The sequence below is a fragment of the Acinonyx jubatus genome, chromosome E2, assembly GCF_027475565.1.
Source record: "Acinonyx jubatus isolate Ajub_Pintada_27869175 chromosome E2, VMU_Ajub_asm_v1.0, whole genome shotgun sequence".
NCBI lineage: Eukaryota > Metazoa > Chordata > Mammalia > Carnivora > Felidae > Acinonyx > Acinonyx jubatus.
In genome coordinates, this window is record NC_069396.1 from 47,553,169 (window position 1) to 47,815,032 (window position 261,864).

Genomic DNA, 261,864 nt, shown 5'->3' on the forward strand with positions numbered 1-261,864 from the left:
CAGCTTCACCTCTCACTCCTTGTACTTGTTATACCTGAGTTGATGACATTGTGCAAGCCACTTCTTGACTCTGGCCCCAGGTCAGAACAAAGGCAATGGATGAGAGAGTCCCTAATGGGTTTCCAAGATTGCTTTGGATTCAGACAGACCAGAGCTCAAGCCTTAAGCCTGACGGTTATTGGTTGGGTGGTCTCGGGAAAGCGACACTCCTGAGTTACCAGTTTTCTCATCTGTGAAATGGGGATTAAATAAGACAACGCCTCTTGAGTGCAAGGCACAGTACCTGGCTCCACACCCCCTCTGTATATGCCATTGCTGTTGAGTTTGAAACAGTTATTTATCATTAGGTCTGTGCTGGTAATTGGCCCCGAGGGCCAAGCATCCGCCAGGTCGCATGTCCATCTGGGTTGTGAGATGGTAAGTACGGTCAACTCCTTTGTTAACAGAGGACACAACAGATCAAAGGGAGCACAACAGAAAACATTAACTGCTCAGAGATCGGTGATCGGAACTGTGGAGATCGGTCCTTAATCTGGGATACATGAACGCCCGCAAGAGTCCATGAAGGCTTTCCACTGGATAGGCAGCCACAGGGACAAATTAAAGGGAAAAAAATGTTTTTAATTTGTTTTAAAGATTATTTATTTATTTTGAGAGAGAGAGAGAGCATGAGTGGGGTAAGGCCAGAGAGAGAGAGACAATTCCAAGCAGGCTCTACACTGTCAGCACAGAGTCTGATGCGGGGCTTGAACTTGTGAACCGTGAGATCATGACCTGAGCCAAGATCAAGACAAGAGTCAGACACTTGCCTGAATGAGCCACCCAGGCCCCCAAATTAAAGAAAATGAATGCCCAGATCCTCACCTTCCCAATGGACAATTCCCTAAATAAATCTGCCTGAGAATGTCGCTGGTTCTGTAGGACTTAGCCATTTCCCATTTCCGTCCTTCACCACCTTTTTTTAAAATACAAAAAGTAAAACACTTGACCTCCTTCCCAACTTCTCAATTCATGCTCTCAGGGTAGAAAATCCTCTGGTGACCAAAGAAAGAGATCTAGAACACTGATATTGGTGCTAACAAAGGGAAGAACTTCGGAGCACCTGGGTGGCTCAGTCAATTAAGCACCTGATTCTTGATCTTGGCTCAGGTTGTGATCTCACAGTTTTTGAGTTCGAGCCCGCGTCGGGCTCTCTGCTGCCAGAGCATGCTTCAGATCCTCTGTCCCCTTCCCCTGCTCTCTCTCTCACTCACTCACTCACTCAATAAATAAATATATAAATGTAAAATAAAATGCTATAAAGAAAGGGAGGAATGCTAGTGACTAGATAATGAATAATTTTGCAAGGCTTTGCTTTTCAGATTTTTTACTTCCAACACTTTGCATTCAACAAAATTGGAGGAGGGTGTGGGCATGCTATCAGCTGAGAAATCATTAAACTATGTTTTGGAGATAGATCATGATTGATTTCTGGCATACAGCTTAAGAGTTCAAAAAATTAAGGGACACACTATACTGGTATTTGTTGGATACCCATCTATTTAATTGTGTGAACATGTTTTCTCCTTGTTTGCTTGAAAAGGGGGGGGACATACTCATTTTTCCCTGGGTATCCCCTATGTATATATGAGATATATCCATGTTAATAAACTTCCATTTGTTTTTCTCCTGCTTAAAAAAAAGAGAGAGACAGAGAAAGAAATGATTTTATTCCAACAAAAACAAACATAAGAAAGAATACCAGAATAATCTTATGCCAAAAATTTTTGAAAAATAAATTAAGTGGGGGCGGCTGGGTGGCTCAGTCATTTAAATGTCTGACTCTTGGTTTCAGCTCAGGTCATGATCTCAGGGTTGTGGGATAGAGCCCTGTGTCAGGCTCCATGCTGAGCATGAAGACTGCTTAAGATTCTCTCTCCCTCTCCCTTTGCCCCTCCCTCACTCTCTCTTTCAGGAAAGAAGGAAGGAAAGGAAAGGAAAGGAAAGGAAAGGAAAGGAAAGGAAAGGAAAGGAAAGGAAAGGAAAGAAGACAAATGCCTAATAAAATAATAACAGGAGTGCCTGTGGTTAAGTGTCTGACTTTGGTTCAGGTCATGATCTCACTGTGAGTTCGAGCCCTACATCGGGCTCTGTGCTGACAGCTCAGAGCCTGAAACCTGCTTTGGATTCTGTGTCTCCCTCTCTCTGCCCCTCCCTGGCTCGTGCTCTGTCTCTCTCTGCCTCTCAAAAATGAATAATCATTAAAAAATTTTTAAAAAGGAAGAAAATCATTCAATGTAATTAACAGAAGGAAAGTTATATCTCAATGGATCTAAAAAGTATTTGAGAAAAAATTCAACACCCATTCATGATTTTATATAAAAAAAAAAAACTCCTAGTAAACTAAGAATAAATACCTTAGTCTGATAAAATTTCTTGCAGCAAACTTCACAAATAATAGTGAAACATCGCAAGATTGGCAGCAAGACAAGGATGCCTACTCTTACCACTTTGTTTCAACATTGTGTCAGAGGATTTGCCTGTGCAGTAAAGCAAAAAGATAAATAAATGGCATAAAGGTTGGGGTGCCTGGGTGGCTCAGTCAGTTGAGCATCTGACTTCAGCTCAGGTCATGATCTCATGGTCCGTGGGTTCGAGCCCCACGCTGGACTCTGTGCTGACAGCTCAGAGCCTGGAACCTGCTTCAGATTCCGTGTATGTGTGTGTGTGTGTGTCTCTCTCTCTGCCCCTCCCTCGCTTATGTTCTGTCTCACTCCCTCTCAAAAATATATAAACATTACAATTTTTTAAATAAAATAAAAAGACAAATAAATGGAGAGGGGAACCATGTTTCTGGATTGGCAGACTTAATATTTGAAATGTGTCGTTCTCCGCGATGGGCATGTAGATTCACTCTAAACCAAAAGGTTATGTTGTGGAATTTGATAAGCTCATTTGAAAATGTATAGGGACAGTACACCTTAAACTCACACAATGTTATATGTCAAATATATCTCAGTAAAACTGGAAAATAAAAATTGAATATGTATGGAAATGCAAAACATCAGGAAAAGCCAAGGAGTGTTTGGCTGGCTCGGTTGGTGAAGCATGTGACTCTTGATCTTGAGGTTGTAAGTTCAAGCCCCATTTTGGGTGTAGAGATTACTTGAAATTTTTTTTAATCTTTTTTTTAAAAGTCAAGACACTCTTAAACAGGAACAAGGTGGGAAGATTTACTTTACTTGATTTTTAAAAATTGTTAACATTTATTTATCTTTGAGAGAAAGAGACAGAGCATGAGCAGGAGAGGCTCAAACTCACGAGTGGTGAGATCATGACCTGAGCCAAAGTCGGACACCCAACCGACTGAGCCACCCAGGCGCCTCTACTTTATTTGATTTAAAAATTTTTTTTAACTTTTTTTTTATTATTGAGAGGCAGAGAGAGACAGAGCATGAGCATGGGAGGGGCAAAGAGAGAGGGGGAGACACAGAATCTGAAGTGGGCTCCAGGCTCTGAGCTGTCAGCACAGAGCCCGACGCGGGGCTCGAACTCACGAACTGTGAGATCATGACCTGAGCCGAAGTCAGATGCCTAACCGACTGAACCACCCAGATGCCCCACTTTATTTGATTTTAAAATTTATTATGAAGCTGTAGTAATTAGGCTGGTGTGGAGTTGGCACAGCATGAACAGAGACCAGTGGATGGAAGAAATTGGGCAGCTCAGAAGAGGGACCCACATCTGGATCAGGCCAGAGATGGCATTATGGAGCAATGGGAAATGGATGGTCTTTTCAATAAAGGGACTGAGACAACTGAGTAATGCAGAAAAAGGAAATTTGATGCCTGCCTGCCATCGCACCAAATATCAATTCTAAGTAGATTGTAGATCTAAACATGAAAGGCAAAATAACAAAAGTTTTAGAAGATAACATATGAGCACAATCCCTATCAAAATAACACCAGCATTCTGCACAGAGCTAGAACAAACAATCCTAAAATCTGTATGGAGCCAGAAAAGACCCCGAGTAGCCAAAGCTGTCCTGAAAAAGAAGACCAAAGCTGGAGGTATCACAATTCCAGACTTCAAGCTATATTACAAAGCTGTAATCATCCAGACAGTATGGTACTGGCACAAAACAGACACTTAGATCAGTGGAACAGAATAGAGAACCCAGAGATAGACCCACAAACATATGGCCAACTAATCTTTGACAAAGCAGGAACAAATATTCAATGGAAAAAAAGTCTCTTTAGCAAATGGTGTTGGGAAAATTGGACAGTGACATGCAGAAGATTGAGCGTGGACCACTTTCTTCCACCATACACAAAAATAAACTCAAAATGGATGAAAGACCTAATTGTGAGACAGGAAGCCATCAGAATCCTGGAGAAGAAAACAGGCAACAACTTCACTGAACTTGGCTGCAGCAACTTCTTATTTGACATGTCTCCAGAGACAAGGGAAACAAAAGCAAAAATGAACTATTGGGACCGCATCAAGATAAAAAAACTTCGGCACAGTGAAGGAAACAATCAGCAAAACTAAAAGGCAACCGACAGAATTGGAGAAGATATTTGCAAACGGCATATCAGATAAAGGGTTAGTATCCAAAATCTATAAAGAACTTATCAAACTCAACACCCAAAAACAAATAATCCAGTGAAGAAATGGGCAAAAGACATGAATAGACACTTCTCCAAAGAAGATATCCAGATGGCCAACCGACACATGAAAAAACTCTCAACATCACTCATCATCAGGGAAATACAAATCAAAACCACAATGAGATACCACCTCACATCTGTCAGAATGACTCAAATTAACAACTCAAGCAACAACGGATGTTGGCGAGGATGCAGAGAAAGGGGAACCCTTTTGCACTGCTGGTGGGAATGCAACCTGGTGCAGCCACTCTGGAAAACAATATGGAGGTTCCTCAAAAAATTAAAAATAGAACTACCCTATGACCCAGACATTGCACTACTAGATATTTATCCAAAAGATACAAAAATGCTGATTCGGAGGGACACATGCACCCCAGTGTTTATAGCAGCGCTATTGGCAATAGCCAAAGTATGGAAAGAGCCTAAATGTCCATCAACTGACGAGTAGACAAAGAAGATGTGGTATATATATTCAATGGAATATTACTTGGCCATCAAAAAGAATGAAATATCGCCATTTGCAACAACATGGATGGAACTAGAGTATATTACGCTAATCAAAATAAGTCAGCCAAGGAAAGACAAATATCATATGATTTCACTCATACATGGAATCTAAGATACAAAGCAGATGAACATAAGGGAAGGGAAGCAAAAAATAACATAAAAACAGAGGGAAACAAACCATAAGAGACTCTTAAATATAGAGAACCAACTGAGGGTTGCTGGCAGGGTGTTGGGTGAGGGGAAAGGCTAAAGGGGTGAGTGGCATTAAGAAGGACACTGGTCGTAAAACCACAATGCAACACAACTACACACTCACAGAATTGCTAAAATCAAAAAGGTCTGGAGGAAACACTGGCCTAGAGGGGGAACAGAAAATCTATATGCTGCTGGTCAGAATGTTAATTTGTATAATTATATCATCACTTTTGAAATCTGGTAGTAACTACTTAAGGCACAAGAAATGCATATCCAATAACCCATTCATCATTCTTCTAGGTATATACCCAACAGAAATGCATAAATATAAATCGAGAAACATAAACTTTAAAATCTCACAATATTGGGGCACCTGGGTGGCTCAAACAGCCGACTTCAGCTCAGGTCATGATCTCACAGTTTGTGAGTTCAATCCACGCGTCGGGCTCTGTGCTGACAGCTCAGAGCCTGGAGCCTGCTTCCGATTCTCTTTCTCTCTCTCTCTCTCTCTCTCTCTCTCTCTCTCTCTCAAGAATAAATTAACACTAGAAAAAAAATTTTTTAATATTCAACTCTGGTTATAAAATTTACAGTATTGGGGTGGCTGGGTGGCTCTGTCAGTTAAACGTCTGACTTTGGTCATGATTTCCCAGTTCAGGAGTTTGAGCCCCACATCAGGCTCTCTGCTGCAAGCACAGAGCCCACTCCAGACCCTCCGTCCCCACCTCTCTCTGCCCCTCCCCAGCTTGTTCTCTCTCTCTCTCTCCGTCACTCTCTCTCTCTCAAAAATAAACATTTAAATAAAATAAAAAATAAATTGACCTTTAAAAAAAAGTGACAGGGGCAGCTGGGCAGCTCAGTCGGTTAAGTGTCCTACTTCAGCTCAGGATATGATCTCACGGTTTGTGGGTTTGAGCCCCGCGTTGGGCTCTGTGCTGACAGTTCAGAGCCTGGAGCCTGCTTTGGATTCTGTGTCTCCCTTTCTCTCTGCCCCTCCCCAGCTTGTGCCCTGTCTCTCCAGTTCTCAAAAATAAATAAAAATTTAAAAAATTAAAAAAAATATATATGACTGACTCTTGATCTTGGCTCAGGTCATAATCTCATGGGTTCATGGAATCAAACCCCAGGTCAGGCTCTGTGCGGACAGAGTGCAACCTGCTTGGGATTCTCTCTCCCTCTCTCTGCCCCTCCCCTGCTTGCACTCTCTCTCTCTCCTTCTCTCTCTCAAAACAAATAAATAAACTTAAAAAAAGTTATATTATTGATAAAAAACTTCCTAGAAAATAGTAGGTGAAAGTAAAAGCATCTCCAGTGATCTCCAAGGCTGGTTCAAAAATCCCAAAAAGATCAATTTGAAATGCAAAATAACATTAGCCGCACATGATTTTTGAAAAATATTATAAAGTACAAATTCTTAAATGAATTTTTTTAATGTTTATTTATCTTTGAGAGAGAGAGAGAGAGCACAAGCAGAAGAGGGGCAGAGAGAGAGGAGGACACAGAATCCGAGGCAGGCTCCAGGCTCTGAGCGGTCAGCACAGAGCCCAACATGGGGCTCGAACTCAAAAGCTGTGAGATCGTGACCTGAGCCGAAGTCGGATGCTTAACCAACTAAGCCACCCAGGCACACCTATAAAATATAAATTCTGCTGAGGGTTGATGGAGGGAGGTGGGCGGGGGATGGGCTTACATGGGTGGTGGGTATAGGAGGGCACTTCTTGGGATGAGGTCTGGGTATTATATATAAACAACGAATCACTGAATTCTACTCCTGAACCAATATTGCACTGTATAATAACTAACTAAAATTTAAATTAAAAATATATATTTTTTAATAATTTTAATTTTATATAATTTTATATAATTAAAATTTATATAATTTTAATAATTTTAATATATATATAAAACAAAATACAAATTCCGGTGGGGAGTGCATTGAGAGTCCCTCTGTCTGTACAGAGTCCCTCTGTACAGAGTCCTGTACTCCCTCTGCCTGGTGGTGGCAGGTGGTCTTACCCCCCACCCCACCCCACCCGGGGCCTCACCCTCAGTTCCTCAATTCCTTGATCCTCCCTCCCCTATTCTGTCCCACCTCCAAGAGCTGGGATTCCTGGGGGCTAGGACCCAGGGCCACACTCTCTCTCCTGGTGAGTCCAGCCATTCGTAGGCTCCGAATGCCACCTCTTTCTGCTAAGTGTGGAGTGTGAAAGAATTCACCCAAGGCAGAACAAAGGAGATTGAAGTTTATTGAATGTGCTGTAGAGGAGCAGCGGGCAGAGCAGCAAAGGAGAGACTGTCTGCCAGGAGCAATGGTGAGGAGCTATAGTTATAGGGTAGAGTGAGGGAGTGTGGGGATATATGGAATTTTGCCTTTTTTGGTGGTCATTCCACACTCTGTGCTGGAATCATCATGAACAACGCTGAGCTCTTCCAGTCCCCTGTGCTACCCCGAGCCCCCCAACATGCTGTTCCCTCTGTGAGGAACACCTTTGCCCATGATCTTCCTCTACTCATTCCTCAGACTCACATATGCCTCCTCCAGGAAGCCCTCCTTGACACCCACCATTCCCAGACTAGCAGGCACTTACTCCGGGTTCAAACAGTCCTCTGTGCCTCCCTGATCTCAGCCCTGATCCCGCTGGGCAAGAAATGGTGACCGATCTGTCTCTCCACTGATCTGTGAGCCTCATGAAGGCAAGGCTGTCTTTATCTCCACTGTGACCACAGCATCCCCCAGCCAGGCCTGGACACAGAGCTGGCTGGCACCAACTCTGGATGTAAGGAGCTGAGGCCCAGGTTCTCCAGGGCGCCCAGCATCTGGCACAGGCAGAGGGACCTTCTGCATCCTCACCTTCTCCTCTCCTCTAGCCTCTCCACTTATTCTGGAAGCTAGCACAAGGTGAAATAAAACGGAATTAATGGGGCGCCTGGGTGGCTCAGTCGGTTGAGTGTCCAACTCTTGGTTTCAGCTCAGGTCATGATTTCGCGGTTTGTGGGATCGAGCCAGGCATTGGGCTGTGCACTGGTGGTGTGGAGCCTGCTTGAGATTCTCTCTCCCTCTCTCTCAAAATAAAAAATTAAATTAAAAAAAAAACAAACAGGGAGGGAGGCCTTACGTGGCTCAGTCTGTTAAGCACCTGACTCTGGTTCAGGTCATGATCTCAGGGTTTGTGGGTTCAAACCCACTCCAGGCTCTGTGCTGACAGCTCAGAGTCTGGAGCCTGCTTCGGATTCTGTGTCTCCCTCTCTCTCTAGCCCTCCCCCACTCATCCTCTGTCTCTCTTTCTCTCTCAAAAATGAAATAACGTTAAAAAAAAAAAAAGAGAGGGGCACCTGGGTGGCTCAGTCAGTTGAGTGTCCGACTTTGGCTCAGGTCATCATCTCATAGTTCTTGGGTTTGAGCCCTGAATCAAGCTCTGTGCTGACAGCTTGAGCCTGGAGCCTGCTTCGGATTCTGTGTCTCCCTCTCTCTCTGCCCCTCCCCCGCTTTCTCTCTTTGTCTCTCAAAAATAAATAAACATAAAAAAAATTTTTTTAAAGAAAGAAACAGGGAATTAAATACAGATGGAATGTGCTACAGATTCAGAGACAAGTGTGCATAAAGGGGAATGTAACTTCCCCAAAGTAACACCAAGAGCCAGTGACCCCCCCGACCCTGGGTGCCGCCTTTGGTCAACTTTCCAAGGGTGGGTCTCACTTTTGCGGGAAGATAGAAAAAAATGGAACCAATCCAGGCTGGTTCCTGCAGCTGAACTGAGAACAGTTCCTCGAAGTTGATGGCCTAGCCCAGCCAGGAAGGAAAGAGCTGAACAGAGAAAAGGAATTCTTTTTCTGTAGTCTTTGAAAATTTTTTTTAATTTTTTTTTAACATTTATTTATTTTTGAGACAGAGAGAGACAGAGCATGAGCATGAACGGGGGAGGGGCAGAGAGAGAGGGAGACACGGAATCTGAAGCAGGCTCCAGGCTCTGAGCCATCAGCCCAGAGCCCGACGCGGGGCTCGAACTCACGGAGTGCGAGATGGTGACCTGAGTTGAAGTCAGACGTTTAACCGACTGAGCCACCCAGGCGCCCCAGTCTTTGAAATTTTTAATGAGCCCGTAATCCTCTACCATGTGTGTAATTTTCAGTATCTCTGAAAAATTAGAGGCGATAAAGGCACTGCCTTCGGGCTGTCGTGAGGTTTGGGCACCACGCCTGGCAGGTGGCAAACACCCAGAGCCAGATAGCAGCGAACTGCCTTCACCCTCTGAGAGAAGTACTAATTAATATACTGTCTGCTCCTACTGAGCACTGCAACAGAGGGTGGTCGAGTTGCCCCTGCCCAAGGTCACCCAGCTCAAGGCCAGCTCGGGATTTGAACCCAGGTAGCTCCTGGCTGCAGAAGGCAGGTGAAGAGGGGGAGGAAGGCAGGGAAGGGTCAGTGCCTCCGGGGTTCTCCTCACCCCTCTCCCCTCCAGCCCAAAGCAGTGACCTGTGGGGCAGAGGGCGCCCCCCTAGTGGAGCAGCCGAGCAAGCCAGGGGGTGAAAGGAGAAGGACGCAAGAAGGTGAGAAGGTGGGGGGTGCGGCCAGGCGGGCTCCTACCAGGATATGGAAGGATGGGCTCGCTCATTCATTTGTTCGACAACTGTCTGCCCAGAGCAACTGGTCTGTGCTCCACTGGGATGGGCCAGGATCAGGGAGGGAAGGACAGGAGTGGAGAAACAACCCAGAGCAGGAAGCGCCTAAGAGCTATGTAACCTTGAACAGGTAACCGAACTTTCTTCAGCCCCCATTTCTTCTGAGGTTGGAAATATTTTAGCACCTCCCTCAAAGCAGTAATGGTGAGGCTAGTAGGAGTAATGCCCTTTGTTGGAAGAACCCAAAGCAGATTCCTTAACCCAGCCAGAGGTGGGGGGGGGGGGCGGTGAGGGGTCGGGACTTACTATTTACTGAGCCTCTAAAGCTTGAGGTGAACAGAAAGCTAAAGGTGAACAGAAAACCCAGACCCTGCTCTCACGGGCTTACCCAAAAGCTCGTGTGTCCTGTGCAGACCTAGGGGCAGAGTAGCACCATTATGCCATTTGATGGGTACTATATCCTTGGGAGGTGGGTGCAGTGATGAGCCCATTTACCAATGAGGAAAACCAAGAGGCTGTATAACCTGGCCAAAATCACACAAAGAGACCTGGCGGTGGCCGGGCAGAATTGAATTCAGGTAACACCTGTTTCCAGAAGTTGCTTCCAAAACTCTAACTTGGGTCTCCCTCTTCCCACACCACTCCACCTCCTCAAACATTTCCTGTTCCTTTATTCTTTTTTTTTTTTTTTTTAAGTAAGCTTTGCACCCTACTTGGGGCTTGAACTCAGGACCTTGATCTCACATGCTCTACTGACAGAGCCAGCCAGGTGCCCCTTCCTGTGCCTTTTGAATGCAAAGCCTTAAGCTCACTCCCTTGTTGTTCCAACCAACCAATTCTTTATTATTATTAATATTATTATTAACACTTTTTAAGTGTTTTGGGGGGGTGGGGGAGGGGCAGAAAGAGGGGGAAACAGGATCAGAAGCAGGCTCTACCCTCTCAGCGGTGAGCCCAATGCAGGGCTCCGACTCACGAACTGCAAGATCTCACCTGAGCTGAAGTCAGGCACTCAACTGACTGAGTCACCCAGGGGCCCTTTGGATGCTTAACCTACTGAGCCACCCAGGCACCCCTGCAACCAGCCAATTCTTAAGATGCTGCCCTCCACCCTTCTTCTACTCCCTCGCCTCCACCAACCGGCTGAGCCACATATTTTCAGCCACCAAAACAGTTCTTGCCCTAAGAGAATTCCAAAGCCAGCTGCCAAATCTGGGACATTTTCATCTCACTCAATGTGTCTTCCCAGGGTGCCCAGGGGTGAGGAAGATGGGTCCTGTTCCCACCCTCATCCATCACTGGGCTTGGAGATGGAACCAGCATCAGGCAAATGATCACAGACGTGCAGTTTGAAGACCCCACCCCCACCCCCAGCTTCAAGTGGGGAGTGGCCTGGAAGGGGAGCCTGGGAGCCGGGAGCAGCTAGAAGGGAATGGGGGTGTACCGAGAGGGGAGGGCAGGAGGGGGCAGAGTGAACCCAAATGCTGCAGGCATAAGGAACCAGACCCCCATGACTGGACACTTGAAATGAGGACGTTCTCAGGGCGAATGGCTGGCTCAGTTGGTAGAGCATGGGACTCTGCCTCTCAAGGTTGTGAGTGCAAGCCCCACGTTGAGGGGTAGAGATTACTTTAAAAAATTAAAAAATGAAACAAGGAAGTTCTCAGCTAAATGAAAGACGTAGCACTGTCTGTTAAGAGGAAAAGCCGAAATACCCTAGAGACTGATCCAAAGGGAAAATGGATGGAGGCTTCGCATCAAAACCGTTGCCTATTGAAATACCTCCCAGGAATGAAAACAAATGAACCAAAGCCACATGTATGGCTAGGAACAAATCTCAAACATTAAAGTAAAAAGGCCAGTTTTTAAACCTGCCAAGGAATACTTTCCCAAATATTGTGCGTGGATGCACAGATATGCAGTAAAAGATAAAAAACAAAGGGTGGGGTGCCTGGGTGTCTCAGTCAGTAAAGCATGCAACTCTTGATCTTGAGTTGTGAGTTCAAGCCCCACGTTGGGCATAGAGCTTACTTAAGACAAAACAAAACAAAACAAAACAAAACAAAACAAAACAAGACAAAACAAACAAACAAAAAAACCCATAGGCTCCAAATGGTGTGATTTAGACCAAATTCCCAACCAGGGCTTGATACTTAATCTAACTGCAGTTTCAGCCTCCCCAAGAAATGTACACTTATCTGGTCAGTCAGGAATTTTTGAGTCAGTGCCATGAGTCTGCCACTTGGATCCTCTCCAGTCCCCCCAAAAGATGAGGTAATCTGCATGATAAGACCCTTGTTTTTCTCTTCAGGGAAAGCCACCTTGCCCCAAACCCTGTAACAATGCTAATAACTTTCTTGTCCCCCCTTCTTTAAAAACCTTCCGTTTTGTACATCTCCTCAGAGGGCCCCTGTATTTACTAGATGGGATGCTGGCTGATTCCTGAATTGTTTAATAATGCCAATTAGATGTTTAAATTTTACTCACTTGAACTTTTGTTATTTAACACATTAAAGAATATTACTGGGGGCGGGGGGGGGGGCCTGGGTGGCTCAGTCGGTTAAGAGTCTGACTTCAGCTCAGGTCATGATCTCACGGTTTGTGAGTTCAAGCCCTGCGTCGGGTTCTGTGCTGACAGCTCGGAGCCTGCTTTGAATTCTGTGTCTCCTTCTCTCTCTGCTCCTCCCCGACTTGTGCTCTCTGTATCAAAAATAAGTAAACGTAAAAAAAAAATCTTTAAAGAATATTGCTGGGGGGGGGGGGAAGGACTGAGTGGCTCAGTTGTTAAGCATGACTGGGTTGTGAATTCAAGCCCTGAGTTGGGTGCGGAGAAGAAAGAAAGAGAAAAAGCGAGAGAGAGAGAGAGAGAGAGAGAGAGAGAGAGAGAGAGAGAAACAGGGAAAGAGGGATGGAGGGAGAAAGAAAGAAAGAAAGAAAGAAAGAAAGAAAGAAAGAAAGAAAGAAAAAGAAAGAAAGGGAGGGGGAGGGAGGGAAGGAGGGAGGGAGAAAGAAAGAGAGAAAGAAAGAAAGAAAGAAAGAAAGAAAGAAAGAAAGAAAGAAAGAGAAAGAGAGAGAGAGAAAAAGGAAGAAAGAAAGAAAAAAGAAAGAAGAAAGAAAGAAAGGAAGAAAGATTGCTACTTTGCTTCCTGTGACGAAGTCAATTCCCTGAAGTTACTCACAGTCAAGGATGCTCTTAGAATCTAGGGAAGTACCAGGGCAGGGGTACCAGGAAGGAAGCAAGACTCATTTTTAACTTCTCCTTTTGCCTAGTTCTGGGTGCTGGAGGGGGGGTGGCTTTGAGGGAGGGAAGGGCTGGGAGGAGAAAGTCAGGAGGAAGACACGTGGGCCAGACCACAGACTGGCCATGGCTTGACCAAAGTCAAGTTCTAGAACCATAAGGCTTTGGAGGATCCCAAGCAAAATTAACCCTGGCAATTTCCAGAACCCACCCACCACTCAGCCTGCTGGAACCCCAGGGATAGCAGCCTCCAGAGTGATCTTAAAAAAATTCATGGAGCTAAATTTAAAAAGGGTTGCTCTCCAGCTTCCCTTGGCCCAGAGCAGAGGATGTCTGATGAGAAGTAGCTGGTGGGGGAGAGGAGTCAGTTGTCAGCCATCCAGGGTGAAGAGAGACCGGGATCCACCAGAGAGTACTCTGTTACTGTGAAACCTATATTGGGACCCTCTGAATCTGTGTTATTTAGACCCAAGAATTTGGAAACCTTGATCGCTCTGTACATTGAGAGACTAACAAATTGTATCCAAATCACTCATTCAATAAAATATGTATTGAACACCTACTGTGTGTCAGACACTGGGGATACATCTGTGAACCCAACAGAAGTCCCTGCCCTTATGGAGAGAACATTCTGGTGGGAGAAGGCAGAATAAAAATGTAACTGCACACATAACATGATTTCAGGTAGTGATAGAGGTTATGAAGAAAATGTTTATGTATTTTACCAACACATTCAAAGCTTACTATACACCAGGCACTACTGTAAGTACTTTTAAAATATTAACTTGTTTAACATTCATTAGAGGTCTTATTTAATGAATTAAAGCAGGGTCTGGGATTGGGAGACAGCGCTAATTCAGCTTGTGTGGTCTAGGAAAGTCTCTTCTGGAGGGGACTGGCCTTGAGCTAGGAACAGAAAATGAGCCAACCTCAATCACCAGGCCAAGCATTTCAGGCTGAGAGCTAGTGCAAAGGCCCTGAGGCTGGCTTAGGTGTTCAAGAAACTAAAAGAAGGCCAGCGTGAGTGGCGTATCATGAGCAGGGAACAGAGTGGGCCAACATGATATCAAACTCAGCAGCCAGTAGACAGCTGCGGAAGAGTCTTACAGGCCACCACAGGGGGCTTGAATTTTATTGCCAGGGTAATGGTAAGTCTTGTCTTGGAATCTTTAGAATCTTGGGGATTTTTCCCCAAGGTAGTTTTCCTACCTACGGGATGTTGTGTAAAAATTAATAAAAGGGAAACTCACTAAAATGGAGTCAAGAGGTTGTACAGGGCAAGCTCTCAAAGCCCAACCCACTCAAAGGCAATTGCAAACCCAATAGGAAGAGAAGGACTTTGACAGTGGATGCTATTATACTATGCTTGCTGGAGAAAGGAAAGCTTCGCTCCGCCCCACCTCAGTAGTCCAGCCAATGAGAGACAGCCAAAGCCAGCCAATGAGAAGCCACTATACTTCCATCTCCCAGTTTGCTCCAATGGACTTTTTGTTTATAGCAGCCTTCCCAACTCCCCCCACCCCCAGCTCCTTCCTCTATAAAAGAGCATACCTCTGGGCGCCTGGCTGGCTCAATCAGTTACGCCTCTGACTCGATGTCCTGTCAGGTCATGATCACGGGGTTTTGTGAGTTCGGGCCCATGTCAGGCTTGGGTTGGGCTCTATGCTGGTAGTCTGGAGCCTGCTTGGGATTCTCTCTCTCATTTTCCCTTGCTGTCCCTCCCCTGCCAGCTCTTGAGCGCTCTTTCTGTCTCTCAAAAATAAAACGTTAACAAATTAAAATCAATACAATACAATACAATACAATACAATACAATACAATACAATACAAAATAAATAGGGGTGCCTGGGTGGCTCAGTCGGTTAAGCATCCAACTTCAGCTCAGGTCATGATCTCGCTGTTCATGGGTTCAAGCTCAGCATCGGGCTCTGTGCTGACAGCTCAGGGCCTGGAGCCTGCTTCAGATTCTGTGTCTCCCTCTCTCTCTGCCCCCACCCCTGCTCATGCCCTCTCTCTCTGTCAAAAATAAATATTTTTAAAAATTAAAATTAAAAACAAATTAAAAAAAAAATGGCCAGAATATTCCCTGCAGTGTCCTCTAGTCTTGATTCTAGCCTCTGACATCCAAGGGATGTGCCCTGAAACTGGAAGGGAGAGGTGGGGAGGCTGGCCTACACTTTGTTGCCATGAAGGAGGTGCCAGTTCTATGTTCCTCCTTTGTCTTGTTCTGGAGGGTTCCATGAGGTCCCAAATCCAACCTCTAACCTTTCTGTCCACAGGGGCTTTAGTCCTGGGACAGCTTACCAGCTATCCCAAACTTAATGACACCAAATGAGAATTCCTGATTCTCTGACCCCCTGCAAAACCTGCTCCAACCGCTTCCCACCTCTGGTCCCTACAGGGTCCCTCATCCCCTTCCTCGCCCCTGTACCAGGCATCACCATCTTTCTACTTGCCGAGGACAACAAATCGAGGAGTAGAGAAAAAAAAAATTGTTTCACTAGAGAACACATCCTTCTGGGTTATCAGACTCTGGTCTTGTTTCCTGTCTTATGCAATATAATCTCCTCTCTCTCCTGTAATAGTCTTTAGCATAAAATCTCTCCTTAGCTAAGACCAGAAGTGTTTGCATTTGACAGGCTGACCTTGATTCCTTCCTTTGCTGTCACACCCAATTTGTCAGCAAATCCTACAGGCTCTACCTCCTCATACATCCCAAATATATCCATTTCCTTCTTTCCCCACTGCCGCCCACCCTGCTTCAAGCCATTGGCATCACTTACCTGGACCTTACTTGCCTTGGGTTCTTTGCTTTTTCTTCATCTGCTCCCCAGTCGCCCACAATTCATTCACCGGAGGGTAGCCCAAAAGATCCTTTTAAAATGCAAAAAGAGGGGCACCTGGGTGGCTCCGTGGGTTGAGCCTCCAACATCAGCTAGTGAGTTCAAGCCCTGCATTGAGCCCTGCATCAGGCTCTGTGCTGACAGCTCAGAGCCTGGAGACTACTTGGGATTCTGTGTCTCCCTCTCTCTCTGACCCCCCTGGCTTGTGCTCTGTCTCTGTCTCAAAAATAAATAAACATTAAAAAAATTAAAATAAAATAAAATGCAATGAGAAAACTAATCTAGGAGAAAGTAGTGATCAGTGCAGTGGGTGGTGGGGGGTACTGATTGGGGAGGAGGAGGGGGGAGGTTTCTGGGAAGATGGTAACTCGCCATCCTGATAGGAGTTTGGGTTACACAGATGTAAGCAGATGAAATGCATCTTAAATACACTTGAGATTTGTACATTTCATAGTATGTAAACTTACCTGGGGTGGGGGGAAATGCCCTGGAAACAAATATTGAACTCTAGCAAATGATGCATGCTGATGTGTTTAGGAATGAAGTGTACTGGTATCTGCAACTGTCTGAAATGCATCAAAAAAAACCATAATAAGATAGATTGGTGGGGCAAGATGAATAGGTAAGCAACAAAGAAAGAATAGTAATGATGAGGGAGCATAAGGCAAGCTGAGGGTAAAAGGGTAAAGCACAAAGTAACAATACCTCCCTCCCTCTCCTCCCCCCCCACCCCCCCGCCATTGCCCCCACCCTCGAAAGTGGGATATGTGTGATAATCCTCAAGCTCTCCTGACAGCCAAAGAATAAAGGAAAAGGCAGAAAATAAATGGTGGAATAGATAGAGATCACAGAACCAGAGTATCCAACGGTTTATAAGTATCTTCCTAATTATAAGAAAAAGGCAATCTTATCAATAGCCTAATCTCCAGGAACTCCCTACTGTCTTAATGCTTTGCTAGACAGAAAAGCAACCTTAGTTTGACAATAGCTAGGCCTCCAGGAACCTGTGAGTCCTCTTTAGCACATGGAAATCCTTTTAAGAAACTTCCTCTTGACTTTCTCTCCTCAGCCCCATAGTATGTAACCAGCCACTCTGCACAACCCCAATGCAGCTCTTTCTGCCCACGGGTCCTGTCCCGGTGCTTTCATAAAGTCATCTTTTTTGCACCAAAGAGGTCTCAAAAATTCTTTCTTGGCCATCAGCTCTGGACCCCCATCACTCCAAAACCCCATCCGTAAAATGTTTTTGGTGGAATCTAGGTGGTGAATATGCAGGTGTCTACTGTAGGTTTGAAAGTTTTCATAATAAAATGTTTAATGAAAATGCAAAGCAAACTAGTGCTGCTTATGCCGGAAACCCTTCACCTGCTTCCTTTTGCAGGACAAACTATGCAGATAAGTTTTCTAGGACCCTGCATACCTCCCTGCTGATCTCATCTCCCACATGCAATCTTTGATGCAACAAATATTTATGGAGCACCTCCCGTGCTCCAGGCACTGCTCTAGACACAGGGGATACAGCTTTGAACCAAACAGCATGGACTTGACTTTGGAACGGTCTTCCTCAAGGAGCTCATTCCGGAGGCAAACCCTTGAACAACTGGAGATTATCTTAATTTAAGACTTCACTTGCATGTCAATATAAGCTCAGGGAGGGCAGGACCCTTCTCTCTTACTTATAGCTGCATCTCTGGGTCTAGAACAGTCTTGTTTATAGTTAGACCTCAATAGCAATTAGTTGAAAGAATATTAGCTAACATTTATTTGGTACTTGTTATACAGGCACCTGGACCTCTTTGAAGTTGTTTACACATGAACCTATTAATCCTTAAAACGATCCCCATTTTTCAAGAGTTAACAGAGGCACAGAGAAGCTAGGCTGTGAACTCAAGCACTCTGGCTTCAGATAGCATGTTCCTAACCATTATACGATACTAAGTGAATGAATGATGGAGTCAGTCAATCTTTCTGAATGGCCGGGAAGTCAAACCCCAGCTCTGCCGCTTGTTAGCTGTGTGGCCTGGGGTCAGCCGATTTATCTCCCTGGACCTCAGATGTTTTATTGTTAAAGGTCAAGTCCTCCTCCTGGTTCACCGTGAAAATGTAAGAAAGATGTTGGAGGAAATCTGCTCAAAGACGCGCGCACGCACAAGCGAACGCACACCCCGACAGCCTCGAGGAGGGAGGTGGAAGCTGGGGAGGGCGGCCGCGGGTCACCTCTTCAGGCACGGGGTGTGGCCTCCTGGAGACAGCCAAAGTCTCTGGCTCCCGGGCTCCTCCAGTGTGCCCACGCCCTACCTGGGGCCCCAGGCGCTGTCTCCGCCCCCCGAACCTAGGTGACCTGGTAGATACCCGTTCGAGTGCGTGTCCCTACACCCGGCGGCCGCAGGGGGTCTCGAGGAAAGAAATCCGGCGGCGGGGAGAGAATCCTGACTGTAGGTAGGGGGAGGGGCTGGCTGCCCCGCCCCTCGCCGCCGGATTTCGACCGCGAGGAGCCGCCTGGCTCCCGCCCCTAGCTGGCCCAGCCGCGTGGAGTGTCTGGGAACCAGGAGAAGGAGCCAACCCGCCGAGATGGAGGCGGCCAGCACCGGGACGCTGCTGCTGGTGCTGCTGCTGCTCTTGGTGCTGACGCTGGCGCTGCCCCGGACCCCGGGCCACCTGCCCCCGGGGCCCATGCCGCTGCCGCTGCTGGGGAACCTCCTGCAGCTCCGGCCCAGGGCGCTGTACTTGGGGCTCTTGCGGGTGAGGGGCGGCGGGGACGCCCTGGTTCGGGCGGGGGTTCGGGGCCAAGAGAGGGAGGGGGCCCCAGGAGAGAGAGAGAACGGAGTGCCAGAACAGACAGGCCCTTGGGTATCCTAGAGGAGGCAGGCGAAGGGTGCAAGGGCGAAGGGGTTATGGGCGTTCTGGGGTGGGGCAGGGCTCCGGAGCTGAGAAGGGTGGAAGAGGGCGCTGAGGTGAGAGGACCCTGGGGTGCGGGGCCAGGGCTAGGAGGAGCATAATCCTAGAGAGGATGAGAGCAGGGGAGCAGGATCCAGTGGCAGAGGGGTCCACAGAATCCTGGGAAGGTGCTAGAAGCAGGGGATTAAAGCCAGAGACTGGGAGAGAGCCCTCTAGCAGCAGAGAAGCTGATGAAGGGAAGCCTGTCCCAGGGGGAGAGGTAGCTGGGGAGGGGCAGAAAAGAAAAGGGGAGCGGTCGCTGGCGGGAAGGGGAGGTTTGGCTAGAGAGTTCCAGGTATTTGTCTGCAGAGAATAGGGGCGTGGGAGTGCTGTTTGCATGGGACTCAGCTAGGAGGGACCTGGAAGTCTCCAGAACAGCAGGGAAAGAGGGCAAGAAAGAAGGCTGAGACAGTTTCAACCCTTTGCAGGAGAGAGGAAGAGGCCAGAGGTTCCCCATTCAAAAGGAGTCTGGGGGACTCCAGAACATGGGGAGGGGGAGGGGGGTCTTGGGGAAAGATTTGGCAGGTGCCCAGCAGTGTCTGCTCCAAAATCTGAGGGTTTAGCAGTGATGGAAAAGGGTGGCTAGTTTGGGGGTAGGGGAAGAACTGAGCAATCAGGAGAGGTCAGAGTCTCAGCTGCCCATTTTTGCTGTCATATGTCTGAGTTGGGAGGTAGGGGTGGTTCTGGGTTGTCCCCGGGTCTGAACCAGGGTCTCTAGGAAATAAGGAGTTGAGGACTCTATGGGGAGGGGGCCTGAGAGCCTGATGCAGAAAGAGAACTGAGTCTCCCAAGGGGGCTATTTCCATCTGGAGGGGAGGGGCTTCCTCCTAGGTACTTCATCCAGTGATGGGGCTGTGATGGGGACATCTAAACTGAAAGAGGCCATAGCCTGTCCCTCAGCACCTGCCCCTTCTCCCTCCCTACCCCCAGCTAAGTAAGAAGTATGGACCAGTGTTCACCGTGTACCTGGGTCCCTGGCGGCGCGTGGTGGTCCTGGTTGGGCACGAAGCTGTCCAGGAGGCCCTGGGAGGTCAGGCTGAGGAGTTCAGTGGGCGGGGGATGCTGGCAACGCTGGACAGGACTTTCGAAGGCCATGGTGAGTCATGAGCAGGGCTGGAGACCCCTGGCTCCTTCCCTTAGAGCCTGCTACCACTTAACTGATATGATTTTTTGTGCGTGACTTAGTGTCCCTGAGCCTGTGTTTCCTCATCCATAACATGGGGTGATAATAGCACTTGCTGAGGTCCTGCTGAGGATTGAATGAGCCCTGGGCCAGGTTATAGCGATGTCATCACTGCTCCAGGTCAAGCCCCCAGGGCTGGGAGAGACCAGGAGAGCTTTCTAGGCACTGGGAATGGGTGGGAAACACTTAATGTTATAAAAATTATTCTCTGCTAAGCCTGGAAGTAGGAGCCTGGTGTTGGGCACTATTGGGACACAGCAGTGACCTAGAGCTTGTTAGCCACTGGGGAGAAAGACCCAGGCAGTGACAGGCCAGAGAGGTCAGGCCTAGGATGGGGAAGGCAGAGAAGCCAGGGCCAGGATAGAGGAAGCCCTGGGACTTCTGGAACCTGAAGAGGCACCTGACCCAGCCTGTTCGGTGGGAGATGTCCAGGGAGTCTTGAAAGACGGGTTGTCTGAGCTCAGACTCCTAGGATGAGTGGGAAGGGCATTCCAAGCAGAGACTAGCACGTAGGAAAGCATGGAGGTGAGAGAAGAAGCATCCATTCATTCATTAAATTGACAAATCTCTATCATGCCTGGCCCTATAGTGGGTACTGGGGACACAGAGATGTCCAAGACAGATGTGGCATCCTGTCTTACTGTAGGAGAGGTGGGCTTGTCATGAGACTGGAGGGAGAGAATGGAATTCTGCAACCTGCCTTCAGCTCTGACAGCAGGACACAAGGGAACTATACTGGAAGGGGGAAGGGAGGGAGACCGGGAGGAATCAAGGAAGGCTTCTCAGAGTAGGGGACAATTGCAATGAGACCTGAAGGAGGAATGGAATTAGTTCAGCGAGAATGGAGAGTGAGTGATCCAGATGGGGGGGGGGGGGGGAGGGCAGGGGGGGCAAAGCCTAGAGGGGGGATCCTGACACCACTGAGGAAGCAAGAGAAGCCCAGTTCAATTGCAGCAGGATGAGTAAGAAAGCTGGAGAAGTGGGTCATGCCGGGCCTGAGTCACACCAGAGTGCTTGGTTTTGGGTTTTTCTGGGGGCTGTAGATGGAAGTAGGGATGGAGTATGGTCAGAGCTAGAAAGATCCTGGGGTTGCTGTGGAGGAGCCCAGGGAGGGGACTCTGCTGGGCTGGAGCTGAGGCCGTGAGAAAGGGAGGGGGGTGGCTGGGAGAGGTTTCCAGGGCTCTGGACCAGGGCCGGGGCCAGGGAATGGTGGGCTGAAATGAGAAGGAGGAGAGGTGCGGAGGCCAGTTTGGGACACCCAGGAGGCCACTAGGGGCCAGCACTGCACAGGTGAGATGCTGAATTCAGAGAAGGCAAGGTTTTTGTCCAATGCAGACCCTTAGCTGAAGGAGGAAAAGTCAGTTCCATGCTCCTCCCTCCCGCTTCAGTTTCCAGCTTCCAAATGATGTGGAGCAGGGGACCCCATGGTACTCTGTAAATGTTGGGAAGGAAGGAGGAAGAGGAAGGAGAGATAAAAGGACTCCAGGGGAGGGGGGACGGGAAAAGAGGAATAAAAAGATAAATGCGAGGAAGAAGTCCCCACTCATCCTGGTTCATCACAGAACATGTGTGACCGGCTTCTCAGGAGAATGTCACCCTCTGACCCAAGGTTAGGCATTTACTGAGTACTTACGGAGTCCCCTGCCAGTCCCCTGGGCTAGGCTGATAACGAACTAGGGACAGGACCTTCGGAGTCCCCCTTGGGCACATCACTGGGAGCAAGGGAGCAGTCCTGGGGGTTGGGGGGGAGGGGGCCAGTCCCTCCTTGAGTCCAGCCTTCTGTGCAGGGGTTTTCTTCTCCAATGGGGAGCGATGGAGGCAGCTGAAGAGGTTCACCACACTCGCGCTGCGGGACCTGGGCATGGGGAAGCGAGAAGGCGAGGAGCTGATCCAGGCGGAGGCCCGGTGTCTGGTGGAGGCATTCCAGGGGACCGAAGGTCAGCAGGGTGGGGTGAGCCTGGGGTGCCCTGTGGTGTGCCCGAGGGTGGGGAGGACCTTCCCTCTGGCGCTGGGCTGAGGGCTCTGTTCGCCTCCTGGAGCACCTCCTCCACCTTCTGTCTCTGTCCTCATGTCTCCCCAGGGGTCTCAGTGCCCCTGGTGCTGCCACATCACTCTTAGTGCTTCTTTTCTTTCTCGATTTTTCTGTTTCTCTCTCCTATAAGTCTATCTTTCTCTGTCTCTCTCCCTATCCATCTTTCTCACTCAGTCTTTCCCGGTCTCTCTTTCCCTGTCTCTTTCTCCGTCTCTCCCTGTCTCTCTGTCTGTCTCTTTCCCCTTCTGTTTCTCCCTCTGTCTTTCATCCCCCTGTCTGTCTCTCTCTATGCCTGTCTCCTTCCGGTCGAGTCCGGCCCCCTGTCCGTCACAGCCCTCCTCCCTGCCCCCTCCTCCTCAGGACAGCCATTTGACCCCTCCCTGCTGCTGGCCCAGGCCACCTCCAACATCATCTGCTCCCTTACCTTCGGCCTCCGCTTCCCCTATGAGGATGAGGAGTTCCAGACCGTGGTCCGGGCAGCTGGTGGCGCCGTGCTGGGGATCAGTTCCCCATGGGGCCAGGTACGCGGGTGGGACCCCTCTTCTTCCCCAAAGGTTCCTGCCTACCTTTCCCAGGTAACCCCCAGAGCACCCCTCCATGCTGGTGCAGGGCCAGGCCCCATGGAAATAGCTGTCCTTCTCCCCCGCCCCTCGCAGGCCTACGAGATGTTCTCCCAGCTCCTGCAGCACCTGCCGGGGCCCCACACACAACTCCTTGGTCACTTGAGCATCCTGGCCACCTTTGCCGTCCAGCAGGTGCAGCGACACAAGGGGAGCCTGGACACCTCCGGGCCCGCGTGCGACGTTGTGGATGCCTTCCTGCTGAAGATGGCAGAGGTGGGGGAAGGTCAGGGTTGGGGGGCCTCCTGAATGGGGCTGGCGGCCAGGCTGGGGCCCACTCTGGCATAGCTGGAATCTGTCAGGCCTCCCTCTCTCTCTCCCTCTCCCTTTCTCCCTCTCTCTCTCTGACCTTAGCCCCCTGTGCAGGCCCCACCTGTACAGTACCCCACTGTACCCCACCCCAAGACATGTCAAGTAAAATCATTTGATTATGAGACCTTGTGATATCAAATTACAGGAATAAAGTCCACTTCCTTCATCCAATAAGAACAATATATTATTACAAGGAAATTGCAATGAAGGTTAAGCCTATGGAAATAGCTACTTTTGAATTATCCAAACTTTGGAATTATGGAAGACATTCAGGGGCCACATCCTTGGAATAAATGCGGCCACCCTGTTCATGGAGAGACAGAACATTTTTCTTAACCTCGTACCCCATTTCCTTCTACTTTCATTTTCTAAATGAAACAAAATTTTTGAAATCATGGTAAAGCACACATAACATAAAATTTACCACCTTAACCATTTTTTTGGTAAAGATTTTATTTCTAGGAGGCACCTGAGTGGCTCAGTCGGTTAAGCTTCTGACTCTTGATTTCGGCTCAGGTCATGATCTCCCAGTTGTGGGATCCCACACATTGGGCTCTGGATTGACAGCATAGGGCCTGCTTGGGATTCTGTCTCTGCTGCTCCCCTGCACTCTTTGGCACTCTCTCTCTCTCTGTCTCTCTCAGAATAAAAAAAAAAAACTTAAAATTTTTATTTTTAGAGGCGCCTGGATGGCTCAGTTGGTTAAGCATCCAACTCTTGATTTCGGCTCAGGTCATGATCTCAGGGTCATGGAATCAAGCCCCACGTCAGGCTCTGCACTCACAGTGTGGAGCCTGCTTGGGATTCTCTCTCTCCCTGTGCCCCGCGCACTCACTCTCCCTCTCTCTCTCTCTCAAAATAAATAAGAAAACATTAAAAAAAAGATTTTATTTTTAAATAATCTCTACATCTAACATAGGGCTTGAATTTACAACCTCTGGATCAAGAATCACATGCTCCTCCCACGACCAGCCAGGTGCCCCCTACCTTGACCATTTTTAAGTGTCAAGTCCAGTAGTCTTAATATATCCACATTGTCGTGCAGAAAATCTCCAGAACTTTTTTTTCATCTTATCAAACAGAAACTCTCTACTTGGTTAAGGACTCCCCAGCCCCCTCCCAGCCCCCAGCAACCACCTTTCTACGTTCTGTCTCTATGAGTTTGCATATTCTAGGGACCTCATGTAAGTGGTTTGTCCTTTTGCGATTGGCTTATCTCACTTAGCGTGATATCCTCAAGGTTCATCCATGTTGTAGCCTGTAACAGCATTTCCTTCCTTTTTAAGCCTTTTTAAGGCTGAGTCCTTATTCCACCGCATGGATCGACCACACTGGGCTCATCCATTCATCTGTCAGTGGACACTTGAGCTGCTTCCTCCTTTGGTCTGTTATGAATAACGTTGCTATGAACAAATACCTCTTCAAGATCTTGCTTTCCATTTGTTGGGTTCCCTGCCCAGAAGTGGAAATGCTAGATCATACCATAATTCTATTTTCATTAAAAAGAAATTTTTTTAATGTTTATTTATTTGGGGGGAGGAGCACAAGAGGGGGAAGGGGAGAGAGAGAAGGAGACACAGAATCTGAAGCAGGCTCCAGGCTCCTAGCTGTCTGCACCAAGTCTGACGCGGGGCTTGAACCTCACCAACTGTGAGATCGTGACCTGAGCCAAAGTTGGGCACTCAACAGACTGAGCCACCCAAGCGCCCCTTCTATTTTAATTGTTTAAGGAACCTCATGCCATTGCCCATAGCTGCGCCATCTGACGTCCCCACTGAGGGTGACAAGGTTCCGGTTTCTCCACATCCTCACCACGTGCCATTTTCTGTTTGTTTGTTTTTTATAGTGGCCATGCTCTTTCATTTTCAAAAACATTCCAACCAAAGAAAATTAATATCAAGAGTCCACTTCCCAACTTGCCCAAACATTTATACAACCCCCACCCGCCCCCACAAAGCTTCAACTTGCCGTGTTGCAGCCCCAGGCGTGGCTATGCTGGGCCTCTGCTCCCCACAGCCTGAGTTCTCTGAGCCCTTCTGCCTGGTTTCTTCCAGGAAGAGCAAGACCCAAACACAGAATGGACTGACAAGAACTTATTGATGACAGTCATTTATCTGCTGTTTGCCGGGACAGTCACGGTCAGCACCACGGTCCGCTACGCCCTCTTGCTTCTGCTGAAATACCCTCAGGTCCAAGGTAGGAGCCTTTGGACCAGCCAGTCCTGGGAACGGAAGTGAGGGCTCAAGAGGAAGAATGTTCAGGAGAACGAGCTGGAGCCTGGTGGCGAGAATGAACCCGGCATTGGGGGTGTCTGACAAGTGAGAACTTGAGGGCGGTGGGGGCTGCAGGTTGATGTGTGAAGCGTAGTGAAATGAGAGATGAGGCAGGGGGCCTTGTATGCCTGATCCTGAGCAATGGGGAACCACAGAAGGATGCTGAGCAGAGGAGGGCAGGGTTCAATTAGCCTTTTACAAAAAATCTTTCCGGGTGAAAGAAGATGCCGGGAGCCCAGGGAAGAGGATGGGATAGGGACCTGGGCAGGAGAGGACACGCCTGGGCCAAGCTGTGGGGGGAGAAGAGGGGCTGGGTGAGCAGGTAGAGAATGACGTGGGAGGCCCAGGGGATTTCGGGACCAGAGGGCCATGGAGGCACCCTGAGATGGGGACAGAAGGAACGAGGAGCTGTTTCAGGGGAGACGCTGAGGCCAGTTTAGGACAAGTGTAAGGGACCTGGGGCCACCTGGGGGGAGGCATCCACGAGGCCACAAGACATCCGGGTCAGGACTTAACAGGATCCTTGATCTCAGGGTCCTGAGTTCAAGTAGCATGTTGGGCATAGAGTTCACTTAAAAAGGGGAAGGGAGGGGCGCCTGGGTGGCTCAGTCGATTAAACAACCAACTCTTGGTCTCAAGTCAGGTCTTGATCTCAGGGTAGTGAGTTTGAGCCCCATGTTGGGTGTAGAAATTACTTAAAACAAAAACTAAGGTCATTAGGGCACAAGCAAGAAGCAAAAGATGACTGGCTGAGAGGCAGAGCTGGGGGTGTGAGCTCTGGGAAAGCCCAGCATTTTGGAGTCAGGCAGCTGCATCAAATGCCCTCAAGCCAGTGGGGTGGGCTGACCTGGAAGGTGGCCTCAGCGGAATGGAGTCCGCTGTGACTTTAGCAATCTGGGCCTCAGTTTTCTCATCTGGGAAATGCGGATGGATAATGGTATCCCACCTTGCAGCATTGCTGTGGGGATTGAGAGGAGAGACCCTGTGCTCAGCACATAGGTCATGGGGACTCTGGCTCAGTGCGATCTGGGAACCTCCTCCCTGCCCACCAGCCTCACCCCAACCACCGCCACTTTGAGAAGATGGGGCTTCCAAGGGTAGGATCGCGGGGCCCCACTCCACCTCTGACTCCAGCCTTCCTCTTCCTCGGTGCAGAGCGTGTCCGGGAGGAGCTGACCCGGGAGCTGGGGGCTGGCCGGGCGCCAGGCCTGGGGGACCGAGCCCGCCTCCCCTACACGGACGCAGTTTTGCATGAGGCGCAACGGCTCCTGGCTCTGGTGCCCATGGGAATGCCCCACGCCCTCACGAGGACCACCTGCTTCCGAGGGTACACCCTTCCCCAGGTGGGCGCCTGCACCCAGTGGTCGTCTCGGCCTCAGGCCTGAGTCTGTTGCTGTCTGTGTCTCTGACTTTTTCTGATTATTGGTCTCTCTCTGACATCCCTTTCCTGGTGTCCCTGTCTCCTTCCCTGTCCTGTTTGTTTCTTTCTGGGTGCATTTCTCTTGCCTTTGCCTCTGTCTCTGGGCCTCAGCTCCCTATCTGTCCAACGGATATCCTAATTCTACCTCCTTCCAGGGTGGCTGGGACAATCACAAGCCAGAGGTGACAGGGAAGCAATTTAGGAACTGCTGTAAACCCCCACCATCAAACCCCTCCCTCCCTTCTTCCCCACGCCCCGCCCAACTCCTGCCCTCCATTAGAGAGCAACTCGGAGCCAGCACCACCAGGGGGCGATGTCCGCCCGGGAACCCCAGATGCCGTCGTCCCGCAAGCTGCTGCCTCCTCTTAGAATCAAACCCATAGTAGTTACGATCTGTTTTTTCTCTGGGACCTTGGGCAAATCACTTCACCCTCTGAACCACTCTCCACCCCTCTTCTACATCGGGAACAAAAATAGTATTAATTTGAGATCTTAAGGAACCTGCAAGACAATGCTTGCAAAACACCAACTCCGTTCTTGGTGCAGGGTGTCGGGGGTTCCCCAGGGGTTCCCCGTTCGGCCGCAGCAACCATTGCTAGTGCAGTGACTGTCGCAACTCTTGATAATGATTATGTAAACAACAGGCATCAGTGATTGAGGACTTGCTCTCACCAGGTATCGTTCTAAATGCTTCACAAATATATTACCTTACTTAATCTTCAGCCTTCAGAGCAACCCTACACTATTATGCCCGTTTTACAGATGAGGAAACTGTGGCCTTTAAAGATGAGAAGACTTGCTGGGATCACCCAGCCTACAATGGTAAAGGCAGGATTTACACTCAGGGCCTGTGCTTTAACCACAGTTACCTGCTTCTCTTATTTTAATAGCCATAGCATGAGCCTGTCTGTTTTTTGGAGCCCCCCTCCACTGCACAGCCTTGGGAACACTGTAACTGATCTCGACCGCCACTGGGAGGGGGCGGGGGAGGAGCGGGAGCTGGGCAGAGGGGAGTCGTCAGGGACAGCCCTCACCTACCCAGCCTTGGTTTTACCCGTGGAAGAGCACTGTGGGGAAGAGCTGGACTCTGGCCAGGTGGCTTAGGACAGCCACAGATGAATCACAACATACCCTCAAAGTTGAAAGACAAAATTAAAGAATAACAAACTCTGCTGTCACCGAATGGTACCTTGGGCAAGTTGCTTAAGTTCTTTGGGCCTCTGTTTTCCCATCTTGAAAATGGGAGTCATGTCAGAAACTACTTCCCAGCCTTGTGAAAAAGCTTTAGCGGGTTCAAGTGTATGTTTGTGGATGTGAGAGCGAGCAAGATACACATACATGTTACATAAGAGAGAATATATCAAAAATGCTTAATTGGGGTGCCTGGGTGGCTCAGTCGGTTACGCATCCAACTTCGGCTCAGGTCATGATCTCGCGGTGGGTGGATTCGAGCCCTGCGTTGGGCTCTGTGCTGACAGCTCGGAGCCTGGAGCCTGCTTCGGATCCTGTGTCTCCCTCTCTCTCTGTCCTTCCCACGCTTGCACTCTGTGTGTGTGTGTGTGTGTGTCTCTCTCTCTCAAAAATAAACAAACGTTAAAAAAAATTTTTGTTAATGCTTAACAAAGTACCTGGCCCATAACAAGCCCTTGAAATACGTTGATGCCATTGTGTTTTGTGAACTGGAGTCCCTGACACCCCAGACTCTTGTGCTCTGCCCTCGTGTCTGGGTGGGGAGGGATATTTGTAACTTTGTTATTATTCCCCCTCAGGGCACCGAGGTCTTCCCCCTCCTCGGCTCTGTCCTGCATGATCCTGAGGTCTTCGAAAAGCCAGAGGAATTCAATCCAGACCGATTCCTAGATGCAGACGGACGGTTCCAGAAGCAGGAGGCATTCTTGCCCTTCTCCTTAGGTACTTGCTGGGCCCGTCCCTGCTCACCTGCCCATCCTCCCCACACCTGTGGGTGAGGAGGGCCGGCCCAGCTCTGTCTCCCTGTTCTCTGCAGGGAAGCGCGTCTGCCTCGGAGAGGGCCTGGCTCGGGCAGAACTGTTCCTCCTCTTTACCGCCATCTTGCAGGCCTTCTCCCTGGAGAGCCCGTGCCCGCCAGGGACCCTGAGCCTCCAGCCAACCGTCAGCGGCCTTTTCAACATCCCCCCAGCCTTCCAGCTACAAGTCCGGCCCCACTGACCTCCACCCATCCTGTGGCCCCGATGACGGAGGGAGCCATGGGAGATGGTGGCCTTCTCATGGGGGTGGGCGTGAACACGCTTGTGTCTCCAGAACCGCAAGTCCACACCACAGGCAGCCATGTCCACGCACCTGGAGCTGTTTTCTAGAGTCGGTCGCACAGATACTCAGCCTACACGTCCACAGGGCCACGCTCACTCAGCCCACGCAGCTGCCGAGACATGCAACCCCCCCCACTTCACGCGGTCACGGAAAGGTCCACGAGGCAACTCTGCCACACAGGCTTTCTGTAGTCACAGATTTAGTGCGTCTGGAGTCACGACCATGTGCCCAGATAACACACCATCTCGTACACAACACAACTCCCCTTGATGCGCAACCTGCATGTGGGAGTTTCGCTCCTACCTTAACAAGCCACAGAAGCAGCCTCTATGTTCAGGGCCCACACGCCCTCGTCGCCCATCCAACTTACCAATGCTGCCAGTTCTGGGAGCCTGCTGCAGAGGGGAACGTGACCCTTCCCAGGTCATGTCCCCACACAGAGAGACCGGCCCTGTCTTCAGCCCTGGCATACCCTCTCTCTCGCAGCCACACTGCAATCCAGGCACATGGCCATCGCTGTCCGCATGCCCCTGACCGCTGAACCACACAGCCAGCCCACACATGACACCATGCCATTTCCAAGTATCTTCTCACTGAGACCCGCCATTCCCGGGGAGCACAGCCCTGGCCTCCTCCAGACCTTCAGCCCTCAAGGATACCCCTTTCCAAGCCCCTTGATACTCAGATTCTCCCAAATGTAAATATATCCCCGAGTGTGCAGTTGTGTGCACAGGCTTGGGAACCAAGGGAACTTGGACACACTGGACCGTCCGATCAGAGCCCCCCCCCCCCCTCTTGTTTATGTAACCATGTTAAAAGCCTCCCCTGCCTGTCCCTCCACACATACACACTGATCCACCTCCCCTCCCCATGCCCCAGTTAGACCCGGTGAAAGGGGCTAGATGACCCAGTTGGGGCCAGATTCCAACTCCCGGTGTCAGGGAAGAGGCCAGTTCTGACGTCCTTGTGACTTGAAGGTCCCCATTTTGCAATAAAAGTTGATGTCTGGCCCCTGTCAGGGCCTGGTGTGCCTGTGACAGTGTCTGTCATTGTGAGTAAGGGGTGGGAATGGGGGGTCCGCCCCTCCCTCGAGGCTGGGCGGGGAGCTAAAAAACATGGCCCCCGCCCACCCTGGCTGTTGACATCAGTACACCAGATGTGGAGGGGGGAAGGGGGGGCCTGTCCTGGGCCTCACTTCCGGTGAAGCTGATGTGGGGAGGGGGGTGTGGGCAGGGAGAAAGTAACAGGCTGAACTGCAAGCCTGGGGTGGGGTGGGGGGCCCAGCCAGGGAGAGCCTACAGGTGAAGTTCCAGATCCCGGCCCTGGGAACTTTCCGGGTCTGAAAGCTGCCTGCCGGAACAACATTCCTGACCCAGCTTTGCCTCTTCCACAGGCTCTTTTCCTCCTGCCTTCCCGTCACAAGGAAGGGAAGTTTTCAAACACAAAAATAGAGAGAATGGTGTAATGAACCCCTGTGCCCGTCACCTGGCCTCATTGATAACCATCAACTTTCTGCTAGTTTTTTTTTTTTTTATTTGCCCATCACCTGGCCTCATTGATAACCATCAACTTTCTGTTAGTTTTCTTTTCTTTCTTTTTTTAGTTTATTTATTTATTGTTTGAGGGAGAGAGAGCACACATGAGTAGGGTAGGGGCAGAGAGGGGGAGGGAGAGAATCCCAAGCAGGCCCCCCACTGTCAGCACAGAGCCGGATGTGAGGCTTGAACTCAGGGACCATTAGATCATGACCTGAGCCGAAATCAAGAGTCAGACGCTTAACCGACTGAGCCACCCAGGTGTCCTAGTTTTATTTCTGCTATCACTCAGTTACGACTAAGATTTTATTTTTATTTCTTTTTTTAAGCCAAACCTAAATTTTATTTATTTTGAAAGAAATAGAAAACACATGCACGCACTCTCTCTCTCTCTGTCAAAAATAAACATTTATTAAAAAAAAAAAAAAAAAAGGAAGAAGAAGGAGCACCTGGATGGCTCAGTCAGTTAGGCATCCGACTCTTGGTTTCGGCTCAGGTCATGATCTCAGGGTTCTGTGAGTTTGAGCCCCACATCGGACTCTGTGCTGGCGGCGTGGAGCCTCCTTGGGATTCTCTCTCTGCCCCTCCCCTACTCACGCTCTCTCTGTCTCTCTCAAAAATAAATAAACGGAAAAAAAAAAAAATTGTTGGACCTAAAGTGAAAATGTAGAATTAGTGTGGTCTTCAGTTTTGTGTGTGTTTATGGTAAAATACATATAACATTTATCATTTTAACCATTCGTAAGTGTTTAAGTCAGTGGCATTAAATATATTCACAGTGTTGTGTAACCATCACCACTATATTCAAAAATTTTTATTATCCCCCCGCCCCAAAGGACCCTTTACTACTAAGCAATAATTCCCCCCTTTCAATTTTACTTTTTTTTTTAATTTTTTTTTTTAACGTTTATTTATTTTTGAGACAGAGAGAGACAGAGCATGAACGGGGGAGGGTCAGAGAGAGAGGGAGACACAGAATCTGAAACAGGCTCCAGGCTCTGAGCTGTCAGCACAGAGCCCAATGTGGGGCTCGAACTCACAGACCGCGAGATCATGACCTGAGCCGAAGTCGGCCGCTCAACCGACTGAGCCACCCAGGCGCCCCTAACGTTTATTTATTTTTGAGACAGAGAGAGACAGAGCATGAACGGGGGAGGGTCAGAGAGAGGGAGGCACAGAATCCAAAGCAGGCTCCAGGCTCTGAGCTGTCAGCACAGAGCCCAATGCGGGGCTTGAACTCACAGACTGTGAGATCATGACCTGAGCCGAAGTCGGACGCTCAACCGACGGAGCCACCCAGGCGCCCCTCAATTTTACTTTTTTAAAGTCCCAACAGGGGCGCCTGAGTGGCTCCGTCAGTTAAGGATCCTACTTTTGATTTAGGCCCAGGTCCTAGTCCCACGGTTCAAGGGATCCAGCCCCAAACTGGGCTCTGCGCGGACAGCATGGAGCCTGCTTGGGATTCTCTCTCTCCCTCTCTCTGTCAACATAAATAAAAAGAAATTAAAAAAAAAAAAAGTCCCAACAAACACCCATTTCACCCCTGCTCACAATTACCAATTCTGTGGTCTCCATATTCACCTTTCCCTGATGGCCTCCTAAGGGTCCTTTATAGTTCAGTTTGTTCAAACAAGGATCCCATTTGAACGTCTCTGGTCTTTGAGATTTATAGCCACCCCTCAACATGTGTACATCTGCTCGTTTTTTAAAGAAACTTAGGTCACTTGCCGTGTGCAAGGTTTCACATCCTGGATTTGACTGAAAGCATCTTTGTGGGGGCACTCGAGATGTCTTTCTACTCCAGGAATTTCCTGTAAGATGAGAATTCGGCCAGATTTGGGCTCATTCTGGCAAGATCTCCCCACTGGAGGTACTGGGGCTTTTCCTGGTACATCATGTCGCAGTAATCCATGGCCCCATGTACTGCGGCCAGGTCCTGATCTCTCTCTTAAGAAGTTTCCTATCAACCTTTCACTTATTGGTCTTAGAGGGATCCTTTTTTTTTTTTTTTTTTTGTAAGTTTATTTATTTTTGAGACAGAGAGCAAACATGAGTGGGGGAAGGGCAGAGAGTGAGGAGAATCCCAAGGGGCACAGAGATCAAACCAGGGACACCTGGGTGGCTCAGTCGGTTGACCTTCTGACTTTGGTTCAGGTCATGATCTCACAGTTTGAGAGTTCAAGCCCCGCATCAGGCTGGCTGCTGTCAGCACAGAGCCCACCTTGGATCTTCTGTCCCCCTCCTCTGCCCCTTCCCCGCTGGTGCTCTCTCTCTCTCTCTCTCTCAAAATAAATTAACGTTAAAAAAAATAATAAAAGAACCAAAAAGATCAAACCAGGTCCCTCTCTGCTCAAAGCCCACCCCACAGCCCCCCAGTGGAGAACTCTTCTGTGCTGTTGGTGGGAATACACATTGGGATCGTTATAATGATAAACAGTATGAAAGTTTCTCAAAAAATTAAAAATAGAAATACCATATGACCCTGCAATCCTACTTCTGGGTATATATCCAAAGGAAACAAAATCAGTGTCTCCAAGAGTTATCTGCACTCCTGTGCTCATGGAAGCATTATTTACAGTAACCAAAACAGAAACAACCCTACTGCCCCTCAGCAGATGAATGGATACAGAAAATGTGAAAAGAGGGGCGCCTGGGTGGTTCAGTCGGTTAAGCCTCCAACTTAGGCTCAGGTCATGATCTCGCGGTTCATGAGTTCGAGCCCCATGTCAGGCTCTGTGCTGACAGCTCAGAGCCCGGAGCCTGTCTTGGATTCTGTGTCTCCCTCTCTCTCTGCGCACCCCCCGTCGCTATCTGTCTCTCTCTCTCTCTCTCAAAAATAAATAAACATAAAATGTGAAAAGAAAAAAGTAATAATAATAGGAGGTGCCCGGCTGGCTCAATCAATAGAGCACGCGACTCTTGATCTTGGGGTTGTAAGTTCGAGCCCCGTGCTCATGCCAAAATTACTTCAAAATATAAATCTCAAAAAAAAAAAAGAGTTCTCATCACAAGATTAAGAAAAATTTGTATCTGTGGTGACAGATGTTGATTAGACTTACTGAGGTGATCATTTCTAAATAGACACAAATATTGAATCACTTCGTTGGGCCCTTGAAAGTAATGTCGTATGTCCTCCTCCCTAGGCCAAGGTCCTCCTTGACCTTATCATCCATCCCAGACACGCGGGTCTCCTCCTTGAAGTTCTTCACATGCTTGCCTCCAGACCTTTGTACTGGCTGTCCGCTCTGCCTCCAATGCCCTTTCTTCATGACTCACTTGCTAATTAACTTCAGATCTCAATCACATCCTCAGAGGGGCCTCCCCTGACCACCCTGTGGTGTTTTTTTTTTTAAGTTTATTTATTTTGAGGGAGAGAGAGAGAGAATGTGTGCATGCAAGTGGGGGAGGGACAGAAAGAGGGGGAAAGAGAGAGAATCCCAAGCAGTCTCCACACTGTCAGCACAAAGCCCAATGTGAGGCTCAAACCCACGAACCGTGAGATCATGACCTGAGTCGAAAGCTCAACTGATGAGCCACCCAGGCGCCCCCTGACCACCCTGTTTAAAATGGCACTCTTGGGGCACCTGGGTGGCTCAGGAGGTTGAGCATCCGACTTCAGGTTCAAGCCCCACGTTGGGCGCCCTGCTGACAGCTCAGAGCCTGGATCCTGCTTCGGATTCTGTGTCCCCCTCTCTCTCCGCCCCACCCCTGCTTATGTTCTGTCTCTCTCTTTCAAAAAAGATGAATAAACATTAAAAAAATTTAAAAAAATTTTTTTCAATGCTTTTTTTTTTATTTTTTAGTTGGATGCTCAAGTGACTGAGCCACCCAGGTGCCCCGAAAAAAAAATTTTTTAATGGCACTCTCACCCTTTGATATTCCCTCCCCTGCTTTGTGTTTCTCCGTTGCCCATAATGCACCCTGATAAACCTTTACCTGGTTGTTGTCTCTCTTCGCCTTGGAATATGAACTCCATGAGGGCAGACGTTTGTCTCCCTCGCTGTGGAATCCCCAGCCTCCGGCACACGGAACATTTCTGTCCACCCGTCCATTTCATTTTTTAAATGCATTTGGAAGTAAATTGCAAGCACGTAGTAGGTGCTCAGCAAATAGTTCTTGAGTGAGCAAACACAGATTCCAGTTGGCCATGCACACAGCCAGGTGCACAGAACTCTAGGTGTGCAGGGTCCCCCAGCGTGTTTATTTATTTTTATGTTTATTTATTTTTGAGAGACAGAGACAGACAGAGGTGTGAATGGGGGAGAGGCAGAGAGAGAGGGAGACACAGAATGTGAAGCAGGCTTCAGGCTCCGAACTGTCAGCACAGAGCTTGATTCAGGGCTCAAACCCAAGAACTAGGAGATGATGACCTGAGCCAAAGTCAGACACTTAACCGACTGAGCCTCCCAGGCGCCCCTCGCCCAGTGTATTTAAACCTTTGTTTTTAAAGTTTATTTATATTAAGAGAGAGAATCCCAAGCAGGGTCTGCACTGTCAGCACAGAGGCTGATTCGGGGCTCAAACTCATGAACCATGAGATCATGACCTGAGCTGAAATCAAGAGTCAGATGCTTAACCGACTGAGCCACCCAGGCACCCCTCTCCCAGTGTATTTAAACAAGTATTTAAACAAGTGGGCAAACCTTTGCACAAAATTTGTGCCCCCCCCAAAAAAAAACCACAATAATTAATTGGCCCCTTTATGGCAGGCCTTTTATAGGGTGGTAGGGATGCAGTGGTGACCAAGATATACCCAGTCCCTGTCCTTTCAAAGCCCACAGAGCAGTAGGAGGAGACAGACATCAGACACATAATATATATGTGCCAATGAATATATCATGATGGCCCATGCTGTATTGCCAAAAAAAAGGACAGAAGTGTTGACAGTGGACAACAGGAGACCTAGATTAGACCAGGAAGAGCCGGCAGAGTCATAATTGAGGGGGGATGACCGACATGGGACTGGTGGGTGTGCAGGTGATAAGGACAAGGCCGCAGAGCAGGGAGAGAAGCCTGGGGACAGGAATGGGAGGCTAGGTAGACAGGAAGGAACATGCAGTCAGCAGTTTGAGATTTCATCTTGGAAGGTCTGGGGCAAAGAAGGAGAAATATCTGATTCGGGATTGAGAAACATTTGTCTTGTGTCCCTGTCTACAGGTTAGAAGGAGGGACAGTGGTGGTGGCTGGGAGACCAGTGAGGAGGTCAGACTGGACCGTGGTGAGGTCAAGGGGAGGACAGCAGCACCAGGTGGGAGAGAGGTTTATGAAGCTCCTCCATCCTGCATGGGGACTTAGTCACTTACTGCGGGGAGGGGGCAGGGGGGGTTGTCCAAGAGGACCCTGAGGGTCTGGCCTTGGTGGCGGGATGGATGCTGACTCTGTCACTGAGATGGGACACACAGGAGACAGCTCAGGGAAGCCTCTGGTGAAGAGCCCTAAGTGCCAGGCTAAGGGGCTGAGAGCTCAGCCCCAGCACAGTGGTGGGTCATAGTTAAGCAGGAGAGGGACAGGGTGAGAGCTGAGTTGCAGAAACAACCCTCTGGCCACGGGGAGGCAAGAAGGCCAAGGAGAAAACCAGGGCATAGCCCTGTGGGGAAGGATGGGGCTAGACGATGGGGGGGGGGGGGGGAGGAGCCTACTGGTACACACAGAGATGAATGCCCAGCCCCCTCCTGCATAGACACCCAGGCTTGTAGAGACCCCCCCCCCCACGTACACAACACAGAGGGGCACAGAAACAGATAAGCAATTGAATCAACACACAGGCGCCAGGATGCACAGTCCCACCAGAGGGAGACAGCAAGGCGAGAGACCAACAGATGAGACGCAAAAACTCAAGGGCACCTTGTCAGCTGTGTTACCACGTGCGAAGAAGAACCGTACACGCACTGACCTCACATATCCTCCTTCTAGCCTACTAAATGGGTTCTATTCTTTAAGAATTTTTTAAAATCTTTATTTATTTTTGAGAGAGAGAGACACACACGGAGTGAGGTGGGGGAGAAGAACAGAGAGAGAAGGAGACACAGAATCCGAAGCAGGCTCCAGGCTCTGAGCTGTCAGCACAGAGCCCAACGCGGGGCTCGAACTCATGGAGTGTGAGACCATGACCTGAGCTGAAGTTGGGCACTCAACCCACTGAGCCACCCAGGCCCCCCTATTCTTAGTCCCATCTTATAGATGGACAAACAGAGGCTGTGGGGGTGGGGGGAGTCAATGGCAAGGTCACACAGTTAAAGGTAGAGCTGAGACTCCAACCCACATCTTCGGGCACCCCTGTGAGTGCCCATACACTGGCGTCCTGTTTCTGTACCCACATGGGTCTTTTTTTGTTACAAGGATCCATGTCTGCCCGAGTCTATCCAGGGGATGCCCGCTGAGCCGCGTCTTCCCGTTCCTGGTTTCTGAGTTTCTGCAGGAACGGAGTTCCTGACCCGGCTTGTCTGAGTGGGTCCGTGGGCCAGCAACGTGCCCCTGCTTGTCCCCTGCTGTCCCAGCCTCTGTGTGTGGATGACATCTGAGTGTGTGTGTCCTCATCAGCGGTGCTGCGAGAGTGAGGGGGAGTGTCTGGCTGGGGCTGGGGCTGGGCTGGGGGTGGGGGTGGAGGCAGGGCAGGGGGGAGTCGCATAGGCTGAGAGGGGAGTGGAGTTCTGGAGGAATTGTTTACCAGACACTGAGAGAGTCCAGAGGGACATCGCCCAGAGCCAGGATGCGAGCTTAGCCTCTCTGCCTCGCTGGCCCAGGATTAGGGGTCCATCCATCGGGGCCCCTTCCCCCTCCTCAGCCTCGCTCCGCTCCGGGGCCCCTTTAAGACAGGGCTGGTCCTCTCCTCCCCGGGTTAACCCCTCCAAGCCCAGGTGGCCCCCTGGGCTCCGTCCTGTGGGCGGAGGCAGAGGGGGAGCCAGGGGCGGGGAAAGGGTTGCCCGAAGTCTGGGAGGGAGAGTAGGAGGCAGGGGAGCAGAGGAGGCGGCCGCTGAGCAGAGCCGGCAGGGGCCCTCCGTGGCAGGCAGGCAGTGCCAAATCCGGGGAGCCCGGAGCTGGGGGGAGGGCTGGGGACAGCCCGGCCCTGCCCCCACCCCCACGGCGTGCCCGGCAACTTCTGGGGAAAGTTTGGCATCGTTGGAGTGGTGCCCCGAGGATGGGCAGGGTCCTGCTGGCCTGGTGCTGGGCGCTGTGCTGCTGGGGGTGCGTGGCCCCCAAGGGTGAGTGCTAGGGGCCTGCGGGGGAAGGCCAGCGTGGCTGGGCTGGGGCAGGAGGGAGCGGAGTTGGGGGGGGGCAGCTATGGCAGGTGTTGGGGGAGTCTGGGCCGGCTGGAGAAGTGTCTTCGGGACAACAGATAGGGAGACAGGGAGACACAGACACTAACAGAGAAAGGCCGGGGTGGGGGGGTGGGGAGAAAGGGGCTCAGAGAGGAACAGGGTAAGAAACAGAAACTGGGAGGGTCAGAGACGGAAAGACATGGACACAGAGGGAGACGGACAGACAGAGAAACTGGGGGCAGGAGTGGAGCTGGACTTAACTTGGGGGCCCTGGGGAGCGGACCTCAGCTGGGGGCTGCCCCGGAAGGAATCTTCCAGAAACGAGTACTAAGTCAAGCAGTGGGATGAGGAGGGCTCCGGAGCTCTCAGGAAAACCCTCGCCACTGTCACCCCCCACTTGTCCTTACCCCGTCACTGTCCACTCCATCTCTGGGCCAGGGGTCTCTGGCTCTAGCTTCAGCTCTACCATCTCCGGGGGGCTTCATTTCTCTGTCCTGGTCTCTGTCTTCATCTCTCCCTATTTTCTAAGTGTCTCTATGATGTCGTCTCTCTGTCTGTTTCCCTCTGTGTCTCTCCCCCCAACTTTTTTTCCCCTCTCAGGGGTGTCTCTTTCCTCATCGCTTATTTTCTGTGTCTCTCCTCCAGTCTCCGTTCCCTGCTGTCTCCGACTCCTCATGCCTGACTTTGTCTGGCTTCTCTGCGTCTCTGTCTCTCCTTCCCTGTTACTCTCTCTCTCTCTTCTCTCCCTCCCCACCTCTTTTTCTTCCCCGCCATCCACCAGCCCAATCCGTCAGGTCTCAAGAGACCCTAAGGGAGGGCAGTGGGGGCCGGGGCTGGCCCTGTCGGGCAGTCCAGGGCGTGGGAGGCTGCCAGATCCCCGGCCTACTTCCCAACAGACGTAGGATGGGGGCCCCTATAGGAAGGATGGAGGCCGGACCCCAGTCTCCTGGGAAGGCTCCCATCCTCCCCCAAAGCCTCCACCCTCCACCCCACCCCCCCTGCTGAGGTCACTTTACAACTATGTGGGCCTAAGGGCCTGGCAGGCTGGGGGGAAAGTAGGGGTTCCTGAGCTAACTTTTGCCCATCTCCTTGCAGGCACACAGGCTGAGGCAGACCCTTTCGTGGAGAGTCCAAGGAACATCACCGGTGCCCGGGGACTTGTGGGGACCCTTCGGTGTGAGCTCAAGGTTCAGGGGGAGCCCCCCGAGGTGACCTGGCTTCGGGATGGACAGGTGTTAGAGCTGGCCGACAGTACCCAGATGCAGGTGCCCCTGGGCGAAGACGGGGAGGATGAATGGAAAGTGGTCAGCCAACTCAGGTGCTCAGCCTCCCCCTCCCACCCCCCCAGCCCCACCCTGACCAACTGCATGCCTCCTGACCCCTGTTCCCCCCCACCCCCCGGGCCTCCATCGCATGGCGGGTGAAAGGTTATGGGCAGGAGCCCCCCTGAGCTGGAACCCCCGTGTGGCCACTCGCTGGCTATGTGGCTTCGAGCATGTGATGTAACCCTGGGTTTCACTTTCCTCTTCTGTAAAATGAGTTAATAATAGTACCCACTTCTTAACCCCGAAGAGTTTCCAGTCCAGACCCCTTCTTTCAATTCTCTCAGTATGCAGCTCTGACCCTGAGCCTTTCTGTCTCTCCTCTTGCCCTGTTAGAATCTCATCCCTGCAGCTCTCGGACGCGGGGTGGTACCAGTGTGCCGTGAACCTGGGAGGAAAGACCTTCCTGTCCCAGCCTGGCTATGTTGGGCTGGAGGGTGAGCCCTGGGCTCAGAGGTCATGGGAGGGCAGGAAGCCTGAGTGATTAGAGGGTGCTGGGGAATTCAGGGTGTCCCCTGGGGGACTCGCAGCCTAGGAATGTCAGAGATTGTTAGGGGTTGGGAAGCTGGGAAGTCTCTAAATTACTGGGGGCAGGCCTGGGTGAGATTATATGTCTTGGGGTAGAAGACATCTTGGGGGTTGTGGCATGTCCTGGGGTCAGACATGGTCGGGGTAGGATACTCTGGGGATCAGCTAAAGGACCAGAGGTGCCACTGAACCCTCTCCTCCACCCCTGGGGGCCTCGCTTTCCTCGTTGGTAAAATAGGACTGGGAGCCAGACATTTTGGAAAAGAGACGTAAGGGACTCAGGTGTCCTGGAGTTCGGACACTGGTGGGGGAGTCAGATACTGGGATCACGTGTTCTGGGGGTAGAGACCTGAGGAGTCAGGCATCGGAAGGAAGTATGGGTGTCCTGAGGGATCAGACACAGGGGTCAAAGCATCTGAAGCCTGCCCTATCCTAGCGGTGAGTCAGACACCTTGGGGGCTCAGAGGGACCTCAGCATCCACTACCACTCCCTAGGCCTGCCTTACTTCCTGGAGGAGCCGGAGGACAGGGCCATGGCCGCCAATACCCCCTTCAACCTGAGCTGCTGGGCCCAGGGACCCCCAGAGCCCGTGGACCTACTCTGGCTCCAGGATGCTGTCCCCCTGACTCCAGTCATGGGCCGTGGCCCCCAGCATACACTGCGCATCCGAGGTAAGTCTGGGGACGCGGCCAGCTCAGCACGGAGGGCCAGGCAGGATGGAGGTGGGGAGCAAGGGAGCCCTTCATGCCTCTTCACGTGTGTCTGCCTGTCCCTCTATCCTTCACTGTCTGGGTCTTTCTGTCCCTGCTTCTCTCCTCTGAGTCTCTCTGCCTCTGCGTCTCTGTCCCTACATATCCCCACATTTCTCTCTGTGTGCTCTCTCTGTCCCTTTCTGTCTCTCTGCCTTCCAGCTCTCTCTGTTTCTCTCTTTCTGCTTCTCTATGTGTGTGTGTCTGTCTCCCTGTCCTTCTGTCTCGTCACCCCAGCCTGTCTGAATAGAATTCTTTGTCCTGGGTTTCCTCTGAGCTGTTCCATGGCCCAAATGTGTGTGTGTGTGCTGGGGGGGGCTGATGCCCCTTTGTCAGCGCTTGACCCCAAGCAGGGCACTGGAATCGACCGTGCCCTCCTCTTCTCCACCTCCCCCACCCTGCCCACCTCAGTAGCTGAAGAGTTTCACTGGGGGGACAGAGCCAAAAGCCGAGAGAGGAGGAGAAAGTGGAAGAGGGAGAAAGACAGTTACAAAGAGAGAGAGAGAACAAGAGACACAGGAAGGGACAGACCACAGAGGTAACCCAAGATGGAGAGACTGGACAGGGAGGTCTGAGTGACAGTAGAAACTCTCTTAGCCTCAGGGATACCATCCTCTTCTGCACCACATAGATGGGGCAGGACTTAGCTTGGGATCACAGAGCAGTCAGAGGCAGAGCTAGGGCCCCTGGACACAGAGGTTTCACCCTCACTAAGGAAGGAGAGATAGAGGAACACAGAGGGCTGAGGATCAGTCAGAGGGAGGCAGCTGGACCCTGGAGGGCATCAGCTTCTGGCACCCCCCCCCCCACCTGCTGCCTGAATCCTCTGGGATGGGTGGGGGGGGGGAGGAGACTCTGAAGGGTCTCCAGAGGTAGAGGGAGGTGTCCACATTCTCAACATTCCCGGGGCCCTGAGTGTACAAGGAAGAGGTGGTGAGCATGCCAGCCCCTAGAAGGGTGACTCAGGCCCATGGCTCTGGGGCCTGAGTCAGCCTGTCAGGACCCCGGAGATGGGGAGGGAGGGGGTATAGGTCCCCCACTCCATCCCAGGAAGGAGAAATGGGTGCCCCCCACCGCCCCGCAGGCGTGAGAGGATCCGTGTGTGTGTGTGTCGGTGTATGGTAGAACTCTATGGGGAGGGTGTCTGTGTGTGTGTCTCAGAGTGTGTGTGAGGTCCGGGTGTGTATGTATCCATGTCCCTCTGAATCTGTGCCTCAGTGCATCTGTCAGCATCAACCTCTTCGTATGAGGATGTGCTTTAGGGAGGTCCAGCTTCTTTCCTTTTTTAAAATTTTTTTAATGTTTATTTATTTTTGAGGGAGACAGGGACTGAATGCGAGTGGGTTAGGGGCAGAGAGAGGGAGACACAGGATCCGAAGCAGGCTCCAGGCTCTGAGCTGTCAGCACAGGGCCCGACACGGGGCTTGAACTCACCAGCTGTGAGATCATGACCTGAGCCGAAGTCGGACGCTCAAAAGACTGAGCCACCCATGCGCTCCAGCTTCTTTTTTTCTTAATGCTTTATTTATTTATTTTTGAGAGAGGGGAGGAGGGGCAGAGGGAAAGGGGGACAGAGGATCTGAAGCAGGCACTCACGAACCGAACCGTGAGATCAAGACCTGAGCCGAAGTCGGACGCTTAACCAACTGAGCCGCCCAAGTGCCCCAGGGAGGGCCAGTGTCTATGGGTACTTCAGTGTGTGTGTGTGTTTGTCACTAGGTATGCTTCTGTCAGCTTGGGTGTCTCCCCCACTGTATGTTTGGGTCTTTAGAGTATGTCTTTGTTAAGTTTCTCAGGAGCTGCCAATGCACGTGTACGTGTGTGTGGGGGGGGGGGGGGCATCTGTTTCCTTGTGGACTCAGGATGTATCAGTGGACAACCTGGTGTTTCTTCAGTGTTTCCACGGACTGTGGCTGTCCGTGTCCACAGGATGTCTTTGTGGTTTCTATGTATATGTCACAGGGTGAGTGTGTTGGCATGGGACCGTCACATGGACATCTGTGTGTGCGTGCACGCGCATACATGTGTGAGAGGAAGAGAAAGATTCCCAGCAGGCAGTAACAACACCCTTCTACTTCTGTCCTGTCTCCCTGCGAATCAACCCCAGCCCGGCTTTTCTCTTGGTAGATAAACAGCGTATATGTAGGTCTGAGCCATCTATGTGCACAGGGCAGCTCGTGTGTCTGCGTCAGTCCTGTGTGTCTACGCAAGCGTGTGTTTTTGTATAGTCTGTGTCTGAAATGCGTCTGAAGCAACCTGAGTGTCCAGCTGTGTTTGAAGGATTGGCTGTGTTTGTTTGCAAGCAAGTCAACACTCACCTCACTCACGTCCTGGTGTGTATTGGTGGGCCCACTTCAACTTCAATGTACGTTTGGTGCTTGGTGTGTGTATTTCAATTCAGTTTCAGCCTGGCTGGATGTTGCCTTGTGTTGCTAGGTGTTTGTAGGTTGTACGTTTATGTCTGTGGATGTATGTGTGTCTCTTTATAAAGTGCATCAATGTCAGTCCCTGTGTATATAGACACAAGTCACTGAGTGTATATTTGTGTCACGGCGTGTTTGCGACAGCATCAGCCCTCTGTGTAGCTTAGCGAGAGCCAGGTTTTCTGTTTTTGTGCCAGTAACGGCCCCGTGTGTTAAGTATGATTCATTGTGTCTGCGTGGTTGGGGGGGGGGGGGGTGCTGTAAGGAATTTTGTCCGTTTGTGTGAGTTTGTCCCTTGATCTGACTCAGGGCGTGCCCCCTCTCCTTCCATGCCTCTGATTCCCTCGGAAAAAGCGCGGGCGTGGGGGGGAGGAGGAGCGGGAGCGGAGAGGGCGAGGGACAGTGCACAGTGCATCTGGAAAGCACATCTGGGGTGGGCCTGCTCCAGTCGAGGAAGTTCAGCCCGCTGGAGGAGAGGGGGTCCCAGGCCCCTCCATCCCTGCTCTCCTAGTCCTCAAGGTGCGCGCTGACGCCAAGGAAGGGGGATCCTGGGCCGCGCACCCCCCACCGGGCCGCCGGAAGTTACAGAGCGGGAAGGGGGGGGCGCCCCGTGACTCACGCGGGGGCAGGAATGCTGCGGTCGGAACAGGACCAGGCTCCAGAACTCTTTCTTGCCCCAGGGCTCCTCCGGCGGGCAGCGCCAGCCCCCGCGCGGTGACCCTGGCGGGCCCCCACGTGCCAGGTGGCTGGACCGGACCCAGGCTTCCCGCCCCCTCCGGCAGTCGGCCCGGGGCTGTCCTGCCCTTCCCCCGCCGGCGGGGGCTGCGGCCGGGCACCTGACCTTGGCTGGGAGCTGCCGCCTGGGCAGCGGCGCTGAGGAGCTTCCCTGCCCAACCCCCTTCCGGGCCCGGCTGCCGACTTTCCCTCATTCCACTCCCTGTGCCGACTGAGAAAAGGAAACTTTGTGTCTGCGGGTAGATGGTGGTGGTGAGAACGCGGGCTCACGCACGCAGAACAAGCAGGAGATACACACACAAGGTATACGACATCCACAGGCACACACAGACCTGCGGTCACCCTGACAGACTCAAGACCTGGTCCTCTTACATCCTGTCACCCAGACACTGTGTGTGTGTCTATATTTCCTCGTGTGTGAATCTGTGTATTTTTGTGTTTGTGTGTCTGCGCCTCTTGTTTGTCTCTGTACTTGTCTTGGTGCATGTGTGCATGTGTGTGCATGTCCGCCTGTGTTCCCACCCTCACCACACTGGGGAGGGGAGGCAGTCCACCCCCAGACACCCAGAAAGTTATCCAAGACACGTATTAACTCACTTACCCATAGAATTACACACGCTGGCATTTCTACAGACACGCCCCACAACGTTCAATAGTACATAAAGGCATCCACATAAATTCATCCATTCGTTCAACAAGCATTTACAGAGCACCTGTTGTGTGCAAGGCCATCGTATGCCCTGGGGCATACAGCTGGGGGCAAAACAGAAACCCCTGCCCTCCTGGAGTTGACGTAGTAGAGTAGACACTAAGCAAGACAAGGTAATAGGTAAAGTATGCTGTGATGAGAAGAACCAGAGGAAATGTAAAGCAGTGGAGTGGCTAGATAATGGACGTGAGCTCCCAGCTCTAAACAAGACAGCCAGGGGCGGGGTGGCTGAGAAGGTGGGGTCTAGTAACAAATGTGAAGGAGGGCAGGAGGGAGCCACGTGCACATCTGTGGGAAGACTGATCCAAGCGGAGGGAACAGAGAAATGCAAAGTTCCTGAGGAGGTGGGAACGTGTCTGATGTCTGATGGCCTGTGTTCCAGAAACACCGGGAGGCCACTGAGGGCGGGAGGGGGAGGGGGCTTGGTAGGAGCTGAGCTTAGAGCTTATAAGTGAACAAACATTACCTTTATACACACCGGTGAAGGCCTGTTTCTTAAGTGTGTCCATTCGGTATAGAAGCCTCTACGTGTGCCTGTGTGGCTTAGCGTGATCGTGTCTGCATTTGTCCCAGTGTGTGACTGTGTGTGTGTGTGTGTGTGTTTCTGTGCATAAGTGTATGTGTCTGCGTGTCTATATGTGCATGTATGAGTATGTGTTTCTGTGTGTGAGTGTATGGGTATGTAAGTCTCTTTGTGTGTGTGCCCCTGTGTGTGTCTGCATGTATGTATGTCTGTGTGGTGGGGCATCAGGACTGAGGCCACCAGCCTGTCCTTGTCTTTGCATCTGAGGATGGAGGCCTGCATTCCCAACTCATCGCCCTTCCCCCCTCTCTCCCATGCAGCAGGTGCCCATGCGGGCTAGACTGACCCTGTCAGGCAGTAGAAGGTGGCCCAGCATGGCCCGGGAACCCCTTCTTGGCCTCTCTGACACTGGGCCCTTCCTTCTGTGACTCCCCAGGCTTGAACAAGACGTCTTCTTTCTCCTGTGAAGCCCACAATGCCAAGGGGGTCACCACATCCCGCACAGCCACCATCACAGGTGACAGGAAAGGGAGCTGGGGAGCTGGGTGTCAGAGGGTGTGAGGTCTGGGCCCAAGGTCAGAGCTGGGGTAGAGGGAAGGGCAGGGAGCTTTGGGCCAAGGCCCCCCAGGGTCAGCTCCTCCCCTCATCTCTCCACAGTGCTCCCCCAGAGGCCCCACAACCTCCACCTGGCTTCCCGTCAGCCCACAGAGCTGGAGGTGGCTTGGACCCCAGGCCTGAGCGGCATCTACCCCCTCACGCACTGTACCCTGCAGGTGAGACCTTGGCCCTCCTTCTACCGCTCATAAGCCCCCATCCTCTTCCTGGGAAACCAGCCCTTCCCAGCCATTCGTGTGTTGACCAGCAGTAGAGCCTTGAGTTAAGCCAGACGTCCTGGGTTCAAATCCTGACTCTACCAGCGGCCGGCTGCAGGAGCATGGCCCGGTGACTTAATCTCACTGGACCTCGGTTCTCTCATCTGTAAAGTGGGCAGATAGGCTTGTTGTAAGAATTCAGTGAGTGAATGCAAGTAGCAAACTTACCATAGTATCTGGAACATAGGATATGCACGATAGACTATCAGCTGCTTTAACTTTTTTTAGTATTAGTAATATTGACTCTGGCCAGAGAGGGAATCCTGAGACAGGTGATCCAGAGCCATCTCTGTCACCTCCAGGTGCCCGCAGCCCTGTACGTCTCCCATCCCAGCCCTGATCACTCTGGGGTGTCACTGTTTTGGGGGTGAGTGTGTCTCCCCACCGGACAGTGAGCTCTGGGAGGGGGCCGGTCCCAGCTGTCTTGGTCACCACTGAGTCCTCACGATTGCCCAGCGCAGGGCCAGACCTAGATTAGGGAACGTTTGCTGGAACCTGAAATGCTCTAGACCCAGCCCTTCTGCATCAAAGTTGTTCCTGTTCTCCAGTAAGAAAAACAAACCAATGCAGATCTCTGAATACGAGCCCAGTTCTGGCCTGAAGCTCTCTGAGATTTGGAAGTTGGAATAAGGGTGGGACAGTGCCTGCCACGGCAGGTGACAGTACTTAGCAATGACCAGCTTTTATGGAGTGTCAGCTCTGTGCTGGGCCTTGTCTTAAGGCTTTGCGCGCACCCCCTTGTGTGTTTATGGAGTAGGGTCTATGGATTCACCCGTTTTCCAGATGAACAAACTAAGGCTCAGAGTAGTCACACAACCTGCCCAAGATCACAGCCAGGAAGGGGCAGAGGTGGGATTCGAACCCTCATCTCCTCAAACCCAAACAGTCCTCCTCACCTCCTAAGAGACCGTTCAGAGCCAGCGCGTGATTAAATAAGAGTTGTCTTTCTTGTAACTACGTGCCCTGGACATAATTTCATTTGCTTGTCATTTTAACCCTAGAAACGTAATCTGTTAATCTTTCTGTTTTCAAGGTAAGGAACTGAGACCCAGAGAGGGGAAGTGATCTGCCCTTCCCATTGGCTAAAAGGGATAAAACTGATTTAATCCCCGAGGCCAGGGCCCATTTGGGAGACCTCAAATGCCAGGTCAGGCATCTGCTGTACCCCCAACCCACATGCGTCCAATGTCAAAGGAAAGCGGAAGTGTGTCCCTCTTCCCTCTCCAGGGCTTACTTCCTGCTGTGCCTGGCGTGGGGCTAGAGGGTTCGAATGGGAGGGTCACAGGGAAAAGAGAAGTGTGAGTGGGCACGGGGAGGCTGATTGTCTGGACCCATGTCCCTGTTGTCCCCTTTGTCCCAGCGAAGGTTCCCCTTCCCATCTGTCACTGCAGGTCAGAGAGCAGGCATGGGACAGCTTCCCCCCATCCCACTCCCCACCATCTGGCCAGGCCTCGTGGTGGTCTCCTCTCCCCACAGGGGTCTGTGTGACCTTGGGCAAGCTGCCGAACCACTCTGGGCCTCATTGTCCTCATCTGTAAAATGGGAATGAAAAAAGAAATTGACCTCAGAGGGTGGTGGTAAAAAGCCAATGAGTTCATCCAGGATTGCACTGGCCAGGGTGCCTGATACAGTGTTGGCACTCAAGAAATGTTAGATGTTGATATGATGCGTGGACCCCCTGACGTGCACTGTGTCATTAAACCTCACACCCTGCCAGGTAGGGACTCTTGGATGCCCATTTTCCAGAGATAGGAATAGAGACTCAGAAAAGTAAAGACACTCATGCTAGGTCATACAGCAAGTGATATCCAAGCCAGGACTTGGACCCAAAGAATCTTGAGTTCACATCGGAAAGCAGTAAACACCTTCTGACACATGGTGTAGAGGAGCGGTTAGGTCTCTTGCTGGCTCCCTGGTTGCAGGGGGCGGGAGGCAGCATCCTTGCGGTGTGGGACTGTGATTGTGTGGCTGTAGAGGGTTTGTGGTTCTGTGTGGCAGGGCTCTGCAGATGCAATCCCCAGCTGTGGCCTCTGCCATGCTGATCGTGCTATTCCTGGGGACCAGGTGAGTGTCCCAGCCTGTGCCTTTGTGCAGAGTGTGCAGAGTTTGACATTGGTAGCCAGGCAGCCTCTCACACATGCACAAAATAATAATAATAAACACCCGATGTGGACAGGTCCTCTTCTAAGCGCTTACAAGCATCAATTCAGTCAGTCCTGCAAGTTAGGAAGCCATTGTTGTTTTCCCATTTTACAGATGAGGAAACTAAGGCACAGAGCTAGGGAACGGTAGAGGCTGGATTTGAAGCCCAGATCCAGCGTCTACGCCTAGCACTAAGGCTATACTGCCTCTCTGAACAGAAGTACCGTGACTATCAGTGATGTTCTTAAATGGACATTCTCACCGTAAGTAGGGCAGAAGTTTGCAAGACAGGTTGGGGTTCAGTTCCCACCTTCGTCAGTGACAAGCTGGTGACCTTGGACAAGTGGTTCCATCTCTCCAATACTCAGGGTCCTCATCTGTAAATGGGTATACACACAGTACCCACACTGAGGCCTGAGGTCAGGGTCAAAGCAGTTCTGATTTATAAAGGGCTTTTCTTTTTTATTAAGATATAGCATACATAACGTGCATAATTTTTGGTGTAAACCTAGATTGTTTAACATGAATATTCACCCATGTCACCATCCTTCCAAATCGAGAGGCAGACTCTTCCCCGACCCCCTACAAGGATCCTTCAACCCCCAGAGATGCCCACTCTTCTGACTTCTATTGTGGGACATTACTTTTGCCCGTGGTTGAATGTCATTGTCACTTTATTGATGCTGACCACCTGCCATGTTCTGTACAGCTTGTCCTATGTTCATCCTTTAGGCAGCCTTGTAAGGTATTTGGTCCTCTAAGCCCCCCATTTTCCAGATGAGGAAACTGAGGCTCAGAGAGGGAAAGTCTTCCCAGAAGTGGCTTCTGCAAGTGATGATAGAGCCACATTGTACAACCGGGTGGTCTCCTTGCTTTGCAAATGCACGTGCCCATGTTACACCAGCACGGCACACACACATACACACACACACACGCACACACGCACACGCACGCACATCCTTGCGAAGCCGTGTAATTACACCAGGACCACCACCATCGACTTGGGTGACCACCTCGTTTAATTGCGTGGCCATCCTGTCCTCATGCTCCTTCCCTCTCCCCAGGCTGTGCTGTCAGACGATGGGGTGGGTGTCTGGCTGGGAGAACCAGACCCCCCCAAAGAACCTATCACCTTGCAAGCATCCGTCCCCCCTCACCAACTTCGGCTGGGTGGCCTCCACCCTCACACTCCTTACCACATCCGGGTGGCCTGTACCAGTAGCCAGGGCCCCTCGCCCTGGACCCACTGGCTTCCTGTGGAGACACCGGAGGGAGGTAAGAAGGAGCTGGTGTGGGGCAGACATCACTCTCTGCCCTGCTGGACCTTGCTCACATCGATGCCACCCCCAGCAGCTCCTGTTACCCATTCACCCCATGTGGCCTTAGTCCTTCCTGTCCACCCCCTGACTCCTCAGCACGGCCCACTGGCATCTCTCCCAGACCTCTTCCCTGCGCTTCTGCTCATGGGAGGGCTGCACGAGTTGCCCACGTGCATGCCCTTTGCACCCTGCCCCCGCTTCCTGGGAACAGGGGAAGGGGGCAGGAAGAGGTAGGGTGCCAGCTTCCCCTCTTCCCTGTCCTCCAGTACCCCTGGGCCCCCCTGAGAACGTTAGTGCCATGCGGAATGGGAGCCAAGCCCTCGTGCGTTGGCGGGAGCCAAGGGCACCCCTGCAGGGCACCCTGTTAGGGTACCGGCTGGCCTATCGAGGCCAGGACACTCCGGAGGTGGGTGCTGTTGGCTGGGCTGGGGCGGAGTGGCCGGGGGGAGGGAGTGGGGGAGGAGATGACAGGGTGGACATGGACAGTTGTGCAGGTTGGGTAGTATGGGATACATTACACCTAGGAGAGCACTTTCTGGGAAAGTTAAAGGAGTCCAGGGGAGGGTCAGGGAATAGCTATTTACGAATCATTGTAAAAAGCGTTTCGGTAGACTTACAGATGTACTATGACAATTTTATAGCAGATAATTGTATAACACCTTGAAGAAGGGGTGACTTTTCCTAATTTGCACAAGAGTGGTGTCGGAACAAGCAGCACCCTGGGGTGCAGAAATGGAGTGGGAAGCGGGGAGTTACGAGGCAATAGAGGAACACGGCGGGGAAAGATGAGGGTTCAGCCCCTCAGCAGAAGTACTGCGTGCCACGCACAGTGCTAGCACTTGAGCACAGGCGGCGAATGAAGCAAAGGCCCAGTCCTGGTGGAGCTGATGAGTGGGTGTGGGGATGGAGAATGGAGGTGGCGATGGGGGTGAGAGATGAAGGGTAGGAAGAGAAAGGGTGAGGGGCTGGGCGTGAGGAGGAGGCTTTGAGAAAGATGAGGACTTGAGGCCAAGGGTGCAGTCTTAAGAGTTGGAGGCCTGGGACTCTACCCTGATGCTACATCTGGATGTCCTAGGTGCTAATGGACATAGGGCTAAAGAGAGAGGTGACCCTGGAGCTGCAGGGGGATGGGACTGTGCCCAACCTGACCGTGTGTGTGGCAGCCTACACCGCTGCTGGGGATGGACCCTGGAGCCACCCTGTGCCCCTGGAGTCCTGGCGCCCAGGTAACTTCATGCTCAGCCCCCTCCAACTGATTCACAAGGACCATGTCTTTCCCAGATACCCCTGACTTGCTCCATGTACCTTTCAGTGTTGCCCCAATCTAGGCTCTTTTCCTACCCCAGAAGCTTACTGAGAGCCTCACCCATGTCACATCAGTCTTGCTTTCTCTGAGCATGTCCTCCCTCTGTCCTTTCTCCTCACAGGGCAAGGACAACCAATCCACCTGCTAGGTAAGGGTTTTCGCACCTTCTCTCCTCCTTTCTTTCCCTCAGCTCCCAGTGAGGACTCCATCACCACACACATACTCTTTGACATGCTTTCCGTGTTTCTCAAACTTCTCGTTCTAATCCTCTACTTTTGGGGTTTGTGTGGTCCTTGATGGGGTTGCCTGGAATGGCCTCACACATTGTAGGTACTCAATGAATGTAGATGGGTGGCTGGATGGATGAACGGATGGATGGATGGAGGGATGGATAGATGAATAGATGGTGGGTGGGTGGATGGATGGATGGAAGGAGGGATGGATGGGTGGATGAATAGATAGACGGATGGATAGATCAGTTATCCCCCTCAAATCCCTCTCAAGTATTTCTTCAGCAATTCTCAAAAACTCTTCCTACACCCATTGTACCCTCCTAGCATTATGACAGCTCACCTCTTGTAACTCAACCTACTATCCTTAAATATTCCTCCCATGCCTTCCTGCCTTTCTTTGCAAACCCTTTCCACAGCCTCCTTTCCTCCCAGTCTTCTTTCCCAATCATAGCTTTACAACCCTTTGTTCCTCACACATGCCTCTCAAACCCAATCACACCCACACTTCGCATTCACAAACTCTGCATGCTTTTTACACGCTCACTATATATCTCACATTGCAAATGCTGGAAAACTTTGGGTCCACACTTTTCAACTCTCCTTACACGTTACTCCCTCGCCCCTTGCCAGTCCTACCTGTTCCCACTCTATGCACACACCCACACCAGACTCCTGCTACATTTAACATGTACCCATTCCCATCCCTTACACGTCTACTCCCACCTTTCTGCACACCATTTCACTCATCCCATGTTCCTCACCTGCCCTTCCCACACTCCTCTTGCACCAAAGTTACATCCTTACAAATCACTCTTCACTAATTGTATCTAAAACTCCTTGACTACTCCTCACTCGCATACCCAAAACTCCTCCAACACCCACCTGACGCTCTATATATACATGCCTTTCCTTTGCACATGCATTTCGCTTCCATCCCTTACTTCACGGAAACCCCTCCGTCATCAGGACACACTCCTCAAGACTACTCCTTAGCCATCTATGCGTGAACCTCACACTCCTTACACACGCCCCCCCACACACACCCATCCTATGCTGCACGCATTCTCTCCCTTGCTCACCTGTTTTTCACACCCAAATCTGGTCTCCCTGGATAAATGAACACACCTACCTGCCACATGTCTCATCAGATATTTCCTCATCTGCCTCCCTCCAACATCACCCCTTTGGGTCCCAGGGAGCAGGATCCAGAGCCCCAGCCATGACCTGTGTCCCATACCCCCTGACAGTGAGTGAGCCCCCAGCCCCTGCCTTCTCATGGCCCTGGTGGTATGTACTGCTGGGAGCAGTTGTGGCCGCTGGCTGTGTCTTCATCTTGGCCCTGTTCCTCGTCCACCGACGGAAGAAGGAGACCCGCTATGGGTGAGTTGGAACTACATGAGTAGGAAGGCTAATGTGGATTGGAACAGAGAGGCTGGAGTCGGGGAGACCGTGAGGAGGCTGGTACAGGATGAGAGATTAGCAAGAATCGGAATGAGGACAAGGGGGGAGGCAGAAGGTAGCGATCCAAGACAAGCTCAGCAAACGATGGAGGAGAGGGCAGGCAGGGCCTGGGGTTAGGGTGGTGTTCACTTTCACTGCTGTTGGAAGGAGGGGGTTCCACTCATTTCTGCCCTGCCCTCACCTCCTGCCTGTTCCCCCCAGAGAGGTGTTTGAACCAACAGTGGAGAGGGGTGAACTGGTGGTCAGGTACCGTGTTCGCAAGTCCTACAGCCGCCGGACCACTGAAGCCACCTGTAAGTGAACCCTGTGCCTCCCTGCCCTGGTGCGGGGATGATGAGTGTAGAGACTGGGGCCTGCTAAGCTTCTGTTGATGCATGCACCAAAAGTTTCTGAAAGTCTTGGAATGCTGGGTTGTTAGAACCACAGACCATAAGAACAACAGAACTGTGAAACCACACAGACCCTTAGAGTAATGGAGTCTTAGGGGTGCCTGGGTGGCTCAGTCGGTTAAGTGGCCGACTTCGGCTCAGGTCATGATCTCGCGGTCAGTGAGTTCAAGTCCCGCGTCGGGCTCTGTGCTGACAGCTCGGAGTCTGGAGCCTGTTTCAGATTCTGTGTCTCCCTCTCTCTGACCCTCCCCCGTTCATGCTCTGTCTCTCTCTGTCTCAAAAATAAATAAACGTTAAAATTTTTTTAAATAAAAAAAAAAAAAGAATAATAGAGTCTTAGACACAATAAATCGTAGAAAGACCAAACCCCGGGGCCACAGGACCCTAGGACATTGTAATGATGATGATGATAAAGATAATGATGATGGTAACAATAAGGATGAGGATCATTGATGATGATGAAGCCAATGATGACAGCCAACCCTGGCACTTCCTATGTGATGGGCGCTGTCCTAAGTGCTCTGTACATATCACTTAGTTTAATCCTCATGACAACCCAATGAGGTAGGTACGTCAACAGATGAGGAAGCTGTGGTATAGAGTGGTTAAGTAACTTCCTCAAGGCCACACAGCTTGTAAGTCGGACAGCTGGGCTCCGAACCCAGGTAGATTTGCTCTGAAGTCCATCCTCTTAACTGCCTCTTGGAATTATAGAATGTTAGAGAGGTAAGGTTGATCTTGGCCGAAACAATCAAAGGCTTAATTCTTGGTGCTCCTGGGTGGCTCAGTTAGTTAAGCATCGAGCTTCGGCTCAGCTCATGATCTCACGGTGTGTGGGTTTGAGCCCCACATCGGGCTCTGTGCTGATAGCTCAGAGCCTCGAGACTGCTTTTGATTCTGTCTCCCTCTCTCTCTGCCCTTACCCCATTCGCACTCTGTCTCTCTCAAAAGTAAATAAACATTAAATGAAAAATTTTTAATGTTGTAATACTATAGACCCTTAAGATTTTTTTTTTAATTTTAAGTATTTATTTTTGAGAGAGAGCTCGAGAGAGCTCATGTGCACAAGTGAGGGAGGAGCAGAGAGACAGGGGACAGAGGATCCGAAGCAGGGCTCCACGCTGATAGCAGAGAACCTGATTCAGGGCTCCAACTCACAAATGGTGAGGTCATGCCCTGAGCTGAAGTCAGACGCTTAACTGACTGAGCCACCCAGGTGCCCCTAGACCCCTAAGATTTTGAAAATCATAGGCTCTTAGAACTCTAGACTCTCTGTTCGACTGTGGAGCTATGAAGTGTCCCAGCTAAGAAGGGACCTCAGAGGCCACCTCGTCAAATCTCTTCATCTTTCCAGCTGAGGAGACCAGAAAGAAAAGGGACAGAATTATGTCTCTTCCCAGCACACAGTAAGAAGGCTACCGGGGCCCCAGGGAGATACCAGAAGGGGCTGGGAAAGACATTTATTTAAGAGGAGAAAGAATAGGAAGCAAGGAGGTCATGGTGCCGTAATGAAGTAACATGCAGAGTAGTTCTCAAAGTGTGATCCAGGTCCCTGGAGGGGTCCCCGAGACCTCTGTATGGGGTCCATGAGGTCAAAACTATTTTCATAGTAATTCCAAGATGTTATTTGCCCTTTTACACTGCTGTTCTCTCACACGTGTTCCGTGGAGTTTTCCAGAAGCTCTACAACGTGTGTTGATGTCATCACTCTATTGGTTGACGAATGTGTGCTTGTTTATTCTTGTTTTAAAAATCTATTCATTTGGGGTGCCTGGGTGGCTCGGTTGGTTAAACCTCTGACTCTTGGTTTCAGCTCAGGTCATGATCTCACGGTTCATGGGTTCAAGCCCCACATTGGGCTCTGTGCTGAGAGCACAGAGCCTGCTGGGGATTCTCTCTCTCCCTCTCTCTCTGCCCTTCCCTAGTCCCACTGTCTCTTTCTCAAAATAAATAAACTTTAAAAAATTTTAAAAATTAAAATCTATCCATTTGACTTTGCATACAGTAAGTGGTATACATAATCCCCCTAGACGAAAGCTTTTTGCAGTCCTTAGTAATTTTAAGAATGTGAAGGGGTCTTGAGGCCAATAAGTTTGAGAACTGTTACCATATAGCAACGAAAAAAAATTGCAGTTACCCACAACCACATTACAGCTGTCTCATAGACGCCGTGTTGACTGAAAGAAGCCAGACACAAAAGAGAACATATTATGTGATTCCATGTTTATAATAATCTCCCCAAACAGAGGAAGCCTATCTATGGTAAGAGAAGTCAGGAAGGTGGCCACTCTTGAGAGGGCAGGTCATGGTCTTTTCTTGACCTGGGTGCTGATTATACTGTTGTGTTTGGTTTGTGGAAATCCATTGAGCTACTAACTTATGATTTGTGCAGATTCTACTTCAATAAAAAGTTAAGAAATATTTTTAGCAACTGGCATTGTAGGACACTGACCAGTCAGGGTGCCCAGTGGTGCAAGATCATGTGCCAAGTTCTAACCCTTTAGCTGCTGGTTTGGGAGAAGTTTCAGGGATCTAGAGGAGGATCTAGGGTAGGGTGTGTGCTTAGGGAAGTAGCTGATTTTTTTTTTAAGTTTTAACTTCATTTATTTTTGAGAGAGAGAAAGAGAGAGCAGGAGAAGGGCAGAGAGAGAGGGAGACAGGAGACGGAGAATCCTAAGCAGGCTCAGAGCTGTCGGCACAGAGCACAACTCGGGGCTCAAACCTGCAAACCGTGAGATCATGACCTGAGCCAAAATCAAGAGTTATATGCTTAACCAACTGAGCCACCCAGGTGCTCCAGGGCAGTAGCTGATTTTGAATGAATGCAGAAGTATTTCAATATTTTAATAATGGCTACATCCCTGTTGACATCCGAATGTCAAATGTCCGAATGTTGAATGTCGCCTGAATGTCAGCCCTGCTCCATGGTTCTGTCCACCCCCACCCCCCATGCAGTGAACAGCCTGGGCATCAATGAAGAGCTGAAGGAGAAGCTTCGGGATGTGATGGTGGACCGTCATAAGGTGGCCCTGGGGAAGACCCTGGGAGAAGGTGAGTTCCCTACCTAGAGCACACATGTATTCCCTTGAACCATGAAGTCCTTCACTTGCCCACCCCTACCCAGTCACAGGAAATGCAGTTTCCACAAGTGCCCCTGAGGTCAATGTCTCCCTCTGGTCCCCCATAGGAGAATTCGGAGCTGTGATGGAGGGCCAGCTCAACCAGGATGACTCCATCCTCAAGGTGGCTGTGAAGACAATGAAGAGTGAGTCTATGCCTGCATGTGCACACGTATGGGACTCCCGTCTCCTAGCCCTAGACCCTTCTCCTATGCCCCTAAGGAGGCAGAAGCACAGAAAAGTTAGTAGCAAATTAACCCCACCACAGAATCTCAGGGTTTCCAGAAAGGAAATGGAATCCATGCCAGGTACTTCAACAGAAGGAATGTAATATGAGGAGGTTTACTACAACGGTGCAGGAATAACTGGGAGCAGTGAGGCAACCTGGAGATTAGCAGCAGCAGTACCTTACTTCCTCCCCAAGGCCTGAAGGGCAGAGGGAGGAAATGGTGTTACCAGAGCCCATGGCCAGGGACGCCTGGTGGGATTTAGGATCACAGGAGTTAGCGGCTACCTTGTAGGAGCTTGAAACACACAGGAGGCACAGCCACCATCAAAGCAAGACTGGAAGCAGTAAGAGACAGGGTGAAATACCCTGACTTCTCCCCTTCCTCCTACACACCTGCCAGTCTGCCATCAGTGCTTCCCATGGGCAAACTCCCAACAGGAAGCCAGTATGAAAGGGAGCCTGGGAAATGTAGTTTTCGGGGACGAGCTCCTGTGATACATAACAGAGCAGGAAAAGGTCTGGAATGAGGCATACCTGGTTTCATCATTTACCAGCTGTGTGATCTCAAGCAAGTGACTCTCCCTCTCTGAGCTGCCATCCTTCATCCGGGGGAAAAAAAAAAAAGATAAAAATCTCCCTGCCTCCTAGGGTGAGCCAAAGCACTTAATGCTGGGTATATAGGATGTGTCATTGATGTGGACTGCGACTATATTATTTACATAGTCAAAGAGGGTGAGAGCCAGTCCAGGGTCACACAGCACAGGGAGTCCATGCCCAAGTCCTTCCCATACAGGAAAGAGGCGTTGAGGGTCAGGCTGCACCTGGTGGTTAGGCCAAAAGGTTCCTTTCTGAATCACTGGGGCTAAAAGCTTGGATTATGGACTCAACGGTCTCTCACTCATTCATTCATTATTGAGCACTTCTTATGTACCAGGTTATATTCCCCACCTGGGTTTGAATCCCAGCTATGTGACTTTGGGCAAGTCACTTTGCCTCTGTGAGCCAGCGTCCAGAGTAATCGTATGGATCGCCGGGGAAGCAGCCTTGCATGGTGTTTGCACGTGGGCCTCAGAGCCAGACCACCTGGCCTTCAGTTCTGCCTATTCCCCTAGCAAGCTGTGCGTGCAGATTCCTTAACCATTGTGTGCCATGGTTTCCCCATCGTTAAAACAGGGAAAACAATAGTGGCACCTCAGAGGGTTAAATGAGTTAATATATGTAAAGTGCTGAGTGCAGCACCAGGTACTTAGTAATCATGTTTGATGATGATGATGATGATGATGATGATGATGATGATGGAGGAGAAGAGGAGAGAAAGAGTCCTCTCTCCCCTCCCTTCCTCCTTATCACCTTCCTTTCCCCTCCAAGTTGCCATCTGCACAAGATCGGAGCTGGAGGATTTCCTGAGTGAAGCCGTCTGCATGAAGGAATTCGATCACCCCAACGTCATGAGGCTCATTGGTGAGGGAGGGGCAGATTTAGGGGATCTGCAGGCTCCATGGAGGCCACCCTAGAAGGAAGACCCCTCCCTCTGGCACTGAGAAGATCAAACCTCCAGGCTCCCTGTCTCCCTCCCATTCCGCAGAGTCAGCAAGCTCCCCCCTCCTTCTTTCCCTCAGCTTGGAATGTGACCTCTGACCTTTCCCAGAAATAGCTGAGGTCCCCAGGAGGGCTCTGGAAACTTCCCTGGGAACAGTGCTGGAAATGCCTTCTCTGAAGCTCAGTCCTTGCCACTGCTGTCCCCCGCCCCCAACAATTTGGGGGGAAGGGAGAGATTTGAGGGGAAGGGAGAGACAGAGCTGAGGGAGGGGATGGCTTCCCCTCCTGTCCAACTGGAGTGACAGGGCTGCCTGTGGGGGCGGGGGGGCTCAGGTGTCTGTTTCCAGGGTTCTGAACGAGAGGGCTTCCCGGCACCTGTGGTCATCTTACCTTTCATGAAACATGGAGACCTGCACAGTTTCCTCCTCTACTCCCGGCTCGGGGACCAGCCAGTGGTGAGGGACATTTACATTTCTGGTTCACAAGTATTAACTGAGCACCTAAGAGGTACCCAGCGCTGCTCAGAGACTGGGAAAACCATGGTGACCCAAACCATGGTGACCCAGAGCTTGCTGTCCTGGAGCTCTCTGCCAGTGGGGACACCAGGCAGTAAATTAGTTCACAAATAAGCAAGATAATGTAAGTGCTAGGAAGGAAATAGAGTCAGATGAACTATAGAGAAGCTAGGCAGTTAGTTTGAGGGGACAGAGAAGGTCTTACTAAGGAGGTGGCCTTGAAGGAGGATCCAGCTGGTGGGAGGTGGGGAGATCTTGGGGGAAGCAATCCTGGCAGAGGGAACAGTATAGGCAAAGGCTCAGAGGTGGGAGCAAGCAGCAGCCTGTCTGAAAACCAGAAAGGAGGCCCCTGGCTGGAGCGTGTGTCCTATGTCCAGGGCAAGGACAGTAGATCCACTCAGAGAGGAAGGCAGGAGGGGATTATATAGGGCCTTGTTGGAAAGAGGTGGGATTTCATTTTCAGAGCCATTAGAAACCATTGCAGGGCCGAGTGAGGCACACACAGGAAGGGAAGGAAGGAGGGGGGAAGAATGGATCTCATGGACTCTGCTGACCTCTACTCCCTCCTGGGCTGCCTCCAGTTCCTGCCCACTCAGATGCTGGTGAAGTTCATGGCAGACATTGCCAGTGGCATGGAGTATCTGAGTACCAAGAGATTCATACACCGAGACCTGGCTGCCAGAAACTGCATGTGAGTGTTGAGCCTTCCAAAGACATCCCCACCTGCCGAGGAGCTCCATCCCTCCTTCCAACATGGAAGAGGGGTCTAGACACTTACCTCTCGGGTGGTCCAGAACTCAGGACTGGGACAGAAAGGTCAGCAAGGGAGTTGGAGAAGCATTCCTGGAGGATGTGGGCCTGGAACTGAGATCCTGGAGGGGCATTTGGATGTGGAGACAGGCGAGGCAAGAGGGTTGGCTCAGTGGGTAGCATGAGAGGTGCAGAGGTGACTGATGACCGTAGTAACATTGAAGCCCCATCTCTGTCTCCCTCTGTGCTGAGTGTCTTCCCCGGGCTGCCTTTGGGGAGGGGCCACACTGAATAATGGTGGGTTGGGTACAAGCCAGAAAACAGGCCAGAACTGAGCTAAGGTGAGAGCGGTGTGTGTATGTATATAAACACAGGCTTAGGATATTAGTTACATTACAATATTGGACTCCTAGAAATTGGAGCTGGAGAATCAGAATCTTGTGTAAGATGTCTCATTGTTCGCAACTCTCAGGAATATGAACAGTTCTGCATTTCTCCCAATTTTTTATTTTGAAAAAGTCCAACCCTACAGAAAAGCTGAAAGAACTGTACAGTGGACCCCCATATACCCTCCTTGTTGAAATTCTCTTCTATTCTCTTTCTGTCTTTCCACAACCATTTCAAAGTGAGTTGCCAAGATAGTGGCACCAGACCCCTAAATCTTCAGTAGGTATCGCCTAAGAATGAGGACTTACATGGAAGTGATTACAGTTCTGTTGTCACACCTAAGATTAACCGTAATTCTGTAACATAACCTCTCATCCAATCCATGTTCAAATTCTTCCAGTTGTCCTCTGAAATGTCTTTTAGGGCTGTTTTAATTTTTTACCCCAAATCAGAATCTCTTCAGGGTCCCCCCGCCACTGCATTTAGCTGTTATGCCCCTTTGGTCCTTATAAATCTGGAATAGACCCCCCCAATCTTTTTCTATTTTTACATCATATTATTTTGGTTTTTTTTTTTTTAAGTTTTTTTTTTGGGGGGGGGGGACAGAGAGAGACAGAGCATGAACGGGGGAGGGGCAGAGAGAGAGGGAGACACAGAATCGGAAACAGGCTCCAGGCTCCGAGCCATCAGCCCAGAGCCTGACGCGGGGCTCGAACTCACGGACCCCGAGATCGTGACCCGGACTGCGAGATCGTGACCTGGCTGAAGTCGGAGGCTTAACCGACTGCGCCACCCAGGCGCCCCTACATCATATTATTTTGGAAGAGACCAGGCCACTTGTCTCGTAGGATGTGACAGGCATGTGTCTGTTTCCTTGTGGTGGCATTTGCCTTGTTCCTCTATTCCCTGTATTTCCTGTTAACTGGAAAGTTTATGTAAAGGCTTCAACAGGCTCAGTCAAAATGGAAATTCCTTTCTTTTTTTTTTTTTAATGATTATTTTTGAGAGAGAGTGGGGGGCAGGGAGGGCCAGAGAGAGGAGACACAGAATCTGAAGCAGGCTCCAGGCTCCGAGCTGTCAGCATAGAGCCTGGTGCAGGGCTTGAACCTACAAACTGTGAGATCATGACCTGAGCTGAAGTCAGATGCTTAACCAACTGAGCCACCCAGGCACCCCTGGAAATTCCTTTCTATCTGCAACTTGGCGTGATCCTAGTCAAGTCCCCCATGGAACAGTGACACTGGAAATCAGAGTAGACAACCCATGGTTATGCATCTGCCCCTTTTTGTTAAGTTACAATATTGAGAGGTGCCTGGTTAGGTCACTTGGTAGAGCATGCGACTCATGGTCTTGGAGTTGTGAGTTCAAGCCCCAAGTTGGGTATACAGATCGCTTAAATATAAAATCTCCAGGGATGCCTGGCTGGCTCAGTCAGTAGAGCATGCAACTCTTGATCTCAGGGTCATGACTTCACACCTCACATTGGGGATGGAGGCTACCTTAAAAATAAGTAAATAAGGGGCGCTTGGGTGGCTCAGTCCATTAAGTATCCGACTTAAGCTCAGGTCATGATCTGGCCGTCCATGAGTTCAAGCCCCGTGTTGGGCTCGGTGCTGACAGCTCAGAGCCGGGAGCCTGCTTCGGATTCTGTGTCTCCCTCTCTCTCTGTCCCTCCCCTGCTCACTCTCTGTCTCTCTCTCTGAAAAATAAATAACATTAAAAAAAAATAAAAGTAAATAAATAATTTTTTTAAATGTTATTTCCTTACCCAGTTGGCAGTTTGCCACTACCCGAAACCTCCCACCCACTCCACAGCCACCAGCCTGGATACCTGAGCATCACCTCTCTCTGCCTCCCTGCCATGATCCTCTGGGCCTTTTCTGGACCTAGAGGGTGAAGGTTAACTCCTGCCATGTGAGGGGCCTCCAGGGTCTGTTCTGATTGGTCACTGCCCCAGCCCATCACCCTGGCTAGAAATCATTAATTCTTAATAGGATCCTAGAACCTCAGGTGCAAAAATTAGAGAATCTTCTCTTTATGAAAAGCACAAAAGCAGGCAAAAGTAATCCATGCTCGAAGACTGTGGCTTCTCTGGGAGGGGTGGTTACAGGCAGGACTAGTAATGTGTTCCTTCCTTTCTCATACTTAAAAAAATCAACGTATGCTGACAAGCTAACACACACACATTCTAGGTGTGTGGCCAAATGCATGTTTATGTCTATAGACTCATGTAAACGACCACCAACTGGATCAAGGTAAAGAACATTTCTGGGCCCCGGCAGGCTCCCTCAAGCACTTTGTAGTCACTGCCCCCAGGGAAAATACTATCCTGTATTTCAGTCACCTGTTCTTAAATGTCACAGAATCACGGAAGGTGTACTTCTTTGTGTCTGGTTTCTTTCGCTCAGTGTGCTATTGTTGAGATGAGCCCACGTCGCCATGCATATTGGTTAGTTCCAGCTTTTTCTTTGCTCTGTGGTATTCCTTGTACAGATGATGTCCCGCGGTGTTCTGTTTCTTCATCTGGGTGCTGGTTACATGGGTGTGTTTGTGAAACTTCATATAGAGGGAACAAGAAGCAACACATTTCCCTTTGGTCTGGGGTTGACAGATCCTCACCCCCAAAGAGGCCAGCCAGAGCAGGGGGTGAAAAGGTGTCTGAGAGTGAGGACAGGCTTCCCGGTGGAGGGGGCGATGCCGTGATTCTGTTCCTCTCCCCATTCCGGGCAGGCTGAACGAGAACATGTCCGTGTGTGTGGCGGACTTTGGGCTCTCTAAGAAGATCTACAATGGGGACTACTACCGGCAGGGACGCATCGCCAAGATGCCAGTCAAGTGGATCGCCATCGAGAGCCTAGCTGACCGGGTCTACACCAGCAAGAGTGATGTGGTATGTGTCAGGTGTGGGGAGCAGTGGCCAGTTCATGTCACATTGCAGCTGGGCTCACAGGGATGCCCGGGCTTCCCGGTACAGGGGCCTGACCGCATGTGTTAGGCATGTCTGGGGGTGTGCTGGGTGTCTGTGAATGGTGGTGTGGCCATGGTGGCGACATGCACAGGTCCACGTGTGCATGATGGCAGGTTCATACATGGGACGTGTGGACAGTTTAGGTCGCGAGAGGCAGTGGTGAGGACATGTATGTACGCACAGCCACAGTGCCCAGGGCGACCCGTAAGACCATGTGACTGTGAAGTGTGTACATGTGTGCATGGATCATCATGCCTATGCACACACAAAAGTTGCCACTCAGTGTGTCCCTGTGCCAAAGTGTTAAGGTGAAGAGCTGTGATGCCCCCACAGAAATAGCTGTGTACAGATGTGCACATAAATGTGGGTGTACCTGTGCATTGGGGTATCTTTGTGCAGGAGAGACCCTCTAACTCTCTCCTCTGCCCCCTACAGTGGTCCTTTGGAGTGACGATGTGGGAGATTGCCACGCGAGGCCAAACCCCATATCCAGGAGTGGAGAACAGCGAGATTTACGACTACCTGTGCCAGGGAAACCGCCTGAAACAGCCTGTGGACTGTCTGGATGGACTGTGAGGACCCTGAGGACTCTCCCCACCCCCAATCCAATCCCAGATTTCACTCCAAAAGTCCTGAGCACCCCACATGGCCCCGACCCTCTAAAACCTGCATAGAATCCCCCAGACCGTTGAGGAACCCGCACACCTCCTCACCAATGCCCCACAAGACTAGGGCTAGCTCACAGGGTGCAGACTGGCAAAAGGTGCCCTCTCCTCTGGTGCCTTTCTGTGTGGAATGCAGGCTGGATCAGCCGCCTTGGCCGGGCATCTGTGGGCAGTGAATAACTGCACCAGCTTACCTGGGGGCCCTGCCTCTGAGACCCCCCACTCTCCCCAAATTCTAATTCACCTCAGACTCCTGAGCACCCATACTTCCCCCACATGCTCTTCAACACCCCTCAGGACCCGCTGCCAACCCTCCGGTTTGCCATATGGGGCTTCTCCAAACTCATGGGGCTCCTCTGAGATATCCCCAGGATCCTTTAGGACAGTGTTTATGAAACTTACAGTTTATGAAACTTACAGCGCACAGAGAAAAAGCAGAGCATTCATCCAGCGCTTTGAGGGCAAAGTCTGCTCTAGCAAACCCTCACTGAACACCACACGATACTCAGAGAGGTTCCCCAAGACCCTTTTCAGCTCCTGAGTGTCCTAGGACTCCCCTCAGAAACTCTTGAGAGTTCCCAAATCCCCTATAGAAGCCCCCAAACTGCTATGGTTCCTTCCAGTCCCGTGAAATACCCCAAACTCCCAGAACGCCCTCCTTCTGAGTGCCTGCTCAGTCTCCCACCCTTCACTTTGCTGCCCTAGGTATGCCCTGATGTCCCGGTGCTGGGAGCTAAACCCCCGGGACCGGCCAAGCTTCTCAGAACTTCGGGAAGATCTGGAGAACACCCTGAAGGCCCTGCCCCCTGCCCAGGAGCCCGACGAGATCCTCTATGTCAACATGGATGAGGGTGGGGGGCATCCTGAACCACTTGGAGCTGCCGGAGGAGCTGACCCCCTAACCCAGCCTGACCCTAAGGATTCTTGCAGTTGCCTCACCGCGGCTGAGGTCCATCCTGCTGGACGCTATGTCCTCTGCCCTTCTACTGCCCCCGGCCCTACTCTGCCCACAGAAAGGAGCTCCCCAGCTCCCCCAGGGCAGGAGGATGGAGCCTAAGACAACCCTCTACCTGGGACTCCCTCTCAGGACCCAAGCTAGGCACTGCCACTGGGGGAGCCTACCCTATCAACTATTTCTCCATTCCAGGCCTCACCCCAAACTACAGCCTTCTCTTCCTACCTATTCCATTTCCATCCCAGACAGATCCTCTCCTTTTTCCATGCCTTAGAGTCCCCATGTGTAAAAGGAAGGGGTTGTACTGCAATCCCTAAGGATCTTTCCAGGTCTGACATTCCACGATTCTAGATTCTAAGGTTTAAAGAGTCTAGATTCAAAGGTTCTAGGTTTCAAAGATGCTATTAGTCTTTGGCTCTAAGGACCTAAAATCCCAAAGTCTCTAATTCTAAAGTGCTAAGGTTCTAGACATGGAAGTTGCAAGGTCTATATTCTAAGGCTCTGAGAGCCCATGACTCTAGATTTTTCTGGTTCTAGGATTCTTCATAAAGCCCACAAGATTTTGGGTTCTAAGCTCTAAGATTCTAGTTTTAGGATCCAAGGTTCTGTGATCCTAGATTTTATTTTTCTAGGGTTCTGAATTCTTAGGGTATAAGATTCTAGATTCTACAATTCTAGACCTGGAGGTTCTAAGGCCTAATGTTCTAAAATCTGATGTTCTAAGCCTCTTAGACTGTAAATTTTCTGGCTTATCAGACTACATCATAAGGCTTCCAGATTTTATCTTCTCAAGTTCAAAGCTTCTAATAATGGTTAATTATAAGTTTTAAGGCTTCATGATCCTTGAAACTCTTATGAGATTCTGGATCCTAAATATCTAAGGTTAAAATGTGCAATTCAAAAGTTCTAAGAGTCTAAAGATGGAGGTTCAAAGGTCTAATGTTCTAAGATGTGATGTTCTAAGACTTAGTCTAAGAACCTAGATTCTCTGTGTCTAAGATTCTAGACCATATGCTTCAAGATTCTAGATTATTAAACTCAAAGATTCTAATGTTGTTCTGTTCTATGTTCCAAGGTACTCCAGAGTCTATTGGTCCAAGATTCTGGACCCTCAGCACTAAGGTATAAAACTCTACAGTTAGTTGTGACTAGCTAGATACCAAAGTTTTAATCATTTCTAATGTTGGATACCTTTAGGTTCAATGCTGCATTCCACCTTTCTAGGGTTTTAGTTGAGGGTCCAAGAATCCACAGTTCTAAATCTTAAGTTCCTAGGCACTGTAGTTCTAAGATTCAAACGTTGTAGTTGTAAGATTCAAAAGTTCAAAGATTCTAAAGGTGTACTGGTCTAGAATTCCAAGGTATGATTCCAAGATTCTAATCTTACAGTATTCTTCTGTGCGACTCTCCCTTTCTTAGCCACCTCTGCTTCCTCCTCCCCTCATGTGGGGGCATGCCTCCCCTCAAGCCTGTGCAATGCATTAGGGATGCCTCCTTTCCCCAGGAGACAATTTCCCTCCTTTTGGGCCATGCTGCCCCCCTGAGCCAATCCCTCAAGCCTCCTGTACAGAGGTGTGGGCTCTGGTGCCTCCAGAGGGGCTCAGATCACATAAAACTTTATAACCACACTTCTGTCTCCTCTTGTTTCCACTCAGCTGTCATGTGGCCCCTCTCCCTGGCCACTCAGTTTCCCCATCAGTAAAAAGAAGAGCTTGGTGGTCTAGAAGTTCTCCCTTTATCAAGAGGGTAGAAATGAGCATATGCATAGGCAAAAAGACATACAAAGAAATGCCGACTCTCCTTCCTAGTGAGGAAGAGGCGCGTGGATACTCCTGTCACAAAGAGACTCTTCTCCTCACCCCAAAGTAACAGACCCATTAGGACATACTCAGGCATACCTTGCCACAAATAGAGACACTGAAATTCAGACACACAGAGTAACAGACATACAAAATTACACAGATAACAAACATATTTGCAAACATATGCAAGGCAGATACTCACCAGGAATAGGAAGAAACTAGACTAACAGATTACAGAATAAATAAAGTGGCACAAATACCTAGAGAGTACAACAGGTACTCACAGACTCAAACGTTCAGGTTCACATAGAAACACAGGCACAGAACACCTCCGATCAGCGAGGGCGCACAAAGGGATTGCTGCCAAGACAAACACCCTGTGCTTTGCATGCCCACGTTCCTGGGTCTATCGGGCAGCAGATGAAGAAACCCTTGGCAGCGCCCGGACGCCCCCCGGTGGCAGCTCCTGAGAACCCGAGGACAGTTCAATCCGGGCCACAAACTTTTTCAGAACAAATCATTGTGGGAAGCTGGGAGGAGAGAGGAAGTCGGACGTGGGCGAGGGGCGGGGTGTCTGGACTGGAACCTCCGGGCCCACGTGAGTGTCTGCCCCGTTTCTGAGTGGGTGCTGTGTGTCGAGGTTGCCTTGTCAGCTTGTAGTGTAACTGTCCCGTGTCTTTATCATTTGATGCCTCCTGCCTGTGTGGACCTTAGTGGCCACATCTACACTGCAGTTTGGTGTATTATCCCCTTTACGGATGTATCTGATCTGACTCACGGCCATTTGTTTATCTGTGTTGTGTGTGCTTTTGTCTAAGTAGAGGTGGTGGTGGTGTGTGGTTTTTGTGGGCTTGTGGTATGGCTCGGTGGGCAGCGGGCGTTTGCATTGTGTAGCACGATTGTGTATTTCACGGAAGTTTTGTGTCTTTTGAGTTAGAGGCGACAGGTGGTGCAGCAGTAGACATTGTGAAACTGTGGCGTTTGCATTTGTAGCGTGAGGCTGAACTACGGACCTATGTGTTCGAGCTTGTCAGTACAGACGCCAAACAGCCAGAACTACTGAACAGCAGCTCAGAAGATTTGGGGTACAGACCCGAGAACTTTCGGAGGTGGGGAAGTCTCTATGGTCGCGTGCAGAGCGCCCATTCCACGTAAGATACCAACCATAGAGAAAGACTGCAGCGAATCTATGATCGTGGAAAGAGGCGCCCCTTGAGATGAACTATCAAAAGGGAAGAGGGTGCGATTTCCTTTACAACTTTTTTCCCGTTGTTGGTCTAGCCTCTATTTTCAAAACTCCGGTACTCTCTGAAGTCAAAAGATTGCTTTTCGTAGTCAATTGAGTTTCTTCCAGATTAAGGATAATTTATCTACTTCATCTCTATCTCCTCGGCCTCCCTCTTCAGCGACATTTGTGAGGCCGTCCGCCAAAGAACAGCCAATCTGGTTGGCTTTTCCTAAAGCTATCCAACTGTACTAGCTTTAGTGAGTTAAAACGATAATTGCAATTGGTGGACAGATTGTTTTGAAACCGCCCTAATGGCAAGGGGCAGGTCCTTCGTGAATTCATCTTTCCGGTTTCTTAAAGGCAAACGTGAAAGGAGGAAGAGGGGGGAGTTGGTCGGCCGACCCCCCATTTGATTGGTTCTAGTGCTTTTATCCGCTTGTACTCCTCTAGGGGCGGGAGATCTAGACCAATCAGGGTATGTGTTACAGGAGACACCAGTTTGATGAAAGGACCGCGCAGGAAAGGCCGAGAGTGTGTATGTGTGAGTGGCGGGGGGGTGGGGGGTGGGCAGGGAGGTTCATTCTGAGATCCCATCGCTGATTGGGCCAAGTCCTTACTCCCTTTTCTTCATTTGACCCTACGGGAGCGGGCGCGCGGGGGCCACCCAATCACCGCGTGCTCCGCCTCCCGCCTTTTCCCGCCCTCCGCTCCGGCGGCGGCAGCGACGTAGGCCAACGCTTCCTCCCCGGGTGCTACGGACCCTTTCATTGCCGTTCTTTTGAAAGCCGCGCTCTGATTGGCTGAGTCTCCCGGCCCGCGCCCGTTGCCTCCACGCGGTGGCCAATTGGCACCCGTGTTGCATCGCATGGGGCCACGGAGGAGGGGGAGGTGGCGGCGGCGGCCATTTTGAGCCGCCGCCGCCATTGGAGCGGGCCCCCCCCCTTTTCCCCCTTCGCCTCCTGACAGGAAAGGTTTAAGGGGGACAGAGCCCTGGGAGGCCGGGCCGGGCTCGGGGTCCGCCCCGGGGGCCCGGGCCATGGATGTGCGCCGTCTGAAGGTGAACGAACTTCGCGAGGAGCTGCAGCGCCGCGGCCTGGACACTCGCGGCCTCAAGGCCGAGCTTGCTGAGCGGCTGCAGGCGGCGCTGGAGGCCGAGGAGCCCGACGACGAGCGGGAGCTCGAGGCCGACGACGAACCGGGGCGACCCGGGCACAACAACGAGGAGGTCGAGACCGAGGGGGGCTCCGAGCTGGAGGGGACCGCGCAGCCACCGCCGTCCGGGCTGCAGCCGCACGCGGAGCCTGGCGGCTACTCGGGGCCGGACGGACATTGTGAGAGTGCGCGGGGCGGGGGTCGGGGAGCCTGGAGTCCGGGCCGAGGAAGGGCTGTGGGACGCGGGAGTCCGGCGCCTGAGGTCGGGGAGATGGTCTGAGGATTGGGGGATCCTGCTACCTGCCGCTGAAAAGGATCTAGGGCCCAGGGCCTCGGGACGACTGGAGGGTGGACCCTGGCATTCGGTGCAGGAGAGCTACTGGAGTGGGGGCTCTTGGTTTCGGAGATGAGGAAGGTCCCGGGGGTGTAGAGGATTCCGGAGTCTGGGGCTCGGAGACCGGAAGCCGTGGTTTCTGGAGCCGAAGAGAGTCGGAAGAACAAGAGGTTTTCTAACCGGGGGCCAAGGAGGGTCTTGGAAATGACGATATTAGGGTTTGGAGCCGGGGGGGGGGGGGGGGGGCTTTGGGGCTGTGCTAGCCCAGCGTGTGGGCTGGACGTCGGGAGCCGTGTTTTTAGGGCTGGAAGAGTTTTAAGAATAGAGGATCTTGGAGTTTGGTGCTGGGTGGGGTATGGGGAGTTCTCATATTTGGTACTGGGATGGGTTAGTGAGGTGGAGGTGCTGGTGTCTGGCCAGGGGGAAATCTGATAGACTGGGTGTTCTGGTATTTGGCTAGTGAGCATTTAGGGGATGTGGGAGACTACCATGTGATTGGACTGTGGGGGACCCCCATCTGTCTAAGGATGGCCTGGGGGACTCTGAGATCCAGGGCTGGAAGGCCAACCTTGAGTCAGGGCCAACTTGGGCATTTGGTACTAGGATACCTGGGGATCTTCTGATTGGCTTCCAGAGGAGGTAGAAGGAAACCCCCATCTCTGGGGGCAGGCAAGGGAGGGAAGGATGCCTCGCTGGACAAGGAACCTAGAGATCTTGAGCTGGGTGGATTCTGGGAACGGGTAATTCAGCGCCTACTGCTGAGTCGTCTTGGATTAACAGTATGGATTGTTTGAAGAACAGAAAAGTAGCTAGGGGTGGGGTGCGGCTGATAGCAAGTTGATGGAGTTTGAAGTCAGTGGAGTATCTGGGGGATAGAGGATCCTTCTGTCCAGGACAGGAGTGTACGTGTGGTCTAGCATATGTGTGAGAGGGGAGGGTATAGAATGGAAAGAGAAAGAAAACCTGTTGACTTGGCTAGAGGTCTCAGGATGGAGTGGGGGTAGTGTTTCTGAGACTGAGTGTCTCCACGAGAGGGCTCCTTGGTCCTCAGAAACAGTTATTTGTGTGCCCAGGGAATGGGGGGATCTCAGGGTGTATGTAGTAAGGAACCACTGCATGAGCCAGAAGGTATGGCTCAGAACAAGAGGGGCAGGGTAGATCTGCGATTGTCTGAAGAGAGAAGACCCTAGTATGGAAGGTAGGAAATGTGGAGTTAGAAAAACGTGGTTTTCTAGCAGGACAGGGGAGTGGTGATTGGAGAAGTTAAGGAGTAAGTAGAAAGGACTCCGGCATACAGCATTTGTGGTATTTCTCTGAAAAGTGGGTGCCATGAGGTTAGCCAAGTGAGGAGAGCAAGAGGGTGAAGGAAGAGACAAGAAACTGGGTTGGCATTGGGTACTTACTGACTTATTGGTGAGAGATGTGATGTCCTGGAGGGGGGCGACCTGAGTATAAATTAGCAGTGAGAGCAGCCTAGTGATTGTCCGGGACCCACATGCCGGGAAGAATACTTCCTTTGCAGAGACCTGTGAGGGAAGGAGGAGTGCATGTCTAGGGCAGGAGAGATGCTGCAGGAATGCCTAGGAGGAAGGGCCAGTGGCCAGAGGTGTCTCAGAAGAGGGACTGCTAGACTCTGGACAGACTTTGTTCCAAAGGTGTGTCTATGACTTGGGCAAGTCAGTTCACCTCTGTGAGCCCTGGTTTTCTTGCGTGCACAACAGGGATAATAATGCCCCCCAGGATTGTTATGAATGAGGTCACATGTGTGGGAGGCTTAGCACTGGGCTTGCATGTCAATAGGAGGTGGATGTTTTAAGGGTGGAGAAGGACCCCAGAATCGTCCGGGGTGAGGCTGCCTTTGTGGGCACAGGAGAGATATTTGAAAAGAGAGATGTGAGTATTTGTAGGAAGAAGAGTACTGTGCTTGGAGCCCAGAAGAAACCGAATAGTTTGAAAGGCACTCCCTGTGTTCCAATTAAGGAGATAATCTATTTCTTCCTTTTTCCTGTAACCCCTACAACAAAATCCTCTGAGCCCCTTTCATGCCCCACTGCAACCCTTCCTTCAGGCTCTGGTAAACAGAGCTGTGGCAGATCACGTGATCTGTTACTTTCCTCCCTTTGGGCTGCACCTGGTTTGTGCCCAGATGTATTTGTCCTCTGAGAAAGGATCCAATCAGTTAGCAAGTGGCAGAATAGTCTCTCCTTCCCTGTGGTTCTGCCGGTCCTGGCACAGCTACCAGTAGGGCCCTAGAGGCACCTAGCAGAGCTTGCCACTGGGGTAGAGAACCTGCCTGCTGCTTGTCCTAGGTTTCCAGACTTCTCTCTGGGTTTGGCTGCAAGGTTCTTCTTGGGTTTGCTACTCTGGTTCTAGTCTCACCTCTGAACTTTGACATGTTGTAACAACCCCAGGAATGGCTTCTCTGTTACTTTCTGGGTTCCTGTCTTAACTCCTGGTACTTCTTGGTAAACCTGAATGCAATTAGAATTTGCTTTTTGTGTTTAAGTATTTGTTTAATGTATGTCCTATTCACAAAACTGAAGGCTTCAGTGAGGGAAGCTTATTCTAAGCTATACCCAGGGTCTGGTATGTAGTGTGCATTCCACAAATAGTTAATAATATTCTTATAATGAGAATAAGCTTCTGTTCTTAGTCTGATTCCATGAGACACCTTCTCGAAACCCTTCCCACCTAGCTCCATATATTTCATGACTTCTCCCTAATGAGTCTAAAGGCCACTATTATCATAACTCCTGTTTTCCTAACTGTTCCTCCGCCACCCCCCATTTCCCTGTCAATTGGGATGGTTACTCTTTATCTTTGCAGCTATGGTGGGGTGGAAGAGATTCTTGAAGAGGGTTGGCTGTGCAGTGAGTTGGGCTGGGCAGCAGGCTGATTTGTGCCCTGAGTAGTTTTTAAGGTCGTGCCCTGAAGCCAGCTCCCTACACATCATACCACGTCATAAGACAGCTAGACTGGTGGTTTTTAAACTGTGCTGCATGGAGTCCCAGCTGCCAGTAGAGTTGTACAGCCTTTGAGTGGGGACTTAGGGAGTGAGGTCAAGCTGGGTACTTTCTCTGACCCTCCCATCTTCTCACTTTAACCAGAGCGGTTCTGCCTCAGTTGGTTTTGTTTGTTGGGATTCTGTACAACCCAGTCACAGATGTATCGCCAATCATTTGAGGGACAAGAGGGCACGTCCTTAGGCAGTTGAGGCTGCTGACTGCCCAGATAGGTTCCATCTGAAGGGGTTGTCACACCTTTTAGCCTTTGGCAGACTGTCCCCACTGAGAATGACATTGTGTAGCACCAAAAACCCACCTCTGGTCCCAAGAAGCACCTTTCTAACTAGCCATTTCTTGTTTTAAGATGTCATGGACAATATTACCAGGCAAAACCAATTCTATGAAAGCCAGGTCATCAAGCAAGAGAACGAGTCTGGCTACGAGAGGAGACCTCTGGAAATGGAGCAGCAGCAGGCCTATCGCCCAGGTGGGAAAGTACACGTTGTACATCTCTTTCGAAGGAACTAGAATCTGTATGTGGCCTTTACCCTCTGCCTAGAGCCGTCTTCCCAGAGAGATTTTGCATCTTCCTCTTGGATGGTCCATTTGGGCTCTGTCACTCTGGAAAGGTTCTTTTGAAGGAGAGAACTTAATCCTGCTCCCGGGTGTTGAAAGAGGGGAGTCTTCATGGTATCTGTTTTCAGATGTTAGTATCAACACCCTGGAGAGTTTAGACTCAGAGGACAGTACTTGAGTCTTATTTAAGATCTTAGAATGTAGAATCCAGCAAGGACTTTTTATTTTTATTTTTTAATGTTTATTCATTTCTGAGGGGGAGAGTGAGAGAACGTGAGCGGGGGAGGGGCAGAGAAAGAGGGAGACAGAGGATCGAAAGCGGGCTCTGTGCTGACAGCAGAGAGCAGATGTAAGGCTCAAACTCACCAACCATGAGATCATGACCTGAGCCAAAGTTGGATGCTTAACCGACTGAGCCACCCAGGTGCCCCATCTAGCAAGGACTTTCTAAAGCTAGTTTAGTATTTAGTAGTTTCTGCATTCTGAAGAATATTGTTCCAGAAGATGTCATTAGGGACCTCCCAGGGAAGGGTTCCTTGGCTAAAACATACCTGGAAATGCAGCACGTGCTATACCACCTCTGGGAGCATTAAAGGCTCTGAGAAGTCCTGGACTGAAAAAAAACCTGTGTCACATTGTTTAAACCCAGGGTTTCCCAAATATGTGAATAAATATGTCTTTGCCGAACAAAGTTTCTTGCAGTGTCAGTTTGGGAAACACAGATGCAACCCAGCTCTCTGCTCCCATTTTACAGACTGAGGAGGTGGCTTATCTGATGGCAGAGCTGGGGTTAGCACTCAGGAAACTGGTGCCTGGGCCACTGCTGTTGGTTAATAAGCAGCATTCCCAACCAGTTGTGTCCTACCATTTAGAAAGCAGGGTCCCACTGTTGAGTAATGATGGAGCCAGAACTGCCTCCCAGTCTTGTGTTCCTGTCACTGTGTCACAGCCCTAGTGTCTGTACTTAGTGAAGTTGATTCTATGTAGTTGATTCTATCTAATTCCATTCTGGTTCATCCACAAAGTGAAATCCCCAGACATTTCTTGTGGGTGGCTGAGGATTTTACTTTCAGTGTAGGTTAAACTGCAGATTTGTGTCAGGCTCTATCAAACCTGTGGGATCATTTGGCCCAAGGAGAGTCATTTCTGTGCTGTTAACAACAGACTTTTTTTTTTTAATGTTTGTTTATGTATTTTTGAGAGAGAGATCAAGATTGCAAGAGGGGGAGGGGCAGAGAAGAGGAAGAGACAGAGAATCCCAAGCAGGCTCCACACTGTCAGTGTAGAGCCCGATGAGGGGCTTGAACTCATGAACTGCAAGATCATGACCTGAGCCATCTAGGGACCCCCACAACAGACATTTATCAGGGCCTCCTGCGAGCTCAGCTCTGCTGGGAAGCATGGAGGCTCTCCAGATGGGGGAGCACAGTCCCTGCCGTGGGTGCCCAGGAGCCTTCTTTCTACGCCACGGCTAAGGATCCGAGGTGGTCTTGGCTTGAGTGCTGAAATGAGGAGATGTGAGTGATCCACAGTGTCAGCATAGATGCTGGTTCTACAGTTTGCTCTCTGTTAGGTGCTTGGATTATTAAGTCACACCACAAATAGAAAGTCAGGATTTCTATTTGTGGTGTGACTTAATAAGGCCATCACACCTATAGGCCGGCTTAAGTTCAGACCCTCGCTTCTGGAATGATTCTGGGCTTTATGGTAGAGTGACTGAAGCCAGTGGAGTTAGCTGTGGGCCCACAGTGTCCTGTTGAATTGACCTTCCCACCTCCTTTTCCAGAAAGACGACGCTTTGTAAGAAATGAGGTAGAGAGATTCTCTGGGAGGAATAATTAGAGAAGGTCGGATCGTGGGATCTCAAAGTTTAAAGGGATCTTAGAAATTTTCTTTATTTTTTCTACAGAGAGAAAGAGTATGACCCAGGGAGAGGGGCAGAAGAAAAGAAAGAATCCTAAGCAGGCCCCATGCCCAGCGTATACCCCGATGCAGGGCTTGATCCCACGATGCTGGGATCATGACCTGAGCAGAAATTAAAAGTCAAACGCTCAGCCGACTGAGCCACCCAGGTGCCTCCATGTTAGAAACTCTTTAGGGCTCTCCCACTCATTGCGGACCAAGGTAGCTGCCAACTTTCCTGAGGCCTTTGGCAAAGTAGCCTAAGGCAGCTATTCACTTTTGGGTGGACCTTATTAAGAGAGCTGGTCTTTATTCAGTGCTGAAGTCCCCTCTCCCACATGAAGCCTGAGAGTTATCTGGCTGACATCTGTCACGCCATCAACTGCCAGTGCAGATGTGCCTCGCTGACCATCCCCGACTTCCCTCTGCCCTGGTCCTGTTCTCCAGTGCAGCCTTCTTGGCTCCCTGGTAGGTTTCCATTGAACCCAGCAAGCTGCCTGTGCCCAGCCCATTGTGAGTGTAGTCAGGATCCCGCCAACATCTCCTGAGGTAAAGGAACCAGAAAAGTGATAGCTAAGGAGTTTCCAAGTGTCTTGACCACCTGGCTTTGTCCTGACAGTAGAAATGAAGACAGAGATGAAGCAAGAAGCACCCACCAGCTTCCTCCCACCTGAAGCATCTCAACTCAAACCAGATAGACAACAATTCCAGAGTCGCAAGAGGCCTTATGAAGAAAACCGGGGACGGGGGTACTTCGAGCACCGAGAGGATAGGAGGTGGGTGTGTGAGGCGATAGTCCCCCTTCTTCCATTAGGTCTCTGTGTCTGTAGCCTGGTGCCCACTGGTACCTTTGTATTAACCAAGGGGGCAGAGCAACCTGCCCTCACACTTTTGCTCAGTTCTCGCTGCACTCACTGCCAGATTCAGCTTTACTAAACTTTTGCTCCTTCCTCAGCTCCTCCCTTCTCATTACCTACAGGGTAAAGTCCAAATACTTGGCCTTTCACATGTGAGATGCCAGCTTGCCTTTTCAGTCCTTTGCCTCACTGCCCCATCATCCTGCAGAGTGTCCTATTCTTAATGGCTGCTCAGTATCCCTTGATGAAAAGATTTATTTCCTGACCCTTTTCCCAAACACATCCTTCCATCTATCTACTCATTTATCTATTGTCACACTCCCACTGCTTTCACAAGGTACCTACCCTTGGGCTGGACACTGGGGACACAGAGATGATTTGTTTGAACAGTGGGTTTTGCCTTCTTTTGATCCCAATATAGGGCCTGAGACAGACCCATGAGTAAGCCACAACCTAGTGAGACCAGTAGTCATGGTGTGTGTCAGGAGGTCAGAGGAGGGAGTGTCCTCTCTGCCCTGGTTATTTTCCTTTCCTGACAAGCCCTTCCTATCCCTTTGCCCCAGCCCCAGTTCCCCCACCCCCACTCCCACCCTCCCTTCAGTTTTTGCATGAAGACTTTTCTGGTCACTCAAACTAGGAATGACCATTACTTCTCTACTTGTCTGGACTGGTCATCTGACACATTTTATTTCCCACCTGGTGGATTCTATCCCCTCACTGCCTTGTGACCCTCTAAGACAGGGTCTGGGTCTCTTGGCTTCAACCGAAGCTAGGATGTGAAACTACCTCCTACAAGTTTCTCCCAATGCCTCCTACTGAGCAGAGCCCTAGGGTACTTGCCTGTGGGGAACAGAGGAAAAATACTTGCTCTGATTCGAGGCTGGCAGGGAAAGCTTTCTCAGATGAACTTACTGTGTGATGAGGTCCTTCTTTGTACAGGGCTCTGCCTTAGCCCTAGACTGGCAGGGCCAGAAGGGCATTCCACCAGAGGGAAGCCTCCCAGATGGGCCAGGGGTACCTGATCTGGGCACATGGTCGACAAGGTCCAGACTGTTCCAGACAGGACCCTGGGCATTAGACCCCATCCTTCTGTGCCTTTCCTTTATTCTTGTAAGTTGGAAGCCAGCAGTATTTTAACATTAGTCCCTTTTTAGTGATTTGGTAGGAGATGAGTCTTATTCATAATTTAGGACGCTTGACGGAAAGAGACTGAAAAAATGGGTCATTTCAAATACTTGCAGATGTGGAGTCTTAGGAAGATGTGGGCAGATTGTGATTACTGGGTTTTATCTGAGCCTTTGCACATTCCCCCTCCCCAGCCCAGCCCCTTCTGGGCTACTGTGCCACCCATCGCTAAGAGTCCATCATGGAGGCAGCTCCCAACATGCACAGGGCATGGGTCAGAATCTTGGGGTGTGAGAGAGTAGTTGTCTTTGAACAGGCTGGCCCTCTGGAGCAGAGTGTGCCCTCTGTAGTCTCCATCCTCACCCTAGGAGTTAACAGTCCTTGCTGTCATTGCAAGGATGTAGGGTTGCACAGTTGTTTTGCTAACCTCCGTGAGAAGAAATCAAAATCCAGGAAGCAGTCTGGAGGCCACTTGTCAATTCCAACAGAACCTTCATTTCCCTTCCTCCGTGCTCATCCAGCTGTTCTCATGTGACTTAACCCCTTTTTCTGACACAGGGGCCGCTCTCCTCAGCCTCCTGCTGAAGAGGATGAAGATGACTTTGATGACACCCTTGTTGCCATCGACACATGTGAGTCCTTGGGGTGCCCATCTGATTATACTCTCCAGTCAGTATTGGGAAAGTCGGATATGAGAAACCGGGCTCTCAAGTGAGGTTGCTGGTTCAGAGACTGAAGACCTCCTCCCAGCTCTAGCTGGGATCCTGGGCAGGATCATTCTGTTTCTCTGATCTTCTCTTCAGGGAGGCATAATGCTGCCCTAATACCTCAGAGGATTTTCAGTGACACTCATCAGAATGGGTGCAGGGGCAATCTGGAAAACCCTGAACGCCCAGGGGCATGTCGTCTAACCAGGAAGGGAACCTGAGTGCACCTGGGGAAACTTAACTCTTTGACAACCAGTTCCCCAGTTTCCATCAGCTGCTCACGTTCCTGGTGAAACCAATGCCACCTTGTCCTCTGAGGCTTAACCTGGCCCGCCTCACTGTCCGTCCTCTAGTTTCTTTCCGCTGGATAAGTGGCTTCCCCTAAACTGCATCTGAACCCGAGGGGTGACGGTGATAGAGGTCCTGCCCCTCCTCAGACTGGATCTCAGTGGTAGAATCTGCAAATCTGACTTTAGGAAGAAGTCGATCAGGTCTGAGAACACTGTAGTTTTCAGCAGAGCAGAAACTTCACAGCAAGTCACGTATTTCTCTACTCAGCTTGTGCTTCTAGAGCAGCGCCTACATACTTTGGAAGAGAGAAAGATATCTTGTACACAGTCCGGTCTATCACAGGATCTCAAAGCCCGTGTACCTAGAGTAAAGCTAAACTTTTTTTTTTTTAATATTGGGTGGCAGTGATCAGTGAAGCAGCAACTGATCAGATGGGGAATGTACAGGCTATGACTCTCAGCCTTGAGGGAAAAGAGCCAGCCTGCTGGATGGGGTGGTCAGGAAAGACTTTCTTAGAGGCCTGACCAGCTCCTTGAAGAGTGGGAAGAGTCAGAGCTACAGCAGGAGAGTCCAAGGCCCGCAGAGGAGGTGGGAGCCTGTGGTGAACCTGCACAGCGGTGCCTGGGTGGCAAGTGAGGAGCCGGGTCAGATGTTTGTGCAGCTGTTGGCAGCAGGAGTCTGACTCCCAAACTGAGCTAGCACACGGAAATGGTTAAAGTGAGCGGCTGTGGGATTCACCTTTTTAAAAATGCTAAATCCCTTGAACATGATGAGGATATGGATCCTCTCCCTAGCAAATGTACATCCCTGTAAAGTGCGTTTGTGTACAATTTGGGGGGGTTCCCCTGACGGCCATCCTTGGAACCCAGCGAGGTGAAGAACCCAATTCCTATGCATAATGGCTGCGCTGATCCTGTGCAGAGGCCCGTTTGCATAGTCTGGAGCCTTGCTCCCAAACAGGAGAATGGTTAGGCAGTGCGGCTGGCTTCTCGTGCACCTACCCTCATGATGCGTCGGCTTGTGTACTCCTGGTTAACACTCTCAGGGAACTTATCTTTGCCTGTGCCTCTTTTGGGAACCTTTGAAACACCAGCCAACTCCTGGCTTTTTCCTCTACAGATAACTGTGACCTCCACTTCAAGGTGGCCCGAGACCGGAGTAGTGGCTACCCTCTCACGATTGAAGGCTTTGCCTACCTGTGGTCAGGAGCCCGTGCCAGCTATGGAGTCAGAAGGGGCCGTGTGTGCTTTGAGATGAAGGTGAGTGGGAGCAACAGAAGGGTCAGGGACAGAAACCAGGTCCATCCTTTGGAATTAGCCTGTCATCAGCCACTTCGGTCAGAGCCACGATGGCAAAAGAGATTTAATTGAGATTTAATCGGACTGTGTGTCCAAGCAAAAAAAAAGCACGATGGACTCAGGAGAACTGTCATCGCTAAACACCGCATCGGAAAAGCAAGCCAATTGTACATTGCTTTGTTGAGCTAATTTTTCCTTAGTGAGATTGACCCACGTATTATATAGCCAACCTCATTAGGTATGACATGTTTGTCGAACTGGGAAAAGGAGTAGTTTGGAAGAAAAATGAGCTAGAAAGTGTGGACATGGACCCTGCCAGTTAGGGTAGAAGGAGAGCTGGGCAAAGCTCGGTCCTGCCACCAGGGCTGATCCTCTACCAGGACCTACCAGGCCATCCTCTACCATCATCTCTCCATAGTCCAGGTCAGGTTCTGTTTATGAAAAAAGCACACAGTCATGGTCAACGGAAATTCAGATGGCACAGGAGAGTGTAGGGTAAAAAAAGCAGAAGTTAGGCTCCGATCCCCCTGGTGCCCGTCCTACCCTCCAGAGGTAACTTACATGTTAGTGATTTCTTGCGTGTCCTTTGGGTAGCCAAACTTAACTGACCGTTAGTATCTACAGAACCGTTTGCACAAGCTAGATACATGCCAAGTGCCTTGCGCGGGTATCTCCATTAATTCTCACCATACCGTCCTGAAATAGGCAGTTATCCGCGTTTTTTAACAGGGCAAGCTGCCAGTGTTCTCGTTTCTGATTGACTAAGTCTGTTGATTGTGAGTTATGTACTGTTTCATGTGCTGCTCATAGAAAAACGCTGCCCATTAAACTGACAGAGTGCTTGCTTCCCACATCAGTTGTAAGATCTGTCTGGATTTTGGAACAGCAAGATGGAAAAATTTGCATCCGAAAGTCAAGAAAATAGGTTAACTTCACAGAAACCACCGACTAACATAGATACGGTTGTTAGGCAGTCTAACCTCTAAGGTTACATCAGAAGGCACCTTTTATTCTTTCTGCTTCTTACTTAATACTGTGTCTTGGACAACATATTCCATAGCAGTACGTCAACCCTACTTCACTCTTTCTGACCGCTTCATCTGTTCTGTGACATGGATGTGCCATAACGTGGCCAGTGTCTTGTTGGTGGGTTTTTGGAGTTGTTTTTAACATAAACAGTGTCACTGAATATTCTTCTGTGTGTGTCGTGTGTTCACACATACACCTCTGATTGCATCTGTAGGGTTAACTGGAAGTTGAATTGCTGCGTTATAGAGTAGATGCATTTGCAGCGTCCCCACCCACCCACTCCCCTTGTTTTTTTTTAAGTTTATTTTTGAGAGAGAGAGCGTGGGGAGGATCAGGGAAAGGGAGACAGAGAATCCCAAGCAGCCCTGCTCTGACAGCACAGAACCTAATGTGGAGCTCGATCCCACGAAATGTGAGATCATGACTTGAGCCAGAATCCAGAGTTGGATATTCAACCGACTGAGCCACCCAGGCGCCCCTGCATTTGCAGTTTTGATAGAGGTTGCTAAATTGCCCTCCAAAGACACTGTGCCAGTTTATCCTTCTACACTAAATATGACAGTCCCTGTTTTCTCTGTAGCGTGTTAAAATTTAAAATTAACTGTACTTTTGAAATACCTATCTCTGGCCCTGTAATTTCCTGAGCCTTTCAGCGCAACAGGCCTTTCGGAGCACTTAAACACCTTTTCCCCAGCAACAAAAGCCATTGCTGATTTTTAATGCCTGTGTGCTTCTTCCCTCTTGTGTTGCCTTGTAACCTGCAAGCCTCTAGGCACCAGTTCTGAGCCTTCTTATTCTTTGTCCCCAGATCAATGAGGAAATCTCCGTGAAGCACCTTCCTTCCACAGAGCCCGACCCACATGTTGTCCGTATTGGCTGGTCCCTGGACTCCTGCAGCACCCAGCTGGGTAAGGGGACGTCAGCCTAGCAGTCCAGAGAGTACAGCAATGTGTCTCTATTCCTGGATTCTCAAACTTCCTAAGCTTCTCTTCCCAGCGTGGGACTCAGAACACGACTAGCCTAGGCTGGAGCACACAGTCTTTAGGCGTACAGGATTCAGCTGGAAGGACCATAATCCTATTAGCTTTCCTATGAAAAATTTAGTCTTCATCTTTTAGGAGATGGTCCAAAGTTCTCTTTAGAGAGCTGATCCTTTTCTTAAAAGATCAGTTGTTTTCTGTCTTCAAACCATGCTGAAAATAAGTTCCTCAAACCCTGTTAAGTTCTGTTTGGGGTTTTCTGTCCAGAGCCAGACCCAGAGTAAAAAGGGAAGCAGAGAGCTTTGGGGCTGGTTGGCAGAGGCAGGGGCTGCTCATTGAGAGGTTTTGAATTTTCACAGGCCTCCAGGCCTCAGTGACATTGTGGCCCCAAGTGAATGATTTCCATGACCAATGCTGAGATTTTCTGCTTTGGTCATATAAACCTTCTGATTATGAAAATAATGTGTGCTCTTTGTAACAATTCAGGCCACACAAGTTGGGGAAAATGAAAATCCTCCTAAACTTGTGAGATAACAGCCAACATTAACATTTTTATCTACAGTCTTCTGGATAATTCTTTTGTTCTTTGTATATCTCAAACTGGGTCACACTATGCATACCGTTTCGTGGCCTGATTTCTTTTTCCTACTTAGCGTATGCTGGGCATGTTTTTATAGATAGGTATAACTTTTTTTTTTTAACAATGTTTATTTATTTTGAGAGAGAATGCACGAAATGCATGCATGAACGAGCAGGACAGGTGCAGAGAGAGAGGGTGAGAGAATCCCAAGTAGGCTCCCCGCTGTTGGCACAGACCCTGACGCGGAGCTCAAACTCATGAACCATGAGATCATGACCTGAGCCAAAATCAAGAGTTGGACGCTTGACCGACTGACCCCGACCGCCCCTTAAATAAGTACAGCTTTCTGACCACTGCATCATTTTCCTTAAGTGATATGTAGATCTGTTAAGTTGATTGCAATTTTTTACTGGTAAACTCTTGAGTTGTCCACGTGTATGATCTGATTGTTCACGTAAGCCTGATCCTTATAGTAGAAATGCTAGGTCAAAAGGAGTGGACAGTTTCATTTTGATAGATGTTCACACCCTTTATTTCAGGCTCCTATTTTATCTTTGTCTCTGTTTTTCTATGTCAGTGGTGGGGAGGTGGTACAGGTAAAGATCCAGAGCCCAGAATGGTCAGTTGTCCAAGGCCAACAGCTGGTGTACAGAAGAGCTGGGCCCAGAATTCACGTCTGTTGGCACCTTCTTTTCTGGTAGAATGTTCCTTGGTTTCCTGGCCAAGGGTCTGTACAACCCAGGTGTCAGGCAGGGCCCTTGGAATCTCACACTGCTTCAGCCCCTGGTTCTGTGGCCTGAGGAGATCCAGCACCTTTCCTAACGGTTAGACCTCACAGTCTTCCAGAAGCAAAACCCAGCCCCGTTCCTGATTTCTGCCCCAGACGCGCTGACACCAAAAATTGATGCCATTAGTAATACTTGACTGAATGTGAGTGCCACTTGAAAGGTCTCTTCTCTGTGTACAGCCTGCCTTCTCCCTCTCTCCCTCCTCCCTCTTTTCAGATTCTCCTTCTCTTTGTGCAGTTCAGTTCAGCTCCCACTCCCAGATTCCACCCCTCAACCCTCTAGGCCCTCAGAGTTCTGCATGATGAGGGCCTTCCTTTCAGCAGAACCTTCCTCACTTTTCCCCACAAAAGCAACTGTTTAGTGAAACTAGTAATGAAACTGACTTTTTTTTTCTTTAGAAGTATGTGGCAGACGTAGTGACCATGGCGGGTTTAATTTGCCTTTGCCCGTTTCTTCCGTCAGGTGAAGAGCCGTTCTCCTATGGCTACGGAGGCACTGGGAAGAAGTCCACCAACAGCCGGTTCGAGAACTATGGAGACAAGTTTGCAGAGAATGATGTGATTGGCTGCTTTGCGGTGAGTGCTGGCAGCCCGTGGGGGTTGGCAGAACCGAACGTTGGTCCTGTCAGCTGGACTTGCAGACTTCGTTCCCAGAATACCTCTGGTGATTGTCCGCCTCATGTCCAGCCTCTTTTGCTATGGCTCTTTGTCTTTCTTTACCAGACTGGAACGTTGACTGTCATTTTGTGCAAAATTCTGCCATTCCGCCCCCTCTGGTCTTTCGCACGAAGCTGTCAGATGGCACCCTGGAGAGGTTTGGGGACATCAGGTGTGCACAGCCTTCCTCCAATCCCAGATGCCAGAGGGACATTTTCTAAAAATTTGTTTAATGTTTATTTATTTTTGAGAGACAGTGTGAGTGGGGGAGAGGGAGAGAGAGAGAGAGAGAGGGAGACACAGAATCAGAAACAGGCTCCAGGCTCTGAGCTGTCAGCACAGAGCCTATCTCGAGCTCAAACTCATGGACCGTGACCTGAGCCAAAGTTGGATGCTAAACCGACTGAGCCACCCAGGAGCCCCTCAGAGGGACGTTTTCTAAACAAACCCAGGGATTTCTTGTCTTGCTCTGCTGCTCAATAGCCTTTGCTATTGGCTCTTGCCCCACTGTGGCATCATCTCATCCCAGAACCTCTCCTTTCACCTCATGCTGGTTGAACCGGCTTCCTACAGTGCAGTCTTCTAGAAGGGCAGGGGTGCATGCAAAATAAAACGAGATAGGCTGTCTGCACCGCTCTCCAAAACTGCTGTCCACTGACAACAGTGACTGACACTCGATGGTGCTGCCGGCTCAGGCCAGACTCCCTAGACCCGGCTCCTGCTCGCCTGCTCACAGCCCCAGGCAGCGGCCTCCCTGCATGGCAGCGTGCTCTCCATAAGGAACTTCACACCTACCTCAGAACTCTGTGTGGGCTCATTAAGCCAACCTGTTAGCAGCACTCCTAATGATGCTTGGAGCATAGTAAGTGCGCAGTAAATACCACTCAACAGTGTTTCAGTAGGAGTTCTAGATGTGGTAAAGTGTGTCAGGTGAGGCACCAGCTGGGGTGGCCCCCCGGGCACTTCCTCTTAGTCTGTTCTCCCTTCCTCCCTCTCGTGTGTACACATGTACCCTTTCTTTCTTTTTTCCTTCAGTGTCACTTTAAGAGAAATTTCTGACTTAAAGAAAAGCCCTAAGAAAGCTCAGCCTTGCCCACATTCTAACATTTGCCGATTTACTTTGACCAGTTTTCAAATATACATGTATGTGTGTATGATATGCATCTGACCCCTTTGAAAGTGGGGTGCCAGCATTATGTCTTTAGTCCTTAACTCTTCAGCGTGCACTTCCTAAGAATCAAGCTGCTGTATCCACCACAGTACGGTTGCCAAATTTAATGCTGATGTAATGCCATTATCTACTCCACAGTCCACACTTAAATTTCGTCTGTTGTCCCAACAATATCCTTTACAGCAATTTTGTTCCTGGTCCAGGATCCAGTCCAGGATCATGGATTGTATTCTCTTGTTAGGCCTTTTAAGTTTGAAACAGTTTCCCAGTCTTCTATCTTTTGTGACTTCATTCTCTTTTTAATAAAAAAAACCATGTTTTCTTAAACAAAAATTAACCATGTTTAAATGCTACAAACTACTCTAAACCTTGCTTTTTTCCCCCCATTTAACAGTAAATCTTGGCTCTCTTTTCCTCTCCGCACAGAGAATATAGATCTGGCTCAATTAAAAACTTTTAAAAAAGTTTTTTATTATTTATTTTGAGAGAGGGAGAGAGAGTGAGTGGGGGAGGGGCAGACAGAGAGGGAGAGAGAGAATCCCAAGCTGGCCCCACACCAGCAGCACAGAGCCTGATATGGGGCTCGAACCCATGAACTGTGAGATCATGACCTGAGCCAAAACCAAGAGTCAGATGCTTAACCAACTGAGCCACCCGGGTGCCTCTGAAAACATTTTTGAATAGTTAATGAATTCCTGTGGTTCCCAAAGATATTAAGAGATACATATCAAAAGATTTGTGTGTAAAGTTGTCTTCAGACCTGCCCTCTCTGCCCGTTGTTCGTTCACGTTTACCCTCCCTGTACAGGAACCCGCTGGTGCCTAATACAAGAAAGATGATTGTCGTATTTCTTCTTTTACACAAAAGGTGGTATATCATACATGTCATCCTGCATTGGTTTTTGCTTATTTATCTTAGAACTTTTTTCGTATCACTACCTAGAAGACTTTGTTTTTTCACATGTGGTGAAAGGGGTTTCAGCAGGGTGTTTTTTCATTGTGTGTATCTACCGTTCTCAACCAGCAGACATTTGGTTAGTTTCTCCCTGTTTTATTTGGTGGCGGCCTAGTCTTCTGATGCAGGCATCAATTCACCCTGCGCTTATTTAGCCAGTGTCCTGTTCATGGACCAGAAAGCTATTCGCCAGGAGAGTCCATGGTGCGGTGACAGCCTGTCCTTTTCCCGTGTACCAGAGCATCTTGGGGATCTTTTTGTATTTCTGTACATGGATCTTCTCCGTTCTGTAGTCTCTCCCACTTCCCCTTGGAGCACAGCTGGCAGTGCTGGGGTGGGTGATTTGCACATAAATCTTTGCATTCTGGTAGGAATCTACCTGCAGTGTTTATTCCTGAAAGTGTAATTTCTGGGTCAGGGGTGTATTTTTAAATTTTGATGGCTGCCACCGAGACTGCACTCCAAAGAGGTTGTAGAATTTTAACATGTCATTGGTGTGTGGCAGCATCTGCCAGACTCTGTCCCATCCAAGTGTGAGGTTCTGTGAGCATGTGGCAGTTTGGAACTATAGGCCTTGACTCTTGACTACAACTAAGTCATTCAACCAGGTACCCCTCAACTTCGATATTAAAGATTCTGTGTGCAGTTTTTCTTTTTTCAAATGGTGCCATAACTTTCTTAAAGGGTGAGGGGCTGGAGCAGATATGAAAATGCAGTGACCTGAGGGAACCCGGGGGAGCACATTAGCATTGGATCTCAAGTTCTCAGCCTTCACAAAACAGGACAGAATGGCTGCCAGGCAGAGAGAACGGTAGAACCATAAGGAACGTTGTACTTGGAGCCCTGGGGACGACACGAGATGTGAGAGATGAGGCTGCAGAACTGGTGGGCTCTGAATAACACCAGGTGTGATGACCTTGAGGTTTGAGACCCTGGACGGGCACCAGGGTGTTCTAGCAGGAGTGACACGACCACACTTGCCTCTTGGACAGATGGCCCCATTGGTGGTGGATTCATCATTTGAGGGTGCTGGTTTCTGTACAATATGGTGAGTTCCCCTAGTGAAGCTGGTGGCCAGAAGGAAGGCTGACCCCCAGGATGTTCATCTCCATGTTAGAGTAAAGATGACCTGGGCCACTCTGGCTCCGGTGGGAAGACACAGCAGGGATCCTGCTGCAGGATTCAGTTTGGCAGATGTTTGTGTGTCTGCCCTGCGTGGTCTTGACCTCTGTGGGCACTTAAAAATGAGCAGATAAGGATTGTATAGAGCTGTGTCCTGTGGTCACTGAGAATGGTGTTGAGGAAGCCACTTAGGGAAAGGAGTTCTCGCTGCTTCTCAAAGGACGAGTCCCAAGGCGGTCTCCCCATTCAAGAGGGAAAGAATACCATGTCTTGTGCTTTTATATCAGGAATCCGACCTTGTACTTACTTTGGTTTAGTCTGCCATCTGATCCCAAGGTTTTTTTTGTTTGTCTTTGTTTTTTTAACTTTTGAGAGAGACAGAGACAGAATGCGAGTGGGTTAGGGGCAGAGAGAGAGGGAGACACAGAATTCAAAGCAGGCTCCTGGGTCTAAGCTGTTAGCACAGAGCCCGATGCGGGGCCTGAACTCACAAGCTGTGAGATCATGACCTGAGCCGAAGTCAGACGCTCAACCGACTGAGCCACCCAGGTGCCCCATGATCCCAAGTTTTGAGTCTCCCTTAAATGTAAACCTTTACTGTGCACCCAAAGTGATCTTTCTGAAACAGCTTTGACCATGCCACTCCCTTGTTGGAAACAAGTCAGGGGTTCTGCTCTGCCATCAACATGAAGTCCAAATTCCTGAGGTGACAGAGAGCCCCTCGCTATGCTAAGGGCAGGGACCGTGTCTCCTCCCCACCACTGCAGCCCAGCGAAGTGCCTGGCGTCTTGGACTGATCGCTCCCAGCAACCTCCTTAGTCCTCAGAACAGCCCTTTGCAACATAGAATCTTAGGATGGCTCCCTTGTTTGATAAGGAAACTGCAGATGAAACCTCAAGGTCACACAGTGAGTGAATAGCAGAGCTGAAGCAGTCTGCCTTCCTAAACGGCCTTAACCACTGCACTCCAGCCACTTGGCGGGAACTCTGTAAATAGCTGTTGAATGAACAAATACGGTCTTCGCCTGGCCCTCCAGCTGTACCTGAAGTTACTTCTCCCTCATCTGTCCTGCTACAGCCGGGCTGACCCTTTGTGCCCTCACCACCTGATTCATACACAAACACCACCTCTCTTTAGGACTCACTCCTCCTACCGCAGACTTGGCTCGTTTCCACTTCTTGTCCAGGACTTGGCTTACAAGTCCTCTCCTCAGAGAATCCTGCTCTTGAATAGGTGCCCTCACCAAACGGTCTGATTCCCTGCTAGGCCCTGAGCTCTGTCAGGCCCAGAGCACCACGGGCACCCGCACCGGGAAGAGCAGGAGCTGGAGGATGTGTGGCGTGTGGCGAACAAACAAATGCACACGTTTGTAGAGCTGGGCTTGATTCAGAAGGCCCTGCTGTGGGGCTTTCTTTCCATCTGTTCTCTCCACAGACTGCCCTTGCTGGGCTTGAGGACAGACTCCCCTTTTCCTTCATTTTTGTCTGAGGCTAGGCACAAGACGGAACTTCCTACGATGACACATGTCACAGCCTTGGGGTTTGGGGCAAGGAAGGCTTTGGCCACACCTTCGCAGCTGTTTCTTGGTGACGCCTCGTGTATCTGTGTTGGGGGAGGGATGCACTTAGATGTGGGAAGGAAGCTGAGTTTCCTCTCCCTACATCTGCTCCCGCTCAGCTTTGGCTCCCAATGCCTTAAGCTGAACATTGGCAGTTATCTTCCTTTGGCTTTGTCTCCTAGGACTTTGAATGTGGAAATGATGTGGAACTTTCCTTCACCAAGAATGGGAAGTGGATGGGCATTGCCTTCCGAATCCAGAAGGAAGCCTTGGGAGGTCAGGCCCTCTACCCTCACGTCCTGGTGAAGAATTGTGCGGTGGAGTTCAACTTCGGGCAGAGGGCAGAGCCCTACTGTTCCGTCCTCCCAGGCTTCACCTTTATCCAGCACCTTCCCCTGAGCGAGCGGATCCGGGGCACTGTGGGACCAAAGAGCAAGGCAGAGTGTGAGGTGAGTGGGCCCGGAAGACTGAATTGGAGACCGCTTCTCCAGAGTCACATTGCTGCCAAGGCAGAAGGGAGACCCTGCAGTGGGGTGGTGAAAGCGGCACAGCCTCACTGAGGGAGACACCTGGGGCCTCTTCCTCCAGGCTTCCCAAGGCTGGGAGACAGTGGTGAGGGGGTGGGTGTGGCCTGGAAGAGGGAGGGGCTGGGGTGAGAGACCGAAATCTTGGGAAGGTTCCCCAAAAAAGTTGTCATGGCTCCATCCACACTGCTCCATCAGTGAGGCCAGGATCTTGGAAAAGGAGGCTTTCCTCCCAGCAGACAGGGATGTGAAGGCACTTCTGGTGAGTGCATTCTTGAAGGAGGTTGTGCAGTTCCATCCCCTAACGCTGCCAAGGCTAAGAACAAAAATGGCAACTGATCTTGGGGGTGATGAAGCTGCAAAGGCTGTACTGGTGAGCTTTGCTCTCAAGATAATGTTTTACTAGATACATAAGTGATTTGATGTTTATTCTAAAAAACTAAACATCAAGGTTAGTTCCCCATAATTCCACCGTTTGCAAATAAGTTTACTGTTAAAGTTTTCAAGTTTATGCTGTCCTTTTTGCTATGCTAGGTGCCTGGTTTATACACACACACTTATAATTGAGAACTTAAAGCATAAGCATTTTGGTATCCTCCCTTTCATGCAACATTATTTTGTGAGCTTTATCCTACTACATGAACCCCTCTTTTTAAACTCACTTATAATGGTCTTAAAAACTCATCATTCCCCCTCTTGTTGGGCGTTTAGGTTGTATCTAGTGTTTGCCAAATTCTGAATGTACTACTAAATAAGTACCATGCTTGTCGTCATGGGTGTTAGTCTGTTCCCGTCTCAGACTCCAGGAAGGTTGTACCCACTTCTTGTGCCCACTACGTGTACCATGCCCAGTGCGTCGCCCTCTCTGGGCTTTTTCCTGTCAGAGGCCACTTCATCCTGTCTAACAAAAATGTAAATAATCATGATAACAGCACTTGATTTTGTGCTCGCCCCAGGCCAGGCCCTCTGTTAAGAGCCTGACACACCTCATGTCTTTGGATCCCAGCAGCAACGCTGTGAGGTAGACGCTCTCATTGCTTCTGTTTTCCAGAGGCAGCCGTGAGGCTTCGACTCACCCTCGAGGTCACCAGTGAGTGAGGGTGGTGCCAGGCTGCCATGCCACCCACTGCTACTGCTTCAGTGCCCCGCTTTGTCCCATTCTTGTAGATTCTGATGATGGTGGGCCTGCCCGCTGCCGGTAAGACCACGTGGGCCATCAAACATGCAGCCTCCAACCCCTCCAAGAAGTACAACATCCTGGGTACCAATGCCATCATGGATAAAATGCGGGTAAGGATGGTTCCCGGTCTCTCCATATTCATCTCCCACCCCCCCCAAGTGCTGCCCTGCAGCCAGGACCACCCACCCCTTCACCACCCTCTGTCCACAGGTAATGGGCCTACGCCGGCAGCGGAACTATGCCGGCCGCTGGGACGTCCTGATCCAGCAGGCCACCCAGTGCCTCAACCGCCTCATTCAGATCGCCGCCCGCAAGAAACGCAACTATATTCTAGATCAGGTACTCACTGGTTGAGCGTCAGGCCCCAGAAAAAGGAAGGGGCCTGTTGGGTACCTGGGAATTCTCCTCTGGTCCTTTTTTTTCTTTTTTTTTTTTTTTTTTTCTTTTTTCTTTCTTTTTTCTTTTTTCTTTTTTTCCTGCATAATGCTCTTGGACTGTAGTGCTGGTCAGGGAGTCAGCCATACATGATGACACAGTGCCAGACTCAGCATAGTTCTCTGAGCCCGGTCTGTGGGTGGGGCCTGGGGCCATGGTCCAGATGTAGCTCAGGCTCTCAGCAGCTCACCAGTACAGCTTCTGCAGCTATTTAGCGAAATGGAAGGGAGGTAGATTTCTGAAATGGACAAACATGGGCTTGAATCCGAGCTCTGCCTCTTCCTAGCTGCGTGCCTGTGGGTGGCTGACCTCATCCTCCAAATCTCAGTGTTGTGGTCTATAAAATAGAGATCATATAATGGTACCCATCTGACACATGGTCTGGCATGTGATCGCTGGAAATTGTTGTTAATTACCCTACAGAATAGGTATGTCCCAGCTTCTCTTAGCATGTGTTTATGACTATGGGATACATATTTAAGTCATGTATTTTCTTTTTTTTTAAATCACATATTTCCTACCTGCCATTTCAATTAAGAGGAAGGTTCTTAGCATCAGAAGGTCTAGGAACCTTTGAAATTAAATCATAATTTTGTATGCAGGCTCAGATATGTATTTTAAAACAACAACTGGACAGTTTTGAGTTAGGATAGGAAGATCCTCCATGGCTGTTAGCATTCTCAAAAGTATGAGCGACCCAAACATGGTTAAGGGTCCCTGTCTCAGAGTAATGAGTTCCTCACATTTACCACCTATGAGACATCATTCTTGACACTGCCCGGAAGGCTTTTTCTTTTCTTTCTTTTTTTTAAATAAGTGTTGTTGTGGTTGTTTTTTAATTTTTTTTTTAATGTTTATTTATTTTTGAGAGACAGAGAATGTGAGTGGGTTAGGGGCAGAGAGAGAGGAAGACACAGAATCAGAAGCAGGCTCCAGGCTCCGAGTGGTCAGCACAGAGCCGGATGCAGGGCTTGAACCCATGAGCTGTGAGATCGTGACCTGAACTGAAGTTGGACGCTCAACCTACTGAGCCACCCAGGCGCCCCCCTGCAGACTTTTTCAAGTAGCAAATCCTATACGTGGGGATCTATGAACAAGCCTCTGTTCCCTTCCACCTTGCATTTGCCCTTTCTTTAAAATCTCTGAGTGCAAATACGTAACCCAAGTAGTACCCCCACCCTGGCAGCCTTACCATTCATGTAGCCCTGGGTACTTTGGTTACTGTGAGTTCAAAGGGTCCTGATGACGGAGCTGGTGGTCGCGCTGGCTTGTCAGAAAGGTGGTTGGAATCTCCAGGGAACCAGGTTGGCTTTGCATAGGAGTGACATCTTCTACAAAACAATTGAGCGGGAGCTCCCAGGTCAGGGGACACATGGAGATTTGGGGACAGTGGCTCCGTGCCCCTTCCCTGTACCTTGCCCTCTGCATCTCTTCCATCGGGCTGCTCCCGAGTTTTTCATAATAAACCAGTAAGCTGATGTTTACAGTGGAAGAAATGAGGCCTCCTAGCCAACATAGAAAAAGAGAGAGCTCATGGTAAGAAATTAGTTCTTAAAGACAAAAAGAAAAAAGCTATTGACTGATCTTTATGATCAGTCTTTAAGATCAGTGATCTTTATGATAGACAAATTTATTTAAAGGATCTTGCCAAGCAGTTAGGTGTCAAGAGTGGAAATTTGGCTTGCTGATGAAACAGCCATGCTACAAAAACTAAAAGTTGGTCAAAGCCGTGCCACACCTCTGGCACTACTCTGTGATAGTGGAGATGTGAGATTCGCTCTGAGTGTTGCTATTCTGGAAGGTGGAGCTGAAAAGGTGTACTTTCATCCAGTGACAAACACCGAGACCATAGGATTGAGCCCTGAAGACTCACATTTGTAAAGTACTAATTGGGTTAACGAAAAAAACAAAAAAGCAAAACAGTTGAGCACAAGATAGTCCAGGAGCCACCCAGCGTTATTCCCCCAGCTCAGCCCCATTACTGATGTATATAGCCAGCTTTCTCCCCCTTTAAAGACTTCCTTTTCTTTCTTTCTTTTTTTCTTTCTTTTTTTTCATGTTTATTCATTTATTTTGAGAGAGAGAGAACGTGAGCAGGGGAGGAGCAGAGAGAGTGGGAGAGAGAAAATCCCAATCCGTGCTTTTGGCGCAGAGTCCAACAAGGGGCTTGATCCCACAGACTGTGAGATTGTGACCCGAACCAAAATCAAGAGTCAGATGCTCAACAGACAGCCACCCAGGCACCCCAAGAGTTGTTTTGTTTTTTTTTTAATTTTTTTTTTTAATGTTTATTTATTTTTGAGACAGAGAGAGACAGAGCATGAACAGGGGAGGGTCAGAGAGAGGGAGACACAGAATCTGAAACAGGCTCCAGGCTCTGAGCTGTCAGCACAGAGCCCGACGCGGGGCTCGAAATCACTGACCGCGAGATCATGACCTGAGCTGAAGTCGGCTGCTCAACCGACTGAGCCACCCAGGTGCCCCAGAGTTTGTTTTTTAAACAAGCCTCATTTTGCCCCATTCTTTTTGTCAGGGCATTTTGAAATTGTAGTTTGACTAGGCCCCAGTGGGACTGGGTCCTAAAAGGTGTGAGAGCAGTGGTGTTTTAACACCTTGAGGATTCCTTGTTTGGACACCCCAGCAAGTATTCCCTGCCTATCTTTTTCTCAGTTTGCTGGTTAAATTAACTGTGAAACCTATTTCAGATATGTAGCCCGGTGGAGAAGGATTATAGTCATAGTGGTAGATGGTCTTAACATCTGTGTTCAACATTTCAAAATGGGCTCTCTCTGGAAGTCAAGCCCTAGCACCTCAGCCAGGCATAGAACGGCTTAGCCTTCTCAGCTTGTGCTGGCTTGTTCAGGGACAGGATCCAGGGCAGTACTGGGTGCACCTGTGCTCTTCAGGGCTTCTGGCTTCCTGGTAGGGGGGACCTGCAGGTCAGGCCAAGTGATCTAGGCCAGCAGGGAGACAAAATAACCTAAACTCCGAAGGAGGGAGAAGAGTGTTCTTGGATTAACCACAGATCGTAGGATTGACTTGGGGTCTGAAGCTATAGGTTACTCAGGCCTGGGAAGAGGTCTAAAGTCAGTGGTTTGATCTGTCTTTTTGGCTTAAGCCCCAAAAGTGGGTTCCAGAAAATCCTGGGGGTATGATACAAGATTCACAGCAGACCCCTGGCCAGACGCTGGCACTTCCCACTCCACCAGCTTTGACAATGAGGATAAGTTGATGAACAGCTGTCTCCTGAGCTAGATAGACCTCCCAAAGCAGAGACAGTAATGCAGGCCATGTCCCTACAATCCCAGGATCTCAGCTCAAGGCTCTTTTTCCCTTTTCTCTCTGATTTTTCCTTAGTGTTCAGACCTCCCTCCATGTGGCTCTCCTGTTACTTAGGTTGGCCTCAGAAATGCTAGTCCTTGAGAGGGAAGGAGAAAGAAATTGTGTGAGCCAGGATTCTGCCTTCGGTCAGGATCCCAGCCCCTACCCCAGGATGTATCTCATTGAGCACAAGCTCTCAGGTGTGTTGGGGCCTGGACCTACATTCCATGATTACTTGAGTCCTCTTGAGATCATGTGGGACATCTGGGGAGGGAAAAAAAAGTAGATGGACCAAAGGGGAAGCTTAGGCCTCATCAGGGAAAAGAACCTATTTGAAGTTATTTGGTCAGTTTACTGGTAGAACAGGTCACTGCTGACTTCCCAGAAAGTCACAGCCAAGAATGGTGGGAGCCTTGGTGGAAAATTAGGAAAGCTTTCTGGAGGTGGGGTGCCTAGCCAGGACATGGATGATGATAAAAGGAGTTGAGACTTTGCCCTGAGGGTGGTGGGGAGAGGGACATGGCTAGCTTTGCTTGACTGGTAAAAGGCTGAAGAGCAAGGGAGAAAGAGAAGTTGGAAGCCACATTGCTTCACGTGGTCTCTGGGGGCCTCTGCTTACCGGTGGAAAGCGTTTGGAATGAGATGCTGCCTGGCCTGCCCCTGACCCACCACAGGAGCTCTCCTGGAGGCTTTTGAGAAGGCCTCTGCAGGGCCGTGTGTGAGGACCCTAAACCACCCCAGAGTTGAGGACTGCAGGCTAGGAGTTCCCTCAGGGCTCTAACAGCTCAGAGCCAGGCCAGGCAGTAATCAGAAACCGCGCTGGAGGTGACCACATTGCCAGCCCTGCCTCAGTCGTCAGAACATGTGGTTCTAGTCCCACTTTGTGTCCCTGTTGACAAGCGCCATGCCTTCTCCTGAAACACAAACCTAGGGCTGAGATTAGAGGCCCAAAGTTAACCGCCTATTGTTGGCAGGTGTTGGAGAGGGAGGGGTTTCTCTTCACCTTCCCATCCCCAGAGCCTCAGCCTGTGTCATTGTTGACACTCCAGCAAATTCTCTTCCTACATATGTGGTTCCTTCCTCTGGGCTCCCTGAGCCCAGAGTGAACTCTTGTCACCAGCTTTAAATTTGCTCCACGAATCCAGCCATGTTTCTGTCACTGCCAGCCTGACCCCGCTGAGCTCTGGACAGGGGACAGTGGGACTCTCACAGAACTCAGGCTGGGAGCCCACTGTGTTTCTCCCTCACTCCCTCAGGCTGTCATACACTAGAGCTATCCACATAGCTTCTTTGAGGAACCCAGTTCCTGTCCTTCGGCCCACATGGCTGGGGATTGGGGATAGCTGGGGACAGGGAGGCAAGAAACATAGCCCCAGACCTTCGTAGAGTCAGCATCTTCAAGCAGGGTGGGACTGGGAGAAGCAGGAGCTGGACAGAGGGATCCCACACAGCTGGAAAAGCTGACCTAGCTGTTGTGCTGGTCTCCTAGCAACAGCCACCAGCAGCCCCTAGTGACCGTAGCAGTGCTGGGCCGGCTCAGGGGCCCTGACCTCACTGTGTTTGCTGTAGCAACAGCCACCAGCAGCTAACTCCCTTTCCTCCTGGAAGCCAGGCATTTGCATTTCTACTGGCCTGGTTCAGGCACTTCCCTTCCCCAAGCCCAGGACTAAGGGGGAGGGACAGGCAGTCTTGAAAACACTCGCCAAGTGTGTTCTCAGCACCTCCGTTCCAGAGTGTCTGAGGAGCCATCCCTCCAAGTCTAGCCACTTCCCCCGACAGGGGCCAGCTATTTATGAGTTGGTTCTGCTCCGCCCCCACCCCTCCTATCCCCAGAAGGTGCAGGGACGAGCCTCTGCCCCCCATCTGCCCCTTGGGAAACCTCCAGGTGGTGTTTATCCATGTCCTTGGGGTTCGAGGCAGTCAAAATAGGATCGCTTCTTAAGAGCAAGAACATGGAATGGGTTGTCCATAGAATGATCTAGGGCCACAGTCCCACTGGCACCTATTCACTCTGGCCTTTGTGCCAGGAGAAAAACCTCATTATTTGGCTAGAGGAGGCCAAATTCTATCTTGCTATGATCAGATGCCACTTTCTGCTTTGCCTTTAGGAATGAGTCCAGGAAGAGCAGTGGAGAGAGGGACCTTTCCTCTAACCTGATGTGCCTCTTAACCATTTGTGGCCCAAGGCCTCTCCTTGGGCTGGTCCCAGGTCCCAGCCTGGGTGTCCTCCTGCCCCTCCTTGAAGGGTGGAACATTTTCCCTGGGGAACAGGGAGGAACATCCCTGCCTAGTGTGTGTTAGGGCTGGGGGTCTGGTTGGTGAGAACAGCTACACCCACAGCCCAGATCTTTCAGCAAATGTGCTCTGGGGTCCCTGGGCTCTGGCTGACCCACAGCCTAGCTTCCTGTTCCTTGTGTCTTGGGAGAGGATCTCTTGTGACTTTTTCTTTTTTTTTTTTTTTTTTTTTTAAATTTAACTTTCCTTGGTCCTTTCCATTAGGAAGCCTCTCCAAGGACAGTGTCAGTCCTGTTGGCTATATTTTCAGACCCACCCTGTGTGTGTTGACTTGGAACTTTTCCTGCCCCCTCCCTGCCACATGCCAGACGTTTTCACATCTGCAACTCCTCAACAGAGCCAAGAGGAGGGTGATATGATCCCTGTCTTTCAGATGAAGAAATTTGAGAGGCAGGCTAATTAGGTGACTTGTCTACAGCCTCACAAATAGTAGAAGGCACAGCTGGGATTTCAACCCCAAGCTTCTTCCCCAAAGCCTGTGTTCTCCCTGTCCCATCTCACTGTCCCTGCCCTTCTGATGGGATGTCACTGTAGCTTGATCCTCCCCTGGCCTGGGTTGCTTTGCATTCACATTTTAACAGCGAGAATATCCATGGCACACACCCCCTCCACAATAATAGCCATAACAGCCGTGCTTCCCATTTGTTCAGTGTTGGCTGTGAGCCAGGCCCTGGGCTAATCAAGGGCTTTTACTCACATGAACTTCTATTGTCTTAATAACAACTGTATGACATTCATACTCTTTTCCCCTCTCAGGGCTTGAGACTCAGACTCATGAAATACGCAGTACGTTGATTTTACAGACAAGTAAGCCAGAGTTTTTCACCCAGGGCCATGCAGGTGGGCCATGCAGGTGTGACCTGACCAGGTCCACCCCACACACTGCTTGCCTCTGTCAAGATGCTCCCACTCTGGAGGCTGTCTCATAACCCCACTCTAGGAGTTCCTCGTGTTTGGACGGTTGCTTTGTGGTCCTTTTCCGCTCAGTCTTCACCAGCTCTAGGAGGGCAGCTTCTCATCTCTGTTTTACAGATGAGGCAACTGTATAAGGGCTGGCCAGAGCTAGTTACTGGCCGCACTAGGGTTTTTCCAACCTTGCCAGGCTGTGTCTTCAAAATGCCATATTTTTGTGTCCACTGGTGCATGCCCCTTACAGACTCTTCACCTCTGTAGCTTCTCCCTTGAGTCCCTGTCAAAGCCATTAGAAGTTGTTTAAATGCAGTTATTCCTCGTTACTCCAGAGCTGTTGAGTGTCTGAGTTTGGATAGGGTGGATACCCGTATAGGTGCCTGGGCCCCACTTCTAGAGAATGGGGTTTGGGGGTTCCTTAGTGGGGGTGGGCCTGCTTTTTTTTTTTTTTTTTGGAGTAGCATCCAGAAGGTTTGGGTGTGCAGGCTGAATCTCCCAGGTCTGGGCCCCAGTCCCAAAGGGCCTGGCATGTAGTTGGTTTTCAGTAAATGGAAGCTAATGGTCACTGCTGCTCTCAATCAAGTGTTTTCTAGAGACCCACTTTGTGCCCAGTGCACACTGCACACCGCCCAGACGAAGAGAACAAAATGTTAGCAGCAAAACCACTTGTGAAAAGCATGGGCTGCTGCCTCGTCAGGCTCTGGGTAAAAGCCTGTGGATGAGACTGATGTTTTAGAGAGGGACTGAGGGAATGAAAACAGTCCACACGGCAGTCAAAAGGGGGTGGTTGATTATGGCAACCACTGTGTAAATATTATGGAGCCATTAAAAGTGAACACTGACACAGAAAAAAGGTTAAAGAAACATTAAGTGAAAAAAGCCTTCAGGAGAGTATGTAGCATGATTCCACTTGTGTTAAAAATCACACAGATCGGTGCTCACTTTGGCAGCACACACACTAAAATTGGAACGACACAGAGAAGGTGAGCATGGCCCCTGCTCAAGGATGACATGTTTGTGAAGCGTTGCATATTTTATTATTTTTTATGAGAGAGAGAGAAAAGGAGGGGAGAGAGCAAGCTCAGGGAAGGGGTAAAGAGAGAGGGAGAGAGAATCCCAGGCAGGCTCCATCCCATGAACTGTGAGGTCATGACCTAACCCAAAATCAAGAGTGTGACACTTAACCGACTGAGCCACCCGTGCACCCTGCATTTTAAACATGAACACTTTTCGTTGTGTACCTATAAGATTTTTCCACCAGGTCTCAAAGTCGGTGCTTTAAGAAAAAAAAAATCACACAGATCTTCCTGGAAATACATAAATTCAGTACAGGCCATCTCTGGGAAGTAGGACTGGCAGTAAGCGGATGAAGGGATTATTCTTACTCTAAACTTTATCCTTGTACTCTGACAGTTTTATCGTGAGCAGGTGTTACTTTTAGAATTGGGGGTGGGGAGGGGTAGGGCGTAAAATGGCATACCAAGAACAAATAGGAGTTAAAAGCCCAAGTGTAGGTACCCCTTATCCTGTGACTGTCAGCAGCCACTTTCCCAAAGCCAATTTCTCAGAATGGGCTCAAGAATCTTAACAAAAGAAGAGCACAGTTTCCTGAGTTTGTTTTGTTTTGTTTGCTTAGAGCTAGTGTCCTTTTCTCAATTCCTGGCCCACAGAATACCTGATAGGAAAAAACCCAACTCGTAACGTACCATCTCTTGCCTCTTCTGTTTCCTACCCCTAGACAAATGTTTATGGGTCAGCCCAGAGACGAAAAATGAGACCATTTGAAGGCTTCCAGCGCAAAGCTATTGTAATTTGTCCCACTGATGAGGACCTAAAAGACCGGACTATAAAGCGAACTGATGAGGAGGGGAAGGATGTCCCAGATCACGCGGTCCTAGAAATGAAAGGTAGGAGATAAGCCAGCACAGCAGGGTCCTTAGGAGAAAAGCGCCTTCCATCGTCCTTTCCTCCCCAGCTCCTTGCTTATTCCTCTTTTGATCTTGTCCATTCTTTCCTTGCTCCCATTTTGCCCTTCCCTGTCTAGTGCACCTGTGAATGGAAGAGCTGCTGGCATCTCTCACAGCATGGTTTAGACTAGATGGGGCTGGGGCAGGATGAGGGAGAGGACACGTGGCGGGAAACGCTGAGACCTGCACATCTCCTGCCTCTGGCACCCACTGGTGGGGTGACTGAGCAAGCTTCATTCTGCTCCTGTGTAGAAACAAGGATGGTGATTCCACGTCTCTGGCCCACTCCCTGGGGAGGCTGGAGGGAGTGTTTATGTTTGGTGGGGCTTGTAGCCACCTCTTCAGAAAAGGGACAGGAGAGTCTTTATTAACTCCTGATCATTGTCAGAGAGGTTAGGACCCTTTCTCACTTCTGTCACTCACTATTCATGCCTCTGCCATCTCCCTTCTGGCCGGCCAGTGTCCTGGGGGTGTAGGGGACTAGACCTTGGGAGGTACTGACCTCCCTCTCCCTGTTCCCTCCGGGGCCCTGCCTTCCTCCTAGCCAACTTCACGTTACCAGACGTTGGGGACTTCCTGGATGAGGTGCTGTTCATTGAGCTGCAGCGGGAAGAAGCAGACAAACTGGTGAGGCAATACAACGAAGAAGGTCGCAAGGCCGGGCCACCCCCTGAAAAGCGCTTTGACAACCGAGGTGGTGGTGGATTTCGGGGCCGTGGGGGCGGTGGTGGTTTCCAGCGCTATGACAACAGAGGCCCACCAGGGGGCAACCGAGGAGGCTTCCAGAACCGAGGAGGAGGCAGTGGTGGAGGAGGCAACTACCGAGGAGGTGAGACATCTCAAGCAGAGCTCTCTCCACTCTTGGCTCCCGGGTCAGGGTTGGTGATTGCTTATTCAGTCAGCAGATGAATTTTCCCTAGTACCAGCTGTGGGCTGAATTCTGGTGGAGAACCAAGGTGATCAAACTCTGGGGCCTCAGGGAAATTCCCACTGTCCTGCTTCTCCTGGGGATTGCTTCTGAAGCCCATGCCCGTTTGTAGGTCACCCTCTGTCATTTTTACGAGTCCAACCTTCCATCTGACCGTGAGCTCCTTAAGAAGAGGGGCCAGGCCGAGTTTACTGCCGGTCCTGCCTTCCAGCTCAGGCACAAGGCAAACATTAGGACTGTTTTCAGGGTTTAGTATTCAAACAAATAGAAAAATGGGCTTAGGTTAATTTGCCCAAGTTTCTCCCAGCTAAATCCAGAGCTGGGAGCAGGTGGTCCAGTGCCCAAGTTTTCTATCTTAAGTTCTGCTGTCTCTGAGGTAAAGTGTATGATCATGATTTAACTAGCATACCCAACTGTTTCAGTGTTGTGCTAGATGGTTCTGGGGACACAGCCATGACCTGGACAGAGACATCACCCTGTGCTGACAGTACAGAAGGATTCTGGACTGAATGGCAGAGCCCAGGGTTACTGTGAGCTTGGGTGACACCAGATCCAGCCTGTGAGGGAGCCAGGCTCAGGAAAGGCCTCCCAAGATAGCAATGTCTAGGCTGAGGTCCAGAGACCTGTGGAAGTTGACAGGGGAAGGGTTCTGGGCCCAGCAGCAGCTGGTCAAGGGCTCAGGAGAGATGGCCCATTTGACCCAGCCTGAAGAGGACTGTCCTCAATATTTAGCATCCCTCTTCCTGACCTTCTCTGATTTGTTCAATAGCTATCAAGATGCTGGGGACACAGTAGAAACCAAAACAGCTCTGGTCACGAGCTCACAGTCCAGTGGGCAGGACAAACCTGTCAGCAGACAGTGAAGACTGAGTCATCAGGGCTGTATGGGGGACGTGCCCAGGGGTCTGGGGAAACCCACAGTGGAGCCCAGCTCCTGAGGGTCCCGAGTTCAGAATGACGAGACCTCCCACCTGGCTTCTCCAATGCAGGTTTCAACCGCAGCGGAGGTGGTGGCTACAACCAGAACCGCTGGGGTAACAACAACCGGGATAACAACAATTCCAACAACCGAGGCAGCTACAACCGGGCTCCCCAGCAACAGCCACCACCACAGCAGCCCCCGCCACCGCAGCCTCCACCGCAACAGCCGCCGCCACCACCCAGCTACAGCCCCGCTCGGAACCCACCAGGGGCCAGCAGCTACAACAAGAATAGCAACATCCCTGGCTCGAGCGCCAATACCAGCACCCCCACTGTCAGCAGCTACAGCCCTCCACAGGTGAGAACATAACATGTACGGGGCAGCGATTGTGGTCCCGTGCTCCAGCCGCGGGTCTCCACTCTTCCCTCCAGCCCTGCCCTTCTTCCTGGCAGTGCTTTTGACTGGATGGACCCTAGCTACTCCTTCCAGACCCAGATAAATTGGGAACTTCTTGTTTTTCCCCTTCACCCCACCTGTCAGGGTGGTGTGCTATAAGTGTTGAATGCTCCAGCAAGTAAATTTTTCTGGGCTGTGTCGCTGGCCTCTACTGAATCCCCAAGAAAGCACTTGATCGGAGCTGCCCTTTGCCGAGGCTGGAAGGGACTGACCCCCTTATCTCTAACGTACTGAGACAGGCCCTAAGGTTGGGAGGTCTCGCCCTGTGCCCTGAGAGTTTCACTCTGGAGCAGCTCCTAGCTCAGTTCCAACTCTCCACAAGCTGGTGCTCGGACTCTGGTATGCACAGGCCTGTCACCCAGAGCCGTCCGCAGCCATTTCCTGAGCGCCTTCCACATGCCAGGCCTGGGAACAGCTGCCAAGAGACATTGGTGAATGGCTCCTAGTCCTGCTTTAACCAGAATATTTCCTAGAATGGGATTTGGGCAGGCACGAGTTCAAGCCCCCGCCCCACGTCTTAGTTCTGTAACCTTACATAAATGTTTCACCTCTCCGGACCTCATATTCTTCATAAAAGGCTAGAGTTGTTTATAGAACTCACTTCTGAGGTTTGTTGTGAGGGATGGGTGGCATTATAGCTTTGTGGGGAAAGCTCTGGAACTAGACAGACCAGAGCTTAACTCCCAGCTCCACCACTTCTTACTGTGTGACTTGGGCCCGGTTGTTTCACCTCCTTGAGTGTCAGCTTCCTTCTCTGTAAAATGCCACTAATGGAACCCGCCTCTCAGATTTGATGGGGGGATTAGATGGGTTAACGATAGAGCCTGGATTTGGGAAGCACCTGGGAAATTGCTACTACAGTTGCTCTCAGCCAACCTTCCCAGAGCAACTGCCACCACTTATTGAGTGCTCAAGCTTACTGAATATACAAAGCAGTCTGAAGGGGAAAAAGCAGTGGAATTTCAAGAGATGCTGTGCGCCTTGCTCCCCCAGGGTCTTAGAGCCAGGAGACTGCAGAACACAGCCTTACATCCCACCCTGTCCTGCCATGTCCCAGAGCTGACCCGTTTCCTCAGCCCTCAGACAACCTCCACCAAGGAAGTTCCTTTGTGGGCCCACTGCTTACAAAGGCCCTTCCTCCATCCCAGCTGAGCTATTTCACAGAACCCTGATTTTTCCCCCCGTTTTCCAGCCGAGTTACAGCCAGCCACCGTACAACCAGGGAGGGTACAGCCAGGGCTACACAGCCCCTCCACCTCCACCTCCACCACCGCCTGCCTACAACTATGGGAGCTATGGCGGCTACAACCCGGCTCCCTACACCCCACCGCCGCCCCCCACCGCACAGACCTATCCTCAGCCCAGCTATAACCAGTATCAGCAGGTAAGTGCCAGACTCAGGCTATGGGGGTGGGGGGAAGGTGTGCTAAAGAGACTTCCGGGGGCCTGGACTGGAGTCTGTATTTATTCCTAAAAAGATGGGCTGGCCTCAGGCCAGTATTTGTCTGATGTAGCCATTCCATTTGGTGGACACTTACGTACCAGCTGCTCAATACCTGATCTGAACCTCCCCTCCCAGTGCAGCAAGCAAACTACAAAGCAGGGGCCTTCAAATCCTGCTTCAGCACCATGGCCAGTGTCCACACCCCTGGGTTGGTGCTAGGCCATCATAGCTATTAGTAAGTGTTTTGAATATGGCTATCTGGCTGTACCTGAAAGGACATTAGGTTGGCAAGCCAGGAGGTCTGGGCTTTAGTCCCTGACTGTCCATCCACGTGGCATCAGGTCAACCACTGGTCCTCCCAAGGTGCCTTGATTTCTCTCTCAGGGGACCCATCTCTGCCCTGGGTGGGAGTAGGGTCAAGGCAGGAGCCAAATGTGGGTCTGGGTAAGGACAACCTGGTGCTCTTGGTCTCTCTCTCCAGTATGCCCAGCAGTGGAACCAGTACTATCAGAACCAGGGCCAGTGGCCACCATACTACGGGAACTACGACTACGGGAGCTACTCCGGGAACACACAGGGAGGCACAAGCACACAGTAGCCGGTGTGCTCTGGAGGCCCCTGCCGGCTTCCTCCACCAGCGCCCACCTCGGCCCCCTCGTCTACCCCCACTGGGTCCTGTGGTGCTGGGGGACGGGTCATCCCAGGGCTGCCTCCTTTCAGCCCACTGCCTCCCCTCTGAGGGGCTTCTTCCCCAACACAGGGCCGGGCATTTTTCTCTGGATTCAAACAGGCAACAGTGACCTTTTATTTTCTGTTTGTCCCCTTCTTCCTCCCCTTCTCTTCTTCCTCCTCCCCTCCTCCTTTTTGACTGAAGACCCCCCCCCCCCCCTTGGTCAAACAGTGAGGCTGCAGTGGCTGAGGGAGGGCCCCTTCTGCCCATCTGTCCCAGTCCTGCTCCAGCCCCCTCAGCTTCCCACACCCTCATGCAGTTGGTTGTAAATTCTTCCAGGAGCTGTTTTACTGTCTACTTTTCAGGATTTAAAAAAAAAAAAAATCAAAAACTTAAAAAAAAAAAAAAAACCCACAAGTTTAAAAAGTAAAATGCGGAGGGAGGAAGCAGTGACAGATTTTTTTTTTTGGTAATTATGCTTTTTTTTTTTTTTTTTTTTTTAATTTTTAGAATTTCTCTGTTTTTACTGTGGCTGTCAATACTTCATCAGGATAACCATTTCTTTGCTGAGTTCAGGTGACTGAGGAAGAGCCACACCCTCAAAACAGAACACACAAAACAAAACTATAGAATCATCTTTAACCTAACTTTTTATACGATGTCTCAGTTTCCCGTAACTTTGCACACAAGCTTCTGTGTTGAGTTGAATTGTAACTGCTTTTTGTATTTGGAGAGAGTGTGACTATTGAACTTGAAACCTTTTATTCCGGGCGTCTTGGTAGTTTCTGGTGGGATTAAGCGGGTGAGAGGGAAGAAGGGGAGGTTGGGGGGCTCCTTCCCTTCAGAACATGAAATTTCTCCCACTGCCTCCTCTCCAGAGGTCTCCCAGGTGCCAGACCTAAAGGTTTTTCCTACAATGATCCTCTGATTATTTTTACTTCCCCTTGACCCATATGTTTTAACAGGATTTTAACAAACTGCACTTATTAAGAAATGTGTTTGCTTTGTTTTGTTTTCTTTCAATAAATGACATGGCACCTCCTAGCAGGAAGGAAGCAGGGTTGAAACCCTGAAGTGTTACTGCAGTTGGCCTTTAATTGGGGCGGGGCCTTTTCAGGGGGACATTATTTGCTCATCTATTAAACACATATTGAGGGATTCATGTGCTGGGCCCCATTTTTGGTGCTGGGAATGCCCCCTTAAAACTGGGGCTCTCAGTTTTAAAGTAGTTCTCTGGTCCCCGCTCTTTTCTGATCCTCTCACACCAGACAGTCCCAAATCTCTCCATGAATTTGTGAGTAGAAGGCATGGCAGGTCCCTAGGCAGAGGATGAGGTAGGGCTGATGGGATGGAGACCAGGGGTGGACTGTTGGGAGTCATCACTGGGTGTGACTCCCCAGACACGTCAGCCCGGGGCCTTGGGTGCTAGACTTAGGACGGTTCTTGCCTATGCTTCTGGATCCAGGCCGGTGGGAATTCCACGGTGCCCGCTCTGTGCCTCACTCTGGACAGTGCTGGGGATATAGCATGGTCAAGGCAGTCCTGAGCCCTACTCTCACGGGTCTCCCAGTCCAGAGGTAACACAGACTTTCTAAATGGTGACGGCACCAAGTGGTCAGCTGGGAAAGCCGGAGGTGGAGAGTTTGGTGAGGGGAGCTGGACAAGAGAACAGTTTTAAAGATAGCCAGGGTAAAAGACTCTGATTGCATTTCTGTGGCCTAGTATCCTCCTTTCCCAACAACTGGAGTCATTCCTTTATCCCCTCTGGACATGTGGTATTCCTGGCCCCTTGTGAGGGACAGTCCTGGGGCACAGGAGTGGCCAGTTCAGCCCCTTCCCTTATAGTACCTCAGAGCCTTGTGAATGGGACACAGGCTGCAAAAAGGCAGGAGGAAGGCTGACCAGCTTTGAGATTGGGGCTGGGGCATTAGAATGTGAGATGGAGCCAAGACTGGTGGCTAGTTGGGCTAAAAGGGACCCTACAGTACCCCTGCCCCCACTCCGCCTATCCCGGAGAGCAGAAGGAAGGGCCTTGGCCCCCATCTGGGAAATCCCCTTCCTTGCAGGTCCACATGTAGGGCAACAGCACCCTCTGCTGACCTCTCTGGGTAATCTCTTAAGTGTAGTCTCCACCCATCTGCTGTGTAGCAAATGGGCCTCCAGATCCCTCATCCTGGCGATGCCAATGGGAAGTTATTCCCTTGCTCCTGTCCAGTGTCTGGATCATTGCACCAGCCTCCTCACAGATTCCCCTTACCTCTAGTCCTTTACCCTGATGCCCTCCTGCCTGCTACCTGAAGGATAAAGGAGCTCAAGCTACTTAGTGCAGCTTATGAGCCCCCCACCCCCACCCGTGTGCCTGGCTCCTGGTGACCTCTCTGGCTTCATCTTTTGCTGTTCCTCTGAACTTTAGATCGGTGGTTTTAAGTCCTGCTCATCGTTCAGGTCTCAGCTTGGGTGTCTCTTCCTGGAAGGATGCCTTCCCTGACCCTCCAGGCTGGGGTAGGCAACCCCATAAGATCCCTGGCCACTCAGGGTAGTCACTTGCGTGGTGTCTGCCTACTTTGTTGGTAACTCACACTTGGAGTCCCTACCCAACACCTCAAGCAGATCAGGACCAAGGTTGTCCCCCCTCCACATCTGCAAATTCCCAAGGTCCTGGGAACACAGTGGGAAGCTCTGTCTGATCTCACCGCCCATATCCTGCTAGCCAGGGACTGGCTGTGATGCCAGAAGCAAGAGACAAGCTTAGTTATTCTTTGAGGTGGTGAAGGACAAAAAGGGGATGGATTGGAGTCAAAGCCAGACCATAAACCCTCAAGAGGCTCTGGAAGGTGGCCATTCAACTATCCATCCAAAAAGTAAGCATGCCAGACTTTGAAGTTCGAGCAGTGAACAGTAGTTCAGATCCCTCCAGACAGTGCAATTCTGCAGCAGGTCAGATAGGGGTGGGGGAGGAAGAGTGGACGAGACTCCCCTGACTCCAGCGCCCTTAACCTTCCTGGCTGCGAGAAGGCGGGACCTGGAGGGGGGGGGCGCATGCGCAAAGGAAGGTTCGCCTTCAGCCCGGAACTGTTGTTTCGGACTCGGCGGAGCACCGGGACCCAGGAGTGTGCTCGGCCGGAAGTGGCCGCTGAGGACTTGGGACCAGAATTGGCGTGCGGGGCCTGCCGCGGCGGTTAACAAGTAATAGAGAATCAGGATGGAGACCGTGGCGACCACGGCGGCGGCGAGGGAACCCGATGAAGGTGAGGTCCTGGCCACTCGGAGGAGGCGGGAGGGTGGGGCTATGGTGTCACTGGGAAATGATTCCCCGTGAGCTCGCAGGAGGACTCTTTATAGGGGGACACCTGCTCTCGGGTTTACCAGTCCGCGTGGCCACTTAGTCCAGATTAATCCGTCCCTTGTTGCGAGCTGCAGTGCTTTTCCCCATCCCCTCCCCTGAAATTAACCTCTTTCAAGTTCCAATCCAGCCGTTTCCATGTGCCAATCTAGCCCGGTTCCTTACCAGGCTAACTCTTAGGTCAACATAAACCTGTCCCGGCTAAGTCCCAGTGTCCCAATCAACCCTGCCTTTCAAATGACCTCCTTCCCTAAGTCACACTGACCCTTTCCTTGTCCCCAGGCTCACCCTCCTCCTGTCCCATGCAAAGTCTTGCTTATTCGAGACTTAAACAGCTTCCCCATTTCATTCTCATTCCCCTTCCCCCAAAATCCGCAGTTCCATCTGCCGCCTCAGGTCCTTAATCCATTTCTGTGCTGCCTCCCCCCCCCCCCCGCCCCCTTTCCTTTGCATTTTCAATCTCTTTATTCTCCTGATGCCTTCCCCTCCGTATCTAAAATGCTTTAGTTTGGGGGCACCTGGGTTGCTTAGTGGGTTAAGCCTCCAACTCTTGATTTCTGCTCAGATTGTGATCTCAGGCTTTGTGAGATGCAGCCCCCTCCCCACCCCCCCACCCCCACGTTGGGCTCTGAGCTGACTGTGCGGAGCCTGCTTAGGATTCTCTCTCTCTCCCTCTTGTCTTTGCCTCCTCCCGCTTTCACGCTCTTTCAATCTTTCTCTCTCTCAGAACAAATAAATAAACATTTAAAAAAATAAAAATGCTTTCATTTTGCTCATCTTAAATTTTCATCCCGCTATTTCCGAGTCATCCCAGATGGGGCGAGGAGCGGTTGGGAAGTTGGCTGAAGCATCCCTGGCCAAGAATTGGTAACTGTTGAAGCTAGATGATGGCCATGTGGGGTAGGGGGTGGGCCATGGGGGGGTAAGGGGGACTTTGGTTGTCTTCTCTACATCTGTGCATGTTGGAAATTTTCCGTAATAAAAAATGTTTTAACCTAAAGTCTATCCTTTGATCCCATGTACCTTCCAGATACCATGTATCTTCTCCAGAGAGTCCTCCACACCTGTCTCCCATTTCCTTACCTCCCACCCACTTGCCGTCTGGCTTTCACCTTCAGAAACTGCTCTGATCAAGGCCGCCAGTGACCTCCCCCGAGTACTTCAACGGAGTCACCCCATTTAGGGCTTTTCCTACTGGACTGCTCAGAGAATTCAATGCCATTGAATCCTCCATCGCTCTTGAACCTTGTCCCTCGGTTTCGGTGACACCGGTCTTTCACATTTCCTTCCCTTCTCTCAGGCTCCTCCTGCTCAGCCTCTGTCAGTTTTCTATGGCCTCTGCAGCAAATGACCACAAGCTCGGGGGCTAAAAACAACAGAAATGTATTCTCTCAGTTTTGAAGGCCAGAGGCCTGAAATTGGTACCACTAGGCAAAAATCAAGGTGTTAGCAGGACCGTGGAGGGCTCCCTCGGGGGTTCTTCCAGCTTCTAATGGCTCCTGGCGTTCTTTGGCTTCTGACTACATCACTCAGGCGTCTGCCTCTGTCCGTCTTCACATGGCCCTTCTCTGCAAATGTCCAGGCTCCCTCTCGGACTCTGTCTTACAGACACTCATTGTGGCATTTAGGCCCCAATCGAAGATAATCTCCCAGTCCCAAGAGCCTTAACTTCATCGCATCTGTGGAGACCCATTTTTTGGCCAGATGCAGTAACACAGCCTCCAGGAATTAAGGCGCAGCTGTCTTTCAGGGGCCCCTTTTGTAGCCTGTGTTGGTCTCCTTCACGGGCACGTCCTCTTCCCGAGTCAGGCCTCCTTCTAGCCCCCTCTTCTATTGCCCTCACACACTCCCATGCCCTCCCCATGACCTCTCATTTCCTCTGGCGTTAGTTTTGTCTTGGCTCCATGGGCTTCACAACTCTGGCCCCAGCCCTGCACTTTTCTTGTGAGAAGCCTCTAGCAGTCTCTTAGATGTCTCCCCTTGGATGTCCCCTGTGCCCGTGATACGTTCCATATCCCAAGACCTGTTCCTCCTCCATGACTCTGTCTCAGGGACAGTTTGACCAAGCCCCACACCAGAACCCTGGACCTGAACTAGATGAGACCCCACCTCTCAGCTCTTCAGCCCCGAGGCTTGCCTACTCAGCCCCCAGAGCATCTTTCCAACCCCTGCCCCATCCCCTCCTGCACATCCCCTGCAAGACTGGTCCGGCTCAGTCTTCTCTGGTCTCAATGATTAAAACCCTCCCTGAAGCCCATTGTACCTGTAAACCCTCACCCCCGCTTCCCTGTACCAGCCAACCTGCCCAAAGGCGTTGCCTCTATTTTCTGTCTTCTCTTATTTCCTGCTTGCTCAGCCTTGCTCCAGTCCCACAACTTTTGAGAAACAGCTCTCGACAAGATTTGCCTACAGTTCAGCTTTCCTGTTACCAGCGCCCATATTGTCTTTGGATCAACGTGTGAATGAGTAGGAGATGGGGAGTGAGTGAACAAGTTAGTGCTTGTGTTAGTGATTTTGTGAATAAGTGAAAAGGCAAAGAATTGAGTGAGTCAATAAATGTGGTAAAGGACCAAGTAAACACACCAAGCTCACTTGTGCCTCAGGGCCTTTGCACTGGCCGTTCCCACTCCCTGGAACTCTCTTCCTCCAAAACTGTCATAGCTCAGTCCCTCACCACCTCAGGACTCTACTGAAATGTCACTTCTTTGGCAAGTTCTTCTCTGCCCCATTTGAAATTGTAGACTGCCCCCCACTAATCCCAGTCCTTCTGCCTTTCCTCTCTATTTTTCTGCATAGTCCTTGGAACCACCCAACAGACTGTACGTTTGCTAACATGTCACATGTTTTCAGTAATTATATTTCTCACTGTTTGTGTCCCCCACTAAAATGTCAACTTTCTGCTTACTGTGGCATCTCTAGGACCTTGAACAGTGCCCAGAATATAGTAGGTGCTCAGTAAATGTGAAATGAGTGGCTGAGCATCTAGGCCTTTCCACCCACCCCCCTCCCCCGCCCCCTCCCTTCCCATCCCAGGACTGACAAATCTCCCCTCTCCCCACAGGCTGCACAGAGCCCAGTACTGGGCACTGGGGGGAGCTGAGCTGGACGCCTGTCCCACCCAGACCCCAGGACAAGGTGAAAGCAGCAGAGGGAGCACCAGAGGCCCCGAATGGTGGCCCCCCTGGGGTTGAGGATGCGGCGGTGAGTGCCATGCTGCGTGCCGTGGCCGCCAGCCGCCTGCCCGTGTGCAGCCAGCAGCAGGGCGAGCCTGACCTGACCGAGCAGGAGAAGGTGGCCATCCTGGGCCAGCTGTACCATGAGAAGCCGCTGGTGTTCCTGGAGCGCTTCCGCACGAGCCTCCGTGAGGAGCACCTGGCCTGCTTTGGCCACTTGCGCGGTGACCATCGGGCAGACTTCTACTGTGCCGAGGTGGCCCGGCAGGGCAGCGCCCGACCCCGCACCCTGCGCACCCGCCTGCGTAACCGGCGCTACGCTGCCCTGCGTGAGCTCATCCAAGGTGTGGGGCCAAGTGGGCTGGGCAGGAGGGGAGACTGAAACAGAGGAAGCAAGAAACAAGGATGCAAGAGTAGAGACAACAGACAGAGGTCCTGGGAGACAAGTTTTGAGACAGGGACACAGGGAGGTTGAAATAGAAACATGAAGCAATGAGGAAGATCAGTACAAACGGGAAGAGAATGGGATAGGCAGTGAGAAGGGTCAGAATTTAGTAAAGACACAAGTGCCGTTTCAGATCAGTGGGCCGAGGACACAGTACCTTGCACTGTGGTAACTGGTCATCCCTCAGGAAAATGCAATCCCTACCTCACACCATACACAGAGGTGCTGAGGAAACCTAGGGGAGTGTGTCTGTGACCCTGGGGATACAAAGGCCCGCTTAGACAAGGCACACATGTGGATGGCACGAAGAAAAACACTGAAACCGTTTTGACCACGGCATAATTATAAGCATCTTTGTGACCAAAGACACCAGAACTAAAGTTGAAAGATGAAACTAAATGAAGCGGAGAGTGAGTGAAGATTCTGGTTAGGGAGAAGACGAGGTCATAGGCTGTAGAGCGAGGGAGATGGAGAGGGTGGGGCGCAGTGACAGGCAGGGGGTGAAGCTAGAGATCGGGGGAGGCGGAACGGATGAATGGTGAGGTGACAGGCACGGAGCCCAAGAGAGACTGGTGGATAGAGGCAGAGAAGCAGAAACAGACCCAGTGAGAGAGGCTGACAGAGCCAGGGAGAGGGAGAGAAACAGTATGGTGGGAGATCCCAGAAACAGGGAGATGGGGTAAGAGAGAGGGATAGCCACAGACCCCAGTGCTGCAGAGGCCAGGGTTCTGGGCACATTCTCGCCCTGGGCTCTGAAGGCAGGGCTGGGACTGGTGGGTTGGAAGGACCCAGCAGGTTTAACTGTTTTCTGAGGGACAGAGCCACCCCTGCAGGAACAGGCAGCCAGGAGAGATGCGAAGGTCCCGGGTTTGGGGTGGTGGGGAAGCCAAGCATACCTGAGGGGTGGCTGCAGAGAGGAGCACTCTGGGAACAGGTGAGAGCCGGGGTCTGGAAGACCACCGGGACTCCCACCTCTGGCACATCCTGCTGTGCGCACAGACAGGTACACATAACCTACATCGTGGCTTCTGTGTGCGGGACCCCTGCCTGTGGAGCCCTGCACACCCACTCCCAGCCACACTCCTGGCACCTGCAGGAGGGCACGTACACCCGTGTGACCCTGCACACACACCCACGGGCAGGTGTGTGTGCACTCTGCCCAGGCATAGTGGTGCACAGGCCCCGGACCACCGGTGCCTTGGGGGGCCAGGATGTACATGGCCTGATTGCACACACATGCTTGCACATGCAAGGACACATGCACCTACCGGCCTGCTTATGCGCATGCTCAGACGCATGCGTGAGTACTTGTGGCCACGTGACCTCGGGCCTCGGCAGATTTTCCTGCGTGTCAGAACGTGCATGCACATGCTTGCACTCACGCGTCCACGGCTTCCTACAAGCCCGATTATGGACACATGTGCTCAGACGTGCTCACCCCGCACCCAGGCCCCAGCCTCACACGCAGACTCCCCGTCTCCGTGCAGGTGGCGAGTACTTCAGTGACGAGCAGATGCGGTTCCGGGCCCCGCTGCTGTACGAGCAGTACATTGGGCAGTACCTAACCCAGGAGGAGCTCAGCGCGCGCGCCCCAGCCCACCGGCCTCCTGAGCCCGGCGCCCCCGGCACCGCCTGCCCGCTCTCTGACCTGCTGCTCCAGTCCTGCCAGGAGCGGGAGCTGCAGCAACGGCTGCTCCGACAGCAGGAGGAGGAGGAGGCCTGCCTGGAGGAGGAAGAGGAGGAAGAGGACAGCGATGAGGAAGGTGAGGGCCAGTACCGGGGAGGCCCGAGGCTGGGGCCCCCCGACCTGCAAGGTCAGACTCCCTCCCCTGCTTGCCCTGAGTGCCCAGGCTCTCCCAGCCTCTCCAGCATCACCCCCCCCCCCACCCCCCTGCTCCTCAAAGGCACCAAGGAGTCATCACTCACCTCCAGGCCATTACTCATGCTGTTCCCTCTGCCAAGAATGCCTTCCCTTCCCCACCCTTCAGGTAGCAGGTCCTGACCCAGCTCTACAGTCTCCAGAGTGCTATATTGTCCTGTGTTCAGTGTGTGCCCCAGGAGGGCAGGACCAGGGCTGTCTTGGTCACCGCCGCGTTCCCGGTGCCACCAGCACAGAGGAAGCAGCTCTTTGTGGGTGTGTGTTCAGCACGTACCCAAGGGCACCCGTCCCATCCCTCCACTGAGGGTGTCTGCCCCCACAGACCAGAGCCCCGGCAAAGACTCAGAGGCCTGGGTCCCTGACTCGGAAGAGAGGCTGATCCTACGGGAAGAGTTCACCAGCCGGATGCACCAGCACTTCCTGGACGGCAAGGACGGGGACTTTGACTACAGGTGATTCGTGCCCCCCTCCCCAAGCCTGGCACTCCACAGCCCTCGGCCCAGGCATAAGGGTTTCAGATCAACCAGGGATCAGTGGGTGACCTTGGACGAGCTTCGTCCACCTCTGGGCCTCAGTCCCCTCACCTAAAGAAGGGACGGAACAAGGCTGACAGCTCAAATTTGATAAGATGTTGAAATATTTCCATTCGGGTGAGCAGCGGTGATCTAGAAGGATGACACCGCCCCGAGCCCCCCAGGTGTCCTCCGGGCACCGCCGCTTCAGGCCCCCAGACCCCCTGGTGCTACAGGAAATCACCCCTGGCAGGGAGAGACCTGCAGTGGCCTCTGCTGCGGTGCTGCTTGTTGATGTCCACACTGTAACCCTGGGCGAGACACACAGCCACTGCCTTGGAAAGGATTTTGCCATCAGGGAAAAGGACACAGAAGAGTGAAGGGTCAGAGTCAAAGATAAAAGGCTCTGACAGCTGAAGCAGTCTTGCCTTGTGGGTATGACAGCCGATGCCCGGCTTCAGACCCAGCCCCGGCAAACCGACCCTCACCAGCTGTGGGGCGCACGATGGCCTGATCTAGGGAACCCCCCCACCTCCAGAGGCAAGCCTGGCTGATGAGCTGGGGTGGAGCCTCCCGGCCCGAGTTCCGACACAGAGCGGGGTACAGAGTGCCTAGGCCACGGGGAGCCCTCAGAAAGCCGGGTGCCCATGAGGAAATGGGGCCTGGCCTGAGGAATAGAGACGAGCGGGGACCGGCGCCTGTTCCACCCTGGAGGGCAGCTGCTGGGCAGCAGGGCCAGTGGGTCCCCACCACTGTGGGGCTAAGCACCTGCTGTGTCCAGACTGTGGGGATAAAGCAGCAAGCAAAGCTGACAAAAGGGTTCCGTGCCTGAAAGGGGACCCAGTTTAGTGAGGAGGCAAAAGAAGTATTTAGCATCTGGTGCTGCCGGGGCCATGAAGAAAATTAAAGCAGGGTCGAGGGGCAGAGGTGTGGGAGGTAGTGATGAGGGGGCCAGCATAGGCTCTCTGAGCAGATGACATTTCGGCAAAGACTTGCAGGATGTGAGGGGTAAGCGACATAAATACCTGGGGTCAGAGTGTTCCTGGCAGGGGAGATAGCAGGTGCAAGGACCCTGAGGCGGATCAGAGGAACAGCAAGGGGACAGGGGTGGCTAGAGCAGATCGCGAGGGGCGAGGAGCAGGCGGGTCTCCTCAGAGGTGGCGGGCCGGATCAGACAGGGCTTCCTGCACCCAAGGGAGTATGGTGGGGGTCACGGGAGAGCTTGGAGCACAGCCAGGGGTCCTCTTCACAATTTAGGATCACATGCGCCCAGGGCAGACATTTCTCAGCACTGTTGACCTTTCTCGGGCCAGATGATTCTTTGTGCTCATTGTCCTGTGAGCAGCAGGGTGTCAAGTAGCATCCCTGGTGTCCGGTCCCTGGGCACCAGTGAGAGCCCCCCTAGGTGTGACAACCAAAACGTCTGCACTTATCCCCAAATGTCACCTGAGGGGCAGAAGCTTCCTAGTTGAGAACCACTCCAGGGAATGTGAGTCGGCCTGTCACTACATCTTCCAGCATTTTGAGAGAAACCAGAAGTTTTTATGTAAAATCTGCTTGGAAGACGATGCCTTCATTTGAAGCCCTGAGAGACTCCATGCGCCGCGCCACCCCCCCTCCCCCCCCCCCCCACCCCCCCCCCCCCCCGCCCCGGGTTAGCTCCGATTTATAGCCGCATATGGCCTGGGACCTTGGAGGGCCCCCCCACCCCCGGGCTCCTCCAGAGGGTGAGAAGCAGGGAGGCTGGGGTGGGAGGGGGCAGAGCTGGGCCCTGACAGCCCCTCCCCCCGCAGCACTGTGGATGACAACCCCGACTTTGACAACCTAGACATCGTGGCGCGGGATGAGGAGGAGAGGTACTTCGACGCGGAGGAGCCCGAGGAGGCACCCAGCCCAGAGCTGGATGGGGACTGACGGCCGCGCCGCCCACCCTGCCCGTGACTTCCTCTAGGGGACAGCAGGGCAGCCGCCCCACACCCCCGGCCTTGCTGGCTCTGGTGCCGTCCCGGCCCAGCCCCTGCCTCCTCTGTGTGCAGGGCTCCCTGCCTTCCCCCACTCTCCTTCCCTGATCCAGGTCTGTCTCGCTGTCTCTCTCACTCGCTTTTTCTCCATCCCTTTCCTCTTTCTACACGTCACTGTCTTTTTCCTCTCTGGCCTTCTCTCTCTCCCCTCTGTGTGCCTTGGCCTCTGTTCCCACGACTGGGCTCAGGCTGAACATCCTCCCCCTGATGGAGGCCAGCGGGCTCTTTGTAGCTGGAGCCGGCCAGGTCAGTGCCGGAGCGCAGCGCGGGGTCGTGAGCCCCCGGGCCCCGCCTGCTTGTCCAGCTCTGTACTGGTGGGCTCTTGCCTCCTTCAACTTCACCCTGGGCCTCTGGTGCTTCCTGCCCACACACCCCCATCTATCAGCCTCCATGCCGCCTGCCTCGGCCCTCTGCCTCTCAGCCTCTCTCTGGTTTCAGTGTCCTCTCCCCCCAAACCCCAGCCTGGCTGCTGAGGAAGGAGCCTCACCAGGGAGGCTACCAGCTCCCACCTCTCCTTCAGGACCCAGGCTTGGGAGGGGGGTGTGGGGCAGCACTGGGGCCATGGGCCTGAGAGCTTGGGTGTGGAGGGAGGGGCGTGGGGAGGGGGGCTCTCTCCTTCAGCCCCACCGGCCAGCCCCTCTCTGCCTGGCCACAATTTTCCCTTCCTTCACTTCCTCCACCTCCTTCTCCCTCTCCTGTTTACACTCCCCAAATACGCACAGGCTGTTATCATGGGTCCTGAGTCATCCCACACACACAGCCTGCCCCAGCATCCCTGCCCCCAGCTGGCCACAGGGCCCGCCCCACAGAGCCCCCTGCCGCCCTGGGCTAATGGGAGCCAGATGGCCTCTTGGTGACTCAGCCAGTTGGCCTGTGGGAACCCAGGCGTCCTGCCTTCCCATGCCCCCATACCCGGTTCATGCTCCCTCAGTAGACACAGACACACACACACAGAAGGGGTCAGCTGTTGGCAGGGGGGTACAGGCCACACAGGTCAGAGAGATAGGGCCTGGGGACCCTTCACTCCTGTGAGCCAGCATGGTGACACCCTGCCATAGCCAGGCCTGAAGACACTCAAAACCACCTCAGGCATATGGCCCGGAGAAAGGGGGAGACCCCCAAGGCCTCCCGGGACCACAGCCCTTGACCCCTGGGCCTCAGCTCTGCCCTCTGGGTCAGCCAGAACTAGAGCCAGACACAGAAAGTGAGAGCTGGCCTAGAGGCCGAGGGACATTCACACAGAGAGACCATTAAACGAGGAAACTTCCGGTCACTGAGCAGTTCTGTCCTATTCCAGGCCGGATGGGCCTGATGCCCCATGGAATTCTCCAAACAACCCCGTGAACTAGGGACTCCGCTCCGTTTCATAAGTGAGGGGAGGGGGCCAGAAGGGGAATGTTACTTGCTCGAGGCCTCATGGCCACTGACGAAAAGCGAGGTCTAGAACTTCACAGGTCCTAGAGACCATTCTAGCCTGTGTGTTAGCTGTCAGGGCCACTGGGAGCAGACAGACGCACGGACTTGCTCAGAAAGGTCACGAAGAGACAGCTGTCGGGGGTGATACCAGCAGCTAACGCTTTGGGGCCCTCCCCACGTGCTCGGCACCATGCTGCACACGGGCTTGGAATCATCTCGATGGTGTGTAAGTCAGCACCTGGACCAGAACCATCACGGCGGTCCTACTCCTCACTTCCTGCCAGTAGCAATGCCCTGGCTCCCAGAGAAGACCCCCGATCGGCCGGCCAGACTCGCCCTTGGAGAGCCTGAAAGCCAGAGGATGGAAGACGTTTGTCCCTCGGGTACACGTGTGTGTGTGTGTGTGTGTGTGCGCGTGTGCGCCCACAGTCAGAGGACTTCTCTAAGCCAGGGAGCAGCCCCGAGTGAGGTGTGCAGTTTTCATCAGTCTTGTCATTTGATCCTTAATGCTGTTTGTGATATACTTTGCCATACATAGATTGGTTACATAATAAAAAGTGATGAGAGACCACAGCAGTTGAGTCAGAATTAGGGTTAGTCAGATGGTGGAGGCGGGAGCGTCTGCAGCTGAGACAGAGGTGGGGCCAGTCAGGAGGGACTGTGGGAGACACACCCCCGGCACGGCCCCCGCAGCTGCCACTGGACCCTGAGGAGCCAGAGGTGACTGTCCCTCCGCCCCCCAGCCCTCGGTCGAGGCAGGCGGAGAGGCTGAGTCAGGGAGGGAGGACCCGCTGGGGGAGAGCCCCTCCGTGGGCATCCGGCCCCCACCCCGTCTCCTGTCTGTCCTCCTGGCCGGGCTGTGCTGGCTGCCACCCGCACCCCCATCTGACCCTTCTGTGTGTCCTGCCCTGCATCCTGTCCCTCCCACCGCCACCCCTCTCCCTCTCTCTCTCCTCTCCTCTGCCTTCTCTTCTGCCTCTGTGCCTCTGGCAGCCCGCCCGAATCTCCTATCACCTCCCACCTCGCTTGTCAGCCCTACACTCTTCCCCCGCCAGCCCTGCCCAGGGCCACTGCCACCCCTCTCACCTCCCTCCTGCTCAGCCCTACACACTGGTCCCTTAGCCTGTGTGACCATTCGTCCGGAGTCTCCGCCCCATTTCCCCCTCTCCCTGTGGTCCCTGGCCTGACCCCTCACCCCCTGTCGGCTGGCCCCTCTTCTCTGTCTCCCAGACCCTGGGAAGCCCAGTGGGGATGTCCAGGTCAGAGGGTCACTGGTGGCCCCTGGGAGCCCAGGATGAAGGGTCACCGCTGCACCCTCATCCAGAAAGGGGGAGGCAAGGCTGTGGCCTGTCTGGCCTGAAGGAAATGTCTGCTCTGTGGCCTGGTCACCCCCGCCCCCAGGACCTGCTGGGCTGCCACCACCCCCGCCCCCGGGCTGGGGCCGAGTAAACACAGCCGATGGCAGCCGGGATATTTATACCGAGGTCCGGGCGTGGGTCCAGTGCCCACCACAGCCCCTGCCCTGCCCGCCCGCCACAGCCAGCCCGAGCCAGCGTGGCACCAGCCGGCAAGGGGACACACCGCAGACGCAGCCTCCACTCAGTGCAGAGGCCACTGGGCGTGTCGCTCGGGATGCCGTTGGCTTCCCTGGGGACACACCGTGCCCGCCCCTGCCCTGGAAACACCAGCACAAAATGCAGACCTGCAGGAGACACTGCCAGCCCACTGAAGACTCACAAGGCCTCGAACCTGATGCAAAATAGAGACCCACACAACAGCTCACACACCGAAGTCACCAGCCCACGGACGGGAGACAAAACGCAAACACCACCTGTTCTCAGAGCTGAGGACACCAGTCTCTACATGGACACACATTCGCACAAACACACGGGGAGTACGACAGCAAGCATACTGGGGACACACCCCACAGCATGCTCTCTGATGCCAGCCACGCACACACCAATCACAAGCATAACCCAGAAACAACTCACCCACGGACACACAACACATGCACCAGAAGCACAGCTCCAAGAGCAAACACAAAGCACAACCCCTCCCGGAAACACACGTCTCTCCCAGACACACAGACAGACACGGAGAACATCCATATTTTAAGTCAAACTTACTGAAGAATGCACAAATCTACACCTAGCGAACAACGGCAAAGATGTGGAGAAAGAATTCAGACCCACAGCAGGCCCCGGGGACACGACCCTCTCCTGCACACAGACTTGCTGAGACACAGTGTCCCGCCACAGAACCCAGAGGGGGCACTGGCTTGTAAACAGGAACCCCAAACTGGGATGCACACGCTGGAAATGCAGGACAGGTAGACAAACCGAAGGGACGCGTGCTGGGACACAGGCTTTGGTAGTACCTGTGCACACCCAACACAGCCGGAGGGCACCCGCTGGGGCGTCAGAAATCCCCAGGCTGGACAAAATTCATAGCACAAAGCTTGCGCGCGCGTGCGCGCACGCACACACACACACACACACACACACACACAACCACACAAAGGGGTTGTGAACACGTTCAAATTTACATTAGAAACACCCCAAAGACACCATCGCTCGGGGAGAAGGGGCTTTCTCTTTCGTCTTCCCCCTCCTCTCCCCTCCCCGCTCCCTCCGGCTGACCCAGCCCCCAGGCCTGTCTGGGGGAGGGGGCAGGAAGGCCTGAGCTGGCCTCCCCGGCCCTGCTTCCTGCCCCGTGGGGGCCGGACGGGAAGCTGGGGCTCCAGCCGGAACCCAGGCTCCCCCCACGACTTCCCTCCCCTCCCGGGCTGCCCGCAGGAGTGGGGGAGGGGGAAGGGGCGCCCCGAACGCTCGGTGCTGCCCCTGCGCTTGGCGGGGGGCGGGGACTACCTTGTCCCCCACGGGCTCTGCCCCCCTCTCCTGCGGGACAGGGGCCGCCCGCAGGCAGTCCAGGAAGGTGCTGAGCTCGCTAGTTTCCCTTCCTGGGCGGCCTCCGCGCCAGCTCAGCCCGGCGGGCAGGTGGGCGGGGTGTGTCACGAGGGCGTGGAGAGGGCTCGGGCGACCGCGGGAGTGTGCGGCCCCGGTGTGAGGCCAGGACTTGCCCTCGGCCCGGGCACGGGCTGGGCTTGCGAGGGCCGCGACCCTGGGGGGGGTGTGTCTGGGTGTGTGGGACTTGCTCCGTCTGGGCCCCGGGGTGTGACAGCGTGTCTGGGTCTGACGGGGCCAGCTGCTGTCTGCGGGGCCTGGTGGGACTCCCCGGGCCTGAGCGTGTGGGGGCCTGGGAGATGTCAGACGGAGTGGGCAGGACCGGCCTCCTCCGGGTGATCGTGACGTGTGTCTCCATGTGTGGCGTGTGTGTCTGGGTGGGACTGTGATGTGTCAGGTTGTGTGCGCATGCACTGTGCCTGTTTGCGAGTGACCCCGGGGAGGATGTTTGTGTTAACTGTTGGTGGGTCCCAGCAGGAGCCTCCGTTTCATTTCCTGAGGGGGCTCTGATGCTGTGAGGTGTGTGTCTGTGCGGGGCACCATCTCTGAGTCTGTATCTGGTGTGTGGCTGGCGGTCGTGACCTGTGACCCTTCAGAATGTATTTGCGCGACTGCTTTTTGCTGTGTCCCAGTGAAGCTCCAAGGCTGGGTTCTGCATCTGGAATGGGGCCGCGTGCAGGGGCTGTCGCTGCCACCAGGTGTCAGGAGTTTTTGTGTCTCCACGGTGGCTGCAGAAGGGGAATGTGTTTGCGAGACCGAGGGACCCGGTCCAGATTTGAACCTCTGTGGTGAGCGCGAACGTGTGTGTGTAGCTGTGCCGCGTTTTCGTGGGGCTGCGGTGACCACAGTCTGCGTCACTGTGTCCTTGCAAGTGTCTCCACACACGAGGCTGGTGAAAATGGCAGTATGTCCTTACAGAGTGAACCCCACCTAGGCAATCAAGGAGCAGGTCCGGTGGCCCTGGGAAGGTCAGGACAGAGTGGGGGGTGGGGGGAAGGAACTGAAACCTGGGAGGAAGAGGGGCCACTGAGAGGCTGAGAAGAGGAAGCAGGAGAGAATTCACAGGCAAGACCACAGCAGATGGAGGGCCGCCCTGACCCAGGGCACTGTCATTTCTCACTTGCACGAATGGTCTCCCTGCAGCCCCCCTTGCCCACATTCAGTCTACTCAACCATCAGCCAGAGGGACCCTCCGAGCACCTAAGTCAAATCACACTCTTCCTCCGTTGGGAGCCCTGAGTGCAATTTCCCCCAGGCCCCTGGAGGCCTGATGTGGCCTGGAAAGCAGTACCAGTGCAGAGGTTATGTGCCTGGATCCTCGACTCCAGCTGTTTGGATTCGAATGCCAGCTGTGCCACATGCTAGCTGTGTGACCTTAACAAGTAACTGAACCTCTCTGTGCCCCTGCCCTGGCATTCCTGTCTGTAAAGTGGGGAGCAAAGGGTCTCTAGAGCAGAAGCTGGCAAACTTTTTCTTTGAAGGGCTAGAGAGTAACTGTGACTTTGCATACGGTTTTACTGAGCACTGAAACAGCCTTAGGTGATGCTCCAATAAAACTTTATTTACAGACACAGGCAAGTGGGTCAGAACTGGCCTGCAGGCAGCAGTGTGCCAACCCCTGCTCTGCTGGGCTGTGGGGAGAACGCAGGGAGCTCATACACCATACCTGGCACGGGGAATATCATTACTCTCTGGCCTGTGAGTGTTAATGACCTGACTCAGCTCCCAACACCCTTCCCCTTATCCCTCCCTTCCAACCACATTGGCCTTTCCTCCCAGTGTCGCTGGCTCACTCCAAATTCATCCTCAAGACCAGGCTGTGCCTAGGTCTTCCTACCAAGAACACTCTCCCCCGGGGCTCCCCCAGACTGCGCTCTTGACTTCCTTCACGTCCCAAATGCTACCTCCTCCGAGAAGCCCTTCCTCCCTCCCCAAATCATCTCTCACTCGGTGCTACTTTCCTGTCTTAGTGTGACTTCCCATATTTGTCTCCTCCCCAGGAAGTAGGTTCCTGGTGGGCAGGAACTAGTCCCTTAGCCTCTCTGGGCTTTGGTTTCCTCATCTTCAAAGTGAATGTTATCAGGGGCACCCTGGTTAAGCTTCCAACTCTTAAGTTTCAGCTCAGGTCAGGATCTCATAGTTCTGAGCTCGAGTCCCAAGTGGGGCTCTGCACTGACATCTCGGAGCCTGCTTGGGAGTCTCTCTCCCCCTTCCCCATGCGCGCGCTCTCTCTCTCTCTCAAAATAAATAAGCAGGAAAAAAAAAAATAGAGTGTTATCAGAGTCCCTGTATCTCAGAGCTTTGTTATGGTGATTAAATGAATTAATCAATAGAAGGCACCTAGTACAGCTCACAAGATGCTCAATAAATAAATCTAACTAGTGTTCACGGGGAGTCCTTGGAACATAAGTGCTCAGTAGGCGTTTGTGAGAGGAAATGAATGGAGACCAGAGGGGACAGATGGAACGGGAATCCAGGAACGTCAAGAACGTCGGGAGGGAGACCCCACTCTGGGACCCAACCACACACACACACACAGAGACCCCAGTTGTCTCTCCACCTTTAATCGACCCCAGAGGGCTCTGGGGCGCGGTGTCCTTAAATACAGCCCGGCGCAGCGGGCGGGGGCGGGGCCGGGCCTGCCGGGTGGGCGGGGCCTGCGGGGCGGGGCGGGGCCTCAGCTGCACTTGCAGGAGCGCACGATCATGTTGGACAGCTGCTCCACCTTGGGCTTGCGGCCCACGTAGTACACGATGGGCAGGGGCTCCAGCGCCTGCGGCACGCAGCAGGGAGCCGCCGACGCGCCCGGGTTGTGCTGGTTGTACAGGGCCAGGACCTGCGGGCGGGGTCAGGGTCGGGGGTCGTGGGCAGGGCGCTCCCACCCCTCCCGCCTCTTCCCCTCTCCCTCTGTCTCGTCTCAGTCCGTTCCCAGTCTCTACCTCTCTCCCTTTTCCACTCTTGCCTTGTCTTCACAGTCTCTGTCTCCGTGGCAGTGTGTGGACTCCAGGCCGTTCACTGTTCATCCTGTCTCTCGCGTTCCCTCTCCTTCCGTCTCCCGGCCTCCCCGCACCCGGCTGGTCACTCAGTCTCCGTGGGTCTCGCCACAGACCGCAGATCCCTCTGCGTCTCCCTCTGCGTCAGGTCTCTCTAGCGGCTCAGAGCCTGTCTCCTCCCATCTCTGTACCATCCTCTCTGATCCCCGGGCTCTCTCTACTTCTCATCTGGCTAAGTCCTCTCCGATTTTACCTGTTTGTCTCCCTCCACTCCCTCGGCCCCTGCTCCCCCCAGCCCAACCCCGGCCGGCCCGTGGCCAGACGCACCTTGCTGTACTGCGTGTCCAGGCTCCAGATGTAGGGACAGGGCCCTAGGCAGAAGTTGGCGTGGTAGCCCTTGGGCTCGTGGATCCACTTCCAGCCCAGATCCTTGCGGAAGTCGATATAGAGCTGCCGCACGCAGCAGTTCTTCTCCGTGGAGCTGCCGGGTGGGGGGTGGGGGTGGAGGGGGCCGGGTCAGGGGGGCGCGGCTGCTGCTGCTGTTGCTGCAAGGGCAGCCGCACCCCCCGGGTGGGGGGGGGGTGCACCCTGGTTGCCCCCAGCACGGCGTCCATCTCGGTGATATAGCAATAACGGTAACAGCAATGATAATCACTAACACTGATAAAGCGCTCTCTTTGGTCAAGCCCCTTGCTAACGGGATTGTAAACATCATTTCACACAAGGCTCCTGACAAGCCTGTAAGAAAGTCAAATGACCGTCCCCAAGCCCTAAATTCTGTGTGTGCAACAAATACTTGTTGAACCAGGACCAACTGCTTGGCTGGGATCTACTGGGGGCTCAGTACAAACGAAACAGACAGGAATTCCTGCCTTCTGGGGCCACATGCTAGAGACTGTCATGTCGAACCTCTGCTCCGAACATGGCTCAAACATGGCTCTGTGTCTCTTGGGGCAAATGCCCAAGCCCTCAACAGGAACCACAAGGCGCCGCCTGGTCAGCTGATCTCAACTCCCTCCCCACTCTCCCTGACTCCAGACACTAGAACACAGCACCCTCCCTGTTCTTCAAATACAGCCCTGCCCCAGGACCTTTGCACTCACTCATCCCTCCTCTTGGCTTGCTATTCCCACAGATATCCACTCTAGTTCTTTTCTTTCCTTCAGTTCATTGAAATGCATGCTCAGATGTCCTTTACGCAGGGAGCCTTAACTCCTAGAACACTGCCTGACGTGCAGCAGGTACTCAATAAATATCAGTTAAAAAAATCAATGTCCTCTCCTCAGAGCATCCTTTCTGGACCATCCTACCCAAAGTACCCATCCAAATGATCGTGAATTCCATTCAGTGTGATAGTGGCATTTCAGTTCTGCAAGAAAATATGACAGTGTCTGTATTTGATGTGGGACAAATCTTAATGCCTGTTGAAGCTGGATGAGAATCCATGGGACTTCGTTACATCATATCTTGGTTGCTTTTGTCTACACTGCGAATTTTCCATAATAGAAGAAAATTTTAACCAGAATAGGAAAAATAGTACCCAATATCTATTTTTTTCTTCCCTCTTCTTCTGATTTATTTTCCTTCTTTTTTTTTAACGTTTATTTATTTATTGGGGGGAGGAAGGGGCAAAGAGAGAGGGAGAGAAAGAATCCCAAGCAGGCTCTGTGCTGTCAGCGTAGAGCCTGACAAGGTCTCAATCCTACAAACCAGGAGATCATGACCTGAGCTGAAATCAAGAGTCAGATGCTTAACCGACTGAGCTGCCCAGGTGCCCCTGATTTATTTTCCTTCTAAAACTTATTGCTACCTGGAGCGCCTGGTTGGCTTAGTAGGACATGTGACTCTTGATCTCTAGGTTGCGAGTTCGAGCCTCACATATATTATATATTATTTACTGTGAGAGAGAGCACAAATGGAAGAGAGACAGAGAGAGAAGGGAGAGAGAGAGAGAAAGAGAGAGAGAGAGAGAGAGAGACCCAAGCAGGCTCCATACCGTCAGCACAGAGCCCAAAGCAGGGCTTGAACTGCGAGGTCATGACCTGAGCTGAAATCAAGAGTCAGACACTTAACCGACTGAGCCACCCAGATGCCCCTCTATGTTAGGTTTTTAAAAAGCATATTGGAGAATAGTGATGTATAATATTTTACTGCTCTAGACTCATAATCCCTGTCCCATGCTCAGAAGCAAAAGCCAGTCCCTCCCCAGTCCAGGCCCAGGCTCCTACTTGTCTGGAAAGAACCAGGGCATTTTATGTGCTGGCCTCTGGGGCCATGGCTGAGCTGGGCAGGGACCTTAGCTAAAAAGCTTGATTCGTGGGAAGCATGAACACTTTATATTCCAGGTTCATATCATGTGAAAGAGATATTCTTCAAAGCTACAAGTACAGTATGATCCAAATTCTGCTTTGCATAAAAGGACTAAAAGGAAATATATTCAAATGTTGATTTTTTTTTATACGTGGTAGTGTGATGGGTGATATCTTTCTGTATTTTCTAAATTCTTGACAGTGGGTATGTGTTACTTTTATAATAAGAAAGAGAAGAAGGAAAGAAGGGAGTAAGGGAGGGAGGAAGAGAGAGAGAGAGGGAGGGAGGGAAGAAGGGAGGGAGGGAGGAAGGAATATGCAGTGCCCTCTCCCCCTCTCCACATCCCCCCCCCCCAAAAAAAACGAACTCTGCAATTGGGGCAAAATAAAAAAATACGGATGTGTATACGTGTTTCAAACAGACACTGTGTCTGGAAGGAGACACAAATATAATAAAAGTGACTGTCTCTTTTTCAGAGAGGGGTGGGGATCAGAGCTGGAGGGTCTCTGACTATTCCTTCTAGGTTTGGCCCATGTGCATGCATTTATCTATTCAAGAAGTAATCAACAGAGAATTAACTGATCTCAAAACCCTATGAGGCAGGCTTTATTATTATTATTCCCATTTGAAGGATGAAGGAACTGAGCCCCAGAGAGGAAAGCACTGCCTGCCCATACACAGCATGTAAGTGTGGAGCTTGGGGACAGGTTCACGGCCAGCTCTGTGTCCCCTGGGAGGCTGGGGCCTCATCTGTCCAGCGCAGCCATGTCAGCTCAAGCACAGCAGGAAGAGGCGATGATACAGCATTTCCCGGGGCAAGACAAGGCCTCTCCAAAAGCCACAGAGAAGGGAGCCAGGAATCTGAGATCCCTGTGAGCTCAGCCTGGTTCCTCCCCAGTCTGGTTGGGCCTCAGTTTCCCCATCTGTCCAAAGACATGAGGGATGTTGGATCAAATAAGGTGTTGTTCAGGGTCAAGGAGGCATCAGGAAGTCCAGGACCAGGGAGAGTCCTGAGCTCCTGAAACCACAGGCACATATGTGTGCATTTACAGGCATATTTCTGGGGAAATGTCCTGGCTTTCAGCTTCTCAAGGGGGTCCTAAATTCACAGAAGGGAAAGAACCCCCTGTCCAGAATAATCTTTCACTTCCGGTTCAACTCTGGCTGGGGGTTTTGAGGTCCTAAGATTTGAATAGTCTGTGACCCTGATTACCCACCTGGGACATCCTCCCTGTGGGGTCCCCAGAGCAGCAGAAGCACCATCTGAGAACTTGTGGGGAATGTAAATTCTCCAGGCTCACCAAAAACCTACTGAGTCAGAAACTGGGGGTGGAGCTGGGGCTGGAAGACAGCAGGCCATATTTAACAAGCCTCCAGGTGACTTTGAGGCACTTTCTAACCCATTTATTCAGTGTAAGGCCTCTTGCAAAGCTTTCTTCTTCTTTTTTTTTTTTTTTAATTAGCTCTCCACCTAACATGGGACTTGAACTCACAACCCTGAGATCAAGAGTCCCACACTCTACTGACTGAGCCACCCAGGTGTCCCTCTTGCAAAGCTCTTGCAGAGCCTCTCTGCCATCCAGTCAGGGCCTGATGGGTAAAAGAAACCCACTTGGGGCCCCAGAACAGAACAGGCTGAAGGCCTCACATTGGATGTTGGGTAAGAGTTCAGGGAGGCTAACTTCCACAATCCCATGTCATGGCCAAGTTCACTGCATCTCTGCCCCTACTCACTTCCTCTCCCGCAATGGGCGATTTCAAAGCACATGCCATCCACCATGTCATTTCATCCACAAATATTTCCACATGTATCTCCAAGAAAATCAGGACTATTGTAAAACATAACCACAAGACCATATAAGAAAAATTCTCAATTATTCCTGGATATCATAAAATATCCAATCAGGGTTCACATTTCCCCAACTGTCTCACAAATGTCTTTTTGTTTTTACTAGTCTGCGTGAATAAAGACCCAAATAAGGTCTACACATTGCAATTACTTGATATATATTTTAAGATTCTTTTAGAAATCTACATAATCATCTCTCTACCTCCCTACTTTGCATTGTATTTGTTGAAGAAAGTGGGTCAGATTTCCCACCATCTAATTGTTGCTGACTGCAAGCCCATGGTGTTCTTTAACATGTTCCTCTGTCCCTGTGTTTCTAGAAAATTGGTAGTTGGATCTACCATTTTGTTCAGCTGCAGGTTCACTTTTTGGCACAACTTCTGAGGTGACACTGTGTCCCTCCCTGCGGAGGCTCCCATGGCTGGCTGCCTCCCTCTATATTGTTATTAATAACGTTCATTCATTCGTAGGGTTGCTGGGCTAAGGCTGGGGCTGGGGCTGGTGCTAAGCTTGGAAACAGAGCTGACTTTCCAGAAGGCGAACAGCATGTAACAAAGCCCAGAGGTACCTCATCCAAACAGTAAGCTGGGGAGGGACAAAGGTCAGATTATCGTTCTAATTCTGCAACATCTAACTCTGTATTTCAACATGCTAAGGAATCCAACTTTTCAACTTTCTTAGATTGCGATACTCCAGCATCTCAACATTCTAACAATGGCATTTCCAACTTGCTAGGATTCCTGTATTCCAACTCTCCGGTATCTTGTCATTCGTGATATCTCAATATCGAATTACAGCATTCCACAATCCTGAGCCCATCACTCAAGAGGTCCAAGCTGCCACCTCTGAAGATCCCAGCTTTCCAAGAGTCTAACATCCCAACACTGAGCCCCAACACTCTAGGACACCAATAATCTGGCTTACTCCAACCCCAACATTTGTAGATGCCAGCTGTTGTTGTTTTTTTAATATATTATATATATATAATATATTATATATATTAATAATAATATATTAATATATTATAGCTAATATATACACACACACACACACACACACACACACACACACACACACATATACACTTTATTTGAGGAAGAGAGAGAGGGGGAGAGTGGGGGGAAAAGGGCAGAGGGAGAGAGAGAGAGGATCCCAAGCATGCTCCATGCTAAGGATGGAGCCCAGTGTGGGACTTGATCCCACAACCCCGGGATCATGACCTGAGCTGAAATCAAGAGTCAGACATTCAACTGACTGAGCCACCCAGGTACCCCAGTTTGTTTTGTTTTTTGTGTTTAAGTAGGCTTCATGCCCAGCATGGAGTCCAATGCGGAACTTGAACTCATGACCCTGAGATCAAGACCTGAGTTGAGATCAAGAGTAGGCCACTTAAGCGACTGAGTCACCCAGGTGTCGCGTGAATGCTAGTATTTTAACACAGGCTTCCACCATTCTGAGCCCAATATTCAAGGTCTCCAGTCTGCCAACAGTGGAGACTCCAATCTGTCAATGGTATGGGAATCCAACATGGGCAATCTTCCAATCCTCAATTCCCTAATTCTAAGATCCCAACACTCCTTGAGTCCAACATTCTCGGATTCCAGTCATTAACACTGAATTCTATGTCCTAGGATCCCAACGTTCTAGAACCCCAGCCTGCCAACATTGAACTTGCTCGGGTCCCTCAGTCTACACACCAACACACCAGCAAGAAAGCAAGATGATCTCAACATCCTAGGACTCCACATCCCAGCATCCTAGAACTCAGAGCCCATCCTCTGAGCCCTCCAGGCTGAAGGAGGTGCCAGCCATGCGTAGCACCAGCCAGGTGCCCAACTTGAGCCTTCCCTGGTTGCGCCCAGCCATCACACCACCAGATGAGAATGCCACGGTCAAGGGCTGAAAGGTTCACCTGAAGCAGTAGTTGGTGTCCAGGGCTCGGCGGTGCCGCGAGCTGTGCAGGTGCTGGGCCCTCTCCAGCGGGGTGGCCATGAGGAGCAGAAAAGGCCGGTTCATGCCATGAATGGTGGCCAGGTCACCTCGGCGGCTGGAACTGAACCCTGCTTTGGTTTGGAGTTGTAGGGTGTGGGGGAGACATAGACACACACTCTCAGATGGATGAATGGGGGCAGGGGCAGGGGGAAGAGGACACGAGTGCACACACATGCGCACACACGCGGGCATGGGGCCGGGCCAGGGAGATGGGCCTCACCGTTGATGTCCACTTGCAGTGTGTTATCTTTGCTGTCACAGGAACAGTGGGCACTGAGGCGAAAGCCCTCTACTTCCCCTGTGGGAGTGGGGAGTGGGAAGCCAGTGTGAGATGCCAGGTGCTGTTCACACCCCCGCCGTGGGTGGAGCAAACCCAGGGTGGAGGGGGTGTTGGGGCTCCCCCTGTCTCTTCCCCTGCCTGCCCTCTCCCTGCATCCTCCTGCTCTTGGCCTTGCTTCCTCCTTCTCCTCCTTCAGGTCTCAGTTCAAATGTCACCTCCTCCAGGAGGCCCTCCCGGACACATGCCCCACCCCCACAGTGACATCACTTTATTTTCTCCATAGCACTCACCCTCCTGACATTCGCATTTGGCTATTTGTTTCCCTTATTGTTCTCAGTGGAAAGCAGGATACATGGGGGCAGGGATTCCTGTTTTCTTGCTCCCCGCTGGGCCTAGCCCACAGTCTTAAAAATAAACATCTACTGAGTGCACACCCCGGGTGCCAGGCCCTGTCCTAAATGCTCTGTGGGCATTATCTCTTCTGATCCTCGCCAGAGGTCCCAATTTAATAGGCACGGAAGCCAAGACCCACAGAGGGCAGATGATGTGCCTCAAGTGGGAAAAGGTAGGGATGGGGTGCACACCCACAGAGCAGCTGTGGGAGAAAGGTTTCTTGAACAAATGAGTGAATGATTTTCTAAGCTCCTACTAGGTGCTGGGCCCTGTGCTGGGTGCTCTAGACTCTGCAGTGACCGAGACAGGCCTTTGTCCAGCGGCCCCGGGCCCCTGCCTTTCAACACCTGGCCGATCCACCACTTATCCCTTAAGTCTCTATACTATCACCTTCCCCCAGGAAGCCCTCCCAGACCCTCTAGGATGGGTCCCAGCAGCACTCGGGGCCTCCCCATCCCGCCACTGCTCCTTCGGGTCATCACTGCCACCTAGGGCTTTGGCAAGACTTTGTAGATGTCCAGAGTTGCCCCATGAAGGCAGCATCCAGAAGTTGTCTTAGTTACCACTGTGTCCCCAGCATCACCGCACACAGGGCGGGGCTCAGAGCAGGGACCCATTGGCATTTGTTGAGGGGAGACATGAACAAAAGGGAGATCAGGAAGGGGGATGTGGGTGTGGTGGACTCAGGTCAAACACAGTCCTCTTACAGACAGATCGGCTGTGTCAGGCTCTCCCTGGACTCAGGGTATGCCTTGAACACTCTTGCCTCTCCTTCTTTCCCCGACGGGTTCCACTCAACCCTCAAATATCAGCTCTGATGTCCCCTCTTCCAGGAAGCCCTCCCTGACCCCAAGCTGGGTGAGCCATCTCCTCTGGGGTCCCTATTCCAGCCCTACCCAATCTGGGTCATTACCATCCAGTTTTCAGGTCTTTCCCCACTTCCCCCACCCCAAGAATGGACTATGGGCTCCGTGAGGGCAAGGGTGGGGCTGTTTGGGTCCCTGCTGTGTCCCCAGCATCACCCACCACCCAGCAGGTGCTCAGGAAATGGATTAGGCATTATCACTCAGGTCTGAGGTCTAGGAGGAAGGCCACGTCTTGGCTGGGACATGGGGTCCCAGCTCCTGGGACGTGGGGTCCCAGCTGCTAGGCAGGACAAACAAAGGGCTCTATCCCATTACAAAATAGGAGCGGGGCAAACAAGTGGTCCTTACCTCCATGGCTCAGCCACTGCCGCACCACTCCAGTGACATCAAAGGACAGCCATTCCGGCGTGTCACTGGGCGCCAGCAGCCGGTTGCTGAGGTAGCGCCAGGAATTATTGCTGTATTTCTGGGGGGAGATGAATTGGGGGGAGACAGTGGGTTAGATGCAGCTCCCCACCCCCAAATACACTGACTGCACCCCCACTCCTGCTCCACCAAACAGGCTGCCAGAGAGTCCCTCAGACAGAGTCCCCTCCCAGACATCCACGCTGTGGGGCCCTGCAGGAACAACCCCCACCCCACCGCCGGAGCGGCCTTGGGAGGAGAGGAGAGAGAGCCCCAGGCCGGGGATCAAGGCACCTGGACGGCTCAGCCTCTGCTCTGAGTCCCTGTGGGGCCCCTCCGCGGCCTGAGTTCCCTCACTGGTGAAATGCCAGGCCCCTTTCAGCTCAGACAGTCCACCATGCTGAGATCCTCCTGGGACATCCTGGGGTCACCTGAGCATACAGTTCTGCAAATCTGACACCCTGAATTCTGAGAGCCTGTAACTTTCTAGGGGCTTATGTTAGAAGTCATTCCATACCCCAAGAATGACCCATTCAATGAACCTGAGAAATTCTGAGAGACTGATGTTCTAGACACCCAGGAGTCTGGCACGCCCCAAACCCAGATGCTGCAGAGGTCTGATGCCCGTGTGCCACGATCCTCTGGGGCTGGGCAGAATACTCCAGACACTGGCAGCGTGAAGCTGAATTCTCTAGACTCCCAAGGAATTGACCACAGACACACTTCCTTTGTTGTAACAGTCTACCACCTACCATTAAACCCAATGTCCCACATGACGTGGATTCCAGGTCGCATAATCTTCTAGACTCCAGCCCTCCCAGAGGCCCCAGTCTTCCTGGAGACTCTAACTCTTCTAGAACAGAACTATCCAAAGGAACTTTCTAGGATGCTGGAAGTGTCCTTTATCTGCAGCATCCAAAATAGCAGCCACTAACCACTACGGAGCACTCAAAATATGGCCAGTGAGACTGAGGGGTTGAATTTTTTTTCTTTTAGTCAACTTAAATGGCCACGTGTGGCTAGTGGTCCTGGACAACTGTACTGGACAGAACGGCTGGAGAGCCTACAACCTTTCAAGATTCTGGCCTCTTGAGTGTTTAGTATCCTAGAGTGCTAGGAGCCTGAAAGTTCTAAAGGGCCCCATGATTCCATGGCCCGCACGCCCCCATCCTGCCGAGTCTGTCTGTGTGGACCTTGCAGCCACCAGCCGTCCAGCTGCCCACCTCAGCCCCAGTGCAGCCCACCTCTGGGGCCCGGGCCCCCACCTGGTACAGTTCCACGTGCTGCTCCGCTTTTAACTTGAGCCTCAGCAGGCGCAACTCTGCCCGGGAGAGCAAGACGGGCTCGGGCACTGCTTCTCGGAGCTCCGACGTGTTAAAGAGCATATATATGCTGTGCGGGGTACGCTGGACTTTCTCATAGATTTCTAGGCGGGAGGAGCAGAGAGGAGGGAGGTCAGGGGGTTTGGCAAGGGCGGAGGGAGCTAGCACACCCCAAGTCTAAGAGCGTGGGCTCCCGGCGCTGACGACCCTGGGTTGGAACCCGATTCTGACATTTTTTAGCGGTGTGACCTTGGGAGAGTGGCTCTCCCTCTCTGGATTTGTTTCACCCTCTGTAAAATGGGGTCTGAGCCACACTTGTCTCCTGTCATCTGTAAAGCGTCCACTCAGTACACAGCCCTAAGAGGGGCTGCTGTGCTCGCTCAGGTGCCCCCAGCACTTGAAGCCTCAAATGCAAGTTGAATGGCAGGAGTAGGATGGAGGGAGCAACCTTCCAGCTCTGTGACTTTGGGCAAGTCACATTCCTTCCCACAGCCTCGCTTTCGGGGCTATTCTTTGGGAAATGACAACCCCACCAAACTCCCTAACTGCCCACCAGGCTCTCCTAACTGAAGCACTGTGTGACTTTGGGCAAGCGAATTCCACTCTCTGTGTCAGATTCTCAACCGTAAAAGGAGGACCGGCTGCAAGATTATATAGTGTGCGACGAGTGAGCTGGTGCGGTAAAGCAGGCAGCAGTCTGCACACCCGGGCTGTGCTAACGTGTATGTTAAAGAGTGCTCACTATTTGCCAGGGGCTATGCACCACACTTTACAAGGGCTAAGACATTTAAACCTCACAACAACCTCATGAGGAAAAGCAATTATTGTACCCATTTTATAGATGGGGAAACAGGTCATTTGCCCCACGGTGACATAGGTAAGGAGCTACAGAGCTGGGATTCAAACTCAGGCGGTCTGGTCCCAAAGACTACTCTTAACCCCAAGGCCATGCAGTCTCCCTGCTACTGTGACATTATTATTATTACGAATTACTCTTACTATTACTAATTGCTTCCTGCCTTCTCTCCCTCAGCTGGTTAGACAAGGCAAAGTTCATTCTAGGTAGGAATGGCTTTGGTGGGGGGAGGAAGAAAAATGGGAAGAGTGCGTTCTAGTCTAGGAAAAGTTTGGGATGAGCAGGCAGGCCATGACCTTGTAGATCAACTGGGATACATCCTTTAAGGCCTCTGCCGTAGGGGTGCAGAAATGGAGGAGACAGGATCTGATGAGAAAGGAGAGGCAACTCCTTCCATGGGCCCCCTGCCCCTACTCCTCCCCACGCTAGCCAGGCCAGCCCGGGGGGGCCCCCACAAAGAAGCCCTATCTTGACCCAGGGGTTACTCAGCAAACCCCAAAGGAAGTGTAGTGCAGGGGTGGAGGGTGGGAGGACGGGTGGAGACAGATACAGAGGAAGAAAGGAAGGGCAGGACCGGTCAGAGGGAGGGATGGAGAGACCACAGAGACAGGGAGACTCGAGGAATAGGGCTAGATGGAAAAAGAGGGAGAAAGAGGGAAGAGACTGTTCAGACCCATGCATGGGATATGGGAGACACACACGGGAAGAGAGATATAGGGTTTGGGGGCAAAATGGAGCCAGACTGGGAGGGGAGAAGAGGACTGAAGGTACCAGCGGTAGAGAAATCTCTACAACGAAGGTGAAACAACCACAGAAAAGGTGAGCCTGAAATGTGGGTGGGGAGGGGCGTCACCTGGCCGGGCACGCATGCGTGGCCCAAGGACCACAGGTGCACCGCCCAAGACAGAAAATGAAAACAGGGGGGCTGCCCCAAACCTCCGGGCCACGCGGAACCCCTGGGTCCCCGCGTGGGCGCCGAGGGGCCGGGCCCAGCAGCAGCCCCGCCCCAGAATGGGGTGAAGAGGGCGGGAGGCGCCGCAGCCGCGAGGGCGGGGACCCGACCTGCCCCGTCTCGCCCCAGGCTCCGCGCGCGATCCCCGCCCCCCCGGGCAAGGAAAAGGAAGGGAGGGCGGGCTAGGCGGCCGGACGCTGGGGTTTCCCCAGCCTCCCGGAGAGGAACTGGGACTCTGGGGTCCAGACTCTCCTAGTTCAGCTCTGCGGGGTCCTCCCCCCCCCCCTTTCCGGGAGGGCAGGCTCCTCCCTCCGCGCGTGGCACCCACGTGGGGCTCCCTCACCCCGACCAGCTCGGTTTTCTCACCCCGATCTTGCAGAGTCTCACCCACCCACCTCTCCCTCTAGGGCTCGACTCCTCACTCAGCCCGCTTCCTCCCCTCCCGCGGCGTGGGGGGCTCGCTGCTCCCAGAACGGCACTGTTTATGTCTCCCCTCCACTCCCTCCCCGTCCCCCGTTCTCATGCCTGTCTCCCCTCTCTCTAAACCCCTTCCCACCATCCACTATTCTAGGTTTCTTGGGGGCTCGCTTCCCGCGCTGGGCTTCCTCCTCTCACGTCCATATGCCAAATACTCGGGGCACCTCGCGCGCATCCCCGACGCCCCCCTGGGGGTCTCCGCTGCTCTCCTGCTCGTACCTCCCCCCACCCCAAGACCTCGGGTGCCCTCTTCCCCGCATTTATCATCCTCCTCTCTGTGGGCCCTCCCTCAATCCCGCGTGTTTTTCGCGCTCGCTGCAAGTGGATCCACTGTCCACTTTCCCGATACCTCTGGAGTTCGCTTCACCTAGTTTTTCTGTCCTTCTTGAATTTTCTCGCCTCGTGCTCCTGAGCTCTGGGTCAGCTTTCCCCACTGCCTCCCCTCTCTCAGATGCTGGGGTCTTCGCTTCTCCCAAAGCGGGCTCCCTCTCTCTATGCAGCCCTCACCCCACGACCCCCCACACTCTAGTGCACTGTGGAGAAAGAAGTCTTTCTACCCCTTCACCCCCCAGTTGCTTCTCTCCCTCTAGGGGACTGCCCCCCCCCCCTCCACGATCCCGCAGGTTCCCGTCGCCCTCTAGAAGCCCACTTCGCTCCCTATCTCCTGCCCTTCAAGGCCAGATACCTGAGGGGTAGGAAGCTCAGTCCTCTCCTCTTTGAGACCCCCCTCCCGCGTTCCCGGCAACCCCGGGGGTCCTCTTCCTCTAGGCAGTTTCCTCTGCCAGTAATTTCCTCCCCCGTGACCCCTGCACTCCGGCGCCCCCTGGGGGCTCCCCTCCAGGGTCCCCGGCCCCTCTGAGCTCACTGTTGGTGTTTTCCACCATTAGCACGCGGGTGACCTCCTTGGCGTAGTAGTCCGCCTCAGGCTCGGGCTCCGGCTCGGCGCTCTCCCCCGCCACCCGGTCGCGGGTACTGTTGTAAAGGGCCAGCACAGCCTCGGGCAGCGGGCCGGGCGGCACCTCCCCCTGGCTCGGGGGGCTGGCGAGCCGCAGCTTGGACAGGATCTGGCCGCGGATGGCCTCGATGCGCTTCCGCTTCACCAGTTCCATGTCGATGGTCTTGCAGGTGGACAGTCCGGCGGCCGGCCGGCCAGGCGTCAGCACTAGTAGCCACAGCAGCGGCAGCAGCAGCGGCAGCAGCCGCAACCCGGAGGGCGGCATGGGGGAGGCGTCGCCCCCGGCACCGCCGAGAGCGCGAGCCCCGCTGCGGTGGGAAAAGGGAGGCCCCGCCCCTAGAGGGGCTCGGGGTCTCCCGAAGAAAGATAGGAGGGTCGGGGTGAGGTGAGGGGAGTTGAAGCCCTCAGGCAGAACCGAGTGGAGGTGGAGGGGAAGCTCTGATGGGTGGTTTCTCGGTATCCCAAGGAAAAAACCGAGAGGGGCGAGATCTGGTACCAGAGGTGGGTGGTCTTGAGTAGGAAAGTTAAGGAGGTGTGGGAGAGATCCCGTCTCCCGGATCTCGGTGGAGAAGGGTCCTTGGATGCGCGGGGGCTCAGGAGAGAGGCTGGAGGTGGGGGAGCGGCGTGCAGGGGGGTGCGCCCGAGGTCTGGGGTCAAGTCTTCGCGGGAGTCCGGGTTGGCGGCTCCTGAGGGCTGTTCCGGAATGGGGGCGCCTGGGGGACGCCGTGGAGGGGGCAGGGAGGGAGCAAGCGTCCGAGGCGGTGGTGGGGCGGTCTGGGGTCCCCAAGTCCTGCCTCCTGGCGGGGCAGTGCCGCGCCAATCGGTCCCCGCGTCTCCGGCTCCCAGCGGCAGCGGAAAAGTCTCAAAACTTTTTTTCCTCTTCTCCCAACCAGCTCGTCCCTCCTCCCGCTCCTCCTCCCCCTCCTCCCCGCAGTGGCGGCGGCGGCGGCGGCGGGGGCGGCGGCGGCGGCTCGTCTCAGACTCTGGGGCCTCAGGCTGCTCCTCGGCGGCTCCTTCCTCCGCTCCCGGCCGAGGCCGGCCCCGCGGGCGGCTCCGAGCCGGGGGGTGCCCCGGAGGGGGCGTCCCCCCTGCCCCCGGCCGGGGGCCTCGCTGTCTGGCGGATCCGCGGCGGGAGGAGGGGGTGGGACGCCCGGGGCGCGAAGGGCGGCGGCGGCGGCAGTGGCGGGGACCGGCTGGGGCGGCGGGGGGTTTTGAAGCCGCCCCGGCCCCACCCAGGAAGCGCGCGGGGCGGGGGCGGCCCCCAGGGGGAGGACATGGGGGGGCCGGGCCACCGTCCTCATCTCGCGTGGGCGGGCTCCGAGGGGGGTCCCTCAGGCCCCGGGGGGAGGGGGCGGACACCCCGGCTCCGCCCCGCGAACAGGGTGCTGCCTCCTGGCGGCTGAGCGCAACCTAAGCGGGCAGACGAGTTGCGTGTGGCTTTGAGGGCTGTGCGGGGTCGTGGAGAGAATGAAGATCTGGCGGGGAGGGCTCAATCGGAGGCTGGGGACACATGGCACAGGGGATCAGAGAGCGGGGACCCCAGAGGAGAGAGGGTGGGAGGCTGGAGCAGAGGGGAAGAGGGTCAGCCAGGAGATGGGGACCCAGTGGGGAGAGGCGCACAGGGGAGCAAGGAGCCCCAAAGAGAGGGGGTCACAAGAGGGGCCCCCAGAGTGGGGAGGAGGCAGAGGTTGAGGCACAAGATGGGGGCAGTGGGTCTGTCAGAAGGTGGGGACCTGAAGGAGGGTGTCAGTGGGAGGACAGGAGGGCACAAGGCCTCTGACAGATGAAGTCAGGAAGGCACCCACACCTGTAAGAACTGCTCCTTTATTGAGCACTTCGGTGCGCAGTCTCTTCTCACCCAACACCCTGCGACCTCACACACTTAACTGCCCCCATTTTACAGATGGGGAAACTGGACCTGAGAGGGGCAGCCACTGGGCTTGAGGTGCTGGCCAGGACAGAAGCCACGGCCTGCCTTGGCTGGGGTGAGATCTGACAGTCTCCGGACCCACCCACGCTTCTGACCACCGGGCCATCCTGCCCTTCCATAGGTAGCCGGGTGTGGATGGGCCTGCGAGTGGCGGCAGGGGCAGGGTCAGCATTCCACACCATAGCGGTCGAAGTGGCGCAGCAGCAGGCCCAGCTCAAGGTGCACAGTGCCACCGGCGGCCGTGTGCAGGCGATAGCGGTCGGCCCCACTGTAGATGGCGTCCCCGTGCAGCAGCTGAGGGCCGCCACCCACAAAGGCCCGTGCCAGCTGCTCCCGCCAGCTGCCCAGGGGCCGCCATGTGGGGCAGTCCAGCTGGTGGGTGCCCGGACTGCTGGGCACGTGGCAAAAGCCGTAGCCTGCGAGCTGGCAGCGGCCGAAGCTGTCCTGCGACCACACCTGGAGATGGAGTCGGGGCCAGCCTGCAGGACGGGAGGGAGGAAAGGAGCGATGGTGGAGCTCCGTCTCCCCCTCCTGGATCCCCATCTCCTTGATCCCCACTGGTCCAGTCCCCTCCCCGCTGGGTTTCTGCCCCAGCCTTCTCTCCCATTCACAAGGCAGCCAAAGGAATCTTTCCGAATCTACTTCCCTCCCCTGCTGAAAACCCCTCCCTGGCTCCCCAGTGCCCTCACTATCAATTCCAACCTCAACACCCCAGGCCCTCTGGATCTGGCCTCTGCGGACATCCCTTCCTGTGGCCTCCTCTTCTGTGCCCCCATTTCAGGGCAGTCCAGTCCCCAGGTGAGCGCCTTGGCCTTGTCCGGGACACTTCCTTCCCTTCCCACAGCCCACTCTGTGCTCTATGGGCCCAGGGCGTTCCTTCCTGCGCCTCCAATGCACCTTCCGACCTGGAAGCTGGAAGCATCTTTCCCCCACATCCATAGGTTTCTCAATGTCCTTAGAACACAGTTCAGCTCCTCAGCCCGGTAGGCAAAAGCCCTTGGAGACCTGGCCCCATTTCACCCTCCTTTCTGCGCCCCCCCCCCCCACACACACCGCCGCCTGCGCTAGGCCCTATTCTAGAAGCTGGGGACACAGTGGTGAACAGAGCAGACAAAAATTCCTGACATCCTAGACAACGAATGTAGTAAATAAGCAAATTACAGGGTATGTCAGATGGTGATAACTGCTCTGGAGAAAAATAAAGCTGGGTATGGTGGGGGTGGGGATGGAGTTTTAGAAAGTGGGTGATCAAGAGAAGCTTTTCCGAGGTGACGGTTGAGCGAATGCTTGAGGGAATGGAGCCAGCCATGTGGATGGACATCTGGGGAAGTACGCCCCCAGGAGAGGGAACAGTGTGTGCAAAGGCCCTGAGGTTGGAGCTGGCTGGTGGCGCCAGTGAGGCTGGACTGAGAGAGGGAGAGAGGGACAGGAGGTGACAGACCAGATTGTCTCAAATTGATTATGATCCAGGATAAATCTTTGGCTTTTACCGAGTAAGATGGGGACCATGGGGGGGGGGGGGTTCTGTGTAGAGACAGAAGAATATGACCCAACTTGGGTGTTCACAGGGGAACAGACTATGGAGCACAGGGAAGAGGCTACTGTAATATCCAGGTGAAAGGTGAGGAGGGACAGACCAAGAGACCAGAGAGAGAAGTGGGGGGGATTTAGAATACATTCCAAAGGTAGAGCCAAAGGGATTTCTGGGTGGGCAGAGTGGGGGTTGAGGAAAGAGGAGGCAAAGACGGTGACCGTACTGGAGGATGTGGGGTCTGCAGAACTGAAGGACAGTTGCCTGCCTCATACTCCGGCCCATCAGCCACAGGCAGCCAGAAGAATCTTTTAAAATTGAAATCTGACATGTCTGTCATGGGCTATGGCTCCCGAGCACCTTCTGGAGATGGCCTCAGCTCCACGGCCTGTCCCCTGTCCCCTGCCACCTCACCCCTGGCCCTTCTCCTGTTTACCCTCGATCCTCCAAAGGCCCCTGGCTCACTTTCCCCTTTGGGCCTTTCATACGCAGCTCTCTGCCTAGAACCTTCTTCCATCCCTCTGCTGTACAAGATCCTACTAGCCCTTCACAGCAAAGCTCAAACACCCCCTCCTCCAGGAAGCTCTCCCTGAATTCCCTCGCAGTCAGGCTTCTCCTCTGGGCTTCCCTACCCTCTAGGATCCCCCATTCCAGTCCTGCCCACTCTGGGATGCCACTATCTGGGACAGCTCGGTCTCCCCCCGCAAGAGATGGTGAATCCGATGAGGACAGGGCTGGGGGGCTGTCTCAATCACCAACATTTCCCTGGCATCGCCCAACACAGGCTAGGCGCAGGGCAGACGCTCAGTAAATATTATTTGTATTGTTGAAACACATGTCATGTTGACTTAGGCTGTTTCCTAGAATCCACTCCTCTCCAGTGATCTAAATTTTCCACGAGAAAAGGCTTTCTGATACCCTTCCTCCCCCACATACTCGCTTCCCCTGTGAGCAGCTGGGGAGCCAGGACTGCAGAAACAGCTACCAGCCCTCTCTCCCTCATCACCCCCTCCCAGCTTCCTCCTGATTGAAGCCTCCTGTTTGTCTCTTCGAAAGCCACCTCCCCTCTCCCCCTGGTCCCCACCTTCCCCTCACCCCCTGCAGCCCTGGCCGGCCTAGTCTTGCACACCCTAGAGCCAGCCTGCAGAGAGCCTCTCTGGGACCAGGCCTGGCCAGGAAAGGGCCCCAGAGGGCAGCCTGGGGCCCAGGCCGGGAACCCACCTTGGAGGCCTTTGGTGGCGAAGTGCAGGTCGATGGGGTGGGACCAGTAGGCCATGTCCCCTACTTGGGGGGTGTCCACCTGTGTTTGGCCCTCCCGTACGCCCGACAGGAGCTTCCACGCTGCCCCTGCAGGGAGGGGTAGGAAGCAGACATCAGGAAGGGGAGGCCATTGTGGCTGGAGGAACCTGTTTCTCCCTGGCTTTGGGGGGTCAGGGGTTACAAAGTGTGGACTCTAGAGCCAAATGTCTGGGTTCAAATCCTGGTACTACTTCTCCCTGCCTGTGCAACCTTGGGCGAGTTACCTTCCTCTGCCTCGGTCTCCCCTTCTGTAAGATGGGTGTCCTCCTGACACATCCCTCATAGTTTTCTGAAAAGATTAAACGAGCTAATACACAGAAAGCCCTCAGCACAGTGTCAGGGGGGCAGAGTGAGTGCTGGGTAAGTGTTGGATATCATTTTCTGACTCTTCACCCCATGTTTAGAGGCCTAGTCCAAGGACAAAGAAGGGGCCAAGGATGTCCCTTCAAGAGCACCAGCACAGGGTAAAAGGTGCATAATAATAGCAATCCTCCCGAGGGTGAAAAGAATAGCAAAAATGCACTGCTTCCTGAGTGCCAGATGCTGTGCTAAAATCAATTCACTTAATCTGCCCTCTAGGGCTCTAAATCCCCTCCCCACCCCCTAGTTTAGACTCTCCTCTGTAGCCCACAAGGCCCTCCATGGCCTGGCCTATGCTCCCTTCCTGAACTCCTCTCCGACCACTCTCCTGTCACCACCCTCTAGCCTCACTGCCCCCATTTCTGTTCTCTTCCCCCCACCCCCGGGGCCTTTGCATTGGCTGTTGACTCTGCCCAGAAAGCTCTGCTCCTGGATGTGCCCTTACGTGGCTTTTCCTCAACCTTCAGGGATAGGCTCCAGTGCCACTTTCCCAGAGGGGTGCTCTCTCACCCTCCTATCCAAACACGAGTCCCTGTCTCATCATCTCCTCTCATTTCTTCTGGTACCTACCACTGTCAGTAACCAGTCTGCTCATTTTATTTCCTGTCTCCTCTACTGGGAGCCCTAGGAGAGCATGTCTGTCTCTTGTATACTGCTGGGTCCCTAGGACTTCAAACTCAGGATCTTTGTATACAGAAGGTGCTCAATACATGTTTGTTAGACAAGTAAGGGCTCCTAGGAGGTGGGTGCTGATATAATCCCCATTTTATAGGTAAAGAAAGAAGGAAAGTCACTTGGCCATTTAGTCCCCCGAACACTTATTGAACACCTGCTGTGGGCCAAGCACTGTCGTCCATGCTGGGCACAGCAGGAACGCAGTTTACCAATGTCCCACAGTGGCGCTGGACTCAAACTGTGCTCTGACTGCAGGGCCCAAGCCCTTTATCTGGCTGCCCCTGAGCTCTCTGCTGGATTAACTCCCCCCCCCCCCCCCCCGCCACCACCACCACCAAGAGCCCTCTGAAATAATAAAAATCATGTTGGTGATCTCTTCCTTCTGGGCCAGATGAGGAAAGTACCAGGCCTTCAGTCAGGTTCTTCACTTACGAGATTTCCCAACACCCCTATGAAAGACAAATATTCCCACTCTACCACTTTACAAATGAGGAAAATGAGGCTCCAAGTGGGGGACAGGGCGGGGGGGGGGGGGCGGTCAGCACCTGGCCAGGGTCACAGAGCAGGTGAGTGGTGGGGTCCAGACTGGAAACCAAGTCTGACTCCAGGGTCTGCCTCTCATCTGCTCAGCTGGAGGACCCCAATTTCCCTGGGGGATCTCAGCCACCACTCTACCCACTAGGGAAATCGCAAAGGACCCAGGGCCTCCAGAGATGAAGGCGGCAATAGCCACGCTATTTCACGAGCATTTATCTGTGCTGGGCAACACACCCAAGGCTTTACTAACAGAACCCCAACCAGTTTCTACACAAGTGAGGCAAACGCTTACTGGGTCAGGCCCTCTTCTCAGTGCTGGTTGATATTCATTTAGTCCTTACAACAACCCCATGAAGTTAAGTATTGCTATTATTCCCATTGTACAGACAGGGAAATCAAGGCAAAGACAAGTGCCCAAGGTCACGTAATTAATATGTGGTTTTGAACTCAGGCAGTCCACTCTTAACACTCTGCTGCCTCTTAGCTGCTATTAGCTTCCTTTTTAGACAAGGAGACTGAGGCCTAGAGAGGTCAAGTCCAAAGGCCACCACTCAATAGGTGAGGGACTTAGCATTTGAGCCCAGATCTGGCAGCCTATGGCCCTACCCTTGATGCTATGCTGTCTCTGATGGGGAAAACTGGGGCTTCCAAAGTCTCTCCTGCACCTGTGTGGATGAACCTGAATGACTGATAGAAAGGGGTTCCTACATTCTCACAGAGAATTATGAATACAGTAGGGTGGCCTCTTCTCTGTACATCTGGGATGGAAACCCATTTTACAGTAAGAATTTAATACATGGAGACTGTTAAGCAACGAATGGAGATGGGAGAGGGACCCAGGCCCCCCACACCCCCCAAGACAGTGAATGAAGTCCAGTGGGGATAGGCTGTCTAGGGTTTTGAGGATTGGGAGTGTGTCTGTGTGGGTGGGGTGGGGGGGAATCTAGCCTATAGTCCCATATCCTCAGGGGCTTTGTGTTCAGAGAAGGGGAGCCAGAGCTCCCACAGATATGAGATGGGAAGAACAAGGAAGGAGTGTGAGATTCACATTGTCAGAGGATGGTCATGGCTAGGAGTCCTGAGAGCCTATGGAAGAGGAGGATCGGGGACTAGGCGAGGGAGTCAAGGAAGGGGAGTAGAAACTCTGGGCTTGGAGGTCTGGGTGGGGAAATGAACCAGGCCCCAGAATACCTGTGTGGATGCCCCACTTGCAGAAGAGGCTACTTTCCGAGAACCCGGTGGCCCCCATGATCTGCCCGATCACGTGCACCTCAGCCATGGCCCTGAGGGAAAAATGTAATCACAGCCCTGTGAAGTAAGTGTTCTATTATGTCCACTCGACAGATGGGGAAGTTGAGGCCTACCAAATAAGGGGCAGTAGGATTCCAAGCTAGTTTCGTCAAACTACTGAGGCTGCCGCCTTAACCATGGGCCTGACCGCCCCTCCAAGAGAGCCCGGGAAAAATGACGGGGGAGGAGGTGAGAGCTGAGGGAGAAGCTGGCATCTCTCTACCCGCTTCTAAAATAACCTCTTCCTTAAACTCAGCGCAGCGGAAAGCCCCGCCCCAAAGGCCCATGGCCCCGCCCATAGGCACAAAAGCCCCGCCTCCTCACGTCGGATCCCGCAAGCGCCAAGAGGCGCAGGCCTTTTAAGTGCAGGGCCGCCTTAGCCCCGCCTCTAAGCCCGGGCATGCGTTATTCCTACCTCAGAGCACCTAACGGTTAGGTCGGGCCAAGAGACAACGGGGATTGCAGTTCATGGGCCTGACCTGTCCCTCTCTCCGCGGATGCTGACTTCCTAGGCTTGGCTCGCGCCTCTCCCAGGACCTTCCCGGCAGCGAGAGACCTGAGGCGCTGATCCCTCCGAAGCTGCGCCCGCCTTCGGGCTCCCTGGTTGTTGCTGGGGCAACAGCAGCCTCCTCCCCTAGTCTTGCACCCGCCCTGCGGGTCGCTAATTGGCCCTAGCAGTCTTCGGGGCGGGGCTAATATGTGATGGACGTTTTCTCTCCCCCTCTCCATTTTGGGAAAAGCGTCTCTCCGCACACTCAAGGTTCCGCCATTTGGGGCGTGGTCGGGCAGCTGCCATCTTGAGTGTGGCTGAGGAAATTTGCGCGCCAACTGTATCTGCCAGGTACCTTCCTCACAAAATAAGCGATTCCTTCCATGCTGCCTGCCTCCTCGAACGCTCTCTCCCAGCCAGGACCACAAATCAGACTTGAGCCAGGACCAAAGGGGAATCTCCCTCAAGGTCACTGCCTGCATCCCCCTTATGAAAAACATTCTTCCTCCTTCCGAGAAACTCAAGTTGGGGAGAGGGGTTTTCCTTCCTTTTTGGGGGGTTTCCTGTGGCTCCTCACGGACTGATAAATCCAACTTCCTTCTCAGAAATACTGTTAGTGCTGATTCTGAGTAAGAAGGGGGAGCGTGGGGGAAAGGGGATGAGAAATGAGGAACTGAGGCCTCTTTTTTCTGCAGAAAATCTGGTTCTTGAAGGCTGGACTCTGCCAGCAACTGGTCATGTGCCCCTGCAGGTCTCCAGGTCTATTATCTCATCTGTGTAATGGGTATAAGTAGAAGGACCGAGTCCGACGCACCGACATACTCTGATTTCGTGAGCAGGGTGCCTTCACCCTCCAACTCCACTTGAACCCTAGTCCCTATTCCACTAGGCCAGACCAGGAGTCCAAAGGAAATTCATTTTTCGACTTTTCCCAAAATGAGGCTACACAAGTGAGCATCCCGAAGTCAAAGTTATAGGGAGGGGGCAACATTCGAATAGAATAGTATTAATATACAGAAAATAATTCAATAGGATTACATTTCACTAATAGGTATATTTGAAAGCTACCATTTACTGAGTGTATTTTCTATGCCAGACCCTGTAAACTGATCGTTTTGATTGCATGATTTTGTTTAATCCTGAGACATCCCACAGGGCAGTTAATATCAGCTTTGTTTAAGATGAAAAAATTGGGGCAAAATCATTTGCCTTAAATCACATTGATTGTAGTTCTTACTCTGTCCCTAAACTTGATGTTATTAACCTCTCTGCTGTCCTTCCTTTCTTGGATACACGTCTTTCAGTATTCAAGGGCATATGGAGGTTGTGCCTGGGTATCATCCAAGACTCCATCACTAACAGCGCACCTGAATTCAGCTCAGGTCAGGATCTCCCCGACTGTGGGTTCGAGCCCTGCGTCGCGTCAGGCTCTGTGCTGACAGCTCAGAGCCTGGAGCCTGCTTCGGATTCTGTGTCTCCCTCTCTCTCTGCCCCTTCCTTGCTCATGCTCTGTCTGTCTTAAAAATAAAGAAGCATTAAAAACTAAAAAAAAAAAAACCAAAACTTCCCACATCCAACCAGTCGAATCCTGTCAGTGCTCCTTCTTCCTTTTTAATTTTTTTTTTTTTTTTTTTTTTTTTACTGGTTTTCTCTCTACTGGTTGATATTAGTGATTAAGAAAATGGTTCCCAGGTCAACTACCTAGATGTAAGTCTCAGCTCTTCACCTTCTGTGTGACTTCCAGCCTCTCTGTATCTTGCTTTTCTTTTCTGTAATGTGAGGATGAATGATAGGCCCCACCTTGTTGGACTGTTGTCAGGACTTGATGAGTTAATATATGAGGTTGTTTTAAAATATGCTCACACTGGAGCCCTCGGGTGGCTCAGTCAGTTAAGTGACCGAGTCTTGATTTCGGCTCAGGTCTTGATCTCACAGTTGGGGGATCCAGCCCCAAGCCCAGCTCTGTGCTAAGTGTGGAGCCTGCTTGGTATTCTCTATCTTACTTGTACGTGCTCACTCACTCTCAAAATAAATAAGTTTAAAAACTTAAAAAATAAAATATGCCCACAATTAATTCTATTTATTTATTTATTTATTTATTTATTTATTTATTTTTATTTTTTTTATTTTTAGTAAGCTCTATGCCTGACTGTGGGGCTTGAACTCACGACCCTGAGATCAAGACTCACATGCTCCTCAGGATGAGCCAGTCAGGCACCCATAGCCACAGATTCTGGGATGTGCCTTCTTTCTTTTTTAATTTTCTTTTATTTTTTAAATTTATTTTTTAATAACTAATTTTTTGAGAGAGAGAGAATGAGCAAGCATGGGGGCGGGGAGGGTCAGAGAGAGAGGGAGAGAGAATCCTAAGCAGGCTCCATGCCCAGCATGGAGTCCCACACGGGGCTTGATCTCAAGACCCTGGGATCATGACCTAGGCCAAAATCAAGAGTTGGGCACTTAATCGACTGAGCCACCAGGTGCCCCGATATACCTTCTTTCAATTACGTGGAAACCAGTTCCTCTCCCCTTGAGTCTGAGCTTCACTCAAACCTTCCTCATAGCCAATAGAATATGGCAGAAGTGTTGCTGTGTGACTTCCGAGACTAGGTCATAAAAGGCGTTGAGTCTTCCTCCTTGCTCTTTCTCTCGGATGGCTCCGATGGGGAGGTTGGCCACCACCATGTCGTGATGGCAGAGAAGCAGCCATTGGAGAGACCCATGTGGAGAAGAACTAAAGCCTCTTGCCAGCAGCCAACACCACGTGCGTGATCCGTGTTGGAAGCAGATCTTCCAACCCCGGTTAGACCTTCAGATGACTATAGCTCTGGCCAGCATGCTGACTGGAACTTCATGAGACACCTGGAGTCATAACCACCCAGCCAAGCCATTGCCAGATTCCTGACCAGCAGAGACGATGTTAGCTGATAAATGTTTGTTTGAAGCCACCAGGTGTTGGGGAATGATTTGTTATGCAGCAATAGGTAATTAGTACAAATGTCTAATGAATTTAGGACGGTGCTGGAAAATAGGAAGCACTGTGAATGTTCGCTATTATTGATGGGTCTTCGCGTTGTTACTTTTGAAATGGAATATTTCACGTATCCTTTTTGTTTTTAGATTAATTTCTTTAACCTTTATTCATTTTTGAGAGATGCAGAGAGAGCATGAGCGGGGGAGGGGCAGAGAGAGAGGGAGACCCAGAATCTGAAGCAGGCTCCAGGCTGTCAGCACAGAGCCTGAAGCGGGGCTCGAACTCACGGACTGTGAGAAAATATACCACATTTTCTTCACCCAGTCCTCTACTGATGGACACTGGTGTGATTTCATCTTCCAGATGTGGCGAATAACACTGCTATGAAGCGTTACAAATACTTCTTCAAGACCCTGCTTTCAGTTCTTCGGGGGTACGTACACAGGAGTAGAAATGCTGGCTCCTCTGGTAATTCTATTTTTTTTTCAGTTTTATTTTATTATTTTATTTTATTTTATTTTATTTTATTTTATTTTATTTTATCTTATTTTATTTTATTGTAAGAGATAGTGAGAGTGGGGGAAGAGGGAGAGAGAGAGAGAATACGGAGCGGGCTCCACACTGTCGTGCGGAACCCAGGAGCCCCAAGATGGTGACCCAAGCAGAAATCAAGAGTCAGTCGCCGTCAGACACAGAGCCTGCTTGGGATTCTCTCTCTCTTTCCCTCTCTCTCTACCCCTCCCCCCACTCTCCATAAACTTAAAAAAAAAAAAAAAGTCAACAGGCTTGTGAGTATTCATGCCCCCGTCCCACAAATAGTTACTGAAGGGCTACTTTGTGCCAGGCACTGTTCTAGGCCCTGAGGCACAGTTCTAGGCCCTGAGGCACAGCGGTGAACAAAAGGGATCAAATCCGGCTCCCGGAGTGGATACCGATGTGGGAGGAGTCAAACTACAAAGGATAGAAAGATATCATATGTTTCATAGTGATTAGCTGCATGAAAAAAACAACCAGAGCCGGGTTAAGGAGATAGTAGCAGGTTATCTCTCCCAGATAAACACAGTCCTGCTGCAGGTCCCTCTCTTCCCTCCCCTGCCTGTCGTCTGCCAGAAACTCTGCCTGCGCCAAGTTGCACTTGCAGACACCATCTGCTCTCCCTGGGAGTGGGGCCCGTGCCAACTCCAGCGTCTGGACTCTTGGCACGGAGCCCTGGAGCCCTGGAGCAAGGGAACTCTGGCCAGCCCCGCATCAAGAGGGGAATCGTCCAGTTTGACTGGGCCTAGTGATAAGGAAGGCTTCTGGGCAGAGGAAGCCAGTGCAAGCTGGGTGGACTCCATGAGGGAGAGAGTCCTCCGGGGTGAGGAGTGTCCCTTACCGAGATTGATGGGAGCCGGAAGTTGATGATAATACTCCTAAACATCATCAAACACACTCAGAGTGCCTATATTGCCAGGCTTTGGGTAAATGGTGGACGCTGGGTATCGCGCCTGATCTGAGTGCTTTACGGATGTTATCACGTCTAAAAGGCAAGGAGTGTTTAGCCCATTTCACAGATGAAAACTTGAGGGTTCCGAGAGGTGATGCCATTGTACCGAGGACACAGAGCAGGTGCCCTGAAGAGCCTGGAAAGTAACTCGGGTCTGTGTGGGTCCAAACACGGTCTCGTAACCACCACTTGCGCCACCTGATAACCAGCACATCACCCCATTCCTGGCCCTCTCCCACCTTGGCCTCCTTTGCGTGGAAGCTCCCACCGTACCCTTTTGCCCTATTTCCTCCCCTTCCCTTGGGCCAGCAAGGAAAACAGCCCTGGGGTACAAATCTGCCGGTCCTGGCTCCAGCTGTTTACCTCGGCCAAGTGAGCGCACACCTCTGACCCTCAGTCTCTTTATCTGTAAAACTTTAGATAGAAATAGAGCTGCCGAGAGGAGTCAAAGCCACCGTGATTGTAAATCCCCTAACCCACCGGCCAGGGGTCCGGGCTTAGACCGCACTCAGTGAACTAGCGTCAGGCTCGCAGTCAAGAACCCAACCTCTCTGCGCCTGTTTCCTCCTGCGTACAACAGGACAGTAAATGACAGTGTCTCTTCAGTCCTTGCGAGGAATAAATGTCTATGCGTCCATGCACAGCACTGAGAGCAGTGCACACAGCCGCTGTTGCTGTTATTATTACTGGGCAAGGAGAGTGGCGGGGCGGGTGGAGGCGGGCCGAGCCACAAAGGCCCTGGAGAATCGGGGGCGCCCCCTCCTCCACCCCGCAGCGCTTGGGCCTGGGCGAGGGGGGGTCGGGGCCCACCGTCCTTGGAGCCCCCCGCTTGCTCCCACACACCCCGGGTGGCAGGGTTTCCGTGCTGGGCGCTGACGTCGGCCTTCAAGGCCCCCTCCCGGGCCGCGGCGGAGGGCGGAGCCGGGAGCCCGCCCGCCGCCCCGCCCCCATCCCCGCCCCCGCGCGTTGCGGGCCAGGGGCTCCGAGGGGGAGCCCAGAGGAACGCGCAGAACCCGCACCCCGCAGGCCCAGATCCCAGGGAGCGCGGGGCTCGCTGAGTTCAGTCACTTGCGGGCCGCAGTGTCCGGGCGGGTGTCGGTGCAGGGGCCCAGGAGGTCCCAACATATGGCCGTGGGCGGTGAGTGAGGGGCACAGGTGGGCGGCACTGCTCCTCCCCTGGGTCCTAGTGTTGGGGATGGGGAGGCAAACGTTGGTGAGGAAATCGGCTCCAGCCAGGTTTGGTGAAGGCGGGAGGCTTGGGCCCTCAGGGGGGACGGTGGGGTGGCATTATTCCTTGAGGTTGAATGTGTATGAGGGTGGTGGGTTGGGGCTATTATGGGAGAGTTGTGCAAAGGTGGATTCTGGTAAAACAGGAGGTGTGGGGGAGCTGATGAGTGTGCAGGCAATTGTGTAGGGCCGTGGATGTGGTTGGAGTAGGGGAGGGGTGCTTGGACCGGGTGTTTGGGGCAGGTGTGCAAGGGAAGTGAGTGATGGGAACAATGGAGAGTGTCTGGGATGCATGAGTGGGAAGCCTGTGCGTACGTGTGCAAATGGGGGATCTGATGCTAGGGCGACTAGGGGTGTGCGAGGAATCATTTGGGATGAGTGTGTAAGCAGGTTGGGGGCTCCAGAGGAGTGTTTAATGGGAGCTGATGTTGTTCAGAGCAAGTATACAAGGAGCGAGCCATCGGGGAGATGAATGCCAGCAGGTGGAGGTGGGGGTTGGGCTGGAGTGGATGAATATGTGTGGCAAGGGTTTGGGGTATTCAGTGTGCAGACTTGCAGGTGCAGGGGATGTGTAGTTCATGGGGCAAGTAAGTGTGTAAGACACGGTTTGGAATAAGTGTGCAACAGGTATGTGGCTTTTGCCTGAGGAGACAGAATCCCAGAACTGAATGTCCAGACCCCTGAGTTGTCTTCACAACTTGGCCCAGCGTCTTTTAGTCTTGGGGCCTCAGTTTTACTATCTGTAAAATGGGTCTGATGGTCAATGAGCTAACTATCGTCTCTGCCGGGAATCTCTCCAGAGTCAGGAGTCAGGGGAAAGATGGTGAGACTTTGTTATAACTGTTTTTTTTTTTTTCTTTCCTCTACCTCCAGAAAACCCTTCCCAGAGCCTCTCCCCAGTCATGGACAGCCCCAGTCTTCGAGAGCTTCAACAGCCTCTGCTGGCAGGTGTGGGCTGTGGGCCCCCCATCCAGAAGCCTGGTGAGCCCCAGCTGGGGCCTCCCTTTGGAGAGACAGCCTTTGCAGAGTCCCTGAAGGGTTGGCAGCTCCTCCCACCACCTCTTCCCACTGTGAGCGCTGGCCTTGGGGAGCCAGGGCCCCCTGACCTTGAGGTAGGAGCAGCAGGTCTTAGTGAGAGCTGGGGGAGAGGGAGGCGAACTCAGCTGTGGCCAACACCTGGCTGGCTGGGGTACCTACCTTCAGCCTGGGAGGGTCTCACTTCCCACTGCGTGTGGACTTCCTACGTTCCTAGTCATGGTTTTTGCTGTTCTGGTTTCTTCACCTTTTTCTCTCCAGATTTGTCACTCATCTTTCTTCCCTTGTCTTTGGTTCTCTGTCTTCCCTCTGATTTCTGACTCCCCTATTCTCTGATTTTCTCTCTCTTTCCGTGCCGGCCCCGGTCTCTTCTTTTCAAATTAATGTGTTAATTTGTATAATTTCTTATTCCTTGTATCTACTGTGAAGCTTGTCTTTTATATTTTTTTCAAGATTTTATTTTTAAGTAATCTCTTCACCCAATGTGGGGCTCAAACTCACTGCCCCGAGATCAAGAGTCACATGCTCTTCTGCCTGAGCCAGCCAGGCGCCCTGCTTGTCTTTTATTTGTTACACATGGTTTTCCAGTTACTATTCCTGTATAAGAAATCACCTCAGGGGCATCTGGGCGGCTCATTTGGGTGAGCATCCGACTTTGGCTCAGGTCATGGTCTCAAAGTTCATGGGTTTAAGTCCTGCGTCGGGCTCTGTGCTAATGGCTCAGAGCCTGGAGCCTGCTTCAGATTCTCTCTCTCTCTGCCCCTGCCCCCTGCTCATGCTCTGTCTCTCTCTCTCAAAAATAAATAAACGTTAAAAAAAAAAAAAAAAAAAGAAATCACCTCAAAACTTAGTTGCTTAAAACGGCAACACTCATTATGGCTCATGGTTTCCATGGGTCAATTTGGGAAGGACTTGGTTGGGTGGTTCTGCCTCAGGGTCTTTCATGAGGTTGCGGTCAGCCGGCGGCTAGGGCTGAAACAGTCCATGGCTGAAGCAGCCGGGAGCTGGGTGGGTATCTCTCTCTTAACCTTGGGGCTTATAAATGACTCTCCCCTTGCAGGCTGGTTTGGGCCTCCTCACAACATGGCAGCTTCAGCATACTTCGCGTCCTTATGGGCCTTCAGCCTCAGAATGAGGGCTCTGGTAAGGCAGAGGCTGCCTCACCTTTTCTGACCTATGCTCGGAAGTCATGTGGCATCACTTTCACCACATTCTACCAATTATGAGTGAGTCACAGCCTGCCCAGACTCAAGGAAAGGGGACACAGACCTCACCCCTTGGTGGGAAGAGTATCAGTCACACTATAAGAAGGGCATGTGGGATGAGAGAGATGGCTGTGGCCATTTTTGGAAACACGGCCAACCACATTGTGGCAGTTAGCATCACTCTGACATTGTATGTGTCTGATAATTCCATACTTTGAAAAGTTTGAGGGCCTTATTATTAGTAGTAGTATTGTTATTTTTAAAGTTTATTTATTTTTGAGAGAGACCAAGCACGAGTGGGGGACGGATGGAGAGAGGGAGACCCAGAACCTGAAGCAGGCTCCAGGCTCTGAGCTGTCAGCACAGAGCCCAACACGGGGCTTGAACCCACAAACTGCAAGATTGCGACCTGAGCCGAAGTCGGTGGCTTAACCAACTGAGCCACCAGGCATCCCTTGAAGGCCTTATTGTTTCTGCTACTTCTCATTTATGGTTTCATATGTGCCTGGTTATGTTTGGAATGTATGCTGGTCATCATGTTTGAAAAATTATTTTTATTTTTATTTATCTTTTAAATTTTAATGAGGCTCCATGCCCAACGTGGGGCTTGAACTCATGCCCCTGAGATTAAGGGTCGCATGCTCTACTGACTGAGCCAGCCAGGTGCCCCTGAAACACTATTTTTAGGACTATTATTTTGTGGCCTAGGCTGAAGGTACATACCATTGAGAAGATTTAGTTTGCTTCTGTCAGCCACCTGGGGTCATTACCAGTTAGAGATCATTTTTAATCTAGTTCACAGTTTGATTGAAAGGCTATTTTTCTGGGATTGGCAAATGCCCACAGTGCAAAAGAGGCCTCAGTTCATTTGACCTCTCTGCTAACTGATTTTAATTTCGGTTTTGGCCTTATAGGAATTACTTAAAATCGTGTGAGCTATTTGATGCAAGATTTAGAAACAAAAAAACAAAAATATTTTTTAAAATATAGAATTTCTAGTTTTCAGCAGGCAGGTTTGTCCTAGTAATTTAGGTTACTAGAGCTGTCTCTCTCTCTTTTTAAAGTTTATTCATTTATTTTGAGAGAGAGAGAGAGAGCACACACATGGGAGGGGCAGAGTGGGGGAGAGAGAGAATCCAGAGCAGGCTCGGCACCATCAGCGCAGAGCCCGATGTGGGGTTCCAACTCATGAACCTCGAGATAATGACCTGAGCTGAAATCAAGAGTCAGATGCTTGCTCAACTGACTGAGCCATCCAGGCGCCCCCACCCCCCAATCTATCTCCACTTCAGGGGCTGTGAGTGGCCCCGTGGTCTTTGAAATGGAACATAAAACTTTGGGTGTGAATGGAGCTCTTTGGAAACAGGGTACACAGCTTCCCCTCAAAGGGATCCAGGATGTAGAAAAGTTCAGAGCCTATGTCCTGGAACATTTTCCTCTCTTGCTGTTTCTGGGGAGGCCCTGGTATTGGTCTTTGGGGGCTGTGGGGAGCAGAGCAGTGGGGCAGGGAAGATAGGTGGAGATGCCCACCCAGGCCCTCTCCTACCCATAGGATGCATCATCCAGTGACAGCGACTCGGACTGGGATGGGAGCAGCCTTCTCTCCCCGCTCCTACCCCACGACCACCTTGGCTTGGCCGTCTTCTCCATGCTCTGCTGTTTCTGGCCTGTGGGCATCGCTGCCTTCTGCCTGGCCCAGAAGGTCAGTCTGTGGGTGTGGCTGGGAGGGGGCTGGATGTAAGAGAAAAGTGCATTCAAAACAAAGCAGAGGTGCTTTATGTGGGGGGAAACCAAGGTGGAGAGAAGGATCTATGTAGGAACATTGAAGGGTTAAATGAGTGTTTCAGAGTGAAAGCCCAGAGTGGTGGTTCAGAACCTGAGCTCAAATCCTAGGTCTGACGCACTCTTAAGACTTTTGGACAAGCCACTTAACCTCCCTGTGCCTCATCTGTAAAATGGGAATAATTCTTCCCTCTGGTTCACCATGAGGTCCCAATGAGTTAGAACAGTGGCATAGAGTAATAGATGTATATTTTTATTACCCAGCCAGTCTCCCCTGTGCCCGACCACAGTAGCGGCTCCCTGGTTTTGGAATCTATGAATGAGTGCGTGGGTGTACCGGCGTGGGAAGGGCTCGGGGAAGGGTCTGGGGCTGCGGGAAGCAGGGTGGGATGAGGGGATGCCTGAGTCACCGCTGCCCAACGCCTCCACAGACCAACAAGGCTTGGGCCAAGGGGGACGTCCAGGGGGCAGGGGCTGCCTCCCGCCGCGCCTTCCTGCTGGGGGTCCTCGCCGTCGGGCTGGGCGTGTGCACATATGCGGCCGCCCTGGTGACCCTGGCCGCCTACCTGGCCTCCCGAGAGCCGCCCTAGTTGCCCGCGCGGCCCTCACTGTGAATCAGGGGCCGGCACCCGGCGCGTCGGCGGGCAACGTGGAGAATCCGGGTGGATGAGGCGGCGGCAGCAGCAGCCACCGCCTCCTTCCTGGCCGCCGCAACGAGATTAAACTCCAGACACTCTCGCAGCCAAACCTGTGTCTGTGTGTGTATGTGTGCGGGGGTGCGGAGACCAGGAAGGGGCAGGCTGTCCCCAGGGTGCTCCGCGACAACTCGGAGCTGGAGAAGGGGAAACCCGAGGGGCGGAGTGTTCTCTTCACAGCGCAGTGGTCCGCAGAGCATTAGAGAGCAGGGCTCCAAGTGCTTACTCCTCAGCTGTGTAACCTTGACCCATGTGACCGCTCTGAGGCTCACATCTTCCCGTCTGCAAAATGGGGCTTTCTCCGCACCTGGGAGCTATGAATGGGCCATCCACGAAAAGGGTGGTATCCCTCAGCTCTTTGCACAGCAAGCGGCTGAAACTCAGCTCAGACTGCTTTAAGCATCAAAAGGCAAGGAAGCTGAAGCAGAACTGGACTCAGGGGCCCAAATGAAGTGAAGGCTCTGGTCTCTCAGCCTCCTGGCCCTCCTTTTCTGTTGGCTTCATTCTGTGCAGGCTTCTGGAGAAGTGTGGTCCCAGGAACTCAGGTACTCCAGAGGTCCTCCTCCCTGGGGATCCCTCACAGGGTGGCCCTGGGTGAGAGGCAGCCCCATGGGAATCACACAGCCAGAGACCCAGAGAGCTACAGCCTTGAGGCACTGGCACCCTGGCCCCCACTGAACAGGCACTGCTGGGGGCACAAAGTGCTCCCTAGCAGGGTCTGATAGATCACCAAGTAATAGCATGACAGGCAATTTACAGCTTAGTTTTCTCACTCCTGTTTAATGCCATTCTGGATCTTCCTAGAACACTTTCCCATTTGGCGTTCTCCGGAGTCTCACAGGGCAGAATTTCAAGCTCAATCAAGACTTTGAGGCTTCCCCTTCTCAGTTACTGGGGACGAAAATGACACCGGCTCCACGGGGCAATTGTGGGAACGGGGTGAGCTAGTTCAAGCATGTGAAGCATGTGGCTGAGGGCCCGCCAGACATATATAATTTTCACTGTAAACCCCCAAATGTCAGCACCCCATAGAATCTGGTGACCATGTGGCCCAGCTGTGGGAGAGTTACTCCTTGTGGGATGCGCTCATGTTCTTGGCTCCCACCCACTAAATATGGGGGTGGGGGACACAGCAGTCAAATGGCTGCTAAAACCTCCCTTCCCCGTATTTCCATACAGCTGACTGACGGGCCTCAGCTGCTTCTGCTTACAGATGGGGAACTGCGGCCTGGAGCGTGCTGGGGCCTCCTGGGCTTGTCTGAATGGTGAAGGGCTCTGGGGCTGGACTCTGAGTAGAAGCCCCCTGCTCCATCATTAGCTAGCTGGTGACATCTGGCAGCTAACTGGCTTCTGAGCTGGTTTCTTCTCGTAAGGCAAGGATGCCAAGACCCACGAGGCCCTCCCACTGTGCATGTTCCCTCCCTGACCCATCTCCTCCCTCCCCGGTCCCTACTTGCCCTGCTCTAGCACACCAGCGCCACCCTGAACCTGATCCTCCCTCTTCCACAGGCCTCCTCCTGGGCTTCCGTCGGAAGTTTCCCATACTCCATCAAGACGTCCCTGACTGATATATTAAATTTGGCCTCTCCCAATCCCTCTTCCCTGCTTTTTACACAGCATTTACCACCATCTGACAGACACTGATTTTCTTTGCCTATCACCCCAGTGCTCCTTGAACCTGGGGGTCATTCACTGCTGAGTCTCCAGTACCTAGCAGGGTCTGCACAGAGCGGGTACCCAGAGTGGGTACCCGACAGGTATCTGTCAGGCTGGCGGGATGGGATGGGTTTTGAGTTTGGAAATGCCTTCCGGGGGAGGGGAGGGTGGGTCTGTGCCCCCAGGCCCGCAAGCTCATCCGGGCACACAGGGATGGAGAGGTGAGGCCAGGCTGCTGGTTTATTTTCCATGGAGGTAGTGGGTGGCGGCGGGAGGGGCGCCCTGCCCCGGCTTGCCTCAGCTCTTGGAGTAACGTCTCTGCAGTGACTCCCGGTAGAAGCGGAAGACGTGTTGCGAGGCAGCCTGGGCCGCGGCCAGGCACTGCTGGAGCTGGAGGTGGAGAGACCTGTTGGTGCTGGGGCCACCCTGCTCCCGGCCCTGACCCCATCTGGTTCCCAGAGATCCCAGACCTCTTGCCTCCCCTGCGGTGAGGCAGGTGGTGAGGGAAGGATTTCAAGGGCCTCTCTTCCCCACTTCACAGGCTCTCTCTCAGAAGGGAAGAGAGGAAAAGAGAAGGTGTGGGCTTCAGGGGGCAGATTAGTGCAGCTCCAGGACTGTGGACCACAGGATCAGGCATCCTGATTGCTGGAAGAGGCCTCAGCCTGGAGCTCGAGAATTTCTGAGCCACAGGCCCTGTGACACCAAATCATGTAGAAAGCTGTGGAATCTGGGACCGCAAATCTTGACCACATGTTCCTCGGTTCATGGGAGGTCCAGGTTGGCTGTGCTCTCAGAGACCAGAGCCCTGGAACTCTGGGTGTGTACGGCCTGAGCAGGAAGGTGAAGGGCTTTCAATGCCTCACCTCCCCATCTCAACCAGGGCTCTTTTCTCTTTTCCACTCATTACTGGAGCTTCCTTCAAAATTCCCACAAGGGGTTCTGGGCCTACAAGGTTTGACAATTCCTTCTACGTAACAAAGGGGATGCAAGGAAGGATCTGGCCTTCACCCCATCTCCACCCTGGTACCTCAGCATCCGAGTAGAGCCCCTTGGTGGTGGACATCAGCAGCTTCCGTTCCACACTGTCGAGGGCAAAGGTCAGGATGGCCCGGGCCTCCTAGAGACGGGGGTGGGTAGGACACCTGGACTCTCCCCCCAGGCACAGTCTCAGTTGGTGCCAAATAGGGCACCTGCCCTTCCCAACAGCCACCACTCCCCAAGTGTATCAAGTGTAGGTGTCTTGTCTAGGCACCGTCCCCGCTTCCCTGGGCAGGGCTTTTGGCCTTTCCTTCTGTAGAATCGCTTCCCACACCCCGATTCTACCCACATGGTTCCAACAGGGGCCTCCAAGCACAGTACTCCTGTCTGTAGGGGCAGCCACATGCCCCCCAGTCATTACCCAGTACCTCCTGGCCCCCTGCCTCCCTCTCCAGCTCTGTGCCACGAGGGCTGGAAGCCGACACACTATTTCCCAGACTCCCCTGCCCGTCAGGTGTCCCTGGTAGTCTCGGGGGAGGCCGAAGGAGGGAGAGCCACATCCTGTCCTCGCTCCAATAGAAGTGGATGCGGTGGCTATGGCAGTGCCCACAGTAGCTGTGGAGGCTCTGGGGACATCGGCTGCCAGGGCAAAGCCAGGATGCCTTGTGTGCACCCAAAACCAACTGTGACGGTGTCTCCCTACAGGCTTTTAGTCCCTGGGTATCGCCCTCCTTCCTGTTTGCTGCCTTGGCTCTTCCAACATCGTCCTAACCAGCTTCCCGCAGTACATTCCCTGATACAACCCCAAGTGGCTTCTGCTTTCCTGACACAATGCGACCATCATAGTACTGGGCAAGTAACTCGGAATATCCAGAGCCCTGGGCACTGTGAATCTGAGCCAGTGAAGAAAAGCACAGACCTTTAGGGGCTGGTCACAGCCTCAGGCAAGATGCTGGCCAGAGAATGAAACCAACACGCATAGGACAGCAGGGACTGAGAAGCAAAATCAAGGAAATCCTTAGGGTGTCTGAGACCCTGGCTCTAGCTGGACCTATGTTTGGAGTTTGGCACTGAAGGTAGATATGGGTCCCGGCTGGCATTCTAGCACTTGCCCCGATGCACAGACCAGAGCTTGCCAACTGGGACTGATGTGCTAGGAGCCAAGCGTGTGGGGGAAGCGGGCCTAGAGGAGTATCTGCTCACAGCCTTTCACCACCCTGGCCTTCACACCTACCTTTTCCTGCTTGGCCGTGGGGTCCAGCACGAGGGTCCCCTCAGAGTCCAGAGCACAGGTGACCCCACAGAAGAGGGCCCGCATGGGCACACCTGCATCCACCAATGCCATGCAGGCAGCGTTCAGGCCACAGGCCAGGAGCTGGGTGCCACGGGCAGAGGTTAAGAAGCATTTCCACCGTAGGGCCGGCCAGCAGAGTGTGCCTGCGTTCCACCTACCCTGCCAGGGCTTGTGGCCAACTGCACAGGCTCATCACAGGAAGGCAGTATGGCACAGTGGTTCTAAGTGGTTTTGGGATCAGGCAGCCCTGGGCTCCAGACCGGTCTTTGCCACCTCTCAGCTATGTGACCTTGAACAAGTGACTTACTCTCTCAGCCTCAATCAGGGGTCAGAATGATACTCAACAGAGTTGTACTGAAGCACGTGCCAAGCACCTTCAGGGAAACTGAGGACAAGGAGGGGAGAAACCTTCCACAGTCACATGGGGAGTGGCAGGGTCAGGCCCAGAGCCTGGGATCTGGAGGCAGCCACCACCAGGTGACAGACTGGCAAGGTGACAGAGGGAGAAGGGAGGCATGCCCGGGCCTGGAGCCAGACGACCAGCCCTGCCTCAAGTTTCCTCTAGTCTCTGTCTCCAGCCCCACACAGTGGGGAAGGGTCCAGCTTTAGGATCAGTTAGCCCCAGATCTGCCCCTCCATTATTTCCCCTCTGGGCTTCAGTTTTCCTTCTGTGAGACAGGGCCGGCTTGCCCCCCCCCCCCCCCCCCCCTCGTTGCCCATCTCTGGTCCTCAGCCCCAACCCCAGGGATCCTTCTAGGCTGAGCTGCTGACCCAACTGCTCTGCCTGCTCAGGACTCCCCTAGCACTGCTCAAGGTCAGGGTGGAGGTCAATGGCACAGGCTTTGTAGGTAGTCAGGCCTCAGCTTGAGTCCTGCCTCTGCTGCCTTCCAGCTGTGTGACCCTGGGCAAGTGACTTCCCCTCTCTGGGCCTGTTTCGTCACATGAAACACGGGAACATAAGAATACCCATCTGCTGGGGCGCCTGGGTGGCTCTGTTGGTTAGGTGACTGACTTCAGCTCAGGTCACGATCTCACAGTTCTTGAGTTTGAGCCCCGTGTTGGGCTCTGTGCTGACAGCTCAGAGCCTGGAGTCTGCTTCGGATTCTGTGTCTCCCTCTCTGCCCCTCTCCTGCTAGCACTGTTTCTCAAAAATAAACATAAAAAAAAAAAATAGCCATCTACCAGGGCCCCTGGGCTCTAGGAGCAGATGACTTGGGCTCAAATCCTGGCTCTGCAAAATACTAGATAAAAGCTAACCTTGCCATGCCTTAGTTTCCCCATTTGGAACATGGGGATTATAGTGGCACCTATTTCCTGTGCTGAGAATAGTTAGCGAGTTAATATGTGTAAGGCACTCAGAACAGTGCCTGAGACATGGTAAGCACTCAAGCTGTGTTTGCTATTCTTCTTCAAGTGGGTGCCTGTTAAGCATTGGGAGGCCTTCTGGTCAACACAGGGCTTGCTTGTGGGCATCAGCAAGGGAGGCAATGGGAGAGATTCTGAAGGACTTCCTGGAGGAGGCAGCCTGGGGGGAAGGATACAGAGCCAGCATCACTGACGACCTGCAGCACCACAGTAATGGAGGTACGGGGGTGCAGCGCTCCCAATACCACTGCTTCACAAGTGTTCCTGATCAGCCGCTCCCGACTCTTCTCAGCGACGCCTGGGGAAATCAGGGGTGGGGTGGGGTGGTCAGGCTCTTCCCTTCCATCTGGCTCACCTTCCTCCACATGCCCCACCCAAGCCCTCTGGGAAGGGCCTGCCGGCTCCACTAGGGTTGGTGCAGGACCCTGCAGGGATGACAGAGGATCCCCAGTGGGAAGGAGGCAGAGCCTGACCCATACCCACTTCATCCCTGCCCCCTCTGGCATCCAGCAACAGAGCTTCTTGGGGGATGAAAATCCCGGAGTTCCCTCCCATTGAACCCAGACCCAGGGGTGGGGGTGGGGGTAGTGAATGGGGGAAAAACAGGTTAGTAGAAAGAAGGGGAGATGGAGCCAGGAAAGACAGACTAAAGTGGAGGCAGAGGGGACCCTGGGGACAGTGGTGAGGAAGAAGGTGGAGATCCCCCTGGGTCCAGTTACCAGGCAGCCCGATCTTCGGCCTCAGAATCACCTCCAGGGTGGCCTTGTTGAAGATCTCTTTGCTGACCTTCACCTCGGCTGGTCCGTATACGCCCGCCAGGACCGATGTATCCCCTGGGGAGACAGCACGGGTGGCCTCGCCCACATCCTGCCTTCCTCTGGGGTCCCAGTGCGCCGTGCTGAGCCGGCTGGCCAGGGTCCCCCACGCCACCCCCCAGTCCAGCCCACGAAGTGCTGGCACTGATTCTTCCAGCGTTTGCTTCACTCACTCCTCTGCCTGTGCTTCCTCACCTGTGAACCGACAGGTTAACGGCGCCTCCCTCCCTGAGTTCTGAGGATTAAATGACATAATCCACGTAGAACACTCCCGACACTGCCTGGCGCACACGACACTGCCTGGCACACACGGAGGGCGCAGCGCAACGGACGTTCGCTGTTGTTAACTTTAATAGGAGGTTCCTCCCAAGAGCTGACCTTCCTCCTTCTTACTGCAGCTGGTCTTCTCACTCCTTCCAGAGCTTCCCCCAACCTGGCTCTCTTCCCTCAGGCTCGCGTCCCAAACTCTGCAGAAGTCAAGACCCCCGAGAGAGGGACAGATATACCTGGGAGTGATCCCGAGGGGGTAAGAAGAGGGGCCAGGGAGGTTAAGACCCAGGAAACAAAAGCCTGGCATCTAGTCCTGCAACCTTGGCTGACTCTGCTCACTTCTCTGGGTCTCAGTTTTACCATCTGCAAAATGAAGAGACTAGACTACACCAGTGGCTTCCAAACTCTTCTCACCATAGCTCCTGATAAAAAATATATTTTACAGTGTGACTCCAATCTCACACAAACATGTGTAACCGGAACAAAGGCCTCACAAAACAACTCTTACTGTCACTGCTTTGCTACGCTCTGATGTTTTCCACTCTATTCTAGTTAATTTTATTTATGCTTGTAAGATTTTATTTCTTAAAAATGTTTATTAATTTTGAGGGCAGAGAGAGAGAGAGAGAGAGAGAGAATCCCAAGCAGGTTCTGTGCTGTGACTGCAGAGCCTGGAGACAGGGCTCCATCTCAGGAACCGTGAGATCATTACCTAGGCCAAAATCAACAGTCGGATGCTTAAATGACTGAGCCATCCAGGCGCCCCCCTTAATATTTTGTTTTAAGGAATCTCCACACACCCCCTACCCCCCACCGTAGGGCTCAAACTCAAGACCCTGAGAGCAAGGGTCACATCACATGCTCCATGAGCCAGCCAGGTGCCCCTACTCTATCCCAGTTAAAAAGGACCACTAATGAACACAGCCGTGGTTCTCAACCCTGGCTGCACACTGGAATCACCGGCGACCTAGAAAAGATACTGCCGCCCGGGCCTCTCCCCCAGAGATCCTATTCAACAGCTGGGGTGGAGTGCAGGCACCAGGAGCCTCAGAGTCCTGCGGGTCATTCCAGGGTGCAGCTGGGCCCGCGGTCTGCAGGGGGAAGAAACAGCGCTGGAGCATAGCTTCAAAAAGCCTGCAAACAAGCATCTCCGCAGCTGCTGCAAACGGACAGGGGCCAGCCTTAGCAGGTGCACGGTGGATTCTGGGCCTCAGGCTCCGGGAGAATCTGTCCTCAAAGGGAAACTTATCTACATAGAACGAGATCCACACTGTGGTCTTCATTCTTGCTGCCTGGGGCCTCCACGAACCTAGGAGTCCCTCCTTCTCATGGACATGGCTCCAGCAATTCTCTGGATCTACACCTGTTTTCAACTCCTCCGGCATTTATCTGATCCCCTTCCAAGCAAAGCTCCCAAAGACCTGTCTCTTCTTGTGCTCTCTTTTTCTCCTCCTCCTTGACCCCTCCACTCCATCGGAACAGCTCTTGACAGTGACAGAAGTCCAGATTGTCCCCCCACAGGTCTGGGAGGACGGATGCAGCTGGTGGGCCCTTACATCTCAAACACTTCTCTGGGCCCCAGGTGAGTGCCCTCTCTTGGTTTTCCTCCTCCCTTCCTGGCTGCTCTTCTCAGTGTCTTTTTAAAATTTTTAACGTTTATTCATTTTTGAGAAAGTGTGAGTGGAGGAGGGGCAGAGAGAGAGACACAGAATCCAACAGGCTCCAGGCTGTGAGCCGTCAGCACAGAGCCCAACACAGAGCCCGGCGTGGGGTTCGAACTCACAGACCATGAGATCATGACCTGAGCCGAAGCTGGATGCTTAACTGACTGAGCCACCCAGGTGCCCCTTTTCTCAGTGTCTTTTCCTGGCTCCCCACAAGTTAGAAGACACAGGTTTTAATCCTGTAACCTCTCTTTTCCACCTACATTTATTTTCTTGATTTCATCCCATCAGTAGCTTGAAATACCATCTATGGCCAGAGGGTTCCTAATTGTATGTCCAGATTGCGTCTCTCTTCTGAATTCCAGACTTGTATGTCCTTCTGCCCAGTCCCTAGTGTCCCTGTGATGTCTACCGGGCACTGCAAACTTAATGTCCCAAACTGAACTAGTCTTCTCCCAGCACAGCTGATTTTGGGAAAAAACCTTAGTGTTATCCCTCTCTCTCTCATACCCCAACACCGAACCATTTGCAAATTTTGTCAGCTTTACAGAATCTCATCACTTCCACTCCGGTCTGAGCCACCACCATCGCCCCCACTCCCCTGTACCTCAAAAGTCAACACTGCAGCCAGAGAGATTCTGTTAAAATACATTCAGATCATGTCACTCCTCTGAGCAAAACTTGGGAGCAATGGCCCCCAGGTCCTTCACTAAGCCTCAAATGACAGGCAGTCCCCCTTACCTCTCTCCAGCCTCCTCACTGCTCCAGCCACATTGTCTCCTAATACTCTTCAAACACACCAGGCAAGTCCTTGCCTCAGGGTCTTTGCCCCTGCTGTTCCCCACACTTGGTATGCTTTTCCTCCTGATATCTTCGGGGTGTGTTCCCTTACCTTTAGGTCTTTATTCAGATGTTACCATCTCATCAAGGCCTTTCCTAACCATCCTATTTAAGATTGCACCCCTGGCTGGCACACCCTATTCCCCTTCTCTGTATTTTTCTCCGTAGTATTTTCCTTAGCTAACCTTTTGTCTGTCTCCCTGACTAGAAAGTAAACTGTTAGGTCAGGGATTTAAAATACTTTTTATCGACATATTCCCAGTGCCTAGAACAGTACTTAGCACAAATACATATGTGTCCAATGAAGGAATGAATTAAAACAGGTTTGTACCTGGGTAGAAAGTAATGCTTCTAGTGAGAAGACTGAAGCATTTACTGGGATGATCCTTAGGCCTATCTCCAGAGGAATATTTACCTGGGTAAGGGAGCAGAGTCCAGTTTGAGATGCATTTGGATAGGGGAAGGGGACATTTACCTAATAGGTAAGACCTGCCCCAAACTTAAGCGATATTTACTCCTTAGAGAGATGCGTGTCCCAAAGAAATATTTATCCCAGTGGTGGGGAGGAAAGGGGACATCACTCTCAGTCTGAAAAGTACTCAGGTAAAAGACATGCCACGGTCCAGAGAATAATTAAGCCGGTAGTGGTCATCTGCCAGTTTAGAGGTATTCACACATATGGGCAGGTTTGCCTCAGCCTAGGATGTAGGGACCCAGGGTGTGTGGGGTGGAGGTGGGAGACGAATCTAGTCAAGGGAGATATTTACTTTGGTGAGGAGCTTTTCTCTATTCTGGAATATTTGGTCTTACGAGGAAGTCTGCTCCTCTCTCATCTGAGTATTTACCAGAGTGGCGATGTCATTTCCCTTCTAGTCGGGAAAGAGAGATTATTCTGGCATATCCGGTAGTATCCACCCGGGTAAGAAGAAATGCACCAGTCCAGGAGAGAGGTCCAGACAGGGCACCCCCTTGCCCAACTGAGTCGCAGTTGAGAAATGCACCAGTCCATTCACCAGCTGGTGTCCAGAAGTGGCACTCCTTTGCACGGTACCCTGTAACTTCCTAAAACAAATACAACGTAGCGAACGTGGCCGGGGCAGTATTTACCTAGGTTAAGTTCTTACCTTGCAGGAAAGAGGCAGAGCCGTCCGGCCGGGACAACAGGTTCTGCTCACAGGCAAAGTGCCGGAGACTGCAGCCTGGACCTCGAGGACTGGACTCTGCTCCAGACTCAGTACGCATCTTGGCGTCAGTCCGCATCACCCCTTCCATCACCCCAGACCCCACGTGCAACTAGGACGCTCACTTCCGCGCAAAAGCGCGCGCTTGCGTACAGGCTGCGTATCCAGTGCGCACGCGCCTATCCCGGGCGCCGGGAGTCGCGCCCGCACGTGTCTCCGCGTTTACTAACAATCTGGCCCCTCCCACTCCCGCCTCGCAAATCCTGGAAATCCATTGGAGATTAGAGAAGAGCGGGCGGGCCTTGGCCTGGGCTCATCCTACCCGAGGCCCCCGGGCCCTAAAGGCCTGAGGCTCTGGTCAGGTTGCCCTCTTCTTTGCCTGTTACAGAAAAAACTAAGATGAGGCTTTAAGAGTACTTTTGGCAAGCTAGATTGTTTTTTCCACTCATACCCGTGTCCAAGAGGCCGAAGAACTGGTAGGTTGTGGCTTCTTGGGAGGATGGGGCTAACATTTGAATCAGGTTCATAAAGGGGCAGCCTCAGTCTAAGAGGGGAGAGGGGCGGATCGCTGAGGCGTTGTTAGCGAAGATGGCGGTGGCGGCTGCTGCGGCGAAGCTCCGGGGCTCAGGTCGAGGCTTGGGCCAGGCTGGCGTCCTGCTCCTGCGGCGGCTTGGTGCTCGGGGGCTGGCTAGATATGTGAGTTCCCGGGGCACTGGGAGCTTTCCCCAAGTGAGAGTAGGGATGTCAACGCCGATTTTAGGGTGTCAGGTCTGTGCAGGGAGCGAAGGAAGGGCTGTCACAGAATGGAAAAGGTCTGGAACTACTCGGAGAGCACACTCGGGAACAACTTCCTCAGGAGAGGAAAAGCGAGGCAGCTCCATTGTGGGCCCCGAGGAAGGGAGACAACTTGGAGAGAGGGAGTGGGTTCCTCATTAGTTGCCACCCATCCCCACCGGAGGCCGCTTGGAGGGGCACGGGAGGAAGGCGAGACGTTTCTTCGCAGGCATTAGAGAGTGAAACTGCCCGAGGAAGACACTTTCTTCTCGGTAAGGATCCCCCCTCCCCCTTCCAAAAGGAGGAAAGAGATCAGGTCCCCCAGCGCGGGCTTTTATAGTACTCTTCATTTCCCTGTTCCTTTACTACTGTTCTGATTTTAGAAAGAATTGCGTAACAAAGTCTTTTGATCCTGTGTCCTTGATCTAATGCCAGAACAGGAACCTTGTCCGTTTTTGTCACTCAACACAGGAGACCAAGCGATCAATAAAATTTTGCCGGATTAACTAAGGGAGAAGAGGAGGGAGAGAGGTCCAGACAGGGCACCCCCTTGCCCAACTGAGTCGCAGTTGAGAAATGCCTCAATTCTTTTCAAAAGGGTTAGAATCCCTTTGGGTTGATGCTGTTGACAGTAAGTCCACACAGCAGAGATCTAGCTGGAAGCCCGTTTAGAGGGAGAGAGGCATTGGGCTGCGGAAGAGCCATGAACTAAAATTTCACAGATAGGAGAGTAATGTTTCAGAAAGTGAGTTCATATTCCTAGTCACAGCTTTCCAGCTGTGTGGTCTTGGGCAAAGGACTGCTCCTCTGGATCTCTCCAAGGGGATGCATTTCCCCCTTTCTAAAATGCTAACAGTGACCACCTCATAGGGTTGTAGTAAAAATCAAATCTGTCAAGTGCTAAGACCTGGACCTGGTATTTGATAAGGGCAATAGCAATGTTGGTCACTGTGGAAAGTGAGGGTGGAGGGAAGGGACAGAAACTGACCTTGGCGACCAGGAGAAGAAAGGAGGTGACCTTGGCAGGACCTGGATTGGTGAGGGCCCTTGGAGGGAAATCTGTCAAGATCTTGTGGGGTTGGGTCTGACCCCCTGATCCCTAATACTTTAGGAAAGGAAGATAAAATCTGTGGGAAGACCCTTCAGGTAGGAGGAGGGTGAAGAGGATGGGCCAGGGGTGAGGGGAGGGGACATAGACTGGAAATGGAGTCACTTGAAGCAGGTAATTCTGAAAGGGCTGCTGGAGCAGGCTGGGGGTGGGGCAGCCTCCTGCCTTTGGGCTATTCTTTGTGGCCTTTTTTTTTTTTTTTTTTTTTTCTCCTGAGCAATCAGATCTGCAGGGCTGATCTCAGTCCAAATAGTCTATTGGCTGGCAGTGGGGAGGACTGGAGCAGAAAGTAGGGAAAGGTCATTTATGGCTGATTAAATCTTCCAGGTTCAGTCTCCCTGCTACCTTTCTCTCTTGACTCCCCTTCTTTATTTTGTGGGAGTATAATAGGATGGGGGATTTTTTTGGAGCAGCTCTTTCAGAGTACCTACTTTTTTTTTTTTAAGTTTATTTTCATTTTGAGAGAGAGAGTGGGAGCAGGGGAGGGGCAGAGAAGGAGAGAGAGAACCCCAGACAGGCTCCCATACCGTCAGTGTGGAGCCTGATGCGGGGCTCGAACCCACAAACCGTGATATCGTGACCTGAGCGGAAACCAAGAGTCGGACGCTTTTAGAGTTCCTGTTTGTTCTCCCCCACTTTTATTTCTCCCACTTGCTTTTTTTTTCTTCCTAAGAATAAAAAGGAGCCTTTTTTGAGTGGAGGGAAGGAGTAGGAGCATTTAGTTAAGGAAAATTGTAGACCCGGAGCTGTCCGCTAGAACATTTTGCAATGATGACCGTGTTCTAGATCTGTGCTGTCCAGTACAGTAGCTGCTGACTACACATGGCTACTGAGCACTCAGAATGTGGTTAGTATGGCTCAGGAACTGAAGTTTTCATTTAATTTTCATCAGTCTAAATAGCCACACGTGGCTGGTGGCTGCCATCTTGGGTGGTGCAGTCTTTGCGGATCAAGGCAGATCCCAGGGATAGTGGTTTGGGGGAAGGTTGAAAGGCTGTGTTGTAGTGGATGGATGGGTCGTGGGGCAGGCTGGGTTGGGAGAAAGGCTGGGGCTGCCTGACTTCCATCTCTGCCTTCTTGCCTCTCCTTTCACCATGTTCTTGACTGAACACCCCGTTGCTCGGGAGGTGTCTGCCTGATTCTCCCTCCCTTCCCCCTGCAGTTGATAGCCGGTGTTTTAGTGCTCAGGGGAAAGAGGAGAGAGGCAACTTAATTGTCAGGGAGTCCTGAGTTGGTTTCTCAGCCACCACCCCAAGAAGCAAGTGGGACCCTGTCCAAGTCATTTCACTTCTCTGAGCATAGCAAGTGGGGTGACTGGAGTCTCTACTCTTGGAAGTCAGGGGGCACCTCGAGCTCAGTCTGTGTGAATTGTCAGGGATGTTGTTTCTCTGACCCCGCTGTCCGGGGGCAGCCTGTTGGGGACTCCAGTGCTCTAGTGCCCTGTGCAATATCTCCCAAGTGGCGGTGCCCAGTGTGTGTTGAGGCATGAATGGAGATGGTCATTACTGGTCTTCTAACCGTATGGGTCCATCTCCCTCTTGGCTGGTGTCTTGAGCTCCCCCCCCCCCCCCCCGGATTCTTTTTTCACATCAGGAAGCCCTTCGTGGTTTACACTACCAAACCGTTACTATACGTAATACAGTCACATGCCAAGGTATTGGTAGTTTTCTCTTGACATGAGTGGGGAAACTGAGGCTCACGGGGTGAGGTCTGAACTTGGAGTTCAGGACTCTAAAGCCCCGTTTCTCCTCGCAGTACCAGGCTGCCAGGAGAAGCGATTGGGCTTCGGTTTAAGTCTTGCAGTATCCTGCTCCATCTGGTCTTGGCACGTGTCCCCAGCTTCTGCCTGGGGCCCTTGGGTCTGGTGAGGTGCTGGTGTGGAGGCGCCAGCCTCAGCCCCCCGTGCCCTTCCCTCCCTGCGCCTCAGCCCCACCGGCCCTTTTCCCCTCCTGTGGATGAGCTCCTTCCACCTGAAGGCCTTTGTAGGACGATGGTCCTTCGATGTCGGCCGACAGGCCACTTCCTCGGAGAAGCTTTCCTGGCCCCAACACCAGTGTCCATCTGTAAAGTGGGGCAGCGGCAGTACTTCCCTCAGAGAGATGGGAAGGTGAAAGGAAGTGGTTCCTAGGAAGCAGTTACCACATTTCCCAAGCACTCAGTAAGGTCTCAGGAAATGGGGGGCTGTAATTTTTCTCCAGGGACAGTAAATCTGGTGTGGTCAGGAAAGGATGGCCTCCCTCAGGGCCTTCCACTTGCAGTGCCTCGGGGGGCATAGTGCTGCTAAAGCCCCTGGGTTTGGGGGGGCCCTGGCTACCCTCGATACAGAGGACTCGGTTAACCGGCACCATCCACAAAACCTTCCACGGCTGGACCCCACCTTTCTCTCCAGCCTCCTCAGGCAGCTGTAGTCAGGCTGGCTGGCTTCGCATGCTGACATCACCCCTCACGATCTCCCTGCCCTTAGACGAGTCACTGAACCCCCCTGAGCCTCAGGGCCACCCCTGTTGTACTGAGGTGAGACAATAGTGCCTGCCTCACCGGGTGGTGCAGAGAGCATATAGGCACCAGGAAGTGTTTTGCGTGGCCCCGACTTAGCTGTTGTTACTAACGAGTTACTGTTATTAACGTGCTGCAGCCTTACTGGTCCCCAGGGTCCCACACTGCTAGGCTCTCCCCTCTTGCCTCAGCCTTGGTAGTTCCCGGGGACTGACACCTTCCTCCCCCTAGCCTCTGCCTGGCTCACCCCTGCTGGTCCAGCAGGTTGGCGTGACTCCCCTTCTCCAGAAAGCTTTTCCTCATGTGCCCTCTGATGCTGGTAGCAAAAGTTCCCCCCTAGAGCCATAGCGGGTGCTCTGTACCCACATCACCCCAGACCTGTGGTAGTAATTCTTGTCATTTCCACAAGGGGACGCAGGTTCAGGGAGCCAAGGTGACGCCGCCGGAAAGGGAGAGAGGCCCTCATGCTACCCTGCCGTGTGGCTGACCACCAGTCTGTCCTGCCCCCAGTTGTCACCTGTGTGTTCAGTGTTGTCACCCATCTCACTCTCTCATCTCCAGCCTGTACAGGGCCCCGCGTGGACTATTTGGTAGCTACCTGCTGGACAATAGCGATCATCAGATATGCTTGTTAGCTGCTTGTAATTGCTGAGTGTTCGTTATGTGCCGGGCACTGGGCTGAACACTCCGCACACATTGACTCGTTTAATCCTCCTGGTGACCCTTGAGATAGTTACTCATCCCACTGTTCATGGAGGAGGAAACAGGCTCAGGGAGCTTTAGGTACACAGCCAGGAGGCAGCAGTCTACTCCGCTGGGAGTCTTAACCTTAGCCTTGGTGCCAGAGGGAGTGGCTCCATGGGGGCACCCCAGTACCTGCAGGGCAGACCGGACCACCCAGAGCTGGCCTGTTTCCAGTGTGGTGGGAGGGGATGTGGCAGCAAGGCTTGGTAGCCTCTGCCATTGTCAGTTACTGGCCACCGGCACAAACCCACCCCTGCCCCCGCCAAAATCTGAGGAAAAAGTAGGTGGAGTCACATCCTTCCTCTGGCGTTTTACCACCCCTCCCATGGATTGCATTTCCTTGTGGCTGGCCTCTCACCCAGTCAGCTCAGTAACCCTGGGGTAGGTACTCCAGCATCTCCTCGGGCCCAGGAAGGAAGGTCCCCCTCCCCCAAGCCCGCAAGGCCCCAGTCCAGAGCGGGGGTGCACCGGGGTGCCCTGATGGCGGCTCTCCAGCCTCTGGAGGCAGGCAGAGTCCTGTCCTAACAGCCCAGTCTGTTCTCAGCCTGTAACCCTGTCCTCTGCCCCCTGTGGGCCCCTCACCTAAAGCCCTCCTCTTCCGTGGTCTGTCTGCTGCTATGGTCCTGTTCGCGGTGCTGCCCATCCTTTGCTCCAGCTCTTCCCAAAGTGCCGGCCACTTTGTGTTCCCCGTTTCCTACCTGTCAGATTTGGGTTTTTTCCCTTTCTACCAAGCTCATGATGTGTCCCAGGCCTGTGCTGAGCCCTTTGTGTGTCTCATCTCAGGAACTTTTCACAACAGCCCCATGCAGCCTTCTTACAGACGAGGAACCTCGCAGGGACAGTGTGTTTTGCGTAGAGCCACTGGGCAAGCTAAGATACCGGCACCCAGGTCGGTCAGCCTCCAAAGCCTGTGAACTTAACCGCTCATTCATCCGTCCCTTCAATAATGGCCTGTTGAGTGCCTGCTGTGTAAACCAACCCAGACACGCTCCCCGCCCTCCGGGAGTTTGTGATTTGTGTGGGAGGCAGACAGTTGATCCTCTGGGTGGACGGAGAGGTCCGGCCTTGGGTGCTCAGCAGGGGGACGCCCGGGCTGCAAGCGCTCAGCTGCTTCCCCTGCGAGCGGAGGGGAAGTCTGCCATGCTGTTGGCAGGCCTGGACCTGCCCTGCCGTTGAGAGTGTAATTTCCTCTATTTCCTCACAACCATAAATGCAGATAAATGCACTGGTGCTCACGCTCCCCCGCTGGATCCTTGCATGCTTCTCCGCAATTCGAGGAGGAGGAGTGGGGGACACACTTGGGTGCACACGTGTGAGATCCAGCGCATGGCAAACTGGGTCATTCTTGTCTGGCTCCTCTTGGAGGTGAAGCCACAATCGCTAGCGGTCACGGGAAGTGAGCTGTAGATGGTGGAAACCGGGTCAGCTGTGGCTGTTGGGTTAGGAGCGTGGCTTGGGGGTCTGAATGCCTGCCCCGCCTGGGATGGAAGCCCGGTCTTGACTTACCCACTTTTAGCTCTGGTGCAGGTGATTTTACCTCCTTCAGTATCTCCGCTTCCTCAGTCCTCTAGGGCCACGGCAGAGAGTCTCTGCCTCAGACATGCGCTGAGGGCTCAGTGAGATTGTGGGCACAGAGCTCAGCTGACAGCCTGCAGGTGCTTGATAAAGGGGAGCAGCACCAAGACGAGAGACCAGTTCACGGCTGCCCAGCTCCAGAGCTGAGAAGTGGGGTGGGCTCTCACCCTGCAGTGCCTGAGGCTTCTCATGGCCTTTTCCAGGGCTTTCCCAGCCCGCTGAGGAGGTGGTACGCCCCCCACCAGCCACTCTGAACTCCTTCTAGGTTCCGCAAGCGACACGCAAGTGACAGGCCATCCCTCACGTCCTGCCTTTTGCGTGTTCTGTGCCCCCGGCCTCTGGTGCTCTTGCCCTGACTCCTAGCTGTCCTCCAGCTCTCCTGCTTTCATGCTGCTTCCTCAGAGAAGCCTGGCTCCTTTCCACTCTGCCGCACTCAAAGCTTCTCCTGGGCGAATACGACTCGGCCTCAGCTGTACTTGTTCAGCAGCTGTCTTCCCTGCTGGGCAGCAGTGACAGATGTCTGACTTCTCTAAGGTCCCCCAAACCTAGCACAGGGCTTGGAACAAAGCAGGTGCTCAAATATTTGTTGAATGAGTCAGTCTGGGCCTGGAGGGTGGGGGTTAGGACTGGAATGGAGAGGCCACTGAAGCATGGAAGTTGGCGGGCAGCGGGGGTGGGGAGACATTCTAGTAAAGAGCCAAGTGTAGTCATGTGGTGGTCGAAGTGATAATCCATACTTGTCTGAGTGTTTGCTGTACGACTTACAAGTACGCAAGTACTGTTTCATGTGCATGATCTCACCTGAGCCTCATGACATGTCTGTGAGGTCGCCTCCCTTTTACAGATGGGAAGGGAGAGAGGTGCAAAAGGGAAGTCGCTTTCCTGTGGTCACCCAGCAAAGGGTTTGAACCCAGGCAGGCTGACACTTCAGAGCTCACAGACTTACTCAATTCTGGGTGGCTGCCTGCTTGTACAGGGTCAGCGAAGAGCCTGTCTGGCTGATTCAAGGGTGCTGGGGGAGGGTGTGCCTGCGATGCCTGCGATGGCGGTGGGAGATTGAGAGAGGGTATATCTGGCCAGACTGGGGAGGCCTTGAATGCCAGGGTGAAGCGTCTGGGCCTCTGATGTAACAGCTGCCAGTTCTTGATCTGCCTACTACTTTATTGGGCCATTTAGTGTTTACAACTACCCTGTGGGTTAGATGTTATTTTCGCCCCAGTTTTATAGATGAGGAACTGAGACATAAAGAAGTTCTAGTAACTTGCCCAAGGTCATACATCGAGAAAGTGGCAGAGCTGGGATCTGTACCCTGTGCATCAGGCCCCAGGGTCCTCTGGGGCCTGCCCATACTGCCTGCCTCTATGAGGTTGAGCCAGGGGAACCTCTGCTGCTCCTGACATGGGTCTCCCCACCCTCACCCTCACCCTCACCCTCACCCTCTTCTCTCCCCAGCACCCCCAGAGGCAGGAGCAGCAGCACTTTCCATCCCTGGATGACAAGCCCCAGTTCCCCGGGGCCTCGGCGGAGTTTGTAGACAAGCTAGAATTCATCCAGCCCAATGTCATCTCTGGGATCCCCGTCTATCGCGTCATGGACCGGCAGGGCCAGATCATCAACCCCAGCGAGGATCCCCACGTGAGAGGCCCCCTCCTTCCCACCCTGTGCCTCCCACACCCAGGCCCCTTGTCCATCTCTCTCTGGTCCCACCTGGCCTACATCTGTCTGTGCCTCCACCTGCAGCTGCCCCAGGAGACGGTGCTCAAGTTCTACAAGAGCATGACTCTGCTCAACACCATGGACCGCATCCTCTACGAGTCCCAGCGGCAGGTGCGTGGAGACAGGCTGGGGAGGGAGGCTTGGAATTACCTGAGGTCGCCCTGCCTGTGTTCGGGCCAGAAGATAACTCCCAAGGAGGAGAGGGTAGAATGGAGATCCTTTGTCTTGGAGTCCTTAAAGTTGTTGGGGTTCTCTCTTGGTGTTCTGGAGGGAGAGTGTGGGAAGGGTACTGCCCACGGGCAGAAGGATGGACCAGATCACTAAAAATACCTCCTGTGCACCTGGCTGGTGGCCTGGCTGTGCCAAGAGAGTACAGGCAGAGAGTACCTGATGGGCCTTCCCCTTGGGAGCTCACAGCCCTGAGAAACAGGGTGACCCTCTGTGCTTCCTGGTTTGCCTGTGTCAGATGTGCCGTGAGCCTCAGCAGTGTTTGTGTCAGTGGGCAGAGACCCAATCAAAGCAGTGTTAACAAAGAGGCAATTTATTGACTCAAATAATTTCCAAGTTCAGAAGGTCTGGTTTCAGGCACAGCTGGATCCAGGGGCCTCGATGTTCTCAGACCCATTTCTTTTCTCCCAGTGTCTTTTCTACTCTCTTTCACCCTGGCTTCCTTCATTATTAGGCAGCAGTCGTTTCTGAAGGTTTAGGCTTGAGGAGAAGTGGCAGAGAAGGGATCAGGGGGTGGGCTCTGGAGCAGGACTGTGCAACCAACGTCTTCATCTGTCACTCTGTGGCTCTGCGGCCCTGGGAAAGTTGCTTAATCTGTCAGGTCTTCAGTTTTGTCGTCTGTACTTACTTCATGCCATTGGCTTAAGGATTGACAGTGGCACATGTGATGGCCTTAAAAAGAGTGAAACTGACGTTCAGCCAGCACTCAGTAAATATTAGCTTTATCGTATATCATAACCCTGCTTATCATAACCCTGTCAGCCTCACAATGATTATCCTCTCTGCTGAGCAGTGGAAAGAGAGTGTCTGCTCCCTAATGTTCCAGCAAAAGTCCAGGGCCAATGCTCACTGTCCGGGCTTTGGTCACAGACCCTGCCTTCAACCAGTCCCCAGCCAGGAGGACCATGCTCTCATCCCCAGGAACCAAGTGAAGAGAGCAGTGGAATCCGTCCTTCCCAGGGCTCTGGGGTTCCTGTTGGAAAGGGGGAGAAGAATGGTGGGTGGTGGGCCTTTGTGCTGGGTCAGGGGTAGGGGTGGGCTTGAGAGCCTGCATTTATGTTGAGCCCCCAGGCCATCCCCCTGTGGACTAAAGCATAAGGCCCACTGTTCTGTAGGACAGGACCGAGCAGACTCTCCCACTCTCCCACTCACAGGGCACTGGGTATGGGTTCTCCAAGGCAGAGTAGTAAGTACCTTTGCCCTGAAACCTGCCCAGAAACTTCCCTGGGCTCCCCCAGCCCACAGGGTCAGGTCTGGCCCTTCCTGTTCCACTGTGGCCTCGCTCCCTCTCTGCTCCCCTCTCCACAGCCTTACCGCCAGGCCAGGCCATCCCTCCCCTGCCTCAACGTGCCTGGGTCCCTTCATGCCTGTGTGGGCTACATAAACAGGGGCTTTGGAATCCAGTGGATGTGGGTCCAATCAGAGGTGTGACTTTGGGCAGGAGATTTTTCTTGTCTTTGCCTTAGTTTCTTCAGTATATTAAAAAGGGGGGATGGCAAGGTTGGGGCTATCAATCCTCACTTCTGTGAGGCCCAGCGCATAAAGCCCCTTGGCCATTGACTGCCACAGAGAAGGCCTCAGTAAGATCAACTCACCCGTCAAGGTTCAGCTTGTGCTAGCTAGGCTTCCGTTGAGCTGTTAGTACCAGACTTCCCCAGGCCCTTCCCACCCCAGTCCCAACAAAAACAAATGCAGTAGTTTAAACAGATTGCTAGGTTTTCCATCTTGCATCAAAGAAGTCTAAAAACAGGTGGTCTGGGGCTGGTATGGTGGCACCATGATGTCACTGGATACCCAGCTTTGGCTTCTAGGGCCCTTCATGATCCAAGTAGCCACTGGAGCTCCCTCCATCCCACCTCGTTCTAGGCAGGAAGTGGAAGTGACAGGTCAGACGTGGCGTATCTCAGCTGTCTTCCCATACCCACCATTCTAGAACTTTGCAGGCAGCCCCACCCAGTAGCATCTGACACTGCATAGGTTGCTCTCAGCTGCAAGGAGGCCGCACTGTGGTCTCTTCATCTGGGCAGTTGCTGCCTGTGGAATGAGATCTCTGTTAACAAACAGGAAGAGGGATAGGATACTGGGTAGGCAACCAGTGACGTCTGCCACTCGCCAGGCCCTGTTTTCCTGGATGGGAGGGTGCGCAGGCTCCTCCCCACACCACCCTTGACAGCCCTCCCAGGCCTTCAGCACCCAGCATCTGCCCACTTGGCTCTGGGAGGCCCATTAACTTTTAATTGGCTCCCCACTTAGAAGAAAGCACTAGCACTATTCATCTGTTCTACCGCCATGACAGGAAGCCAGGCCTGCAGAACGCATGAGGACTGGGCGGTGGCCGTCCCTCGCGTCCCGGCATGAGCTCTTTCACTTTACACGTGGTCCTGGGGAGCTCAGTTCTGTCTGTGTGCCAGGGGTGCCCCAGATCGCCAGCCAGACTCTACCTCGTAGCCCCAGATCTACTTGGCTTCTTGCCTGGGATGTCCCACACCAAATTCAGCCTGTCCAGACATGACCTCGGCATCTTCCTCCCTCAGGCCATTTCTCAGTGGAGGTTGCCGCCACCCACCATTTGCCCAAACCAGAGACCTGCATCTCATCCCTGCTCCTTTCTCTCCACCCCGCCATCACTTTTTCCTGTCTCATTTACCCTAGAAATCCATTCTGCTGCTCAGCACCGTGTCAGGAAGCCAGACTTCCTACCTTTCTGCTCCCCCATCGTGGGCGAGTTGGCTTTCATTCTGCACTTATTGCCTCATTTTCGCAAGACGGCTGCCACAGGTCTGGCCTCATGGCCGTGTGCAGGGCGGGAAGAAGGCCTGGCTGTAGCTCCCGTGGGCCCTTTTGTCGAGAAAGCAAAAGCAGGCTTCTTAAGTCTCTGGCTAGATCTGTGTCCCGTGGTCACCTCTGTAGGGGAGATTGGGAACCTGGCTTTTCCAGGCTCTAGGGTTGGGGGGCCCAGGAGAAAGGAGCTGGCCAGGGCATCGGTGTGGCCAGCCTGTAGGGTCTGTCGCTCCCTGGCACTCTGACTCTGCTTCTTAAGGCTCGCCCAGCAGCTCCTCTGCCTGCCCCCTGCCCCTCCCGGGCCACCGCCCCCTCTGGCCTGGCTGGCTGCACTCTGTCCTGTCTCCACCATCCGTTTTCCACATGGCAGCCAGAGAGACCTTTCTAAAATGTTGCTCCCTTGAGAAGAACCGTGGGTACGGTTCTCAGGGTAAAGTCCAGGATGCGGATCATTCACTATGGTCCTGGGCACTGCCTCTCCCTGTTGGTCTGTCCCCACCCCGCCCACTTTCTGCCCCAGCCATTCTGGCCTCATGGCCTTTACTGTTCCCTCTGTCTGGAAACCTCACCTTTGCTCGGCTCAGGCATTTGACCCTGAGGCCCCTCTGTGGTGAGCCAGACAACCGGCTTGGCCTCCTATCGCGTGGCCCTGTTGCTCTGGCTTCAAGCAGGCTGGCAGTCCCTCCAGGAAGACAGGAGCTCTGACCTGTCCTGGCCCGGGGAAGTGTGTGGTGATTAATGAAGTCTCCAGAAGCTGGTCCGTTATCTGGATGGTTCCCTGTCATTGCCCAGCATAACTGAGCCCGGGCCTCCGGGCCCTCCTGCACCCCCAGGGCCGGATCTCCTTCTACATGACCAACTATGGCGAGGAGGGGACACATGTGGGGAGTGCGGCAGCGCTGGACAGCACGGACCTGGTGTTTGGCCAGTACCGGGAGGCAGGTATGTCTGCCCTGCGGAGCAGATGCTGGGGCCCTGGGTCTGTGGTCCCCATGGAGGCGAGTCAGGCCCAGTCCCTCCCGGTGGGAAGGCGAGGCCCACGTTAGCTACCCTGTGTGCTCTTCCAGGAGCAGCGTGATGCCAGGGAGGTCTAAGGAGCTGGAGGAAGAGCTTTCTGAGCAGGAATGAGCCAAGCCAGGGGCAGGAGTTTGTGGGGCTGTCTGGAGTCCAGGCAGTGTTGTAGTGAAGAGCCCGTGCTCCCGACCGCTCCGTGCTCTGCTGGTTACCAGCCAGCAGATTTGGGGCAAGTTGCTTCTCTTCTGGGAGCCTCCATTTTCTGGTCTCCAACGCGGAGTTAATGACGGTACTGCCACCCCTGCCCTGAGGGATACAAGCAGTGTGCAGTGAGGGCAGCCTGGCTACAGGTGGACACGCACAGGGACCCCTGTCCACACACGGGACTCTCTTAGCCTCTCCAGGCTCTGTGTCCTTCAGAGAGCAGAGCAGATGGGAGGGCCTGGAAGTGCCAGCCAGGAGCTGGCACCCTTCTGAGCGAGTGAGTGACAGGACGGAAGGAGCTGAGAGATGAGGTTGTGAAGCACCCTCACGGGGTGAGGCCCCTGAGGACGGTCCCGCCTGGACAGCGGCAGGGGGTGTGTGCTCAGTGGGGAGGGAGCCACACAGACCTGCACCCGGTCCCGCCTCTCTCAGTCCCCACCTGGAGGTGGGGAGAACGAGGATGCTCACAACAACAGCTGACACTCACTGGGGTCTTAAAGGCCAAGCAGTGGAGGCTCGACCTCATTTCACCTGCCCCGACCCCACTGCAGGAAGGAGTCCCCCGGCAGCCGCGTTTCCTGTCTGTGCCAGGGCGTAGGAAGCTGAAGCGGCTGAGTCCCCGTGCCCAGGCCACACGCCTCCTGAGGAGGGGAGCAGGGGTCTCCCGGAGTCAGCCCTCGCTCCTCCGCCCCGGCGCTGCCCCCCGTGGTGCTACCCACGCAGGGCTGTCTGGTATAAACCAAGGGTGCGTGTGGTGTGCGGACCGTGGCACCAGACTCATAAAAAGGATCTTAGAGGCGGCACGTGTCCGTCTAGCGCAGTAACTGCCACTGGACCTGGGGTTTCCTGGTGCGGAACCACCTGGGCCCAGGAATCTGGATTCGCACTTCCCGCCGGCTCCTGCCCCAGACTGCGGGTGCTCCCGGGGTGGACTGTGGACCCTGGACCACGCTGTGGGGAAGCCCCCCGCCACACACAGCCCCCTTTTTCTGCTTCAGCGGAGCACCTCCTCTTTGATCTGTTTTAGGTACAGCGTGGCCACACTGGGTGTGAATTTGTGTTGTGTGACAGAATCCCACATCCAGTTACGTGAAAGGTGAAGGCTGAAGTCTTCCCAAATACCCTCACCCCAACTCTCATTTTGGGGGGCATACTTGCAGAGCTGGTTGTCCGGGCCACAGTCACCGTGTCTCAACGGTGGCTCCCCGTTAGCAGATAAACAGACAAGCTCCCCGCCGCCCTTCCTCAGGCTCCGTGCTGAAGTGTGAGCCATGTGCCATACTAGTGCTCCAGCCCGCCGGTTATGGGAGCTCTGCCTACCTCAGTGTCCTCATCTGTAAATGGGGAGAATAATCCCACTTCCCTCGGAGGGTTGTCGGGAGGATCGATCAAGTTAATGTCTGAAAAGTGCTCCAAATAAAGGCACTTGGCACCAAATATTATATTCACGTGGCAGTTATTTGGGGAAGGTGTGCTTAACGCTGCACAAAATGTGACTCCCGTGGTATGTGATCCCCAGTAAGTTGTCAGACGAAGAAAGGGTTCTGCAGTAAAGAAAAAGATTCGGAAATGCATGTACCACCTCTACTCTGTAATGCTCAGGTTCTGGGTGCTTCCAGGGAGGTCCTTGATCCCCAGGGCTGCCCCTCAGGTGTGGGTGTGACAATCATTCCCCTTTTCAGGCGCCAGAGTGGGTCGTTGCTCATCCCAGGGCCATCTCCACCCGCTCCTGTCCTCTGAGTTAGCAGTCAAGGCCCCCTTCACCCAGAGCGGTTCCGTTTGGTGGTGAGGTTTTGTTGGAAGAAAGGATTTTACAGCCATAAACATGTTTGAGTATTGGCTCTTTAGTTCAGAAGTTGTGACCTAGTGTGACAAATAGTATTATTTGGTTCGTATGACGATTTATCAAGTAATTTTATTAGTTGAAACATAAAAATCAGGTAGTTTCTCCTTAAAAAAAAAATAAAAGTAAGCCAGATTTTGCCTTCTTTTGAAGAACTGGGCCATCTGGCTTCCCTGAGCAGTAGTCAGATGGTCAGAACAGTGGCCTCCCTTTTGGGACAGGCCTGTGCTTTTTTGTCCGCTCACCTGCCTGGTCCCCATGAGCATTCGACTCTGCCTCCCCTGCTTGCATCCATTTCCCTGACTGTCTTTATAGGGAGCAGGAGCCCGGGCAGGAAGGGCCGGTCTGCCCCCCACCCCGCCTGCAGGCTCACAAGGCTTCCTCCTCGCCAGGTGTGCTAATGTACCGGGACTACCCCCTGGAGCTGTTCATGGCCCAGTGCTATGGCAACGCGAGCGACCTGGGCAAGGGGCGCCAGATGCCCGTGCACTATGGCTGCAAGGAGCGCCACTTCGTCACCATCTCCTCTCCACTGGCCACGCAGATCCCGCAGGGTGAGGACTTGGCCCGGGCCTGGTACGCACAGACCAGCGTTGGACCCCTGTGCAAGCCCCAGCCCTTCTGCAGCCCTTGTGGGCGGCCTTCCGGTTGGTGCTGGGGTCGGAGCGCTGGTCCAGGCTGCAGACTTTCCAGATACTCTTCATCTGGTTGTCTTCAGAGGAGGGCTCCGGTTTGGCAGGTTTGAGCTGGCATGGCCACCACCCTCTTGATTCCCCAAACGTGTGCCTGTCCCGTTTGTCCGCTCAGCAACAAACAACACTGTGTGACTGAGTGGGCACCAGCTTCCTGCCAAAGCATCGTCTGGCAGGTAGCGAGAAGAGCAGGGACTCCGAGTGTGGATCTGTGGCGCCAGAGCTGGGTTCTTGACCCCAGCCCTGCTCTGCCTCACTCCTCCGAGCCTGACTCTCCTGAAGCTTACTCTGGAGGCCCATGGTGCCTAGAGTGGTCCGAGTTGCTTTTGTCAAAGGTGACAGCTGAGAAGCAGACCCCTCAGGGGCCAGGCCTGCACCCACACAGCACAGAGACCATGGGACCCAGCCTCGCTCCCTGCCCTCTGGACCCTACAGTCTGGCCGAGGGCCAGGCTAGGCCGCGGCTCTCTGCTCCGAGGTGGCCAAGATACATGCGTTGGTGTGTCGGTGGGGCTTAGCAGTGGGCTGGTTGGCAGACCCGTCCAGATGTGTTGGCTCCTGGTGCTCTGTGTGGGGAGCGTGAGTGGGAAGTGGGCAGAGTGGCTCTGTGAGAGGAGGTGGCACGTACCCTCCAGGTGGGCAGGGTTTCCGTAAGGCTGGGCCCTGGCCCTTACCTTCCATTTGAGTACTGTTAAGCCGCCCAGCGGCCACACGTAGGAAGTCTCTGCTACGTGGGCACCATTCTAGGCACAGTGAGCCAGAGACAGAAACCTCAGTCCCGCTGGGGCTGACACTAGGGCAGAGGAAAGGAGACAAACAGTAAGCATGAAGGAGTAGCACGAGAAGTGCATCGGGTGAGGAGTCCCGCAGGGACAACTAAAGCCAGAGGGAGTGGGTGTGAGGGAGGAAGGCCTGGGTTGCATCAGAGGTGACATTTCAGCACAGACTGCGGTGGGGGTAGGGGGAAGGGAGCCATGTGGGATCTTGAGGCAAGTGCCTGCTGGACGGCCTGCTTGCTTGCGGGGCAGGTGTAAGAGAGGTCTGGAGGGGCTGGGGAGCTGCGGGGAGGGTGCAGATCCAGGGGAATCTGCGCCTTTGACTTTTGCCTGGAGCGGAAGGGGAGCCGCAGGGGGCAGGGCGAGAGTCGCTGGGGTGGAATGTCAGCCTGGTTCACATTTTAACTGACCTCTGGCCGCCCCAGGGGAGCAGGTGGGAGCCAGCGGTGGGGTGGGGCGCCAGAGAGGAGGCTGCTGGGAGGCTGCAAGAGGTGACTGGGTGGGCATTCTGCCCTGAACAGGTGGGAAGGGGTCAGATTCTAGCTGTGTTTTGAAGGTGGCAGTGGTGTGGGTAATGGCACATCTAGGAGTCAGAGAGGAGGCCGCCCAAGTGGAAGGACAGGGCGGCCCTCGGCTGAGAGGCCAGAGCCTGGTGGGGGGAGTGTGTGGCTCTGCCCCTGCTCAGCCCCCTCTCCCCCTGCAGCGGTGGGGGCGGCCTATGCGGCCAAGCGTGCCAACGCCAACAGAGTGGTCATCTGTTACTTCGGGGAGGGGGCGGCCAGCGAGGGGGATGCCCACGCCGGCTTCAACTTCGCCGCCACCCTCGAGTGCCCGGTCATCTTCTTCTGCCGGAACAACGGCTATGCCATCTCCACGCCCACCTCTGAGCAGTACCGCGGGGACGGCATCGGTATGGGCCTGTGAGCTGCGCCCCCACGTGCTCTCATGCTCCCCCCCCCCCCCCGCCCCGCCCAGTCCTTTCCCTGTGGAGTCTGGCACAAGGGTGGTCGCAGGGACGCTGTTTTGCTTGCTCCCCTCTCCTTCCTCCCCCCTCCCCACTCTGTTCATCTGAGCCCTGGGGCCTGACCTGCCTCTGTCCCTACAGCTGCTCGAGGCCCGGGCTACGGCATCATGTCCATCCGCGTGGACGGCAACGATGTGTTTGCCGTGTACAACGCCACCAAGGAGGCCCGGCGGCGGGCCGTGGCTGAGAACCAGCCCTTCCTCATTGAGGCCATGACCTACAGGTGCCTGCCTCCTGTCCTCCTCCCTGCCTTGATAGCATCTGCCCTGCACTGGTCACTGTCCCCAGAGCATGACCCCATCACCCACGCTGGCTCCCCGTCCTTGCCTTTGTTCCAGTGCCGGCCCTTCTCCCCTAGTCCGCCCCCCTCCCTCCTGAACCCACACCAGGAGGCTTCAACCTGACCCTGGGCTTCCTCCCGCTGGCAGGATCGGGCACCACAGCACCAGTGACGACAGCTCGGCCTACCGCTCGGTGGACGAGGTCAATTACTGGGACAAGCAGGACCACCCCATCTCCCGGCTGCGGCACTACCTGCAGGGCCGAGGCTGGTGGGACGACGAGCAGGAGAAGGCCTGGAGAAAGCAGTCCCGCAAGAAGGTGGGGACCCCCCTCAGTTGGAACCCAGGCCCCGGTGTGGGGGCGGGGGGATGTTCAGGGGTGGTGCCTGGGTGAAGAACTCTGGAGGGATGGAGAGGCTGGGTTTGGGGGACATTGAACTGGGAGACTTGGGGACAGCTCCAGGGATATCTCTAAGCGTGGCCTGTGGCGTCAGGCTGCCTGGGCACATGCGTTTCTACTGTGTCCTTGGTATGATGCCTGCCCTCCATGCCCTCCTATCTGAAGAGCGACACTGGGGTGTCGCTGTCAGAGGGTGATTAAGATTAGGTGACTTAATCCATGTGCACTGTGAGCGTCCCACTCGGGTCCAAGTGCCGCCCTCCGCGGCCTGGGTGTCTGGAGCCAGGGCTGTGTGCCCAGTGGTAAGGGCAGACCCTGGCCCGGGCCCTGAGGACATTGTCGTGGCGTACCCCCTCTTCTCCATGCCTCGGTTCCCTCCCCTCTGAGCTGCCTACTGCCTGGTTCTGCCTGTGCCAAGAGGCTGAACCGATTCCTGTACTTCGTGCAGCGCCTGGTCTTGCCGGGGAGGGGAGGCCGGGCTTGGGGGATGTTGATCTGGCTGCTGGTTCTTAGCACTATTGGGTCTTCATCTCCTCCGTCGTCCAGATGGGAAGGCAGCAGCTCAGGGGGGATTGACCCCTCAATGGGGTCCCATAGGTCGGGGGTGGGGAGCCGGCTGCCTGTCTACTGTCCCACGTCCCTCCACAGGTGATGGAGGCCTTTGAACAGGCGGAGCGGAAGCCGAAGCCCAACCCCAACCTGCTCTTCTCTGACGTGTACCAGGAGATGCCGGCCCAGCTTCGCAAGCAGCAGGAGTCCCTGGCGCGGCACCTCCAGGCCTACGGCGAGCACTACCCCCTGGACCACTTCGAGAAGTGAGGCCCGCTTGCCCCAGCCCACCCCCACCCACCTCAACTCCCCCGAGGGGCAGCCCCATTCTGGGGGGTGCCCAGGGAGCTGCAGGATGCCACCCTGCTTCCCCAGCCAGCCCCCTCTGAAATACTGGGGCCAGGACTCCAGCCAACCATCTCCACTCCTCCAGGCTGTCACCCTGGGTGGGGGTTGGGGGGGGGCTCCGTCAGCCCCCTCCTCGCCTGTTACAGTGCCTTCTCCCAGGGGCTGGGCCAGGACGCCTCCAGGACTAGAAGCCCCTCTGGGGTGGGCATGGCGGGTCAGCCTGTGGAAGTCACTCCCTCAAAATGAGAGGTGGTCAGCAGGTGGCCAATAAACTCTCTGTGTTTGGCTCTGTGCCACTGCTGGTCTGTTTCCTGGAGTTTGGGAGGTGGGAGGAGAGCCCAGCATGACTAGTTTGGGACCTTGTTTCTCCACTCTAGATAAAGAAGGCCAGGCTGTTGAGATATCTACTTCCCCCGGAAACTTTAGCAAGCGGAGGGTCTATATCCGCAGACAGGGTGGGGGTGGGGTCCTCCAGAGATGGTCTCTTGTTCTCCCCTAGATGGGACAAGACTGCTGTTCAGCAAAGTGACCATGAGGCTGGCAGAGCCAGCTGGCCCTGCCCAGTAAGGGTGGGGAGGGGTCCAGTGTGAATGCCGGGGTGCAGCTGGGCTCTGCTCTGTCAACTACTCTGGGGCCCCACAGGCGCAAAGACCACTCCAGGCCTCAGAGTGGGGAGTGCGTGTTTTTCAAACACAAAAAGTAGACACAAACAGTCTGTTCCCTCCGGCTGCCCCGTCCCCTGGCCCGGGAGGACCTAGGAGGGGCTCAGGCAGTCACGGTTCTAGAATTCCTCCTTCACGCTGAGGCCCAGAAGGAGAGGCTGAGTGAGAGACCAGCACCGAGGTGCAGCCAGGTCTGTGCTGCCCTCCTCTCCTCAGCTCCGCCAGGCTCAGCACTGGAGCTGAGGCTCCTGCAGCTGTTTCCAGAGCCGAATGCTACCCTGGGGGCTGAGGGGCCGCAGCAGCAGCAGGTCCCGGAGAGCACAGGCTTCAGCAGTGCGGTCTGCTGGCCAGGCTGTGAGGAAGCCTTTGTGGTCCCTTGGTGCCAGGCCCAGGGCCCGGAAGCACAGGCCAGTGTAGACATCGTCGAAGGGGAAGGGGGCCACACGGGCCGCTGCCCGCAGCAGCCAGGGTGCCAGGCGCCCAGCAATGACATAGCCGCCGCCACTGGCATAGGCCGGGTATTCACCTTTAAAGAAGGATCTAGGCACGTAGAAGGGTCCTCTGGGCTTCCGCAGGGGTCTGGCCTGGGTAAAGACCTCACCCAGGTAGAGGCTTCGGGCCCATCTAGGGGGCAGGGCCCGCAGGTGGTCCAGAAGGGCCCGTGTGTGCACGAAGGCATCATCCTGAGCCTGCAGGACGAAGCTCACGCCCGGGCAGTGTCGGTCCAGCCAGGCCAGCAGCAGCAAGTCTTTGAGCGTCCGATTGAAGGGGACGTCGAGGAAGTCCCAGAGTAGCAGGTCACTGTAGCGGCGACTCTCCCAGGCCACCAGGGAGCTCAGGTCAGGCCCCCTCTCACCCTCTGGTGACCCGAGCAGGAAGAGCAGCCGGACCCCAGGAACCGGACTGCCCCACGTCTCCCTCACGGCCTGTCGCTCTGCAAAGCGCCCTGGTTCCGACTTGATGGCCAACAGAAGGTAGGGGACGTCCGTACCTGAGCAGTCGGCCACTTGGCCGCCACCACTTCTAGGCAGCCACTGGGGGAAATTCCGGCAGGCCGCCGACAGCAAGAAGCGGCGGAGGTCCTTGGGGTAGGAGGCGAAGTCTGGGATCTCTGCAGCAGCGGCAGCCCCCCAAGCCCGGCAGCCCCCTGCCTCAGCGCTGTCCCCACTGGGCAGGGACCCCAGCCGCCACTGCTGCTGGTTCCAGTATGCAGAGAGCAGCGGGCTGGTCTGGCCCAGACGGGCAGAGAGGTTAGCCGGCAGGGTGGGCTCGGGGGTGGCTGGTGTGGGGCCCAGTGGGGTGCCCTGGGGTCCCCGGTAGGCCTTGCTTAGCCAAGACTCAGATGTCCACTCGATGTACACCTTGAGGCCCAGGAGCGTGAGCAGCGCTGACAGGCAGAGAAGGCACTTGGGGCAGCGCATGACCCAGCCCAGGGAAGGGGCGGCCGCGGGAGCTGTAGAGGAGCCACGGTTGCGTCGGGGGTCAGTCCCTGCCAGCCCCTGTGCCCGCTCCCCTCAGCCCCAGACCCTGAACCCGCCCACCTCTTCCCTATTTCTGACCTTGGAATCCAGTTCCCATTCGTTCTGACACCCTGCTCTTTCCCCTGAGCCCAGCCCCTTCCACTGACCTGTTCTGCAGGCAGCAACCCCCCCCCCCCCCCCCCCCCCGCCACCCCGCACTGGGGGATTGGGGACTTGGCCTTTCCAGCCCCCCTTGGTCCACTCATCAGGCGCCAGAATCACGGGGTCAGCCCTTCCACCTCCTGGAAAGCCAGCCTCCCTCACCCTAACATTCCCCACCCCAGGGAAGGGGAGCCAGCGACCTTTTACCTCTGGGTCCAGCTCCCGCCTGCGCCGGTCCGGGCCTCAGCTCAGGCCCTCCCTCGCTCCCTCCCTTCAGCTCTCGCCAACCTGCGGTGCAGCCGTCTGAGCCCAGCCCAGCCAGTCCGGAGAGGCGGGGAGGGAGGCCTCAGGGCCCCAGGGGCCGGGAGGGGCCGGGGCGGGGCCGAGGGAGGAGAGGAGGGGAGGGGAAGGGAGGGCAGGAGGCCGACCTGAGGGATGGGGCTCTGGCGTGTTGGGGCTGGTTTTCTGGTGAGACAGCGGAAAGGTTCAGGGTGGCCAAAGACACAGATGGGGGACCTGGCGAGGCCAGGCAGGGAGAGCCAGGGGCCTGGGAGAGTCTGGGGGTAGGGGGTGAGGCTGAGGGCCAGGCCTGAGCTTGAGCTGGGTAGTGCCGAGATGGCCCAGGGACAGGCGAGAGTCCCAAAGTGGCAGAGCTGGGAGGGGAGGCGGGCGGCTGGCGCCCGGCCGCAGACGCGGCGGGCCGTGCTGAGGGGATGGGCCGTCCGTGCCAGAGATGGGGTGTGTTGTGGCCACCGGAGTCGGGGTGGGGATGGGGAATGGGCCGGGTTGGTGGAGGAGGAGGGATGGGGGAGACCTCAGGGGCAGGCGGGGGAAGAGAAAGGAGAGATGGAGGGGGAGGCAAAGAGCAGAGGACTGCAAGGGGAGAGGCAGGGGAGGGACGTGGAGACCGGGAGTGAGGTACAGGGTAGCCAGGTGCCCCTGGCGGGAAGGGAGAGAGCAGAGGCAGATGGAGGACCCTGGGGTGGGACCAAGAAGAGGGCGCCTGCGGACAGCCAGAGCCCGGGGAGAGGTGGAAAAGGGAGCTAGGGAGGAGCAGGAGGGGACCTGATGGAAAGGGAAGGGGTGGGTGAACGGGGAGCCAAGCTAGAGGCCAGTGGAGGGTGGGGTGAGGGCACCCGGGGCCCTGGTGCTCAGCTGCCCCGGTACCTCCTCCACCCCTTTGGTGCCTCGGGTCTGCCTCACGGGGGCGGGATCCATCCCTCCCCCATTCCCCACTCCAGCCCCACCCACAGCTGCACCGTGACTCCAGGAACACTCACATCCGGCCCCCCGGGACAGGAGAGGGTGTCTGCCTGTGTTTACGTCCCTGCCCTCCGGGGGCCTCTGCTGTTGGGGCTGCTGCAGCTGTCTGGGGAGGCGGGCAGACGAGGTCTCCTTAGCCCAGACCTCCTGGAACCTTGGGTGGCACCGAGGGCCCCTCTGAGCCCGGCCTGACCCCCTTCACTCCACCCTGGATTGGGAGGACCCTCTGATGTCTCCTCCTCGGCACCCTGTCAGCAGCAGCGGATCTGTCCGAGCTGATCGCCTCCCCCTAAGTCTGAGTAATGGAGCCCGCGGGAGCCGCTGGAGGCCAAGCGCACAGAGGAAGTGCCGAGTGTTGATGCAATGAAAGCCAGAGTGGGAGAAGACAGCCAGGGGCAGGGCCCTGAGCGCCCTGGAAGGGTCTCCCCAGCAGGCCTCCCCCACCCCCACCCCCACGCGGGGCTGGGAGAAGAATCTAGCTTCTCCCAGGGGTGAGAGGTCCTGCCACCAGGGCTGACGCTGCTCCTCCTGGGGGGTGATTGGAAATCTCAGAGTACAGCGTTGGTTGTTATGGAACTGGAACAGGGAAAGTCCATCGTGGAGAGTGAAGAGCTGCCTTCCTGTGGAACACAGTGCTGGGGGGAGGTTGCAGGTCAACCATGAGCAGCCCGGTCCAACACCAACCTCCCTCAGCGCTGGGTCCCCCCCTCCAGATTACGTCAGGGCCTCTCTGGCTTCTCTCCTAACTGCAGGCCACACTGGAGTCCAAGTTCCAGTCAGCCGACCGGAGAGAGCCCTTAGAACCACCCAGCTGTACTAGCTAACTCATCACTTCCAGTAAGTGCCCACGGACCCGTGAACTTGGCCCATCTGTGTGATATCCACCGTCACTGGTCTAACACCCTTAGACCCCGGTGTCCCGCGGTTTCTGACTATATGTTTGCAAATCTTGCAATTCTTCTCGTGTAGAAAGCTGCACGCCCTGGGTCCCGGTGGACGTCTGCACTCTGGAGGGCAGAGATTTGACCCTTGGTATTTGTGGGTCCGGTGATAGCAGGGGTGCTTGTGAGGAGTCTGCGGGGGTGTAGATGCCTGCTTTCAAGGCCTCTGCTTGGGTGAGGTGAGCATAGGGTTGTTAAGCACGGGAAGGCTGCTGGGCTCCTCGGACATTGGGAAGGGAAGCTCTAGTGACTTGGGAGCGTGAGATCATCTGTCTCCTCGATTCCAACCAGACCACCCCATTCCAGATTTTGGGTCCCTCGCGTACCAGTCAGCACCCACGCTTGCACATAAGAAACTTGTTAAGGCTGGGAATCCAACCGTCATAACTCGACAACCCACAGACTTCTAGGTTGTGTTTTCAGTTCTGGCCACCTGCTGGGAGAACTTTGAGGGGGGGCAGTCACAGAAGCTCCCCAGTTCTCAGACCCTGGCCTGAGCTAAGCAAACAGACTTGAGCCTGTCATTGTCTGTGAGCACTGAAGGGCATGCCAAAGAATGTGTCCAGCACCTATGTTTAGAATTGTCACTACCGTCACATGGGTCAGGTGCAGCAGCCCCGGGGGCTCCCGGGACACGTGCTTCAGCTGGCACCTCATCACAGCCCCAGGCGAGAGCTTGACTGTGGTGCCACCGCAGCCGTGGAATTCTCCATCCCGCTTCCCACCACCCAAGAGCTCAGCCCTGAGCTCCAAAGGCAGGACAGGACCAACCCCAAATCCCAGCTTTTGTGAGTCTGTCTCCTGGAACACTCCAGATGCCAGTGCTGTATGAGCGCGGATCCAGTCAGGAGAGAAACACCACACAGTAAATTGAGCAGGTGAAGTTTAATGTAAAGAATTATTGACTTGAATGGCAAATTGAAATAACAGGGACTCGCTGGTAAGGTGCCTCGGCATTTACTGGAGGTCCCCCAGGTGGGGTGCCATGGAGAGTCATTTGCAGGGAGGTGCCTCAGTGGAGGCACAGCTCTGAAGCTGCCGGCGGGGGTGGGGGGGGTGGGTAGGGGAAGCTGCTGACCACTGAGCACTCAGGGCAGGGAGCCAGACCAAAGAGTGAGCACACCGCCGTCGTCAGGAACCAGGAAGCAAAAGCCTCTCCTCCTGGAACCTCTAGGGCGCCCTCTACTGACAAACCTCTTCGTGCCACTTAGCAAAGGCCCAGGTCAGTTTTCACGGAGCAAACGAGAACGCTGAATTTGGAGCCAATACGTGGGTAAGCGGCAACACTGTGGGACCTGGGGGCGCTCCCGGCATCTCGTGAGTGCAGGCCAGGGATGCCGTAGCCTGCGGTGAGCTGAGCGGTGTCACACCCCGAAGACCCGTCCCCTAGCGTGCCAGCAGCGCCCCCGTGTCAGCCAGGTCCGGGCAGGAAGCAGCAGCACACTCAAATAAAGATACTTGGAGAGTCTCTGGACACAAGAGCAGAGTCTCTTACGTGCTAGGGGGCAGGTGTGGGGAAACCGTGGGGGGAGCACAGCTCCTGGGGCTGGTAACCCTCCCCCAGGCCTGAAGAGGCAGGAGGAGGCGACTGTTGGTTGGAACCCAGGAGAGAAGCCTGTGGACAGAGCCTCCTGACAGGAGACAGGAGCTGTGACCTTTCCCCCCAGGATGCAGCCAGCCAGAGCCCAACCCCCACACCGAGTGAACCCGACGGAAGCCAGAAGTATGGGGAACCGTGGGACACTCCACCGGGTCCCGCTGAGATCCAGCCTGACGGTGGCTGGCCGAGGGCTAGGCAGGGGTGGGGCCGGCTGTGTCCCGAGGCTGCTCCTCTGGCCCCAGCTTGAGGCCCTGGGCCCAGTCGGCCCCCAGGACCTCGCAACTAGGAAGCATCTCTTCCACCAGGATCCGAGTGAGGCCCGGACTGGACACGGCAGGGAGGTCCGAGATGTCCAGTCTGCGGAGGTTCCTGAGAGGAGGCACCAAGGGGGAGGCCCGCGTCAGGATGGCCTCTGTGTGGGGGAGGGGGTGTGCCAGCCCCCACTTCAGCCCCCAGCTCCTTAACAGTAAAGTCCTCCAGGGTCCAGAAAACGTTAGAGCGGCTCAAGTACACGACACCCACCACGTTAACCCCGGACGCACACTCTAGCTCCTACTGTTTACAACAGTGCAAATGTCATGGGGTCTTCGTTGAAACCAAAAGGAAGAAAAACCAGGCATCCTTTCCCTCTGCCACAGATTCACCGCGACTGCTCATCTGTGCCGACCCCACACGTGCTCTGGATTAGTCGTGGCGGCAGGGACACGGGGACTGCCTGACGGGCCCCCTCCCCGCTTTCCCGCACCTGTCGGGTGGGAGCCCCCACCCTGGCTTGAGCCGCGGTCTCACCAGAGGTGGTGGAGGCAGGCGAGGCCCCGTTCAGAGACTCGGGGACAGCCGGCCAGCGAGAGCTCCTGCAGCGAGCTGGCCAGCGGGTGGAGGCGGCTGAGACACCAGTCATCCACGTGGGGGCAGCGCTGCAGCCACAGGGACTGGAGCTCCTTCAGGGCCACTGCAAGGGGGCAGGAGGGACGGCACTGAGGGCCTTTCTGGAACCCACCGCCAAAGGGAAAACGCATGGCCCTGCCCGTCTCCACCGCACTCACAGAGGCTGTCCAGGCCTTGGTAGTTGATGGCACAGCCGCTGGCATCGACGGCCTCCACGGGCACCGCCTGCAACTTCAAGAAGTCCAGAGAGAAGTGGCCACGCTGATTTGGCCGGATCCACTCCCTGCCCTGAAACCTGGAAGGGGGGGAGGGCTGTCAGCAGGACACCCCCCACCTCCCCAGGCCTCCAGGGGATGCTCCCCAGCCCCGGGCGACATGGTCCCACGGGATCTGGTGCACTCACTCTACATCAGGCCCTGAAAGTTTTCATGGGAACAAAATGAGGGGTAGATGCATAAATGACCTTTTTCTTTTTTTTTTTTTTTTAAATTTTTTTTTTCAACGTTTATTTATTTTTGAGACACAGAGAGACAGAGCATGAACGGGGGAGGGGCAGAGAGAGAGGGAGACACAGAATCGGAAGCAGGCTCCAGGCTCTGAGCCATCAGCCCAGAGCCTGACGCGGGGCTCGAACTCACAGGCTGTGAGATCGTGACCTGAGCCGAAGTCGGATGCTTAGCCAACTGAGCCACCCAGGCGCCCCATAAATGACCTTTTTCAAAGAAGAAGAAAAAAAGGGGAGAAAAACCAGGAGGAGGAAGGGAAGGAGGAGAAAGGAAGGGGCCAAGGAAAGAAAAGAAACATGGGTATTTACTGAGCACGTGTGCTGTGCCAGGCCTGTTCCAAGTGCTTTGGTAGCAAAATGGCTTTGAATCTTTGCAGCAAACCTCATAGGCTGGGTACAACTGCTGTCCCGTTTTACAGGTGACAGAGCGGAACAAGTTCAGGAACCAGCCCCAAGCCCTAGAGCCAGTAGGGGCTGGAGCCCAGAGCTCATGGGGAGTCAGGAGAGCCTCGGGGTCCGTGCTCCACGGCCTCCCCCCAGCCCACTTCGGACACTTGTGCCATCATACCTGACCGCGCCTCCCTGCTTCAGGATGAAATAGGCACCCGCGACGTAGGGACCGTATCGCTGGTTGATGTGGTTGAAGGGTCTGTGGAGAGAACAGTAGCTGAGGGTGCGGCCCCAGGAGGTCCCCCCGCACCCCTCCCCCACCATGCCCCGGTGCTGCCCAGAGTCTGCAGCAGCAGGTCTGGGACATGCAGACAGACAGACTGATGACACAGGCTGCAAGGATTTACTGGTATCTATTCAATGCTGGGCACCAACAGATAGTGGCCCCTGCCCTTGTGAAGCTAATATACAGAAGGAAACAGATAACCAGGAAATTAAGGGCGAATTGCAGAGAGACTCTGTTCCACAATGAAAACAACACAGAGGGACTGACTAGGAGTGCCTTGGGTCAGGGGTGGGGAAGCAGAACGCTACTTTATTAAGAAATACTTCATGCAGGAGGTGACGCTTGAGTAGAGATTTGAGTGGTGGGAAGAAAGTCGAAGGTCAAAGCAAAAGCCTGCCAGGCCGGGACAACAGCTAGTGTAAAGGCTCAGAGGCTCAAATTAGGATGGCAGAAAAAAATAGCCACGTGGACACCATGCTGGTGGGCATAAGGGGAGTAGGGGTAGGGGTCTCAAGGCTCAGATTTTAGGCCTTGGAGTGTGGCTTTCATTCTAGTTGCAAGGGGAAACCATTTGAGGGTTTTAAGCAAAATAGTGTTTTCCTTTTTTTTTTTTTAAGTTTATTTTGAGAAAGAGGGAGAGGGAGAGGGAGAGAGAGGGAGAGAGAGAGAATCCCAAGCAGGCTCCACACTGTCTGTGCAAAGCCCGATGTAGGGCTCAAACTTACAGAACTGTGAGATCATGATCTGAGCTGAAACCAAGAGTCCAATGCTTAACAGACTGAGCCACCCAGGCGTCCCTCTATTTTAGTTTCCTAAGAGTCCTTTGGATGATTTATAGACCATAGACTGGAAGAGGCAAAGGGGGATCAGTTTAGGAGATTAGTGCACTAACCATAACCATAAAATGAAGGGGCTCAGACCAGACGAAAATAGTGAGGACCAGTAACAATGGGTCAAATTTGCGATGATCTAGTATTTTATTGGTGGGCTAGAGGTGGAAGACAAAAGAAGAATCAGGGAGGACTCCCTGGAATGTGGCCTGAAACACTGGGAACAGTGCTGCTGTTTCCTGGGATGGGGAAGGCTTGGGGGTGAACAGACTTTCTTAGGGGCAAGTCAAGGGCTTGCTGTTCCCCATGTTAAGTCTGAGGTGCCATCCATGTCTTGAGGTGCCTCCAAGAGATGGTGGGCAGCAGGTCACCCATATGAGCTCGAACCCTGGGGAAGGGTGTGGCTGGAGATGAAGATACAACTGGGCAGGGCTGGTATGGAAGCCACACGGCTGTCCGGGAGTCACAAGGGCAGGATCTGAGTTCTCCCTGGTAAGGCCCAGCAGCAGGGTCTTTTTGGCCAAGGGTTCTCACCGATTTTTCTGGTGCACCTTCGACACCTGCTTTCGGAGCAGGTGGTCCCTGAGAGCCTCCACGTCATAGAAGCGGTCAGCCAGGAACTGGAGCAGCGACCTCCCCTTCTTCTGATTGCCCTCGGGGGCCACCACCCTGCTCAGGCCACCGATGCCCCTGGTACCCCCATTCCATACTGGGGCCACCAGGTGCAGGGACTGGGGAGGATGGGAAAGGAGACGCTGAGCCTGGAGTGTCCTGTGAGAGTCAGAGCCAGATACCCCTGTTCTTGGTCCATGAATTGTCACCCCAACACTGCTTCCTGGCTCACAAATTTCTCCTTTCAGAACTTCCAAATTCTGCTTTTGGGACACCCCCCCCCCAGATTTCCCCATGTTTCCCCCAAATTCAATCCTAAATTCTCTCTTTGATTTGGCCATTCTTGGTCATCCCAATTCTCCACCGATCTTTCCCCAAACCCTTATGTTTGTGTATTATCTGAGCTCTTAATTTCCCACAAAATATCCCCTTAATAATACCCCATTTTCCTTGGAGTCTTCCTAAATAATCCACTTCTATCTCCCCAAAATATATATATTTTAAAGATTTTATTTGTAAGCAATCTCTACGCCCAATGCAGGGATCAAACTCACAACCCCCAAGATCAAAAGTCCCACGCTTTACTGACTGAGCCAGTCAGGCGCCCCTCCCCAAAATATAATCTTAATTTTTCTTGGTTTCTCCAAACCACCCTTAGATCTACCTCCTCTTCAATCTTCCTCCAGTCTTCTCTTAGCCTGCTCCAATTTCTCCTTCCGTTTCAACCAAATTTTCTCAACAATTTGCCCAAATCCTTATTTTTCCTCAAAATGCCCAGGTTTCCAACCTCTCACTTTATTTTTCCCTAAATCCTTTCCTTGATTTTACTCAGGTCTTCCTAAATTCCCTCCAGGAATATCGCAAGTTCTTCCCTTAATTTCCCCTAGGTCCCTCCCTCAGAACTGCTAAATTTGACCCTTTGTTTCTTGTCCTCAATTCCCATCATCCCTTTGCTTTTCCATAAAAATTCCGAACTGTCCCATGAGCGCTCCTCAACTGTATCCTTTTGTCTCTTACCGTAGGCCCTCAAACCCTGTCTTCTCCAATCCCTCCCTAACCCCCTACCTTTGCAGGTCCCACTCCCAGGCACCCGCCAGCCCGACTCATAGAGCCCGCAATCGATCCCTCCCTCTGATTGGCTGGATGCGCCATTTTCGGAACACACTCCCTGCTTCCCCATTGGTTCCCCCAGCCAAGTCTCCGCCCCGCTTCCTCCCTAAAGCGCCTCGGCTATCTGCGACTCACACCGATCCTTCCCGACCCCCAGAGGGTGCGTGTCTGCGATCCCATCGCGAGCCTTAGTGGGAGAGGCCTTCTGCTGTCTCTTGATCCTTGCTTCCTGGGTGTTAACAGAAACCCTGAAGGCTGAGACAGCAGAGCAGGCTTCAATCTGGGGGCTCATGGAGATCCGGTCACTTACCGCCTTGGGCGCCGCCATCTTGCTAGTCTACGTAACCGGAAGGGGCCGGTTTTTCTTAGTCCACCCGCTCGGTTGAGCCTGAGACTACTTTTCCTAGGGTGACGCCCCCTCTATTTTTCCGACTCTCCTCTTAAAGGCACACGCACTTTTTACTCCGGTTTAGGGATTCCTCCCACTGCCATTTCCATGGTCCTTACAATCAGACTCTGCAGGCTTTTCCTAGGAGATAGCGGTTAGTCCTTCCTGGTAGACTGGTAGAGTACCCTTCCTCCGACTGTACTCACAGTCCCCGTGAGCTGCTCTCTTCCTCCAGTTTTCACACTGACTAGGAAACTGAGTCATTCTTTACACCAGGATCAGGGAAGGAAAAGGTCTAGTGGGTGGTGCGGTTAGACTTCAGGATAAGAGAGATGAGGTCTCAAGACAAGTACTGTGATGTGTCTACAATTTAAGTTTGGAGTTCAACTCCATCTCTCAGTGTGAAGATTGAGTATGATGTCTTGTGGATAGAATTATTTAGGTGTTTACTGAGTATCTAGCACGTGGCCCACACTGTTTTGGGTACTGGGGTTACTATGGTGAAAGACCAAGCCCTTATCTCAGGGAGTCAACATTCCATGGCTGAGAAAGGATTGACAAGAAACAAAAGAATAAGCAAGATAATTTTAGGTAACTCGTTTGATAAGAGGCAAATAACAACAGGCAATATAATAGGCTATTATATTATATACTAGGGAGTCAGGACATGAGTAAAAAGTCCTCTCTGAAGACGTGGTCTTTAAGTGGAGATGAAGGATAAGAAGGAAACAGCCATTCAAAAATCTAGGGGAAAGGTGTTCCAAGCAGCTGTAACAGCCAGTGCAAAGGCCCAGGGGTGGGAACCAGCTATCAGAGAGAAGTAGGAGACTAGGTCAGAGAGGCGGGTAGGAAGTGGACTGTGCCCTATTCCATTCTCAGGGGCATGTCATGATATGATTTACTTTTTTTTTTTTTGCGAATAAATAACAGGTTTAATGATCCATTTTTTTTGCACCCATAGCTACAGAGACATTATAATTCCGGGATATGCAACCATGCAACACAGACCAACTAGCCAATTCTAAACTAAACTTGGCTTCACAGGGGTGCCTGGGTGGCTCAGTCGTTTGAGCGTCAGACTTATGCTCAGGTCATGATCTCACAGTTCGTGGGTGTGAGCCCCGCTTCAGACTGTGCTGACAGCTCTGGGCCTGAAGCCTGCTTCGGATTCTGTGTCTCTCTCTCTCTCTCTCTCTCTGCCCCTTCCCTACCCCCAATCGCACTCTGTCTGTCTCTCTCAAAAATAAATATTAAAAAAAATTAAAAATAAACATTAAGAAAATTAAAAATAAGATAAAATAAACTTGGCTTCTTACAACTACCCTGTACGTGCTGCAGTCCAAAACGACCCTAATCTCACATGAAAAGTTGTTATAGGGGAACCAGGAACCTGGCTTTGTGGCCAAATGTAAAAAACGACAAGTGTAGTAACGGAAGTGGAAGTGTAGTAAACGGAAGTGTAGTAATTTGGTGGTTAGTTGGAACTCTGGTGCCCTTCACTGTGCTGCTTCATTCTTCTTACTCTTGTTTTTTTTGTCCTCCTTCCGCCCATCCATGATAGCTCTCGGTAGGTTTGAGTAAGCCATCTGAAACTTGTTCACTTCTTCAGAGCTCCCACAGTGCTAATCTTTGCCATCAGTAGCTCTTAACAGACACTTGCTGTCTGAGGGCTCGCAGCCCTCCGCAGAACTTTCCTTGGAATGGGTTTAGTCTGACCATCATACTTCTTTAGGGTGATCAGCACGCTGCATGACAAACAGCACTTCTAGAAGAATCTGGTCAGCTTCATCAGGAAGTGCTTGCTCTCCAGCAGCACCATGGCTCAGCATAAGGCCCAAGAAATTCCTGGTTTACATTTAAAAAAATTGTTTATTTATTTATTTTGAGAGAGAGAGTGAGAGAGAGCCCAGGAGAGGGGCAGAAAGAGGGGGGGAGAGACAGAATCCCAAGCAGGCTCCATGCTGTCAGCAGAGATCCCAATGTGGGGCTCGAACTCCTGCACCGCGAGATCATGACCTGAGCCAAAGTCAGCTGCTTCGCTGATTGAGCCACACAGGTGCCCCTGATTTACATTTTTTTAAAAGATCATTTCTGGGGCGCCTGGGTGGCGCAGTCGGTTAAGCGTCCGACTTCAGCCAGGTCACGATCTCGCGGTCCGTGAGTTCGAGCCCCGCGTCGGGCTCTGGGCTGATGGCTCAGAGCCTGGAGCCTGTTTCCGATTCTGTGTCTCCCTCTCTCTCTGCCCCTCCCCCGTTCATGCTCTGTCTCTCTCTGTCCCAAAAAAAATAAATAAACGTTGAAAAAAAAAATTAAAAAAAAAATAAATAAAAATTCTGCCGGGTGGAGAACAGACCTTAGGCAGTAAGGGTGGAAGTGGGGGCCAGCCAAGAGGCCACTGCAGTAGTCCAAGCAAGAGGTGAATGGAGACAGGAGCAGGGATGGGGCAATGGAAAATGGTGAGAAGTGCTCAGATTATGAGTCTGTTTTGAAGGTTGAGACAATAGCTCAGGAAACTAAAAGGATGGGAAGGCCAATTATGGAGACAGGGAGACTGGGAAAGTGATAGATTTGAAAGGGCAAGTGCAGCGGGCTGAAGAGAGCCCCCCACTCCACACGCACCCCTCCAAAATTCATGCCCTGATCCCTGAAACTTGTGAATCTGTTATTTTATATGGTAAAAGGAAGGCATGATTAAGTTAAGAATCTTGAGACAGGGCGATTATTCTGGATGATCAAGATGGGCCCAATGCAATGACAAGGGTCCTGTTAGCTAGAAGGCAGGGGGTCAGTCAGTAGGAGATGTGACAGTGGATGCAAGAGTGATTCAAAGAAGCCAAGGAATGTGGTGGCTTCTGGAAGCTGGGAAAGCCTTGGAAATGGATTCTCCCCTAGAGCCTCCAGAAGGAGCCCAGCCTTGTGGACCCATTTTAGACTTCTGGTCGGCAGAACTACACTAAGCCACAAAGTGGTACTTTGTTACAGCGACAGCAGGAAACTAACACAACGGGGTAGGTCCCAGTTAAGAGCTGTGTTGACCATATTCACCTTGAGACGCCTGAGACGTCTAGGTGGAGATGCTGAGTAGGCGTCTGGAGCTCAGTATGGAGGTCAGACTGGGGTCTGAGACCTGGGAGCCATGGGTGTGCAGGTGGAGTTCAAACCCTAGGCCTGAGAGAGGGACTCTAGCAGAGGGAGGCCCACACCCCAGTCTTTTCCATGGCAGGGCCCACGCTGATAGCGATGGACTCTGTGGGCAAGTCAGGGGTCAGCAGCGCCCACTGCTCAGCTGTGGGCCAGCAGCCTGGACCCTGTGGCACTGCAGCTGAGGCATCGTGGCCTGGAAGCCACCCCTGGCTCCTCAGGCACACTAACTGGAAAGCCCTGGGGTGGCCCAAGTGGGGAAGACAAGGTCCAAGCCGGAGAATGCAGAGGAAGTGTGGAGGCTGAGGAGGAGCAGTGGGAGGGACACAGGAGGGGATGGGACAGATGAGGCCAGGCATCCACTGACCACAGCACCCACGAGGGGTTAGGCCTGAGAAGGGCTCAAGAAGGGTGGGGGTTTTGGCGTCCGCCAGAGGGGGTGTGGCTGGGCCCTTGTGAGCAGAGCTGAGGTTAGACTTTAGAAGGAAGAAAACCCCCGTGAGGCTGCCAATTCTTACCAGAGAGTGGACTTTGGAATTCTGTCCCAGGCACCTGCTCCCCCATCCCCCGCTCTTTGCTCCCTCCCCCCCCCCCACTTCCCCTACCAGCTCCTCAGGGGACTGGGTCAACCTGGACCTTGTCACTTTCTGCTCCTGGCTGCCACTACTCAGAGACTATGGAACTGTGGAGGCAACTGAGGCAGGTGGGACTGGTGCCCCCAGGACTGGGCCCACTTCCCCGCGCCCTGAGGGCCCCCCCGCCAGTGAGGAGAGCTGGCCAGACCCTCTCGTTCCCAGGAGTAGACACTGCAGGTGCCAGGGAGAGTCTGCTGTGGATCTTGGAGGAGCTGGTGAGTGAGGGGTTTGGAAGGGCAAGAGATGGGGGCAGGTGGGGGTGGGGACTGAGAACTCCTGGGTGAATGGGAATGAATAAAATTGCAAAGGGGCCAGAGATTGAAGGGCAGAAATTAATAGACAAGAAAAAAAAAAAGGAATTAAGAGACAAGAATAGAGAAACAAGCAGAGAGAGAGAGAGAGAGACAGAGACAAAGAAAGACCCAAAGAGTGAGAGTCAGGAGTAGAGACTGAGACAGAGAGACTCAGAAAAAGAGAGACAGAGATAGAAAGCAGAGATTGAGAGCAACAGAGACAGAGACTCAAATTAAATCTGAGACAGAGAGATGGAGACAAGCAAAGGCAGGGGCAGAGAAATAGAGACAGACAGAAAGGGATATGGAAATACATAGAGACAGACAAGGGGGGTACAGAGAACAAATTCAGGTAACAAAAGAAAGACACAATAAGGGAGGCACAAAGATTCAGAGACACACAGAGAGACAGTGAAGGATAATGAAATAGAGACAAAGACAGGGGGAGACAGAGGCAGAGATCCAGAGACCCTGGGAGAAGCAGGCTGGCAGTCAGGATCCAGGACACAGGGAGGACCCCGCCCAGGTGCTGCAGGCCTGGATTGTTAAAGAAAAGCTTACTTGTGACTTGTATTAAAGACGGTAAAGAGATAGGTGTAGGGACTACTTCAGTGGGGGAGAGAGAAGGGCTCAGCTCTGAACACAGTAGGGGCAAGTGGGAATTTCTAGCGAAGGAGCGAGTGGGGGTCAGTGGATGGAAAATCTAAGTGAAAGCATCAGGGGGAAGCGGGGCATCTGGCTCCACCTATGGACTACTGGATTCTTGCTGGAGACAGGCCAGGGAGATGAGACGTGAGCTGGGCAAGGGATGGGGCGCGAGGAACCAGATCAGATAGCGGGAGTGATCAGTCGGGAGATTCTTGGTAAAACTGGATTTATGAGGAAACGCACAGATAGGACCAGAGAGGGTTTAGGAGCTTGGCTGAACTTTGGTCAAGCAAAGAATCTTCTCCAGGACTCCAGCAGGTTGGGGGGGGCACGCTGACCCCCCTGCCCTCCGGGGCGGGGTGCCCATGACTTCCCCTTCCCACTGGCAGGGGCGCCTCCGCCAAGTGGACGTCCAGCTGCTGGGCCAGCTGTGCAGCCTGGGGCTGGAGATGGGGGCTCTGCGGGAGGACCTGGTCACCTTCCTGGAAGAGGAGGAGAGCCTCGTGGAGGAGGAGGAGGACGAGGAAGAGCCCGAGGGGAAGCAGGAGGAGGGACACTTGGGGATCTCCTTCTCAGCCCCAGGCCACCAACTCCCGGACTTTGAGATGACGATCTGAGGCCCTGCCAGGTGCTTCTGATTGACACACGAACGAGATGCAAATTTAGGCAAAGGAGGGGGGATTTGCAGGTCAACTCAACCTGCCGACACAGATTTGGAATCAACACCTGTTCCTTAAGCAAATACATTCTCTGAAGATGTCTGCACGGAGATTGAGGGGCTGGCCTGGGACCCCCGGGGTGTGTTTGCAGGCGAGGTGGGAGCTTTGCAGAGAAACTGTAGGTATATTTGCAGGTGGGTTGCAGGGGAGACGTGGGTCTTTGCAAACAGGATGGAGATGCTGGCAGGTGGGCAAGGCTGCCCAGTATGGCGCCCCCCCCACAAGTGGCTGTTGAGCACGTGAAACATGGCTGGTCTGAAGTGAGGTGCATGGGACACGGAACTACAGATCGAATTTCGAAGGCTTCCTATGATCAAAAGAATATTTAAGACATTTCAACAATCTAAAAATTTTGTTGAGATGTTATTTTCTGCATAATGGGATAAATCAACATATTACTAAAATTAGTTTCTCCTGTGTATTTGAAAATTTTTTTAATGTGGTAAAATGTATATAATGAGTTACCATTTTAGCCAAATTATTTTTTATTTAAAAAAAATTTTTTAATGTTTATTTTTGACAGAGAGAGACAGAGCATGAGCCGGGGAGGGGCAGAGAGAGAGAGAGACACAGAATCCGAAGCAGCTCCAGGCTCTGAGCTGTCAGCACAGAGCCTGACGTGGGGCTTGAACTCACAGACCTCGGGATCATGACCTGAGCCGAAGGTGGACGCTCAACTGACTGAGCCACCCAGGCACCCCCCAATTTTTTTTTAATGATTATTTATTTTTGAGGGAGAGAGAAGAGAGAGAGAGCACGAGCAGAGGAGGGGCAGAGAGAAAGGGAGACACAGAATCCAAAGCAGGCTCCAGGTTCTGAGCTGTCAGCACAGAGCCCTATGTGGGGTTAGAACTCATGAACCGTGAGATCATGACCTTGAGCCGAAGTCGGGCGCTTCACCCAGACGCCGCTGTCAGAATCTCCTTCCTTTTTGTGGCTGAATAATATTCCATTGTAGAAACACGCCACATTTTGTTTATCCATATTTCTGTCAATGGGCTTTTGGATTGTTTCCACCCTTTGGCAACTGTGAATAACATTGCTGTGAACAAGGATGTGCAAATATCTGTTCAAGTCCCTGCTGTCGATTCTTTTGGGGATATACCCAGAAATGGAATTCCTGGATCCTGTGGTAATTCCGTGTTCGAGTTTTCTGAGGAAACCGCAGACTGTTTTGCACAGCAGCTGCACCATTTGACGTCCCCACCAGCCATGTGCGAGGGTTCCAACTTCTTCCCATCCTCACCAATGCTTATTTTCTTTTTCTTTTCATCCTAATGGATGGGAGGTGGTATCTCATTATGGTTTTGATTTGTGTTTCCCTAATGATTAATGATTTTGAGCATCTTTTCGTGTGCTTGTCTGTTTTACATTTATTTATTTATTTATTTATTTATGTATTTAGAGCATGTGTGAGGGGAGGGGAGGGGCAGAAGGAGGGAAAGAATCTTATGCAGGCTCCACAGCCACCATGGAGACTGGCTGCAGGTTCCATCTCATGCCTGTGAAATCATGACCTGGGTGGAAATCAAGGTTTGACACTTAACCGACTGAGCTACCCAGGTACCCCCTTTTTTATTATTTTTTTAAAAATATTGTTTTAGTTTTTATTTATTTTTGAGAGAGGGCGGGGGGAGGGTCGGAGAGAGGGAGACACAGAATCCTAAGCGGGCTCCAGGCTCTGAGCTGTCAGCACAGAGCCCAATGTGGGGCTCAAACTCACAGACTGCAAGGTCATGACCTGGTTGGATGCTCAACCGACTGAGCCACCCAGGTGCCCCTATTTTTTTTTAAAGATTTTATTTTTCAGTAGCCTCTACACCCAATGTGGGGCTTGAAGCTCCAACCCTGAGATCATGAGTCACATGCTCCACTGATGAGCCAGCCAGGTGCTCCTTTTTACATTTTTATTTTTTCAAGTTTATTTATTTTGAGACAGACAGAGACAGTGTGAGTGGGAGAGGGGCAGAGAGATTGAGAGGGAGAGAATGAGAATCCCAAGCTGGCTGCGCACGGTCAGCACAGAGCCCAATGCGGGACTCGAACTCACAAGCCGAGAGATCATGACCTGAGCTGAAATCAAGAGTCAGACGCTCAACCGACTGAACTACCAAGGCGCTTCACATTTTTACATATTTTTTTAAATGTTTATTTATTTTTTTGGGGGGGGGAGGGGCAGAGAGAGAAGGAGACACAGAATCTCAAGAAGGCTCCAGGGTCTGAGCTGTCAGCACAGAGCCTGACGTGGGGCTCAAACTCACAAGCCGAGAGATCATGACCTGAGCTGAAGTCGGACACTCAACCCACTGAGCCACCCAGGCGCCCCACCTATTTACATTTTTAAATATGACGGCTAGAAAATTGAAAATCACGATCAAATCTCCCGTTTTTTTACTACATGTCACCATTTCAGATGTTCGTTAAATGGAATGTGGGTGTGACCACATGGGCAGCAAGGGTTTCTAGGTGTTTCAGAGCTCCACCTGCAGGAGGCAGATATCTGTGGATGGCGGCCGAGGAGAGAAGTCCCCCTTGCACATGTCCCTATTCCTGAGGTCTACGTTTGCAGAAAGGATGCCTGCGTCAGCAGGGGGAGGGCTCCCGCCTAGAGACATCTCTTCAGGGGAGACATCTGGATGCTCATAAGATCATTACTCCTGGCGAAGACAAACACATGCTCACGTTTTTGTAATTCTTCATCAAACCACTTTCTAGTTGGGAGTGAGGATGTTCCCAGAGAAGTGATATGTTGGCGGAAGAGGTGCTGAGTCCCTGTCCGTGGGGATTTCCTCCTTAGAAAAACCTGCTGCTTTTTGTCCAGGGGAGTCCTGCAAGACTGGGAGGGGGGGAGGTACAGGGAGATTAAGGGATTCAGGCTCCATCCCCAAACTGATCCTTCTTTGCCAACCTTAGCCAGGTCTAAGGCTGCGGGGAAATCTGCTGTGGGGGTGGGGGGAGAGCACTGAAAGTCAGACCCCAGCACCCGGGGAAGGAGAAAGACACCCCAAGAGCATACAAAGGAGCAGAGTTCCTCTCCCCCATGAGATACTCTAGAGAGAGGCTGAGGACAGTCTGGGGTCTCTCGAAAGCTCTGTCCAGGCTGTGCGAGTCAGATGACTCAGACCACCAAAAGCTGGAAGAGGAAAGAAACGGAATCTCTCCTAGACTCTCTGGGGGGAATGTGGTCCTGCTGATACTTTGATTTTGGATTCCTGGCCCCCAGAACTGTTGCAGAACAAACTTCCTCTTGTTTGAAGCTACCAAGTGTGTGGTAATTTGTTATGGCAGCCACAAGCTGCCAAACTAATGCAGTGTCCCCCTCCAAGGCGAGAAGACCACCCCCCCCCCAATAGAAACGGGGAGATATGTCTTCCCAGCACTAGCTCCCTAATCCCTCAGGTCCTGTGGGGCCCTGAGGAGATACCTAATGCCTACGGCTATCACATCCCCAGCACCCACCCCCACCAGGCCCCCGCCGCTGCATTCCCCATCCTGTTCTTGGCTTGAGCCCATTGTGCACAAGGACAGTCACTAACTCTATCATCCCTCCTGGATTCAGACACAGGCACCTTCTGTGCAAAAGGGCTTCCCTCACCCCTGGGCCCTGGTATCTGCTGGACGAACAGGACCCAGGTTCAGAGTGAGGAGCTCCTATTGTCACCTCCAGTGGGGATCGGCTAGGGGATGGTTTTTACAGCTTTTTTTTTTTTTAAATGAATATAATTTATTGTCAAATTGGCTTACATACAACACCCAGTGCTCATCCCAACAAGTGCCCTCCTCAATGCCCATCACCCATTTTCCCTTCTCCCCCACCCCCCCATCCACCCTCAGTTTGTTCTCTGTATTTAAGAGTCTCTTGTGGTTTGCCTACCTCCCTCTCTGTTTGTATCTATTTTTTCCCTTTCCCTTCCCCCATGGTCTTATGTTAAGTGTCTCAAGATCCACATATGAATGAAAACACATGAGGTCTGTCCTTCTCTGACTTATTTCACTCAGAATAATACCTTCCAGTTTCATCCACATTGCTGCAAATGGCACGATTTCATTCTTTCTCATTGCCAAGTAGTATTCCATTGTATATATAAACCACATCTTCTTTATCCATTCATCAGTTGATGGACATGTAGGCTCTTCCCATAATTTGGCTATTGTTGAAAGTGCTGCTATAAACTTTGGGGTACACGTGCCCCTATGCATCAGCACTCCTGTGTCCCTCGGGTAAATTCCTAGTATTGCTATTGCTGGGTCATAGGGTAGATCTATTTTTAATTTTTTGAGGAACCTCCACACTGTTTTCCAAAACAGCTGCACCAGTTTGCATTCCCACCAACAGTGCAAGAGGTTTCCCGTTTCTCCACATCCTCACCAGCATCTGTTGTTTCCTGATTTGTTATTTTAGCCACTCTGACCAGTGTGAGGTGGTATCTCGGTGTGGCTTTGATTTGTACTTCTCTGATGATGAGTGATGTTGATCATCTTTTCATGTGTCTGTTGGCCATCTGGATGTCTTCTTTGGAAAAGTGTCTATTCATGTCTTCTGCCCATTTCTTCACTGGATTATTTGTTTTTCAGGTGTTGAGTTTGGTAAGTTCTTTATAGATATTGGATACTAGCCCTTTGTCTGATATGTCGTTTGCAAATATCTTTTCCCATTCCATCAGTTGCCTTTCAGTTTCATTGATTGTTTCCTTTGCAGTGCAGAAGCTTTTTTTCTTGAGGTCCCAATAGTTCATTTTTGCTTTTAATTCCCTTGCCTTTGGAGATGTGTTGAGTAAGAAATTGCTGTGTACAGCCTCTTTTTTGAGGGTAATTACAGATTTTTATATAGTCAATGTGTTTCATTGATTCTTTTGATGCTGGAATCATCTCCAGTTTGGTCATTGATTGGGCCAGAGCAAAATGCCAGGTGACATTTTCAAAAGAAAGAAAATTCTCCCATGGGGGAGTAAGACAGTCAGGTCTCACCATTTCTGTAGGCTTTTTTTATAGCTAGAGTTGATGTGGAATTCATATGGAGGATGAACACAGCCATTTGCCCTGTGAGGCAGGGCTGGCTTCACAGGTTAGCAATCTGTGCAATCACACACTTAGAAGGGCCTGAACTGTCTCTAAAACTATGCTTTTGGCATCCTGAGATTACTAATGAGTTTTGAACAAGGAGTCCTGCATTTTCACTTTACGTTGCGTCCTGCCATTTATGTAGCTGGTTGCCCAAGGAGTGACCATGGATTGATGGGCTCTTGTAAAAAGACAGGTTGAGGCACCAGGGGCTGCAATATGTACTCTAGCCACTAGAGGGCGGCAGCACCCCAAGGTAACCTGGGGAGATGGGAAGGCCCACCAACATTTTGCTTTTTTCTACTCTGTGTATTTGTATGTCTCTAAATGTCTCCCCACACACACCCCCCCCACCCCCGCCCCAGTCTCTATAGCTCTCAGCAGAATGTTTTCCAGCCTGAAGGTACTTTAGAGATACACATTTAAAAAAAAATTGTTTTTAAATTTTACTTTAGAGAGAGTGTAAGTGGGAGAGAGGGACAAAGGGAGAGAGAGACTCTCTCAGACTTGGGGCTCGATCCCACATTCTTAGGATCATGACCAGAGCTGAAGTCAAGAATGGGATGCTCAACCGACCAAGCCACCCAAGCACACCAGAATACACATTTACAATTTCACAATCCAAGGTGGGAAGCAGGGTGATCACAACTGTCTGACTCAAATACGAATAGCATTAAATAGATATAATAAGGTCTATGCTAAACATTGGTCTTAGGATAGTATTGCAGAGACGGGGAAGGGAAAAGTGTGTGTGTCATGGTGATGGGGAAGAAAGTACTTGAGTTCCCATTTTCTAAGAGGGAAGTGAAAAATCACTAAGTAGCCTCAGAGTATGTTGAGCAGAGATGACTGGGGTTCCATCCAGGGGAGCTGGTGCTGTTCCTGGGAGATCTACCCAGCATGGCCCCTGACAGAGAAGTCAGGTCTTTTCTGGGGTCACCTTGAGACAGAACACACAGCAACACAGGGCTTATCAGGGCAATGTCTAGCATGGTCAACAATACAAGAAAGAACATCTGATGGCAGGGAGCCAGAACTGTTGTGCTCACAGTGTGAATATCAGGACTAGAATAAAAATTGCCTTGTTCGAGCTGCAGTGGGATTGTGTAACAAATTCAGATGTCCCTGGGGTTGTAGGCCATCCACATCAAAATGATATCTCTGTTCTGGCCAAGCCTTACACACCTAATTAAGATTCGTCCAAGAAGCCCAAACTTCTTAGGTCTTTGTCCATATGACATATGATAGGGACTGACCTTTTTCTTTATCTCTCACTGTTTTTTGAGTTAGGGGGATGGAATTAAAAACTCATGGGGCGCCTGGGTGGCTCAGTCGGTTGAGCGTCCAACTTCGGCTCGGGTCATGATCTCACGGTCCGTGAGTTTGAGCCCCGCGTCGGGCTCTGTGCTGACAGCTCAGAGCCTGGAGCCTGCTTCGGATTCTGTGTCTCCCTCTCTCTCTGACCCTCCCCCGTTCATGCTCTGTCTCTCTCTGTCTCAAAAATAAACATTAAAAAAAATAATAAAATAAAATAAATTAAAAAAACCAACTCATAATCCTTGTTTGATTCATGACCCAGTATCATCACCAGTCTGTCAATGCCTGCCATCCTTTTTTAGAGAAGTATTACTTAATATTTTACTTATCTATTTGGAGGCAGGCTCAAGTTGTAGCTTCCAGAAAGATCTCCATGTTGGGATTAGAGATAGAGATTGCTAGGGAAGCTGTTGCTACTTCCTGGAGAGAAAAACTGGAAAATCAAGACTCTTTATTGGCCTCAGGCCACAGCACCTCTACAGCCTCTCAGTAGCAACAAGATTGGGAACCACTGGCTCCATTGGCCTGAGTGCCTGGAGGCACAATGTGCATCTCACAACCCACTCTGCTTTTCCACATCACACACATATGGCTCTGCTGTCAGTCAGTCTGGGAATTGATGTCTATAACTTGTCAAGCTTTGATGGGCTTTCCAAGGGGATTGGAGGAGAATGAGATAAGTCAATCTGGGCATCTCTCCTAGGCCTCACTGGGGCATCTCCACAATGGAGACCCAAGACCTTCATTCCTCCCTCCTCCCAGCCTGACCCTCCCCGGGTCTTCCTCTTCTCAGTCAAGGTCAAGAGCATCCTTCAGGTGCTCAGTTCAGGAAACTTGGCATTATCCTTGATGCCTCCATTCCATCACCAAACCTGAGATCTGTCCACAAAATATAAATAGAATCCAAACCACCATCATTCCTAAGTAAGGGTATTGTGACAGTCTCCTGACTGGTCTTCCCGTTGTCTCCTTGGGTACACCGTCCTGTACACCAATCTCCCCACTTAGGATCTCTGTTTCTCAGGGATGATTTCCTTCAAAACCCCAGGTCATTCTTTTTCTGTTCTAAGCCCTCCTGCTGTTCACATCTCAATCACACCAAAACCCAAAGTCCTCCCACAGCCCACAGGCCCTACATTGATGATACCTAGAGTGAGGATGGCCTGATAGAAGACAAGAGTTTCTACCAGAAAGTCAATCAGCTCAACACTTTGGTTGAGAAAGTCTTGCAATGAAGAAAATGTCAGCTGAAAGAAATAGGGCACTTAGTGATGTGGCCCATCTACTGTGTGGCCCAAGCTCCTGAGCTCCTTGCAGATGACTCTTTGAGTGGCCCTGCCCCATCCACCCTGTTCCTGCCCTTCCTTCCCAAGCCATCGTACTCACCCGTGTGTTCCAGCCACAGTGGTTTCCTGACCCTTCCTCCACATTCAAGCCAGCTCCTGCCCCCGGGCATAGGTGCTTCTTGGAATAATCTTCGTGCAGAGATTTACATTACTGCTTCCTCCCTCTTTTCAGGTCTCACTCAGATGTCACCTCACCACGGTAGATTTCACTGAGCATCTTATAGAACAAGAAAGATCCCCTCGTGATACTCTCACTCGTTCTCCTTCACCCTATTTTGTTTTCTGTTAGATGACCTAGAAGACAGAAATATTGCTTTTTTATATCTTTTCTTCCAGGTTTATTGAGTATAGTTGACAGTCAATATCGTCTTAGTCCAGGTGCACAACATCCTGATGTGATATATGTACATATTGTGAAATGATCTCCTCGAGAAGTGGAGCAAACCTGCACCACCTCACATAGTTACAAACTTTTCTCTTAGTAACTTTCAAATGTGTAAGATGGTATTGTTAACTGTAGTCACCATGCTGTACATTATGTCTGCAGGACCTACTTATCCGGAGGATTTTATCTTATCACCTTTCCTCCTCCCCACCACCCCTGCCTCTCAGGCAAGGTAGCTATAAACTGTTCTCTTTAAGATATATAAGCGAGATAGTACAGTATCTGTCTTTCTCTGACCGACTGCTGCCACTCAGCACAGTGCCCTCAAGGTCCTTCCATGTTGTGGCAGATGGCAAGAGTTCCTTCTTATTTATGGCTGAATAATATTCCATTGTATAAGGTCCCACCTTTTCTTTATGCATTTAACACTTGATGGGCTTTTGGGTTGTTTCCCTGTCTTGGCTGTGAATAAGGCTGCAATCAACATGGGGGCTCAGATATTGTTTTGAAATAGTGATTTCATTTCTTTTGGAGATACACCCAGAAGTGGAATTGTTACATCGGAAGGTAGTTCTATTTCTAATTTTTGGAGGACTCTCCATATTGTTTTCTACAGTGGCTGCACCAGTGCACATTCTGACCAACACTGCACAAGGCCTTCTTTTCCTCCACATTCTCCATATCACTTGCTCTCTCTTGTCTTTAGATACTGGCCACTCTAACTGTGGGGTGATTTTATTGGGGTTTTGGTTCGGTTTCCTGATGACTAATGATGTTGAGCACCTTTTAATGTACCTGTTGGCTAGCTGTATGTCTCCTTTGAGAAAATGCCTATTCAGCTGCTCTGCCCATATGAATAAGATCATTTGGGGGGTTAATTGCTTATGAGACATATGACTTGCAAATATTTTCTCCCATTTGGTAGGTCGCCTTTTCATTTTGTTGATTGTTTCTTTTTTTTGCAGAAGCTTTTTATTTATTTATTTTAATGTTTTTGAAGTAGGTTTCACATCCAGAGCCCAACAGAGGCTCGAACTCATGACCCAGAGATCAAGACCTGACCTGAGCTGTGATCAAGAGTTGGACACTTTGCTGACTGAGCCACCCAGGTGCCCGTGCTGTGCAGAATTTTTTAGTTTGTTGCTGTTGAACTTGCTTATTTTTTCTTTTTTTAATGTTTATATATTTTTATTTTGAAAGAGAGAGAGAGAGAATGAGGGAGGAGCAGAGAGAGAGGGAGGAGAGAATCCCAAGCAGGCTCTGCACCATCAGTGCAGAGCCTGATGAGGGGCTCGATCCCATGAACTGTGAGATCATGACCTGAGCCAAAATCAAGAGTTGGATGATTACCCAACTGAGCCGCTCTGCACCCCCCACACTTGTTTATTTATCCTCTAACTGTTGATGCTTTTGGTGTGAAGTCCAAAAACTTATCACCAAGTCTGACGTCAAGGAGCTTACTGCCGTTGTTTTTTTCTTCTTCTTTTTTTTAAGTTTATTTATTTATTTGAGAGAGACAGAGATAGTGCAAGTGGGGAAGGGGCAGAGAGTGGGGAGAGAGAGAATCCTCAGCAGGCTCCATGATGCCAGCACAGAGCTCCACCCAGGGAGGGAACCTACCAAACTGCGGGATCATGACTCAGATGAAAACAAGAGCTGGACACTCAACCGACTGAGCCACCCAGGTGCCCCTGCCTGTTTTTTTTCTACTGGTTTTGTGGTTTGAGGTCTTACATTCAAGATTGTAATCTGATTTGAGTGAATGTTTGTCTATGGTGTAGCTAGTGGTCTAGTTTCATTCTTCTGGATGTGGCCGTCCAGTTTTCCTAACACCACTTATTGGAGAGATGGCCCTGTCTCTACTTTATATTCTTAGCTGCTTTACCATTAACTAATTAATTTCAAACATTAACCCATTGCCCTTTTAGGACATACTTTTTCCACCACAAGTTGGTTTGAGGTGAAACCACTCAGATTGAGAAACTGTGTAAGAAGTCAATCGTGCTCAAATTAGAGAAGCTGTAAAGACTTTTCACACTCAAGATGATGTAGCACCCTCCTGTTATAGCCACACGTCAAAGAGCAGACAATATTGGAGCAGTTGCTCCAAGAGACTGAAAACACCATCAGGATCTGGCCCTTCCATCTTTTTTTTTTTTTTACATTTATTTATTTTTGAGAGACAGAGAGAGACAGAGCACAAGTGGGGAGGGGCAGAGAGAGAAGGAGACACAGAATCTGAAGCAGGCTCCAGGCTCCGAGCTGACAGCACAGAGTCTGACGTGGGGCTCGAACTCACAAACCCCAAGATCATGACCTGAGCCGAAGTCAGACGCTTAACTGACTGAGCCACCCAGGCGCCCCATGAGAGGCTGATGTTTAAATGCTTCCTTTTGATGATGAGGCAAAAGAGCCAGAACAATGCAGGCTGCCCATCCCCAGGGGAGCCTCAGGAGAGATGTTCCCACTAGGTGGTTGTTCCCCTCACACCCTGTCCCCTCCATGGTCTCTCCTGAGCCAGGGTCCTTCCTCTGGGACTTCAGATTCATCACATCCCTGCATCTCTGCCCATGTGTACCTGGCAGGTGTCTCAGCCCACCAGCAGGCAGGGATGCTGGGGCTTTGTGGACCCAAGCTGCAAAGACTCCTAGATAAAGGGAAGGTCAGTTTAACAAGCTCAGGGCTACTGAGCCCAGTGTGGGTCCCACAGCCCAGGGCTGCGTGAGGGTCAAAAACGGAGAAGAAATCCAGTGTCTTAATGTGATTCCCTAAGGTAGCTTGAATCCAGAATGATGGCAGTCCCAAGAGCACCATCTGGCTCTCTGGGGTAAGGATGGGTGATTTTCCAAGATCAGTTGCTCTGGAACCATTTCCTGTGATTTGAAGTTCTCACCTGCTCTGAGGGGTGGGGGGCCCTCGATGCCCTATCCTGGGGTTGTGAGTGGAAGGAAAGTCATCAAGAGGCATTTTCTGTTCGCTTTGAAAAATGTTCTCTTAGGGGAGGGGAAGAAAAAAAAAAGAGGTTAGAGAGGGAGAGAGCCAAAGCATAAGAGACTCTTAAAAACTGAGAACAAACTGAGGGTTGATGGGGGGGGGGGTGGGAGGGAGGGGAGGCTGGGTGATGGGCATTGAGGAGGGCACCTGTTGGGATGAGCACTGGGTGTTGTATGGAAACCAATTTGACAATAAATTTCATATACAAAAATTTAAAAAATAAAAAAAAATAAAAACTGAGAATAAACTGAGGGTTGATGTGGGGGGTTAGAGGGAGGGGGGAGGGTGGGTGATGAGCATTGAGGAGGGCACCTGTTGGGAGGAGCACTGGGTGTTATATGGAAACCAATTTGACAATAAACTTCATATTTAAAAGAAAATGTTCTCTTAGCCTTAACCATCTCTTAATACCGTGGGAGACTCCTCTCTTTTGTGCTGCTGCAGGCCACATGCTTCACCTTGAGGGTGCTAATTCAGCTGAATATCTTCAGAAAAGGCAAAGGGTTTCTTAACTATAAGGGGGAACTTCAACAGACACAGAGAGAACCTGAGTTAGAAGGTTCCCAACCTGCTCAACTCTGGTGTCTGCCTCCTCATCCCCAGCCCTCATTTTTCCTTTTTTATTTGGTAATTAAATTTTTTTATGTTAATTTTTTAAGTGGCTCTACATGGGGCTTGAACTCATGACCCTGAGATGAAGAGTCTCATGTTCCCTGTACTGAGCAGGGCTGTCACCATTTTGTTCTTCTCTCTTTCCTTTTTTATTTTGGAAGCACATCTTAGACTCCTCAGCTCTCTTGAATCTTTTGAACTGTCCCCCCTTCCATACTGCTATGTCCTCTACCGCTCTTTCCTTCCTTGCCCGGCCCTTCCCCTCCCACCTTCGCCCCTCAACTCTGGATAATCATTGGAGCTTTGAGCATCCTCCCCTCTGTGGACTCTTGAGGGGCTCAGAGACCCCACGAGCAACCATCTGGGGCGGAAACAGGCTGACGGGGAACAGGAAACAAAGCTCACCACCAACCCTGTGTACTTGTCACACCCCGAGCTTTTTCTTTGAAGTCAGGAAGGTCTCAAGGGCCCCTGGGTTCTTCACCCCAATTTGTCCTTTAAAGACATTGTTAACTATTATAGAAAAAAACATAATATTAAATTTACTACCATTAACCATTAACCAGTGGATAGGTCAATGGCGGTATATAGATTCTCAGTGTTGCACAACACATCTCCAGCATGAGTTCATTTCATGACTGAAAATCTACACCCACAGTTCTGTGTTCTCTCCTTTCCGCCCTGACTTGCTCAGAGTTCCTCTTTCGTTTCTATAAATTTGACTACTTTACATACCTCACGTAAGTGGAATCTTAGGGTATTTGAGTTTCTGTGATGTGCTTAGTTCACTTAGCAGCAAGTCAGAATCATCTCCTTGTCTAAACCTGGATAACACCCCACTGTACACAGATGCCCCATGTTCTTCATTCACTCCTCTGTCTGTGGACACGTTGGCTGCTTCTACCTCTTGACTCTTGAGAATTACACAGCAATGTACGGGGATGCTCATAAACTGCCTCCAATTCTTATGGATATAAAATCTGAACTGAGTTTGTGCGATCACATGGTAAGTCTATTTCTTGATTTGGGGGGAACTCTTCACTGTGTGCTACAGCAAATGTGCCATTTTACATTTTGTCCAACCATGTGCCAGTGTTCCAATATCTCCATATCCTTGCCAGCATAAGTTGTTTTATGCTTTTCGGTTTTTGGATGCTTTGGTTATTGTTGTTGATTGTGACCATCCTAATGGCTGTGACATGATATCTCCTTGCTGTTTCATTTGCTTTCTGTAATATTAGTGGTGTTGAGCATTTTCTCATCAGCTTGGTGGCCATTGTATATCTTTGGAGACATGTGTATTCAAGATTTTTGCCCATTTGTTAATTGGGTAGTTTGTTTTCTTGTTGTTGTTGGATTTCAGAATTTCTTTACATACTTTAGATGTATCAGTTAATTCCCCAACTGATACACAATTCGCAAATACTTTCCCGATTGTGTAGGTTCCCTTTTCACTCAGTTGAGTGTTTCTTCTGGGGCCAATAGTTAGTAAGCTTAAAATGGCCCCACTTGTCTATTTGGCTTTTGTTGCCTGTGCTTTTGGTGTCATGTCCAAGACCTCATTGCCAAATCTAATGTCATCGAACGTTTCTCCTGTTTTTCTGTCTCAACGTCATAGTGTTAGGTCTTCTGTTGAGATCAGTTATCTATTTCCAGTGAATATTTGTGTATGGTAGAAAGGAAGGGTCCTGTTTTCTTCTTTTGTGTGTGGATATCCAGTCTTCAGAAGAAGTTTCTTTGAAAAGACTGTCCTTTCTCCATTGGGTGGGATTGGCCCCTGTCAAAGATCGTTTGGCCATCTGTGGGAGGGTTTATTTGGGGGCTCTCTGTTCTGTTCCTTTGGTCTACATGTGTGTTTCTATGGAGGTTTTGTTTCCTGTAGTTCAGAAATATGTTTTGAAATTGGGATGTGAAGCCTCCTGCTTCTCTTTTTCTAGATTGTTCTGGCTCCTTGGGGTCCGTTGAGATACCATATGAATTGAAGGATGATTTTTTTCTACTTCCTGCCAAAAATTCCATTGAGATTTTAATGTGGATAGCATTGACTCTGTAGATCACTTTGGGGGGTATGGACATTTTACCAATATGAAGTCTTCCGATATATGGTTCTGTTCCTGATCAGGATGGATTTTCAAAGAAGCAGTTGCTCTAGTCCCCACTCCTTCAATCTCCCCAAACTCAACCCTCTGAAGGGTTCACTCACCCCTCCCACCCCACTCGGGGACTGTCTGAGCTGATGAGAGGACAGGGTTTCCAAGGCTTCAGGTCTGGAGACTGTGTGAGGACGTTGAATAAGCCAGACTTTTTCTCGACTCCTTCCAAGTTTTTCTTCTCTCTGGTTTAACTATCTATTAATCCATGGGTATCTCTTATTCTGTAGTTGTCATCTCTTTTCTTCTGTCATCAACTGTGCGTCACTGGTATGTCACTAATTCAGTTCACTATCTCTAGAAATGGTAAACATCTGCTAAGGAAACTGAGGGATTTAGATGGGTATTTCCAGCAACAAGGGAACCTCAACCTGGCTCATCTAAGTAAGATTACTGCCTTCTCATCATGCAACTAATCCTTATTCATCCTTTTTTTATACCTAAGATTTTCCCTTCAGCTCTCCTGAATCCTTTGATTGTCCGCCATCAACACCCCTTTATCACTAACTGGCAAACTTCTGCTTTCCTTCTGAACTCTCAACTTCCTACTCACTAGGGCGTTAAGTCTTAACCCCTTCCGTTGTCTTCCTCTTGACCCTTGAGCATTTGGGGATAAAATCATGTAAAGCAGGGTAGGGAATCTGTGTGTGAAACATGATTCATGATTAAGATGGCATAGACTTGTCAGGGCAGGAGTGTCCAGGGGCGTGAGGAGTCTAGGTGGAGGCTGACCCACCTGCTGTGGGGAGAGCAGCCAGAACCTGAAGGATGAGGTGGGAGAGCCATTCTTGCAGCCTTAGGGGTCAGTGTGAGAGGTGGGGAGGGGGGTTGGTGGAAATGTAAAGATTCTTAAAGACTCAGAGAAGCACTCTGACACTGGGCACAAAACACTTGATTCAGGGAGCTCATTTTGGAGTAGACAGTCATAAGGATGGACACAAACCTCCAGAAGCTGGATGGAGAGCTGTTTGTATCTCTCAAGGGAGTTAGATGCACACAAAGAGCTCCCAGGACACAGCAGCATGTGGGCTAGGATGGGATACTAGGGATATGGGACAGACCACAGGACATGCCAGCTGGTGGGGGTTCAGAGTCTGGAGAGTGTGGAGGGATTGGACGGCACCAGGACCCCATGGAGGCAGTGGCTTGACCGTCAGTAGCCTGGCAGAAGGGTGGAGGCTGAATGCCTATGAATTAAAGAAAAAGCAATTACTCTGAGAAGACTTTATTTCCTCACTCATTATGTCTTGTACTATGTTTGCCTGAAGACAGTTTCCAAGATCTTCAGGTAACTTAAAATATTACCCTTCTGCTAAGTTAAGCTAATTATAGATATTCATTAAATACCTAAATGATTTCCAAATGGGCTGAAACAAAGCATAATCACACCGTTATGAATATATTGCTTCTCTTAATGAACATGTCCCATTTGCCGTGTTGTAGCAAAGGGATGTATATGTATACAAAGGTTTGGGAGAACTCTCTTCACAACGTCTGATATCCTATTCTGGTTTTGACAGTCCTTGGTTATCCAACACTCAAATTATCCCTGTGAAATAGAAGTTTCTGTAGGAAAGATAATAATCCTTCCACATGAATGAGCCTCTGGTAGGAAAAATCAGGGAGCAGAAAAACAACTTTGGGAGCAAAGTATGAACTTTATGAGCACAGTTTGTGCCGGTGTAAAAAGGCATGCATTGCAGCATAGGACGGATGAAAGTGTAGGACAGAGCCCGAATGCACATAGAGAGTGTGGCAAAAGGTTCAGGGTCAGGGAGTTTTATTTGTCCTGGTTCTCTCAGGCTGAGATTACCTGGGTTCATGTATAAGAGCTTTTTACAAGAGCCTTTGGTGTCAAGTATTTGATGTCCAGGTGGAATTCAGTATTTTTTTTTGTTACAAAAGACACAAGTTTTGTTGGATGTTCGGTCTGCTTTTTTTTTTTAATTTTTTTTAACATTTATTTATTTTTGAGACAGAGAGAGACAGAGCATGAACGGGGGAGGGGCAGAGAGAGAGGGAGACACAGAATTGGAAGCAGTCTCCAGGCTCTGAGCCATCAGCCCAGAGCCCGATGCGGGGCTCGAACTCACGGACCGCGAGATCGTGACCTGAGCTGAAGTCGGACGTTTAACTGACTGAGCCACCCAGGCGCCCCCGGTCTGCTTTTAATAAGAGGGTGTAAAAGGAAAAGATTCTCCTCTTCTGAGTAACCTGCAAACAGCCAAAGAACGAATCAGAAGGAGCAAAGGTGTTTCTGATCATGGGAAGCAATGGGATCCTTGCACAGGGCTGGGAGCATGAGGAGGTACAAGTGGGGTGACGGCATTGTACCATAATCACGTACCCGGGGCTGCAACAAGGTGACCTTTTTAAAGCTTTCTTTCTTTCTTTTTTTTTTTTTTTAATATGAAGAGAGAATTTCTGGAATTCTTTTAATACTGTGTTAGAGCAAATAATTGGCCCCCAAAACATCATGAATTTTATCCCTGGATCCTGTGAATGTCATATTCCCTGGCAAAGACACTGCCCGTGTGATGGAGTTTGAGATCGTGAGATGGAAAGATTATTCTGAACTGTCCGGGTGGTCGCTCTATGTACTCTCAAGTGTTGAGAGTGACAGAGAGAGAGAAAGAGAGAGAGAGAAGGGAGATTCGCCTAGGGAGGAAAACAGTAAATGTGAGGATAAAGCAGGGGAGAGAAGGTGGGTGAGATGGGGAAACAGGACCCAGACTGAGGAAAGCCTCCCAAAGCTACAAAAGAGAAGAAAACACATTCTTCCCAAGAGTCTCAGGAGGGTACACATAAGTACAGATGCCTCCATTTGGGTAGAGTGAAGTCCATTTGGGGATTGTAGTTTCCAGGACTGTTAAAAAATTTATAAACAGGTTGGATGTTCAATGGAGATGACATTGAAGACAAAACACTCAAGTTGGGGGAGCTCCTGGTCAAGTGGGGAGTCATTAAGCTGTATAAGCCAAGAGAACTGCAGACAGAGACTCAGGGGCTCAGGAGCTCAAGGCTTGTCAGAGGGGGCCCAGATGAAGGAGGAACGGGCAGGAGGTGGAGGTGTGGGGGAGGTTAGAGTCCAGTGGGGGAGCGGAGTCCAGAAAGGCAGGAGGGATTGCAGGGTGCAGGGATCACACAGAGACCAGAGGTGATTGCAGGGAGGAAGGGGGTTTCTGGTCTGGTTGCCTGGCTCTGGGGATGGGGGTGGGGAGGGCACAGGGTCGAGGGATCCTGCTTTGGATAGGGAGGGCCAGGGTTTCCCAAGGTCCAGATCAGACCAGGATGAGATGCCTTTATCTGGCATTCAAACCAGTTTCAGCATTGCTCAGGATTGTTCTAGAAAAGCAAAATGTCTGCTTCCTTCCCTGAGGAACCTTCACCTCATCAACTCATTTTCAAGGTCCTCCAGGAGAATTTTGTGTAACTGAAAGGCATGGGGTGACTACTTTGCAGGTCACAGGGAGGACAGGAGAGGGTCAGGAAGGGGACTGAGGCTAGGTGACTTGACAGTGGTCAGAGCCTGGATGCAATGGAGAAAAGGGGGAAGAATCTGCAGTGCCCTGGATGACTGGGGGTCCAATTGAAAGGGGAGGGGGCAACACTCTAGGGTTCAGAGCATTGAGCAGCCAGTTTTATTCCTTCATTCATACAAGGGCCTTTCTACTAGCATTTGCTTTTGAAACTCTCAACCAAAGAGCCCACAGAATTTCTGTGTTTGTCACCAAGGGCAGCTTGGAAGTGAAACCAGTCTTGGGATTCCCAAAGTGTGCATGAAATCACTGCACAAAGGCTTTGACCATCAGGAGTGGGGAGGAGCAGCTTTCACAGCTGCCAGACAGGTTGCAGAGCATATTTGAAGACCACTGGGTGGGGGTCTCCAAGGGAGCAGAGCGGCTCCTCGGGACAGCCCAGTCCCCTGTCTGGTTGTTGGTGAGGGACCTGGGATCATGAGGGCTGAGTTGGAGGCTGCTATTTCCAAGCTCTGCTTGCAACGAGAAGCCTGAAGCACCAGAGGAGTGCAGGCTCCACATCCCCAGGTCAGCCCCAGGACTTCCCGGGTTCCCCAGGGAGGGTTGTTCCCCTCACACCCTTTCCCCCTCCATGAGGTCTCAACTGACCCGAGGGGGGACGTCTGGGAGCCTTCTGAGTTTCACCACCACCTCCCCACTTCAACTTGAGTCCCCTGCAACATGAGTTTTGGGGGCCCCGCTCTTTCCTCCAGCTCAGACTTCAATGCAGCTGGCTCTCCTCTGGCCAGTTTTGGGTACATGCCCTGCAACTGGCTAAGGCGCCTTCAGCCAACTCCTGGTTTGTACTTCTCTCACCTTGAACTTCTCCTGGGGAGATGAGACATCCCAAAGCCCCCTTGGGATCCTTAGCCCCAGAGTTTCAGCCTTGGGAACCGTCCTCCACCCCCATCCTTCCCTCAGCAAATCTCACCCAAGCTGCAGATCCCCTCTCCCTTTCCATCCCACCCCATCCCACAGAGCTGTCTTTGTCATCACAATCACTGAGATTTTTCCCTACCTCCTCCTTGGGTTGTGGCCACAGACCCTGCGCCACACAGGAGAAAGAGGTCAGCTTAGAACCAGGTAGTAAGTTTCCAGATACTCCTCTTGTTGATAATAAGTTTATTTGGTCAGTCGTGTCGAACAAAAGAAACTGAGGGTGCAAAAAGCAAAACAAATTTTCACTTCAAGTATTTGGACACAGATTTTAGAGGAACTGGAAATTTTCTCTGAGGCAGGTGGAGAAAGAGTTGATAAAGGTAACCCCCCCCCCCCCAGCCTGTAGAAGTTCTTCTGAAAGAGATCTGAATGACACAGCATAAACAATGAGTTTTAATATTTGTAGATTAAATTTATTTTTGTAAATTAAATTTAATATTTGTAGATTAAGATTTGTAGCAACTACTATCCTGGTACTAGCTGGGTGGAATTCCGCAAAGCAAGCTCTCTTCTGAGAATGGCGGCCAGATGTAGCCCTTTTTGATTGGCACAGGCTGGTCATGTGACATCCAGATGTGGGCGGGCATAGGCCCAACTTCAGCGGTGATCTCCCGGCTCCATGTTGGATCTCCTTAACATTGTGATTCCATTTCCTTGTTTCAGTTCACAGTTGTGTTGTGAGCCAGTGTTCTTTGTGAGTCCGGTATAAGGGGCCAGATGACAACTCACGGGGAGAGCTGAGCACACATACAAGCTTCACTGGATGTAGATAAGCTAGGAAGTTAATATCTTCTTCTCTAGATAACAAGTATTTCCCCCAGAGAGCTCAGATTGCGTAGCTGTAACAGTAGCTAAACCACAACCACAGCTGTGGGTTTAGAAGACATCTTGCGTCGAAAGTAATATGGCATATTTAGCAAGAACCTTCCAACATTCAGCTTGCAGACACGGGAAGCAAGATTGCGCAGGGCATAAGTAAGGATAGTCTTCAACAGAAAATGGCACAGCATGTTTGACCAACCTGTGTCGTTGCACTGGTTCTCCAGAAATGGCACGGGCAACTCCAGGATATACATTCTTATGTTGTTCAGGACAAAGGTGGCTACAACGTTCGCAATTAATTCCATGACGCGAAGTTGATACTAAACGTGACTGAATTGCTATAGGACAGAAGGAGTGTGCTCTTCTCTGTTTCGTTCCCAAAATTTTGTCTCGCATAGAGATCCAGCCTTTTATAATTACTGGAATGAGTCATTCTCTGACGTCACACCCTTAACGAAAGAGGGGCTCCTGGCCAATGAGATTGTAACATGTGTCTCAGCAGCCAGTACCGTTGTGCGGTATAAGAGTACCATTTCTCACAACAGAAGGCACGTTTCAGACGCTACCTTGCAATCTGCATACCAGCAGAGTTACCGAGAGGCCTAAATCTGATACTTGGTGCTCCAGATCTTCTGTAAAGGAGTAGCTCTGTTTATGTTTTCAGGAACCTGGCAGTTCTCCAATGTTCCAATGGAGCTCCCTCTCCTCTAGCCTAGGGAATGTGTATGGGAGGAAATTAATGCAATGGTGCAATCTTCTGGCCCCTTTCAAGATTTCCTGACAGTGTGTTCATCCCAGGGACCACTGTCATCTTCCTTCATCCTGCCCTGCTGACCACATGCTTCGCTGTACTGCCCTCGCGTCAGTCAGTAGCTTCAGAAATGGCCAGGTTTTCTGAGATACCCCTGGGAATTTTAATGGCTACATGGGGCACCTTGGGAATTGCAAGCAGGCTCCTTTGAAACCCCCTCCTCTGCCACCTTTCTGTTCCTCCTTCCTCCTGTTTTGCCCTTTGACTTTCCCTTCAGTTCCCTTGGATCCCTTTTTTTTTTTAAATTCTTTTCTTTATTTAAAAAATTTAAATTATTTTTCTGTTTTATTTTGAGAGAGAGAGAGAGTGAGAGAGCAAGGGGGTAGGGGCAGAGAGAGTGGGAGACAGAATCTCAAGCAGGCTCTGCGCTGTCAATGCAGAGCCAGTTGGGCTCAAACTCACTGTGAGATCATGACCTGAGGCAAAACCAAGAGTTGGACGCTTAAGGGACTGAGCCACCCAGGTTCCCATCCCTTGGATCCTTAGATGTGTCCCCCTTCAACACCTTCACCTCCTCTAGCCCTCTGTCTACACCTCTGAGACCTTCCACTTCCCACTAGGACTCCTCTGCTGTGACAGTCTCTGGGGCTTCATTGTGCTGCCCCCATCATGGTCATTCAAGGGACTCAAGGACCCCACCTGAGGCTGTGCAGCTCCATGAAGTGGGCTGGGTATTATGTCCCTGGGACAGGTTATGGAGACACTCAGATGGCTGGCTGCTTGGTCTGTCCTCAGTCTCTTCCTGCAGTTTCATCCAGAGCCTCCACTGGCTGACACGTGAGGGCACAGGACATCTTCTGAGTCCCCTCCACAAAGATTGATAGGAGTGCTTCAGGCCTCTTCTTGAGCAGGTGACCTCAACTTGCCCAGTCCCCTGGCACCTGCTCCTGGTCAGGAGGTCAAGGTGAGGAAAGAGTGAGAGCCAGGACTTTCCACTAGGAAGTTGTCTTCGTTGAACAGATGCTCTAAGCACTCTTGTTGCATCTGTCTCTCTGATGAGTGCGTAAGGACCGAGAAAAGGTCAACTGAGGCACATTCATATTTTGAAGAGTTTACCTGAGCATATAGAGATTGGAATTGGGCAGAGCCAGAGCACAGATGGCCAGAGGTACTCCAAGAACAGGAGCCAGGCCAAAGGTTTTTCTAAAGAAGAGCTGGAAGCAAAGCAACAACATAGTTTGATTGGCTATGGCTGGAGCTTTGGTCTTCTTTGGGCAAACCAAGTTGGCCGTCTGTGCTTGGCTTCCCACTTTTCTCTTCTGGGGTGGGGGTGCTCTGACACTAGCTCAGGTTTTGGTTTGGCTGTGTAGGCCACCAAGGTGTTAGAGCCACCTCAGTCTGCTGTTGGCTTGTTTAATTACATTAGCAGAGTGTATGTGTCCTATGTGTAATATGTGCCCTCCTTTGCCTGGTGGTACTAGATGAGTCCCTACAATTCCTGAGAGTCTCTATTGTAAAGGCTATAGAGAAAAATAAGTGAATATTTGTAAAAATGTCCTTAGGTGAAGGAAAGTGAATGAATTCTGACAAAACATTATTTCAATAGCAATGGTATCTTGTCATATGTCAATGTGAAAATGATCTGTATCTCTTGGTAGTTTACAGACTTGTACTATGCCAAGTTAAGTGAAATACTGACCAGTCTGTAAATACCTAGATGAATCCTAAGTAAGTTAGCACACTAAATATTAGTTACCACAAACAGTTTTCAGGCTACAAGCACTTTTGTGCCTGTTAATCTGTTAATGAATGTGTTCATTTTTGCCAAACTGAGAATTACTAAAAGGACTTCTTTGCTTATAAGTATGTGTGGTATGTCTGTCCATGTGGTATGCTTCAAAATGCTGGGCATTTGAACATGGTCCATGTTCCTTTTTTTTTTTTTTTGCAAAAAATAAATTTAATCATGTGATGTTTAAATTAAATGGAGTGTCTGTCTGATTGGATGGGGGCCTCCAAATGTGGGGAGATGATTGGGTGGAAGCCAATAACCTGGGTGGTAACAGAATTCATTCAAGGTGAAAGAAAAGAGATAGAAGTTTATTGAATATACTGCAAGGGATTGGTGGGCAGGATAGTGGGGGAGAGGCTGTTTGCAAGGAGGCACTGGGTGGGGGCCATATTTAAAGCAAGAAGGTGAGGAGGTATGGGACATATGAATTTTCCCTTTCTTGGTAACTGTGCCTGGCTGTAAGTAGCCCATTGGTCAGTTAGGGCTTATGATTGTTTTGAGGTGGGTCACCCAATAGGCCTGTTTGTATTTAGCCAGGGGGTCACTGTGGGCCCTTTCTGCAGTCCATCACGCAAACCTGTTTTCCTAAAAGTGCCTCTACAAATCATATTTGCCAGTATACACCACCAGGAATACACAGTAAAAAAAAAAAAAAAATACACGGAAGCGGGGGCAGATACTTACAATGGGGCAAAACCCCAAGTGAAACAGAAACATGACTTGAAAATTCTACTATACATTATTTGGGCATGGCAACTACTGAAAACTTTGTCTTTTGATGATGATCTTGCTGACACTAATAGTTTCACCTTTGTCGATGATTGTGATTCTGATGATGATGACAACAGGGATATTCTAAGAGCATTTTAAAGAGCTTTCTTCTGGGGCGCCTGGGTGGCTCAGTTGGTTAAGCAGCCAATTTCGGCTCAAGTCATGATCTTGCGCTCGTGAGTTCGAGCGCTGCATTGGGCTCCGTGCTGACAGCTCGGAGCCTGGAGCCTGCTTTGGATTCTGTGTCTCCCTCTCTCTCCAACCCTTCCATGCCCATTCTCTGTCTCTCTCTCTCCCCAAAATAAATAAACATTATAAAAATTTTGAAGAGATTTCTTCAGTCATCTTCATAGTATATACAGGTAGCACTTATATGCTACTTTCTTTTCACTGAGCTTTCGTGAAGTTGCAGAAATGACCCTAAGTAGAGCCTGACTGACAGGCAGGATTCAGGGGTCTACTCGTTATCTCCCAAAACCGTGTGTGGCTTAGGCACAGTCATCTGTCTTTCAGATTCTTTTTTGTCCTACAGGAAAATAAGATGTTGCAACAGAGGTTACTTTTTTTGTCCTTTTCAGGTCTATTAGAAAATTTATGCAGAATGCCTGCACAGTAAGATCTGTACTATATGAATCCAAGGAAATGCTTATTCTGACTAAAATATTTCCTCAAATCTGATCTATGCTCTTTGTGAAACTCCCAACAGTACCATGTCTCATGCACAGAGTCAACAGGCCTCTTCACTGCATTGCTGAATATTTTCAAGATGAAAAGCTTGTTGAATCCAAAACAGTGAAAGTAGTAATGTGAAAGTAAAGTGAAAAGCAACATAGGTCTTTGAGGGAGAAATCAGTGCTCGTGGTGTTGGCTTTAATGATGTGGAGAATAAAGGCAAAAAGAAATGTAGATAAAATTAGATTTCCTTACAGCTCACAGCCCTCTAACAAGTCCCTGGGACAGACAGAGTGACTTTCCTGGAGGAACTCAGCTACCTTGCCGTCAACACTTTGCTCAGGGCAAAAGGAAACCTCAGCTTGACATTATCCCGACCCCCCAGGATCCTGTGAATCTACTCTAAACATATAGAAATTCCTTTGGAAACTTGCTTTATCTTTCCTCCCCAAAATATATGTTAGCAATCATCCTCCAAGCATATGGCCACCTGATATACATCCGAAGGGTCTCATGACTAAGGGTTTACTAGACAGCAGTAAATGACCTTTTCCTAACAGCAGCTAGCCCCTCAAGGTCCTGGAAACCTGGCTTGAAAAATTCCTTAGAGACTTATACTATCCCTAACCCCCTCTCAACCTGAAGGTATGTAATCAGTCACTCGTCACACTCCAAGTGCAACTCTCTTTTTTGCCCCTGGGTCCTGTCCCTGTGCTTTTTTTCTTTTTAATTTAAGTTAGTTAATAGTGTAGTCTTGGCTTCAGGAGTAGAACTCAGTGATTTATCTCTTATATACATTTCTGCTCATCCCAAAAAGTGCCCTTCTTAATGCCCATCACCAATTTAACCCATCCCCACACCAACCCCCCTTCCAGAAACCCTCAGTTTGTTCTCTGTATTTAAGAGTCTCTTATGGTTTGCCTCTCTGTTTTTATCTTATTTTTCTTTTCTTCCTGTATGTTCATCTGTTGAGCTTCTCAAATTCCACAGGAGTGAAATCATATGATACCTTTCTCTGACTGACTTATTTCGCTTAGCATAATACCCTCTAGTTCCATCCACCTTGTTGCAAATGGCAAGATTTCATTCTTTTTCATCACCAAGTAGTATTCCATTGTGTACATATTTGCGACATTTTCTTTATCCGTTCATCAGTTGATGGACATTTGGGCCCTTCCCATAACTTGGCTTTTGTTGATGGAGGTTGCTATGAACACTGGGGAGCATGTGCCCCTTCAGATCAGCATTTTTGTATCCTTTGGATTAATTCCTAGTAGTGCAACTGCTGGGTTGTAGGATAGTTCTATTTTTCATTTTTTGAGGAACCTCCATACGGTTTTCCAGAGTGGCTGCAGCAGTTTGCATTCCCACCAACAGTACAAAAGGGTTCCCCCTTCTCCGCATCCTCACCAGCATCTGTTGTTGCCTGAGTTGTTAACTTTAGCCTTTCTGACAGGTGGTATCTCAATATGGTGATGATGAGTGATGTTGAGCATCTTTTCATGTGTTGGTTGGCCATCTGGAGGTCTTCTTTGGAAAAGTGTCTATTCATGTCTTCTGCCCATTTCTTCACTGGATTATTTGTTTTTTAGGTGTTGAGTTTGGTGAGTTCTTTATAGATTTTGGATACTAACCTTTTATCTTATGTGTCATTTGCAAATATCTTCTCCCATTATGTCAGTTGCCTTTTACATTTGTTGATTCTTACCTTTGCAGTGCAGAAGTTTTTTATCTTGATGAGGTCCCAATAGTTCATTTTTGCTTTTCTTTCCCTTGCTTTCAGAGATGTGTCGAGTAAGAAGTTGCTGTGGCGGAGGTCAAAGTGGTTGCTGCCTGTTTTCTCTTGCAGGATTTTGATGGTTTCCTGTCTCCTGTTTAGGTCTTTCATCCATTTTGAATTTATTTTTGTGTATGATGTAAGAAAGTGGTCCAGGTTCATTTTTCTGCAGGTTGCTGTCCAGTTCTCTCAGTACCATTTGCTAAAGAGACTGTCTTTTTTTCCGTTGGATCCCCTTTCCTGCTTTGTGGAAGATTAATTGGCCATATGTTTGTGGGTCCATTTCTGGGTTCTCTATTCTATTGCATTGATCTATGTGTCTGTTTTTGTGCCAAGACCATACTGTCTTTGATGATTACAGCTTTGTAATACAGCTTGGAGTCTGGAATTGTGATGTCTCCAGCATTGCTTCTCTTTTTCAACATTACTTTGGCTATTCAGGATCTTTTGCATTTCCAAACAAATTGTAAGATTGTTTGTTCTAGCTCTGTTAAGAATGCTGGTGTTATTTTTACAGGCATTGCTTTGAATGTGTAGATTGCTTTGGGTGATACTGACATTTTAACAATATTTCTTCTTCCAACCCATGAGCATGGAATGTTTTTTTAATCTTTTTGTGTCTTCTTCAATTGTTTTCAGAAGCTTTCTATAGTTTTCAGCATACAGATCTTTTACCTTTTTGGTTAGGCTTATTCCTAGGTATTTTATGCTTTTTGGTGCAATTGTAAATAGGATTGATTCCTTGATGTCCCTTTCTGCTGCTTCGTTATTGGTGTATAGAAATGCAACCAAGTTCTGTACATTGATTTTATATCCTGGAACTTTGCTGAATTCATGAGTCAGCTCTAGCAGTTTTTTGGTAGAGTCTTTAGGGTTTTCCATGTAGAGCATCATATCGTCTGTGAAGAGTGAAAGTTTGACTTCTCCCTTGCCAATTTGGATGCCTTTTATTTCTTATTTCTCTTTGTTGTCTGATTGTGGAAGCTAGGACTTCTAGGACTATGTTGAACCACCGTGGTGAGAATGGACATCCCTGTCGTGTTCCTGATCTCAGGGGGAAAGCTCTCAGTTTTTCCCCGTTGAGGATGATATTAGCTGTGGGCCTTTCATATATGGCGTTTATGATGTTAAGGTATGTTCCTTCTATCCCGACTTTCTTGAAAGTTTTTAATTTTTTAATGTTTATGTATTTTCGAGAGAGAAACAGAGTATGAGTGTGGGAGGTGCAGAGAGAGAGAAGGAGACACAGAATCCGAAGCAGACCCCAGGCTCTGAGCTATCAGCGTAGAGCCTGATATGGGGCTGAAACTCATGAACTGTGAGATCATGACCTGAGCTGAAGTCGGATGCTCAACTGACTGAACCACCCAAGTGCCCCTCTTGAGAATTTTTATCAAGAAAGGATGCTGTATTTTGTCAAATGCTTTTTCTGCATCTATTGAAAAGATCATTTGGCTCTTATCCTTTCTTCTATTAATGTGGTGTATCACATTGATTGATTTGTGAATATTAAACCAGCCTGGCAGCCTAGGAATGAATCCACTTGATCATGGTGAATAATTCTTTTAATGTACTGCTGAATTCAATTTGCTGTTATCTTGTTGAGAATTTTTGCATCCAGGTTCATCCAGGATATGGGCCTGTAATTCTCCTTTTTAGTGGGGTCCTTGTCAGGTTTTGGAATCAAGGTAATGCTGGCTTCATAGAATGAGTTTGGAAGATTTCTTTCCATTTCTATTTTTTGGAATAGTTTGGGAAGAATAGGTATTAATTCTCCTTAAATGTCTGGTAGAATTCCCGTGGGAAGCCATCTGGCCCAGACTCTTATTTGTTGGGAGATTTTTGATTACCAATTCAATTTCTTTGCTGGTTATGGGCCTGTTCAGATTTTCTGTTTCTTCCTGTTTTAGTTTTGGCAGTGTGTGAGTGTCTATAAATTTGTCCATTTCTTCCAGATTGTCCAATTTTGTAATTTTTCATAGTATTCTCTAATAATTGTTTGTATACCTCTGGTGTTGGTTGTGATCTCTCCTCTTCCATTAATGATTTTGTCTATTTGGGTCCTCTGTCTTTTCTTTTTGAGAAGTCTGGCTAGGCATTTATCAAATTTATTTATTCTTTCAAAAAACAAGTTATTAGTATCATTGATCTGTTCTAATGCTTTGTTTTGTTGTTTTGGATTCTATATTGTTTATTTCTGCTCTAATCTTTATTATTTCCCTTCTCCTGCTGGCTTTGGGCTTTATTTACTGCTCCTTTTCTAGCTCCTTTAGGTGTAAGGTTGGGTTGTGTATTTGGGACCTTTCTTGCTTCTTCAATTGCAATGTATTTTCCTCTTAGGACTGCCTTTGTTGCATCTGTAAGTGTTTGGACTGTCATGTTTTCATTTTCATTTGCTTCCATGTATTTTTTAGTTTCTTCTTTAATTTCCTGGTTAACCCTTTTATTCTTTAGTAGGATGTTCTTTAACCTCGATGTATTTAGGGGCTTTCCAAATTTTTTCTTGTGGTTAATTTCAAGTTTCATAGCATTGTGGTCTGAAAGTCTGCATGGTATGATCACAATCTTTTTGTACCTGTTGAGGGCTATTTTGTGACCCAGTAAGTGATCTATTCTGGAACATGTTCCATGTGCACTTGAGAAGAATGTGTATTCTGCTGCTTTAGGATGAAATGTTCTGAATATACCTGTTAAGTCCATCTGGTCCGATGTGTCTTCAGAGCCATTGTTTCCTTGTTGATTTTCTGCTTAGATAATCTGTCCATTTCTGTAAGTAGAGTATTAAAGTCTCCTACAATTAAAATATTATTATCAATAAATTTGCTTAGGTTTTTGTTTAATTGGTTGATATATTTGGGCTACTAAATACTTACAATTGTTAGCTCATCTTAATTATGATATAATGCTCTTCTTTATCTCTTTTTACAGTCTTTGTTTTAAAATCTAGTTTGTCTGATATAGGTATGGCTACTCTGGCTTTCTTTTGATGCACATTAGCATGATAGGTGGTTCTCCATTCCCTCAGTTTCAATCTGCAGGTGTCCTCAGGTCTAAAATAAGTCTCTTATAGGCAGCATACAGATAGATTTTGCATTTTTTAAAAAAATTTTCTTTTAATGTTTATTTTTGAGAGAAAGTGTGAGGGGGGGGAGAGGCAGAGAGAGAGAGAGAGAGAGAGAGAGAGAGAGAGAGAGAGAGAGAATATGAATCAGGCTCCGAGCTGTCAGCACAGAGCTCAACACAGGGCTCGAACTCATGAACCATGAGATCACAACCCAAGCCAAAGTCATACACTTAACCTGCTGAGCCACCCAGGCACCCCTTGTTGTTTTTATAAGTCAATTCTGATACTTTATGACTTTTGTTTGGGGCATTTAGTCCATTTACATTCAGAGTGGTTATTGAAAGATATGAACTTAGTGCCATTGTGTTATCTGTAGAATTCATGTTTGTGGCAATGTTCTCTTTGTAGTCTTTGCTGCTTTCCACTCATAGAGTTCCCTTAGGATCTCTTGCAGGGATGGTTTGGTGATCATGAACTCCTTTAGTTTTTGTTTGTCTGGGAAAGCCTTTATCTCTCCTTCTATTCTCTTCTAGCTTCTATCTCTTCTTCTATTCTGAATGACAGCCTTGCTGGATAAAGAATTCTTGGCTGCATATTTTTCCTAGTCAGCACACTGAATATTTCCTGCCACTCCCTTCTGACCTGTCAAGTTTCAGTGGACAGGTCTGCTACTAACCTTATGTGTCTACCCTTGTAGGTTAATGACCTTTTGTACCTAGCTGCTTTCAGAATTCTCTCTTCATCTTTGTATTTTGCCAGTTTCACTATGACATGTCATGGTGTTAACCAGTTTTTACTGATTTTCAAGGGAGTTCTCTGTGCCTCTTGTACTTAGATGCCTGTTTCCTTCCTCAGATTAGGGAGGTTCTCAGCTACAATTTGTTCAAAGAAACCTTCTGCTCCTTCTTCTTACTCTTTTTCTTTGGGACTCTTGTCATATGGATATTGTTCCATTTCATGGAATCACTTACCTCTGTAATTCTCCTCTCATGATCTAGTAATTTATTTTCCCTCTTTTTTTTCAGCTTCATTATTTTACACAATTCTATCTTCTATTTCTCCTCTGCTTCTTTAATCCCTGCTGTCACTGTATCTAGTTTATTTTGCATCTCAGCTATAACATTTTAGAATTCATCCTGACTAGTTCTTAGGTCTTTGATCTCTGCAGCAAGGGTTTTTCTGGTGTCTTCTATGTGTTTTTCAGGCCCATCTGACAGTCTTTAGACTGTTACTCTAAATTCTTGTTCAGTATATTGTTTATATCTGTTTTGAGCAACTCTCTGGCTGTGATTACTTCCTGACCTTTCTTTTGGGGAGAATTCTTCCATCTTGTCACTCTGGCTTAGTTTCTTTCTTTTGCATGTTTTATTTTTTCTTTTGCATGTTTTAAAAGCTTGTTATGTGTCCTACACCTGAGAGTACTACCATATTAAAAAGGGGTCATACACTGTGCAGGGCCTGGTCTTCCAGGAAGTGCTTCTGGTGTATTCTGTGTGCACTCTGTTGTGTTTTAGCTGCTCTTTCCCATTGGTCAGTTCTCTGCAGAGCTTCTCCTTGCCTTTATTGGTGGAGTGTTTGGACTTTTAACTGGGTGTGCTTTGATTTGTTTGTTGAAGTAACCCTGGAAAAAAGAGAGGGGAGCCTGATCCCATAAAAAGAGAGAAAGGGAAGAGGAGAAAATAAAACCAAACTGAGAATGAAAAAAAGATAAGGCTAATTCCAGAGAAACAGAAGAAAATAAAGAAGAAGGAAGAGAAAAGATGGAAAAAGAATAGAATAAAAATACCTGATTATATATATATATAGTATATTTAATATACTATATTTAAATATATATTTAAAATATATATTTAATATATATATAGTAAAACCTTGACATTTCTTGAAGGCTCATGGATTCTCAGAATGATGCAGGAGCAGGGGCTTGACTTTGAAATCCCTGCTTCCATTAGCACAAAACAAAAGGGTGAGATGGTCTTTCATGGGTTTGTGACCAGGCATTGCATTCTCTTCTTCTGTAATGTAGGTCCTCTTTGGCATCTTTTTCCAAAAAAGTGCTGTCTCATCACAGTTAAAAACTCTCTTCGATAGGTAACACTTGGAAACCATGAGCTTCTGGAACTTGGTAGCAAACACTTCAGCTGCCTCAGATTCTGAACTCGCAGCCTCTCCATGCCTCACAACACTATGGATGCCACTTCCCCTCTTAAACTTACCAAACCATCCCCTGCTTGCCTTGATGACTTCTTCATTTTCTGTTGATGTAACTGGCAGTTTACTTATGAGGGTGGTGTACAAGGTCTTTGCCTTCTCGAAGATAAAGTTCTCGGTCACAATCCTTTTACTGCATCTAGTTCCCTTATTTATTCTTTTGTCTTTAATATTGTGCAAATGGTTGATGTAGACTTCTTATAAAATCTTGCAATTTTGGCCACTTGCGTACCTCATTCATACTTCTCAATGATTTCCTTCTTAACTTCCACTATAATCATCACCTTCTTCTTACTGTCTTTGTTTTCAACCTTTTTCTGCATGAGGGCCATTGTATATGCTCACACAGATGTTGACTATGGTACAGTGTTAATGAACACTGTGTTAATGAACGCAGCGAATAAACTGTATTTAACATAACTGGCAATAAAGCAGCAGAGGAAAGTGTCAATATCTGCAGGCAGCCTGACCTAGACTGAAGCAAAGCCTTCCTAAGCTTACTCTTGTATGGAAAAGCAAAGACTGTCCATAGGTGCTTTGAGGTGACAAAAAATACACTAGTGCCTTCCAACATTCTCAAAAGTCACTAATTTCTGCCAAAATCCATGACCTGCAACCAAGCATGCAAGCATGGGAGACAATCACCCACAATCCTGCAGTGAGAGAGAGAGAGAGCAAGAGAGAGAGAGAGGATTCATTGATTGATTATTGACTGGGTTTGGAGTATTGCTTGTACTTTCTGTTCTGTTTTCTGGAAAGAAGGAACCCTGGTGTTTTTGCTCTTAGGCTATCTAGAGCTCATTAAACATAGAGAGTCAGATCTAGACACTTAAACATTATGAAGACATCTGTAGCAGACTAGAACACTTCTTTATTTTTAAATCAATGGGTAGGTGTAAATAATTGTTGATCAGTTAAACATGGTGAATGAACACCCATTATTCTGATCTTAAACCAGCGGGGCCAAATTGACACAGTTCAAAACATTTAAGACTAATGAAAACATTAGATTTCTCCTTCCTTAGATCTACGAGGCAGCAAAACAGATTGGTTTTTCAGTCAACAAGGTTTTATAGATTTCTACAAAGAAATAGTGAAGAAAAAGCTTAACTCTACAGTGAAATGCCAGCTAGTAAAGTAGAAGAAATGGTACAGTGAGCTGTTTGGTCACCTCCAAGATTTAACCGATGTGAACATTTAGATATTGGTTTCAGATCTCCCTTTTTGAGAAAAGAGGCAAAATGTTACATAAAATCAGACACCAGCTCCTCCTCCCTTGCTGCCCTCTTTCCCCAGAGGTAATGACTTGCTGTAGGGAGAGGGCTTTATCCTATGCCTGAGACTTTTAATAGCTGTTTGATTGATCCTTTTTACACGATTGTATTCACCAATAACATGTAATATAGCTTTTTTAAAAAAATTACGTAAATGAGTCATAAACTAAGTATTTTTTGTCCCAGGATTAAAAAAATCCTGAGTCTTTTTTACATATAGCATTGTTGTTCTATGTAATCTCCTTCATTTTATTTATTTATTTATGTATTTATTTATTAATGTTTATTTTTGAGAGAGAGAGAGAGAGAGAGTCGGGAAGGGGCAGAGAGAAAAGGAGACACAGAATCTGAAGCAGTCTCCAGGCTCTGAGCTGTTAGTAGAGAGCCCAATGTGGGGCTCAAACTCACAAGCTGCGAGATCATGACCTGAGCTGAAGTTGGACGCTCAACCGACTGAGCCAATGAGGTGCTCCTAATCTCCTTCATTTTAACTGCTGCGTAGGATCCCACCTGAGGAATAAGGCACAGATCATTCCCCTACTGAAAGGCAGTAAGTTGAAATCACTGTTTGCTAGCAGAGCAAGACTTCCATACCCTGGAACATGTTTTCTTATGCACAGGTTGAAGACTTTCCCTGGGGCATATACTAATACCCCAAAGTGGAGGCTGGTTGCTGGCTCTGGGGCAAGAGCATCTTTAATGAGAATGGATAGTGCCACAGGACTCTTTGAGTGGTTCTACTAATTCACATGTCTGCCCTGAAAATGAAGAATTTTAATTGGCCAGAGCCTCACCCCACTCCACTATATAAGTCCCTGGGGACTCTACACTCTTCACTTTGTCTGTAGGAGAACAAGTTCACTGACTACAGACTGTGAGGAAAAGCACATGCTGCTGTAGAAACAGTAATTCTGTAACTCTTGATGGGTTTCATTCCACAATAGAATTTTTGCAGGCTTTTTGGGCAGATATGTATTAGGTGAATGCGTGGCTTTAAAAAGCCACTTGGGATCCACTTTCTTGGTAGAAGATTTGAACTTCTGTCTCTCATAGATTAGAGAGCAAGCTAATCAGGAAGGATAGAGAATATTTGAGCAATGCAAGAAGCTTGGCATATATGTAAAATGTGGTCATACTCATTTTCAAGCACAAATGTCAACTTTATAAATATCTGCCACATACTAGGCCACACAGCAAATTTCAGTCAATACCCAGACGTGGAAGACTCTGTAAACACTGTGCTATGAAAGCAGAAAACTGAATAAAAGGACAAGCTGAACACCACCATCTGCATAGAAACCGTGTGTGTGATGAAAGAATCATGGTTGAAGAAGACACAATAATGGCAATTTCAAAATATGCCTGAGTGACAGTAAAAACTTTACATAGAACCCACAGGATGCAAGCCAGGTGGACTTGTGGGCACATTTTAAATGTTAAGATGCTTAACACAGAAAAGAAGAAAAAGATGGTCATTGTAGAGCTAAATTATCCACCTATAGGAATAAGAAAAGGAACAAACTCAAAGGAGAAAGAACATAAACATGAACAAGAAACACAGATATCTGGAGATGGTTTTTCCTTTCTTTTTAAGCTTATTTATTAAGTTTTGAGAGAGAGAGAGCACAATCGGGGGAGGGCAGAGAGACAGGGAGACACATAATCCAAAGCAGGCTCCAGGTTCTGAGCTGTCAGCACAGAGCCCAACACGGGGCTTAAACTCACTAACAGCAAGATCATGACCTGAGCTGAAGTCAGACACTTAACCGACTAGGCCACCTAGGTGCCTTGGAAGTATTCTTCTCTTAAAACTTTTTATTTTGTGGAGGAGTTTGTTGAGGATTATCTTTAACTTGAAGACTTGTTAAATCTCACCCATAAAGACATCAGGGCCTGGTACTGTTTTTTTGATGGAGGGAAATTAGTGATTGACATTTTAATTTTTTAGTTATTGCTCTATTCATATTATGCCTTTGTTCTGAGGTGAGGTTTGGTGATTTACATTTATCTAGATAATTGTTCATTTCATCTATATGTGAAAATACACTGGCCTAGCTTTTGTGGTAGTCTCTGATAAACTTTTCTTGTATATCCCTGATAAGTCTTTCAAGATTTTGTCAGTATATCAATCGAGCCCTTTCTCTCTGTCTCTAGCATCTGCTAGGTAGTATGCGATCACTCCCAGCCTGTCTTCAGTAAGAACCCTGTTAGGTCAGCTTAGCAGGAATTACTCTAATTCTTGGTAATTTTCCATCCACTGACTGCCCCACTGTGCTCTTGCTTATAAATCACCACTCTTCTTGTTGACTTGGAGTTGAGTCCAATCTGTCTCTCTTACTGCAAACCCACTGTTGCAGTCAGCCTCAATAAAGTGTGCCTTATTGTCTGTAATGAGTGTCAGAATAGTTTTTCAATAGCATGTGGAAAGGAGTAATTACAATATGGTTGATGAGGCAAGACGAAAGTACATAACGGGCTGTGGGGTTACGATGGAATCAATTGGGGCTTGTGAAGTTTCAGGAATTTGAAAATATTAAGACAATTGAAGAGATAGTGTTTAGGATGAATTAAAACACTGGAGAAATAACAGGTGTGGGAAACAAAGAGAAATTAGCCCACTTTTATGGGCAGGGCATGGAAGGACCTCCTAGAACAAGTGTCCAGAAGAGCTTAGCTGTCTGATAGGCATTTCAGTATTTCACGTCCACAATGAAGCCTTGAGTTTTTTCCTTTCCTTCATGGTTTTGCCAAAAATACTACCTCAGTTTCTCAGACCATAAAATCGTGCCACTATCCCCTGTGTGTTGAACAAGGCAAAAGCTTGAAAAGGAGCAGTGCAGGCTTCCAATCCGGACACACTTTTCAAGTGTGTTTGGGGTGACGCAGTGCTGGAGATGGATGCCTTTCCAGCACTTTCTAGCATGTGGCCTGTGAGGTTTGTCCTGGAGTTCTGATGGCTGGACTCAGGAAACCCGTCAGTGGGGATATTTCAAGGAAAGCAAGACTGTAAGAAAGTGTAAGAGTAACGATCATTTTCATCCAGAATCAGAGTTCCGGCTGACGAAGTACAGTGGACGTTCCTCATAATCTTCAGTGTTGGAGAAATAGGACAATTCATACATTCTTTCAGTGTTGAAATGAAGTGGTTGACAGGAAAATCCAAATCTTTAAACTTTGTTTCAGATGAGACCAGCTGAGCGTCATCATCAGAAAGAAGGCAGCTGACAGTCCACTTCCAATGTGACTCTTTTCTCCAGATGATACTTCCGTGTGACCCAAGCCAGTGAGGTCCCCAGAACCCCAGACTGAATTCCATATTATGTGACAGAACGTCTTACACTTGGACTCAGAGACTCAGGTGGGTACCTGCAGGTCCACGTGTTGGAAATCTGACCCCAATGAGTTTGCTGGTCACTAGAGATACCTGAGGGTGTTCCTAGACCCAGCATTGCCCCGTTCCCCTTCCCTTTCTGTCAGTGCATGACCTGCACTGTGACACCGAGGGCTCCTAAGGCATGGTTGGTCACAGGGCTCTGAGGATGAACATCCATGGATGCCGTGAGACAGAAGCTGTGTGCTGGCAGGTGCACACTCCCAGACTCTCCTAGATCACCTGGGACATATGTCAGTGGTTTGCGTTCTTGTACATGGTCCCCTGGTGTCTGAGGGGAGAAGGGAGGATGAGACTTTCCAATAATGGGGTATTTGCTCCTGCCAGTAACCTGGTGGTGGTGGATTTTGAGTTGTGTTTTTCCTTCTTCTCTAGTATATTCAAGCTGCATGAGGAATCGAAACAAAAGGTACTCAGGAGAAAATGTAGTTTGGATTATTATGTTATTCTACTTGGGACTGTAAAGCACAGAGGAGCAAGTGATCTCAACTGAACACAGAAAACAAAGAAGACGGAAGGATGCAAAAGGTTAATAGTGACCCGACCGGTGACTCTCCGACTCCTTAGCTGCAACGTACAGGACAGCACTGGCAGGGCACCAGCAGGGCGGCCAGGAAACACCATCCCAGGCTGTGGCTCAGGAAGGGGCTGCTCCAGGTGGGACCCCGCTCCACTCCGTGTGCTCTGTGTGCTGTCCCACCGCCCACCCAAATCCATCCTAACCGAGTCTGAAGACCTCCCAGCCCAGGCCAAAGCCGTGAGGATCCCGTCCTGCTGGCCTCTCAACGAAGCTGGGACCCAGCGGAACCAGTGCCCACAGGCCCTGTCCTCCTCTGATCTGCATGCATAATTCAATCGTTCACTTCCGGTCTTCGCACAGGCTCAGCCTGGACACAACTCCTCCTGATACAGGTCTTGCCCTCCACTGGCTGCTGAAGCAAGGATCCTGAGAGTCACTATTGAATCTTTCAGCTCCTCCCTGCCCCATGTGGAAAATGTCACCAAAGCCTCCATAGGTCCCCCACCTGCCCCAATATTTCTCATATTTCTCTATCACCTGCTTGTGCCCTATAACCATGTGTCCACACTGTCCTTTCCTGTGTGGACCTGGCTGGATCTAACCAGGCTTCTGAGGGGATTAGGTTCCTATGGTTGCTGTAACAAATTACCACACACTTAATGGCTTGAAAACAAGACAACTTGTTAATCCTGGGGTGCCTGGGTGTCTCAGTCGGTCGAGTGTCCAACTTTGCCTCAGGGCATGATCTCGTGATTCATGGGTTCGACCCCGCATTGGCTCTGTGCTGACAGCTCAGAGTCTGGAGCCTGCTTTAGATTCTGTGTCTCCCTCCCTCTCTGCCCTTCCCCTGCTCATTCTCTCTCTCTCTCTCTCTCTCTTTCTGTCAAAAATAACAATTAAAATATTAAAAAGGAAAATGCTTAAAGAAAAACAATTTGTTAATCTTAGAGTCTTATGTTACAGTCAGATTAGAAGCCTGACACAAATATCTCCCCCAATATAATCTCCCTATCTAAGGTCTAGCCTATTAACAGCTTTAATTCCCTGTTGCTATGCCCAGTCCCATGTACACAGGCTTAGGAGCAGGGTGTGAATATCTTTGGGGGTCACACTATTGCCTTACACACTCAGTTTCCACCATCTCCTCTTTCTGAGGCCTTCTCCACCCGGCAAGCACAGCCATACCCCCATAATAACATCTGGGCCCTGAGTGTCCAGCCACTGTCCCTGGCACCACCCCCTCTCCAACGCCGTGGGCCTGGGTGTGGCTTCCCGTTGCAAGTCCACTGTGTCACATCTGCCACCGTAAGGTTCTTCTCCAGGGTCCCTGATTGCCGTCCAGGAACTTCACCGTGAGCAAATCTAAAGTGTATTTGAGGGTTGGGTGCTGTGGCAGTGAAAACACCTGCATTGGTCAGGAGATGAAAATGGTCAGCAGAAGTTCAGGCAGGCGCGTGAGTGCCCTCTAGTGGATGGTTCCTGCTGCTGGGAGAGCAAACAGGGCCCTGGACAGGAGACAGGAGGGCTCAGCTTGGACAAAGGGCACATTCAGGTTCAGAAGGAGGCATATTTAGAGGGGAAGAACTTAATGCTGCCCGTGGCTCAGCAGCTGGAAGACTGGTTTTTGCCAAGGGTGTAACCACAAATCAGGACACTACTGGGTTATATTGCCAGGTTGGCTGAGGGAAATTCTGTAGACATTGGGATGCAAAAACATACATGACCGCAAATTGATATGTGGTGTCATTAGACACGTCCTCTGATGTTCTCAGCATCCTGAGAGGCATGTTAGCCATGAATCAAAGTCATACCTTCATTTGGAAGAAATATCTTGTTAAGAAGAAGATGATATGATAGGAATTCCTCTTTATCTTCAGAATCATATACCTTGGCATCATTCCTTAACTATGATGCCCCTAAAATGGACCTAGTTAACTTAGTTGGGGGCTAGCCAGTGTTGGGGTCTGGTTCCCACCACCTGCGAGCTGACAGCATCCTGTCCTCCAACTCCGGACCCCTCTCGGAACCACAGGAGCCTCTGATGCTCCGTCATTAAAGGAGGGGGCCTTTTGGATACAGGTGTGCTGATTCGAAGGTGCACATGCACCCCAATGTTTATAACAGCACTATCAACAATAGCCAAAGTATAGAAAGAGCCCAAATGTCCACCGACGGATGACTGGATAAAGAAGTTGTGGTATATATATTCAATGGAGTATTACTCGGCAATGAAAGAGAATGAAATCTTGCCATGTGCAACTACATCGTTGGAACTAGAGAGTATTATGCTAAGCGAAATTAGCCAGTCAGAGAAAGAAAAATATCATGCGACTTCACTCATATGAGGAATTTAAGATACAAGACAGATGAACATAAGGGAAGGGAAACAAGAATAATATAAAAACAAGGAGGGGGCAAAACATAAGAGACTCTTAAATACAGAGAACAGACTGAGGGTTACTGGTGGGGTGTTGGAGGGAGGGAGATGGGCTAAACGGGTAAGGGGCATCAGGGAGGACACTTGTTGGGATGAGCACTGGGTGTTATACATAGAGGATGAATCACTGGCATCTACTCCTGAAGTCATTATAGCACTATATGCTAACTATTTTGGACGTAAATTTAAAAAGATTAAAAAACTAAAAAAAAAAAAATAGAGGAGGGCGTCTTTTCACCTGTCCACCTCTGGACTCTGGGGGGGTGGGAGGGGCGGGGGGGGGGCTATACCTACATGTGAGCAGACTCCTGATTGGCAGGTGTGGGGTCTGAGCGAGATCTGCGCGCCCCCTTGTGGCTCAATCCGGACCACCACCAGAACCCTGAGCTCCTGTCCTCTGTGCAGGAGCATTGACATGGATCAGGAAGCTCTGCATTATTTCTGAATTCCTGCCACAGAGCACTGACCGGGCAGAGTCCGCACCGTTTCTCCCCAAACCCCATGACCACCGCAAGGTGTGGTCGGATGGGACATGCCAGTCTGCGCACGTGGGAGGTCACCGCAGCTTGGAGGTGCTTTCCCATGAAGCTGCCCTGATCCTATAACTAGTCTAGTCTGTCGGACACGAAGAAGTACACGAGGTGCAGGGTTTGGGTGGCTAGAGGCTTTTTATATAATCAGTATGTTTCATTCATTTTTCATTTTCAAAGCTAGGATCACGTCCAGTTGGGTCATTGATTGGGCCAGAGCAAAATGGCGGGTGAAATTTTTAAAAGAGAGAAAATCGTCTCATTAGAGATGAAAAGACAGATACTCTCTGGGCTCCCCATTTCTGTAAATTTTGTATGCCTTGAGTTGCTGTGATAGTCACATGGAGGATGAATACAGGCATTGGTCCAGTAAGGCAGGGCTGGCCTCACCGGCTGCAATCTGTGCAATCCTGCAGTGATTTGCAAGCGCCCTGCGCTGGGTGCCGGGGTGTGTCACTTTGAAGAACATGTGACTATTGAATTTGGGATTATGAGTTCGAGCCCCACGTTGGGTGCAGAGATTAATAGAAAAAAAATTTTACCTTGTGCTAGGCATCATTGTGTGCTTCTGACATCTTGAAATTCTCAATTACTTTGACCAAGGAGCCGTGCATTTTCACTTTACATTGGGTCCTGCCAGTTTTGTAGCTGTTCTGCCCCAAAGACTGACCACAGATTGATGGGCTCCTTTGGGACAGACAGGAATGAGGCAACCGAGGGCCGCACTACGTACTGTAGGCACCAGAGGGCAGCAGCACCACAGAGTAATCTGGAAAGATGGGAGAAGGAGTTTAGTGTTTTGTACTCTGTGTCCTCATAGGTCTCTAAGCGTCTCCACCCCTTCACCCTCTCTCCCCAGGTCACTGCAAGAATGGTCTCCAGCCCTAATGTACTTCAGATACACATTCTTGACTCCACAGTCCAAGGTGGGGGCCTGGGTGATCATAATTATTCAGGTCAAATAGAAATAGCAGTACAGAGATAGAGAAACATCTGCACTAAAGATAGGCATTAGGAAAATATTACCCAGACAGGGAAGGGAAAGGGTTTGTGTGTCCTGGTGATGGGGAAGAAAGCAACTGAGTTCCCCATTTTTTCAAAGGGAAGTGAAAAATCACTAAGTAGCCTCCGAGCATGTTGGGCAGAGATGATTGGGGTTCCGTCCAGGGGAGCTGGTGCTGTTCCAGAGAGATCTCCCCTGCGTAGTGCCTGACAGAGAAGCCAGGGCTTTCCTGGGAACAGTCTGAGACAGAACACACAGCACAAAGGGCTTATCAAAGGTGACCTGCAGTGGTCACCACTACAGGAAAGAACATCTGACGGGAGGGAGCCAGAACTGGTTGTGCTCATAGTGTGAATATCAGGGCTAGAATAATAATTGCCTTGTTCGAGCTGCAGTGGGGCTGCGTGACAAGTTCAGATGTCCCGGGGGTGGTAGGTCATCCACATCAAAATGATATCTCTGCTCTGATGGTTAAATGTCTCCTTTTGAACGATGAGGCAAAAGAGCCAGAACAATGCATGCTGCCCATCCCCAGGGGAGCCTCAGGAGAGATGTTCCCACTGGGTGGTTGTTCCCCTCACACCCTGTCCCCTCCGTGGTCTGTCCTGAGTCAGGCTCCTTCCTCTGGGACTTCAGATTCATCACGTCCCTGCATCCCTGCCCACGTGTCCCTGGGAGGGCAGCCCCCAACAGGAAGGTGTCTCAGGCCACCAGCTGCAGGAATGCTGGGGCGCCGTGGACCCCAGAGGCAAAGACTCCTCGATAAAGGGAAGGTCAGTTCAAGAAGCCCAGGGCTGCCGAGCCCATCGTGGGTCCCTCGGCTCAGGGCTGCATGAGCGCCAAAAACTGTGGGAAGAAATCCAGTCTCTTAATGTGATTCCCAAAGGTACCCTTGACTCCAGAATGATGGCAGTCTAAAGAGCCCCATCTGGCTCTCTGGGGTAAGGATGGGTGATTTCCCAAGAAACAGTTGCTCTGGAACCATTTCCTGCGACTTTCAAGCTCCCACGTGCTCTGAGGGGATTTCCACTATGCCCTATGCTGGAGCTTATGAGTGGGAGAAAGGCATCAAGAGACATTTTTAGAATTTTGAAACATGATCTCTTCGTTTTAACCATCTCTGGACGAGAGACAAGAGACTCTCCTCCTCTCTGCTGTGCTGCTGCCGGCTTCATGCTTCACCTTTAGGGCGCCAGTGCGGCTGAATATCTTCAGAAAAGCCAGAGGTTTTATTTTTCTCTCTCTCCTTCCCTTTCTCTCTTTCTTCCTATTTTTCTTTCGCTTATCTTCTTAATACTGAGGTATAGGTAGTCTTTATTTTTTAAATGTTTATTTATTTTTGAGTGAGAGAGAGAGTGGGAGTAGGGGAGAGGCAGAGAGAGGGGGACCGAAGATGCGAAGCAGGCTCTGCACTGCGCTGAAAGCAGCGTGCCCGAGGAGGGGCTCAAACTCATGGACCAGACCGTGAGATCACGACCAGATCTGCAGTCAGATGCTCATCTGATTGGGCCACCCAGCCACCCCAAAGGCAAAGGTTTCCTTAAACATAAGGCGAACTTCAACAGACACAGAGACAACCTGACTTAGGAGCTCCCCAACTTGCTCCTCTAAAGTGTCTGCCTCCTCATCAGTTTTCCTTGTTTTATGGATAATTTTTTAAAGTCTCATGCTAATTTTTTTAAAGTAAGCTCTATGTCGGGCTTGCCCTCATGACTGCAGATCAAGAGTCTCGTGCTCCAGGCCGTCGCCGTCTTCTCCCCTCCTTCCTTTTTTATGTTGAAGGCACATCTTAGGCTCTTCAGCTCTCTTGAATGTGTTGATCTGCCCCCCCTTCCACACTGCTACCTCCTCTACCCCTCTTTCCTTCCCTGCCCGGCCCTTCCCCTCCCACCTTCGCCCCTCAACTCTGGAGAGTCACTGGAGCTTTGAGCATCCTCCCCACTGTGGACTCTTGAGGGGCTCAGAGACCCCTCGAGCAACCATCTGGGGCGGAAACAGGCTGACGGGGAACAGGAAACAAAGCTCACCACCGACCCTGTGTACTTGTCACACCCCGAGCTTTTTCTTTGAAGGCAGGAAGTTCTCGAGGGCCCCAGGCTTCTTCACCCCAGTTTCTCCCTTAAAGAAATCTATCACACTTCATCTCCCAGAGACAGGAGTAGAAAGCCAACAAGGTGGTCACAATGGCAGGGGAGAAATTGAGGAAGACTAGCCAGTGGAAATTTATGAGTATTTATCCACATTTGAGAATTCCATTGGTGTGTGGATGAGATGCTGAAGACCATGATGCCTGTTTCTAGAAACCAGTTGTTGCAGAGGTTGGGCCCCCTTCAACAAGCAAAAGTGGATTTCGCTTCTGCTTATACATGCAATTCAGCGTTTGGGGTTGATTTGGCAACTCAGGGAGTTTTTATTCTACGAATATCCAGTAAAGCAGGAATTGGAAAGAATCAGGGTATCCGTGAACAGAGTCAGGGAAATAAGAGACAAGAAAATGGCCGGCAAGCTGGACAGAGGTGCAGCTTTGGGATTTGTGGAAAATCCCCTTTGGGAACCAAAACAGAAAAGTGCATCCAAAGTTGCTAGAAAAGGAAAAAGTAAAAAAAAAAAAAAGAAAAGAAAAAGAAAAAAAGAAAAAAAGTGAACCGTGTAGTTTTGATGTCCATATATTGAAAACGTACATCATTTTTATGGTTTTCCACAAAATCAAAGATTATGTGGCAATACAAGGTTTACATGTATTCTGCAATTCATATGTAAAATGTACATTTTGAATTTATTTGTAAAGCTAAATACTTTTCCCCAGAAAGATTATGTTATCTTTATTGATTTTCCCATAGGGCACTATGAAGTTTTTAACATTGTGGTATAGTTTATATTTATAGTTTATTACCTATCTTGACAGGACTCTTATGTCCCTGTACAGGTCAACCATTTAATAAGCAACCATGAAATTTAAGTTAAATATTCTTTGCAAACATTTGTCTATTTTCAATGAATAATGATTTCGTGAAGTATGCCATCTGAAGACTGAAGTTATAAATACACCTGTTTTTGTTATGTAATATTTAAGAAGACTTAAATGTGCACTTTTTCCTATGTAGTTACTTCATCCTTCTTTCATGATTTGGGGAATTGTTGCTTTTGTTGATATTTGAATCGTGAAATTAAGACTTTCGAATGCTATTTTCATTCTTGGAAATTTGCTTCGATGTCCCATTTAAGGTAGAATATGTTCTCACTCACTTTAGAAAGGAAATGAGGTTGTATATCGATGGCTAAATTTTGGCAGAAGAGCCACACTCTGTGAAAAAAAGGCTGTAAAGCTTGTATAGCCGAGTGCTTATTTTTCTCTGTTGTGTAAATTTGCCTTGGAAATTAGGAAGACAGCTTTTAGAAATCATTAGGAATAGAAGTCATTAGAAATTAGAAACTCATGAGGTTTTGTTCTTGTGCATTCTGCCCATAGTTCTCCTGGTCTCATTTTTCAGGTTTGTTTTTCTTTCTTTCTTTCTTTCTTTCTTTCTTTCTTTCTTTCTTTCTTTCTTTCTTTCTTTCTTTCTTTATTTTTAAACGTTTATTTATTTTTGAGACAGAGGGAGACAGAGCATGAGCTGGGGAGGGTCAGAGAGAGAGAGGGACACACAGAATCCGAAGCAGGCTCCAGGCTCTGAGCTGTCAGCACAGAGCCCGACGTGGGGCTCGAACTCACGGACTGCGAGATCATGACCTGAGCCGAAGTCGGACGCTCAACCGACTGAGCCACCCAGGCGCCCCTCAGTTTTTTTAAATGACATGTTTTTGACGGGATATTAAGTACATAGAAGTATTTTGAAACAAATTCCTATGTTATATTATGTCACTCAAGGGGAAGAGGAATCCAGAGGAGATTATATACTGTTTATATTCTGATTTATTTTTCTGGAATATTTGATACAGAGAATTCTGTGTATTACAATTTTTAATGTCTAAGTGCTTGAATTTCAAATATACGCTCCTAATGCTTTTCAGTCTTTGAAACCACATCATTATGTATCAGAATGCCACGTAGCATCAAGGATTTTGTTTTTGAAAAAGAGGTTGTTAAAATTTTCTGTGGGATTCATACTCCGTAAGTAAACTTGAATAAATGGATTTCTTGATTTACCGTAGAAGCTATTGGAAATGGTCTTACATGTAACGGATCGTGTAAAGCATGTTGAACTCGTTCTGAGACACATGAAGAGGAAGTCACTGAGTCACTGAGTCCTCTGGCTCAGATGTCAGACGATTTTTGAAATGGAAGGACACTGGGAGTTACTTCGTTCCTTTTTCACCTTCGTCTTCTGAAATTTCTAGCCGTTTTGAAAAGGTAATTTCTTCATGACAGAAATACATGTTCTTATGAACAAGTGTAAAAATAAGAAAGAAATCAATACCAACTGATAGTAAAAAACACACAACATTGACTTTACTACCATCAATCCTTAACCGGTGGATAGGTCAGTGGCGGTATATAGATTCTCAGTGTTGCACAGCACGTCTCTAGCACGAGTTCATTTTGTGACTGAAAATCTACATCCACAGCTCCGTGTTCCCTCCTCCCCACCCTGACTGGAAGCACAGTTCTCTCTAATTTGACACATTTGATTAGTTTACATTCCTCACATAAGTGGAATCTTAGGCTAGTTTTCTTTCTGTGACGTGCTTAGATCACTTAGCAGCGAGTCCAGAATGACCTTCTTGTCAAAGACTGGACAACACTGCAGTGTGGACACAAGCCCCTTTCTTCACCCACTCCTCTGTCTCTGCACCTTGGGCTGCTTCTACCTCCTGAGTCCTGGGAATTGCACAGCAATGAACGGGGATGTGCAAGTGTCTCTTCCAAACTTGCTTTCAATTCTTATGGGTATAAAATCAGAAGGGAGACTGCAACATTGTACGGTAAGTCTGTTAATTTGGAGGAAACTCCCACTCCGTTTTTGGGGGCGGGGGTGGGGGAAGGCTCTTTTGACCATCAGGAGCAGGGGCAGCAGCTCTCACAGCTGCCTGACAGGGTGCAGAGCATGTGTGAAGACGGCTGGGTGGGGTCTCCAAGGGAGCAGATAGATGCCTAGGATGGCCCAGTCCCCTGTCTGCTTATTTGTTGAGGGGCCTGGGATCGAGAGGGGCGAGCTGGACGCTGCTATTTCCAAGCTCTCCTTGCAACGAGGAGCCTGAAGCCCCAGTGCAGTGCAGGCTCCACATCCCCAGGTCAGCCCCAGGACCCCGGGGTTTCCCCAGAAAGGGTCGTTCCTTGCCTTTCCTCCTCCACAGGGTCTCTCCTGACCCGAGGGGGGCTGTGTGGGAACCTTCAGAGTTTCTCCACCACCACCACCACCCCACCTGAGAATGAGTCCCCTGGAACATGAGTTCTGGGGGCCCTAAACCTCCCCCTAGCTCAGACTTCAAGGCACCTGGCTCTCCTCTGGCCAAATTTGGGCAAATGCCCTGAGGCTGGTCAAGGTGCCTTCAATCAGCACCTTGTTTGAACTCCTCTCACCTTGACCTTCTGCTGGAGAGATGAGACATCCCCAAAGACCTCTTGGGACACTCACCACAGAGTTTCAGCTTTGGAAACCACCCCCGCCCCATCTCCATTCAGCAATTCTCACCCAGGCTTCACACCTTCCCTTTTCCACCCTACCCCCACAACCACGAGCTCTCCTTGGTATCACTGAGATTTTTCCTACCTCCTTTTTGGGTCCTGGCCACAGACCCTGAGCCACACAAGAGAAAGAAGTCAGGCTAGAAGCGGCGCACGAAGGCTTCAGACACCCCGTGTGTTGATAAGAAGTTTATTTGTCCAGTGTGCCAAATCAGAAAGAACCGAGGCTGCAAAGCAAAAGAAAAGTTCATCTGAAGTTTGAGAGGTTGGCAGCTAGGAGACACAGATTCTCCAGGACCAGAAACAGCTCAGAGCTGGGAGGAGAAAGAGTTGATCAAGGGAAAACCCGAAGCTTGTTTAAGTGTTTTGGAAAGAATTATGCCTCCTTCAGCAGAAGGAAGCAAGCTAGCTTTCTTCCGAGAAGTGCCGCAGAATGTCCCATTTGTGGTTGGCACAGGCTACAATGTCACGTTGCATCTAGGTGGGGACATATACAGGACCATCTTTACAGCGGTCTCTGAGCTCCTTGTTAAAGATTCTTAACATTAGTGATTCAATTTCAATGTTTCAGTGAACAGTTGTGAGCGGTCTTATTTGTGAGTCTGGTATAATTTTATAATCGTAATTTTGTAATTCCTTTTAGAATTTCTCATTTGAAACACAAGTGATGACTCACGGAGAGAGCTGAGAATACATATATGGTCCACTCAGTGTAGATAAGCTGGTAAAGTAGTTTGCTCTCTTCCAGATGACAAGTATTTCCCCAGAGAGCCTGGAATGCACACGTATAACAGCAGCTAAAGCACAACCACTTCTGTGGGTTTAGGAAACATCTTGTCGTCTCGAAAATAATGTCGTATATTTGTAAAGAACTTTTTGACCATCAGATTGTGTACAATGGAAGCAAGATTGCTCAGGGTGTAAACAACGGTCTTCTTCAACAGAAAGTGGCACATCTTTTTTAGCCAGTCCGTGAATTTTTGTTGGTTCTCAACACACGTCATGTAGTTTGGTATAGACATTGTTATCTTATGCATGACAATGTTAGATATCATTTCCAGTGTGAATTCCACGACCCAAGGTTTGATATTGAACATGTTTGAGTTGGTAGAGGGCATAGGAGGTTTGCACTCGTTCGCTTCGGGCCAAAAGACCGAAGAGAGCTTAGAGAGCCAGCCTTTTATACTTTCTGGAACCAGTCACTCTCTGACGCCCCGCCCCTACACACAGGCAGGAGCCAATGAGCTTGTCCCACGTGTGCCAGCAGCCATTTGGCAGAGGCAAAAAACAAAAAACAAGGGGATTTTTTTACAAGGGGGTTTTGGTGACCATGGTTACACTGATGGAAAGGCAGGATTTGGGGTTTTTTGTGTGAAGAGGACAAAATTCAACCGGTTGGCCGGTCTGCTCTTAGTGGGAGGTTTGAAAAACATGTCCTTTGTGGTCCCTGTAACCCCCCCTAGAAGGCAAGGTTCTGTCGTGTTCAAGGTTCACGACACTGCTCACCCAAGGTGGAGCAGAACAGCAATGGATTCCATCACAGTGATGCAGATTGATCATGGATGGGGTTTGGAGTGTTGTTTGTGCTTTCGTGTTCTGAGGTCTGGAGAGGAGAAAGCCCTGTCTCTCTGCTCTGGAGCTGTCTAGAACTCGTTCAACATAGAGAGTCCCATCTAGACACTTTAAGGTTGTGAGGGCAATCAACCAGAGGAGAACACTTTTTTTAGTTTCCAAGCAAGGAGAAGGCGTAGGTAACTGTCGATCAGGGTTGTAGGTAAGTGTTGATCACCGAACGTGGTGGATGCGTGGCTGTTTTTCTGATCTTCAACTGGGAGGGCCACGTTGACACAGATGAAAACATTTCAGCCTAATGTAAACATTAGATTTAGCCTTCCGTCGATCTCTAAAACAGAAACCCAGATTGTTGGGTTCTGTTGCGAGATATTTTTTTCAATGTTTATTTACTTTTGAGAGAGAGAGAGAGAGACAGAGAGAGAGCGAGAGAGAGTGAGCCAGGGAGGGCCGGCAGAGGATGTGGGGTGGGCTCTGGGCTGATAGCAGAGAGCGCAATGTGGAGCTGAAACTCACAAACAGTGAGATCCTGACCTCAGCTCAAGTCGGACACTCACCTACAGAGCCGCCCAGGCGCCCCAGATTGTCAGGTGTTTAAATCAACAAGGCTTTCTAGATTTCAACAAAGAAACGGTGACAAAGAAAGCTGAAGTCTCCAGTGGAATGCCAGCTAGTAAACGTAGACGAAATAGTGCAGTGAGCTGTTCGGTTTCCTCCAAGATTTAACAGATGTGAACGTTTTAGAATTTGGCCTCCGGTCTCCTTTGCCAAACAAAAGGCAACAAGCTGCATCATATCGGACACCAGCGCCTTCTCCCTTGCTGTCCTCCTTTGCCAGAGGTAACGACTTGCTGGTGGGTGAGGGTCTCATCCTATGTAGGAGACTTTTTACAGCGATTTCACCCATCCTTTTTATATATGTTTGTATTCATCAATAGTCCGTAACATAGTTTCATGTTCTTATTTTACAGAAATGGGTCATAAGCTAAGTATTTTTTGCAGCAGGCTTTGAAAAGCCTCTGAAGTCTTTTTTTACGTACCTCACTGTTGTTCTAGGAATCTCCTTCATTTCATCTGCTGGGCAGGGTCTCAGCGGAGGAAGAAAGCAGACCTGTATTCACATGCTGTTGTAGGAAAAAGTAATTTGGTAACTCTTGATGGGTTTCATTCCCAATACAATTTTTGCAGGCTTTTTGGGAGACATGTATGAGGTCAATTCTTGTCTTTCTTTTTCTTTCTTTTTTTCTTTCTTTCTTCCCTGTCTTTAATTTGTTTTTAATGTTTATTTATTTTTGAGAGAGACGGAGACAGAATGGGAGTTGTTTAGGGGCAGAGAGAGAGGGAGACACAGAATCCAAAGCAGGCTCCAGGCTCTGAGTTGTCAGCACAGTGCCCGACGCGGGGCTCAGGCTGACAAGCTGTGAGATCATGACCTGAGCCAAAGTCGGACGCTCAACCGACTCAGCTACCCAGGCGCCCCTCTTCCCTGTCTTTAAAAAGCCACCTGGAATCCACTCTTTTGGTAGAAGACATGAGCATATGCCTCTCAGAAATGGGAGGGCAAGCTCGATGGGAAGCTCATCTAGCAGGAAGGATAGAGAATATTGGAGCAATGTAAGAAGCTTGGTGTATGTATATACAAAATGTGGTAAAAATTTTTTTTCAAGCACAAATGGCAACTGTATGAATATTTGCCACATACTGGGCCAAGACTGCAAATTTTCATCAATGCACAGACATGGAAGGCTCTATAAACCCTGTGGTCGGTAGTCAGAGAACAGAATGAAAAGTATAAGCTGAAAACAACTCCCTGAATGGAAACCATGTGTTTGTAAAACTCCTGCCTAATGAGAAACTACAATGGCAGTGTCACAATATGTATAACCGACAGAAAAATACTTTACAGAGAACACACAGGATGCAACCCAGGGGAGCTTGTGGGGAAATTTTAAATGTTAAGATGCTTAAAAGCAGAAAAAAGGAGCAAAGAATAAAAAATAACCAGAAGAAAAGCATGATAGGAGTCCTAATAACCAACCTAATACGAACTTGAGTTACTATTTTCTTATGTTTATTTATTTGTTTTGAGAGAGAAAGAGAGAGCGCATGCCCAAGCAGGGCAGGGGCCGAGAAAAGGAGAGGCCGAATCCCAAGCAGGCTCTTCACCGTCAGCGTCAGAGCCGGTGCTGGGCTACAACTCACAAAGTGCCAGATCATGACCTGAGCTGAGACCAAGAGTCAGACGCTCAACTGACTGAGCCCCTCAGGCACCACTTGAGTTACCATTTTGAAATTTCCATCATTTCAGTGGGGAGATTTTACACATTCGTGACCTTATTCTAACCTTACGCATACTCTTGAGAGAAAGAGCGAACACATTCCCAGCTCTTACCGTGAGACTAGAATAACCTTGACCCTCAAACCAGAAAAAATACGGAAAGGAAAAATTACAGGCCAAGAGCAGCATACACAAACCTCCTACAGAAATAGGAACCACAGTCCAGCAGTGAAGGGAAAAGATCACGTGCGTGAATGTGAGGTTTAGTCCAGGAATGCAGTTAGGTTAACAGGAGAAAATCAGTGTAATTCACAGCTTTAATGGTTGAAAGAAGGAAAATTATGTAACTTTTTGAAAGATACATTAAAAAAAACTCTATGTAAGATTCAGCTACATTTGATGACAGAAACCCGTCAACAGAAATAAAATGAAACTTTCTGAAACTGATAAAGCGTGTGTACAAAATGGTAGAGCAAACGTAATTTTAAGGTCAGGCGGCCAGGCTCGGGTGGGCTGCCAACACTGACTTGTAAGGGTGCGCATGGGGTCCTTGAGCGCGCCGAGCCAGACACATAAAAGAAAAGGTCTGAGAAGGAAAAGTGCAGAAACGATGTCATAATTCACATCTGAGAAGTTCTCAGAATCAGTACAGTAGTTTCCCAAGAATGCCTGATAGGAGATTCATATGCGAGGCTGAATGACATTGCTTTATAAGAGCAAGTGTCATTTAAATAATATTTATAGCAGCAACTGGAGAATAAACAAAGAGCTTTGTAAGCAAGGCCTTTGTTTATTTACCACCTAAAACTTGACTGAACATGAAAGTTTGCTGTTAAGTGGCAATAACTAACAGAGGACAAATCACCAACAGAAAGGAAAGAGATACCAGGGAGTGTCAGGATCGGGAAGACTCCGCTTGGTGGAATGGCTGTTCTCCCCAGATTATCTGGACAGTTACGAACTTCCCAATAAAAACTGTCATTGTTTTCTTTCCACTGGACAAGGGAATTCTAAAATTAAAGAGCTTAACAAAGGGCCCCGAAGAAGTGTAACAAGGTGGCAACGGCCCTACTAGATAGATACCAAGACGGATCACTGCGCCACAAGATAGAAAACTGGTGCTGTGGCTCCACTGGGGACCTGAATGTGGCATCGGCCACCATCCTACTCACACATCGACACTTCATAAGGGAGGTGGCCTGACAGATAAAGTGGGGGAAAGAAGGCAGTTTTTATAAATGAGTCTGAAAAATTGATCACACACACACACACACACACACACACAGCCTTGGGAAATTATTCTAAATTAGGTAGAGGGACACCAATGTAATGGTAAAAATATGAGTTCTATATTACACTTAATGTCTCTTTAGAAAGGATACTATACGAAAGAGATGTGCAGCACACATAGTTGGCAAAGCATGCCATCCACAATATATAAAGATCCTTGCAATAAAGAAAAACAAACCAATAGAAAAGCTTGTAGATGTCACCCATAGAAGTTGTGTGGTGTCGTAGCAGACGTGAACGGGGAGGAACATTCATAGTGGCAGTGTTTGTATAACATATGAGCAAAAGCAAAACATCCCAAATGTTCACCAGTTACCGCATTTCTTTCAGTGAAAGAAAATGTGATAAGTTCTTACGATGGGAGATGCAGAGACCATTGCCATCCAGGCACACCTGTGGGAGTGAATCCTGGGAATTTTTCCTGAACAAAGCAAGTGGCATGAAATTCAGTGTAATTTCATTTTTGTGAAGGTCAACAACGCTCAATATGAAATGTATGGTTTTTAAGGTTACAGCATGTTGTTGAAAAAGAAGACGTGTAAGGGTAGGGGAATATTTTGCAGAATATGGCGGGGGGTGGGTTGGGCAGGCAGGGGGACTGGTGACAGCCTCCATGGTGTGTGAGGTGCTGCTTCTCTTCCTCCTTGAGCTGGGTAAAGACTCATAGGGAGTTCTGTGGGGGTTTTGGCGTTTAAAAAAAAACTTTGTAAATGTTTATTTATTTTTGAGAGAGAGAGGAAGCAGAGTGTGAGCAAGGGCAGGGAGGGGCAGAGAGAAAAGAGGGAGACACAGAACTCGAAGCAGGCTCCTGGCTCTGAGCTGACAGCACAGAGCCCGACACGGGGCTCAAACTCACGAACCGTGAGATCATGACCTCAGCCGAAGTCAGACGCTCAGCCGACTGAGCCACCCAGGTGCCCCTGGAGTTTTCTTAAAAAATAATTGCTGCTTTCATTCCCTGCACAGATGATATAAGCAATTATTTTGGGTATATCCAATAGTCAATATGAAAACAAGAAAAAGGGGTGCCTGAGTGCCTAAGTCAGTTAAGCATCCTACTTTGTCTCAGGTCATGATCTCATGGTTGATGAGTTCAAGTCCCGCATTGGGCTCTCTGCTGACAGTGTGGAGCCTGCTTCAGAATCTCTCTAGCTCCCTCCTTCCTTCTCTATCTCTGTCAGTCCCTCTCTCCCTCTTTCAAAATAAAGAAAGAAACTAAAAAAAATAAATCCTACTTGATCATGATAATTTTTTGTCTATTTGTTTCCTGTTATTGTTAACTCTGCATTTGGTTTACTAACATTTACTTTGATTTTTTTATGTGAGTTTTTATAAAGTTTATTTTATTTTTGAGATAGATAGAAAGCAAGCAGCAGAGGGACAGAGAGAAAGGGAGAGAAAGAATCCCAAGCAGGCTCTGTGCTATCAGCACAGAAAAGACTAGAGAGTACCCGATGCAAGGCTCCAACTCATGGACTGTGAGATCATGATCTGAGCCGAAAGCAAGAGCTGGACCCTAAAGTGACAGAGACACACAGGCACCCGTTGTCTGTGTATTTGTAGGTGAAATTGGCCCATGGTTTTCTTATCTGGTTTTGGTATGAAGCTATTAAAGTAGCCTCATGTACTGGACTAGGAAGTATTCTTCTTGTAAAACTTTTTATTCTTGGAGGAGTCTGTTGAAGGTTATCTTTAACTTGAAGATTTGTTAACTCTCACCCATAAAGACCATCAGGGCCTGGTACTGTTTTTTTGACCGAGGGAAATCAGCGGCTCACGTTTTAATTTTTTAATGGTTATTGCTCTATTGATATTAAGACTTTTGTTTGGAGGTAAGTTTTGGTGATTGACATTTATTTTGATAATTGTTCATTTAATACATATGTGAAAATACATTGGCATAGTTTTTGTGGTAGTCTCTGATAAATTTTACAACCTCTCTTGTATCTTCCTGATAAGTCCTTAAAGATTTTTATCAACGCATCAATCGATCCCTTTCTCTCTGTGTCTATTTCTGTCTTTCTATCCGAACACCATGGTTTCGTGGGAACTGTACAAGGTAGAGGGAAACTCGCAGCAAAGATTCTCTCCTGGACCAGACTTTAGTCAGGCTGTCTCAGCCATTTGCTTAAGGAGGTCTGACTTGGGCTTCAGGTCCAGTTTGTTCAAGAAACCTGTGAAGGCCGTTGAGCCATAATCCTCCCCCCGTGATATCTGAGCACCCTCCTTTTCTGACCAAATTCCTCACCCCAGCAGCATCTGCTAGGTAGTACGTGATCACTCCTGCTATCTTCAGTAAGAACCCTGTTAGGTCTTCTTGGCAAGAATTACTCTACCTTCTTGGTAAATTTCCACCCACTGACTGCCCCACCCTGCTCCTTGGCTATAAGTCACGATTAGTCTTGTTGATTTGGAGTTGAGTCCAATCTGTCCCTCCTACTGCAAAGCCATTGTAGCAATCGACCTCAATAAAGTGTGCCTCAACATGAGTTAATGAGTATCAGAATAGGTTTTCATTAACACATGGAAACACGTGATTACAATATGGTTGACGAGGGCTACATGAAAGTACATAACAGGGGCTGTGGGGTTACAAGGGAATTGATGAGGGGCTTGTAAAGTTTCAAGACTTTGGAAAATAGTAAGACAAGTGATGAGATGATGTTCAGAATGAAACAAAAGACTAGAGAAATAACAAATAGGGGAGACTGAGAGAAATGAGCCCACCTTTATGGGCAGGGCAAGGAAGGACCCCTTAGAGCAAGTGTCCAGGAGAGCTTAGCTGTCTGATGGGTATTTCCGTATTTTACGTCCAAAATGAAGCTCCTGAGTGTTTCTCTTTCCCTCATGTTTTCCCTGAAATACTACCTACCCCAGGTCCCAATATCATAAAATGGTGCCACTGCCCTCTGTGTGTTGAACAAGCCAAAATCTTGATAAGGAGCAGTGAGGACCTTGCATTGTGGATGCACTTTTCAAGTGTGTTTGGGGATATGCGGTGCTGGAGATGGTTGCCTTTCCAGCACTTTCTAGCATGTGGCCTGTGAGGTTTGTCCTGGAGTTCTGATGGCTGGACTCAGGAAACTCGTCAGTGGGGATACTTTCAAGGAGAGCAAGGACTGTAAGAAAAGTGTAAAAATAATGATAATTTACATAAAAAATAAGAGTTCTGGTTGAAGAAGTACAGTGGATGTTCCTCATAATCTTCAGTGTTGGAGAAATAGGACAATTCATACATTCTTTCAGTGTTGAAATGAATTAGTTGACAGGAAAATCCAAACCTTTAAACTTTGGGGGCGCCTGGGCGGCTCAGTCGGTTGGGCGTCCGACTTTAGCTCAGGTCACGATCTCGGGGTCCGTGAGTTCGAGCCCCGCGTCGGCTCTGGGCTGATGGCTCAGAACCTGGAGCCTGCTTCCGATTCTGTGTCTCCCTCTCTCTCTGCCCCTCCCCCATTCATGCTCTGTCTCTCTCTGTCTCAAAAATAAATAAACATTGAAACAAAATTAAAAAAAAAAAAACTTTGTTTCAGGTGAGACAAGCTGAGTGTCATCGTCAGAAAGAAGGCAGCTGACAGTTCACTTCCAATGTGACTCTTTTCTCCAGATGATACTTCCGTGTGACCCAAGCCAGTGCGGTCCCCAGAAACCCAGAGTAAATTCCATATTATCTGATAGAACGTCTTACACTTGGAGTCAGAGACTCAGGTGGGTACCTGTAGGTCCATGTGTTGGATCTGGACCCAATGAGTTTTCTGGTTTGCTGGTCACCAGAGATACCCGAGGATGTTCCTTATGCCCCAGCATTGGCCTGTTCCCTTTCCCTTTCTGTCAGCACAGGACCCCCATGGGGACCCTGAAGGTTCCTAGAACATGGTTGGTCACGGGTCTCTGAGGATGAGCTACCATGGACGCCGTGAGACAGAACCTGCGTGCTGGCAGGTGCACACTCCCAGGCTCTCACAGATCACCCCGGACATATGTCAACATCTATGTTCTTATTCGTGGTCGTGTGAGGACACCTGGTGTCTGAGGGGAGAAGGGAGGATTAGGCTTTTGAGTAATGGTGTGTTTGCTTCTGCCAGTACCCTGCTGATGGTGGATTTTTATTTGTGTTTTTGTTTGTTTTTTAGTATATTCAAGCATGAGGAATTGGAAACAAAAGATAATCAGGAGAAAATGTAGTTTGGATTATTTTATTCTACTCAGACCCATAAAGTAGAGACATGCAAGAAATATCAGTTGAACACAGGAAACAAAGACGAGGGAAGGATGCAAGTGGTTAATAGTGACCTGACTGGTGACTCTGACTCCTTAGCTTCAATGGATAGCACCGTGCTGGCCACCAGCAGGGCGGCCAGGAAACAGCGTCCCAGGCTGTGGCTCAGGAAGGGGCTGTTGCAGGTGGGACCTCGCTGTCCCACTGCCCACTCAACTCCATCCCCACCTAGTCTGGAGACCTCCCAGCCCAGGAGAACACCGTGCGGATCGTGTCCTGCTGGACGGACTGATCCTCTCCTCCCACTCCCCTCTGGCCTCTCACAGAAGCTGGGATCCAGCTGAACCAGTGCTCCCCGGCCCCTCTTGGCCACCTTAACTGCACATGTAATTCAAACGTTCACTTCTGGTCTTCACACAGGCTCAGCCTGCACACATCTCCTTCTTCTATTAAAGGTCTTTCCCTACACCTGGCTGCTGAAGCAAGAATCATGAGAGTCACTATTGAATTCTTCTGCTCCTCCCTGTGCTTTGTGGAACCTGTTAGCAAAGCCTCCATAGGCCCCCCCCACCTGCCCCAATGTTCCTCCTATTTCTCTACCACCTTCTTGTCCACACTGACCGTGAGTCCACATCGTCATTTCCTACATGGACGTGACCAATTCTAACCAGTCTTCCTAGGGGATTAAGTTCCTACTGTAGCTGTAACAAATTACCACAAACTTAGTGGCTTAAAACAACACAATTTGTTAATCTTAGTGGGCTTTTAAAATTGATTGATTGATTGATTGATTGATTGATTTAGAGAGGGGAAGGGGCAGAGACAGAGAGAGAATCCCAAGCAGGCTCCACACTGTCAGCACAAAGCCCAAACTGGGGCTTGAGCCCACGAACCGTGAGATCATGACCTGAGCCGAAACCAAGAGTCGGATGCTTAACTGACTGAGCCACACTGTGAACAAATCTAAAGAGTATTTGAGGGTTGGGCGTTGTGGCAATGTAAACACTTGCATTGGTCAGGAGATGGAAATGGTCAGCAGGAGTTCAGGCAGGCGTGTGAGTGCCCTCTAGTGGATGGTTCCTGCTGCTGGGAGAGCAAACAGGGCCCTGGACAGGAGACAGGAGGGCTCAGCTTGGACAAAGGGCACATTCAGGTTCAGAAGGAGGCATATTTAGAGGGGAAGAACTTATGGCTGCCCGTGGCTCAGCAGCTGGAAGACTGGTTTTTGCCAAGGGTGTAACCACAAATCAGGACACCACTGGGTTATATTGCCAGGTTGGCTGAGGGAAATTCTGTAGACATTGGGATGCAAAAACATACATGACCGCAAATTGATATGTGGTGTCATTAGACACGTCCTCTGATGTTCTCAGCATCCTGAGAGGCATCTTAGCCATGAATGCAAAGTCATACTATGGATTTGGAAGAAATATTAAGAAGAAAATTATATCATAGGAGCTTCTCTCAGAATCATACAGCTTGGCATCACTCCTTAAGGATGAATTTACACCCCCCAAAATGGACTTAGTTGGGGACTGGCTGGTGTTGGGGTTTCATTCTCAGCACCTGTGGGCTGACACCCTGCCCTCTAACCCTGTGCCCCTCTCTGAACCACAAGAGTCTCTGATGCTCCATCATTAAGGGGTGAGTTCCTTTTGGTGTCCTCAGCATTCACCTGTCCACCTCCACACTCTGCAGGTGGGAGATGGGCCGGACTATCCCTGCACAGCCTCGGGCCGCTGGTTGGCACGTATGGGGGCAGAGCTGGGCACCTCCTTGTGGCTAAATCCCAACCACCACCAGAGCCCTGAGCTCCTGGTCTCTGGCTGGGTCCAAGGATATCGCGAAGTTCTGGAAATTGAATCCCTCCCAGAAGACGAGAACCCAGCACTCAGCTCTCACTGGCAGTTCCTTGGAGCTCCAGAGCATAGCTCACACTGGTTCTGCCCTGATCCCATGACGACCCGCCAAGATGTGGCCAGATGGAACACACCAGTCCCAGCACATGGGGGTCACTTTGGCTCGGAAGTGCTTTCCCATGAGGCTGCTTGATGCTATAACGGGGCCCTTCTCTCTAACACAAAGAAGGTTACATGAGGTACAGGGTTTGATTGGCTGGGGGCCTCTGAGAGGGCCCAGATCCCTGTGCTTTGGAGGCTGTGCTGGGGCAATGGGAAGACAGAAGACAAGGTTTGTCAAGGTACCAGCCGGGAGAGCAGCATGCAGAGCCAGGGTGCAATCCATCCATGACTAAGTCCCTTGTGAGAAATGGGGCAGTCCTGTCCTTATGCCCAGTGGATACTCTGAATAGACACTACTTCATCAATAGTGTCTTAGAGGATGAGATGGCAGCCAGGCCAGATATCCAGGCATCCCCATCTGTGCCAGATGACATGCGTCAATAGACATGTGTGAAATGGATAAGAGAAACCACACCATAAAGCATGTCACCCCCACATGACACCTGGGGGTCAGAACCTGTCCCCTGTAGACACAGGGGCACTGGTATCTTCATGGGAGGAGGCCAACAAGTACCCGAGGCTGTCCCAGGGACAAGCCTTCACTCCTCATAGATTCAGGAGTGACGACAGAGACCTCCTAACAGTGAGCATCTGACACCATTCACTCACAGAAAACAGACATCCCCCACTCCATCTCTACCTTGTGAGCCACTTCACCTATCCCTGGAGATCCTGGGCAGCCTGTGTCCTCATCTTCTCTCAGAGACCTGACCTCAGGTGGAGTTACCACCAGGGGAAGTCAGAGCCCCTCTCAGAACTCAAGGAAGTCAGGAGGTGACTCCTCCTCCCTAGGGTCTCTGATCTGTGGGGATACGTGGCTATGGTCTGCTGAAGACATCTTACCACCCCAAGGAGTCCTGAGAAGTGAGAGGAACTTGCCGTGCAGGATGGGACAGGAGAACCTAGGATCTGAATTTGCTTCCATCTCAGAGGGGCTGAGGCTCACACAGAGGCCTCCTCTTCCCTAGCAGAGGAACCCTCGAGACTCCCTGGATGAGTCTCCAGGTGGAGCTGCTCTAGCTCCTGGGTCCTATGGGGAGCCTAGAGCAAAGACAGGGACATAGGTGACTTGAACACAACAGGCCCCAGTGCTGTGATGGGGGAAACAGGGAATTCTGAGGTGTATTCTCCCCAAAGCCCCAAGAGACTCTTCACTGGCCCTTCCTTTGGAACTCTGGGAACAGAGACCACCATCAGAGGCAACATATCCCCTTGGATGGATGGTTCTCCTGACATTGGATCAGGAATCTTCTGGACAACAACTGTCCTCTCCCTGAGTTTACCCTGCACTGGGATGGACTCAGGAAGCCTGGGACCCACAGGGACCAGGACCTGGGCTGACCAGCCCCTCAGCCTGGAGGTCAGAGCCCACCTCTGCCCAGGGCTCAGGGCCCACACATCCTTTGGAGCCTGGTTAGCATCTCTGGTGCAGCCCCCAGAATAGCCTCCAGGGGGCAACATTGAGACACGAAGACAACACAGAGGAAATTAACACATGAAGTTGGTTTTAGCTAAGAAGGTGGAAAAGGAGTTTCACTTCTATCCCCATTCCAACAGAAACTTATGGGGTCCCTACCATGTGCCTGTTCTGTCTTGTCAGCTCCTTCCCGAGGCCTCTAAGGACTCTATTGTCAAGTGTCCCTGTGTAGCTCCCCACTCCCTGCCTTGTGCCATCCATGGGGAAAGGCCAGTGACTACAGGAAAGTCAGCCAGGCAAGGAACAGAGGCTGCTCAGGATGGTCAGAAGCCTAAACGATATTCTACTGTGTTCGTCTTAATTCATTGATGGCATTTGGGTTGTTTCCATATTTTGGCTATTGTGAACAATACTCTTTGAACATGGGTGTACACATATTTCTTTCAGTTCCTGCTTTCACTTCTTTTGTGTATATACCCAGAAGTGGAATTACTGGATCATATGGTATTTTTATGTAAAGTTTTTTTCTGAAAATCACCACCATGGCTATACTATTTTACTGTCCTGTCAAAAACACACCAGGCTCCAATTTCTCCACATCCACTCCAGCATTTGTTGTTTTCTGGGCTTTTTTGAAAATAGCCATTCTAATTGGTGCGAGGGAGTACCTAACTGTATTTTAAATTTTTTTGTTTATTTACTTATTTTGAGAGAGAGAGAGAGAGAGTGAATCAATGAGCAGGGGAGGGGCAGAGAAAGAGGGAGAGAGGGAGAATCCCAAGCAGGCTCCGCACTGTCAGCACAGAGCCCGATGTGGGGCTTGAATTCATGAACTGCAAAGTCATGACCTGAGTCAAAACCAAGAGTCAGACACTTAACCTACTGAGACACCCAGGAACCCCTCATTGTAGTTTTGATTTGCATCTCCCTCACAGCTGGTGATGTGGAGCTGCTTTTTATGTGGTTATTGGCCATCTGTATACCTTCTTTGGAGACATGTCTATCCAAGAGCTTTGCCCACTTTAAAATCAGGTTTAAATTTGGTTTTGTTGTTGTCGAGTTGTAGGAGTTCTTTGTATATTCTGGTCATTAACCCCTTATCTGATATATGATGTGCAAGTTATTTCCTCTCATTCTGTTACTGGTGGGAGATTCTGTGACATGAGAATGGATATCTAGTTCTTGGCTCCCTACAAAAGGTTTATGTGAGGAGGACCCCGCTCGAATAAAGGCAGCCAGAAGCAAAGTAGCAAGCACAAAGCAGTTTATTAAGGACAATACACTCTCAAGATGGGAGAGTAGGCAGGCCCAGAGTTAGCAACTGCCCGAGGCTTAGGGGTGTCCCTTTATGTTTGCATAGGTGGGGAGGAGGAGTTTTTGACTCTACAAGGTTCTTGCCAAAATTGTTATGGCTGTCTTTCCCCATAATGGGGGGGGGGTGCAATGTAAATATATTATAATGAAGTTACAGTTTATTATAGGACACAGGCTGGAAGGGGGAACATATGCTCTGCACCTGCTGTTCCTGGTCTCATAGCCCAGGAAGGTGGGAAACCATGAAACCACTGTTTACCACCACCCTTGCCTCCAGCTCATATCCAGCTAACCACCTACTCTATCATTCCATAGGTTGCCTTTCACTCTGTTGATTGTGTCCCTTGATGAATAGGTTTTTTTTTTTATGTTGATGAAATCCGGTATATCTGTTTTTCCTTTTTTTTGCTTGTGTTCTTAGTGTTCTATTCAAGAAATCACTGCCAAATCCAATGTCATGAAGACACTCTCTTATATTTTCTATGAGTTTTATAGTTTCAGGTCTTACCTTTAGGATTTGATCCATTTTGAGTTAATTTTTGCAGGTGGCATAAGGCAGTGATCCACTTTCATTCTTTTGCATCTATATACCCAGTTTTCTTTTTTTGAAGTTTGTTTGTTTATGAAATTTATTGTCAAATTGGTTTCCATACAACACCCAGTGCTTATCCCAACAGGTGCCCTCCTCAATGCCCATCACCCACTTTCCCCTCCCTCCCACCCCCCATCAACCCTCAGTTTATTCTCAGTTTTTACGAGTCTCTTATGGTTTGGCTTCCTCCCTCTCTAACTTTTTTTTTCTTCCCTTTCCCTCCCCCATGGTCTTCTGTTAAGTTTCTCAGGATCCACATAAGAGTGAAAACATATGGTATGTGTCTTTCTCTACCTGACTTATTTCACTCAGCATAACACTCTCCAGTTCTACCCATGTTGCTACAAAAGGCCATATTTCATTCTTTCTCATTGCCAAGTAGTATTCCATTGTATATATAAACCACAATTTCTTTATCCATTCATCAGTTGATGGACATTTAGGCTCTTTCCATAATTTGGCTATTGTTAAAGCTGCTGCTATAAATATTGGGGTACAAGTGCCCCTATGCATCAGCACTCCTATATGCCTATATCCCAGCACTCCTATATTCCTAGCAGTGTTATTGCTGGGTCATAGGGTAGATCTATTTTTAATTTTTTGAGGAACCTTCACCCTGTTTTCCAGAGTGGCTGCACCAGTTTGCATTCCCACCAACAGTGCAAGAGGGTTCCCGTTTCTCCACATCCTCTCCAGCATCTATAGTCTCCTGATTTGTTCATTTTAGCCATTCTCACTGGCATGAGGTGATATCTCAGTGTGGTTTTGATTTGTATTTCCCTGATGAGGAGTGATGTTGAGCATCTTTTCATGTGCCTGTTGGCCATCTGGATGTCTTCTTTAGAGAAGTGTCTATTCATGTCTTCTGCCCATTTCTTCACTGGATTATTTGTTTTTCAGGTGTGGAGTTTGGTGAGTTCTTTATAGATTTTGGATGGTACCCTTTGTCTGATATGTCATTTGCAAATATCTTTTCCCATTCCGTCGCTTGCCTTTTAGTTTTGTTGATACCCAGTTTTCTAACACCATTTGTTGACAAGATTGTCCTTTCTCCATTAAATGGTCTTGGCACCCTTTTCTAAAGTCTTTTGATCAAATAATTGGGGCGTTTTTCCTGGGCTCTCTATTGTATTCCATGGTATCTATATGTCTGTATATATATAGTTTGGGGTAACACTGACATCATATTAAGCTTTTCAATCCATAAACCTGGATATCTTTCCATTTATTGGTGTCTTCTTTAATTTCTTTCTGAATATCTGGTGGTTTTCAGTGTATATATCTTTCACTTCCTTGGTTAAGTTTATTTCTAAGCACTTGACTCTTTTTGATGCTATTATAAATGGAATAAGCTCCATCCCCTCTCTCCACATCATTGTCACCTCAGTATCCTCAGGGAAGCCTGGGAACAGGACCTGGGTCCAGAGAATACACAGGATCAAAGAAAGGGGAGAGGGAGGTTGAAGGAAAGAGGCTCCATGCAGTCCATCTGGGCCCTAGAGGTTTTCTCTCCCAAAGGCATGTCCTGGAGACACTGTCCAAAAGGAGGTAACTTTGTTCTGTCTGCCCTGCTCACACCACTCTCTATGTCCTTCTCCAGCCCTGGCATGGCTGAACCCCTCTATGATGTTAAGTTTGGAGGAGCCAAGTCCCTTGGACATGTGTCTTATCTCCAGGACTGGGAAAGGGGGACTGAGGCTCTGGTTCCACCAAGTGTTACAGGAGGTGCTAACACTGGGCTGTCATGGCTACTGCCACATGTTCATCTGCCAAGAGTCCATCCTAGTCACCCTTGGAGACCCTGGGCATGCAGGAGCAGTGCACCCTGGGTAAAGTCTGTGCCCCGGGGAGCTGATTCTCTGTGCGTGGGAGACTGGGCCACACTGCTCTGCCTGGATGTTTTAAATATTTGGCACTTGGCTAAAAATATACTTCTGGCAAAACTTATGGGATCCAGGGGCACCTGAGTGGTTCCGTTGGTTAAGCATCTGACTCTTGGATTCAGCCCAGGTCATGATCTCATGGTTTCGTGAGCTTGAGCCCCGCATCAGCTCAGCTCTAACAGTGTGGAACCTGCTTGGGATTTTCTCTCTCCCCTCTCTCTCTGCCCCCCTTCTGCTTGCACTCTCTATCTCTCAAAATAAATAAACTTAAAAAAAAATTTTTTTTAACTTATGGGATCCAACTAAAGTGGTGCTCCCAAGGTAATTCATTACCTTAAATGCTGATACTAGAAAAGGTTGATTTAAAATGAGTTAATCATCCAACTTAACAAGTTGGAGAAAAACAAAGGGACAAAGGAAAGTGATCATAAACTTAAGAGGAAAAAATAATAAGCTAGAAGACAAATACAGAATCAAGAAGATCCACACATCCCAAATTCAAAACCCCATTATTCAAAACTCCTTTCTTGAAAGGGTTCATAAATTTTTAACACCTCTGAAAAAATTCATCAGCAAAACAACAGAGGAAGCACAAATAAGCTACATTAGTGTGGGAACAAGTGGACCTAACTAAAGTTGGGGCAGAGACTGAAAGTTCTAAAAAAATCTTCGTGGCAATAAAGCTCACAATGCAGACAAAATGGACAACATTCCTAGAAAATTAGCAATAACATAAACTAACTCAGCAAGAAACAGGAAATCTGACCTGTAGTATAACTATAAAGGAAATTTAATTAAGAGTTAAAGTGTCTTTACACACACATACACACTTGTGCACACACAGATATATGTGCCACATTTGTGCGCACTCAAAAAACACAAATGGCTTTAAAATGAATATGAGTATTTGTATGGAGAAAAAAATAGGAACCTAGACCCTAACTCACACCATACAATCTTCTGGAAACGGATTAAATTTTATCAAAGTTACAATTTCTGGTCTTCAAAACACACCCAATTCTCTCTCCCTCTGTCTTTCATACATATACAAGTTATGTGCATGTGTGTGCATGTGCGCGTATCTATATGACGAAGAAGCCATGTCCAAAGTGCATTATAAAATCCTACAAAAGCAATATAAAAAGGCTGACAATCCAAAATTTTTTAAGATGGCTAATAACTCTCTAAAAGACAGTGAATAGTATGAACATGTGAAAATGGCCAACAAGCATATAAAAAGCTGCATTGTGAAATATCATGTCAGTCACATGAGAAGAGCTGAAATTAAAAGGACTGACAATATCAACAGTTGGAACATCTGAACATGTAATGTTACTGTTGGGGATAAAGATTTGTTCAGGGGCGCTCGGGTGGCTCAGTCAGCTGAGGGTCTGACACTTGATTTTGGTTCGGGTCATGATCTCAAAGTTCGTGAGATTGGGCCCTGCGTTGGGCTCTGTGGTGACAGTACAGAGTCTGCTTGGGATTCTTTCTCCCTCTCTCCTTATCCCTCCCTCTCCCTCTCCCTCTCTCTCTCCCTAAATAAATAAATAAATAAATAAATAAACATTTTTTAAAGATTTGTTCAATAATCTGGCAGAAGAATCTAAAATTCTCATGTATTTCAGGAGATGCTCCAGCAAATACAATGGTATATATCCCCAAGGAAATGAGTTAGACACATCACAACACCCATGCATAAGGGTATTCATACCAGTATTATTCGGAAGAGCCACAAAGTCGAACAATCCAAATGTCCAACACCACAACAGGCAAATGTTGTGGTATATTCAAACAAAAGAGTATTGAGCAATATGACAAAGGAATGAATTAGGGTTGCCCAGAATCCCAACACAGACTTGAAGGAAAGTAGCCAAATGCAGAAGGGAACATAATGATTCTATTTATGTAAAGTTCCCAAAGAGGCAAAACCAGTCTCTGGTGGTAGAGATCAGAATGGGGGTGACGGTGGGGCTCCTAGTGGCTGCAAGGGTCATGAGAGTGTTTTCTGGTGTGGGGAAACGTTCTCTACCTTGATCTGGGCAATGGCTTCATAGGCACACGTGTGCAGAAAATTATTGCAGTGTTCATGTTACTTTACAAAAAATGAAGTGTACAATCTCTCCAGGCCATACAAAAAAGCAATCCACATATCAATCCACAAAACAATTAACGACCAGTTTATTTCAACCTTAAACAATTCTTTCAGAGAACAGGACAAATGAATACTCATTAGCTCATTTTATGTGGCACAATAACCTTCATGTCAAAACCAGACCAGGAAACAAAGAAGAAGTAACAGGTAGGGCTTTCTCGTGACCAGAGATGAAAAATCCCTGAAACAAAATGCTACCAAAATGGATCAGGAAATACCAAGCTGAATTTCCTTCCCAAAATGTAAGGTTGATTAGCATTCAAAATCAATCATTGCCTTTAAGCACATTAACACATGAACTAGAGAATAATTCCTAATGACGAGAAGAGAAGCCAAGTGGCCTTTGATGACGCTCCATGTCCACTCAGATTTGGATGGTACGGAAACCAAGGGAAAACTTCTCCTCGACCTGATGAAGGTGCCTACAACCTGCAGCAAGCATCGCAGTTACTGGACGGTCACTACAGACATCAGTTTCATCAGGAGTGGCGCAAGGCGGTCTGTGTTCACCATCCGAACTTCAAGCCCCTGGGCTTCAACCCTCCTCAGAGGCTCTCCCCTGGCCACACCCAGGGGCAGAGCCCTGCTTGGGTCAGACCTCCTGAAGACAGCTGGGCCTGAGGGAGGGCAGCTCCCCTGGCCCAGAGAACCAGACTCACGGCTCCGACCTCAGACCACAGATGGCCTGCGACACTTAGCAGGTTTCCTAAATGCACCAGTGGGAAGGGGACCAGAAGCAGACACTCTTCCTGTAGCTGATCAGGAGAGAGGAAGGACAACATGCCAGGCCTCCTATGGTGTGGCTCTGAACTGCCCCAGGTCTCTCCTCCCACAGCCCGTTAGCCTCAGCAAGCATACAGCTGAGCCCAAGATGAATGAGGGATTGGGGGCACATGCCCCTCTTCCAGGGGGAGGAGCTGCAAGGTCACAAAGGGTATGGGTGTATAATCCTACTACTGGGAGGGCAAGGACACTTAAGAAGGGTGATCCAGGGGTGCCTGGGTGGCTCAGTCACTTAAGTCTCCGACTTCAGCTCAGGTCATGGTCTCCTGGTTCGTGGGTTTAAGCCCTGCATCAGCTCCTGCGCTGAAAGCACAGAGCCTGCTTAAGATTCTCTGTCTCCCTCTCTCTCTGCCCTTCCCTTGTCACACATACACACACACTCTCTCTCTCTCTCAAA

General features: G+C 50.9%; 12 protein-coding genes, 4 long non-coding RNA genes, 1 other non-coding gene and 1 pseudogene across 41 annotated transcripts; 12 read left to right on the forward strand and 6 right to left on the reverse strand.

Annotated features, from left to right (window-relative positions):
* The first annotated feature begins 18,357 nt into the window (after positions 1-18,357).
* LOC106987678 (cytochrome P450 2S1) lies at positions 18,358-30,167 on the forward strand. The gene is given in 10 exon segments (XM_027037591.2): positions 18,358-18,794; positions 19,920-20,085; positions 21,960-22,109; positions 22,565-22,725; positions 22,861-23,040; positions 25,191-25,332; positions 26,565-26,752; positions 28,599-28,740; positions 28,835-29,007; positions 29,009-30,167. Coding segments are annotated over 10 exon segments (2,124 nt in total). The 5' UTR covers positions 18,358-18,623; the 3' UTR covers positions 29,660-30,167.
* Positions 30,168-37,332: 7,165 nt separating this feature from the next.
* Positions 37,333-64,802, forward strand: AXL (AXL receptor tyrosine kinase). 3 transcript variants are annotated; one of them, XM_027037592.2, is made up of 20 exons: positions 37,334-37,855; positions 39,008-39,230; positions 39,571-39,671; positions 40,258-40,434; positions 45,339-45,419; positions 45,560-45,675; positions 48,981-49,191; positions 49,502-49,641; positions 50,311-50,461; positions 50,663-50,689; positions 52,022-52,154; positions 52,437-52,528; positions 55,580-55,675; positions 55,812-55,889; positions 57,341-57,433; positions 57,845-57,966; positions 58,608-58,717; positions 61,894-62,053; positions 62,567-62,703; positions 63,502-64,802. In XM_027037592.2, exons 1-20 carry the CDS (start codon positions 37,792-37,794, stop codon positions 63,851-63,853), a joined length of 2,664 nt encoding a protein of 887 aa, XP_026893393.1. In that variant the 5' UTR covers positions 37,334-37,791; the 3' UTR covers positions 63,854-64,802. The 3 variants fall into 3 exon arrangements, with proteins under 3 accessions (XP_053067388.1, XP_026893393.1, XP_053067389.1); XM_053211413.1 differs by lacking the exon at positions 50,663-50,689 and having other exon boundaries at positions 37,333-37,855; XM_053211414.1 differs by lacking the exons at positions 37,334-37,855; positions 39,571-39,671 and having other exon boundaries at positions 39,051-39,230.
* A 1,318-nt stretch (positions 64,803-66,120) lies between these two features.
* On the forward strand, positions 66,121-102,961 carry HNRNPUL1 (heterogeneous nuclear ribonucleoprotein U like 1). 6 transcript variants are annotated; one of them, XM_053211415.1, is made up of 15 exons: positions 66,121-66,151; positions 71,637-71,759; positions 74,373-74,526; positions 76,291-76,364; positions 77,850-77,989; positions 79,866-79,965; positions 81,868-81,980; positions 87,049-87,315; positions 88,558-88,680; positions 88,781-88,909; positions 97,269-97,437; positions 98,042-98,326; positions 99,415-99,704; positions 100,996-101,187; positions 101,729-102,961. In XM_053211415.1, exons 2-15 carry the CDS (start codon positions 71,642-71,644, stop codon positions 101,843-101,845), a joined length of 2,271 nt encoding a protein of 756 aa, XP_053067390.1. In that variant the 5' UTR covers positions 66,121-66,151; positions 71,637-71,641; the 3' UTR covers positions 101,846-102,961. The 6 variants fall into 6 exon arrangements, with proteins under 6 accessions (XP_053067390.1, XP_026893396.2, XP_026893394.2 ...); XM_027037595.2 differs by having other exon boundaries at positions 66,133-66,151; positions 74,370-74,526; XM_027037593.2 differs by lacking the exon at positions 66,121-66,151 and adding an exon at positions 67,644-68,112 and having other exon boundaries at positions 74,370-74,526.
* On the forward strand, positions 96,465-96,567 carry LOC113593469 (U6 spliceosomal RNA). Its single transcript, XR_003413647.1, has one exon. It is a non-coding gene; the product is annotated as a U6 spliceosomal RNA (small nuclear RNA).
* A 140-nt stretch (positions 102,962-103,101) lies between the features above and the next one.
* On the forward strand, positions 103,102-115,274 carry CCDC97 (coiled-coil domain containing 97). The gene is made up of 5 exons (XM_027037597.2): positions 103,102-105,165; positions 108,322-108,777; positions 110,366-110,641; positions 111,080-111,209; positions 113,063-115,274. Exons 1-5 carry the CDS (start codon positions 105,120-105,122, stop codon positions 113,181-113,183), a joined length of 1,029 nt encoding a protein of 342 aa, XP_026893398.1. The 5' UTR covers positions 103,102-105,119; the 3' UTR covers positions 113,184-115,274.
* A 4,943-nt stretch (positions 115,275-120,217) lies between these two features.
* Positions 120,218-134,484, reverse strand: TGFB1 (transforming growth factor beta 1). Of its 2 annotated transcripts, none has more exons than XM_027037598.2 (7): positions 133,230-134,484; positions 130,023-130,183; positions 128,701-128,818; positions 127,034-127,111; positions 126,734-126,884; positions 120,990-121,143; positions 120,218-120,505 (listed from the first exon to the last, which is right to left on the reverse strand). In XM_027037598.2, the coding sequence occupies exons 1-7, from the start codon at positions 133,582-133,584 to the stop codon at positions 120,347-120,349; spliced, it is 1,176 nt and encodes a 391-aa protein (XP_026893399.1). In that variant the 5' UTR covers positions 133,585-134,484; the 3' UTR covers positions 120,218-120,346. The 2 variants fall into 2 exon arrangements, with proteins under 2 accessions (XP_026893399.1, XP_026893400.1); XM_027037599.2 differs by having other exon boundaries at positions 126,734-126,881; positions 133,230-134,480.
* Positions 131,331-152,446, forward strand: TMEM91 (transmembrane protein 91). Of its 9 annotated transcripts, none has more exons than XM_053211420.1 (5): positions 131,333-131,754; positions 144,769-144,873; positions 147,992-148,230; positions 150,911-151,060; positions 151,572-152,446. In XM_053211420.1, the coding sequence occupies exons 2-5, from the start codon at positions 144,789-144,791 to the stop codon at positions 151,728-151,730; spliced, it is 633 nt and encodes a 210-aa protein (XP_053067395.1). In that variant the 5' UTR covers positions 131,333-131,754; positions 144,769-144,788; the 3' UTR covers positions 151,731-152,446. The 9 variants fall into 9 exon arrangements, with proteins under 9 accessions (XP_053067399.1, XP_053067395.1, XP_053067397.1 ...); XM_053211422.1 differs by having other exon boundaries at positions 131,338-131,754; positions 144,769-144,838; XM_027037619.2 differs by lacking the exon at positions 131,333-131,754 and adding an exon at positions 141,650-141,782.
* B9D2 (B9 domain containing 2) lies at positions 135,124-141,555 on the reverse strand. 2 transcript variants are annotated; one of them, XM_027037600.2, is made up of 4 exons: positions 141,421-141,555; positions 140,843-140,934; positions 138,002-138,127; positions 135,124-135,728 (listed from the first exon to the last, which is right to left on the reverse strand). In XM_027037600.2, the coding sequence occupies exons 2-4, from the start codon at positions 140,928-140,930 to the stop codon at positions 135,415-135,417; spliced, it is 528 nt and encodes a 175-aa protein (XP_026893401.1). In that variant the 5' UTR covers positions 140,931-140,934; positions 141,421-141,555; the 3' UTR covers positions 135,124-135,414. The 2 variants fall into 2 exon arrangements, with proteins under 2 accessions (XP_026893401.1, XP_014941492.2); XM_015086006.3 differs by having other exon boundaries at positions 141,357-141,538.
* A 149-nt stretch (positions 152,447-152,595) lies between the features above and the next one.
* Positions 152,596-162,126, reverse strand: EXOSC5 (exosome component 5). The gene is made up of 6 exons (XM_015086007.3): positions 161,842-162,126; positions 157,848-157,961; positions 157,305-157,426; positions 155,704-155,844; positions 154,519-154,608; positions 152,596-153,881 (listed from the first exon to the last, which is right to left on the reverse strand). Exons 1-6 carry the CDS (start codon positions 161,987-161,989, stop codon positions 153,789-153,791), a joined length of 708 nt encoding a protein of 235 aa, XP_014941493.1. The 5' UTR covers positions 161,990-162,126; the 3' UTR covers positions 152,596-153,788.
* Positions 162,127-162,436: 310 nt separating this feature from the next.
* On the forward strand, positions 162,437-180,746 carry BCKDHA (branched chain keto acid dehydrogenase E1 subunit alpha). Of its 3 annotated transcripts, none has more exons than XM_027037608.2 (9): positions 162,437-162,594; positions 170,048-170,230; positions 170,336-170,422; positions 174,154-174,262; positions 176,774-176,935; positions 178,552-178,758; positions 178,954-179,095; positions 179,301-179,472; positions 180,202-180,746. In XM_027037608.2, the coding sequence occupies exons 1-9, from the start codon at positions 162,487-162,489 to the stop codon at positions 180,370-180,372; spliced, it is 1,341 nt and encodes a 446-aa protein (XP_026893409.1). In that variant the 5' UTR covers positions 162,437-162,486; the 3' UTR covers positions 180,373-180,746. The 3 variants fall into 3 exon arrangements, with proteins under 3 accessions (XP_026893409.1, XP_053067393.1, XP_026893410.1); XM_053211418.1 differs by lacking the exon at positions 162,437-162,594 and adding an exon at positions 162,682-162,944; XM_027037609.2 differs by lacking the exons at positions 162,437-162,594; positions 170,048-170,230; positions 170,336-170,422; positions 174,154-174,262; positions 176,774-176,935 and adding an exon at positions 176,957-177,550.
* On the reverse strand, positions 170,751-173,707 carry LOC106987713 (uncharacterized). Of its 2 annotated transcripts, none has more exons than XR_008293917.1 (3): positions 173,240-173,707; positions 172,465-172,573; positions 170,751-171,512 (listed from the first exon to the last, which is right to left on the reverse strand). It is a non-coding gene; the product is annotated as an uncharacterized LOC106987713 (long non-coding RNA). The 2 variants fall into 2 exon arrangements; XR_001432245.3 differs by having other exon boundaries at positions 170,801-171,211; positions 173,240-173,699.
* Positions 180,747-181,113: 367 nt separating the features above from the next.
* B3GNT8 (UDP-GlcNAc:betaGal beta-1,3-N-acetylglucosaminyltransferase 8) lies at positions 181,114-183,099 on the reverse strand. Of its 2 annotated transcripts, none has more exons than XM_027037610.2 (2): positions 182,942-183,099; positions 181,114-182,565 (listed from the first exon to the last, which is right to left on the reverse strand). In XM_027037610.2, the coding sequence occupies exon 2, from the start codon at positions 182,531-182,533 to the stop codon at positions 181,340-181,342; it is 1,194 nt and encodes a 397-aa protein (XP_026893411.1). In that variant the 5' UTR covers positions 182,534-182,565; positions 182,942-183,099; the 3' UTR covers positions 181,114-181,339. The 2 variants fall into 2 exon arrangements, with proteins under 2 accessions (XP_026893411.1, XP_026893412.1); XM_027037611.2 differs by having other exon boundaries at positions 182,935-183,061.
* Positions 183,100-185,803: 2,704 nt separating this feature from the next.
* On the reverse strand, positions 185,804-191,583 carry DMAC2 (distal membrane arm assembly component 2). 4 transcript variants are annotated; one of them, XM_015086012.3, is made up of 6 exons: positions 191,470-191,583; positions 189,972-190,168; positions 188,500-188,580; positions 187,585-187,721; positions 187,328-187,490; positions 185,804-186,907 (listed from the first exon to the last, which is right to left on the reverse strand). In XM_015086012.3, exons 1-6 carry the CDS (start codon positions 191,485-191,487, stop codon positions 186,730-186,732), a joined length of 774 nt encoding a protein of 257 aa, XP_014941498.2. In that variant the 5' UTR covers positions 191,488-191,583; the 3' UTR covers positions 185,804-186,729. The 4 variants fall into 4 exon arrangements, with proteins under 4 accessions (XP_014941498.2, XP_026893414.2, XP_026893415.1 ...); XM_027037613.2 differs by lacking the exon at positions 191,470-191,583 and adding an exon at positions 191,297-191,463 and having other exon boundaries at positions 189,972-190,208; XM_027037614.2 differs by lacking the exon at positions 191,470-191,583 and adding an exon at positions 191,295-191,462.
* A 1,828-nt stretch (positions 191,584-193,411) lies between these two features.
* Positions 193,412-194,496, forward strand: LOC128313336 (uncharacterized). Its single transcript, XR_008293920.1, has 2 exons — positions 193,412-193,651; positions 193,894-194,496. It is a non-coding gene; the product is annotated as an uncharacterized LOC128313336 (long non-coding RNA).
* Positions 194,497-195,281: 785 nt separating this feature from the next.
* On the forward strand, positions 195,282-197,452 carry ERICH4 (glutamate rich 4). Its single transcript, XM_015085999.3, has 2 exons — positions 195,282-195,538; positions 196,654-197,452. The coding sequence occupies exons 1-2, from the start codon at positions 195,365-195,367 to the stop codon at positions 196,879-196,881; spliced, it is 402 nt and encodes a 133-aa protein (XP_014941485.2). The 5' UTR covers positions 195,282-195,364; the 3' UTR covers positions 196,882-197,452.
* Positions 197,453-209,100: 11,648 nt separating this feature from the next.
* LOC106987708 (uncharacterized) lies at positions 209,101-233,025 on the forward strand. The gene is made up of 3 exons (XR_001432243.3): positions 209,101-209,704; positions 231,623-231,797; positions 232,206-233,025. It is a non-coding gene; the product is annotated as an uncharacterized LOC106987708 (long non-coding RNA).
* A 2,640-nt stretch (positions 233,026-235,665) lies between these two features.
* Positions 235,666-239,790, forward strand: LOC113593290 (nuclear nucleic acid-binding protein C1D-like; annotated as a pseudogene).
* A 3,581-nt stretch (positions 239,791-243,371) lies between these two features.
* Positions 243,372-251,494, forward strand: LOC106987709 (uncharacterized). The gene is made up of 3 exons (XR_001432244.3): positions 243,372-244,358; positions 250,617-250,791; positions 251,217-251,494. It is a non-coding gene; the product is annotated as an uncharacterized LOC106987709 (long non-coding RNA).
* Positions 251,495-261,864: the final 10,370 nt, after the last annotated feature.

Excerpts from the sequence above, each read along its gene's own strand:
- AXL (XM_027037592.2), top strand. The coding sequence starts at position 37,792 with ATGGGCAGGGTCCTGCTGGCCTGGTGCTGGGCGCTGTGCTGCTGGGGG. Across the intron at positions 50,462-50,662 it reads CCTGGAGTCCTGGCGCCCAG|GGCAAGGACAACCAATCCAC; the intron begins GTAACTTCATGC and ends TTCTCCTCACAG. Across the intron at positions 52,529-55,579 it reads CCGGACCACTGAAGCCACCT|TGAACAGCCTGGGCATCAAT; the intron begins GTAAGTGAACCC and ends CCCCCCATGCAG.
- HNRNPUL1 (XM_027037593.2), top strand. The coding sequence starts at position 67,818 with ATGGATGTGCGCCGTCTGAAGGTGAACGAACTTCGCGAGGAGCTGCAG. Across the intron at positions 74,527-76,290 it reads GAGCACCGAGAGGATAGGAG|GGGCCGCTCTCCTCAGCCTC; the intron begins GTGGGTGTGTGA and ends TTTCTGACACAG. Across the intron at positions 77,990-79,865 it reads GTGTGTGCTTTGAGATGAAG|ATCAATGAGGAAATCTCCGT; the intron begins GTGAGTGGGAGC and ends CTTTGTCCCCAG.
- CCDC97 (XM_027037597.2), top strand. The coding sequence starts at position 105,120 with ATGGAGACCGTGGCGACCACGGCGGCGGCGAGGGAACCCGATGAAG. Across the intron at positions 105,166-108,321 it reads GGCGAGGGAACCCGATGAAG|GCTGCACAGAGCCCAGTACT; the intron begins GTGAGGTCCTGG and ends CTCTCCCCACAG. Across the intron at positions 108,778-110,365 it reads CCTGCGTGAGCTCATCCAAG|GTGGCGAGTACTTCAGTGAC; the intron begins GTGTGGGGCCAA and ends GTCTCCGTGCAG.
- TGFB1 (XM_027037598.2), bottom strand. The coding sequence starts at position 133,584 with ATGCCGCCCTCCGGGTTGCGGCTGCTGCCGCTGCTGCTGCCGCTGCTG. Across the intron at positions 128,819-130,022 it reads AGCACGTGGAACTGTACCAG|AAATACAGCAATAATTCCTG; the intron begins GTGGGGGCCCGG and ends ATCTCCCCCCAG. Across the intron at positions 120,506-120,989 it reads TGGACACGCAGTACAGCAAG|GTCCTGGCCCTGTACAACCA; the intron begins GTGCGTCTGGCC and ends CCCCGCCCGCAG.
- B9D2 (XM_027037600.2), bottom strand. The coding sequence starts at position 140,930 with ATGGCTGAGGTGCACGTGATCGGGCAGATCATGGGGGCCACCGGGTTC. Across the intron at positions 138,128-140,842 it reads CAAGTGGGGCATCCACACAG|GGGCAGCGTGGAAGCTCCTG; the intron begins GTATTCTGGGGC and ends CCCTCCCTGCAG. Across the intron at positions 135,729-138,001 it reads CGCCACCAAAGGCCTCCAAG|GCTGGCCCCGACTCCATCTC; the intron begins GTGGGTTCCCGG and ends CCCGTCCTGCAG.
- TMEM91 (XM_053211419.1), top strand. The coding sequence starts at position 141,815 with ATGCTGCCTGCCTCCTCGAACGCTCTCTCCCAGCCAGGACCACAAATC. Across the intron at positions 148,231-150,910 it reads CAGGGCCCCCTGACCTTGAG|GATGCATCATCCAGTGACAG; the intron begins GTAGGAGCAGCA and ends TCCTACCCATAG. Across the intron at positions 151,061-151,571 it reads CCTTCTGCCTGGCCCAGAAG|ACCAACAAGGCTTGGGCCAA; the intron begins GTCAGTCTGTGG and ends ACGCCTCCACAG.
- EXOSC5 (XM_015086007.3), bottom strand. The coding sequence starts at position 161,989 with ATGGAAGGGGTGATGCGGACTGACGCCAAGATGCGTACTGAGTCTGGA. Across the intron at positions 154,609-155,703 it reads CCACGGCCAAGCAGGAAAAG|GAGGCCCGGGCCATCCTGAC; the intron begins GTAGGTGTGAAG and ends CCCCGTCTCTAG. Across the intron at positions 153,882-154,518 it reads GGCTCTACTCGGATGCTGAG|CTCCAGCAGTGCCTGGCCGC; the intron begins GTACCAGGGTGG and ends CTCCACCTCCAG.
- BCKDHA (XM_027037608.2), top strand. The coding sequence starts at position 162,487 with ATGGCGGTGGCGGCTGCTGCGGCGAAGCTCCGGGGCTCAGGTCGAGGC. Across the intron at positions 174,263-176,773 it reads TGGCCAGTACCGGGAGGCAG|GTGTGCTAATGTACCGGGAC; the intron begins GTATGTCTGCCC and ends CCTCCTCGCCAG. Across the intron at positions 179,096-179,300 it reads ATTGAGGCCATGACCTACAG|GATCGGGCACCACAGCACCA; the intron begins GTGCCTGCCTCC and ends TCCCGCTGGCAG.
- B3GNT8 (XM_027037610.2), bottom strand. The coding sequence starts at position 182,533 with ATGCGCTGCCCCAAGTGCCTTCTCTGCCTGTCAGCGCTGCTCACGCTC.
- DMAC2 (XM_027037613.2), bottom strand. The coding sequence starts at position 191,451 with ATGAGCCCCCAGATTGAAGCCTGCTCTGCTGTCTCAGCCTTCAGGGTT. Across the intron at positions 188,581-189,971 it reads AAGGTGCACCAGAAAAATCG|ACCCTTCAACCACATCAACC; the intron begins GTGAGAACCCTT and ends TTCTCTCCACAG. Across the intron at positions 187,491-187,584 it reads CCAAGGCCTGGACAGCCTCT|TGGCCCTGAAGGAGCTCCAG; the intron begins GTGAGTGCGGTG and ends GCCCCCTTGCAG.
- ERICH4 (XM_015085999.3), top strand. The coding sequence starts at position 195,365 with ATGGAACTGTGGAGGCAACTGAGGCAGGTGGGACTGGTGCCCCCAGGA. Across the intron at positions 195,539-196,653 it reads TGTGGATCTTGGAGGAGCTG|GGGCGCCTCCGCCAAGTGGA; the intron begins GTGAGTGAGGGG and ends TCCCACTGGCAG.